The sequence below is a fragment of the Lithobates pipiens genome, unplaced genomic scaffold (assembly GCF_037356315.1).
Source record: "Lithobates pipiens isolate NorthernLeopardFrog02 unplaced genomic scaffold, aLitPip1_a1.2 Scaffold_10, whole genome shotgun sequence".
Lineage (NCBI taxonomy): Eukaryota > Metazoa > Chordata > Amphibia > Anura > Ranidae > Lithobates > Lithobates pipiens.
In genome coordinates, this window is record NW_027507686.1 from 173,693,065 (window position 1) to 173,981,422 (window position 288,358).

A 288,358-nucleotide genomic window follows, 5' to 3' on the forward strand; every position below is an offset into this window, starting at 1 on the left:
GGGATAAACGCATTGGGAAGTCTAGAGTTTGGACCTTCTTATTCCAAGTCGATAGGACACTGTTTTGCAGTAGTCTTGAATGAAATTGAGCATAAGGAATGGCTTTGAATGAAGCCACCATCTTTCTCAACAATCTCATGCAAAGTCAAATACAAGGATTCTTCTTTGCTTTGACCACCTGAATCGGTTTCCTTGTGGAACTGGTCTTTGCCTGGGGCAAGGACACCCTATTCTGAGCTGTATCTATGATCCGACCCAAGTATTCCAATCTCTTTGATGGTTTTAAGAAAGATATCTCTAGGTTGAGAATCCAACCTAGGCATTCCAGGTAGCTGACTGTGGTGACCAAGTGGGCTACCGACTGGTCTATCAAGAGTAGATCGTCTAAGTAAGCTAGAATCAGTATACCTTGAGCCCTTAATCTGGCTAAAGGGGGAGCCAAGACCTTTGTAAACTCTCGAGGTACAGTAGCTAGACCAAAAGGCAGAGTTACAAACTGAAAATGAAGATTTTCTATTTTGAATCTTAAATAGAATGGGGAAAAATAGGTACATGGGAGGTAAGCATCCTTGATGTCGATTGATGCTAGCAGTTCTGAACCTTGTAGAATGGAGACCACTGATCAGATTGGCTCCATGCAAAAAGAGCGGATATTCAAAAACCAGTTTAGATCTTTGAGATCTAGAATGGGTCTGACATCTTCGTTTTGGTACTGTGAAAAGGTTTGAATAAAACCCTACCCCCTGCTCTTCCATGGGGACCACTAATATCACTTTTTGAGACAAAAGATGGTCCAAAGCTTGAAAGAGAGACCACCTATTACATTTGTGAAGGCCCTGGAGTACCAGGACAATGGAATTTCCCATAAAATGACCCCATTTTGGAAAGCAAACGCCCCAACGTATAATCTGTGAGGCATAATGAGTCTTTTGAACGGTTCATTTTTTTCGAGAAGTTTTTTGGAATATGTGGAAAAAAATGAAAACGCTTATTTTTTATTTTTTTTACACAAAATTGTCAATTTATAAGATATTTCTAACACATAGCATGTATATAGCAAAAATTACACCCCAAAACACATTCTGCTACTCCTCCCGAGCACAATAAATGACACATCTCATTTAATTCCTACCTATTACACTTTTGAAGGTCCTGGGGCACCAAGACAGGGAAATTACCCACAAAATGACCCCATTTTGGAAAGCAAACACCCCAACGTATATTCTCTGAGGCATGGGCTGCAAATAGGTACTCGGGTACTCTGATGGGCTGCAGATAGGTACTCTGATGGCCTGGTGACAGGTACTCGGGTACTCTGATGGCCTGGTGACAGGTACTCGGGTACTCTGATGGCCTGGTGACAGGTACTCGGGTACTCTGATGGCCTGGTCACAGGTACTCGAGTACTCTGATGGCCTGGTGACAGGTTCTCTGATGGCTTGGTGACTGGTATTTGGGTACTCTGAAGGGTGGTGACAGGTACTCTGATGGACTGTGACAGGTACTCGGGTACTCAGATGAACTGTGACAGGTACTCGGGTACTCAGATGGACTGGGACAGGTACTCGGATGAACCGTGACAGGTTTTCGGGTACTTTGATGGGCTGTGACAGGTACTCGGGTACTCTGATGGGCCGTGACAGGTACTCGGGTACTCTGATGGGCCGTGACAGGTACTCGGGTACTCTGATGGGCCGTGACAGGTACTCGGGTACTCTGATGGGCCGTGACAGGTACTCTGGTACTCTGATGGGCCGTGACAGGTACTCGGGTACTCTGATGGGCCGTGACAGGTACTCAAATACTCTGATGGGCCGTGACAGGTACTCAAATACTCTGATGGACTGTGACAGGTACTATGAGGGGTGGTGACAGGTCCTCTTTATTGGGGGGGGGGCAATCAGTGTGATTGGTGTACACTGTAGGCGGCAACGAGATGTTACCGCAATCTCCTCCTCACACACGATCGGTGTGTGAGGAGGAGAACCCGGTAACATCTCGTTATCGCGGTTTGTTTTCATTTTAGTGATCGGCTGTGAAAGGATCACAGCCGACCACGTGGGTAAACAGCCGGTCAATGGCTGTTTACCAGCATCGGTGACGAGCAGTGTTCCCCGGGAACACGCCGACACCGACGTGCTTGCGCTGTGCACCGTGGGGGTATGGCCATCTGTGATCGGCTGTGACTTCATCATGGCCAATCACGTGGTAAACAGCCATAACCAATGGCTGTTCATCCCCTTCGGTGGCGAGCGGTGTCTCCACGCGCATTCCATGTTTAAACGGGAGGCCGTCATATGACAGCCTCCCACCACAATAGGTGCGCCGCCTGGCCGTCATTTGACTGCCGGCGGTCAGAAAGTAGTTAAAAGAAAAATGCTTAATCCTTTTCTTAACTGGCAAAAGGGAACTTTTCCCATTAGAAATCCTTTGGATATATTTATCCAAATTGTCCCCAAACAGCCGTTCACTGCGAAATAGAAAACTAGCCTGGAGCTTTTTGCATGACCAATTTTTCAACCATAGAACTTTACGCACATGCATCAGCCCGAGCATAACTTGTGAAGCCTGGAGAATAGAATCTCTCATAGCGTCTATTGCAAAACATAACGCTCCTGGTATCCCGGCCAAATCTTGGGTCTGCTGATCAGGAATAATCTTGAATAATCTTGAGCACCTGATTAACCACTTAAGCCCCGGACTAATTGGCAGCCAAAGGTCCAAGCCCCTTTTTGCGATTCGGCACTGCATCGCTTTAACTGACAATTGCGCGATCGTGCGACATGGCTCCCAAACAAAATTGGTGTCCTTTTTTTCCCACAAATAGAGCTTTCTTTTGGTGGTATTTGATCACCTCCTGCGTTTTTTTTTTTTTTTGTTTTTTTTTTTGCGCTATAAACAAAAATAGAGCGACAATTTTGAAAAAAATTCAATATTTTTTACTTTTTATTGTAATAAATATCCCCAAAAAATATATAAAAAAAACATTTTTTTCCTCAGTTTAGGCTGATACGTATTCTTCTACATATTTTTGGTAAAAAAAAATCGCAATTAGCGATTGATTGGTTTGCGCAAAAGTTATAACGCTTACAAAATAGGGGATAGTTTTATAGCATTTTTATTAATATATTTTTTATACTAGTAATGGCGATCAGCGATTTTTATTGTGACTGCAAGATTATGGCAGACACATCAGACATTTTTGACACATTTTTGGAACCATTGTCATTTATATAGCAATCAGTGCTGTTTAAATGCACTGATTCCTGTGTAAATTACACTGGCAGTGAATGAGTTAACCACTAGGGGGCAGTGTAGGTGTTATGTATGACGTTATCTGTTTTTTTTTATTGTACGGGGCATGGCCTGGCATGTGATGTCACTGATCGTCCTTCCCTATAAAAGGTAACAGACGATCGGTGACAGCCACACAGGGAAGCACTGGGATAGGTTTGTTTACACAGACCTCTCCTTGTTCTTCAGCTCTGTGACCCGATCGCGGGACACCAGCGGCGATCGGGTTCACTGGTCCTGCGGCCATGGTCACGGAGCTCAGGACCGGGTCAGGAGCTCGCTCCGGACCCATGGCTGGGCACTTAAAAAGCAATGTACAGGTACGTGCTTGTGCCCAGCCGTGCCATTCTGCCGACGTATATCGGTGTGAGGCGGTCCTTAAGTGATTAAACTGGTCTCTTAAGAACTGACATACACCGATTGCTGCCAGCGCAGACTGAGCCACTGAACCTACCAGAGAAAAATTGTTTTTAAACAGGATCTCCAACTTCTTATCCGTTGGATCCTTCAGCATTTCAGCATTGTCTACTGGACAAGTCAAAATTTTATTCAGAGGATATGGCAGCGTCAATTGTTTTTTTATTAAATTCTTCCTCCATAGGATAAAGTGTTGAGAACCTTTTTGGAGGAAAAAACTGTTTATCTGGGTGCTCCCACTCAGAATACATAAGCTTTTTTAGCAATAAATGGATAGGAAAAGCATGAATAGCTTGGGGAGGCTTTAGACAAGAAGTGGGCTCATCAACTGGTTCAGCTGATGGCCGCATGACTGAATTCAGTAAGAGATTGTACCATCAATCTTTGAGATCATGTACCTGATCTGTTCGTATTTGACTCTTCAGAAGAGGAGTCATTAGCCTCTTCCTGGTCCCCTTAGAGAAATTCATCATCTCTCACACCCTGTTCCTCAATTTGAGGGTCCTGGGAAATGGAAGGGGACCTATTGTGCTTAGTCTCACTCTGGGATGCGATTAAAGCCTCAATTTTTTGCTCTAACCCCAAAATGGTTGATAAAAAAACCTCTTCAGTAATATAGACAGGGGTTGCAGTGTTGAAAGCAGTTGCAACACCTAACGACCCTGATGGCTCACTCTGACCAGCCATCTCTGAACTTTTAGGGGAGGATGCCATCTTTTTTGAGATGGTTCTAGACTTTTTTGTGGCTGAGGGAGTCCTTCTTGAGCCCTTTTTTGAGGTGTTTTTACCCCCTTCCGACCAAAGCAGACTTACCACCAGAAGGAGTACATCCACTGCTTGAGCAATAGTCCAGCCACTGCTATTAATGCTCAGCCTGATGCATATAGTAAATGTGTCAAAAAGGAATGCCTGTGTCAACAAACCTTTCATGCCCCTCTTTGCTCTTGTCTTGTGACAACTTGCAGCCAGCACAATGGAGTTTTTAAAGCACACTCCCGCGCCGGACGTTGGAGGACGATTTTCTCTGGTAAAACCAACAGACCCAATCTTCACCCCTCCCACGGTGGGTTTCATTAACAAACCTTCAGGAAGCGGGGACCCTCGGGGAACCGACACTCCTGGACCCGTAATAGCACCCCACCAGTAAAACGTTATGGCTTTAAAATACCAAAGTACTGGACCCCGGGTCCAGCTCTCTAAAAAGAGAAGTATTAGAGGAAAAACCTTGTTTCTTTGGATACGAGACCCAGGTACCATTCAATCCGGCCTAAAAGACATTTTGAATGCATCCGGCTACATGGCTAGCCCCAGCAAGGATTGCTCCAGTGGAGCTCAGCACAGCACATCTTTACTAGTGAAAAAACTGAGGTACTCCCTGTAGTGGGAGGGGTTATATAGGGAGTGGACTTTCCTGTCTTGGGGTGTGCCAGTGTCCATCACCTGAAGGTGGCCTATAACCCACATAGTAACTACTATGGCTCTGTGTCCCATTATGTATGATGAGAAATGTAAAATGCACTAAAAATGCATAGGTGTGAATCAGGCCTCAGCCTAGGTTTACATATATGCGATGCAGGAAATACGACAAATTCTGTGCGTTTCCCGCACGCATTTAAATTGCATCATGTTCCTGCAATCTGCTGCGGTGTCAATTTTAAATTACCAACATCCCAAAACAGTTCACAAAATGCAGTGCGATTAATTGCCAGAATCAAATTGCATGGGTGTGAACACACGTGATCCAAATCGGGTGCGGCAAAAAATGCCTGCAACATTTTTTTTTTTGGTGTGGTGCGATTTGATCTGATACAATATGAATGCACTCAAATTGCACTGCAAAGAATGATGTGATTTGCAATTCTTGTCCGAATCACGTGCGGTTTCCCTCACCGCTCCTGTGTGAACCCAGACTCAAGCAATATTATCAGGTGTGATATCTTCTGAGAGAAACTTTAGCACAACTTCATGAATTAGGGCCACTGTGCTGCTTTTATAGATATAGGTTGCAACTAGTGGATCATACAGTATATAGAAAAGAACATGCTACAAACAATTCAGTTTTTTATGTAACAACTTTCTGTTCAACATCCAGATAATGCAAGCTTGTGTCTAAAACTAAACACAGAAGATGACACTTATGCAAAAAGACAACAGTTTATTATATTAACTGTTAAGAAGCATTTCAGGTTAAGCATAAAGGTTTATTTTACAAGGTGTTTTGTCATCTGGTAAATAAAATTGGTTTGAATTTATAAGACAGAATACATATTGATGAAAGTGAAAACATTTTCTGGTGGAAATGCAATTAATGGTAACTTTCGTTAGCACATGGTACTGTGTTACATTCGCATTGTTCAATTATTTTGATCTGTATAGTAGATTTTGATGAGTCGGGACAGTGAAGGTCTATCGATTTTACTGAGGTGCGCACTGGACTGCAACAGCGGCACCTACCTTCAACTGCTTCAAATCCATCATGATACCTGAAATAAAAATGCAGAGAATGTCAGAAATTGCAGATATGTCAATGCTACGGTAGTGGACAGGGAGTAAAATGTAGAGCTCTTTTATATATTCTATTAAGTCAGCCTTTCTTAACCTTCTCAGTACAGAGGAACCCTTCAAATAGCTTTCCAGTCTCAGGGAACCCGTGCTAAAAGTGATACATTAGTGTGATAGTCAGTGGGAAGAATGCTCCTTACACTTGTAGTCATTGGGTTGAGTAACCAATACAGGGCCGGTGCTACCACTAGGCGGAGTAGGCAGCCGCCTAGGGCGCACTACCCCCCAGGGCACAGCCATGGCCTCTGTCCTAAGAACTGCGTGCCTCCAATCCCCCAATGTGTCCCGCTGAGTGCCCCGCTGTTCCCTCACTCTCTTCATAGAGTAAAAGCTTACAGCGCCACTTCGGGACTCCTTTAATCCAGCCTGTCCCTCTGGAGCGGATCCGTGTGTCTGTGTGTTTGCAGCAGAGGGGTGTATTTGTAGCTGCTGGCTTTTGATATTTTTTTATTTTTTTATTTTTTTTTTTATTTTTTTTAGGTGGACCTCCTCTTTAACAAAAAAAAATAATTAAATCCACAAAGGCTATTTTTAACACCACTATTCCTTTATATTAGCTTTTAATATGTACAAATGCAGCAATTTAGAAATTGGATGAAAGGTTTAGCACTGGGAAACACCTTTTGAAAGATAAAAAGTGCATTTTAGGTATATGGATCAGACCAAAATGAGGGACAAATGAGGGGGAAAGAGGGACAGAGGGATAAGGGGAATCGGGGACAGTCCCTCCAAATCAGGGACAGTTGGGAACTATAGAGTTTCCCCCTTACAAATACCTAAAAAAAAAATCAATGGTGTAAGTGGGGACTTATCTGAGAGGCATAAATTGCTCAAAGAACCCCTAGCTACCCTGGAAGGAACCCTAGGTTTTCACTGAACCCTGGTTGGGAAACCCTGTGATAGGCTATATTTATGCAAGTGACTCCCTGTTAAGCCTGGAAACACTGTTTGTGTTCCGGGCACCTCCTCTTCTTCACATGCCAATATGAAGACTTCAAACCTTCTGCCAGTGTTTAGCCTGGCATTCTTTTGTATAAGCACAATGTTTTGGTGCTGTACACCTAATATAACTAAGTACACTTTATGGCCTACTATATCTTAACCACACATGGAAAGATACAGCTACATTATGTGGACATTTGACCATCACACCTATTTGAACATGGTCATTTTTATGTGTTTGACCTGCGTTTTGTTAAAACAATTTTCTGGATTTTGGAGTGTTTCTGTGGAATTTTGTGCCCATAAAAAAACTAGCATTTTTAAAGGTCAGGTACTGATGTTGGCTGAAAAGACCTGGCTAGCCATCTGCATTCCAAATCAGCCCAAAGATATTTAGTAGAGTTGAGAACTAGTGAAGGGCTTAGGCCGGTTCAGACATGACATGAAGTTCTTATTCTGGGAAGCTGTCAAAGCCTACAGGCAATCATTTTTGGTGGAGGCCCCAAAGCCACAAATATGCATGTCCCCTTCTATACATGTGGCTGTGGGGTGGGGAATGACTCTTCCACTCATATTTGCCTGTCGGCTTTGACAGCTTCCTAGCAGGAGACCTCAGTCGGGTTCAGGCTCATGTCTGAGCATGCCTGAGCTCAACCCTACTGAGGACTGAGCTCTATGCAAGTGGTGGAGGGAGACTGGTCAGGCAGCCTTCTGAGAAGTGTGATTTGTTCCTAGGCAAGGACTGAGAATGTGGGAGCGTGTACTGACAAAAAACAGTATCCCCACCCCACAAAAACTTGCAACGTAGTTACAGGCTAATGGGAGAGAGAGAATTGGCGGTACATCACTTTTTGAGTGAAGGTCAACGTTAACCACTAGAGATCCGCGCTATAGCCAAATGACGGCTACAACGCGGACCTCCTTTGCCGGGATTACTATTGACGTAATCCCCTGCACGAGCGGCCTGCGCGCCCCCTGAGGGGCGCGCACGGCGCGCTCTGTGATCGGCGAGTCTATGAGACTTGCCTGATCACGGATCTGAGCAAGGGGTCGATCCCGACCCCTTACCACGTGATCAGCTGTCAGCCAATGACAGCTGATCATGTGATACAATGGAGCCGGTAATCAGCTATTTTCCTCCTTGCGCTGACAGCGGATCACCGGCGTCCGTGATCGGGACATCAGTCCCGATCACGGCCAGCTTACCAGTGCCCACCTGCCCCTTGCCAGTGCCACTTCAGCAATAAATAAGTGCCCCCGTCAGTGCCCACAGTGCCACCCATCAGTGCCCACAGTGCCACCCATCAGTGCCCACAATCTGCCTCAACAACGATGCTGCACCCCAGTGCCACATATCCGTGCCCATCAGTGCCGCCCATCAGAGCCACCTATCAGTGCCCATCAGTGCCATCTATCAGTGGTACCTATCAGTGCCCCTTAGTGCCACCCATCCGTGCCGCCTTATCTGTGCCCATTAGTGCCGCCTTAACTGTGCCTATCAGTGCCCACCAGTGCAGCCTATCAGAGCCCACCAGTGCAGCCTATCAGGGCCGCCTCATCAGCGCACTAAATGAAGGAGAAAAATGACCTGTTTGCAAAATTTTATAACAAACTATTAAACATGATTTTTTTTTTTTTTTTTTTTTTTTGTTTGTTTAGCAAAAAATAAAACTCCCAGCTGTAATTAAATACCACCAAAAGAAAGCTCTATTTGTGGGAAAAAAATTCTAAAAATTTAATTTGGGTACAGTGTTGTATGCCCGCACAATTGTCATTCAAAGTGCATCAGCGCTGAAAGATGAAAATTGGTCTGGGCAGGAGGGGGGTTTAAGTGCCCAGTAAGCAAGTGGTTAAACCATATCTTTATGGAGCTGACTTTGTTCACAGGGGGAACAATCATGCTGGAACAAAAAGCTGTTGCTAAAAAACTGAAAGTGCACAATTGTCTAAATATCTTTCTATGCTGTAGTAATAACTATCTTTAAGGCCCTATTCACACTAGTGTGATTCCTCATGCATCTGCCATCACGCTGCAATGCTCGAGAAAGGAAATCACATTATTCTCTAGTGTCTGGTGTCTGGTCACATCAATGCAACATGGTGCAGTGTGATATTTGTAAAGATGGCACTTCTTTTGGTGCAGCTTAATGTATTTTGGCCCCATAGCCTTTGATGGAAATGCATGAAAAATGCAGGTACATGCATTTTTGACAGGGTTTGGGTTTCGCAACCAGCCTCCTCCTGTTACAAAAAAAATAAAAAATGCACGAAGCATGAAAAAGCATAAAAAACGCAAATAATGTGCTACGATAATGCAATAGCACTAGTGTGAACCTGAGGTGAAGGATGGTGATACTTTTGAAGGCCAATTAAAGTAATTTATTTGTATCTTCTGTTTTGTTGGTTTTGTTAAGTTTCTGATACCATCCATCAAACAGCTCTTGGTGCCAATAAGACCCTACTGCATGTACATGGGCTGACAAGCAGAGATGAGCTCAGGAATGTTCATATACCAGTCCGAACCCGTCTGAACTATCCTGCCAGAAAGTTGTCACTGTGACTGCAGATCACCAAACATCAGAGGCCACAGCACTCTGTTGCCATGTAAATACACAGCCCCTGTATACACATGGCTGCAGGACAGGGAACACCTCCTTTGTTTCTGATTGATGGACTGCACTGACAGCTTACTGGCAATATAGCTCAGGGTTTGGACTAGTTTCCGAATATACCTGAGCAGCTGATGACATAGCAGTATGTTGCTGCCCATTCATTGTCCAATCAGAAGATTGAAAAAAACACCATAACTGGTGGCATCCTCCTGACTGTGTAGTCAGGCAGAGGTTTGTGAATCAGGGCAGACAAGATGGCTATTTATTTGTATGCCTGAATTTCAGCCTTAATTGCCCAATTTATTCAGTTGTTCAGCTGAATACATTTTACTATTCTGCCAATCTGTTTAGAAATATAAATGAGAGTCAAAATAAAATCTAAAAGCCATGAGAAGCTCCACTAGTAATAAAATGATTGATGAAAACAGAATAATGTATTTTTCCTTACCATGATTCAGACTCGCAGTATCCCTGACACTTGGTCAGTGGCACTTCAGCCGTACAATTATCCTTAGTGATGGTGTGTTTGTATTGATGAGGGCTGCAGCTGGTTTCTAAAAGAAAGGACATAAATTAATATGTTACCTTTACAGGAGAAGGATCCCTCACATCATATTCCTTTCTTAAAATACAGTATACAATAGGGCTTCTCTTCTATGCTTGTCTGCTTTTGGTATACACTAGCATAGAAACACTATGGCTGTAGTAGTTTTACCTCTGACAAGTGTACTTTATAACTTGTGACTTCTCAGCCACAATTAATATCAGCAGGGTTCCCCAGTTGGGCTCGGTTCACACTGCTGCCACATGGATTCCGACTTGTGAGACCCCGAGTCGCATGACATGTTCAGTTTAATGTTTCCCTATGAGAGCCGTCTTAACTGCTATACACAAGTCGCTCAAACTTTATGCCTCACACACGATCGAACTTACCGCCAACAAATTTGTGGAATTTTGTCCGAAGGGCGTTGGCTCAAACTTGTCTTACATACACACAGTCACACAAAGTTTGGGCAACAATTACGAACGTAGTGATGTACTATGTGGTTTTTAACCTCTTTAGCGCCACCCTTTGGGCTTTTTCTGCATATTAAGTGTTAGTCGAAGTTTGGTGAGTTTTATTTGCACTTTTCAGTTTGCGTTTTTCATTATGTGCTTTTCAGTTTGTTTCTGAATGGCCAGATATGTTGCGGAATCGGAGGAGATAACGTGTTATTTATTATTGGCCTTGGAGTTATTGCTTTGATATTTTTTTTTTGGTTGAATGATGATTTGATTTTGTATATTTTCTATATTTTTTGATGCATAGAATGGACTTTTTGGTTAAGTTGTATTGGCGGATAGCATATCTAATTATTTTTTTTTTTTTAATGCACAATAAAAAAATTGTGGAGAATAATACTTGGCTATGTGTTTTACTTCAAATGACAGTTTGGGAGTAGGCAGTAACATTTAAAAGAATACAATGTAAAATTAACAAGGGACACCAACATAGTTGTATCTTTGATATTAAAAACTACGGGATAATGGTGTTGTGGTAACTTGCACCAAAAAAAAAAAGAAGAAAAAGAAAGCATAATATTATTGATATCGCTAGAAAAAAAGCCTTTGAAAATTAATTTGCAATAACTCCATCAGTATCACCAGCAAAGCAGCTTCATTATTATGCCATTAAAGAAGAGAGAATGTGCGCTGCATTTCGAGATTTCATAATTTGCCACATCACAAATGTTAATTCTCCATTACAAACGCTAGTTTACAAGATGGACCGCTTCTGATTCCGAGCATGCGTGTTTGTACTTTGGACTTTTGTCTGACGGACTTGTGTACAAACGATTGGAAAATCTGACAACACACATTTGTTGGTGGAAAATTTGAAGGCATGCTATCCAACAATTGTTGGCGGAAAGTCCAACAACAATTGTCCAATGGAACATACACATGGTCGGATTTTCTGCCAACAGCTTGACATCCAACATTTCCCATTGGAAAATCCGATCGTGTGTATGGGGTTTTGGAACAGGTTCCTGAACTACTTTGGTCCGACTTGGGTGCAATTTGAGCCCTTGTACATGCTCCTAAATAGCATCCAGATCAGATCAAGTCGGGAGGAAGTCACAGGGCAAAGTCGCATGCAAAGTTGTACAACTTTGCCGTCGCAGCAGTGAGAACCAAGCCTTAATTGATGGATTGTATTTCTCTGACAATCATGTCATTTCACAATACAGTTCACTGCTCTAATTACAAACATATGTTAAAGTAGAACTATAGGCAAATCTTTTTTTTTTTTCTTAATTTTGGATAGAGTAACAAAGATTTTTTTTCACCATCTATGTCCCATTGAGGAGATTTCCCTTCACGTCCCATAGCCAAATAGGACGTGAGAGGAAATCCCTGCAAGTTATGGGAATTCCTTGGGGACCCTCGGGTCACCAGAACTAGTGTCCTCATTGGAAGATTTCCCCTCTTACTTTTTATGGGGACAACCCAAAATGTGGGACTTTCTTTTTTTTTTTTTTTTCCACTTTCAATAATAATGGTAAACAGGACAAATGGGATGCACAGACAGTGATAGAAACTACACTTTGCCCAAAACGAAAAAAAAAATGTTTTGCCTTTAGTTATAATTCAATCTCTTCTAATACATTGCCAAATTGAGGCTCGATTCAAATCTATGCATGTAGCTCTTGAGCGTTTCTGCACTGCTTTTTTACTGCGATTTGCGTTTTCTTTTTTTTTGTTTTTTGTTTTTTTGGGGCGGATTTAACCACTTCAGCCGCAGAAGGTTTTAGCCCCTTCCTGACCAGAGCATTTTTTACAATTCGGCACTGCGTCATTTTAACTGGTAATTGCACAGTCATGCAATGCTGTACCCAAACAAAATTTGCGTCCTTTTTTCCCCACAAATAGAGATTTCTTTTGGTGCTATTTGATCACCACTGCGGTTTTTATTTTTTGCCACATACACAAAAAAAGCACCAATTTTGGAAAATTAAAATATTTTTTTCTTTTTTTTCTATAACAAATATCCCCAAAAATGTTTTTAAAAAACAAATTTCAGCCACACTCGGCCGTTCACCAGATTCTCCGTCCTGAACACCTGACCACCATAGGGAGAGCCTGGGATGTTCTCCATGTCACCCCCCACAGTGATACGTCGTTTGGAGGCGTGCTGAGAACATCTGAGTGGATCTGAAGATCACGGGACATCCGAATGAGTGGAACGATCTCTGGCATCTGGTTATCGAGACGTCTATGGGATTCGTGATCGAATCTGCGCAGTTTGACCTCCCCTAACAGGGGGCCACTGAGGATCTGGTAAGCCTCCATCTATTAGTGGTGTTTTGAGGTGAAGGGTCCACGTGGTCAAGTACTATTTTATTGAATGAACAAGTTTCAGCTACTTCTGCTTCATATTTACAAGGGACATTACTTATATATTTTTTTTTGCATCAATTTACATATGGTCATTTGAATTCACAGTTTGTTTTATTATCTCATTGGACACTTGAGTGTTATAAGATTTTTTCATTAAGATTTTTTTCAAAATATTTGAGTTTTTTTTATTTATATTTAATTATTTTTTTGCACAATTTGTCAGGTCACATTCACATTTAGTGGCCAAGCGCTGCACTTTATTTCTTTTGTTTTATTTGTGCCCAGTATCCTGGTTATGGTGTTCAGCTGCTGATTTTTTATTGGTTTTTACTAAGCGCAGATTTTTCTATTTTTTCTGTGTGTAGAGCATTACTCTCTCTCCCAGGGGGTTACGTTGATGTTTTCATACCACCAGTGAGTATACCTCCTTCTATGTCCACATCCTATCTCCTTTATAACGTGGAGTGTTTTTATCAATATATTTTACTTTATCCTTTTGTTTTCTACTCGTTTTGAGGACAATAGCATGCTCTTGTGTTTGGATTGAGCCGAGCTTGTCTGCTTTTTGGATATCTTGGATTGGAAGATTATATCCATTTATATTGTGACAACCTATATATGGTTATCTCCTTGTTACTCGTATGTACCACCCCCTGTTTGAGGCTATAATACAAGGATACTTTAATTTATGAACCAGTAGGTATATATTTCTCTGTTTATTTGTTCTTACATATGTTTTTGATCTTGTCTATGTTTCAAATTACATTGATTAGCTATGTATCTGATAATCTGAGTAATCATGGCTTTATTATATTAATTCCAGCTGGTTTCTATGAATCCTTGAGAATTGCTCTTTCTGTGAGCCAACTCTTGTCCTACATTGGACAATTCTTCTATAACTATATGTTGAATAAGACTGACACTCTTGCAAGGTACATTTTGTTTGTCTTCATGCCTATACATGTCTTGAATCTCTGACCAGATAGAACGATGCTTCAAAAATGTGTGTTGTTCCAATTATTGTCAGGGCTGGCTGCTCAGCTGTCGACTAATTGCCAGCTGTCATCTCTCTCCACAGTTACCAGCTGTTCCTGATCATGCTCATCTGACCTGCCTACTTAAAGCTGTCCAGCTCACTTCACCTCTGCCTTCACCTTGGTCACATCACTAGAAACCATCTCCTGCTGTTCTGTTTAAAGACTGGCTTGCTGACATCCCTTCTGGCTCCTTCTGGCTCCTTATGCTGCTTGCTGTTGCTCTACTTGGATCCCTGACTTCTGGCCTGGCTGACTACCCGATCTGGTTACTGGACTCTGGCCTGGCTGACTACTCTATCCGGTAAATGGTCTCTGGCTATGCTTTGACTACGCTTTTTCTATTTACCTTTTTATTTAATAAACAAGTGTGATTTAATTGTACTTCTGTCTCGGTCAGATTCATGGTTTCTGACAATTATAAACATATTTGTTTTATAACTTTTAGATAGTGAGACCCCTTTTCCTTGCAACCAACGAATCCCGAATGTGTCCTGATGAATCTTAACGGCAAAACGCACTAGGGCTCACATCACATACTGTATATTTCTATGTATATGGTTTTTTAATCCTCTTTCATCTCCTTTTTATACTATATATTGTGTATGTTCCTATGGTTCAATAAATATTACTTTTTATATACTTATTCTTTACTGTGCCATTAAAGTCCGATCTTGGGTCACCTTTTGGGACCCTTCTTTTTTGTATTCCCATAATTATTCACGGATGAGGCAATGTGAGTGCTCTATTTCCTTGTTATCAACGTTAACCACTACAATACAGGGCACTTTCGCCCCCTTCCTAACCAAGCCCAATTTTCAGCTTTCATCGCTCTAGCGCTTTCAGTGACAATTGCGCGGTCATGCTACACTGTACCCAAATGAAATTTTTATCATTTTGTTCGCACAAATAGAGCTTTATTTTGGTGGTATTTATTCACGACTCCGTTTTTTTATTTTTTGCGATATAAGCGCAAAAAAGCGGAAATTTGGAAAAAAAACAATATTTTCTTTTTTCTATTTTAAAAGAAATCCAATAAAATCAAATTTTGTCATAAATTTAAGCCAAAATTTATTCTGCTACATGTTTTTGGTAAAAAAAATTCCGTTAAGTGTATAATAATTGGTTTGTGTGATCACGGACATATGTACGCAAATGATCATGTACATATGTGTGCAGGTGATCACGTACATATGTGTGCACATAATCATTGGGACAAGTGATTTTAGTGGGACATATGTGGGGGACATGTTTTTATTATTAGGGACATGTGTTTTTATTTTTTGGGGACATGTGTGTTTTGGGGACATATGTGGGGACTGTGTTTACACTGTGTGGTGTGTTGTGTGTTTACACTAGACTGAAGATCAGTGAGTAAAAAGCTGTAAAAAACATCTCATACTCACTGATCATCAGCCGGCTGCAGCAATCTGCTCTCCTCTCCTCAGCGATGACTTCTGTGTGAGGAGAGGAGGAGCCGATTGCCTAGCAACAGGCTGTTTGTTTACATCACATGACGGCCGTGATTGGACACGGCCGTCATGTGATCAGGAGGGCCAATCACAGAGCCCTCCTGCCGATCTGAGATGCGCCGTGTCCGGGTGACACGGGCGCATCGGGATCGCGCCGCTGCGTGGGCACGCGCGCTCGCGATCCCGCTCCTCCTGATGGACGTTCCTGAACGTCCTATCAGGAGTAGACGGCTCCCACCCGGCCGTATATGTGCATTGGCCGGGTGGGAAGTGGTTAAACATGACAAATAGAGAGGGTGAATCATCCTAACTAGTCCAATCTTTTTCTACTACCCAAAACAAAAAATTTTGTCTATAGTTATACTTTAAGTTTTCTAAAGCCAAAGTTTTGTTCTGGTGATTACTGTATCTGGGACAGACAATGGTAAAAAAAAAAAATGTAAATGGTACATCTTCCCCTTGAACAGACGGTAAGAGGAAATCTTTTTATAGGGACACCTCTTCTGGGGACAAATATCTAAGAAGGGATTTTCACCCATTTCCTGTTGTATCTCCAGGGCAGGAACTGGAGAAAAGCCTCCCAAAAGGTACTTACAGTGAAAAAAAAACTGACAAAAAAAAAAAGTTTCACTCATTCACTACATTACCCAGGATAGAAAATAAAGGTTTTGACTTTAGATATTCTTTAAGCCTATTACTGTACAAATAGTTTGGAACTATGTCTCACTGCCAGGAGCCCATTCACACATTGCGATGCTTTCACCAAATTACTACCCTTATATATGCCATTGACTAAATATCGGCATTTGTCCATTTAAAGGCGCTCCTTGTTGTCTCACTGGGGTTGATTTACTAAAACTGGAGAGTGCAAAAATCTGGTGCAGCTGTGTATGGTAACCAATCAGTTTAGAACTCCAGCTTGTTCAATTAGGCTTTGACAAAAAAACATGAAAGCTGATTACCAGATTTTGCACTCTCCAGTTTTAGTAAATCAACCGCTCTGTCTCTTTGTTTACATGTACTGCGGGGAAATGAGGAATGAGCCAAGACAGCAGCTGCTTGGAGTAAAAAAGTGCAATTTTAATGTTCAGATAGAGGTGAGTTCAATGGACACCCAAGTTAATATATGGGCTTGCATCTGTTACTTTGCCCTAAATTTAAAGTGAACCTAACAGGTCAAAACATAGGAGCTGCCACTGCTGTGTTTTTTTTTTTTAAGGTACAGCTTCTTAGCTCCTATTCCAATCCTGGCTTTACCACCTTGAGAGTCAGTGACCTAGAAGTACAATAGCAAGCAGCATCAGACTTTAGTCTTTGTATACTGCATGTTTTGCCAAATCAGTAACTTACAAATAGAAAAGCTATAATCAGTATGAAATGTTCCATTTTGAGTGAAACTGTGGTCTCTCTTCAGCTGGTCTACCACCTTGCTAGCATTCACATGTCCAAAGAAATAGACACCCCAAACCAGACACTCCAGTTGCTTAGGACTTTATTGTTCCATTGAGAACTCCATATGTCTGGATGGAGTACAGAGTCCGAGGTAGATGGAGTGTATTTTAGAACAATAACGTTTTAGGTGAAGTGTCTCATGTCAGGACCCAGTTCTTAGGACATGTATGACAACCCCAGAACACGCACCTTCAAAAACAAGGCAGGGATGAAAGTTCCCTATTATTGTTATACATTTACTTTAGGGGCATTAAAAGGCAGGACCCTTCAGGCACTCATGGTCTCAGCTTCAGCCTGCTACCAGTATTTGCATTTTATTAATAGTAAATAAAAGGCTGGAGACTACGTACGTGGTTTAGTTGTCTGGGTTACATCAGAAACTGTTGAAGAAAAATGACAATATTTTAGATAAAATAAATTACACATAGATTCAAAGAATGTAAAAGGATCCAAGTGTCACATTGGCTTTATCCCTTTCTTTATGTCATCTAGATTTCCATCAGCCTGCTTTGCTTCTGGTCACCCTACTACCTAGCAATTTCTGTGACTCAAAGTGCATGTACAGCTTCATTGCAACACGCTTGTCTGACATACAATCCACATACAGCCTCAGGGCGGGTCAAAGATACAACAAAATCTGTATTTGAATATATGATTTGTAGGTTTTCTTTAACCACTTCAGCCCCGGACCATTTTGCTGGCTTAAGACCAGACCACTTTTTGTGATTCGGCACTGCGTCGCTTTAACTGACAATTGCGCGGTCGTGCAACGTGGCTCCCAAACAAAATTGACGTCCTTCCCCCCCCCCCCCCCCCCCCCACAAATAGAGCTTTCTTTTGGTGGTATTTGATCACCCCTGCAGTTTTTATTTTTTGTGCTATAAACAAAAATAGAGCGACAATTTTGAAAAAAAAAAAAAACGCATTCTTTTTTACTTATAAAAAATATCACCCAAAAATATATACAAAAAACATTTTTTTTCCCTCAGTTTAGGCCAAAACATATTCTACATATTTTTGGTAAAAAAAATCGCAATAAGCGATTATTGATTGGTTTGCGCAAAAGTTATAGCGTTTACAAAATAGGGGATAGTTTTATGGCATTTTTATGAATTTTTTTTTTTTTTACTAGTAATGGTGGTGATCAGCAATTTTTATTGTAACTGCGACATTATGATAAATCGGACATTTTTGACACATTTTTGGGACCATTGTCATTTATACAGCAATCAGTGCTATACAAATGCATTGATTTCTGTGTAAATGACACTGGCAGTGAAGGGGTTAACCAGGGGATGGCAGTGTAGGGGTTAAGTGTTCCTAGGGGCGTGTTACTAACTGTGCGGGGCTGGGCTTTGTGTTAGTGAACACTGATCTCTGCTACAATCACATGGAGCAGAGATCAGCATCACTTGTTAGGCAGAACGGGGAGATGCTGTTTACAATGGCATCGCCCTGTTCAGTCTCCCTGTGAGACAATCGCGGGTATGCCCGCGGCTGGACTCACGGGGTCCTGACCGACACGCGAGCGTGCCGCCATATAAAAATGGATGTACCTGTACGCCAATATGCCTGCCCGTGCCATTCTGCTGACGTACAGCGGCGTGTGCCAGTCGGGAAGCGGTTAAAGTGACACAAAAAAATTTAAGTTTTCAGTGTAAACCCTCTGGTCCTATATTCTATCTTACTTTACCACAGGCACATATTGCTCTATGACCTATTCTAAAAAAAGTTTGTTCTCCTCCAAAAGTTCTCTTAAGAGTTTGTTACCTTCAGGAGACCCAAATCACAAAGTTCAAGATGAAGATGAGATGAAGTGAATCACAATGGAGGGCCCGCATAGGTAACATTGAAACAAGGGCAGTAGGCATTAGAGGCTGAGGACCCTTTCACACCTATGCATTGCGAAAACATTGCACAAACAAGTGCTTTACAGTGTGCTACTGCAATGCATGGCATTTTGAATGACACCTGGATGCACGAATGCAAAGCCACCTGCGATTGCTCCTCAGAGAGCCAGAACGGTGGGTGATCTGTCAATGTAAACAGACAGATCCCTCTTCTGCCAGGGGAGTAGAGAGATATCTGCTGTTCCTAGTGATCAGGAACAGCGATCTCTCTCTCTCCTCTAGTCAGTACACTCCCTCTACAGTTATAAAAACCTCCCTAGGGAACACTTAACCCCTTGATCGCCCCCTAGTGTTAACCCCTTCCCTGCCAGTGACATTTATACAGTAATCAGTGGCTATTTTTAGCACTGTAGAAATGTCAATGGTCCCAAAAAAGTGTCCGATCTGTCTGTGCAATATCGCAGTCCCTCTAAAAATCTGAGATTGCCACCATTACTAGTAAAAAATAAATAATAATAAATGACATTTCTAGCCCCTAGTTTGTAGATGATATAACTTTTGCGCAAACCAATCAATATGCACTTATTGCGATTTATTTTACCAAACATATGTTGAAGAATAGATATTGGACTAAACTAATGAAGACTTTTTTTCTTTTTGGAGATATGTTGTTTAAAGATTTTAAGCAATACATTTCAAAAAGACATCCCCTATACTGAGTTATTGGAACCGGGGTGCATAGAGTGGTATTTGTGATGCTGGGCAGCCTCTATACTATCCACTTAAGGACCGCCGCATGTAAATCTACGTTGGCACAATGGCACCGACTGGCACAAGCACGTACATGTACGTGCTTGCCTTCCAGCGGGTGGGGGGTCCGATCGGACCCCCTCCCGCTGGCTGCGGCTGTCTGTTTCGCTTCAGGAGCGATCCGGGATGAGGGGATGGCCGTTGGTTTCTAGCCATCCCCTCTCGATTGCTCCTGGCTAATGAGAAGCTTCCCCTGCCTGTGTAGTGTAAACACAGGCAGGGAGGAAGTGATGTCACTTTCCTCGGGGTGGTCCTTTTGACCGGACTGCGAGGAGAACACATAGTAAGTGCACCAATCACTACAGTGACATGTAGGTACACATAGGCACACAAATCGCCCCCCCCCCCTCCAAGTCACAGTGTCACTGATTGCAGTGATCATTTATTTACTGATAACTGCATTTAGTGTCAGTTGTGACAGTAAAAAGTGTCAGGGCAGTTAGTGTTAGGTCCAGGGTAGCCCCCTACCCCCCCAATAAAGGTTTAACACCCTGATTGCCCCTAGAGTTAACCCTTTCACCCCCTTTTGCCAGTGTCACTAAGCGATCGTTTTTCTGATCGCTGCATTAGTGTGCCGCTAGGTAGCTAGTTTTTTTTTTTTTTAGGCTCACCGCCAGGTTTTTATAGCGTTAGGTACCCCCATATACTACCCAATAAAGGTTTTAACCCCCTGATTGCCCCTAGAGTTAACCCTTTCACCAGCGATCACTGTATAAGTGTCACTGGTGATGCTGGTCAGCCAGTTAGTTATTTAGGTTCCCCATCAGGTTTTTATATAGCGTCTGGGACCCCCATATACTACCTAATAAAGGTTTCAACCCCCTGATTGCCCCTAGTTAACCCTTTCACCCCCTTTTGCCAGTGTCACTAAGCAATCGTTTTTCTGATCGCTGCATTAGTGTCACTGGTGCTGCTAGGTAGCTAGTTATTTTTTATGTTCACCACCAGGTTTTTATAGCGTTGGGTACCCTCATATACTACCTAATAAAGATTTTAACCCCCTGATTGCCCCTAGAGTCAACCCTTTCACCAGCGATCACCGTATAAGTGTCACTGGTGACGCTGGTTAGCCAGTTAGTTATTTAGGTTCCCCATCAGGTTTTTATATAGCGTCAGGAACCCCCATATACTACCTAATAAAGATTTTAACCCCCTGATTGCCCCTAGTTAACCCTTTCACCAGTGATCACCGTATAAGTGTTACAGGTGACTCTGGTTAGTTTGCTTTTTATAGCATCAGGGCACCAATAAAGGTTTAACCCCCTGATCACCCGGCAGGTGATATCAATTAAGTTTTAGGGTCAGGGTCTGCGTCGCCCCAGGCAGCGCTAGGTTAGTGCCAGTATCGCTAACACCTATGCGCAAAGCATACACCTCCCGTAGTGGTATAGTATCTGAACAGATCAATATCTGATCAGATCTATACTAGCATCCCCAGCAGTTTAGGGTTCCAAAAAAACGCATTGTTAGCGGGATCGGCCCAGATACCTGCAAGCACCTGCGTTTTGCCCCTCCGCCCAGCCCACCCAAGTGCAGTATCGATCGATCGATCACTGTCACTTACAAAACACTAAACACATAACTGCAGCGTTCGCAGAGTCAGGCCTGATCCCTGCGATCGCTAACAGTTTTTTTTGGTAGTGTTTTATATTTAAATCCTGAAGGCGGTGCTTGGTTTTCGGGGTCCCGTACGCAGCTAGGCTCCCAAAAAGTCCCCCACATGTGGTATCCCCGTACTCAGAAGAAGCAGCAGCAATTTATTTTGGGGTGTAATTTCACTTATGCCCATAGCATGTGTGAGCAATATATCATTTAGTGACAACTTTTTGTAAACTTTGTTTTTTTTTTGTGTCATTATTCAATCACTTGGGACAAAAAAAAATATTCAATGGGCTCAACATGCCCCTCAGAAAATTCCTTGGGGTGTCTACTTTCCAAAATGGGGTCAATGGGGGCATTTTATGGCCTTCGAAACTGTGATAGGTAGTGAGGAGTGAAATCAAAAATTTGCACCCTTAGAAATCCTGAAGGCAGTGATTGGTTTTCGGGGGGTGCCGTACGCGGCTAGACTCCCAAAAAGTCCCATATATGTGGTATCCCCGTACTCGGGAGAAGCAGCAGAATATATTTTGGGGTGCAGTTCCACATATAACTATGGCATGTGTGAGCAATATATCAGTGACAACTTTTTGTAAACTTTTTTTTTGTGTCATTATTCAATCACTTGGGACAAAAAAAATATTCAATGGGCTCAACATGCCACTCAGCAATTTTCTTGGGGTGTCTACTTTCCAAAATGGGGTCATTTGGGGGGGGGGGTTGTACTGACCTGCCATTTTAGCACCTCAAGAAATGAGATGGGCAGTCATAAATTAAAAGCTGTGTAAATTCCAGAAAATGTACTCTAGTTTGTAGACGCTATAACTTTTGCGCAAACCAATAAATATACGCTTATTGACTTTTTTTTACTAAAGATATGTGGCTGAATACATTTTGGCCTAAATGTATGACTAAAATTTAGTTTATTCGATTTTTCTTATAACAAAAAGTAGAAAATATCTTTTTTTTTTTTTTTTTTTTTTTTTTTTTTACATTTTCAGTCTTTTTCCTTTTATATCGTAAAAAAATAAAATTTGCAGAGGCAATCAAATACCATCAAAAGAAAGCTCTATTTGTGGGAAGAAAAGGTCGCAATTTCGTTTGGGTACAACATTGCATGACCGCGCAATTACCAGATAAAGCAGTGCAGTGCGAAATTGTAAAAAGACCTCTGGTCCTTAGGCTGACAATTGGTCCGGGGCTTAAGTGGCTATTTAGGAAGAACCAACTATTACCAGTGGCCCCTACAGGGTTAGAGCTACAGATACAAGGGTGTCTCAATAGGTTGCTGCAAGAGAACGACCAGCCTAAACTGGAAAATAGGCAAGGATCAAAAGATAAAGCTCAGTAAGTGTTTACATCAGCTGCTGAAAGTTCTTAATAACTTAGGGTTCAATATCACTTAAAGGTAAGTCAGTGACTATGTAGTGAACCAAGGATGAGCCCCAAAGCCTTATTTCTAAAAATAATTAAGCACTGTTTGCTTGCATATGTCTCTTCTGACCTATGGGGCGTGATTTACTAAAACTAGAGATTGGTTTTCTATGCAGAGCTGCAGCAGATTTTGCAATCATCTTCCATGGTTTTTTATTGTCAAAGTTTGAGCAACTGAGCAAGCTAAAGGTAGAAGCTGTTTGGCTGCAATACACCAGATTTTCCACTCTCAGGTTTTTGAAAATGAATCCCAAAGTGTCGTAGAATAAACGTGCTTTATCACACAGCATTCTTGTCTAATGTGTGATCCAGGTTTCTTTCTAAAAGTATTGTCACAACATGCAGTAATACCAGAGAAGTAGGTATAACTTTTGTCAAATATGAATTCCCTTTGATATGCTAGTGCAGGCTTGTATACAGTACTCGAATCTAAAGAAGCTTTAAAGTAGAATGAAAGAATAAACCTTTTTTTTTTTTTACATTTTGGATACAGTAAGGGAGAGTTATGACACCTGCCATTTTTTTTGCCATTTGTGTACCATTTGGGGGAGATTTCCCTTCACTTCCTGTCCTATAGCTAAAGAAGAAGTTAGAAGAGATCCCTCCAAAGTGAGATGATCACTTGTTGTTTCCAGTTTGCCAGAACTAGTGACCCCTTTGCGATTTTTCACCTTTTTGACTGTTCTAAACACATTCACCTTCAGTGATAATGTTAAACATGACAAATAGAGGGGGTGAATCATCCTAACTAGGGCACATATAGCAATAAAAACCTGGCAAGAGAGTCCAATCCTTTTCCACTATCCAAAACAAAAAAAGTTTTGTCACTAGTTATACTTTAAGAATTTCTAAAGCCAAAGTTTTGTTCTGGTGACTACTGTCTCCAAGACAGACAATTGTAAAAAAAAATGTAATTGTACATCTGCCCCCTGAACAGGCGGTAAGCCCCCTTTCACACTGGGGCGGTGCTTTTTAGCTGCGCTTTACCGTCGTTTTAGCGGCGGTATACGGCCGCTAGCGTGGTTTTACCCCCGCTAGCAACCGAAAAAGGGTTAAAACCGCGCTGCCCCATTGATTTCAATGGGTAGGAGCGGTTTAGGAGCGGTAAATGCACTGCTCCTTCACCGCTCCAAAGATGCGGCTGGCAGGACTTTTTTCACCATCCTGCCAGCGCACCACTCCAGTGTGAAAGCCCTTCGGCTTTCACACTGGAGTGAAAGGGGCCGTTTTTTTTACAGGCGCTATTTTTAGCGCTGTAGCGCCTGAAAACCGCCCCAGTGTGAAAGGGGCCTAAGGGGAAATCTTTCGATAGGGACACCTCTTCTGGGGACAATTATCAATTAACAATTAAAAAGGGATTTTCACCCATTTCCTGTTGTATCTCCAGGGCAGGAACTGGAGAAAAGCCTCCCGAAAGGTACACACGATGTACGGTGTCCTTTGCACAGTGTGCACCTAAAGTTACCCCAATTGCTGGTGTTCTTCTGATCCTATACTACAGGCAGCTGCAGTAATTACAGTTGGTGTGTTGTGTCATCTGCACAGTGTGCACCTAAAGCTACCCCAATTGCTGGTGTTCTTCTGATCCTATACTACAGGCAGCTTCAGTAATTACAGTTGGTGTATTGTATCATCTGCACTTAAAGCTACCCCAATTGCTGGTGTTCTGCTGATCCTATCCGCAGGCAGCTATAGTAATTACAGTTGGTGTATTGTGTCATCTGCACAGTGTACACCTAAAGCTACTCCAATTGCTGGTGTTCTTCTGATCCTATACCGCAGGGAGCTGCAGTAATTACAGTTGGTGTATTGTGTCATCTGCACAGTATGCACCTAAATCTACCCCAATTGCTGGTGTTCTTCTGATCCTATACTACAGGCAGCTGCAGTAATTACAGTTGGTGTACCGTGTCATCTGCACAGTGTGCACCTAAAGCTACCCCAAATGCTGGTGTTCTGCTGATCCTATCCGCAGGCAGCTGTGGAAATTATAGTTGGTGTATTGTATCATCTGCACAGTGCACCCCAGTTGCTGGTGTTCTCATACTAATAATACTACAGGCAGGCAGTTGATTCTGCTAGCTGCAGTATAATCAGTATATACACCCCAGCTTTGTGTAACTACATCTCCCTGCAGGCTATTAGTATGTCTGGAAGGCCAACAAAGAGAGGCAGACAGTCATGAGCCAATAAAATAGGGCAAGCAGGCTCTGTGTCTAGAGGCAACAGTGCTGGTCGTGGACACGGTGCATCCTCATCAGCACGTGGCCGTGCGACATGCTTGTCCTTTTTTTTTTCGGCAGCTGGCCATTTTGAGCCACAACATGCCGAAGACTTGGTAGAGTGGATGACCAAGCCGTCCTCATCCTCTCTCACCCAGGCTCAGGGTACTGGCAAAGCAGCTACCAACATGGCCTCATCCCTCGGCTCAATGGCATCAGTTACTCCTTCCCTAGCCCCACTATGTCCCCCAGAACTGTTTGAGCACAGTTTTGGGTACATGCTCCAGGAGGATGCCCATCATTTTGAAGCCTCTGATGATGATACCCAGCTAGAGGAAGGCCAAGAAGGACAGCAATCTGGCAGTCATACTGCCAGGTTTGCTCCAGTGATGAGGAGGGAGGGGGTGATGAGGTCACTGACTCCACATAGGTGCCTGATAGGAGAGAGGAGGAGGCACATCTCCAATGCGACAGGATGCCCGCCAGGGGCCAGCTTAAGGGCAGCACACCGACTGCATCAAGCCGCAGAGCTCCACATGTGCAGGGCGCTGCCTCTGCACGTTATTCCAAAAGTTCTTTGGTGTGGGCCTTTTTTGAGACGAGTGCATCAGATCGCGCCGCTGCTTTTTGCAACATATGTCTCAAGCATATCTCGCGTGGCCAAAACATCGGCCTCTTGGGCACCACATGCTTGACCAGACATATGTCGACCTGCCATGCAGTTCATTGGCAAGCGTACCTAAAAGACCAACACCAAAGAACAAAGCAGACCTCTCCTTGCTCCTCATCAGCTGGGATCTCCAACCCCACTATACCCCACTATACCTTCAGTCCTCTCTGAAACCTACACTGAGAGGAATGAAGGTGTAGAATTATGTGTGTCACAGCCAAGTGCTTGCGGGCAATCTTCTAGCGGTACACTGAAGTTCGATTGTACCAGGCAAATTTCCCTGCCCCAGCTGCTGGACCATAGAAAGAAGTTCACTCCCAGCCATCCACATGCCCAGCGGTTGAATGCTAGCTTGGCTAAATTGCTAGCACTTCAACTGCTGCCTTTTCAGTTGGTAAACTCGGCCCCCTTCCGTAAGTTTGTGCAATGTGCGGTTCCACAGTGGCAGGTCCCCAAGCGTCACTTTTTCTCACGTACGGCGATTCCGGTTCTCTACCTGCATGTGGAAGGCAATGTCCTTGCCTCGCTTTACAGGGCGGTCAGCGGTAAGGTGCATATTACCACTGACTCATGGTCCAGCAGGCATGGACAGGGACATTTCCTATCTTTCCATTGGGTCACTCTTCTGGCAGCTGGGAAGGATGCAGGACAAGGTGCAGTAGTGTTGGAGGTTGTTCTGCCACCATGCCTCCAAAATGCTACTACTGATTGTGACACACTTCTCTCCTCCACACCCTCCTCCTCTTCTTCTTCCTCCATGGCCTCTTCATGTGCTTTATCCTCAGAACCAGTGGTGCTCTGTTGGCCTCGCTGGGCAGGGCGGTCAGTGGTAAGGTGCCTATTACCGCTGACTCATGGTCCAGCAGGTATGGGCAGGGACGTTGCCTATCTTTCACTGTGCATTGGGTGACTCTGCTGGCAGCTGGGACAGTGTCTAGACAGTGTTCCTGCGTCTCTGCAGAGCACACTGGAAGAGGACGTGGAGGAGGATTGTGTCAGCATGGAGGTGGAACCTGGCACTCAGCAGCAGCAGTCTTTTAGGGATAATTTACAGTCCTAAAAAACCCATGGACTTGTATGTGGCTTGTTGGAGGTGGCTGCGGATCATGTTCTCCTTTGTGACCCAGAGGACTCTGGACCGAATGCCTCAGCTAACCTACGTTGCATGGCCTCCCTGATCTTGCAAAGCCTGTGGAAGGATCCTCGTGTTCAGTGGATCAAGGAGATTGATCATTGCTGGCTGGCAACCCTCCTTGATCCATGTTACAAGGGTAAGGTTGTGGACTTTATCTTGCCATTGCAGAGGTAGCAGAGGATGAAACCTCTTCGGCAGGCCTTGCAGAAAAGTCTGTGCAACGCTAACCCAGAGACTGGGAGATTACAAATTCCTGGTCCTGGACAACGTGTTGCTGAGACTTCGGTCAGTCACAGAAGGTGCGGTGGAGAAGGTGGCTGTCTAACCGATGCGTTCAGACAATTTTTCTCCCTTCGTCTTTCAGGACAGCACCTGGAGAGAGCGCAGCTCCACCCACTTTCCCAGGAAACACCGCAGATCACTTTAAAAGACCGGACACTTCCACCATGGCCTCAGTTGTAGTGTTTCCTCCGGCCATGGTGGAAGCGCTGCAGGGAACCAAGGGGTGCTGCGCTCTCTCCAGGTGGGGAGGGTTTGAGGCATGCCACTGTTGCGCAGTTGGTACAGACCTGGCCAAGCTTCCTCCCTTCACGCGCGGGGGTCGCTTCGGTGCCCGCTCTCCTTCATACCCAGGGGGGTCAGGCTGTGGAGGTTCCTCCTTCCTTAGACCGGCGGCTGGGTTTGGTACGCGGCCGAGATTCATATCTCGCGCCGTTCATCAGGCTCATGCCTTCCGGGTCCGGATGGCGAGTGCGTCATTTCCGGCCGGGGGCGGAACTTTCGACGGCGCGACGCCGCTTCCGGTTCCTGCCGCTGGAACGCAGGGAGAGGGGGCCGGTCTCCTCGGCTGACATCACTTCCGGGAGGCGCGGAATTCAAACAGATAAAGCGCCCAGACGCCATTCGATCCTCACTGACGATGGAGGAGGATCAATCGGCGGTGGCAGGAGCAGGAGCCACAATTGTCAGCCAGGCTCAGGTAAGCAGAGGCAGCGGTCTCTGTCATTACTGTTAGAGCTTGTTTGTTTTTTCTCCCTTCCTGACTTGGGGAAGCCTGCAGCATTGTTTTCCTAGAAATGTTATGTAGGAATAATGCTTTCAATGTTTGTTTAGTGAGTCTGTGGGGGGATTCACTGGCTGAAGAGCAAATAGAATGTGAAATCAGTTAAAATCTGTTCTATTTGGCAGCATATCTTCCTGTGTCTACTTTGTGTTTTGTAACTCAGGTTTGGCATCTTTTTTCTTGGTATATTTCAGAAAGCAAAAGAAAAGACCAAGCATGTGTCCCCTCCTAGCAAGAGGAGGTGCCCATCATGTAGAAATGTTCTAAAAGATTCTTGGACTAAGGTGCTATGCAGGTCCTGCATAAGCGACTTAGTCAACGAAGAAGCAGCCTCCAGTACCCCTGCGTCTCAGCAGGGAGAGCTACTAAGTTCTTTCAGGAAAGAATTTTTAGACACTTTTGAATCTTTCCGGTCTTATTTAGACAGACGCCCAGCTGCGGGTGGTAGCTCAGCGCCCCGTTCTCACTCATCAGCACCTGCACCCAGGGGGGGCAGTGACTCTGAGGAGGAGGAGGAGGAACACGCTATGTCCTCTGTTTCAGAGGAGGAGGCAGAGGAAGCAAAGGAGGCTTCCGCTTCTTCATCCCGGTATAAGTTATCCTTGGAGGAGGTGGATGACTTACTGAAAAATATCCACACGACTCTAAATATCACAGAGGATAAGGCCCAACTGTCACTACATGACAAGATGTTTCAGGGTTTGGGCGAGGTGAAACGCAGAGTTTTCCCTGTGCATAAGTTTCTATCCGAAACTGTCAAGAAGGAATGGAGAGACCCTGAGAGGCCTCCTTTCTTTTCTAGGTCTCTCAAACGCAGGTTCCCCTTTGAGGAGGATAGCTCACAGGTGTGGAACAAGAAACCTAAGCTCGACGCAGCCTTTTCCCAGGTCTCAAGGAATACGGATCTTGCGTTCGAGGACATGGGTATCCTCAAGGATCCCATGGACAAAAGAGCTGATTCCCTGCTAAGGAAGGCCTGGGACTCAACATTAGCAAACCTCAAGCCAGCAATGGCTTCAACTGTAGTAGCCAGAAATTTAGAGCACTGGCTAGAACAGCTAAAAGATCATATTGAGGCAGGAACACCTAGAAAGGACCTGCTCGATACTTTGCCTGTTCTCTTAAAGGCAGTAGGGTATATGGCGGATGCCTCGGCAGAGTCAATTAAAATGTCAGCCAGGTCCTCAGCCCTTATAATCTCAGCCCGTAGGGCCTTATGGGTTAAGACATGGGCAGGAGATACTGCTTCAAAAGCCAAGTTATGTGGTCTTCCGTTCGAGGGAGACTTGGTATTCGGCCCTGACCTCAAAGCCATTCTGGATAGAACGGCTGACAAAAAGAAGGGTTTTCCTCCTAAAAAGAAGGTGATTCCCCAGAGCACAAAGAATTTTTGTGCTTTTCGAAAAACCTCTGAGACCAAGGAGACAGGATATAGGAGGCCCTGGAAGCCTCAGAGGGGAAGGGGCAAGTCGGGAGTGTTATTCCGTCCCCCTACCCCGAACCCAAAAAACCAGTGACAGTCTTCCAGCTGTGGGAGGGAGGTTACAGGCCTTCCTTCCACAGTGGAAGTCAGTGACGGACAGTCTGTTTATCCTCAGTATAATAGAAAGGGGTTACAGACTGGAATTCGATCACTCCCCTCCCGCACGGTTTTACGTAACCCAGGCTCCTCAGGACCCAGAGAAGTCCGTAGCCATGATCTCTATTCTGGGGGAACTGATGCAGCAAAAAGTGATCATGGATGTTCCCCCCGAGGAGAGGGGATTGGGCTGTTACTCACACATTTTTCTTGTAAAAAAAACCATCGGGCAAATTCAGACTGATCCTGAATCTGAAGGTTTTAAACAAATCAATCAAATACAAAAGATTCAGGATGGACACAATCTTCTCGGTAAAGAGTCTTTTGATGCCAAACTGTTTTATGGCGTCCATAGACTTAAGAGATGCATATCTCCATGTGCCCATGGCCATAGCTTCACAGAAGAATCTGAGGTTTGCACTCAGGACGGGAGGCTCGGTGATACAGCTCCAGTTCAGAGCTCTCCCGTTCGGTCTGTCCTCATCCCCAAGGATATTTACCAAGATCGTAGCAGAGGCTCTAGCCCCCCTCAGGGTAGAAGGTATATCAATCGTTCCATACTTGGACGACCTTCTAATCTTTGCCAATACAAAACAGCTATTGGAGAGGGACCTGGGGAGAACAGTAAGACACTTAGAGGGCCTCGGATGGCTAATAAACAGGGAAAAATCAAGCATGATTGCATCCCAGTCGATAAAATTCCTGGGGTACACCATCGACTCCAGGCAGGAAAGGATTTTTCTACCAGTAGAGAAGATAGAAAAGGTCAAGAGTGCTGTGAAGAGGACCCAGACAAACCTGCCTATCTCTGTCAGGGCAGCCATGTCTGTATTGGGCGTCCTCACATCATCCATTCCCGCGGTACAGTGGGCACGCTTGCATGCAAGGGAGCTCCAACAGGCAATTCTGACAAATTGGTCCTACGGGGACTCCCTGGAGAAACAATTCAAGATGCCCCCTCAGGTCCAGAGAAAGCTCTGGTGGTGGAGGGATCACTCAAATCTGGACAAAGGTCTACTTTGGTGTTTTCCGGTAGACCTGAGGCTGACTACAGATGCAAGCTCCTGGGGGTGGGGTGCCCACCTAGAAGGGCAGATGGCCCAGGGGAACTGGACAGTCAGGGAGTCCAGGAGGTCCTCCAACTGGAGGGAACTCAGGGCCATTCTGCTCGGGCTATGGGCCTTCAAGAGAGTGGTTCAGGGACTCCATGTCCAGATCCTTTCCGACAACGCCACAGCTGTATCATATATAACAAGGCAGGGGGGCACAAGGAGCAAGGTGCTGCTATCCTTGGCCAGCCAGATTCTGTCATGGGCAGATGGCAACCTGAGGTCCATATCAGCAGTGCACCTCAAAGGGGACCTGAATGTGGTAGCAGATTTTCTGAGCAGGGAAAAAGTTTGGGAATCAGAATGGAGTCTGAACCACAAAGTTTTTCAAGAGCTGACTGTGAGATGGGGCATACCTCAGATAGACCTATTTGCGTCACGAAGCAACAACAAGGTGAGGGCCTTCTTCTCTTTAAACAGACAAGATCAGGCAAGCGGACTCGATGCCCTAGCACACCCGTGGGATTTCCACCTGTGCTACGCCTTTCCCCCCTTTCAATTGATCCCTCTGGTTCTAAAGAAATTGCAGGGGGAATCCACGAGTCTAATCCTAGTGGCCCCCTTCTGGCCCAAAAGGTCATGGTTTGCTACCATACAGAGGATGGCGGTGGGACCCCACTGGGTTCTTCCGCTTCGAAAGGATCTCCTAACCCAGGGACCTCTTCAGCATCCGAACATCGGGCAACTCAATTTGACCGGGTGGTTACTGAGGAGCAAATTTTAAAGAGAAAAGGGTTATCTGATAAGTTAGTCACAACCCTCCTAGGAAGTAGAAAAGATACTACTAGGGCAATTTATTTTAAAACATGGAAACGGTTTAACTCCTGGTGCCTATCAAAGGAATTTCCTCCCCAGGAGATTTTTTCAGTTCTTGAATTTCTCCATGAGGGCATGGAACTAGGGTTGGCAGCCAGTACCCTAAAGACACAGGTGGCTGCTTTATCGGTTTTCCTTGAGAGACGATTATCTCAGGAACAGCTTATTATTAGATTTTTTAAAGCTCTGGCCAGAGCTAGGCCCGTGCCATTTAAGTTCTTCCCTAAGTGGGACCTGTCCTTGGTTCTACGGGCATTGACAAAGGAACCTTTTGAACCCCCAGCAGCAGCGACTCTCAGGTTGTGGTCGCTTAAGTTGGTCCTTTTAGTGGCCATTACATCTGCTAGAAGAGTAAGCGAACTACAGGCCTTATCAATAGTGGAGCCTTTCTGTTGCATATTCCCGGACCGGGTTGTTCTTAAAACTGACCTGGGCTTCCTTCCAAAGGTATCAACAGCCTTCCATAGGACGCAAGAAATAGTTCTACCCACCTTTTGTCCTTCACCTGCAAACGCTACAGAGAAATCTTTCCATACCCTAGATGTTAGAAGGTGTCTATTACACTATCTAGAGATCACAGGTGAGTTTAGGAAGTCAAACTCCCTTTTCATAGCGTTCTCAGGACCACGGAAGGGCTATAGTGCGTCCAAAAATACTATAGCTAGGTGGCTACGAATGGCTATTAGGGAGACCTATAGTGCATCCGGGGTTGAACCCCCCGCAGGGGTTGTCGCTCATTCTACTCGGGCAGTAGCAACTTCCTGGGCGGAAAGAGCAGGAGCCTCTCCGAATCGAATCTGTAAAGCGGCTACGTGGACAAGCTTCTCCACCTTCACACGCCACTACAGGTTGGACCTGCTCTCAGCTTCAGACCAGGCGTTTGGCAGAAAGGTTCTGCAGGCGGTGGTCCCTCCCTAGAGTAAGTACTCTCTTATCTCCAGGTGCTGTCCTGAAAGACGAAGGGAGAAAAACCCTAGTTAGACTTACCGGTAACGGTATTTCTACGAGTCTTTCAGGACATCGCCGATGACCCACCCTATATTGTGTTTGATAAATGTGGTGTTATTGCTATGTTTTCTGCTTATTTAATTTCAGCATGGCGGAGGTACTCTATGAACAACTGAGGCCATGGTGGAAGTGTCCGGTCTTTTAAAGTGATCTGCAGTGTTTCCTGGGAAAGTGGGTGGAGCTGTGCTCTCTCCAGGTGCTGTCCTGAAAGACTCGTAGAAATACCGTTACCGGTAAGTCTAACTAGGGTTTTTTAGTCCGCAGCCCCAAGGTATGATTGGTTCCAGTAACCATCACCAGCGTCTGATTTACATGGTGCAGGAATACTTAGGAGCAAGATCAGACTTGGACACTTTTCCCAACGAAAATCCTCTGGGTTACTGGGTCTTGAGGATGGGTCACTGGCCAGAGCTTGCACAGTATGCAATTGATGCCTGTCCTGCATTCAGCGTTCTTTTGGAACGCACTTTCAGTGCTGCTGGAGGCTTTGTAACCGATCACAGGGTGCGTCTCTCCACCGACTCGGTTGATCGACTGACCTTCATAAAAATGAATCAGTCTTGGATCACCCCCAGCTACCAAGCACCTGATGCTGATGTAACCAAATTATTTTTTTTTAAATGTCAGATCCCATCAAGACTGCCTATGCTGATGCTGAGTGACTATCCGCTTCCTTCTCAATGATCATGCTGATAGCTTGTAAGAACATTTTTAGTTCTGGGCACCGCCACTAGTGGCTAAGACCCAATTTTTCAGCCCCTGTTTAACAAGGGCGTGCAATTACAATTTTTGATGCAATCTTTTGCAGGAGGGTTTGTTGCTGCGCTCAACTACAATATCTGTGAGCGGTTGCAGTGTTGTGGCACCAGTGCCTAATGCCCAATTTTTCAGCCCCTGTTTAACAGGGGCTTGTAATTACAATTTTTGATGTAATACTTTGCAGCAGGGCTCATTCCTGCCCTACAACTAGAGTATCTGTGAGGGGTTGCAGTATTGTGGCACCAGTGCCTAAGGCCCAATTTTTATGCCCCTGTTCAACAGGGACATGTAATTACAATTCTTGATCTAATATTTCACAGCAGGGCCCATTCCTGCGCTCACCAAGAGTAACTAACTGAGAGCTTACAGTGTTGTGGCAATACCACCACCACCAAAGGCCCAATTTTTCTGCCCCTTTTCAACAGGTACATGTAATTACAATTCTTGATATAATATTTCACAGCAGGGCACGTTCCAGCGCCCACCAAGAGTAACTGTGAGGACTTAGTGTTGTGGCACCAGCACCACCACCACCAAAGGCCCAATTTTTCTACCACTGTTCAACAATGGCATGTAATTACAATTCTTGATATAATAGTTCACAGCAGGGCATTCCAGCCCCCACCAAGAGTAACTTTTTGAGGGCTTACAGTGTTATGGCAACACCAACACCTTAGGCCCAAATTTCTGCAGAGCATATAGGGCAGGCCCCTACTTTCAAACATCCAAATTAGAAACGGAAGGAGACAACAGGAAGTGAGATGAAATCTACTCCTAGGAAAGGAAATTCTCTCCTGTAAGAGTTGATATGGGGAAAACGTGTCTCCTTTCCACTGATGCTTTATCGCCAATCCTTGTTTCACTAAAAAAAAAACAAATTTTCAAAAAAAGATTTGTCATTGGGACAGAAAGTGAGGTGAAATCTTCTGAAGAGGTGCACAGACAGCAAAAAAAAAAAAATGTTACAGGGGGTGATAACCCTTTCCCATGTTTTCCAAAAAACGTAAAAATAGATTTTTTTGACTGGAGCTACACTTTAAAAATGTACCAGTTCAAAATTACAAACAGATTCTACTTAACAACAAATCTATAGTCCCGGTCTTGTTTGCGCCACCTGTATACTGCTGTTCAGAGTATATAGGGCCTGGGGGGGCCCCACGCCTTTCCTTTTTTTTTTATTTGGGTGTGGGGTTACCCTTAATATCCATACAAGACCCAAAGGGCCTGGGTATGGACCCATGCCGTTTGTCTCACTGATTTTCATCCATATTGCCAGGACCAGACATTACATTAAAGCCACAAGCAGTTTTAAATGACTTGTATTCCTTTAAAAATGTTATTTTGTGCAGGGACTGTTCTAAGCACGGGAAACACATGCCACAGGCATACTATAGACACCTACCAGGTACGATATTTAAAGGAATATTTCACATTTTTTTCACTTTAAGCATCATTAAAATCACTGCTCCCGAAAAACATCAGTTTTTAAAACTTATTTTTGCATTGATGTATGTCCCCTGGGGCAGGACCCGCACCCCAAACCCTTTTTTAGCACAATAACTTGCATATTAGCCTTTAAAACTAGTACTTTTGATTTCGAACGTTTGAGTCCCATATACTTTAATGGGGTTCTAAAGTTTGCACAAATTTTCGTTCCGTTCGCAGGTTCGGGGGGGGGGGGGGTGTTTGGCTCATCCCTAGTCTCATTTCTTAGGACATGCAGGACAACCCCAGAACACGCACCTTCAAAAACAAGGCAACGATGAAGGTTCCCTATTATTTTCATACATTTACTTTAGGGGCTCATGGTTCCAGCTCCAGCCTGCTACCAGTATTTGCATTTTATTAATAATAAATAAAAGGCTGGAGACTACGTACGTGGTTTAGATGAATTGGTTACATCATTAGCTGTTGAAGAAAAATTACAATATTTTAGATAAAATAAATTACACGTAGATTCAAAGAATGTAAAAGGATCCAAGTGTCATATTTGCTTTATCCCTTTCTATATGTTATCTAGATTTCCATCATCCTGCTTTGCTTCTAACAGAAATGGTCACCCTACTACCTAGCAATTTCTGTGACTTAAAGTGCATGTACAGCTTCAAACATACTTGTTTGACATATATTCACATACAGCCTCAGGGGGGCTCAAAGAAGATACAACAAAATCTGTATTTGAATATTTGTTTTGTAGGTTTTCTTTAATGTGACACAACAAATTAAAGTTTTCAGTGTAAACCCCCTGGTCCTATATTCTATTTTACTTTACCACAGGCAGATATTGCTCTATGACCTATTCTAAAAAAGTTTATTATGTTCTCCTCCAAAAGTTCTCTTAAAAGAGTTTGTTACCTTCTGGAGATCCAAATCACAAAGTTCAAGAGAAGACTAGGAGCAGAATATTTTGAACGCCATGAAGTGATTCACAATGGAGGGCCTGCATAGGTAACATTGAAAGGGCAGTAGGCATTAGGGGCTAAGGACTCTTTCACACCTATGCATTGCAGAAACATTGCACAAACAAGTGCTTTACAGTCAGGCCCGGACTGGGACAAAAATTAGGCCCGGGCATTTTAGATTGAACAGCCAACCTTTCCAGGGACCGGGGGGGGGGGGGGGGGTTCGGTAGACATTAGCGGGGGTGGCTGGTGTTGGTCCTCCACACTGTAATGTGCAGGGACACGGTGATATAAAGGGAACTGCACTAAAAAGAGGCACTGCAATGATTACAGTGCCCTTTTACGGGGCAGTCCCCTTTATATTATAGTGTCCCAGTCCTATTGTGGCCATGCCAGTACTGTCTGTCTCCTATTGTGTCCATGGCCCAGTGACACTGACCTGCTCTCTGGCGGTGTGGTAGAGCGTGTCTCTCTCTCTGGTTGTGCAGGTACAGCGTGGCTCTTTCTCTGGTGGTGCGGTGCAGTGTCGCTCTCTCTGGGGGTGCGGTGCAGCATCGCTCTCTCTGGGGGTGCGGTGCAGCCTCGCTCTCTCTGGGGGTGCGGTGCAGCCTCGCTCTCTCTGGGGGTGCGGTGCAGCGTCGCTCTCTCTGGGGGTGCGGTGCAGCGTCGCTCTCTCTGGGGGTGCGGTGCAGCGTCGCTCTCTCTGGGGGTGCGGTGCAGCGTCGCTCTCTCTGGAGGTGCGGTGCAGCGTCGCTCTCTCTGGAGGTGCGGTGCAGCGACAATCTCTCTGGTGGTGCGGTGCAGCGACAATCTCTCTGGTGGTGCGGTGCAGCGTGGCTCTCTCTCTCTGGTTGTGCTGGGACTATTAGTTCCCCCAGCACAGTCCTCTGTTTCATTTGCCATGTCTCCTGTAGTAGCTGCTACAAGCACTCCTCAGCTTGTTTCTGGGTTTTCTCTTTCACCCCAGCAGAGTGCATGCTGGGGACTGTAGTCTGCTCCCTGCTGAGACCAATGGTGCCATGTATCTCTGGGACTACATTTCCCATGATGCCCCTCTAGTTTCTTCTGATTGGCCCTCTGTTTTGGCCAATGGGGAGGGAAAGCGACCATATAGGAACGCCTTCTCTTCCCCTGCTGCCGACGTGAGAAGGGGAGGGGGAGTGAGGGGGGTATAGTGACAGCAGCAGCTTTCCCCACCGTGCGGACACCCATGGCTGGAGGAGGAGAGCGGAACTGTCAGCGCGGCGCTGAGGTTGAGCTGTGTGTGAGAAAGGCGCACAGCACAGCCCATGCAGCCGCCAGTTCCGCATGACACAGGCACAGCCGTATGGCGGTAGGCGAGTGGCGGCCGTGGCCTGTGTTACCCACGATCAGGCCGTGGCCGCCGCTTACCTCCCGCTGTGCGGCCTAATCATTAACAGGCCACGGGCGGCCCCGGCCCACCGGGCAAATGCCCGGTCTGCCCTATGGCCAGTCCGGGCCTGTTTACAGTGTGCCACTGCAATGCATGGCATTTTGAATGACACCTGAATGCACTAATGCAAAGCACCTACACTACAGCGCGCCACGAAATATGGCATGTGCATTGTGGTACACTGTAAAAAAAAAATGGTACATGCCTGTTTTTTGAATATTGTGGTGCTTTGGTAGGTTATCCAAAATAATAGGCTGTATTAATGTATCTCAACTTTATGGGTTGAGAAAAAGGAACACATTATAGCAAGAAGTATTTAAGTATTTAAGAGGAAGTAAACCCTGATGAGTTTACTTCCTCTTTTTTTCCCTGCAAAGGTAAAGCATAATGGACTAAATGCGGCAGCTCCATTTTTGGAACTGCCGCGTTCAGTGCGCCTACGCGCCGCTGTCTACGGCGCATGCGCCGTAGACAGCGGTGCCCGTTTTCGGGCAAATATCTCCTAAACCGTATAGGTTTAGGAGATATTGCTTGGACCTACAGGTAAGCCTTAATCTAGGCTTACCTGTAGGTCAAAGTGGTTTGTAAGGGTTTACAACCACTTTAGGCAAATGCTATGCCCCTGCCATGCATCCAGTAACACGAACCCCGAGGATGCAAAAAATGATTGAATAACTACGGTACTTGTCGAACAGCCGCCGCAGTTGTACTGCGGTAGGTAGGTGAAAAACTATAGGGCAGTGATGGCGAACCTTGGCACCCCAGATGTTTTGGAACTACAATTCCCATGATGCTCATGCACTCTGCAGTGAAGTTGAGCATCATGGGAAATGTAGTTCCAAAACATCTGGGGTGCCAAGGTTCACCATCACTGCTAGAGGGGGTGCGGCATGATGCGGAGCTAATGCATGTGGCCAGTGGCCACGATGTCCGCTGGCCACCTGCGATCGCTCCTCAGAGAGCCAGAATGGTGATCTGTCAATGTAAACAGACAGATCCCCATTCTGACAGGGGAGTAGAGAGAGATCTGCTGTTCCTAGTGATCAGGCTGCATGTAGTGTTGTTGGCGTGGATGGAGACGAGATAGCTTGAGTTTGATTAAGCAGGCAGGTTATTTAGTTAGTGTATCTGATATGTTGAAGGCTGGCCGCAGGCCAGCCTGTATTTGTAGGAGGAGCCTGAGAGGGCTATTTAAACCTCCTCCTCTGTCAGGGCCAGTGTCGGTAGGTTTTCTGGGTTCCCACCCACCCGTTCCCCAGTTTCATACATTCTCATAGTATTTTGTTCTTATTCTTACATTCAGGGTATGCCCTCTTCTCAGGCATACTGACCAGCTAGGCCAAGGCACACCTCAGGCCTTGGTTCTTAGGAGCATCGCATTCCCGCTTGAAGACTCTGACTACAAATATATATATATATATATTACACACACAGTCAGTTTAGTGTGTATATATGTATACTTTGCATTCGGTGTAGCCTAAATATACACAGTGCATTCGGTGGTGTACAGTATATAATACACTTCAGGTGGTGTATTAATATATCTGTGTGTGTATATATACACATACATATATACTCTGCATTCAATGTAGCGTGTATATATACAGTGTATTCGTGGTGTATAGTATATAGTACAGGTGATGTATGTGTGTGTGTATATATATATATATATTTATCTATATCCAAACACACACACACACACACACACACACTGCATTCAGTGTAGCGTATATACAGTATGTATACAGTGCATTTGGTGGTGTACAGTTTCTAATACACTTCAGGTGGTCTATATAATACAGTGCAGTGCAGTGCAGTGTTACAAAAGAAAAACCATCATGTCCGGGAGGGCACCAAGGAGAGGCAGATGCTCACAGACCACTAAAGGAGGGCAAGCAGCCTCTGTGTCTACAGTCAACAGTGGTGGTCGTGGACGTGGTGCATCCTCTGCAGGTGGCCGTGGGGCACACTTGTCCTTTTTTCTGCTGCTGGCTGTGTTATTAAGCCACAACATGCAGAAGAGTTGGTGAAGTGGATAACAAAGCTGTCCTGGTCCTCCTCCTCATCTGTCACACAGGCACAGAGTAGTTTGCCTTCCAACGCAGCTGCCAAAGTAGCCTATTCCATGGCTCCTTGTCCACAGTTACTCCTTCTGTAGCCCCAACTTCATGCACGGAGGAGTCCTCAGAATTATTCCACCACAGTGTCATTTACATGCAGCTGGAGGATGCACAGCAATTTGAAGGCTTCAATGTTGGTTCCTAGGTTGAGGAAGGGAGTAACGTGAGCCTAGAGAGAGGGGGTGCCACAGAAGGACAATAAACTGGCAGTCATGTTCCCCCAGCTGCAGCATACTGCCAAGTTTGCTCCAGTGACAAGGAGGGAGGGTATGATGAGATCACTGACTGTACTTGGGTGCCGGATAAAAAAGAGGAAGAAAGTGAGGAGGAGGAGGCACAACTCCAATGAGGCAGGATGTCCTCCAGGGGGCAGCTTAAGGGCAACCACCGTATTGCATCACACCTGATAAAAAAGAGGAAGAAAGTGAGGAGGAGGAGGCAAAACTCCAATGAGGCAGGATGTCCTCCAGGGGGCAGCTTAAGGGCAACCACTGTATTGCATCACACCACAGAGCTCCGCAGGTGCAGGGCGCTGCTGACTCCCCGCTGACTTTTAAAAGTTCCTTGGTGTGGGCCTTTTTGGACATGTGTGCAACAGATCACACCATTGCTGTTTGCAACCTGAAGTTGCAAGTGTCTGAAGCGTATCAAGTGTGGTCAGAACAGCAGCCGCTTGGGCACCACATGACATATGACGACCTGCCATGCAGTCCATTGGCAACAGCACCTGAAAGACCCATATCATAGAAAAAGGCGGGGTTCTCCTTGCTTCTCATCTGGGATCTTAAACCCTACTATACCTTCAGTCCTCTCAAAAACCTGCACTGAGAGGAATGAAGGTATAGCAATAGGTGTCACAAGTACTTGCAGCCAATCTGATAGCAATGCAGCACCAATTGATTTCAGCAGTCAAATTTCCCTACCCCAGTTGCTGAACCGTAAAAAGAAATTCAGTCCCAGCCATCCACATGCTAGCTTGGCCAAATTGCTAACACTACAACTGCTGCCTTTTCAGCTGGTAGACTCTGCCCCTTCTGTGAATTTGTGAAATGTGCTGTACCACAGTGGTAGGTTTCAAAACTGCATTTCTTTTCACATAAGTCCATTACGGCTCTCTATCGTCATGTGGAAGGCAATGTTTTGGCCTCATTGGACAGGGCAGTCAACAATAAGGTTCATATTACCCCTGACTCATGGTCCAGCAGGCATGGGTAGGGATATTATCTTTCCTTCATGGTGCAGTGGGTAACTCTGCTGGCAGCTGGGAAGGATGCAGGACAGGGTTCAGTGTTGTTGGAGCTTGTTCCTTCACCACACCTCCAAAAAGTTAGTGGTGATTCTGCCAGAGCTCTCTGCTCCACCCCTCCTCTTCTTCTTCCTCTATGGCCTCTTCTTCAGAATTGTCCTCTGAACCAGCAGTGCTCCGTAAGCGTTCCAGGGGCTATGCAAGCAGTCAGGCTAAAATATGCCATGCAGTGCTTGAGTTGGTTTGCCTAAGGGACAAGAGCCACACTGGGGCAGAGATTCTGTCAGCTCTGCAAGGGCAGGCTCAGAGGTGGTTGATGCCATGCCAGCTTCAGCCAGGAATGGTTGTATGCTACAATGGCACCAACCTTCTCTCTGCCCTCCGACAGGGACACTTGATCTATGTTCCATGTTTGGCACACGTCCTGAATTTGGTGGTGCTGCATTTTTTGACCGGGTACCCAGGCTTACAAGATCTCCTGAGGCAGGGCAGAAAAGTCTGGTAACTTCCGCTCACCATACAATGCCAGTGCTCGGCTGGCTGATATTCAAAGGGAATGCAACCTGCCTACCAACCGCCTCATTTGGGACATGCCCACCAGGTGGAACTCAACGTTGACAATGTTGCAGCGGCTACACACACAGCAGAGAGCCATCAATGAGTACCTGTGTGAGTATAGCACCAGGACAGGGTCAGGGGAACTTGACTTCTTTTTGCCATGCCAGTCACTATTGATCAAGGATGCATGCACTCTCCTATCACCATTTGAGGAGGCCACAAGGATGGTGAGCAGTGACAATGCATGCAATAGTGACACTGTTCCTCTAGTCTTCCTGCTGGAGCAAACGCTTTGTGCAATCATGAACAGGGCACTTGAGGTAGAACATTGGGAGGAAAAGGAGGACTTCCTTTCCTCTCAAGGTTCCCTTTATCCAGATAGCATTCCTGCGGAGCTGACAAACACACAGGAAGAGGAGTAGGATTGTGTCAGCATGGATGTAGAGAATAACACCCAGCAGTCTTCAAGGGATGGTTTTCAGTCCCCAGAGACTCAAGGAGATGTACGTGGCTGGGAGGAGGTCGTTACGGATAGTGTAGTGACCTGGAGGACTCAGAATCTAATGCCTCTGCAAGCTTACGCTGCATGGCCTCCCTGATTCTGTAAAGCCTGCAAAAGGACCCAAGGATTCGTGATATCAAGAGGAGGGATCATTACTGGCTGGCAACCCTTCTTGATCCACATTACAAGGGTAAAGTTTCAGAACTCATCCTGCCTTTGCAGAGGGAGCAGAGGATGAAACATCTTCAGGAGGCCTTGAAGAAAAGTTTGTGTAACGCATTTCCAGACCCCGGGAGGTTACCATTTCCTGGTGCTGGACAATGTGTTTCTGAGGCTTGTTCGGTCAGAGGAAGAGTGGTGGAGAAGGTGGCCAGCTTACCATTGCCTTTACACAATTTTTCAGTCCTCAGCGCCAAGGTCCGATGGGTTCAAGCAACCATCGCCAGCGTCTGGAGACCTTTCCAACAGAGCATCCACTGGGTCTTGAGAATGGACCACTGGCCAGACCTTGCTCAATATGAAATCGAGCTACTGGACTGTCCTGCATCCAGCGTACTTTCTGAATGCACATTCAGTGCTGCTGAAGGGTCTGTAGCAGATCAAAGAGTGCACCTTCCACAGACTCTGTTAATAGGCTCACATTTATAAAAATGAATCAGTCCTGGATCAGCAGCTATCAAGTTCCTGATGCTAATGTAACTGATTGAATTTGCTATGGATCTGAGATCCCTTGAAGGCTGCCTATGCTGCCTATCCTATTTCTCCTGAATCTTGATGATGCTAGCTTCCAACAATATTTTTGGTTTAGGGCACCACCAACACCCAAGGCCCAATTTTTCTGCCCCCATTTGACAGGGACATGCAATTACAATTTTTGAAATCATATTTAACAGCGGGGCCCGTTCCTGCACCCAACAAAAGTAACTGTGAGGGGTTACAGTGTTGTGGCACCACCAACACCTAAGGCCCAATTTTTCTGCAGAGTATGTAGCGCAGTCTGTATAGTATATACAGTATCTCACAAAAGTGAATTCCCCGCTCACATTTTTGTAAATATTTTATTATATCATTTCATGTGACAACACTGAAGAAATTACACTTTGCCACAATGAAAAGTAGTGTGTTGTACAGCTTGTAGAACAGTGTAAATTTGCTGTCCCCTCTAAATAACTCAACACACAGCCATTAATGTCGAAACCGCTGGCAACAAAAGTGAGTACACCCCTATGTGAAAATGTCCAAATTTGGCCCAATTAGCCATGTTCCCTCCCCGGGGTCATGTGACTTGTTAGTGTAACAAGGTCTCAGGTGTGAATGGTGAGCAGGTGTGTTAAATTTGGTGTTATCGCTCTCTCATCCTGATCACTGGAAGTTCAACATGGCACCTCATGGCAAAGAACTTTCTGAGGATCTGAAAAAAAGAATTGTTGCTCTATATAATGATGGCCTAGGTTATAAGAAGATTGCCAAGACCCTGAAACTGAGCTACATAACGGTGGACCATACATCGTTTTAACAGGACAGGTTCACTTTTGTGAGATATTGTATACTGCATTTCAGAGTATATAGTGCAGTCCGTATATTATTATTATTATACAGGATTTATATCGTGCCGACAGTTTACGCAGCGCTTTACAACATTAGGGTAGACATTACAATACAATACATTTCAAGACGGGGGAATCAGAGGGCCCTGCACGTTAGAGCTTACAATCTAGGAGTATAGTATATATACTGCAGTTCAGAGTATATAGTGCAGTTAGTGTAGTATATATAATACAGTGCAGGGTATATAGTGCAGTGTACAATATATAATATTGTGTATTGAAGTGGTTAAGGGGAACCCTATGACAGAATTAAGAAAAAAATGGCATGGGTCCCCCCCCAGATTTTAAGGGGAACTCCACGCCAAAATAAAAAACAGTGTGGGGTCCCCCCCAAAATCCATACCAGGCCCTTTGGGTCTGGCATAGATTTTAAGGGTGACTCCACACAAAAAAACAAAAAAAAATTGGTGTGGGGTCCTCCCCAAAATTCATACCAGACCTTTATCTGAGCATGCAGCCTGGCAGGCCTCAGGAAAGGGGGGGGGGGGCGAGATAAATAAAGGCATTGTCAAAAACTGTCTCCTGTCGTTTTTAATTTTTTGGCACTTTTTTTGGTGAATTAGAAGGGGTACATCCGATGCCCATTTACATAGGGGCATGGCTGGAATGTGGGGGCAAACACGCCTGAGCTCATCCCTAATCCTGGGTTTAGAATCTTCTCAATGAACTCTTCAAGACACTTCTGAGGTTGAAGAGGTGGGAGGAGAATGACCTTTTTAATTTTTCTCTTGTTTCTCTCTTGGTAATGGCTATTAAAAATAAAAAGATCCCCTGCAAAGCAGCGCAAATATTTTAAGCACCTTAAAAAAGAGTGCTGTAACTTTCCAATGCTGACAAAGCTGAAAGATATTATTCTAGAAGAATGGAGTAAGACTGAGCACAAAACATCTCTCCAAAGCAAGATAGCAAATCTGTATCAAATCTGATACACAGTTTATATCCCCCTAAAAATATGTCTTTCAAGGACAGTCTTGATCAGAGAATTGACACTGATCTTAAGGGAATCACAGATAAATAAATCAATCATGTGCTGCGCTATCCCCTTAATGATCTGCTGCTCACACGCTCTGAGGTCAGCGGCCATTACCTTGGGGTGGAGAGCACCTGAGTGTAATCAGTGCTGAAGATCGCTATATTCACAGTCACCTATCAAGTCACGTTTATTATCTTTAGATTGAGGACACTGAAAACTGACCCTGGATGGTCAGAGTATCACGGACCTATATGCACCTGAGCACTTTATGGATCACTTTTGTATCAATATTTATATTTTATAAAATGTTTGTATATTCACGCTATATGATGTTGTAAGCTGTATGACGACAACAGTCTCTTATATATATTTTTTATTCTTGGGATTGAATTTATAAGCTGTGTGAACAAACTTATGTTTACAATGTAAACTTATGTTTACAAACTTATGTTTACAATGTTTACAAACATGTTGGCACCCAACATGTTTGTAAAACCTGAAACATCACTTTACTTAATAATTTTGAACAGGACCTTTATCCCGATGATAAGGGACAGAAGGGGGGAAATGTGATTCGCCACCCGAGAAATCGCAGAAAACTTCCACGCCTACTACAGCGCTCTTTATAATATAAGCCCGAGAGGTCAAGATAGGGCAAAAAGGAAAGAAGCAATAGGAGAGTATCTACGGAACCTGTACTTCCCAAGGGGGGAAAGGAAGAGATGGAGCCACTGGAGGTCCCCATATCGATAGAGGAAGTTAAGAGAGCAATAAAAATGACAGCCCTAGGGGGAAGTCCGGGCCCCGATGGATATTCCATTCTGTACTATAAAAAGTTCCAGAGGTATTTAGCCCCCAAGCTGTGTGAATATTTTAATGCAGTGGGAGGTGGGGAGAGCTTCCGCGAGGAGGCACTTCTCGCTCATATCACTTTAATATTGAAAGAGGGTAAGGACCCAACAGCCCAGGAGAGCTACCGACCAATCTCGTTACTAAATACGGACATAAAGATTTTCGCAAAAGTAATAGCAGATAGATTGAAAGTATCTCTCCTGAAATGGTTACACACAAATCAGGTTGGGTTTGTCCAAGGGGGAAGGGGAGGGGAGAGACAATTCCCTGAAGTCCATATTTTTGATCCGGGAAGCTACCAGGAGAGGTACCCCCACAGTACTTATGTCGGTAGATGCCGAAAAAGGCTTTCAACAGAGTTGATTGGGAGTTTATGTATGAGACGTTGAAATATTTGGGTCTAGGTGAGAGGATGATGGGATGGATTAGGTCTCTATATACCCACCCGATGGCCAGAATTAGAGTTAATGGCTCCCTGTCTCGCCCCCTTGAATTGTTCAAGGGGGCGAGGCAGGGATGCCCACTCTCACCACTCTTGTTTATAATTATCCTTGAGCCCCTCCTGGTGGCAACTCGGAAGAATCAAGATATTCAGGGTATCTGGGTTGGAGAGAGAGAATATAAAGCGTCCGCGTTCGCAGATGACTTATTACTATATATATCCAGTCCTAGAACAACCATCCCAACATTTCTCAAAGAACTAGAGCAGTATGGGCGATTATCTAATTTCGAAATAAATATGTCTAAGTCCGAGATTCTGAACCTGAATCTACCAGAAACAGAGCAGAGAGCCATCTCAGCCCACCTCCCGTTTAAGTGGTGTAAAGGAGAATTGAGCTATATGGGCATAAAATTGACATCCCAAACGACCAATTGATATGAAGCTAACTATATACCCCTCCTTAACAAAAAAGACCATCTGAATAATATACAGTATAAAGCACTCACATGGATAGGTAAGATAAATGCAATCAAAATGTTCATATTGCCAATGCCAATTTATACATTCCAAATGGTACCAGTCCCCCTCCCCAGACAGGGCTGGACTGGGACAGAAATTTGGCCCTGGACTTAATCCAGACCGGCCCACTTACATCAGAGTGTCCCATCAGCACCCCCCTTACATCAGAGTGTCCCATCAGCACCCCCCTTACATCAGAGTGTCCCATCAGCACCCCCCTTACATCAGAGTGTCCCATCAGCACCCCTTTACATCAGAGTGTCCCATCAGCACCCCTTTACATCAGAGTGTCCCATCAGCACCCCTTTACATCAGAGTGTCCCATCAGCAACCCTTTACATCAGAGTGTCCCATCAGCAACCCTTTACATCAGAGTGTCCCATCAGCACCTCCCTTACATCAGAGTGTCCCATCAGCACCCCCTTACATCAGAGTGCCCCATCAGCACCCCTTTACATCAGAGTGTCCCATCAGCAACCCTTTACATCAGAGTGTCCCATCAGCACCTCCCTTACATCAGAGTGTCCCATCAGCACCCCCTTACATCAGAGTGCCCCATCAGCACCCCTTTACATCAGAGTGTCCCATCAGCACCCCCTTTACATCGGAGTGTCCCATCAGCCACCCCTTTACATCAGAGTGTCCCATCAGCACCCCTTTACATCAGAGTGTCCCATCAGCACCCCTTTACATCAGAGTGTCCCATCAGCACCCCTTTACATCAGAATGTCCCATCAGCACCCCCTTATATCAGAGTGTCCCATCAGCACCCCCTTACATCAGAATGTCCCATCAGCACCCCCTTACATCAGAGTGTCCCATCAGCACCCCCTTACATCAGATTGTCCCATCAGCACCCCTTTACATCAGAATGTCCCATCAGCACCCCCTTACATCAGAGTGTCCCATCAGCACCCCCTTACATCAGATTGTCCCATCAGCACCACCTTACATCAGAGTGTCCTATCAGCACCCCTTTACATCAGAGTGTCCCATCACCAGCCCCCTTACATCAGAGTGTCCCATCACCAGCCCCCTTACATCAGAGTGGCCCACTGAGCCATCGGCCCACCGGGAAACTCCCGTTAGTCCCGTTGGCCAGTACATGCCTGCCCCCAGAGTTATTTCAGTAAACTAAAATCTATGGTAGTGAAGGTTATTTGGGCGTGCAAAAGCCCTCGTATTGCTTACAGTATTTTGGTGAAAGATAAAGATAGAGGAGGAGTAGCACTGCCAGAATTTAAAAAATATTATGAGGCAATAGTGATCTCTAGACTAATTGACTGGCTCCATAATAAGAAAGAGAAGAGTTGGGCGGAGTTAGAAATTACATTGAGTAGGACGGATATAGGCAAGATGATATGGATACCACCTCAGTTTCGAGACTTAGGAGTAAGCATGAGCACTTTAACTATGAACACATTAAAAATCTGGGATAAAATAAATAAGAGACACAAATGGAATTATAATTCCTCACTAATGTCACTTTTAGATACAAATTACCCCCCCTCCCCCCCCGGGAAGGAGGAGCGTTTGTATTTTAGTAGGTGGGCGAAGAGGGAGGAAATAACACTGCAGGAAGTGATGAAAGGGAATAGTATATGCACTTACAGGGAGATTACACAAGAATGGGGGCACAAACCATTAGACCATTAGATAGATGGAGACATACTCAAATTCTACATTTTGCACAAAGTTTACCACAGCCGCTACGAGGCACGACACACCTTAGACCACTAGAGAAACTGCTGAAGTCATCGCAAAGTCTAGAGAGAAGGATATCAAAAATATACAAAATACTAAGGCAGGAGGCAGACTGAGTATCCTGATTACCTTGAAAAATGGGAAAGGGAGATAGGCCCATTAAGAAATGACGACCATAGGAATAAAATAATTAGAATGACACACTCACTTCCAAAAGACGTACAAACGATCGAAATGTCCTATAAGCTATTAGCAAGGTGGTATATGACCCCCCAAAGGGTACAGAGGATTAGAGGAGATGCCTCGCCTACCTGCTGGAGGGGTTGCACGGTACTGGGGACTTTTAAACATCTGTGGTGGGAATGCCCTAAAATAACCCTATTGGGACAAAATAATAGAAATAATATTTTTGATAACATGGGAAAGGATTTAAAAACACCCATGGGTATGTCTGTTCCACGACTCAGAGAAGGGGGCCGCACAATACAAATGGACATTAATCCCATACCTATTAAATGCAGCTAAAGCTCTAATCCCATACCATTGGAAAACCCAGCAGGTTCCGACAATAAAAGAGTGGGTTACGAGGGTTAAGCGGATAAGAGTAATGGAAGAGTCGATACACACAATGGAAGAAACAAGGGAAAAATATCAGAGGGTATGGCAGCAATGGCTTGCATTTTTGAAAATGGAGAGATATTTTTTTAATGCTAGAGGGTAACGAGGACAGAGAGGGAGGGGAGTGAGAGAAGGGTCAGGGTAGATGTGTTTTTTTTTTCCCCTGAGTTTAGGGAGGGAGGAAGAGGGGGATGTTAAGTTATGTCAAATGTAATGTTAAACATAATTGTTTAAGAAGTATGTTTTAAAAGAAAGATATCTGTATAATTGTACTAAATATTAAAATAAAGAATATATAAAAAAATATATATATATTTTTTTGATTTTTGCTGCAGGTTCAGCAGATCATTAAGGGGATAGCGCAGCACATGATTTATATTATATATACATATATGAATATACAGTATCTGACAAAAGTGAGTACACCCCTCATATTTTTGTAAATATTTTTGTAAATATTGTATTATGTCTTTTTATGTGACAACACTGAAGAACACTGTGCTACAATGTAATGTAGTGAGTGTACAGCTTGTATAACAGTGTCAATTTGCTGTCCCCTCAAAATAACTGAACACACAGCCATTAATGTCTAAACCGCTAGCAACAAACATGAGTACAACCCTAAGTGAAAATGTCCAAATTGGGCCCAAAGTGACAAATATTTTGTGTAGCCACCATTATTTTCCAGCACTGCCTTAAGGCTCTTGGGCATGGGGTTCACCAGAGCTTCACAGGTCGCCACTGTAGTCCTCTTCCACTCCTCCATGATGACATCACAGAGCTGGTGGATGTTAGCGACTTTGCACTCCTCCACCTTCCATTTGAGGATGCCCCACAGATGCTCAATAGGATTTAGGTCTGGAGACATGCTTGGCCAGTCCATCACCTTTACCTTCAGCTTCTTTAGCAAGGCAGTGGACGTCTTGGAGGTATGTTTGGGGTCATTATCATGTTGGAATACTGCCCTGCAGCCCAGTTTCTGATGGGAGGGGACCATGCTCTGCTTCAATATGTCACAGTACATGTTGGCATCCATGGTTCCCTCAATGAACTGTAGCTCCCCAGTGCCGGCAGCTCTCATGCAGACCCAGATCATGACACTCCCACCACTATGCTTGACTGTAGCCGAGACACACACTCACTTACGTACTCCTCATCTGGTTGCCGCCACAAGCTTGATACCACCTGAACCAAATAAGTTTATCGTGGTCTCATCAGACCACAGGACATGGTTCCAGTAATCCATGTCCTCAGTCTGCTTGTCTTCAGCAAACTGTTTGCATGCTTTCTTGTGCATCATCTTTAGAAGAGGCTTCCTTCTGGGAATGACATGCAGACCAATTTTATGCAGTGTACAGTGTGGTCTGAGAACTGGCAGGTTGACCCCCCACCCCTTCAACCTCTGCAGCAATACTGGCAGCACTCATACATCTATTTCCCAAAGACAACCTCTGGATATGATGCTGAACATGTTCTTTGGTCGACCATGGCGAGGCCTGTTGTGGGTGGAACCTGAACTGTTAAACTGCTGTATGGTCTTGGCCACCCTGCTGCAGCTCAGTTGCAGGGTCTTGGCAATCTTTATATAGCCTAGGCCTTCTTTATGCAGAGCAGAGAAATTTTTTTTTTTCAGATTCTCAGAGACTTCTTTGCCATGAGGTGCCATGTTGAACTTCCAGTGACCAGTATGAGAGAATGAGAGCTATAACACCAAATTTCTTTAATCGTACATCACGGAACACAGAGCCATAGTAATCACTATGTGGGTTATAGGTCACCTTCAGGTGCTGGGCACTGGCACACAGTAAACAGGAAGTTGCCTCCCTATATGACCCCTCCCATACCAAAAGTACCTCAGTTTCTTTGCCAGTGTCTTAGGTTTTGGCCTTGGTGTTCCCGTGGAATCGGTTTTACTGTTTTATGCATTCCCTCCTTTTCTGCCTGCATCCATGACTTTTTCGCAGGATCAAGCAGGAAGGGAAGTCGGTGATTTTGTGGCCCAGAAAAGCTTGGTATGCAAAGATCATAAGGTTGGCGGTAGGGGTCCCATGGATCCTACCACCACATCCAGACCTTCTCTCGCAAGGACCAGTATTACATCTTACCTTTAAAACGCAAAATTTAATGGTTTGGGTATGGAGACCCATATTCTGAGGAAACGTGGGCTTTCAGGTTCAGTGGTATCTACCTTGGTTAATGCAAGGAAGCCTGCCTCCATAATCATATATTATGGAGTCTGGAAAGCATATGTCTCCTGGTATGAAACCAGGGGTTGGCACCCCAGAAAATAGGTCATAGGTAGAATCCTTGACCTTCTGCAGATGGGGTTAGAAATAAAGCTGGCCTTGAGTACTTTGAAAGGAAAGGTCTCATTATTTTTTCAACAACCACTTGCTTTGCATTCTCTGGTTCGTAGCTTTATTCAGGGAGTAATGCAGCCCAATCCTCTGGTTAGGTCACCTCTGAACCCTTGGGACTTGAATATAGTTCTATCGGCATTACAAAAACAGCTCTTTTGGTCCTTTTTTTGACACGGAAACTAGTTTTTCTGGTAACCATATCTTCTGCAAGAAGGGTATCAGAGTTGGCTGCTCTTTCTTGTAAAGAGCCATATTATTATTATTCACAAGGATAATGTAGTATTGCATCCTCATCCTAACTTTTTACCAAAGGTAGTATCAGGTTTTTATCTAAACCAGGATATTGTTCTACCTTCATTTTTTTTCCAGAACCCTGTTCTATGGAAGGAAAATCACTACATTCTCTTTATGTGGTGAGAGCAGTCAAAGTCTACTTAAAGGCGACTGATCAGATTCGGAAAATGGATGTTTTGTTCGTATTGCCGGAGGGTCCTAAAAGAGGACAGGCAGTATCGAAATCTACTATTTCTAAATCGATTCAACAAGTAATTGTTCAAGCTTATGGTTTAAAGAGGTAGATTCCACCCTCTCAAATCAAAACGCACTCCTCTAGGGCTATTAGTGCTTCTTGGGCAGTGCATCACTAAGCCTCCATGGCTCAAATCTGCAAGGCCGCAACTTGATCTTCACTCCATACATTTACCAGATTCTATCAGGTGGATGTAAAAAGGCACAAGGATATCGCCTTTGGGTGTAGTGTGCTGCAGGCAGCAGTATAGCTCCTCTAGTCTCATGTTACCCTAATTCTGTTGTGTCTCCCTCCACTCGGTTGGCATTGCTATGGGACATCCCACATAGTGATTACTATGGCTCTGTGTCCCGTGATGTACAATTAAAGAAAATAGGATTTTTATAATAGCCTACCTGTAAAATCCTTTTCTTTTGAAGTACATCACGGGACACAGAGGTCCCACCCCTCTTTCTAGTATACACGTGTATTGCTTTGCTACAAAACTGAGGTACTCCTGGAATGGGAGGGGTTATATAGGGAGGAGAATTCCTGTTTAGGGTGTGCCAGTGTCCAGCACCTGAAGGTGGCCTATAACCCACGTAGTGATTACTATGGCTCTTTGTCCAGTGATGTACTTCAAAGGATTTTACAGATAAGCTGTTATAAAAATCCTATTTTAACACACCTGCTCCCCATTCACACCTGAGTCCTTGTAACACTAACACGTCACACGACACCAGGGAGAGAAAATGGCTAATTGGGCCCAATTTGTACATTTTCACTTAGGGGTGTACTCACTTTTGTTGCCAGCGGTTTAGACATTAATGGCTGTGTGCTGAGTTATTTTGAGGGGACAGCAAATTTATACTGTTATGCAAGCTGTACACTCACTACTTTACATCGTAGCAAAGCGTCATTTCTTTAGTGTTGTCAAATGAAAAGATATAATAAACTATTTACAAGAATTTAAGGGGTGTACTCACTTTTACGAGATACTGTGTGTATATATATATTGTGAGGGGGTTAGCTCGGCAGCGGGTGTGTGTGACCCCCTGGATGGGTTCACAACACAAAATTAGGCACAGCAGACAGCGTTGTAGGTGCAAAAAAACAAAAGATGCGGTTTATTTGTGCTACATGCAGTGAAACATATAACAGCCAAACAAAAATAAAACATGAAAATAAATCCTGGTCAGCTTGACCTCTAATTACACACTTAGATTCCCTGTCTACCAACTGAGTGCAGCCTTGTGCTGCACCAGTCCCTGTCTCTGTTGTAGAGGTTTGCCACACAGGCGTTAACTCACCGCACAGAACAGGTGTCACACTCCCCAGTTATACAAACACAAAACTGGTTCCAGGATGGAGCATCTCCCTAAGCATGCTGGGGTTTTTTGTAGAGGTCTTAATGAGCCCACTTACTTCAGCTGGGCTCATTAACTCTTCCCCTCTAATTATACAAGTCTGCATAAAGCCTGAATCTAGGGCACACATATTTCCCATCCTGGATACAACCAGGTGACTTTTTTTGACCTAAATTTATGAAGAAAGATGATTTATTTGCATAATTTTTTAACATCATTTTTTTTTTTTTTTAATTGTCAATCTGTTTTTGTTTTTATTTATGAAAAAAAAACCAATGGTGTTTAAATACCACCATAAGAAAGTTATTTTTGTGTGAAAATAAATTATAAAAAATTCTTATGGGTACAGTGTTTCATAACCACGCAATTGTCATTCAAAGTGTGACAGCTCTGGAAGCTTAAAATTGGCCTGGGCAGGAAGGGGGTAAAAGTGCCTGGTATTGAAGTGGTTAATGCAATTCCTGCATTAAGGAAAAAATGTTTAGGTAGCAGTATCACCCCCTCACCCCACCTTATACTCACTCAACCCAGCCTGTTTGGCGCCATTGGTTCCCACTGCTGTCAGTCAAATCCTATGAGGCTATCTGTGTCTATGGATGCAGGCAACGCAGCTCAGGATCGAGCCTGTACAGGTGCCCCCATAGCAAGCAATGTGTTATGGGGCATTTGTAGAGGAGTAGGAGCCAGGAACATTGGTGGGGGACCCCAAAAGTAGGTTTGGGGCTGCTCTGTGCAATTCCATTGCACTGAGCAAGTAAGTATAACATGTTTGTTATTTTAAAAAAATAAGAATTTACAATCACTTTAATGTAGACTTTCATAAATGAGCATCATATTTGTAGTCACTTTTACTTTCAAAAGACAACTGCAATATACTGTACATAAAAGCATGCAAACGTGCATAAAATATTCTTACCTGGAGTCCGTTTGGTAGTTGATACTGTAGAATATGTAGTGGGTTTTGTGATTGTTGTTGTGTGATTAGTGGAGGGTTGTGTTGCTTTAGTGGTCATAGTTGAGTGACTTCTAGTGCCTGCAACAGAAAGAGCCATGGTTAGTGTCAAAGTTAATGTCAGTAATGATGATATAGATCTTGAAGTTGGGAAATAAGGCATTGAAGCAGAAATCAATGGAGTTTTCCTGTAGTAATTTGGTGGATTTGGATTTGTTCTTGGGGCTAGTGTAGATAAATTGGTGGTAATTGATCTGACAAGAGTTATTATAAGTCAAGTGAGAACTTTGTGGAGTATTAGATTTATTGGGATAAGACTATTTAATGGGAACAGCTGGGGCAATAATTGTGGTCGATTGGGTTTTGGAGAAAAAAAAAGTTGGTTGTTATTGGTGTTATTGTACTTGTAGTGCTGTAAATACCTGCAGCAAATAAGGGTGTCGAGGTACTAGCTTCAGTAGGGGAAACAAGGGAATTCGTTTTTGGAATCTGTGAAGGTGTTGTGTTAGTTACCTTACTACCAGCAGTTGTGGAAATAGAAGTAGTAAAAGTAGCAAAAACAGCACTTGGATTTGCATCTACTGTGGACTTCATGTTGGAAGAAACAGATATAGTTGATCTTGGCTTAAGGACAGACAAAGTGACTGATAGAAAATGTCTTCCTGGACCTAATACAAGTACTCTACTCTGATCAGGGTTAGCTGACCAAAAAGTTGGAATGAATTTAGTAGAGTAAGCCCTTGTACACACGGTCGGAGATTCAGACGGAATGTGTCCTATCGGACCGTTTTGTCGGATATTCCGACTGTATGTGGTCTCCATCAGACTGTTTCCGTCGGAATATCCGACGGACCAACTTTTCCAACTTGCCGGTAAAATTTATGGAGGGATCGGATCCCTCCATAAAGAGTACCTGTCACCACCTATTACTGTCACAAGGGATGTTTACATTCCTTGTGACAGCAATAAAAGTGATCAATTTTTTATTTTTTTTAAAACAATTTAGTCATTTTAAAATAAATAAAATAAATAATAAAAAATTGTTTTTTTAAAGTGCCCGCCATCCCCGCGAGCTCGCGAAGCAAAGAAAACGCATACGGAAGTCGAGTCCGCATATGTAAACGGTATTCAAATCACACATGTGAGGTATCGCCGCGATCATCAGAGCGAGAGCAATAATTCTAGCACTAGACCTCCTCTGTAACGCTAACCTGGTAACCGTCAAAAAAAAATAAAGCGTTGCCTATTGAGATTTTTAGGTACCGTACTTTGTCGTCATTCCACGAGTGTGTGCAATTATAAAGTGTGACATGTTTGGTATCTATTTACTTGGTGTAACATTATCTTTCACATTATGCAAAAAAATTGGGCTCATTTTACTGCTTAGTTTTTTTTTTAATTCATGAAAGTGTCCCTTTTCCCAAAAAGTTGCGTTTAAAACACCGCTGCGCAAATACCGTGTGACATAAAATATTGCAACAATCGCCGTTTTATTCTCATAGTCTCTGCTAAAAAAATATATATAATGTTTGGGGGTTCCAAGTAATTTTCTAGCAAAAAATATGGATTTTAACTTGTAAACACCAAATGCCAAAAATAGGTTTAGTCATGAAAGGGTTAAGATGAAAAACCTTCTGTGTGCAACAGCCCCTTTAGCTCCCCTCATACTTACCTGAGCCCCATCTCGATCCAGCGATGTGCACGACTGTAAAAAAGAAAAAACCAAAGCACCAAAGAAATCTAAATATTGATATGAGTAAGTGATGATATTAAAATTGACAGCTGCTGTGAATAAAACTTTGCAAGTGCAAAACGATACTAGTAAAGAAAATAAATATACCGTGCTAAGTGCCAAAAATGTTAAATAAATATCACATTTGAAACTGGTGCGACTTTGGAAAAAAAACAATTTTAGCGATTTTTTTTCTTCCAAAGTCACATCGGTTTCAAATGTACTATTTATTTAACATTTTTGACACTTAGCACGGTATATTTATTTTCTTTACTTGATGTGCACGACTGCCTCGACCATCCGGGACTGTCCCCCCTGATTGGCTTAGACACAGCAGTGGTGCCATTGGCTCCTGCTGCTGTCAATCAAAGTCATTTTCCAATCAGGAGAAAGAAGTGGTGGGGCCAAACCATGGCTTCGTGTCTGAATGGACAAACAGAGCTTCAGCTTGGCTCAGGTGCCCTCTTAGCAAGCTGCAATTCATAAAACCTATTTTGCACAGACAATCCACCATCTGGCTACCAGAGAACTAGCAATTTTACAGGAGAAGACTGAGATTACAGCCTTGTTCTGAACAGTGATGAGCTAAACTGCCCAGGTTATTTGCAAAATGGCAAATCCTAAATTAAATTTGGAAAACCTGAACTTAGTGCTAGTAAACACTATGGGGTCGGCGAATCTTGTTAATGATTTCTGGCCAATTTTAGGGCTAAGAGTGACGATAATGTTGGAAAAAAAAAATTGGAGCAGGACACTGTCATAGATGAATTATACCAATGCCGGCATTAAAAAAAAATAGCTTACAATGGAGAGAGAGGGATTTTCATGCAGCTTCCAAAACACAAATCCTTTCAATTACAGGTTTTGGGGAATATTCTAAAGCTGTGGTATAATGAAATTGTTACATATCCATGAACAGCCTTAAGGACAAGTTTAACTCATTTCAGTTTAAAATAAAGGCAGACACATCCTTTGCTATCAAGTAGGCCTGTTTACCTGGTGCATATAAATTGGCCAGCAGTTCTAAGAAGCTGTCCATCTTCTTGCTGATGCCAAACTGTTAGACCACTGGACAATTTTTTTTTATGACACTCTCATTAAGATTTAAGAGACAGCAGAAGACAAAGCAGCGTAACAATTGATGAAAAGCCAGGGCAATCTAAGTAAGCAAATCTGGGACATAATGTACTAGAGACACATTGCACAAGCAGGTGTTTCGTGAGGAAATAATGTCATCACGTTATGTACGATCGGATTTTCCGACAGAATTAGAGGCACAGGTAAAGGTTTTTCTACAAGGATTAGGGGACTGCAGATCATAAAGGGGTTTTATTAGAGACATCTTTATACAGAAAATGTTATCAGGGACAATAGGCCTAACTGTTACATGACTAACTTTTATTTGTACTGTAGAGAAGGGGGGTGAATGTAAGATGGTTTAAATGCACAGAGTTTTTGCACATCAAGCAATGCAGCAGTGTGCTACTCACAAAATACGGTTTCAGGAAGGGATTTTGACAGCAGCTGAATGCCTCTATCAATGCAGGAAAACAGCAAAACATGGTGCTAAAGTACCTATTGTATACAAATATACTAATCAAAGAGTGTGTATAAGTCTGCCAAAGTTGTGTTTTGAATACCTCTACTACAATGCACAGACAGGAAGACCACTCTAGTGTTTCCAGGCTTAGCTTTACTGTTTTACATTTGAAAAATAAGAGAAAACAGAAGGCGTGTAGGCCTAGTGCTTTATCCTTGATACATGTTTTTATTAGGTAAAAAGAAGGTGAATGTACTCACAAAGCAGTACTTGTGTCTTGCTTAAAACATAAAAATCATCCACTCATGTCCGTGTGGGAAGATCCACTATATTTGTAGACACATCAACTGACGTGTTTAGAGGTTACCCTCTTCCTCATAGCCTTACTTGTGTACACTATGGGCAAAGAAGAGCTCCCACTTTAATTATTCCCGTAATCTCGCCTCTATTTATCACCAGAACCTCTGTTCATTTTATCGCCAGAACCTCTGTTCATAACTGCCACAGAAATCACTGGTTCTATTTGTGCAGTGTGTTATCTGTTCCCAGTTTCTTCTGTGATATGACAGGGCTGCCTGTGTGAAACCATAAAGACTCCAATCCAGTCATGATATCACACAGGTAGCCCCCCGTCATATCACAGAAGAAACTGAAAACAAATTACAGACTGCATGAATAGAGCCAGTGATTTCTGTGGCACTCATGAACTGAGGTTTTGGCGATAAATAGAGGAGAGACTATGGGAATAATTAAAGTGGACATTTTTCTTTCAAAAGAAATAAAAAATTAATTTTGCTCATGGAATGCCCAAGTATGGCTCGGAGGAAGAGGGTAACCTCGAAACGTGTTAGATGATGTGTCTACAAGTATAGTGGATCTTCCGAAACTGACATGATTTTTATGTTTTAACCATGACACAAATACTGCTTTGTAAGCACATTCATCTTCTTTTTACTTAATAAAAACATGTATCAAGGATAATGCACTAGACCTACATGCCTTCTGTTTTCTCTTATGTTTCCAGTGACTTTGGACTTCCCCAGTCATTTACATGCTAAATGGGAGCAAATTAATAACATGTTGGAACCTACTACACAGCACAGGAGAGTGAGCATTGTTACATTTGAAAAAATCAGAGGAGTTAGCCCTTGTACACACGGTCGGATATTCCGATGGACAATGTCCGATAGGACTGTGTTGTCAGATAATCCGACAGTATGTGGGCTCCATCGGACTGTTTCCGTCGGAATATCCGACGGACCAAGTTTTCCAGCTGGGCTATGAAATTTTCCGACAACATGATTCGATCAGACTTTGTACGATTGTATGTAGAGAAATCCGATCGGACAAAGTGCCACGCATGCTCAGATCAAATTCCTAGACCAAAGCTATTTGCTACTAGCCTGAACGTAGTCCCGTCGTGAGGAAATATGTCATCACGTTATGTACGATCGGATTTTCCGACAACTTTGTCCGACCGTGTGTATGCAACAGTTTCGGACAAAATCCATTGGACAAAATCCGTCGGACAAAATCCAATGGATTTGGTTGTCAGAATGTCCGACCGTGTGTACAAGGGCTTAGAGTGAAATAAAATAACTGAATGGCACCACCGGTGTATTAAAAACTAGTGCTATAAAGTTCCTTTGACAAGTGAAAAACAAAAAATAAAACATTTCAACTCTGCATAAGATGATGCCTGGACTGATGATATAACACAATAGTTGAAAAAAAAAAGACATTCAAGGAAAGAAATGTTTTTGTTATACCAGTAAAAACAGCGTGCATTAAACGGTAGTGTGGTAAAAATTATTTTCCCATGTGCAAAAACTTACTGGAAGTAATTGAAGATGTTCCACTTTCTTGAGCCGCAGAAGATGGATGTGTTGACGAATGAGTTCTAATAATAACTGTAATTGGAGTAGAACTGAAAGAAGTTGTAGGGCTAGATATGGAGGGTGTATGAGAAGTAATTGGTGTGGTTGGCTCTGTTTTCTTAGTAGATGTAGTTGTGTGAGTTGTTGAGTTTGAAGCAGGGGTTGAAGTTGAGTGTGTTGTTGATATGGTAGATTCAGATGTGGCTGGTGTATGTGTTGTAACAGTTGTATATGGTGTAGTTGTAGTAGATGTGGTTTCAGTGGTTGAAGCAGTAGAAGTAGTGGAAGATGTTAATGTTGTGGTTTCAGTGGTCGTTGATGTTGTGGTCATACAACAAGTGGGTGGCTGTGTAGTTGTAATTGTAGTTGGTGTTGTCGTATAAGTTGTATGAATTGTTGAAGTCGTAGTTGGGGTTAATGTAGTGGTTTTAGTTATGGTTGGAGTATGAGTGGTCACTGTTGTAGTTGGTGTTGTCTTACTAGTAGTAGTTGTGTGAATGGTTGAATTTGTAGTAGGTGTTGATGTTGATGTTGATGTTGAGTGTGTTGTTGATGTGGTAGATTCAGATGTGGCTGGTGTATGTGTTGTAACAGTTGTATATGGTGTAGTTGTAGTAGATGTGGTTTCAGTGGTTGAAGTAGTGGAAGATGTTAATGTTGTGGTTTCAGTGGTTGTTGATGTTGTGGTCATACAACAAGTGGGTGATTGTGTAGTTGTAATTGTAGTTGGTGTTGTTGTATAAGTTGTATGAATTGTTGAAGTTGTAGTTGGGGTTAATGTAGTGGTTTTAGTTATGGTTGGCGTATGAGTGGTCACTGTTGTAGTTGGTGTTGTCTTACTAGTAGTAGTAGTTGTATGAGTGGTTGAGGTCGTAGTAGGTGTTGATGTTGAGTGTGTTGTTGATGTTGTAGTTTCTGAAGTGGCTGGTGTGTGTGTGCTCACTGTTGTAAATGGCGTTGTGGTAGAAGTTCTGTGAGTGGTGGAAGTAGAAGTAGGTGTTGATGTTGTGGTTTTAGTGGTGGTGGAAGTATGTGTGGTCTTTGGTGTAGTCTTAGTAGTGGAAGTAGTTGAACTAGATGTATGAGTGGTTGAGGTCGTAGTAGGTGTTGATGTTGAGTGTGTTGTAGATGTTGTAGTTTCTGAAGTGGTTGGTGTGTGATTGCTTACTGTTGTAGTTGGCGTTGTGGTAGAAGTTGTGTGAGTGGTTGAAGGAGTAGGTGTCGGTTTTGTGGTTTCCGTGGTAGTGGAAGTATGTGTAGTCTCTGGTGTAGTTGATGTTGTCTTAGTAGTGGAAGTAACTGTGTGAGTAGTTGTAGAAGGTGTTGATGTTGAGTGTGTTATTAATGTTGTTGTCTCTGAAGTAGTTGGTGTGTGAGTGCTCACTGTGGTAAATGGCGTTGTGGTAGAAGTTGTGAGAGTGGTTGAAGTAGGAGTAGGTGTTGGTTTTGTGGTTTCGGTGGTAGTGGAAGTATGTGTAGTTTCTGGTGTAGTTGGTGTTGTCTTAGTAGTGGAAGAAGTTGGATGAGTGGTTGAGGTTGTAGTAGGTGTTAATGTTGAGTGTGCTGTAGTTTCTGAAGTGGTTGGTGTGTGAGTGCTCACTGTTGTAAATGGCGTTGTGGTGGAAGTAGGTGTTGATGTTGTGGTTTTAGTGGTAGTGGAAGTATGTGTGGTCGTTGGTGTAGTCTTAGTAGTGGAAGTAGTTGAACTAGTTGTATGAGTGGTTGAAGTCGTAGTAGGTGTTGATGTTGAGTTTGTTGTAGATGTTTTAGTTTCTGAAGTGGTTGGTGTGTGATTGCTTACTGTTGTAGTTGGTGTTGTGGTAGAAGTTGTGTGAGTGGTGGAAGTAGGAGTAGGCATTGATGTTGTGGTTTTAGTGGTAGTGGAAGTTTGTGTGGTCCTTGGTGTAGTTGGTGTTGTCTTAGTAGTGGAAGTAGCGGTGTGAGTGGTTGTAGAAGGTGTTGATGTTGAGTGTGTTGTTGATGTAGTTGTCTCTGAAGTACTTGGTGTGTGGGTGCTCACTGATGTAAATGGCATTGTCGTAGAAGTTGTGTGAGTGGTTGAAGGAGTAGGTGTTGGTTTTGTGGTTTCAGTGGTAGTGGAAGTATGTGTAGTCTCTGGTGTAGTTGGTGTTGTCTTAGTAGTGGAAGAAGTTGGATGAGTGGTTGAGGTTGTAGTAGGTGTTAATGTTGAGTGTGTTGTAGTTTCTGAAGTGGTTGGTGTGTGATTGCTTACTGTTGTAGTTGGCGTTGTGGTAGAGGTTGTGTGAGTGGGGGAAGTAGGAGTAGGCATTGATGTTGTGGTTTCAGTGGTGGTGGAAGTTTGTGTGGTCCTTGGTGTAGTTCGTGTTGTCTTAGTAGTGGAAGTAGCGGTGTGAGTGGTTGTAGAAGGTGTTGATGTTGAGTGTGTTGTTGATGTAGTTGTCTCTGAAGTACTTGGTGTGTGGGTGCTCACTGATGTAAATGGCGTTATGGTAGAAGTTGTGTGAGTGGTTGAAGTAGGAGTAGGTATTGGTTTTGTGGTTTCAGTGGTAGTGGAAGTATGTGTAGTCTCTGGTGTAGTTGATGTTGTCTTAGTAGTGGAAGAAGTTGGATGAGTGGTTGAGGTTGTAGTAGGTGTTAATGTTGAGTGTGTTGTAGTTTCTGAAGTGGTTGGTGAGTGAGTGCTTACCGTTGTAAATGGCGTTGTGGTAGAAGTTGTGTGAGTGGTTGAAGGAGTAGGTGTCGGTTTTGTGGTTTCAGTGGTAGTTGAAGTATGTGTAGTTTCTGGTGTAGTTGATGTGGTCTTAGTAGTGGAAGTAACTGTGTGAGTAGTTGTAGAAGGTGTTGATGTTGAGTGTATTATTAATGTTGTTGTCTCTGAATTAGTTAGTGTGTGAGTGCTCACTGTTGTAAATGGCGTTCTGGTAGAAGTTGTGAGAGTGTTTGAAGTAGGAGTAGGTGTTAGTTTTGTGGTTTCGGTGGTAGTGGAAGTATGTGTAGTTTCTGGTGTAGTTGATGTTGTCTTAGTAGTGGAAGAAGTTGGATGAGTGGTTGAGGTTGTAGTAGGTGTTAATGTTGAGTGTGTTGTAGTTTCTGAAGTGGTTGGTGAGTGAGTGCTCACCGTTGTAAATGGCGTTGTGGTAGAAGTTGTGTGAGTGGTTGAAGGAGTAGGTGTCGGTTTTGTGGTTTCCGTGGTAGTGGAAGTATGTGTAGTCTCTGGTGTAGTTGATGTGGTCTTAGTAGTGGAAGTAACAATGTGAGTAGTTGTAGAAGGTGTTGATGTTGAGTGTGTTATTAATGTTGTTGTCTCTGAAGTAGTTGGTGTGTGAGTGCTCACTGTGGTAAATGGCGTTGTGGTAGAAGTTGTGAGAGTGGTTGAAGTAGGAGTAGGTGTTGGTTTTGTGGTTTCGGTGGTAGTGGAAGTATGTGTAGTTTCTGGTGTAGTTGGTGTTGTCTTAGTAGTGGAAGAAGTTGGATGAGTGGTTGAGGTTGTAGTAGGTGTTAATGTTGAGTGTGCTGTAGTTTCTGAAGTGGTTGGTGTGTGAGTGCTCACTGTTGTAAATGGCGTTGTGGTGGAAGTAGGTGTTAATGTTGTGGTTTTAGTGGTAGTGGAAGTATGTGTGGTCGTTGGTGTAGTCTTAGTAGTGGAAGTAGTTGAACTAGTTGTATGAGTGGTTGAGGTCGTAGTAGGTGTTGATGTTGAGTGTGTTGTAGATGTTGTAGTTTCTGAAGTGGTTGGTGTGTGATTGCTTACTGTTGTAGTTGGCGTTGTGATAGAAGTTGTGTGAGTGGTGGAAGTAGGAGTAGGCATTGATGTTGTGGTTTTAGTGGTAGTGGAAGTTTGTGTGGTCCTTGGTGTAGTTGGTGTTGTCTTAGTAGTGGAAGTAGCGGTGTGAGTGGTTGTAGGTGTTGATATTGAGTGTGTTGTTGATGTAGTTGTCTCTGAAGTAGTTGGTGTGTGGGTGCTCACTGATGTAAATGGCGTTGTTGTAGAAGTTGTGTGAGTGGTTGAAGGAGTAGGTGTTGGTTTTGTGGTTTCAGTGGTAGTGGAAGTATGTGTAGTCTCTGGTGTAGTTGGTGTTGTCTTAGTAGTGGAAGAAGTTGGATGAGTGGTTGAGGTTGTAGTAGGTGTTAATGTTGAGTGTGTTGTAGTTTCTGAAGTGGTTGGTGTGTGAGTGCTCACTGTTGTAAATGGCGTTGTGGTGGAAGTAGGTGTTGATGTTGTGGTTTTAGTGGTAGTGGAAGTTTGTGTGGTCCTTGGTGTAGTTGGTGTTGTCTTAGTAGTGGAAGTAGCGGTGTGAGTGGTTGTAGAAGGTGTTGATGTTGAGTGTGTTGTTGATGTAGTTGTCTCTGAAGTACTTGATGTGTGGGTGCTCACTGATGTAAATGGCGTTGTCGTAGAAGTTGTGTGAGTGGTTGAAGGAGTAGGTGTTGGTTTTGTGGTTTCAGTGGTAGTGGAAGTATGTGTAGTCTCTGGTGTAGTTGATGTTGTCTTAGTAGTGGGAGAAGTTGGATGAGTGGTTGAGGTTGTAGTAGGTGTTAATGTTGAGTGTGTTGTAGTTTCTGAAGTGGTTGGTGTGTGAGTACTCACTGTTGTAAATGGCGTTGTGGTGGAAGTAGGTGTTGATGTTGTGGTTTTAGTGGTAGTGGAAGTATGTGTGGCCGTTGGTGTAGTCTTAGTAGTGGAAGTAGTTGAACTAGATGTATGAGTGGTAGAGGTCGTAGTAGGTGTTGATGTTGAGTGTGTTGTAGATGTTGTAGTTTCTGAAGTGGTTGGTGTGTGATTGCTTACTGTTGTAGTTGGCGTTGTGGTAGACGTTGTGTGAGTGGTGGAAGTAGGAGTAGGCATTGATGTTGTGGTTTTAGTGGTAGTGGAAGTTTGTGTGGTCTTTGGTGTAGTTGGTGTTGTCTTAGTAGTGGAAGTAGCGGTGTGAGTGGTTGTAGGTGTTGATGTTGAGTGTGTTGTTGATGTAGTTGTCTCTGAAGTACTTGGTGTGTGGGTGCTCACTGATGTAAATGGCGTTGTCGTAGAAGTTGTGTGAGTGGTTGAAGGAGTAGGTGTTGGTTTTGTGGTTTCAGTGGTAGTGGAAGTATGTGTAGTCTCTGGTGTAGTTGGTGTTGCCTTAGTAGTGGAAGAAGTTGGATGAGTGGTTGAGGTTGTAGTAGGTGTTAATGTTGAGTGTGTTGTAGTTTCTGAAGTGGTTGGTGTGTGAGTACTCACTGTTGTAAATGGTGTTGTGGTGGAAGTAGGTGTTGATGTTGTGGTTTTAGTGGTAGTGGAAGTATGTGTGGTCGTTGGTGTAGTCTTAGTAGTGGAAGTAGTTGAACTAGATGTATGAGTGGTTGAGGTCGTAGTAGGTGTTGATGTTGAGTGTGTTCTAGATGTAGTTTCTGAAGAGGTTGGTGTGTGATTGCTCACTGATGTAAATGGCGTTGTCGTAGAAGTTGTGTGAGTGGTTGAAGGAGTAGGTGTTGGTTTTGTGGTTTCAGTGGTAGTGGAAGTATGTGTAGTCTCTGGTGTAGTTGGTGTTGTCTTAGTAGTGGAAGAAGTTGGATGAGTGGTTGAGGTTGTAGTAGGTGTTAATGTTGAGTGTGTTGTAGTTCCTGAAGTGGTTGGTGTGTGAGTACTCACTGTTGTAAATGGCGTTGTGGTGGAAGTAGGTGTTGATGTTGTGGTTTTAGTGGTAGTGGAAGTATGTGTGGTTGTTGGTGTAGTCTTAGTAGTGGAAGTAGTTGAACTAGATGTATGAGTGGTTGAGGTCGTAGTAGGTGTTGATGTTGAGTGTTTTGTAGATGTAGTTTCTGAAGTGGTTGGTGTGTGATTGCTTACTGTTGTAGTTGGCGTTGTGGTAGAAGTTGTGTGAGTGGTTGAAGGAGTAAGTGTCGGTTTTGTGGTTTCCGTGGTAGTGGAAGTATGTGTAGTCTCTGGTGTAGTTGATGTTGTCTTAGTAGTGGAAGTAACTGTGTGAGTAGTTGTAGAAGGTGTTGATGTTGAGTGTGTTATTAATGTTGTTGTCTCTGAAGTAGTTGGTGTGTGAGTGCTCACTGTTGTAAATGGTGTTGTGGTAGAAGTTGTGAGAGTGGTTGAAGTAGGAGTAGGTGTTGGTTTTGTGGTTTCGGTGGTAGTGGAAGTATGTGTAGTTTCTGGTGTAGTTGGTGTTGTCTTAGTAGTGGAAGAAGTTGGATGAGTGGTTGAGGTTGTAGTAGGTGTTAATGTTGAGTGTGCTGTAGTTTCTGAAGTGGTTGGTGTGTGAGTGCTCACTGTTGTAAATGGTGTTGTGGTGGAAGTAGGTGTTGATGTTGTGGTTTTAGTGGTAGTGGAAGTATGTGTGGTCGTTGGTGTAGTCTTAGTAGTGGAAGTAGTTGAACTAGTTGTATGAGTGGTTGAGGTCGTAGTAGGTGTTGATGTTGAGTGTGTTGTAGATGTTGTCGTTTCTGAAGTGGTTGGTGTGTGATTGCTTACTGTTGTAGTTGGCGTTGTGGTAGAAGTTGTGTGAGTGGTGGAAGTAGGAGTAGGCATTGATGTTGTGGTTTTAGTGGTAGTGGAAGTTTGTGTGGTCCTTGGTGTAGTTGGTGTTGTCTTAGTAGTGGAAGTAGCGGTGTGAGTGGTTGTAGGTGTTGATGTTGAGTGTGTTGTTGATGTAGTTGTCTCTGAGGTACTTGGTGTGTGGGTGCTCACTGATGTAAATGGCGTTGTCGTAGAAGTTGTGTGAGTGGTTGAAGGAGTAGGTGTTGGTTTTGTGGTTTCAGTGGTAGTGGAAGTATGTGTAGTCTCTGGTGTAGTTGGTGTTGTCTTAGTAGTGGAAGAAGTTGGATGAGTGGTTGAGGTTGTAGTAGGTGTTAATGTTGAGTGTGTTGTAGTTTCTGAAGTGGTTGGTGTGTGAGTACTCACTGTTGTAAATGGCGTTGTGGTGGAAGTAGGTGTTGATGTTGTGGTTTTAGTGGTAGTGGAAGTATGTGTGGTCGTTGGTGTAGTCTTAGTAGTGGAAGTAGTTGAACTAGTTGTATGAGTGGTTGAGGTCGTAGTAGGTGTTGATGTTGAGTGTGTTGTAGATGTTGTAGTTTCTGAAGTGGTTGGTGTGTGATTGCTTACTGTTGTAGTTGGCGTTGTGGTAGAAGTTGTATGAGTGGTGGAAGTAGGAGTAGGCATTGATGTTGTGGTTCTAGTGGTAGTGGAAGTTTGTGTGGTCCTTGGTGTAGTTGGTGTTGTCTTAGTAGTGGAAGTAGCGGTGTGAGTGGTTGTAGAAGGTGTTGATGTTGAGTGTGTTGTTGATGTAGTTGTCTCTGAAGTAGTTGGTGTGTGGGTGCTCACTGATGTAAATGGCGTTGTGTTAGAAGTTGTGTGAGTGGTTGAAGTAGGAGTAGGTGTTGGTTTTGTGGTTTCAGTGGTAGTGGAAGTGTGTGTAGTCTCTGGTGTAGTTGATGTTGTCTTAGTAGTGGAAGAAGTTGGATGAGTGGTTGAGGTTGCAGTAGGTGTTAATGTTGAGTGTGTTGTAGTTTCTGAAGTGGTTGGTGAGTGAGTGCTCACCGTTGTAAATGGCGTTGTGGTAGAAGTTGTGTGAGTGGTTGAAGGAGTAGGTGTCGGTTTTGTGGTTTCAGTGGTAGTGGAAGTATGTGTAGTCTCTGGTGTAGTTGATGTTGTCTTTGTAGTGAAAGTAACTGTGTGAGTGGTTGTAGAAGATGTTGATGTTGAGTGTGTTGTTAATGTAGTTGTCTCTGAAGTAGTTGGTGTGTGAGTGCTCACTGTTGTAAATGGTGTTGTGGTAGAAGTTGTGAGAGTGGTTGAAGTAGGAGTAGGTATTGGTTTTGTGGTTTCGGTGGTAGTGGAAGTATGTGTAGTCTCTGGTGTAGTTGGTGTTGTCTTAGAAGTGGAAGAACTTGGATGAGTGGTTGAGGTTGTAGTAGGTGTTAATGTTGAGTGTGTTGTAGTTTCTGAAGTGGTTGGTGTGTGAGTGCTCACTGTTGTAAATGGCGTTGTGGTGGAAGTAGGTGTTGATGTTGTGGTTTTAGTGGAAGTGGAAGTATGTGTGGTCGTTGGTGTAGTCTTAGTAGTGGAAGTAGTTGAACTAGTTGTATGAGTGGTTGAGGTCGTAGTAGGTGTTGATGTTGAGTGTGTTGTAGATGTTGTAGTTTCTGAAGTGGTTGGTGTGTGATTGCTTATTGTTGTAGTTGGCGTTGTGGTAGAAGTTGTGTGAATGGTGGAAGTAGGAGTAGGCATTGATGTTGTGGTTTTAGTGGTAGTGGAAGTTTGTGTGGTCCTTGGTGTAGTTGGTGTTGTCTTAGTAGTGGAAGTAGCGGTGTGAGTGGTTGTAGAAGGTGTTGATGTTGAGTGTGTTGTTGATGTAGTTGTCTCTGAAGTAGTTGGTGTGTGGGTGCTCATTGATGTAAATGGTGTTGTGTTAGACGTTGTGTGAGTGGTTGAAGTAGGAGTAGGTGTTGGTTTTGTGGTTTCAGTGGTAGTGGAAGTATGTGTAGTCTCTGGTGTAGTTGATGTTGTCTTAGTAGTGGAAGAAGTTGGATGAGTGGTTGAGGTTGTAGCAGGTGTTAATGTTGAGTGTGTTGTAGTTTCTGAAGTGGTTGGTGAGTGAGTGCTCACCGTTGTAAATGGCGTTGTGGTAGAAGTTGTGTGAGTAGTTGGTTTTGTGGTTTCAGTGGTAGTGGAAGTATGTGTAGTCTCTGGTGTAGTTGATGTTGTCTTAGTAGTGGAAGTAACTGTGTGAGTGGTTGTAGAAGGTGTTGATGTTGAGTGTGTTGTTAATGTAGTTGTCTCTGAAGTAGTTGGTGTGTCAGTGCTCACTGTTGTAAATGGTGTTGTGGTAGAAGTTGTGAGAGTGGTTGAAGTAGGAGTAGGTGTTGGTTTTGTGGTTTCGGTGGTAGTGGAAGTATGTGTAGTCTCTGGTGTAGTTGGTGTTGTCTTAGTAGTGGAAGAAGTTGGATGAGTGGTTGAGGTTGTAGTAGGTGTTAATGTTGAATGTGTTGTAGTTTCTGAAGTGGTTGGTGCGTGAGTGCTCACTGTTGTAAATGGCGCTGTGGTGGAAGTAGGTGTTGATGTTGTGGTTTTAGTGGTAGTGGAAGTATGTGTGGTCGTTGGTGTAGTCTTAGTAGTGGAAGTAGTTGAACTAGTTGTATGAGTGGTTGAGGTCGTAGTAGGTGTTGATGTTGAGTGTGTTGTAGATGTTGTAGTTTCTGAAGTGGTTGGTGTGTGATTGCTTACTGTTGTAGTTGGCGTTGTGGTAGAAGTTGTGTGAGTGGTGGAAGTAGGAGTAGGCATTGATGTTGTGGTTTTAGTGATAGTGGACGTTTGTGTGGTCCTTGGTGTAGTTGGTGTTGTCTTAGTAGTGGAAGTAGCGGTGTGAGTGGTTGTAGAAGGTGTTGATGTTGAGTGTGTTGTTGATGTAGTTGTCTCTGAAGTAGTTGGTGTGTGGGTGCTCACTGATGTAAATGGCGTAGTGGTAGAAGTTGTGTGAGTGGTTGAAGTAGGAGTAGGTGTTGGTTTTGTGGTTTCAGTGGTAGTGGAAGTATGTGTAGTCTCTGGTGTAGTTGATGTTGTCTTAGTAGTGGGAGAAGTTGGATGAGTGGTTGAGGTTGTAGTAGGTGTTAATGTTGAGTGTATTGTAGTTTCTGAAGTGGTTGGTGAGTGAGTGCTCACCGTTGTAAATGGCGTTGTGGTAGAAGTTGTGTGAGTGGTTGAAGGAGTAGGTGTCGGTTTTGTGGTTTCAGTGGTAGTGGAAGTATGTGTAGTCTCCGGTGTAGTTGGTGTTGTCTTAGTAGTGGAAGTAGCGGTGTGAGTGGTTGTAGGTGTTGATGTTGAGTGTGTTGTTAATGTAGTTGTCTCTGAAGTAGTTGGTATGTGAGTGCTCACTGTGGTAAATGGTGACGTGGTAGAAGTTGTGAGAGTGGTTGAAGTAGGAGTAGGTGTTGGTTTTGTGGTTTCGGTGGTAGTGGAAATATGTGTAGTCTCTGGTGTAGTTGGTGTTGTTTTAGTAGTTGAAGTAGTTGGATGAGTGGTTGAAGTTGTAGTAGGTGTTGATGTTGAATGTGTGGTTGATGTTGTAGTTTCTGAAGTGGTTGGTCTTTGAGTGCTAACTGTTGTAGTTGGCGTTGTGGTAGAAGTTGTGTGAGTGGTCGAAGTAGGAGTAGGTGTTGATGTTGTGGTTTTAGTGTTAGTGGAAGTATGTGTGGTCCTTGGTGGAGTTTTAGTAGTTGAAGTAGTTGGATGAGTGGTTGAGGTTGTCGTATGCGTTGATGTTGAATGTGTTGTTGATGTTGTAGTTTCTGAAGTGGTTGGTGTGTGAGTGCTCACTCTTGTAGTTGGCGTTGTGGTAGAAGTTGTGTGAGTGGTCGAAGTAGGAGTAGGTGTTGATTTTGTGGTTTCAGTGGTAGTGGAAGTATGTGTAGTCTCTGGTGTAGTTGGTGTTGTTCTAGTAGTTGAAGTAGTTGTATGAGTGGGTGAAGTTGTAGTAGGTGTTGATGTTGAGTGTGTTGTTGATGTAGTTGTCTCTGAAGTGGTTGGTGTGTGAGTGCTCACTCTTGTAGTTGGCGTTGTGGTAGAAGTTGTGTGAGTGGTCGAAGTAGTAGTAGGCATTGATTTTGTGGTTTCTGTGGTAGTGGAAGTATGTGTAGTCTGTGGTGTAGTTGGTGTTGCCCTAGTAGTGGAAGTAGTTGGGTGAGTGGTTGAAGTTGTAGTAGGTTTTGATGTTGAGTGTGCTGTAGTTTCTGAAGTGGATGGTGTGTGAGTGCTCACTGTTGTAAATGGCGTTGTGGTGGAAGTAGGTGTTGATGTTGTGGTTTTAGTGGTAGTGGAAGTATGTGTGGTCGTTGGTGTAGTCTTAGTAGTGGAAGTAGTTGAACTAGTTGTATGAGTGGTTGAGGTCGTAGTAGGTGTTGATGTTGAGTGTGTTGTAGTTTCTGAAGTGGTTGGTGTGTGATTGCTTACTGTTGTAGTTGGCGTTGTGGTAGAAGTTGTGTGAGTGGTGGAAGTAGGAGTAGGCATTGATGTTGTGGTTTTAGTGGTAGTGGAAGTTTGTGTGGTCCTTGGTGTAGTTGGTGTTGTCTTAGTAGTGGAAGTAGCGGTGTGAGTGGTTGTAGAAGGTGTTGATGTTGAGTGTGTTGTTGATGTAGTTGTCTCTGAAGTACTTGGTGTGTGGGTGCTCACTGATGTAAATGGCGTTGTGTTAGAAGTTGTGTGAGTGGTTGAAGTAGAAGTAGGTGTTGGTTTTGTGGTTTCAGTGGTAGTGGAAGTATGTGTAGTCTCTGGTGAAGTTGATGTTGTCTTAGTAGTGGAAGAAGTTGGATGAGTGGTTGAGGTTGTAGTAGGTGTTAATGTTGAGTGTGTTGTAGTTTCTGAAGTGGTTGGTGAGTGAGTGCTCACTGTTGTAAATGGCGTTGTGGTAGAAGTTGTGTGAGTGGTTGAAAGAGTAGGTGTCGGTTTTGTGGTTTCAGTGGTAGTGGAAGTATGTGTAGTCTCTGGTGTAGTTGATGTTGTCTTAGTAGTGGAAGTAACTGTGTGAGTGGTTGTAGAAGGTGTTGATGTTGAGTGTGTTGTTAATGTAGTTGTCTCTGAAGTAGTTGGTGTGTGAGTGCTTACTGTTGTAAATGGTGTTGTGGTAGAAGTTGTGAGAGTGGTTGAAGTAGGAGTAGGTGTTGGTCTTGTGGTTTCGGTGGTAGTGAAAGTATGTGTAGTCTCTGCTGTAGTTGGTGTTGTTTTAGTAGTTGAAGTAGTTGGATGAGTGGTTGAAGTTGTAGTAGATGTTGATGTTGAATGTGTGGTTGATGTTGTAGTTTCTGAAGTGGTTGGTGTGTGAGTGCTAACTGTTGTAGTTGGCGTTGTGGTAGGAGTTGTGTGAGTGGTCGAAGTAGGAGTAGGTGTTGATGTTGTGGTTTTAGTGTTAGTGGAAGTATGTGTGGTCCTTGGTGTAGTTTTAGTAGTTGAAGTAGTTGGATGAGTGGTTGAGGTTGTCGTATGCGTTGATGTTGAATGTGTTGTTGATGTAGTTTCTGAAGTGGTTGGTGTGTGAGTGCTTACTCTTGTAGTTGGCGTTGTGGTAGAAGTTGTGTGAGTGGTTGAAGTAGAAGTAGGTGTTGGTTTTGTGGTTTCAGTGGTAGTGGAAGTATGTGTAGTCTCTGGTGAAGTTGATGTTGTCTTAGTAGTGGAAGAAGTTGGATGAGTGGTTGAGGTTGTAGTAGGTGTTAATGTTGAGTGTGTTGTTGATATAGTTGTCTCTGAAGTGGTTGGTGTGTGAGTGCTCACTGTTGTAGTTGGCGTTGTGGTAGAAGTTGTGTGAGTGGTCGAAGTAGTAGTAGGCATTGATTTTGTGGTTTCTGTGGTAGTGGAAGTATGTGTAGTCTGTGGTGTAGTTGGTGTTGCCCTAGTAGTGGAAGCAGTTGGGTGAGTGATTGAAGTTGTAGTAGGTTTTGATGTTGAGTGTGTTGTTGATGATGTCGTTTCTGAAGTGGTTGGTGTGTGAGTGCTCACTGTCATAGTTGGCGTTGCAGTAGAAGTTGTGTGACTGGTGGAAGTAGGCGTAGGATTTGATGTTGTGGTTTCAGTGGTAGTGGAAGTATGTGTGGTCTCTGGTGTAGTTAGTGTTTTCTTAGTGGTTAAAGTAGTTGGGTGAGTGGTTGAGGTTGTAGTAGGTGTTGATGTTGAGTGTGTTGTTGATATTGTAGTTTCTGAAGTGGTTGGTGTGTGAGTGCTCACTGTTGTAGTTGGCATCGTGGTAGAAGTTGTGTGACTGGTGGAAGTAGGAGTAGGAATTGATGTTGTGGTTTTAGTGTTAGTGGAAGTATGTGTGGTCCTTGGTGTAGTTGAAGTAGTTGGATGCGTGGTTGAGGTTGTAGTAGGTGTTGATGCTGAGTGTGTTGTTGATGTAGTTGTCTCCGAAGTGGTTGGTGTGTGGTGAGTGCTCACTGTTGTAGTTGGCGTTGTGGTAGAAGTTGTGTGACTGGTGGAAGTAGAAGTAGGCATTGATGTTGTGCTTTCTGTGGTAGTGGAAGTATGTGTACTCTCTGGTGTAGTTTGTGTTGTCCTAGTAGTTGAAGTAGTTGGGTGACTGGTTAAGGTTGTAGTAGGTGTTGATGTTGAATGTGTTGTTGATGTTGTAGTTTCTGAAGTAGTTGGTGTGTGAGAGCTCACTGTTGTAGATGGCGTGGTATAAGTTGTGTAAGTGGTTGAAGAAGGAGTAGGTGTAGATTTTGTGGTTTTAGTGATAGTGGAAGTATGTGTTGTCTCTGGTGTAGTTAGTGTTGTCTTAGTAGTAGAAGTAGTTGGGTGAGTGGTTGAAGTTGTAGTAAGTGTTGATGTTGAGCGTGTTGTTGATGTAGTTGTCTTTGTAGTACTTGGTGTATGAGTGCTTATTGTAGTTGGCGTTGTGGTGGAAGATGTAGGACTTGTTAAAGTAGGAGTAGGTGTTGATGTTGTTGGTTTAGTAGTAGTCGGTGTAAGTATTGTCTTTGTTGTAGCTGGTGTTTTAGTAGTAGATATAGTTGTGTGAGTGGTTGAAGTTGTAGTTGGTGTTGATGTTGAATGCTTTGTTGATTTAGTTGTCTCTGAAATGGTTGGTGTGTGAGTGCTGATTCTTGTAGTTGGCGTTGTGGTAGAAGTTGAGTGAGTGGTTGAGGTAGGAGTCGGCGTTAATGTTGTCAGTTTAGTAGTAGTAGGAGTTTGTGTGGTCTCTGTTGTACTTGGTGTTGTCTTGACAGTGGAAGTAGTTGTTCGAGTGGTTGATGTTGTTTCTGTAGTTTCTGAGATGGTGGGTGTATGAGTGGTTACTGTGCTAGTTGTTATTGTTTTGTGAGTGGATGAAGACGTGGTAGGTGTTGATGTTTGAATTGCTGATGAAGTGGGTTTAGATGAGCTGTGTTTTGCTGTTGTAGTAGTGGACCTTGATGTTGAATGTGTTGTTAATGAAGTCGTTTCAGAGGTGGTGGGCGTATGTGATGTCACTGTTGTCTTTGGTGTTGTCATCGTAGGTGTTGATGTTGAGTATGTTGTCGACGTTGAGGTTTCAGTGGTGGGCGTAGGTGTAGTCACTGTTGGAATAGGAGACACATTTACTGTAGTGTTTAATGACTCTTTTGTGGCTAGAAGACACTAACACATTTCTTAAAGTGGATGTAAACCCCCAATTTTTTTTTTTTTGATGTCATAATGTAGAGAATATTATATCCTATCATTTGAGCCCAGTCTTGCCACACAGATTTAATTCAGCCCTGAGCAATTGTCTTTTATTGTTCAGTTAGAGAAATTCTGACAAAGTCTCTAAAACTTTGTCAAAACCTCCCCCTTGCTGTGAGTGACAGGTGATTTACATCCTGTGTAAAAAGTTCACAATTCACACCCCCTGTCCTAACTGTCAGTTCGCAGTGCGGTATGCAAGCTGAAATGAGGGCGTCGTTAACCCAGCAGTTCGCATATGGCAGTGTGAACTGCCGTGTGAGTCGGATGCAATGTGGGGAACCCGCAGTGGATTCGCAGGGTTCCCGCATCATACCAGTGTGAACCGAGCCTCAAAGCATACAGCCTACAAATGTCACCTGACTGCTCCTACCAAGACTGCGAATCCACTGTGGGTTCCCACATCACATCCGACTCGCACAGCAGTTCACACTGCCATATGCAAACTGCTGGGGAGTGTCATACAATGTTAATGACACCCCCATTTCAGCTTGCATATCGCACTGCGAACTGACAGTTAGGACATGAATCAGATCGCATAGGTGTGAACACCCATGCGATTCTGGTGCGGACCAAAAAAAGGGTCCTGTGCGAGTTTGGTCCGAATGTGATGCGATTTTAGCCATACAGTTTGTATGGCTGAAATCACATCGCACAGACATCGCATGTGAGCTGAACAGCAATGCGGTGCAAATCACAGGGATGCGGAGTGTACAGTGGTGGGCAGTACATGCAGGATGGTGGACAGTGTCAGATTATTTTTCCTTTTCACTGTTTTTTTTTTTCAAAAGGTTTTTTGGGACCAGTGGATTTTTTTATTTTTATAAATTTTTACAATTACATTTTTTTAATATTTTTTTTTTACAATTTATTTTTGTACAGGCATACCCCATTTTTAAGTATACAATGAGGTTTATTTACTAAAGCTGAAAAGTGAAAAATCAGTCTCACTGCTCCATAGAAACCAATGAGCTTCCATGTTTTATTACAAAAGCTTAATTGAACAAGCTGGGGTTAGAAGCTCATTGGATTCTATGCAGAAGTAAGCCTGATTTTGCAGTTTTCTGCTTTAGTAAATAAACCCCATTGTGTACTTAAAGGTGGGGTATGCCTGTACTATTCTAACAATGATGGGAGGGTGGGGTTTTATTTTTTAAATATATTTTTTTCACAGTGCTTTTGGGAAAGGGGGTGGTCGGTGTCAGTGGGGCAGTGGATGGTGTCAGTGTCAGTGGGGTAGTGGACAGTGTCAATGAGGCAGTGGATGGAGTCAGTGTGGCAGTGGACAGAGTCAGTGTCAGTGGGGCAGTGGACAGTGTCAATGTCAGTGGGGCAGTGGACGGTGTCAGTGTCAGTGTCAGTGAGGCAGTGGATGGAGTCAGTGTGGCAGTGGACAGAGTCAGTGTCAGTGGGGCAGTGGACAGTGTCAATGTCAGTGGGGCAGTGGACGGTGTCAGTGGGGCAGTGTACGGAGTCAGTGTCAGTGGGGTAGGGGTTGGTGTCAGTGGTCGGTGTCAGTGGGGCAGTGGTCAGTGTCAGTGGACAGTGTCAGTGGGGTAGTGGTTGGTGTCAGTGGTCGGTGTCAGTGGATGGTGTCAGTGGATGGTGACAGTGGGGTAGTGGTCGGTGTCAGTGGGGTAGTGGTTGGTGTCAGTGGTCGGTGTCAGTGGGCAGTGTCAGTGGGGTAGTGGTTGGTGTCAGTGGATGGTGTCAGTGGAGGGTGCCAGTGGGGTAGTGGTCAGTGTCAGTGGGGTAGTGTTCGGTGTCAGTGGATGGTGTCAGTGGTGTCAGTGCTGTCAGTGGACGGTATCAGTGGGGTAGTGGTCGATGTCAATAGACGGTGTCAGTGGTTGGTGTCAGTGGGGTAGTGGTCGGTGTCAGTGGACGTGTCAGTGGTCGTTGTCAATGGTCGGTGTCAGTGGGGTAGTGGACGGTGTCAGTGTCAGTGTCAGTGAGGCAGTGGATGGAGTCAGTGTGGCAGTGGACAGAGTCAGTGTCAGTGGGGCAGTGGACAGTGTCAATGTCAGTGGGGCAGTGGACGGTGTCAGTGGGGCAGTGTACGGAGTCAGTGTCAGTGGGGTAGGGGTTGGTGTCAGTGGTCGGTGTCAGTGGGGCAGTGGTCAGTGTCAGTGGACAGTGTCAGTGGGGTAGTGGTTGGTGTCAGTGGATGGTGACAGTGGGGTAGTGGTCGGTGTCAGTGGGGTAGTGGTTGGTGTCAGTGGTCGGTGTCAGTGGGCAGTGTCAGTGGGGTAGTGGTTGGTGTCAGTGGATGGTGTCAGTGGAGGGTGCCAGTGGGGTAGTGGTCAGTGTCAGTGGGGTAGTGTTCGGTGTCAGTGGATGGTGTCAGTGGTGTCAGTGCTGTCAGTGGACGGTATCAGTGGGGTAGTGGTCGATGTCAATAGACGGTGTCAGTGGTTGGTGTCAGTGGGGTAGTGGTCGGTGTCAGTGGACGTGTCAGTGGTCGTTGTCAATGGTCGGTGTCAGTGGGGTAGTGGTCAGTGTCAGTGGTCTTGGGGCTCTGGACCGTGTTGGCATGGGGGGGGGGGGGTTGTGGTGTCAGTCGTTTTTTATTTTCAATTACATTTTTGTATCTTTTTTTTTTTTTTACAATTTTATTTTTAGATATTTTTTATTTCAGCCCTGTTGGGGCTTTGGTGACATGTCAGGGGTCTCTCATTTGACACAGAGAAAGGGACAGAGGATACAGATTCCCCAGTCCTCTCCATTCATAAACTGAGCAGAGTAGCACACAGGTTACTCTGCTCAGTTATCACAGGACAAAGAGCGATCGGTAACGAACGCTCTGTGTCCCATTCAGAAAAGAAAGAGGCCAGTGATTGACATACCAGCCCCTTTCTCCGCTCTCCATTTTGACAGATTCCACCCCCCCCCCCTCGCAGCCCGCGGTAGAGGAGAGGATTGGAGAGGAGAGGGAAGCCGGTGTTCTGGCAGATAGTGTCCTGCCATCATATAGTGTCCGCCCCGTACTGCACATGCGCAGTACGGAGCAGACGAAGCTTCGGAAAATCGAAGCTGAACGGCGCCTGCGCCGTGAGTGGAGGTGGTAGCCCCACCATCCAAGCGGACATAGGGTTGTGAATATTAGAGGGCCCCTCGCGTGCGAGCTTTGTTCGCCACGCTTCGGACTCGGCCTCGCTGCGCTCGGCTCTTTTATATTCCTACTCTATGTCCACTTGGATGGTGGGGATAGAACCTGGACTCACGGCGCAGGCGCCGTTCATCCTCGGCAATTTTCGGAATCTGTGTTGCTGTGTACTGCGCATGCGCAGTACACAGCGGACACTATCGGATGGGGGACCTTATATGATAGGACACCGGTGTTCTGGCATATAGAGTCCGGGCATTGGATATTGTCCACCCCGTACTGCGCAGGCGCAGCGCTTGCGCTGTACGGAGCAGAAGGAGCTTTGGAAAATCTCCGAAGATGAACGGCGCCGTGCGTCGGGGTGGTAGCCCCACCATCCAAGTGGACATAGGGCTGTCGATATTAGAGGGCCGCTCGCCATCTTTGGCTATTTTCGGAATCTGTCTAATCTAACCAATGGGGGACACAATATGATAGAACACCGGCTGCGGGGAACGAGGGGGGAGGAGAAGGAGGAAGACAGCAGGGGATGTGGGGTAAGATTTATTCTGCACATGTGCAGGAGTAACCTGAGCGTGCTCTGCTTCTTCACAGAACGCGCTCTGTCACTCCTGCACATGCATGCTAGTCTCAGTAGGCGCGAGGCTCGTCCTCGCAACGCTGGCTGGCCGTGGGAGGGCAGTGGCTGGCGGAGGAGTCCTCTGACGTCATGGCTCCACCCACCGAGCTCCGAAAAAAAAACGCCCACTGATTAGACGATAATGCGGGGCTCCTGGCAGGTGAGGGGGGGGGGACTTTTGGAAGAGAAGGATACATGCAGGAGGCATTTATAGCCTTATTGATTAGAACTGTGTTATTAGTTTAAATTTGATGACAGTGGGTTTACATCCTGTTTATAGAATTTGGGGGGGGGGTCCCAGTTTACAATAAAACCTACGTTTGACATTTTTTTTTTTTTCGCTGTTAAATTTAGAATTTTTCGCTGATATGGAGTTTTGTTTGGTTAAATTGCTATGCCCTATTTTAACAGTACACTATTGAGATACTAGTATTTTCTGTTTGTTTGGTTTATCATGATTGCTTTGCGGTATGTGTTTGTCAGAATGAGCTTATTGTTTTTTACTTCTTATGCCGCATACACACGACCGGTTTTCCAGTCGGAATAAACTCTGAAGGTTTTTCAGACGGAGTTCCGATGGAATGCTGCTGAAACTGTCTTGCGTACACACGATCACCCCAAAGTCCATTCGTCAAGAACGCAGTGACGTACAACACGTATGACGGGACTAGAAAAAGGAAGTTCAATAGCCAGTAGCCAATAGCTTCCGTCTCGTACTTGCTTCAGCACAAGCGTCGTTTTTGGTCCGTAGGAACAGCATACAGACGAGCGGTTTTCCCGATAGGAATTAGTTCCGTCGGAAATATTTAGAACATGTTCTATTTCTAGGTCTGTCAGAATTTTCGAAAAAAAAAAGTCAGATGAGGCATACACACGATCGGAATATACGGTGAAAAGCTTCCGTCTGACTTTTTTGTGTACGAGGCATTATAGTGCCTTACATGCTTTCATAAATTATTTATTTCTTTTCTCATCAATCTTTATTATAGGAAGAATCAATCTATGGTTGACAGCCCATTCGATCAATGTGACACACACAATGAAGTGTGCTTTAACTGATAGATACGATCGTAAGTTATCAATCCTTCATCTTTGTTTTTACCATGCAATATCATTATCTGATTGAACGAATTAATGAACTAAGCAGCTCAGTGTAACTGATTTAATGCAACACAATCGATAATTTTCCAACCTGGTCAATAGACTCAATTTTCTCGAATTCTATCTAAGCAGAGTCTTTCGGAAGGGAAATTATGCATATTCATTCGGTTGTCAATTTGATCAAATGGCACATCAATGGGATGATAAAAACGAAGCAGGCATGACTACCACTAGTAGTAATTATTTGCACTAAATAAAGCTGCTCTGTATTGTTGAAGATGTTTATCTACTCATCCAATTAGTTAATGCAGTGCTAATTATTTTCAAGAAAAAAAATAGTCTTTAAAGGAAGATGTGCAGCCCCCCTCAGGCCCCCCCCCAAACCTTACCAGAGCCGCATCTCTGTCCGGCGATGTCCATGAGTGTCTCGGCCATCCGAGACTCTCCCTCCTGATTGGCTGAGACAGAGCAGCGGCACCATTCAGCCAATCAGGAAATAGAGGGGGCGGGCTGGGATGCAGCTTTTGTGCCTGAATGGACACAAGGAGCTGTGACTTGACTTGGGTGAGGCCATAGCAAGCTGCTTTCTGGGGGGCATTCAACAGGAGGGAGGGGCCAGGATCACAGAAGAGGGACCCAAGAAGAGGAGGATCCAGGCTACTGTGTGCAAATCCACTTCAACAGTGCAGGTAAGTATGACAGTTTGTTATTTTTAATTAAAAAAAAAAACAAGACTTTACAACCACTTTAAAACCAGGGTATAAATATGGCGACTGGATGTAATTTCACAAAATGTCACTATCTTGTCCTTAGATAATTAACATCTGCCTTGACACATTCCATGGCAATTCAATTAAAATTACCTTTGGTTTTAAATGCTAGAATATTTTTTGACAGTTATTACAACTAGGAAGCTACTTGGATTAGTAATGAAATGTCTTTAACCATTTGCAGACCACCGCACACACATATACGTTGGCAGAATGGCTCGTACAGGTAAATGGGCATACCTGTACATCCCTTTGAATTTGCAGGCACACGTGCGCGTACCGTCGCCACACGCCGCGGGAGCGTGCCCGTGGATCCTGCAAACTCGATGTTCGCCGGTGGCCCGCCATTGTGAGACGGAGAGGCAGAACGGGTAGATGCCTATGTTAAACGCTTACATTGCTAAATATGGCAAACTAAAAAAGGTCCACGGCCTATCTGAAAAAAAGAAAATTCCCATACTACAAAATTCTCCACAAAGCAGTATTTCCTATATTTCCATTCACCACCTTTGTTAAAGCCAAAGTAAACTTTCATTTCAAACGAGCTAAATACATTTCAGGTGCATCAAAACAAAAAGTGTCCAAAAACCTACAGTTGGTGTTCGTTGGAAAGCAGAAGCACAAATGCCTGTCAACACGATCTCTTAAGAAGCAGCCACAGAATTAAAGCTAGTCCTGTGTGAGCAGGCAGCAGAGAAGAACAGTGGTCTCAATGCAGAAGTCTGGCACATCCCCTGCTAAGTCAGTCCCCTTTAGTTCTGCAATCAGCAAAAGAATGTCAGATGTCTGCACAGAGAACAACATGTAGGCATTTGTGGGATGCAGTATATCAACCAACCCGAAGTTGGTACTGTGCCATTTCTTCAGGTTGGCAGGGAACCATTGAGGACTAACTGTCCCCTGCTATGGGCTGTAGGCGGCCAAATTGGGGAAGATGACATATCTTGTTGGATGCTGAAATCCTTTGACAAAATTATATAATAAGAGATTTTGCTTCAATTTAGTGTGAGAGTAAAATATGGGCAGAGACCCTGTTTAGGGAGAGATTAGGAGAAGCATTAAAGTGATTATAAAGTCTCCTTTTCTTTTTGTTAAAAATAACAAACATGTTATACTTACTGTACCTGCACTGCGCAGTGGATTTGCTCAGAGCAGCTGGGCTCCTCCTCTTCTCGGGACCCTCTTCGGCTCTCCTGGCCTCTCCCTCCTGTTGAGTGCCTCCACAGCCAGCAGCTTGCTATGGGGGCACCTGAGCCAAGTCACAGCTCCCTGTGTCCATTAAGACATGGAGCTGCGGCCCAGCCCCACCCCCTTTTTCTCCTCATTGGCTGACTGACTTTGACTGACAGCAGTGGGAGCCAATGGCACCACGCTGCTGTCTCAGCCAATGAAGGGAGTCTTGAGCAGCCAAGACAATCCTACAACATCGCTGGATAGAGAGGAGGCTCAGGCAAGTATTAGGAGGGATCAGGAGGGCTGCTGCACACAGAAGGCTTCTTATCTTAATGCACAGAATGCATTAAGATAAAAAAAAGTCTGCCTTTACAATCACTTTAAAGTGGAAGTAAACCCATTGATTTAAACAGTTAAAAAAAAGGCATGGTGTGCTAATTGCAAATTGGCTGTGCTCTCAGCCAAACTATCAAACCATCCAATGGCTGGTGTCATAACGAATCACATGTGCAGCACCATAGCAGTTGAAGATTCAACAGAGGCAAAGATGGCAGCTTCCTTGGCTGAAAACGATAGGGGAGTTTACTTCCACTTTAAGAAACTGTATCTATCAATGATGGAAAAGACTAGGTTATCCTTACAGAGACTCCTACAGGTGGATGGATATCTGCAAGGACATTTGGGGATTGCAGTGTGAACAAGCTATATCATAGCTCCCTGCTAGAAAAGTGCTCCTCTGGCATTCTGTGGTAGGTAAGTGTCTGATATATTACTTTTGGAAAGTACCTTGTGGATAAACAGTGCCCTCTCCTTCCTGAAGAAATGTATGACCTGAACATACAGTATGTAATGTAATTTCTACAATATAGATAAGGTTTGTGTATCCATTTGTGTTTACTCAGTTCTCAGGTACACCAGTTAGGCCACCTACAAATGCTTCCAGACAGAGAGCAACGGTCCCTCCTTGCAGCATGCTGGCAAGGGACAGACTTTTCTATTATGGCTGCTTTCTAAGGGCTCATAATGAAAGGAATTATTTCTCTGCATTTGGCATGTGTTCAGAATGAAATAGGAGGGCTTCAGGCTTTGAGCCCGACAGTATGGGAATGCGGTAGCCCCTCCCTTTACTAATAAGAGAATAGAAGCAATAGTGTAAATATTTAGGGCTATATACAGGTTAATGTATTTGGGTTAATGTCCCTTTAAGAGAATGGCAAATTGGGCCCGGGGGCGGGGTTAAGGGTTGCAAGGCTATTGGTGATATCCCAAATGGTCATGTGACCCATGAGGAATGTTCTGGAAAGGGGCTTATTATATATAGGACTCTCTCACAGGTGCACTCACACCTGTTCCCAGACAGGCAGTGAAGGTGCAACAAGCTTCCCACCCCCCCTTCCCTTGTCGCTAAGCACGTTTATGTGGTCTGCCACCCTACGTGATGTAGGGGGGACTTTGGTTAAAAGATTTATGTATGCTCGAGTCCTTTAAGACTGAGCTGTTTTGAAGTTGATCGTTTGAAATATAAGTATTTTATGATGCAATAAAATTATCAGAATATGGTTATTATTTATTTATTGACTTGAATATACCAATAAATGTGCAGCGGCCAATTCTTTGCCAATAAGTGTGTTGAGTTATTATTTAAATAGGCTATATAAGTTTTGGTATTTGGGGAGGGTAGGTGCGGCCTGCATTCCCATGCATGTAAAAGGCAGGTCATCAAAATCCCATTGCAGCTAACACATACCTCCCAGATGGGAATGAGGGACACCTCTCATATTGTAAACTAATACAACTGTTACAACTTTCCGTGTCCTACCTACGTTCTAGAATGTAATTGGAAGTGCTGTGATGTACATGGGATCCCTCTTCATCATCAACATAAAAAAAATAGTCCACAGGGCTTTCAATATTTATTATAATAGTAAATTGTAATTTTTCATATTATATACAGTAACATTTTATGCATTGCACTATTCTTGTTTTTATTGCCCCTTTCTTCTCCCTGTTCATTCTTTTGTTTCTGATCATGACTCATGAGCAGTCCTTTGACTATTTTCTTATGAATACTATACTAATTGCACGAAAATCATTCATTCTGTTATCAACAGAGAAACACTTCACTCATGTTCCTTTGGAAACTTTTGTCTAAGGGCTCTTTCACACATGACCGATCAGTGATGATCCGCCCCGTGGACATCCGCTTGCTCAGCGGGGATCGCTCCGTCAATCCCTGCTGAGCAGGAAGATGACAGGTCTGTCTCTGTACACTGTGCAGGGGCGGACCTGTCAGAGTGCCGCTCTCCCCTATGGGGGATCGGATGAGGATGGACCAAAGAGTCTGTCATCATCCGATCCGCAGACGGAGGAAAGGTAGGTTTTTCCTCCGTCGCACTTTTTTGGATCAGAGCGGGTCGGATGTCAGCGGACATGTCAGCGCTGACATCCAACGCTCCATAGAGGTCTATGGAGCATTTCTTCAGGTCCGCCTAAAAAACCGACAGGCGGACCTGAATGGATCGGTCATGTGAAAGAGGACTAATTGGACGTTGGAAGCTGTACACTAACAATTAGATTATCAAAAGGCTGCTGTGTAAGTGGTTATTGTCGTCCCATTTTCTCATCGTGTGTACTAGGCTTAAAGCTGATAACTTATGTTTTCATTAGAGATTAATAAACTGAATACGCTTGGCTCTAAGTATAAAGGTAGACATCACATATTTATAAGCCATTGGTCATTTAATACCTAGATGAATTTGCTACATAACACACTACTCCACACTGGATTATGTATAAAAAATAAGTATGGCCAAAGAGTGTTGGCCATACTTCTCTTGTGGATCACAGGAGTACAATTAAAGTGGTTGTAAAGGCTGCAGTTTTTTTTACCTTCATGCATTTTATGCATGACGGTAAAAAAATCTTATTTGTGCTGCTCCACCCACAGCCCCCCTCCCCCCCAATACTCACCTGAGCCTTATCTCGTTCCAGCGATGTGTATGAGATTATTGACTATCCAGGGACTCCATCTCCATTGGCTCCCACTGCTGTCAATCACAGGCAGTGAGCCAATAAGGAGAGAGTGGAGGGGCGGGGTTGGGCTGCAGCTCTATGTGACTTATGGAGGCATAGAGCAGGGCTTGGGAGCAAACACACACACCACTGCCCCCATAGCAAGCAGCTTAATATTGGGGGTACTGGTCAAGGGGGAAGAGCCAGGAGCGTCTGTAGGGGACCCAAGAAGAAGAGGATTGGGGCTGCTCTGTGCAAAACCATTGCACAAAGCAGGTAAGTATGACATATTTGATTTTTTCTCTTTTTTTAAGTTCAACCTTGTTCTCCTGTGACCCAAAGTCAGCTGATAAAGTGCTATTGCCCGCTATCAATTGACAGGGCCGATCTGTGTTATGCCAACATTGTTGGGATCCACCCCACTGCCTGGTAGAGAACAGGCCTTTGCTTTCAGAGCCTGACTGAGAGCCAGAGACAGCCATGCCCACCCCTCCCCTGTTCCTGCGCTCCAGTGGCAGAGCAGAGAGAAGTCATTAACAGCCACTGCTTCCTGCTCTGAGCAGCCTGAGAACTGAGCAATCAGCAGTCATGTGATTACTCAATTCTAGGTCTTATAGTTAATGTGGGACACCTCATGGAGGTGAGTATGTACCGTATGTTTGTATTTTTTAAGCCCATGCTTCTCCTTTAATTTGATTATATTAATTTGTATTACTTCTTCTCGTATACAATTGAGTAATGTGCGTTGGTAAAAGTTTCTGTAGTATAGTTATAAAATCACCTTCTGACATTTATTTTCATAATATATCGAATGAACTCCCTTAACTCATACATCCACTGTATGTCAATAAAACAAGAGACCATATAAATAATACTTAAAGTGTATGTATAGCCAAACCTTTTTTTTTTGATAGAGTAGACAAAGGTTTAACTCTTTCAGTTTATTTTTTGGTGTCTGTCCCCCTTTTGGGAGATTTCTACTCTCCACAGGGCTATCCCCATCTTAGTAGTCACAGGAACAGTCGTCTACAATACCTCTTATTCTAGTGGCAACTGCAAAGTTTTGGATTTCCCATTGCTTTCTGTGACAGAAAGAGGTAGATCCGATGCAGCAGAGGCATTGACCTTTGTAAAACATTTGGCTGAGGGTCTAACCCCTCAACACTATTGGATGTTAACAAGTGGTGACTATACAGTACATACATAATGCCCCTTTTACATGTAGTGGAATTCGATTTGCTCAGCAGGGTGTTCTGTCCCTTGATCCCCTGCTCAGCTGAGCAGAGCGGGCAGATAACAGGTCCCGCTCTTCTCTATGGGAGTCTAGGAGTAAACGGACCATCTGTCCTTTTACACCGGTCTGCCCTCCAATCTGATCCCTCTAGACGGAGAGGGACAGATCCCCTTCTATTTTTATTTTAGTGGACTGGAGGTAAGTGGGTGTAAATGGACACAAGTAATTTTACATCCACCTGTCAGTGATCAGTTGACTGTGGGTGAGTGGAATAATAATTTATTGTTAGATTTAGGGCCAAAAAAAGGGGAAGATGAGAAATGTGTGCGAGTTTATTCTCTAATTAAACAGATGTACATGTAAGTGCTATTTGCCTACTGTAGAGAAGGATAATATTTCTGAACTAGGTAACAGTAGTACTGAAAAGGGGTGAATATGTAGAGTACATACCTGTGGTTGAGCTTGATGTTGGAGTTGTAGAATGAGTTGATGTAGTAGATACAGGAATAGTAGTTGGTGCTGGTGTTGTGCTTGTTGGCTCTTCTGAACATGAAATAGGTGAAAATTATAATAATAATTTTGAAATAGGAATATATCTGTTAGTATTTTCACTTCCCCTAAATAAAATAATGGATGAATACCACCCTAAACCATTAAAAAGCAATCCCTTTTGATTATATTTTATTTTTCTCAGATCTGCGAATTGACAGGCAAATCCTCCTGGCTTTCACTAAGTGTCAGAAATTGATGTACACTCAACTGACTCAACCGACTCAACTGACTCCAAACCAAGTGACAACATTTCATGCATTGAGGAGGAGATATATCCATCCCACACATCAATAGTTATGGGTAAATAATAAAAATTGTGGTTTTACCCAGGTCTTGTTCCTGGCTTTTGATTGGTTGTTGCCAAGCAGGACAATTTCCACAAGATGTGTCTTCCAAAAATTACTATTGCCAGAGGCGTATGCATCTTGTTCCCATGTGTCATGAGCAGAAGCCCTTACACTAGTGCAGAACTAGTCAGTAACCAGCAGCCTACTTCCTGTAAAGTACACTGAACTACCTACAGTCCCAGGAGAAGGGGTTGATCAATGAAGGCCAAACATTATTATCTACACAGAAGGGGTACACACAGTGGCAGCTTCTTGCCAGAAACATTTACATGTTTGCAAGTATAAAGGCTGGGGATATGACCGCAACTAAAGGATATATATTGGTTGCAATGTGGTTTTTACAGCTAGATAAGCCTCTCTCAACCTTTTTATAATGGAGGAACCTCTGAAACAATGTTTCAGTTTCAGGGAACCTCTGCTAAAAATGATTCCATTTACAACTTACTGTACATTAGTGTGATGATCAAGGGGAATAATGCTACTTACATTTTTGGTCAGTGGGAATAATCTCCCTCTTACATATAGCCAACAATATAATTGGTTTCAGTGGAAACTTATTTGAGTGGCAGAAATTGCTCCATGCCAAAGGAACATTAAGCAACCTCTGGAGGAACCCTAGTTGAGAAAGCCTGAGCTGGTAGCAGACTGCTGGGGTGGGGGCTGCACACTACTGGATGGTGGCATATTCTATTGGGTGGGGGCTGTATACTGCTTGGTGGAAATGTGTACTACTGGGTGGGGCTGTATGCTGGGAATCATAGTCTGTTGGTAGGTGGGAAGTTTACACTGCTGGGTGGATCATATATCACCGGGTTACAGATATACTGCTGAGTAGGGGTTGTGTACTGCAATGTATTATGTAATATTGTTGATTTACCGCTATTAAAAAAAATATATATATATACAGTATTGGAACTGCATAGAGGACACAGACAGAAGACTGCACTGGATCTTCTTTGGACCTTCACAATGCTGCTACATTTTTGTATAGCAAATTATAACTAAGGCCGCGTACACACGGGCGGACTGTCTGACGGACTTGGTCCACTGAAACGTGTTTCAGCGGACAGTCCGTTCGTGTGTGGGCTTCAGCGGACTTTTTCAGCAGACAGTCTGGTGGACTAAGTCTTTCGGAATTTCCGTAATATTGTCCGTCCAACTTTGGTTTCAATGCACAGTCCGCTCGTGAGTAGGCAAGTTGGACGGACTAAGTATGGCGCATGCTCAGAAAGGATTTACACGGCCGAAGGTTGCATTGCAGTGTATTGGACGTCGTATTTCTAGTCCCGTCGTACGTGCTGTACACGTCATCGCGCAAGCTTTCAACGGACTGTCTGTTCATCGTGTGTGGTCAAGTCCGTTCATTCAAAAGTAGGACGGACTGTCTGTTGGATTGTCTGACGGACTTAGTTGGCCAGACAGTCCGCCCGTGTGTACGCGGCCTAACATTTCAGCCCAGAACCGTGGAGTTCCTTTGGCAATCTTTTTCTTATAGCTTACACTGCCTCTAGCTCACAGAATTTGATGTTGACACCATTGACATCCAAATGTCTATACTGCCAAATAAGTTGGTATCATTAGTTTATATCAAAACCTATGTTGAAATTTTGTTAAAATTTGGAAGCTGCTATTGCTGACCTTTTTTTGAAATGCTAACCTGGTAGAAATGCTAGTCTTCTGACTTTATTAATAGATTCTGAGCCACTGATTTGGAACAATCATTTAGCAAATGAAATCAGATCTGCCAACTTTTTCCAGGTCAAGGACTCAAAAACAATTAAAGCCATTAAATCAAATTAAATTACATTGGCAGCCAGCATCATTTTAGACAGACGGCAATAATGGCAGTCTCTAGGTTATTTTCAATACAAGTTTTCAAAAATGTGACCACTAGAGGGAAAATCATTTAATAAGGATCAACAAGAGCATAAAATGTTTGAAGTCAAGTTAAAACTACTGTTAAAAGAAACAGTAATAAATAACAATTCCAAATGTGAGCACATACTTAAAATGTGCTTAAAGTATATCCAAACCCAAAAAGAAAAAATATGTAATTATTCCACCTTATCAGTCCTTAGTTGTGGTGTCTGCATTTTTTCAGTTTCTCTTTGTTTATTTCCCCTGATCACCCTGCCAGTAACGCACTTCCTTTCCTAGAGTGACAACGCTCACTCACTGCACTGTATTTATGGAGGAGCAGCATTGTTACCCTAGGTTACCTACATTATTAGCACTACAAATATCCCCCGCTTCATCTCCATTACATAAGTAGATGGTGTTTTGTAGTTCTGTAGCTTACAAGGCTGATAACATTGTTTGGAATATTAGTTCAGTGCACAGGACGTAACAAGGACATTGCACTTCTGGCAGGATCAAAAGCAGTTTTTCTGTACTTGCAGAAAATGTACTTAGGTTGGTAAAGGAAACCAATGCAGTCACCACATCTAAGAACTGTTAAGTTACAATACATTATATTATATGTCTGTTTTTGGGTTTAGATATCCTTTAACACAATACGTCCCATCATGGCTCCTTGTATTCTTCTAGTCTAGTACAAATATTTTGATATTTCTAATACATTGAAAATAGACTACTCACCACAAGGCACGCATGTCTTTTTATCTGGATTCCAATACTTTTCAGGACCACACTGATAACAACCTGTATTGAGAAACAGAGACAAACAGCATTTTTACTTTGTATTCCTCTCACTGTTTAAGTAAAGCAATGCACATACACCAAATAATATAGATTAGAGAATAAAACACAGAAAACAGCAGTAGGAAAGATTATCACTTTGACTTTAGGTAGAGCAGCAATGTGATTTACAGAGGATGTGTGAGCAATGAGGCTAGTATACCATCAGGATAAATAAACTCTATTTTATCCACTTTCATACTGGGCCTATTTTGGCACTACTCTCCTACATGAAAAAAATCATAATCTTTTTTGCTAGAAAATTACTTAAAACCCCCAAACATTATATATTTTTTTTAGCAGACACCCTAGGGACTAAAATGGCAACCTTAGTACGTCACACAATATTTGCGCAACAATTTTTCAAACGTGTTTAAAAAAAACAGTTTAATGAATTAAAAAAATAACAAAACAGTAAAGTTAGCCCATTTTTTTTGTATAATATGAAAGATGATCATAGTTAGTAAGGTTGAATAAAGACACCAGTCCAACCTGAGTGTGTGTCTACAATTGTCCCTATCCCTGTACCTTGCACACTCACATCGGTCCCTACCCTCAAGGAGCCCACAATCCAAGGTCCCCATTTATATACTAGAGCCAATTTTGGACAGAAGACAATTAACCTACCTGCATGTCTTTGGGGTGTGGGAGGAAACTGGAGGAAACCCACGCAGGCACAGGGAGAACATGCAAACTCCAGGCAGGTAGTGTCATGGTTGGGATTCAAACCATTGACCCTTTTTACTTCTAGGTTATGCTATGCTGAGTAAAAATATACCCAACATGTCACGCCTTAAAATTGTGCACACTTGTGTGAAATGACACCAAATTTTGGTACTTAAAAAATCTCCCTAGGCGACGCTTTCATTTTTTTATTTTTTACAGGTTACCAGTTTAGAGTTGCAGAGGAGGTCTAGTGCTAGAATTGGTGCTCTTGCTTTAACGCATGCGTTGATAACTCACATGTGTGGTTTTTATATATGTGTGCTTACGTGTGCCTTCGCTTCTGTGCGCGACCACACTGGGACAGGGGCGCTTTAAATTTTTTCGTTTTTTTATTGTTTATTTTACTTAAATATTTTTATTTTTAAACTTTCTCTTTAAAAAAAAAAAAAGTTGGTCACTTTTATTCCTATTACAAGGAATGTAAACATCCCTTGTAATAGGAATGGTGCGTGACAGGTCCCCTTAATGGAGAGATGTGGGGGTCTATAAGACCCCACATATCTCCTCCAGGCTGGAAAGCATCAGATCAAAAAAAAAAAAAATGAACAATCCAAAGCTTTCCAGACGAGATCTCAGCTTTGTTTACATCCGCGGCCTGGACATAACGTCTTAATGTGGCACCCGGGCCTCCGACGGTCATAGAGATGACTGGTGACCACCTGGTCACCCGAAATCGCTGTGCTCTTCATCAACTGGCGGCAGATTATTTCTCCAGGTCCCTGATCACACGGGAGAGCTCGGAGAAGCACCGGAGGGCAGCGGGAGGGGGGATGTCCCCTCACACTGCCTGTAGGAACGATCAAGCGGCTGAACTGATCATTCTAGCGGTGCACAAAATCGCGGTCTGAAAAAAGAAGATATCAGCAGGCATCATTCAGATATCCCCACTGAAAGTCAATCAGATCATATGACATTTTTGGGCTGGAATAGGTTAATGATGTTGAATTTTGTCCAGAGACACCCTGATATGTAAAATGTATGCAACCTTTTTTTACACAATAGTGTATTGTGCACTTACAGTTAAAGAAAAAAACTTAGTGCAAAACTTTTTCATCTTGGATAGAGTAAGGAAAGGTTATAACCCCTGTCACTTTTTGTTTTTTTTTGCATCTGTGTCCCATTGTTGAGATTTTCCTAGGGTTCCTGTCCCATAGCCAAAACAGAAAGTTAGCAGAATTCCTTCCAAAGTTAGAGAATCCCTGGTTGTCACCAGAACTAGTGTCCTAATTGGAAAATTGTCCCTTTATTCCTGTTCTGGTGACAACCCAAAATCCGGCATTTCCTTTCACTCTCAGTGATAACGGTAAACGGACAGATAAAGAGGATGAATCTTCTTAATGTTTCACAGACAATAAAACCTGACAGTTGTAATCACTCCACAGTCTATCCAATATTGAAAAAAGTTTTGCCATTAGTTATACTTTTAAACACACACTTGGCACTAGAACCTTGACAGAGTAAGTGCACAGTTTGCTCAACTATTCTAGCTGTTGGTTTTAACTGTACTGATGCAGAATGGGCTAACTCTATTGGCATCTTTGCCCCCAGCTTGGTGTGTCTTGTGGGGCTATGACATCTGACCTTGCTAGGCTTGATTCACCTCTATGTATGTTGCTTTTGAGCGTTTCTGCAGTGATTTTTGCTGTGCTTTCTGCGTTTTTTGCCACAATTTTACTGCGATTTTGCAATTTTTATGCTTTTTTTTCTGGAAAATTTGTTGTCGAGCAGATTTAAAAATGCAAAAGACAAATTGTGGTAAAAACATGGTAAAAACGCACTACATGCTTCTCCATTGAAGTCTATTGAATCAAAAAAATGCACCGTTTTGCATTTAAAAAAGTTCATGACCCTTTCCAAAAATGCAGAAACACAAAAATGCATTGAATTGAGCATGTTCCATAGGAACCCATATTAAAAAAATGTCCTGCATTTCTGCAAAAGGAAAAAAGCATGAAAAAGGCTAGCCAGATCACTACAGTTGGAGAAACACTGGCCTAGGGGGGCAGGAATAAACAAAAGTCCTTTCCTAATTATAATGTGACGATTTGCTAGGCTATGTGAGAAGTCTGCAGCTGCCTTGATTCTGATCCTCATAGATTTAATGGGTTACAGGGCCTTCAGAAGGGTTGGAGAAATGTCCTAGTGAACTCTGTTGTCAAGAAGCATTTAATGTGTCTGGTGTAGGCACTAGGTCCTGGTTTGACTAGGATTGCAGTCAAGACAGGAATTGATTGAAAATCTCTCCAAGAGGGACATAGAAAACAAAAAAACAAAAAAAAAAACAAAGACCGGAAGCAATTCATGTTCTTTATAAGAAAATAAACAGTGAGATTTGTAGCTGCTCCTAATTTCTGCTACAAAGCTAGGTGCCTTTGTGGTAAGAATAAATAAAGCACGAATAGGATACATCAGAGAATGGCATAGAAAAGAGAAAGAACTCGACACCATAATAGTACTGTACCTTCACTATTTTGATGTGGATAGCCATGAGGAACAAATGGGCACTGGCAAGGCTGGTAATGCCATTTGCAAGTCACATTAGGATTAATTTCAAAACCACTGCCTTTGTTAATGTGTGTGTTTTCAAAGTCGCAGTAAACAGCTAAACAAAAAGAAAAGAAAAATAATTATTTTAAACACCAAAGTTTAAAGTAGAACTATAGCCTCTTAAAAATATGTGCTGCAGAAGCTAATTATAAATACAATCCTTTTTTATTGTCCCCATGCAAAGTCACGCATACAGTATACCTATTAAGCTTGCCACTATAGTACATTTAATGCAGCTTCCTGTGATGGTGTGGCAATGATGCTCCTCTGCTCCTGAATTCAGGAGCAGAGTTGCTACTCTTATGTTGGCTGTGCCTGCATACACTACAGTGAGATGAGAGGATATCATTGGGCCACAGTTATCACTGCTGATTCAAACGCCAGTAGCTTTGCTGCCCTCTTCAGATTGGGAAGTCCTTGGTACTAAGAAGAAGAAGCACAAGAAGGGTGCACCAATCTCGTGCATTACCCTAAAGCCCCGTACACACTATCAGATTGTCTGCTGAGTTTTTCCTTCAGATTTACCAAAACCATGTAGTAGAAGGGACTGCCTGATTGCATACACATTGAAACTCCTAAGGTTTGACCTCATATTATATGGTTTTGGTAAATCTGAAGGAAAAACTCAGCAGACAATCTGAGAGTGTGTATGGGGCTTTAAACATAATTTATTAAAATAAAAGTGAAAAAAATATACTCAAAAGGTAATGCACAAGGTGGGGGCGCCCTTCTTGTTATGTGTTTCATCTAGTTTACTTTATGAGGCTTGTGCATCACACGGCAATAGTATTTATAACAGAGTTTTCAGATGTACCTTAATAAATTAAAATTTATTTTTCCACGTGTAATTTATCATTATGTTAATATTTTAAAACCTTTCTGTGCACAGTTTACACATATGAATATGTATGGAAACAAGCATATTGAATGTATTCATTCCTTAGGCAGGCTGGGCTCCCTGCTTGGTAGCACTGCACATTGATTGGGCTTTACTGTGTCCTTTGGTGTTCCCTAAGCCTTACCCATATTGCCCAAGTCCTGATTTTTACACACCAACAGCCAACAAGCCTGAACAACTGTAAGCAGGTTGGAATAAATGGATCTATGCATTCAAGTTGCATTTGTGCAGTCCTGAATGTAATGCTGCCCCAGGGGCAAAAAAGAGTGATCTGCATTGCTCCAAACCCTAGTTCCCGAAATTAACTTTAAATGGTTCTGGAACTTCTCTGTCATAGCTACTATTCCCAAACTTGACTGTAGGACAGGTATCATTAATCCAATTATACACAGCACAAGAAGCATCCTGTTTGGATATGCGGCACAATTAATGATGGACTGTATAACCAGGCACTACATTTGGATATAAGGACAGACAGATGACTTACGACAAAAATCTGGTCTTCTCCAGTCAATACAAACTCCAGCTGAAAGGCAAGCTGCAGCATAGGCAGCGATAGCTTCACACAGGCATTCGCAGTCCCCTCCTGTGTCACATGCACAGGCATCATTTAAACAAGCATCATAGTATTTTTCATAATTCACCTGCAAACCAAAAACAGCCATTCAGGAGGTTCACTGGTAGAACAGTTTCTGAAAACCCCAAACTGCCAAAAAGACAGAAATAGAGGAAGGAGAATTTTGTTCTCTGAGCCTACTATACTTTATCAGCTAAAATATGACTTGTGTAGTCTGACACTTTATGGCTAGCCATACACTTTACAATCTGATAGTACAACCTCAGTGCAATTTCAGCAGCTTACCAAACTATGCAGTGCGAGGGCCTACCCAAACAAGCTATTAAATTTGTATAGTCTAAAAGCAGCTATGGCTGAGCTGTCAAAGAGCAATTTGAGGTAATAATTAGACATGTGCAATTTGTTTCATTCCGAAATATTAGAATTTTTCTGAAATCAAAAATTCTAAAATTCTGAAATGTGGAATTCAAAAATCCGAAATATGAAAATTGGAAATTCGGAAATCTGAACATTCAAAAGAACAAAAATCCAACAATTTGAAAATCCAAAAATGTGAAAACCGGAAATAATAACTAACTAATAATAACTATTACTGACTATTAAATTATAGGTATTGGAATTTCCTTTCACATTTGGCTGTTAGTGAATGTAACGAATATGAATTTATCCGACATTACGAATTATCCAAATAATGAATGCCGCATCTAAACGAATGGAACATAACAAATTAATGATAATAAATAATAAAAATAAAAACTTTATATTATTATTATTTATTATTATTAATCATTATGTTCTATTCGGTTAGATGCGGCATTCGGTATTTCGGAGAATTCGTAGCTTTGGATAAATTTGTATTTGTTATGTTCACTAAATTTCAACGGCTAAACAGCAACAGCTACAGCTACATTTCAAAGTAAATGCCAATTCCTATAATTTAATAGCTAGTTATTACTAAATTTAGAATTTCCGAATTTTTGAATTTCTGAAATTCAAACTTTTCAAAATAATGAATTTTGATCATAACAAATGGCCCGAAAAATGAAAATAAAACCCAAAAAAGAATGAAACGAAAACTAACACATTTTTCAGCAGTGCATGTCTACTACTAATGCTATTCGGAGTTTAGTAGGAATGTAGGCAATGTCCTCTCTCTGCTCATTGCTTCTTCAATCACTTTCAAATATGACCGGTGGCTCGCAAAAAAGTAAATTTATTTTTAACATGAGCATTTCTATGTCAGCAAGGAGGGTGTTCCAGAATCACTAACAGATGTGTTTCAGGATCACTAGATCACAAATGTTTGCTGAATAAATCCTAAGGTTTCATTTTAAAATTTGATTAGTGCTCAACTGTAAAATTGCTACAGACTTTAGGGGCACTTCTGTATAAAATTAATTTCTTTTTGGCAAAAGAGGAAATCTTTCTCCGTCTTTTTGTCAGAGGAAATTTTCTACAAATAAAGGAAACTTTTTTCACTTAACATGAAGAGGTGGAAAGCTTCCAAATTTGCTTATATGTGAGAAGAAAACATACAGTAGTGTTCCTTACCAACTTATGGCACTGGGTAAAAGGATCTTTTTGAAGAATCTGGCAGCTCATTTCAGCCCAGGTCTTACGCTTTGGGTTTGCTGCACAGGTATCCACAGCAAATTCTACATCCATACACGTTGGCCTGTCTTTCCACGAGTTAATGAACTCAAGTTGAGTGGCAGCCACATACTTGCTCCTAGTTTCAAAGTCATCCTTCGTATTTCCGTTGTAGTTGCCACAAAGCCCACACACTGATTCCTGGAGGATGAACATCGTGTTCAGATAAAATTACATAAACATTAAAAGCATTAAAAGCTGCAATTAGAGGCTTGTCACAAAAAAAAATAAAAAAAGGTCCATTATGGAATAAAAAAATAACACATTATGTAAATTAGCCCCACTATAAGGTTTGTTTTAGATAATTTAAACATAATAAGTCCATTTAAACAATTATTTTTGCATAATGTATTGCAATAAAATGTATTTATATATGTTTTCCTTTTCCTTTATATTTCTTTTAGGAATTCATCTGCTCAGAATTTATATGTTTTCCTGAAGTTTGCATGTGTTTTCACCCATGCTGTCGGGTCTAATTCTTTGAAGACGGCCCAAGAGTCACATAAGCTAGAACACTTCTTTTAAGTAAACAACCTCATGGTTTCCAGCTCTTTCTTCCAGCCTTGTGTCTTACTATTTGCTAGTGAGACCAGCACAGTGATGGACCAACAGAAGAGTGCAGGAGACAAGGGGCACTAGTAGAGCTGGCAACCATAGTCTACCAAGGTGACCTGGTTATTGGAGAATCCTCAGTACTAAACAGAGGATAAACCCAACATGCAGACACCTAGAGGTGCTAATCTGCAATGCAAATGGCGGTTCTGTTGTAACTACCGGTACACTTTAAGTTCCACTGGAATAGGAACTGATATGAATCTTGATCATGAGAATGGACATATATTTCACAAAGTAGGGTGTATTATGACTGCCCTGTATACAAAGTACACCAAATTGCTTGCAGGCATCTGGGAGAATTATATGAAAGTGTAGAAGCTAGAAAACCACAGTCACCATTTTCAACAAAAACAGTATTCTGTGTTGACAAGTTACCCAAAACAGACAGAACTTATTCAGTCTCATTTGAAGGTAGTGTTATAGATCTATTCCCCCTTCCACTCCCTCATTATAGTATAATCATAGTCACAGAAAACAGAACATTTTCTTACTCTCTGTACAATATGCTACACTTATCTGCCTCTGCAATACAGGCCATTTTCTGTACACCACCATGATAGGTTTGTGTTAAATACAAATCATTTATGACTAGGTCATGAAATGACATTTCAGAGGATGATGTTAACAAACATGGTTAGTCCATTTGTGTCCATTATGGGTATAATTATTCAAATGTATGTTAATTTGAATAAATCATAAAATGTCTCGTTTAGAAAAAAGTATTCAAAATAGATAGAATATACTTTCAAAAGAAATAATTGGGTACATAATGGGAATAAAAATGCTGTGCTCTGTAAACGAAGGGAAATTTCAGAATGGGTAATGTACACATACATCTAATGTTCGATAATGCACATACCTTGCCAAGTTTCAGAATTTTTATGAATAAATTCATGTTCTTGTTCCAGTGGATTGAGATGTAGAATTTATTGGGGATGGTGATATCAAACATTGTGAAAAGGGTGTTGTTGTGCACTTGTATATCCACATTTGGTGTGTCTTGTGAGATGGAGTATTTTTCATCAAACAGCTTCAGTTCTGTGTTCTGTATGAAAGAAGGTTTGTTCAACATTTCATAAAGCTGAACAGCTTTTTTTCTGTTTCTGGTAGCATACTTTTAAATGCCTTGGTATATACAAAGTTAGATTAGGGTCCTGGGTGCAGTTATTGGTGCCCCAGGCACTGTAAGCAGTAGTACCTTAAAATTAACTTTTCAGCCAAAATTAAAATGATGATGCCTGTCCAAGACCGGAAACCACAGAGTGCCTGATATGACCTATATAAGCCAGAAAATGCTCCCCTGTGTGCTTATCTGAAGCTAAGTTTATTTTGTTACTAGAGACCTGAAGTCATGGTTTGACAATATAATGTGACCTGAGGAATTGTCTTGAGACAGGGCGATTACCATTGGTCATAACCTGTATGATGAGCCTTCCTCTCTGACCTTTGAACTGTACAATAGTTGCAGACTGCATTATGTGGCCACTCAAAGTATGCAAGCTTTATTAAGTTTTTTTTCACAGCTTTTTTTTGCTCGTGGCAGCATTCCTTAAAGAAAAATTCCAGGTATGGTTTATTTTTACAGAGTTACATTGGTTCAATAACTACATAGTTACATGTAACTATGTATATACCATACCTAACTGATGTCCCTGGAAGCTGAAAATATTGAAGTAGACACATCAATACTCCAGTGATCTCCACTTTCTGTGCTGAGCAGCTGGCCTGATCCATTGTGAATAGAGGAAGTCAACATTGGTGCCATTCAGAGAATGCTTTGTATTTTACAAATGAATATAAAGCATTATCTGATTGGACAAGGTGGAGAGGCAAGGAAAGTAATGTCAAATCTAACATGGAAACTGTACTTGAAGCTAAGATGGGGGTTATGCAATTGAGACATTTAACCACGGAAAGGGCCCAGGACTGAAAGGTACAATGCTGTCGTGGGCCACTGGTAGTCCAGGTAGTGGACTCTGAGCTGCTAAAAACTGCTTGCTGTTGGACCATGTGCTGCAGGTGAAAGTTGCTGAGCCAAGTTCTGCTGCCAGGAAAACCAGGCTACATTGGATGGTTTCTGAATCCATGCTGCCACTGCACTACTAGTAAGATGTGTGTGTGTGTGTGTGTGTGTGTGTGTGTGTGTGTGTGTGTGTGTGTGTGTGTGTGTGTGTGTGTGCTGAAAATTCTCTTAAGCCACCTAGGCTATTTTTGTCTTTTTTCTGCAAAGTGCTGTCCCAGGGAATGTGGAAAGCTGCCTTCAAAAGAAAGCCCTGGGGAAGTGGGAAAGACTCTTTTGCTTGCCCTTGTGGGACCACTGGAGTTTTTTTGGACCAACTGCTGCCCTTGTGTGAGATCTTTAGCCACTTGTTTCAGTCTGAGCACTTCAATGCTACAAAACATGCACCTCAATGCCAGCAGGGCCTTATTACCTAGTTCACTGGCTAGTGTTATAGGAATGGCCTTTGTCTTTAGTCAGGTTGGAGGGACGGTGTATTTGTCTTTTCTGTATTTCAAAACATATCTGTGCCATTTTGCACCTGTTTAATCATATTTTCACTGGGGTTTGAAGTCTATTAAAGCCCATTTAAACACAAGTGTACCATGATATAATTCAAGTCCAAGTAAAGGGGGGGGGGGGGGGCATCACTAGTGCAGGAAAGAAGGGGCTCAAAACATCAGTTGTTCCTTCAGGAGTAAGTTCTACAGATATGTAAGTGTACTTGTTTTTTTTTAAAGGGGGGACCTCGTTAATGAAATGTAACTTGTCACCCTACTAGTCTTTATCTAATATATAAATACATAAACTGCCATAGCTGAAATCTTACTGAACTTTTCAGACTGTTATGTTGATCTCTGGCATCATTTGTTCCTGAGAAATTTACCCTGAACAACATCCATTGTATTTACTAAAAGTTTCCTTACCAGGAACATGGCTGTTAAAGAGCAATTTCAGGTAATCTATGGTTGTATATTTGAAATTTTACTTGATAGTTTTGTGAAGCTAAAAGTGGGATGAATGGGAAACACTTTTGTGCGTGTTTTCCCTAAGTATCACTATGATTGAAGATACATATTTATGCCATTTTGCTTTTAAGGACTCATTTATGCAGGACACAGAGCCCTGTTCAGAGCGTTTCTCCTTTCCCTTTTGTAAAGACTGCCTGCATGCAGCTGCCCGCTAGTCCCAAAAGATAAATGAGTGGCTCCCCGTGCTGTACAGGGCTTTGTGCCCATGTGAATGAGCCCTAAGAGAAATTAAAATATTCTAAATAAAAAAAGTTAGTAGGTCTTAAAGCATAATTCTGTGTGATTTTTTTCAGCATGTAAAATTACCAACATGCAAATATAAAATTGAATCTGTAAATTTAAAGTTCTCACCCCAATTGTGATAGTAATGGCTCGTGAACAGGTGGCTCCAGTGGTACTGCAGATCACATTCTCTGTTACTATCTTAAACGAAGCTTCAGATGTATTCATTCCACATCCATCCTAAACAAAATAGAAATGTAATATATTGATGTATGATATATCAATGTGATGTCTATAAATGTATAAATAATTTAGAGAGTGGTCTTGATTTTCTACCTACTGCTGCCTAAGGACACACATATACTCTCCATTTGAATCGTCTATTTCCATTTCTCTTAGCTAGTAGTGGTTAGTCACATTTAACTGGATTTGTTCTGTAATTGTTAAAAACATTTTGCAGCTTATCTGAGTAGCATCCTCATTTCCTTCCCCTTGGCTCTTCTCCTACATTCAGTCACTGGAAACAAGACTTGCTCTACTCATTGTTTCGTTAAATAAAATACTATAATTGTGCCTGCCTATCCCAGCTACAGCAACTGAATCTCAGGACTTCAGTACAGAAACTATTTAGTGTCAAGCTTCATTTTTATTCAATTATCCTGATTGCAACAAGAAAACAAAATAGGTGACCATAAGTGATCTTTCACTCGATGAGGAAACTAGTGTGCTTAGCTTATAAAGCCCAACTCCTGTAAAAGGAAAATCACCCTTACAGTCGTCCACAACCCACCCCCACTGTCCCTTATGTTTAGAGCAGTGATGGTGAACCTTGGCACCCCAGATGTTTTGGAACTATATTTCCCATGATGCTCTTGCACTCTGCAGTGTAGTTGAGCATCATGGGAAATGTAGTTCCAAAACATCTAGGGTGCCAAGGTTTGCCTTCACTGGTCTAGGGGATTGTAGAACAGCCTTTTTGACTTGTCTGAATCCATGCTTCAGCACTCCCTTCCTCTGCCTGAAGTTCCAGGCTTTGGGAGGAGCCTCTGTGTCATCATGTCCAGTGCTGGAGTGGGTACAGAGGCCAGGTAAATGTTTAGGGACAGGGGGGCTAGAAAAGAGAATGGGGTGCTTTTAACCTTAATACAGAGAAAGTAAAAAAATGTTTAGACCTTAGCCCTATATGGTACGCTGAGGAGGCTGGGGTGTGACTTACAGAGGAGCTGCAGAGATCCATTTGTAGCATTAGAGGGACCCTGCTGGAGTGATGAGTAAAGTAATTATTTACACCTCAATCCTCTGCCCCTAGACTAAATGAGAATTTAACCATGTGGGGCCCTACTGAAAAGATGCTTTTTTAAATTTCCTGAAAATTGGCTTTAGGCTGATTTCACACTGTTGCCTTGTGGTTTTCATGCATTTTACTCACGGTTTTAGCTGAGGTTCTATAGACTTTCTGTTACGTCATGCATTTTTGGCACGTTTTTGGAAAGCTCACCAAAGATGTAGGAATTTTGGTCCACTTTCACAAAATATGACCAAAACATGTGATCTAATAGAAAGTATATTGGACTGTGATTAAAGCCATGGGCAAAATGAGCGAATACCACAAATAGACCTGTACTATGGCCAAATTGCAGAACAGCAGTGTGAAACTAGCCTAAACCATTGCAATACTCACACCAGATAGATCAACAGACATGTTTATAGCCTCAATATGATCCAGAAGGAACCCAATCAGCCCAGATTTCGTACAATAAAAAAATGGTATATTGCTTAGACTATTCTCCTACAGTAATATGCAAAAAAATCATTACAATACAACCATATGAAGAATATAGTTAGCACAATAATGCAAGGTACTTGCTGTGACTTCCTTGTTGAGACATATTCCAGGTAATGAGGTAAAAAAAAAAAGAAGCAGAATCCATACTGTAGTTGGCTAGTAAGATTACAAGCTTATTGCAAACCCAGTTGTTCCAAGGAGAGAAGGGCAAATCAAGTGCTGTAGGTGCTAATGCAGACAGCGAAAACAAGGAATATAATTGGTTAAATTTGGAGTAAGGCTGAGTTTACATGGGTTTCGTATAAAGAATGGCATCCAGCACACATGATTTGGCTTGTGTTGCTATTGTTGACCTGGTGGAGAGAGAGGTCCACCAGGGAAAGCCACTTTGTCATGAACAGAGGTCTGTATCCACTGAGAGAAAGACTATCTAGATGCTACATGGGATACAGGGGTACATATGATTCATTTGGAGTCACGAAATGACACAGGGAACTCTTGAAGTCACAGGAATGAACAGGTATGCATTGAAGTCAGTAGATGACCTAGGATACTTTGGGGGCCACCCGGAGTCCCGAACCACACTGCAATCACTGAACAACACAAAATGCACTGGAGTCATGGGGCACACAGGGGACACTAGGGTCACTGGCTGATACAGAATGTTCAGGGGTACACTGGAGTCATGGGGTTTACTGGAGTCACTGGATGACACAGGATGCTCAGAGATGCACTGAAGTCAAAGGCTAAACAGGGCACACTGGAGTCACTAGGTATTAGAAAGTGGAAAGCTGACAACAAGTACAGAGGAGACATGAGGATTCAGGTAACTACTGAAGAATTTAAGGCGGCACCAATTAGGAGAGCTGTGCTGGAGGCTCTGAGAACTTCCTGGTCGACATGGGCACACATACTTGATGAAGGAGCACACAATCTCCAAACGTGTGCCACACCTACCACTCCAACCTCCAGTAAGTAATGCCACATCTGCTTACCCTGTGTGCCTACGCCAACCAGGAAATTCTGGGAATCTCTAGGACAGTCAGGGCAGCTGAACACAGCACATTGGAATAGCACGACGGGATGGTGACAGCAGTGATTTCTATGCTTGATGAGCATTCTTTTTAAAGTTTTATGTGAGTTGCCAATTTATATATGTGAATAAACAATGTGTGTTCAGTAATACATTTGGATGGTGTTGCTTCCCTCTCCCCATGTATTGTGTGTCACAGATTAGACCTTTACTTTCTTGGTGTGCCAATTCTCTCTCCCTTGTCTTCTGTTTGGCTGTGGTGCTGATCAGGAGAACTACTTCCCCACTGGTTTCAGTGCCAACATTTCAGGGGAAACCTGGAAGGGCCATAGGCTGTATGACATAGAGAAGACCCAGCACTAGATCCCAGGAGAGGTGAGTGTGACACACTGAGGTCAAAATGTTACTTGCTTGCTGCCTTTTTGTAGTCATCTGTGTGAATATGGCCTAAGGCTTAATTTTTTTTTGGACATAAGTTTACTTTAAGAAATAACTCCTCCTGTGTATTATAATATTTTGGATGCCAAAACAAATGCCAAAGACAGAAATAAGACTTTTTTCAGCAAAAATTTGACACTTTAGTTTAACTGCTCACCGTCACCAGAGTATATTCGCAGTCCCCATCAAACAAATACTGTTGTCCATCAAACGTTTTTATGTGGCTCTCTCCATACATCATACATGTTGAGGCACAGCGTGGGTTCTCTTTACACTGCCAATGGCCTCCACTGCAGGTGCTGTGGGAGAGATAACAGAATTTACAATGGATACAAATATATAACTCATTGTCAAACTTTCAATTTAACAGACATACAGTACAGCATCAGTTGCAAAACGGAAATCCTACATCATGATTGCCAAAATATCGGGTTCTGCAGTATATATACTAAAAAATTTGGTTACGTTCTTTTCCAGTAACAGCTTACATATAGCTGTCTAGCTGTCATTGAATGCTTTTGAATTTTGATGCACAAACCATACATAAAAGGTATCACAGCATTCACAAAGACCAAGCAGGAGAATGATTTGATTTACATTTGTTATTTTAAAGAACCTAAATTAGTAATGTTTTTCTTACCAGCTCTGGCACTCCCCATGCATGGACTCTCCACTCTTGTATATGACACCTCCGTATTCACAGGAACATTCACTTTCAAGCACACAACTACCATCGTGGTCCTCATAAGTACCAGCGGGGCAAACACAACCAGCCTCACACTTGGTTGGTACCTGTAAATGCATGCAAAAATGGCAAAGCAGTTTCACTACATTAATTAACCATCTGATCTTGGATCTACTTAAATGGACAATGTTTTTTAATATGACCAACACTCAAAATTAAAGCTGATATGTAAACTGCCTACTTTGCATTCCTTGCCCCCCACCCCCTTCAACATGATGCTGGACATCATCCAGCCAGGAAATGAAGTGGGGTCTATCTGACTTAGGGCCCTTTCACACAGGCAGACCGATTAGACCCTTCAGTCTCCTCTATGGAGCAGCAGGTGTCAAAGGACATATGTCTGTTGACACCTGCCAACATCCTATCCCATCCTATCGGCTAAAAACTGATGGGTTGGGATCTGTTCCCATCCATCTGACCGCTCAGATCGGATGGTAGTCAGATGTAAAGGCAGGAGGTCCGTTTACATTTAACCACCCATAGAGGAAAACAGGCTGTGTCTGCGCTGCATAAGTGGAGCAGACAACATAGGGCAAACAATGTAGGGGCATGTATAGGCAGATACTAGAGCTACGCGAATAGTGAAACATGAATACTTGTGTAGCACCCTTGTCCTAAACAGGGCTGATAGTCAATTTAGTGGTGCTAGGTGGTAGCTAAGCCTGGATAATTTATATTCTTTGATCAAATGGGTTTCTCCTAATCGTGGGTTTAACTGTGATTTCTCTCTTTTGTCAATAGGAGGCACTGTTTCCTTTGGCATTAGTATGATAGATTACAGTAAATTCAGGTTATGAGTGAATATGTAAATCTCAGCCGAATCAGCAGGAGTTTCTTTGAGGCTGCTGGGATAGTCTATTAATTTAAAGAAAGTCAAGTCAGGTGTTCAGGGTTATTTTCGGAATCAGGGTGATATCAGGTGGATGTGTGTGGAGCAGCAGCAGAGGTGTAGGCCTAAAGCCTGGTGCCTAACCACGTGTAAAGGGGCCTGATCGCTGCCTGGTGGCAAAGGAGAAGAAGCTGCCAGAGGGTCAACCACTCTTGTTGCCGGAGGCAGGTGCAAAGGGATGGAGTTCTGAATGAGTACCAGAGGAGACTTTTTATCAGCTAGGGACTGGGAAGTAGCTGGGAAAGCTTCAGGAGAGAACTCGTCCACGAAGTACAGCTGGTAGCTGTGAGTAAAGCTTGGAGGAGTATAGCGGGTAGCTGTATGTAAATTTTGAAGAGAAGTACAGCAGGCAGCTGTGAGTAAAGCTTGAAGGAGTATGGCGGGTAGCTGTAAGTAAAGCTTGAAGAGAAGTACAGCGGATATCTTTGAGATAAGCTTGAAGGATCCAGTGGGTAGCTGTGGGTGAAGCTTGAAAAGTCCAGCAGATGGCTGTGAGCTAAGCTTCTGGATCTACAGTGGGATACTGGAAGCGGGGTTGTTGCTATGGGAGACAGCAGTTGCTAAGAAATACAGATTGCTGCATTCAGCTTAAAAACCTTTTTTCTTTATTGCTGTCTGCCCAGTTCTATTTTTGTCCAAGGAGTCTGCAAAGTTGCTATTGCATTTGCCTAAGGGTGTCATGTGTCGTACACCTCTCTCCCCCTGTTTCTATTAAGAGAAATAAAACTTTTTTTTTATTTTTAAAAAGTGACTGGTGCCCATCATTTCACTCTGCACTACATGTACCATGCTTAGTAACTTGCGCCCTGAGAAGGGATGTCAGCCCTCCCTGACTCTGGGGGTCACCACCAGGCCTTTGGAGGTCAGGGAGAGTGCTATATTTTGGCATCCAACATAGGGCATGATGTCATCTTTTCTGTGGTCGCCCCTGGCAATGGACTGCAACTACACAGAAGTTTGGTCTGGCTTTGTGGGAAAGTGGCAAATAATATTTGTGTGCCTCAGAGACTGTTATTATTCTTGTGAACCATGTGGGGAAGAACCAAAGTGTCTTTTTGCTCTTGGAAGAGTGTCAGCCAGGTCTTTTGTCACTTTAGGTCAGTGATAAAGGGGTTAGGGCAGACTCACAACAGTTTTGGCATGCTGCTGGAGAAAAGAGGCAGGTGCTGAAGTTCCTGAAGAGCAGCTGGACCAATCCCTTGGCAGGGGGAAGAGTCGCCACTCTGCAGAGGAGGAGCCTGAGATGCAGTTGTGTGTACCCCATCAAGGATCCACGTGCTGCGAGATTGTTTCAGAAAGAAAGAAGTGCTGAGTGCAAAAAAAATCCATCCTGCTTCAGCTGAGTTTGACCCAAGGGTCATCGCCTTCGTCTTTTCACTTCAGGAGAGACAATTACTGATACGGCCTTCGGCTGATGCCTCGTGGGGAGATAGCCCTGTACATCTCCCAAATTTCTGATGCCATGGGAATCGTTTGAAGGTGATGTTCTGGCTTTGTTGTTTTTCTGCGCTCGTGGAGTCGGTGCTACCACTGCAGGGAATTATTGCTGGTGACCGCTCGCCCGCCACTACCATACCAGGTGCTGAATGTAGACTGGGGACGTGGTTAGGCAACCGTTGAGGAAACCCAATCCACCACTCCTGCCGCTGATTCCAGTGTGTCCGTTCTGGCTGGTATTGATCCTGCCCTGTCAGAGGCTACTGCACCTGCCAGCCTCATTGTTCCTGCAGTAGAAGTGTCAGTTCCCACTGCCATCGCTCCTCGTGAGTCTTCTTCGCCCACTACTAGCTCTGACCAGATAGTGTCTGCAGCATCCGTAATCTCTGAAGAACTCAGAGTGCCTGAATCCATCACTACTACAGGTATGGCTGCAACTAAAGGCCATCAGCCCTCCATTACTGTCAGTCAGGCTAGGTATGCCCGTTCATTCTGTGGTGGCGTGAAGAGTCGATCCTGTTTTTGCCACGTCAATGCCTGAAGCTGGTAAGCCAAACTGAAATGGAGAATGTGCAGAATGAGTGATAACCACTTATATGTCTTTTGAAGCGCGCTTGCTGTGAAGATATCTACATTTGCTGCAGTTACGGCCTCTGTCGTTTAAGTTATGGCTGTGACACTTGTTGCCAATGGGAATCGCTGGTCCTGTCTTGAAAAAAAAATTCCCTTTGTAATTATTGTAACTGGAAAAGAAGGAAAGTTATGCATAGCATGCTAACCCTGTGCTCAGGACCCATGGCAGGGGCTAAGAATCCTATTGTCACTAACCTGGGATTATGGTTGTCAAATTTACCCAGACTGTGTCATTATTCGGAGGCCGAATCAAGCTGATGTGCAGCATTAGATTACCACTATTGGATCATCTGGAAAGCCTGTTCAACCACCTGATTCTCGTTACTACTGGTAATACCATCCAGCTATTGAAGTCTTGTTCTCAAGTCAGTGTGGAACATAGTGATGTGCTCAGTTCGGCTGTGTCAGTTCCATGAGAACCTGTTCTTCGTGTGAAAAGTGTTGTTGTGGGGACTCTCCGTCTCCTACCTGTGCTATTTTCTGCTGGACTGTGCTCCTGATACCAGCAGTTGCAGGAGTTGCTGGATTGCCAGTATGCCTTGCTCTGGAAAGTGATATGCTGATCTGTTCCTCCTGGAGGTCTTGTTATTCACAGGAGGAAAGTATTTTCAGTCGCCTGCAGTGATAAAGCCAGGCTGAGAGATGTTTCTATGTGCAAGGGGACTTTGTTGCTCCGGAAGTTGGATCAGAAGAGTTCATCATGATTACAGTCCCTTGCATGCTTGTGTGGCTAAAGTGCTTGTCTGCAAGTTGCCATGCACACAGTTCAAGTGTCAGTTCCTGGGAACCAGCGAACCTATTGAAAGTTTGCTGTTACCATTCAAAGAAAACTGCATATTTGACTTTGGGGCTCCAAGGACAATTGGATGTTTAGTTAGCTAGTCAGGTAGGCTGTGATGTGGCAAAGGGGCAAGTCATTACCTATAATCTGTATCTCATGGACTAAAATGTTTACATGCAGACTGTTATCTCTTTATTGACCACCAGATGGCGTGACCATGTCACCTCAACTATAGTTTGCTAAGTGGATATTACTTTCAGATATGCTAAAGTGCTTTTGAAAGAATGTGTTATGCCGTGTACACACGACCGGACTTTGACAGCAAAGTTCAGACGGAATGAATAATTTGATTGTGTGTGGGCTTCATCGGACCTTTTCTGTCAAAAAATCTGATGGACTTTAGAAATAGAACATTTTTTAATTCTTTCCGCTGGAATTCCGCCGGAACCAGTTCCTATCCAGAAAACAACTAGTCTGTATGCAGGTCCAACGGACCAACCAAGATGCAAGGGCAGCCATTGGCTACTGGCTATTGAACTTTCTTTTTCTAGTCCCGTCATATGTCATAGCGTTAATTGATCGGACTTTGGTGTGATCATGTGTAGGAACATGTCGGAACTCCGTCAAAGTCAGACGAAAAGTCCGTCAGAGTTCATTCTGATGGAAAGTCCGGTCATATGTGCGGCATTACTCTCACAGGAGTGGGGTTTTCTTTGTCATACTAATGTTCTCATGTATAGTAATTTGCTAGGAATTGTAAATAAATGACGATATATTGCTCTGTTTGCTCTGCACCCTTTTTTTGTCCCCTTTGGCTGAGGGTAGACAAAGCTCTAGGTATGTTTAAACATATACATATATATATGTTTATACTGCATAGATATTGCTATACTAGTAGATTATATTATAGTGTGTTGATAAATGCCATATTATTAATCTTGCATAGTCCAATGCTTTTATGTGTACCTATACACCCTGCATCTTCCTCGGATGAGCAGAGACAGTATCTCAATCTTGTACAGTGATGTTTATCTTTAATTACATTATCATGTAAATATTAGTTAGTCTGTAAGGTTATTGCTTATTGCATTTTCTACTTCCTATCATGTGGAATGCCACACGTAATTGTACATAAAGTCTCATTTTTATCTGCCATTGTGTGGAATTCCACACATAATTGTACATAAGTTATTTTAACCTACTTCATGTGGAATGCCACACGTATTTGTTAATGCAGCACCCTGGGGTTTGGTCAGGAGTAGCTACTGTAGCTAATTACTAAGGATCCATTGACTTCTCCCTGAGTTTGGCCTGGTTGTACTTCCCTCTTCTACCACCAGGTGGCTGGGCACTTGGAGGTATTAGATTGAGAAGGACAACTCAAGGTCAGGTTATGGGTATATGGGGTATCCCAACTAATGGGCAAGGATTTTGTTGAATCCCTTGGCCTGCTGGGAGAGCCTATATATTCGGGGGAGGTCAGGTGACCCAGGTTCTTGTGCGCCACCCAGACCGCCGGTGCCATCTGGGTGGATATGAGTCGTATGCTGCTAAGGCTGAGATTGGGCCTATCCTGGGGTCATCAGCCTGCCAGGCTGTGTGAGGGCCTATCCAGAAGTCAGAGGGCAGCACAGGGTTGGGACTGTGGCTTGCAGTCCAATCAAAAGTTATGGCTCTGCCGACCGGAGAATATGTCAGTGGTCAGGGACCACAGTGAGTAACTGAAGCAAGTACTGGAGCAGTATTCTCACCGGACAGGCATGGTGGAGAATCAGGAAACTTCAGGTGGTGATCAAGTCAGGGACCCAACCAGCAGAGGTGACGCTTGAAGAGCTGCCTTGTTTGTCAAGCCAGGGACCGAGCCGGTCAGCAGGGGTGAAGCTTGAAGGTATCCAAAGTGCCAAGCTAGGGACCCAGCAGGAAGTGTGGGTGACGCCTGAGGGACATACCATCGCAGAAGCCTTGGGGAGCTCACGGGATTCAGAGTTAGTGAATCAGAGGGTCCAGTGAGAGACCAGGAGCTCAAGGGGATGAAGAACTACAAGGAGAAGTTGTAGTACAGCTGAGAAAACTGTTACTTTGAGTTAAGAAGTGTTTAAGTACTGTTGCCATAGGGGACAGCACTCCTGCATGTGCAGAAATGGCACCCTGCTAGGGTTTTTTCCTGTACGGCTGTTCTCCTATTGAAGTCTCAGAGTCTGCCATTTGAAATTGCAACTACTTAAGGGTGTTCTGGCCCTAACCCTCTTTCCCCTGCAAAATATGAAAAGGACTTTTAAAGAAATAAAACCTCTTTCATGTCCAAGAAGTGTCAAGGCACCCACTATGAATCACAACCCACCATTTATTAAAGGATATCAGTTATTTTTGGCCTTGATGGTTCCCATTATACTGGAAGAGATCAGAGATTCTGCTGCATTATTAAAAGTTCATTTTTCCCTGTTACCCTTCCTTATCCACTTTTTGTCAGGACATCCGTTCTCAGGATTGAGAGCTTATGTTTTTGTTTTGCAGACTCCAGGGACAGAGCCAGTGATTTCAAAGTTTGTAAGTCACAGCATACTTCCTGAGCAGCAGACACAATTGCACTGTAGCAATATGTTTCTAACACCTATTACTTCTCACCAATCACAGATCAGTACCCATAGTTTTTAATCAATGCCCTAACCTGCCTTTAATTTAGCCACTGCTATACTGTATGTGCTCCAACTTGGAGACTCCAGAATATAGAGTTAGGACCGCAGTATACAGAGTAGCCTTGGCGAGGCACTGCGGCTTTCACATAATTTTGCAAATGTGTTCAACTAGACCCTCTGTTTTTAATGTGATTTGTTAGACAGGGCCATTTTTTTGCTCTGCATGCTAGCTAGTAAATGTGCTGGGAAATTTTTTGTTTGTTTGTGATAGTCATTTTAATAACTTTATGGGTATAGACACAATATTTCCTTGCAATAAAAGTTATACTCATAAGCACTTTGAGGAAGCTTACACAACGGATGCCAGTGGCCAGAAGCTGACACGTCGGGGCACAAGCTGCTCCATATTTATCAGTCAAGGATCCACATGTTTTCATGACTTTTGGGGCCTCGCAGGTTTCTTAAGAAGATAGAAATAATTAAATGAAACACATTAAATTTATTACAACAGTACTGACAGTGTTATCATAAAATGGCATGAAATCTATACCAGCAAATTCGAGTGCGTTTCCAATGCAGTTAAGTCTCCCTCTGATGCAGTAACTGAAAAAAAAAACATTTTACAGTTTACCATTGTCAGTAAAAAAACTGCTGATTTTGCAATAGCATCAAAAAAATCAATCTACAATATAGATTTCTAGATGAATCCTACTTTACTTTTTGGTTATTGGGTAGATCCCACTGCCCAGTCTCTACTGTGTTGAACCCTGTTGGGGAGTAGGTATCACCCAAACTGACAGCATCTGTCTGGAGAGGCTTGATGCTGCCTGGCCATTCTGAGCCCAAATGGGAAGATGTCTAAGGAGATTGTGAAGCCTTAAGCTTTCCCTACTCATCTGGAACCTTTCCTTACTACTACTTAATACTGTCCCTGGCAGATGGGTGACATGCCCCTACACTACCCACATGCAAATGCTCAACACACCCAGGGGCCAGGACACTGCCACACCTAAGATGGCCACCAGAGTGACATGGGTGGCCAGCATCCAATTGGATCACTGCCCCAGTGACTCAGGAAACCATAGTGGAACCATGTTCTTCTTGACTTCCTCTGCCTCTGTACTGCTGCTGCGGTTGAGATACACCTGCAGTGGAGACAACAGACTACACCTGTCTACAGGTAGATCCGCCTGACAGTAATAAGGATCCAATGAATGATAAAACTTGCAACACTCTGCTCAAGGGTAAAAAAAGTATTCTGGAGGATTTCACCCTAAAGTCAGCACTAAACATTGCCAATGCTAATGTTACTGATGACATGGAGATGATGTATGAGTAAGTTAGCTTTTGGATTCTTGCACTGCTGTAAGCTGTGGTCAGATCCATTGAACAATGGTAAAGTGGATGAGACCCCCGAAAAAACAAGGAGTGGTCAGCAAAGGAGGCCATTAAATAAAAAGATATTTCCAAGTGGATTCTTCAGGAAGATTGGCATTTATTAATCATAAGGACACGTTAAAGCATACCATCAACACATTTCTGGGCTGAAGGAATGCACAGAGATCCCACCCATTACAATGTACTTTACACCTTTTCCTAACAAAGTGGCCACTAAAGAGCCACGAACAACAATGATGTGTGTTTTAACTTGTTCTTCTGATCAATAAATACTGATTATCCTGAAGAATCCACTTGGAAGCACCTTTTTATTTATTGGGCATTTTTAGGCTAACGGATGCACACCCCCCCTCCCCCCAATATGATGGGCTCCACTGATATTACAAAAACTTTAAAAGTAGCCATGTCTATTTTACTTTCATTATTAGACACTTACTTTAGTACTTTATTCATGCTATGTACCCAGTCAAAGCTGACCACCCTCATTATATATTTGCAGTGGTGATGTTTTGATATCACTTACCAAGTAAGTCCATTGAGGACTGTTTGCTGGTTAGGCTTGATGACATTATTCTCATTCACATAACAGGGACATTGTGATTTTGGAACACATCTGTGCTTGTCATCTAAATATGATCCCAAAGGACAGTTACAACCTCCAATTGGGATGTCATTTGGGTAACACTCCAGCTGTACATTAGAGAGAGACAGGCAGGTCCGTCCACAGGCAGTAGTATCATCACTGTATGTCTGGTTACCGCTGCAAGCAATGTCTACAGAGAAGGATGTAAAGAATGAAGTGAATGTTTAGTGTTTTTCTTATATTTTGTTAATTTGCTCAGGATGAGAAAAAAAAATGTTTTATTATGGGAAGTATAACATACTGGATAAGGCACATACAGTACAAATATACTGTATGTCTTTCTTTTATCCAGTAGAAAATTAACTCTAGGCTCATTTTCATATGCATACTAGGCTAATCTTGACTGTTGAAAAATAAACTGTTTACGGAGCTCAATCTCTCAAACTCAAATTAAAAAATACACACACAGCTAGATAATCTAAATAGTGAATTCCCCTTCTATCTATTCTTCACCTTCTATCTATTCTCTTAGGGCCCCTTTCACACTGGGGCGGTTTTCAGGCGCTACAGCGCTAAAAGTAGCACCTGAAAAAACCGGCACCTTTCACTCCAGTGTGAAAGCCGGAGGGCTTTCACACTGGAGCAGTGCGCTAGCAGGACGGTGAAAAAAGTCCTGCTACCCGCATCTTTGGAGCGGTGAAATCAATGGGGCAGTATGGCTATACCGCCGGCAAAGCGCCGCTGCAGCGGCGCTTTGCGGACGGTTTTAACCCTTTTTCGCCTGCTAGCGGAGCTGCAGCAGGGCCGCAGGACCCACCCTGCTAGAGGCCACAGACCGGCGCTAAAACGACAGTAATGAGCCACTAAAAATAGTGGCGCTTTACAGCTGACGCCCGCACCGCACCAGTGTGAAAGGGGCCTTATTTGCTTTGTAAATATTTATAGAAGCAAAGGGGTTGATTTACCAACGGCTGTTAACTTTGCATGAGAATTTGCTCCAGAGCTTAGTGAAGAACGAAATGCTCTGCTGACCTTCATCATGCATCGTCCAAGCATGAATGCTGTTTTTCTCTTCCTTGCATGTGATTGGGTATTCTTTGCAAAGTGAAATTTCACTACATTCTCTAAGCAAATTTATTTTCAAAGTACAACTTCACTTGCAAAACGAACAGTCTATTTGCCAAAGTCTAAAATGATAAAGCTAGTGCTGTGCTCAATTATCACAAAAACCCATAATTCTTTGCTAAACCATGGTGTCATGGGTACTCACCATAATAAATAGTAGTTTTATAAAAACTACTATTTTGTTTATAACATTAAGTGTGTAAGTACATGTATATACACTATATATATATATATATATATATATATATATATATCTATATATATTTTTTTGCATTAAACTCATGCTGAATGCACACACTAATACTGTATGGATCACATTTCTGTTTAGGCAGAATAACGTGCACATTTCAACAACTAGTATTACTGTCACACTAGATGGCACAGTTGCATTGTTTATAACAAGTCTCTTCAGTTTATTAAGGAATATATCACCAAGTATGGTTTTTAGGCACTTTATAAGTGAATATTTTTTAGACACTGTGTCAGATTTAAAGCATAAAAAAATAAACAATTGCACCAGCAACAGAAATGCCACATATGCAATAAACATGCTTCCTTCCTAAGGAGCAGAATGGAAATTTTTTTCTTGAAAAAATGTATTTCTAACAGTGGGTTTAGTTCAGGAAATTACATTCATTACTATATAGAATTTTAAAAGCAAATACAGTTTTGAAGTACTTTCAGATGAGATTCGTTGAGTCATATATTGTATTGAGAATTATTGCATGAATGTTCATCCAAATATTTGTACAAATGCTCATTCGAAAATTTACTAGTGTATTACCAGCTTTAGTCAGGCTGACAGAATGTAGGGAACCCAGGGAAGAACTTGTAGAATAGTGATGCTCATTCATAGGCTCATGGGAATATACAAAACAGGTAAGGAAACCATTACAGAGTTTCATTTCATGACAGTGATGTCACCCCATGAAGGTACTGTAGATAACATTTCAGGAAAGAGTGACTGAACAGAAAATACAAATATTTGATATCAAACTTTTAACTTTTCACAATTTTTTGCACTGAAAAACTACTCTAAACAACAAGATGGTAATCTAAGATCAAGAAAGACTCTGCTTGGCCTAAGCACAATAAGACCTGCAGAGATTTTCTTCTGTCATTTTTGGTATTTAAAGGGGTTGTAAAGGTTCGTTTTTTTTTATTTTCTACATAGGTTCCTCTAAGCTAGTGCATTGTTGGTTCACTTACCTTTTCCTTCGATTTCCCTTCTAAATGTTTTTTTTCTTTGTCTGAATATCTCACTTCCTGTTTCTCCTCAGTAAACTTCTCACCATCATCTGAGCTGGTGGTTAGTCAGCCAGAACAGCTTACTGAACAGCTTACCGAGGAGGAACAGGAAGTGAGAAATTCAGACAAAGAAAACAAAGAAAAAAAACATTTATAAGGGAAATCGAAGGAAAAGTAAAGTGAACCAACAATGCACTAGCTTATAGGAACCTATTTAGAAAATAAAAAAAATGAACCTTTACAACCCCTTTAAGTGCAGTTTGACAATTATATTTAACGGTATAAAATTCACACATTTTATGGCAATTATTACTCACTGCAGTTGGTGGCAGTTCGCCAGTTCTTCACCTGGACACCCTTTGCTGCACAGGTCCGGGCATAGGAGCCCAATGCAGAACAGATGAAGTTAATTGTCTCCTGATAGTTACATGCTTCATAGACACATCTCTGAAATACATAACACAAATATTAATATGTGATTTACTTACACAGTGCCATGACTGCATGCTGTGGAGAGCATATGGCTTACAATAAGACTTAGCTAGTAAAAGAGAGGAAGTGGAGATCAGTGTGAACCTGCTGTTTATTCTTAATTTTTCCACCACATTGTAACAACAGAGGTCCTGTTTTTTGATTGAAAGAAATCTTCCTCAAATTAAGAGAATGGGTGCTAGCTTATGGGTTTAGAGGGTCATTCTGTGGAGGCAGTCAAAGGAGTAACACCTTTCTTTATGTGCTGGAGACAACCAAGTCTCTCTTGTGATCACCAAATGGACTTTCCCATCTTTAGAAGAATACAGGACTTAGGACCGAGTTGCCCCAGGAATTCCCTATCCCCTGGCTTACTGAAAGATTTTTTCCTAGTCTGCTGATCATGCTGTGATATGCTGTTTGGAAATCTTCTGTGAGGGCCCATTAATACTGTTGTGCTTTGTTGAGTTAGTGCTTGCAGATTGTTGTGCAGTTCATCAAGGGTGCCTGTTAATTTTAAATAGGCTGCCAATGCATCAAAATGCATATATAAATGGACATGAAGCATGTTTTACACAAAACACCACAACGCACAGATGGTTTACATCTGCCATTGTGGTGGGCTAGAACACATTTTGAATGCCTCTAACGCACTGCTATGTGTTTCATGTGTTTCAATGTGCCTCTGTAGCATAAAGTAAATCATGGGTTTTACTGAATAGATCTGAATGAGAGTAAATGTTCCTTAGCACAAACTTAGGTATGTATTTTTATCTCTAGTAGTGCTAATGAAGAATCTGTGCTGTGAAAGTGAAACGAATGTTGGTTGGAGGATGTATAATAGGCTAGAAGCAAGGCGTGCCGAAGCTATATAAATGTGGCTACCAGGGGAGAGGTCAGAATGTGTCTCAGTTCTGGCTTCCTGTGTGAATAGTGTGTAGTATACTCCAGGAGTATAGAGGCCTCCTAGGATGAGCAGTTAGACCAGGGGGTGAAAGTTGGGTTCTGGCTCAAGAGGATTGCATAAAGTTGAGTCTCTGGCACCCTCACTCATAGAGCCCACTAAGTGCTGCAGAATGTGACCTGGGGGAACTTAGTAACTATGCAGTTCAGAAGCTTATGCTGGTGTGAGAAATTATACTCAGAAGATGTAGTGAATTTATGTTTGCCTGTTTCACTTCATGCATGAACCTCTCTGTTCAACACTGAAGTGCCTCACTCTCCAGGAAAGGGGCCATACACATACCTAAGAAGAGTTTTAGAGGCTTGACCTACCCAACTAGAACTGATTAGAAAACATGGTTCAATACTGTTCTTCTGCATAATGGAGCTATTACATGTCCTGCACAAACTGGATACTCACCTTTGCCTAATGAGTTTTCCATTAAAATCAAAATGAGTCATGATGCAAGTAAACACAATGCCCATTGATGCATGCTATGACACATTTCGACATTTAATTCAAAGTGAATTACAAAGTAAATTGAAAAATGATTGTAATACATGTTAACGATTGTTGACATGTGTAGATATGTGTTTTGATGTTTCCATTGATTACAATGAAAAATACAGATGGAGAAAAACTCATAGGTCTAAATCCAAATATTTCACTTTCTTACCTTGTAGTAGGGTTCAGGATTCACTAGTGAATGGCATGCATCAAACGGAGTTCCCTTGTTCACCAGAGCAGCACAGTGTGCCTGTGCAAACAGTTCTAACAATCAGAATAAAATAAATAAAGTTAGCCTGAAATGTAATACAGTATGTGTTATCCCAGCCAGAAGCACGTTACATTTCTCTAATAACATGAAATATTGCATCCTTTTTAAACAGGAATGCCTAATTTTCTACTCCATTGCTACATCTGTATTTAAATTCATTAAAAAAAAAAAATAATTCTAAGAGAAAACAAATTATTTTCAGTGAGATTTTCCGCCTCAATTGAGTTTTTCTGAGAAACCTGGCCAGTTATCTATAATATAGGGTGCACTTTCATTCTGTAAGTAACGTTTTTTTTTCTGGCTGCAACAATGTCAACATACAATTATTATATTATCTATCCATGATAAACAGTACTACTTGTGACTGCATGTAGTGCATATATCTTGCCTACTTTATTAAGATTCTTTATCTCAAATTTTTAACGTCTTAGCATATATACTTAACAGTATGTCATTATTAGGTCAATCGCACTGAATTGTGTTTGAACTTACCATTGGATATACTCATGGAACATGGGTTGACGTCCATATTTTGGGCTGCTTTACAGTTTGCAGCTGCTCTCCAAGAGTCTACAAATACTGTCACCGTTCCTTCTATGATTCCAGAGCTGGACATGAAGTCATCCTTGGTTTCACTGTTAAAGTTGCCGCATAAACCTGATACGGATGTGATAAGTTAATAACTGTGTCTCACTGCAAAGAGACATAGCTAAACATAAATATATTTAAATATGATATGTTTTGGGGATCCAAAGCTTGGTATTGGTAGTTTTCAGCATAAATAAATGAAAGCCATCAAAGATCCCATAAGTGCCACTAAGTCCCAAACTATCCATTAGAACACCCTATTCCCTTACATGTAAATTAAAATGAGCCCTTTATTTTTAACCTCCTGCTCATCACTTATCCTATTAATCTAGATCTTAACTTTTAACCTTTGTCACTTACTATGTAACCCCCCCCCCCCTCAACACTAAACAACTAAACCCAATAGCAACATTTTCACCTTAACCTAAACACCCTTAGTTGAGGTAGTTGCTTTACTTTCCACCTAGTATGTTGGTCTTGCCTCCTCCTACTCTGTGAGCTTTGTAGTACTTATGGTATGAGATGAAATCCAAGACAATCTAATTTCTCCCTTGTTTGTATTACCTTTGGTGTTTCCAAAGAAATCTCTGTTCACTTTAATATAAGCACTGAAAACAGGAATTCTCTGCACCACGATCTCCAGACCAAATGTTGTATGCAGGATGATGGTTGTGGAAGACTGTCTTATGACAAATACATTATCTATAAAAATAGAAAGTACATTTTCTGTAATTATAAAATGTAATGCTAGCATTTATTGTTAGTGTAACCAGGTGGTAGACTACAGAAACACGAAGGAGACATTTTTCTCTATTCAATTACTTTACTTTCACTTTCTACTGATGTTATGCGGCACCATTTTCACCACCATGCTGATCTGAATGCCAAGTATTATCATGTGCCTAGTCCTTACTACTAATCACTCTGCATGCTAAATTGTGTTATTACCTTTGTTAATCCATTTTCATGCTTGTTTCTTTTATTTTCTTGGAGTTGGTATTATTACTGTTAACCAGGTATTACCAGGGATCGGTAAGGTGTCTGTACAGGGACACTGATGTCCGTGAGTGGTCCTTACAGGGTGCAGGACAGATGAATATGCTGTCCGACAGTCACAGCATCAACTGATCTACCTCCCCTACTGCTGTCCACTGGTTGGTAGGACTGCCGACATCCTATCAACCAATAATTTGCTCACCTGCCCCCAGGCCCTGATCTTCAGAGGAGGAGAACGGAACTTTCTTCTCTAAACCTGCCCGTGCCTCGTCTCAGTGCCCCAGCCTCCAGCTTCCTCATGAGTCATGTATGTGTCCTATTCCTATAGCTCCACTAGAAGAATCAGATCATAACCTTACTCTAAAGGGGGATTTATGGGGACCCTGATCTGCTCTAAAAGGGAATCTATGGGGACCCTACTCTAAATGGGATATATGGAGACCCTGTCCTGCTCTAAAGGGGGATCTATGGGGACCTTGGCCCATTCTAAAGGTGGTATTATGGGGACCTTGCTCTAAGGGGGATCTCTGGGGATCCTGGCCTCCTCATGAGTCGTGTATGTGTCCTATTCCTATAGCTCCACTACAAGAATCAGATCATAACCTTGCTCTAAAGGGGGATATATGGGGACCCTGGTCTGCTCTAAAAGGGAATCTATGGGGACCCTACTCTAAATGGTGATCTATGGAGACCCTATCCTGCTCTATAGGGGGATCTATGGGGACCCTGGCCCATTCTAAAGGTGGTATTATGGGGACCCTGCTCTAAGGGGGATCTCTGGGGACCCTGGCCTCCTCATGAGTCGTGTATGTGTCCTATTCCTGTAGCTCCACTAGAAGAATCGGATCATAACCTTTCTCTAAAGGGGGATCTATGGGGACCCTGGTCTGCTCTAAAAGGGAATCTATGGGGACCCTACTCTTAAGGGTGATCTATGGACACCCTGCTCTAAAGGGGATCTATGGGGACCCTTCTCTATAGGAGGATCTATGTACAGAGAGTAGACAGTGTTTTTTGAGGGTTTTAATTTGAAATGTACCTTGGTGTACTTCGCTAAGGTTTATACTTTGGAAAATGTCAACCACAGCCTTGGTCTGTGCCTATCCTCACACGTTTAGTAATTTTCTGTGATATTTCATGCTCTGTACACGCAACCTAGTGTGTCAGAGGGGTTGACGTTCTAGTGCAGGTCCAGGCAAAGAAAAGAGGTCCATGTTAACCCGCAGCTCCAACCAGGGTAGCACTGCATTAGGTAATAATTAAGTACTAAGTACTATCCTAATGACATATCTAAGTGAAAACTATGTACAGTACATAAGCAAAGTTGATCTCTAATTAAATAGCGCTAAGTCCAAAACAAAATGCTTTGATTTTGTGCAAACGGGACAGGGTGTAATCATAAGTCTTTACTGCTGACTCCTACATCCAGAACAGCAATAGGTCATCACTGCTGTTGCCCACCTAACTGAATTCTCTTTACATTCTTATGCAGAATCCACTAGAGTGGGTAGAACAGAAATATCTGTAATACATGCTCTATTTTGAGAAGAGCCTATGAAGAATTCTCTTATGCCGCGTACACACGGGCGGACTGTATGGCCTACTTAGTCCGTCGAAACACATTTCAGCGGACAGTCCGCTCGTGTGTGGGCTTCAGCGGACTTTTTCAGCGTGCAGTCTGGCGTACTAAGTATTTCGGATTTTTCGAAATTCTGTCCGTCATACTTTGGTTTCAGTGGACAATCCCCTCGTCAGTAGGCTAGTTCGACGGACTAAGAATGGCGCATGCTCAGAAAGGATTTACACGGTGGAAGAGTGCATTGCTGTGTATTGGACTTCCTATTTCTAGTCCCGTCGTACGTGCTGTACACGTCATCGCGCAAGCTTTCGACGGACTGTTTGTGCATCCGTGTGTGGTCAAGTCCGTCATTCGAAAGTATGATGGACTGTCCGTCGGATTGTATGACGGACTAAGTAGGCCATACAGTCCGCCCGTGTGTACGCGGCTTTAGGACAGTGGCAATGTTAGCTAGGCTGATGTGCAGAGTTCAGTCTGTTGGGGCTGTTCTGTACTGCATATAAGAAAAGAGCCTTTTAATATGCTCCTTCCAGAGACAGAGGTTGGCTAAATATTCACAATAGTAGCACTCACCTGAAATAAAAGGTAGCTGGGTTATTTGACCATCCACTGAGATTTCATCACTCTTAGACAATGTTATTGCACCCTGTAGTGAAGGAAGTGAAGAGGGATTTAATTATTATTATTTATTTCCCATTCACTGCAGTGGCATGCAATATAACAACCACCAAGTATCTACTCTCTATGTAAAAGTACCAAGTAATATATAAAGGCATTCCAAAAAAACTTTGCTCAATGAAAACTTGCATAGAACATACTGTCAAGTGATTTCAAGTGTAATATATTTCTTTGTGGGATACAGCATCATAAACATCAAATAAAAATCTTGTCTTCAATGCTCATCAGCCCCCCTCTGCCAGGATCTCCTCCATTTAATCACAGAATGTGATGCATTATAGGAGAGTAGTAATAAGAGTTTTGTGAATAGCAGATAGGGAAGTAGGGGCAGGCGAGTGGTGAAACTTTTCTCTGTAGCAGCGTCTAGAAGACAGCAACTCAGCACAGCAATAATGAAAGGAAACTCTGGATGGTTGCACACCGAACTGAGATCCAAATGCCTTTATTCACATAAAACCATGAAGAACCATGAAGAACATGAAGAGAACTACATGTAAACTCAAGGGGTATGACACTCAGCACAGTGTTCATTTCAAAAGTCCGGCGGACTAGCACACAGATGGGCGGACAATTTTGAGTCAAAACTCCCTTCTTCTTTTTTTCCCCAAAAGTCAGACGGAGCCCACACATAAGTCCATTGAATAAGACCTCTGAGTGATATGAACATTTGTACCAGACGCTCTTTAATACCCACCATTTCAACATCAAGGAATGCAGACCTAGCAGACATTTTTATTTCTATACCACCAACATATTTGATTGTAGAGTTTAATGATATATACAACTGTAGATTTTAATGGCTGAAGAAACTCACATTTGATGTTAAGTAGATAATACTTGTGAAACAGGTTTCTGATGAGCTCACACCGCACTTTTCAAATGTTCCCATTATGGTGCCACCTTCAGGGAAATTGGGGCTCTGTGCATGAAAATAAATATGAATAAATGTTATTTAAGATATATGTTAAAATGCATATTGGAGTCTTTCTTAAAGCGGTAGTAAAGTCGCTGACTTTTTTTTCCCGACACCTGTAAGGGAAAAGGCATAATGAGCTAATATGCAGTGCATACTACTTAATTATGAAATACCTTAGAACGAGGTGCCAGTATCTCACCTGATCTACGCCGGGGAAGCTGACATTTTCCCCAGAGAGCATGCACTGCTGAAGTCAGCGGCTCATTGCGAGGGGAATATCTCCTAAACTGTACAGGTTCATGAGATATTCTTTTTACCTACAGGTAAGCCTTATTTTAGGCTTACCTGTAGGTAAAAGTAAAAAAAAAAAAAGACTATACTACCGCTTTAAACATATTACCTATAAGAAAACAGGGCTATCACAAAAATCATGGCTACAGTATAGATTCGTTATACAAGATAAATACAATAAATATAGCAAAAATAATGTAAACTTGAAGCTAAACCATGTCTTTTATAAAGCAATGTCACAAAGAGAATGTTTTTTTATTTCTACTTTTTCACTTTCATTGAAGTGCTATGTTGTTTGTGTTATTTTTTTCTGCAGTTATAACTCCTTCAAGTTGATGTAATTCCTCTCCTATACCCAGTGACGTGAGCAGCCTCAGATGATACACAGGAAGAAAGCAAATCTCCCTACATAAGTTTTACATGTATATCTGCTGTCTTCAAGTTTATATATTCTTTAGAAAGTGCGCATTATGTTAGAGATTTTCTCTTCCCGTTCAGCTCTGGGAGTGGATTCTTGGCATTCAGCCAAGACAGCTAATTGGAGAAAAGGCACATAGGCAGAGGAAGAAAAGAATATGCAGAGCTGTGCTGTGACAAGACAAGCTCTCTGCTAATCTATTTATAGCAAAACCTCCCACAACACAAATTTCAGGCTGGTTTTATCTCGGTTGTCGGAGAACTTGTTAGAAGTTATGCTGATAACAGAGCAAAGAAACAGCAGAAAGACATGGGACTTAGTGCTTTGGAGAGAGATAAGAAAGCACAATAGGTATACAATAGGCAAATTTCATGAATCGAGTTTACATCCACTTTAATGTGGCCTAGGTAATAAAACTGAAAAAAAATTGGATCTCGCTAAAGTTAATGACGTACCTAAAAACAGCAGGACAGGGCTTTTTGATGAACTGATTGCCAACAATCCTAGACATGCCCAGACATTAATATAATATATGTTTTTAGTAGCAAAAATTACAATCCAGTTGTCCATATAGCCACCATCAAAAACAAACTCTCTTGAATTTTGCTCCATGAGAAGCTAGCCAGCATTCTTCAGGGCAAGAAAACCAGATTTAAAAAGATCCGGAAGCCTAGGCTATGATATTTGCAATGGCGGCAGAGCATTGGGATCCCACATGGGAGAAGAAATCTATTGATTTATTCTTGTATCTTATTTTTCTCACACTACGTCTTTTTTTATTTTTTTTTATTTCTCTCTCTCTTAACTATTGATTGTTGTATCTTTACATGGGGCTTGAATCATAGACCATTGTTTGCTTTCTTTTTTAAATGTTTGATTATGCACATCACTGAACATCATTAGTGAGTTTTTCCACTCCGACATTGGGAAATTATTATTATTATTTAAGGTACTTATATAGCACTGTCAATTTACGCAACACTTTACATATATATTGTACATTCACATCTGTCCTTACCCTCAAGGAGCTTACAATCTAAGGTCCCTAACTCATATTCATATACTAGGGCCAATTTAGACAGAAGCCAATTAACCTACCAGCATGTCTTTAGAGTGTGGGAGGAAACCCTCGCAGGTACAGGGAGAACATGCAAACTCCAGGTAGGTAGTGTTGTGGTTGTAATTCAAACCAAGGACCCTTTTTACTGCTAGGCGAGGGTGCTAACCACTACACCACTGTGCTACCCAGGAAATGCTGGGATCATGCTTTATCCCAATTCATTGATTGTGGAATTGGGCTATTGGTGCTTTATGTTAGATAGATATTTTGTTTCCTATGCTTTCGGGCAACATATTCTGTAAATGTAAGCTCATTATGCCTTGATTCAATTTTTGATTCAAAGGTCTGTAATCCTTTAGGCCCCTTTCAGACTGGCAGACTCCACCAAGTGGATATGCCTGCACAGCTGGGAATCTGTCTGCTGTTTCCTATGGGGTAGTTGGATGGAAACAGACTGCCTGTCTGTTTCCATCGGACTGTAAGCAGATCCAATCACCCAGTGGGATGGGGAACATATCCCCATCTGCCTGTTTTTAGTGGACCGGATTCGATGCTGTCGGGTGTCAGCGAACATGTGTCCGGCTGTCAGAGGACATCCACCACCTCATAGAGAACAATGGGTGGTCCAATCAGGCCTTCCTGAAAAAGGGGCAGGCATACCTGATCGGTCCACTGGTGTGAAAAGGGCCTTATGTGGTAAAACAATAAATATATACAAAAGAAAATATTGATCTCTCATAAACTCTATGACAATCTTCAGGATATAGGCCACTTTGCTTTGAACAAAGCCTAAATTATGATGCCTGTTAAATTGAGTCTTACCACAAGGAAAATCAATGTATAAAACATGGATATAAAAGATACGTTTTTTTTTTACTGATAGTCTTACCGAGACCAGGACATAAGTACAAATTCCATGAAACCGGTATGAGTTAGTGTCAAAAGTTGTGATCACTGAGCCACCTTCTATAGCACATCTTCCGGGACAAGGAGTGTTTGTGCAGCTCCACTGCCCTGCATTACATTGGCTAGAGAATACAAAAAGCAATGAATTAGTGTGCAATTATATTTTATGTATGTTAGTTCAACAAATCATGATCAAATTAAACTTTTAGTTTATTATTTTTTTTATTAGCTAAATACATTGCAGGTGTACATAACAAAATGCATAGTTGTACAGCTTATTTACTCCAAAAAACAGTCACATTCTAAATAAGTAGAAAAAAGTAATTTTGGCCAGGCAGGGTGGGTAGTGTAGGAACAGGTCATCCGTCTTACAGGGAGACTGGCCACATTCCGCCCCTCAATATAAACGCTGTTGGCACATCTGAGATCTGCTCCACTAGTGTTCCCAGTTGGACGCCATCCCACCGGGTTGTTGTGAATTATTGGAGGGTTTACCATGCTGTTTGCTCCTCCCCACTCACTGATTACGTGTGAGAACCCTAGTGTGGGTTCCTGGCCATAAGCTGTGGGAGGCAAATCATTAAAATCAATGGGAGGCTGCTGGCTTCTACAGCTAATTATGGCAGCTTGCAAGTAATCGCTCATGCAACAATCACCTGTGAATGACTGCATACATGGCCGATCATTCACAGGTGGTTACTGCATGAGTAATTACATGCGACCAGCCCTGATTAGCTGTGGGAGCCAGCAGCCTTTCATTGCTTTCAATGGGGCTGCCTCAGCCACAGCTAATCACCAGGAACCCCTGCAGTTCTCCTATGCAATCGGTGTCAGGCTCGGAAGTGTGAATGTGGCCTAACCAGGAGCAATTACAGGGAATTTATGACTTCCCTCTAACTTTACTTGCTGCATTCTTGATCCAGGCCCATTACAAATTACTGATGGCGAGACAGCCAGGCAACCAGTATTTGCAGAAAGAGATCGGCACTGGCAGCCCCTATATTTATTTTTCCTGATCTGTTGCTTGAAAGGCATACCTGCCACATGAACCCAACCAATTATTTCCTTTCTTTGAAAATATATGAAGACATGTTTCTATGCTGATCTGATGTAAAAGGAATTGCTCTTACATTTCTCAATAGACAATCATGGGTAATTGACTATGATGGGAACATTTCACAGACAGACGTATTAAGTTTTGAAACCTAATAATAAACATTTATTGGAATTCACATGGTAGTTGCCCATAACTCACACTTGCCATGTAAATGGGGAGATTAGGATACGTTTTACAAGTTGTCACAGTAGACTCTGATGTGACACAGATAAGTAGGTTTTTGTGTAATGACTGATTGTGAAATGTACGGATAAGCTGCCACGGTGACTGCTACTAGACAAAGCAGCAAATTACGCAGCAATTAGAATTATTTGGCCAGCTCTATTTGCCATCTCTTGGTGTGGTCCTTTTATTGTCATTTGCTTATTTGCAGGACAGCTCTTATTTCCCAGCCCAGTGACTCACCTTCATAAAAACTAGTACTGTGTATTATGCTTAAAGGACCAATGCAGCCATATATAGAGCTGTATATTTTTTATATTTCCATACTTTGAAAGATTAGAACCCCTGACAGGTTTTAACTGCTGATTTACTTTTCCTATTTGCCCTGGTGACTGCTTTCACTGAGACTAATTCTGAGGGAGAATCAACTTATTGAAATGAGCATAAAGTAACAACATCAACTCTGAAAAACACATGCACCTATGTTGTACATATTTGAGAATCCAAAATAATAAGTTGTCACCAAAACAGAAATAGAAGGTAACCTTTTTAATGGAGTGATGAAAACTAAGTTAAGAAAAAAACAAAAATGTAAAGTTACAACTAAGCACATAAAATCCCCCCCCCCCCACACTCCAGAGTGAGAGCCATAATTCTAGCAGCAGAGCTCCTGTGTAGCGCTAAACTGATGACCTGTAGAGGCCTTTAAAGCATTATCCATGCAGAATATAGAGTACTAATGGTTGTCGCCATTTCAAAGACGCACGCAATTTTAGGTTTTGGCGCTGGATATCTATTTGCTTGGCACAACCTCATCATTTATATTTTATCAAAAAATGGGGTAATCTATTGCATTTGTGTGTTCTAAAATTAACTTTAGTGTACTGTTTACTGAAATTTTGTGTGTTTCTAGACTTTTGCACTAATATCGTGTAACATAATATATTGGAACTATCACCATTTTATTGTCTACGGTGTCTTCTTTTAGAAAATATATAAAATGTTTTGAGGGTTTTATGCAAACTTCAGGGCTAAAATTATTTTTTAACCTCCTGAGATCCGCGCTATAGCTGAATGACGGCTACAGCGCGGTCTATTGACTTCGTCCCCTTTCCTGGCTCCCCGAGCGTGCATCGGGGAAAATCTGTGTTGGCCATGTCCCCTGGACACAGCCAATCACAGATCGCTGTAAATGGCCAATCACAGTGGCCGTTTACAGCGCAATCGCTGCCTCCAATGAGAGATAATCTCAAATGTAAACATATGAGATCATCTCTCATTGCCGGCACAGACAGTGTGTGAGGAGAGAGAGAATCTGTGAGTTAAAGCTGCTGCAAAAAAAACACAAGTGTTCCCAAACAGTGCCCAATCAGTGCCCACAGTGACCCATCTAGTGCCATCTGTGCCCACCTGTGTGCATCAGTGCCCACTTGTGCCATCAGTGCACTATCTGTGCCTGTCTGTGCCCATCAGTGCCTATCTGCAATCAGTGCCTGTCTGCAATCAGTGCCCATCTGTACCAATCAGTGCTCATCTGTACCAATCAGTGCCCATCTTTTTTCCCGCCTCATCAGTGCACATCTGTGCAATCAATCAGTGCACATCTGTGCTGCCTCATCAGCGCCCATCTGTGCCACCTCAACAGTGCCCATCTGTGCCACCTCAACAGTGCACATCTGTACAATCAGTACTCATCTGTGCAATCAATCAGTGCATGTTTGTGCCGCCTCAACAGTGCCCATTTGTGCCTCCTCAACAGTGCACATCTGTACAATCAGTACTCATCTGTGCAATAAATCAGTGCACATCTGTGCCGACTCATCAGTGCCCATCTTTGCCACGTCATCAGTGCATATCAGTGCCCATCTCTGCCACCTCAGTGCATATCTGTGCCCACCTGTGCCACCTCATTAGTGCACATCTGTGCAGTCAGTTCACATCTGTGTTGCTTCATCAGTGCACATCTGTGCGATCAGTTCCCATCTGTGTGATCAGTGCCCATATTTGCTACCTCATCAGTGCACATCTGTGGCATCAATCAGTGCACATCAGTGCCACCTCATCAGTGCAGGCTTAGCACACACCTGTGCAGTCTCATCACCACCAGCAACCAACCATGTCTAAAAGATGCTTTTCCACCGATGAGGCGCACCAAATTCTTTCCACGGCTGACGAGAGCAACGGGGAGCTCTCTTTTTCAGATTCCCTTTCAAATTCGCATTCTGAATCTGACATAAATTATGAGCCAGTCCTCAGTAGTGAAACACTGAGTGACTCAGAGGAGGAAGATATCTGGCCCACCAAACTAAGGCGTTCTAGTGTGGAGGCAGTGGCATCCACCAGCACCGCAGTGCCATCCACCAGTACCGCAGTGCCACCCACCAGCACGCAGTGCCTCGGCAAGAAAGGCCAAGTACCAGTGGGGTGTCACCTCAGCCCTAAAGGGATAGGACCTATTTCAGCCTTCCATATGCCCTTCAGGACCAGGTGTCCAGGTGGACATGGAGAATTTTACCCCAATACATTTTTATCATTTAATTTTTTTACGGAGGACATGTTGGCGTCAATTGTGGCCCAGTGCAACCTGTATGCACAACAATTTATTTAGCAAAATCCAACATCCTATTATGCCCATCCCTACGAATGGAGAGACCTAACAGTGGAGGAGGTCAAGGTTTTTTTAGGCCTCACCTAATATGAAACTCAAAAAAAAAAATCAATTGCGTTCCTATTGGTTAACCCACCCCCTCTACCACATGCCGCTCTTCTCTGTGGTAATGCCCAGAACCAGGTATCTGATGATCGTGAGGATCCTACATTCCGGACCAACACATAAGTCCCTTATTAAATTTAGGGCTGGCTTAAAATTAAGCAATTTATCCCCAGCAAAAGGGCCCACTATGGGGTGAAGGTGTACAAATTATGTGACCGAGCCCCAGGGTACACATATTCCTTCATAGTGTATGAAGGGAAGGACACCCAGCTGCAGCCCCCTAATTGCCCGGACTACTTGGGATCCAGCGGGAAAGTTGTTTGGGACCTCATATACCCCCTACTGGATAAAGGCTGCCACCTGTATGTAGACAACTTCTACACATCTCTGCCCCTGTTCCACAACCTTCACCGGAAGAAGACGCCAGCATGTGGCACTGTAAAAAAGAATCAGAAGGGCTTTCCTCAAAGTCTTGTCAATAAGAAGTTGAGAAAAGGAGAAACGGCAAGTCTGCAAAACCAGGAGATTCTGGCAGTGAAGTGGAGGGACAGAAGGGATGTATACATGTTATCTTCTATCCACAATGATACGTTCGTGGAAATCCCCAGAAGGAATGGCCCCATAAAAAAAAAAATGCATTTATGAATATAATTTGTTCATGGGGGGAGTTGACTTCAATGACCAAATGATGGAACCATATCTTGCCACAAGACGGACATACCGTTGGTATAAAAAAGTCACAATTTTATTTTTTTCAATTGGCCATATACAATTCATATGTAATTTACCGCAACTCCACCCAAAACCCAAAATGCTTCTTTGGCTACCAGGAGGAAGTTTTCACTGCCCTTGTATTCCCGAACGGCCCGCCAGAAAATATCCGATCAGATGTTATTAGTTGACTCTTTCCCGATAAAATCCCTCTTAAACCAACAGGCCAAAGACATCAAAAAACATGTAAGGTGTGTACCAGAGCAGGAGTCAGAAGAGACACATCTTATTATTGTGCACAATGTCCTTCCCAACCAGGCCTCTGCATAGGTGACTGTTTTCGCCGTTACCATACTTCAATAAATTATTAGTGAAGTATGGTAAACGTACTCCTCAGTTCCTGCCTTCACACAACTTCACACCCCTCATGCCACTGCCTGCTTTGTAACTGACCCTGGCTTGTTATTCGACCACGCTTATGCCTGCTGATTCTGTACATCTCGCTGCCTGATCTGGAACTGACCCTGGACTGTTATTTGACCATGCTTCTGCCTAACGATTCTGTACATAACTCTGCCTGATCTGGAACTGACCTTGGACTGTTTGACCACGATATTTGCCTGCCTCTTGGACTGATCTTGTATCCTGCAACTGGACTAGTGGGATTCAACAGAGGGGTCTCACATATGTGAGGGGCTCCAGAATAGTTTTTTGTTTTCTCATTCGTAGATTAGGGTCTGGAGACTCGGAGGCTTCAAAGAGATTTGGGTGGGAGAAGCCTCTACCTCTGTCCCCATTCTGTCCTGAATGAGGCCCTACTTCTGCCTGCTCCCTGTAGGACTTACTGCCATCATGCCACACTGACCACACCACATAGACCTGTCTACTACCAGGACCAATATTTTTTCCACTGCTGACAATATCTCTGCACTGACCCTGGACTGTATGTGGAAAGTATCCCTGCCTGCTGCCTGAAAAATTGTATTCGCTGTTGCTGACCAAGTCCCTGCCTGCTGCCTGGACCAGTGCTATCCTCCTGTGGACAACTGCGCTACTAAAACCACAGGTAATCTTTTGTTTACCCTTTGCTCAGCATAATGTATTTGGGGGCATGTTGGGCCTCTGTATGTGGCCAGGCTGTGTAAAGGTCTCACACATGTGGTATTGCCATACTCAGGAGGAGTAGTAGAATGTATTTTGGGGTGTTATTTTTGCTGTGTAAATGCTATGTGTTGGAAATATCTTATAAATGGACAACTTTGTGTAAAATAAAAATGCGTTTTCATTTTTTTCCATTTTCCAAAAACTTCTGCAAAAAAATGAACCATTAAAAAGACTCATCATAGTTCCGTGCGGACGCTCTGGACCTCGTGGAGGAAGATGGCGCCGTGCCGGGCCCGACCGCGGAGAACCCTCCCTCAGGTGATACGGCGTGCATCCTCGAGGCTGTCACCCTCTGCCGAACCTCTTTCACTTCTAGGATTGAGGAGGTTAAAGTGGACATTTCCCTCATCCGACAGGACCTGCACAAGTTGAGGGAGAGGGTCGGTGAAATGGAGCGCAGGCTGGGACAGGTGGAAGATGACACCCCCCCCTCCAGATTTCCACTGAAAGATTGCAGCATCAGTTAACCGCTGTCCTGTGCAAAAAGGACGAACTCGAGAACAGAATGCGCCGCTGCACTCTTCGCGGGATTGCCTGAGAAGGCGGAAGGCTCCGACCCCCCCGTATTCCTCGAACGTCTGCTGATTGCAAACTTCGGTCGCGAGGCCTTCTCACTCACTTTCGCGGTCGAGCGCGCCCATCGACTGGCATCAAGACCCCCGCCTCCAGGTGCCCCGCCGCGCACTTTCATCGCAAAGATGCTCAACTACCGCGATCGGGATGCGGTCCTGCGCCTCACCAGGGAGAAGGGCAACATCCCCTATGAGGACAAGCGCATCGCAGTGTTCCCGGATTTCTCCGCTGAGATTCAGAAAAAGAGGGCTCAGTTTACTGAGGTCAAGCGCCAGCTCCGCATCCGTCACCTGGTGTACGCAATGATGTTCCCTGCACGGCTCCGTGTTGTGCGCACCGGCAAGGCTTACTTCTTTGAAGATCCTGCTGCTGCTCTCTCCTGGCTTGAACAACGCCCGGATGATGCCCCTGCCTGACTCTGATGGCCTCTACGCGATATCTCTGCGGACCTGCCTCTATTCCTCACACATGAAGGCCAGCTATGTCCCTAGCCGTGAGTAATTCTGAACCCCTGTTGCCCTCCCCTGTGTTGCTGGCCCCCCTTTTCTTTTTTGATGGCTAGGTGCCTTACCCATGCTCATGTGTGCCCCTGATTGCACTGTGCGAGTCCCTGTTTATGCCACATGTCCTATTTGATCTGTTTTATATGGGTCCCCCCGTTCCACAGACACTTTTGCAGCCGGGGAACTGGACACTGCTCTCGACCGAGACCCTTCTATGCCGAGTCCTCCTACCCGGCCGTACAGCACAGTTGACTTCTGTTCGCCCCTGTTCCCGGCTGGGAACGCGCCTGATCACGCTTGCTCTATGCTCCTGGATGTTTCCCCTACTGTCCACAGTGGCCGGGCGCAATCCCCACTGCCACTCCAAGAAGTGTTTCCCTGGCCGGCCTCAGTTCCCCTGCGTTCCGTGGGCTACTGTGTACTTTGCCTGCCTTGCCGGTCCAGCGTAGGCACTGTTAAGTTGTACTTTACCAGTTTCAGTTCCTGTTTGATGTTAACATTCCATGCTCTTTTTATGCCTGTACTTATTAATTCATGTCTGACAAATGCTCTGCTGCTCGATTTTGTATATCAAGTATTGTCTGCACTGCCCCTAGTTTTTATTTTTGCTATGGGGGTGGTTCCTGTGATGGGTGGTGGTGGTATTGTCACCCTGTGTACTACTCCTTGCGGGGGCCCCCTCATGCGAGTCAGTGGGTCAGCTTGGTCACCATCTGTTCTACTTATCCTGTACTGCGTTTTCCATTTGCTATGGCGACCCTTAAGGTAGTCACGTGGAACGTGCTTGGCCTGCGGGAGAGATCTAAGAGGGTGGCGGTGCTCTCTCACCTTAAGCAGCTACGAGCGGATATAATGGTACTGACTGAGACACATATCACGGGTCAGCTACAACTGTCCCTTAAAAAACCGTGGGTTGGGTGGATGTATCATGCCCCCTATACTAACAACTCTAGTGGTGTTGCTGTCCTTGTAGCCAAGACCGTCCAATTCCGCCTCCATGACTTGCACTCCGATAGACGGGGACGCTATCTATTTCCACATGCCACTGCTGGGGGTCTCGAATTATTATTATTAGCCTTTTACATACCCCCGCCCTTCCAGTTTGAGGCCCTCCAGGAGGGGATTGATTTTATGCTACAGCACCCCACACTGCCAGCTCTGTGGCTAGGCGATTTTAACTCCGTAGTGTCCCCCGCCCTTGATAGACTCACCTGGTCCCCTGAGTCCTCCCCTCCTCCGCTGCAGACTAGATTTGGCAGTTTCCTCGCCGAATTTGCTCTGACGGACGTCTGGAGATATAGGCACCCTACCCGGAGGGAGTACTCCTGCTTCACGCCAGCGCATAATGCCATGTCCCGGATAGACCTGATCCTGTTCTCCCCTACCCTGCTTCCATACCTTCTGGATGCGGGGCTCGGGATCAGGGTCTTGTCTGATCACTCGCCTGCTGGGCCAGGCTCCGCCTGCCCTCCACTCCGGTATCCCGTCTGTGGAGGTTGAACCCTTTCTGGCTGACGGCTCTCCCCGATTTGGAGGCCGTCCAGCGTGAGTGGGTTCACTATTTTCGGACCAATACGGACTCTACATCATTTGGTCTGGTTTGGGAAGCTTTTAAACTGCACACCCGCATGCTAATGTCCATTCGTATTAGTCAATTTAAGAACTCCTCGGGGCTCGCAATACAGCAGGCTGAAAAGGTGCTGGGGGAAATGGAGAGCGCATTCCTTGCGCATCCTACGTCCTCCAACTCTTCTAAATTGAGACTACAGTCTAGACTCACTGACCAACTGCACCTAGATAGAGCGGGGAGGAAGGTTTTTTACAGTAAACAAAAAGTTTATGAATATGGGGAGAGGGCTGGGAGACTGCTGGCCTACATGGCTCACCTGGACCACAGCCCCCCGGTTGTGGTCCAGCTCATGTCTGCGGCTGGAGCCACGCTGTCGGATCCGCTGGAGGTGGCCCAGGAATTTCGGCGCTTTTATGCCGACTTATACACCTCTGAGGCCGCCGGCTCCTTGGACGACTTGCGTGCCCTGCTGCAGACGGTGGATTTCCCGGTCCTTACAGACTCCCAGGTGGAGCTCTTGGAAGCTCCCATCACCGAGGACTGTATAGCGGAGGCTATAGCATGCTTGCCACCTTCTAAAGCTCCAGGTTCAGATGGCCTTCCCCGGGAGTTTTACGCCCAGTTTCAAGAGGTCCTGCTCCCCAAGCTTCACCTGCTATACACTCACATATTTGACACCGGTGTGCTCCCCCGCTCCATGAACGAAGCACTGATAGTCCTTATTCCTAAACCAGGCAAAGACCCCCTTTACTCCGAATCATACCGCCCCATTTCGCTCCTGCAGCTAGACGTAAACATTTTGGCCAAGATCCTCGCCCTCAGACTCAACAAGGTAATACTTCACCTTATACACACAGATCAGACCGGTTTTATGCCCAGAAAGAACACGGCCTTTAACCTTAGGAGACTGTTTATGAACCTACAAGCCTCTCATGACAATATTGGTTCTAGGGTGGTGGTTAGCCTGGATGCCGCAAAGGCATTTGACTCGGTGGAGTGGGGTTACCTGTGGGAATGCCTGCACAGTTTTGGTTTTGGCCCTAAATTTGTGCGCTGGATACAGCTTCTCTACCAGGCCCCCACTGCCCGAGTCCTTGTTAATGGCCAGATTTCCAGCCCCTTTTCCTTATCAAGAGGCACACGTCAGGGGTGCCCCATTTCGCCCATGCTGTATGCATTGGCGGTGGAGCCCCTGGCTATCGCCATTAGAGCGCACCCGGGCATCCGTGGTCTCCGCGCAGGTCAGCTGTTGGAGGTTATCAGCCTCTATGCGGATGACATGCTGCTATATCTGGAGGATGCCGGCCCTTCCCTAGCGGCGGTTTTGGAAGTGATTCGCCGTTTTGGTGTTTTTTCAGGCCTCCACATTAGTTGGTCCAAGTCCCAAATTCTCCCCTTAGATATCACCGCCCCCACGAGGACGCAGGCCCTATTACCTCTTGAGCATACGGATCGAATCAAATACCTCAGCATACACTGCTCTCGCTCCCTCGCGGAATACGTTAGCCTTAACCTTGAACCCCTTTACCCCCTTCTGAAACGGAAGACCCAGGTTTGGTCCAGGCTCCCCCTCGGGGTCATGGGCCGCCTGGGGCTTGTCAAAATGATTCTTCTCCCCAAGCTCCTTTACATTTTTTGGCATGCCCCACTCCATATACCACCGCGATTGTTCCGTGATATGGAATCGATCCTTAACTCGTTAGTTTGGGGCTCTTCCAGGCATAAGTTGGCCTGGCAGACCCTCAAATGCCCGGTCTGTCTCGGCGGCGCTGCACTCCCTGACTTAGAGGCGTACTACTTGGCCTCCCAGCTCTCCCATTTCTATTATTTGAACACCTATGACAAATTGAGGTACTCCCTCCTGGTGTGCACCTCGATAACAGATGTTATTGCACATCCCTTCCAAATTCTCTTTTGCAAACATAGAGATATTTCCAGCTCGAGCTATAAACATACCATGATTGCGCACCATGGCCGGGTATGGCGTGTGGCGCAGTCTAGGTCTGGGGCCTCCTCCTTGCACGCACATACACCTCTTTGGGATAACCTTGATCTACCGGAGCTGCTGGGGATACGGGATTACAAGATATGGATATGCAGGGGGGTCATATATCTGTCTCATTTCTACACAACTCAGGGTGTCAAGACATTCCAGGCACTCAAAGATGAATTCGGCCTTCCGAATGATGTGTTTTTTCGTTACCTGCAAGTCCGCCATGCATTGCAGACCCAGTTTGGGACTGCGCCCCCGACCCTGGCGTGCACTCCCTTGGCAAGTCTGGTTCTTGGTAATGATTCCCATAAGCTCACTTCAACCATCTACGCGCACCTCCTCGCCCCTCGGGCTACGGCCCATGCTTACAGTCTTAAACTTAGATGGGAGGCTGATGTTGGACCGATAGAGGACGAGCACTGGGGAGAGGTACTGTCGGTGTCGACTGAGGTCTCTCCCAAATTGTCGGATAGGCTGACCCACCTTTACATACTTCATCGCTCCTATGTCACCCCTGGGTGGCTATCTAAGTACAAACCCGACCTAGACCCTATGTGCCCCCGGTGCGGCGATCCAGTCAGCACATTTTATCACCTTATTTGGACCTGTCCCCCCATTCAAAGGTATTGGGCTCAGATAATCCAATTTCTACATGACCATATGGGGTCTCCCCTCACACTCTGCCCACGCCAATGTATTCTCGGTCTCCTCCCCCTTCGGGAGGAAAGTAAATATCTTAGGATCCTTTTACAGGAGACTCTCTTCGCTGCTAGGATGCAGATAGCTCGATTGTGGCTTAGACCTGACCCCCCGACGGTCCAGCAGTGGAAGAGAGCTGTTAACCAAACCTTACCCTACAAAAGAATTATTTATTCCAACCGAGGATGCCCGACGAAATTTCATAAAATATGGGATAGGTGGTTGGAAACACCCCACAGCTGCACAAGGTAGACATTGTGCGCAGGGGGTGAGCAATAGTCCCCTTTACGAGCCCGTCTGGGCACTGTATTGAAAGTATACATATATTATCTGTAGTCATGATGTTGTGTGCACTGTATGTATCAGTATGTTATGTCAGACATGGAATGTACCCTTCTTCATAGTATTTGGTGCCTGTTGCGCCTATTTTTGTTTGTGTATTGTTATATAATCTTTTTTTTATATGCTCAATAAACCTTACTCTGGTTAAAAAAAAAAAAAGACTCATCATGCCTCATAGATTATAGGTTGGGGTGTTAGCTTTCCAAAATGGGGTCATTTTGTGGGCATTTCCATTGTCCTGGTGCTCCAGGGCCTTCAAAAGTGTAATAGGTAGTCAACAAGTTAGATGTGTAATTTATGCTCCTAGAACACGCAATGGTGCTCCCTGCATGTTGGGCCTCTGTATGTGGCTAGGTAGTGAAAAAGTCCCACACATGTGGTCAGGAGGAGTAGGAGAATGAATTTTGGGGTGTCATTTGTGGTATGCACATTCCATGGGAGAGAAATAAGCTATTACAATGACAATTTTGTGAAAAAAAGTCTTAATATTGCAAAGAATTGTGGGAAAAAATTACAATTTCAAATTACTCACCATGCCTCTTACTAAATATCTTGCAATATCTACTTTCCAAAAAGGGGTAATTTGGGGGGCATTTGTACTTTCCTGGCTTGTCAGGGCCTTAGTACATCAGATGTGATCATTTTTTTATGATTTGCACCATAGCTTGTAGACTTGTAGCTTGTAGACACAGATCACATAATATCCACTAATTTGGGTTATGTTTTTACCAAAGATATGTAGCAGTATAAACTGTGGGCAAAATTTATGAAGAAAAAATGCTAATTTGCTAATTTGCCAATTGCTAATTTGCCAAATTTTATCACATCTTTTTTCATTTATAGCGCAAAAAATAAAAAACCAAGAGGTGATCAAATATCACCAAAAGAAAGCTCTATTTGTATGAAAAAAATTACAAAAAAATAATTTGGGTACAGTGTTGCATGACTGAGTAATTGTCATTTTTTTTTTTTTTTTTTTTTTTTTCTTTTTTTTTTTTTGCCGTAATTTTGAGTAATTGTCATTTAAAGTGTGAGAGCACTGAAAGCTGAAAATTGGTCTGGGCAGGAGGGGGGTTTAAGTGCCCAGTAAGCAAGTGGTTAAACATGCGTGCAAACAACACAAAAACAGTTAAATACAGATTGCACTCATGGTACTGATGTAATATAGAATTAAAGAGACATTGCCTCTACATTTTTCCCAATCTGATAAACATATGCTTGCAATCTGTACGGTACCTGCTGACCTTAGCAATCTCTGCTGCAGCAATTTGAGCTGTCTAAGCAGAGTTACAATTACTGCCAATCTGTCAGAAATGTTAACAGTTCTTGGAGTGTTGGAGCCTAAGGCATCTGGTTTGCTAGCAACGGCTAACTCCCTGTCGCAGACATCATCAATCTCTTAATCATACTGGTAGAAAAATCTCAAGAAATTGGAAGTGAAACATGCAGGGTAGTAAAAGCGTTAATAAACTCTTGGAAAAAAGTTTCCTCCTGCAAGGCAATATCATAATGCGCTGTATACTAGAACATTATGAAAGACTTACTTTGAAACAAAGCCCTTCAGTGGTGCACTGTCACTGCTGCAGAGCCTTCCATCTTTACCCAGTCTTCCTTCCAGGTTCGTGGACACATGTGTATTTGAGTTTTCGGCACAGCACACAGCTCTGCAGGAAAGACACAGTAAGTCGTTCCTTCAGAGTGCATGTGCCGGTGACGTCGCTGGCTGTTGCTCGCTGGAATATATCCTAAACAGTGTATGTTTAGAAGATATTAATTCTACCTACAGATAAGCTTTATTATAAGCATTCCTGTAGGTAAAACTCAATATGCGGAGTTTACTATCACTTGAATTTTTAGTTGTTTGATAAATTTCAATTTTGGCTTTTGCTACTGAGCTCAGTAACCAGGCTTTTGTTCAACAGAGCAGCTTAGAATAGACAGGTACAAGTGCAAAAGAACCTAGAGTCACAGCTGCTGGATGCAAATGATAATGCAGCATATTAATTTTAAATAGTTAATCTTTGCCTGACAAGGTGTATAGTGTATTTGCTACCCTTGTGTCTGAATTATTGGACCATCAACTGTGGCAGATTTGATTTGCAGTGTCTGTGACAGATTTATTCCAAAAATAAGATTTTTGCTTTAAACAGACGCATAAATAAGAAGTGGTCAGGGTCAGATCTCATTTGCAGGACTTGCATTTTGAATTTTGCAGAGCAAAGTAGAGACTGGCCAGAAAAGGATTATTTTGATGCAGTTGGCCAGCTTAAGCATGTATTTCAATGCGTGTGAACAAAAAAATATCCCTGCTTTTGTGCAAAGTTTGCTAGAAAGGTTATATAGTAGTGTACAGAGGGTTTATCAGGACCTTTTTGTGTTAAGATGTAGTTACACCTCTTTCGCACCTGGTGGGTATATCTTCTCTGTTGCAGTGCAGGTCACTGACCAGATCTGAACCTGTAGCTCTCCTACAACTTCTGTCTATTTACCTAATATTGGCACTGTATCCACTGGAGCATTTACATTTGCAGAGCAGAGTAGGAACTTGCCAGAGAAGGATTACTTTGATGCAGTTGGCCAGCTGAAACATGTATTGCAAATTATGTGAGCAAAAAATCATTGGTGTCCTACAAAGTTTTCTAGTTTTCAGATTTCATTCAGCCATGGCGCAAGTTTGGAGCAGGCAAATGAGCAATTTAGCACTTCGACTGTAAAGCTGGCCATACATGGATCAAAATTTGGCTGGTTCAACAGGAACCAAACAAATTTCTGTTTAGGAGAAGCCGGTTGTTAGACTGGCTTCTGTTGAAAGGTCCTGCTGGAAAACCAGCATTCAATCAACCCATGCAGCCAATGGGCTGCAGCATTGATTAGTGTATTCTGATGGCGGGGCAATCCCACAGCGAGGAGGATTTGCTCCTGTTTAGAACTGCCTTGCTGTGCAAAAGAATTCATAAATGTCCTCTGAATGTTCACATACCTACATGAGCCTGACTAAAAGTGTGGCTATAACAACCTGATCTTTTTTCCAAGTGAAACAATGTGTGACACAGATCATAAAGCATGTCACAGGGCCAACATCTGCTCCAATTGTATAACTGTCTCAATGAAAGATTTCGACTCAGAATAAAACATTATTACACAATGGATGGGGAGATGTTCTCCTTTGTATAGCTTGCTTGCTCACCAAACACTGCAGTCAGTACGAATATTTTCTCCAGGGCTGTAGATTTGTCCATTGAAAAAACAAGGGCAGTCGCTGACTGGGACACAGGTGTTCTCTCTAGACAGGTCATCAAGAACAGTTCCTAAAAAAGGTATAAGATGTTCACATAATTTCTTATCAGATACCATGTATCTAAACTAGTATCTATGGTTTCAAAAGAAAACAAATCACAGTTTGTATTTTTTTTTAGTTATTCTTCCAATTTCCATCAGTTGGAGAAATGACTCCTGAAAATGTAGTGGTAGCATATCTATATTCTCAGTATGTGTAATATGCTTACAGCTAGTAAACAAGAAGTGTTGTATAACAATGTGTAAAGCCTAGTACACATTATCAGAAAATCAAACAAACAATCCCTTGAGTTCACTCGAATGTTCGTACCATGCTGAAATTGAGAATGCCATTAATAGAATGAAAATTCACGAATGTCAGGGGAAGACTTATTGCGTATGTAGCTATATTACAGGGTAGATCATTGTTTCCAATCATGTGCGTTCTTTCTCGTTTGATTTTTTAAGGATGAATACTATACTAATTAAACAAAAATCGGTTGTTCTGCTAACTAACTAAGAAAAAGATTTCCAGCATGCCCATTCAGAAATTTTGAAAGCAATATACTAACAAACAAAATTGAACGATCGTTTCATTTATGAATATTTTCATCCAATTTTGTAATAATGTGTACTAGGTTTAATATCAGCAGACAACCAGTATTGCACTTTTTTTTTAAATTGACATGCTCTGTCACTTTTGAAGCATTCAAGGCATTGGTGTTTTTAACAAAGTTATAGGAAACCTTCACACATTAGTGAAATATGGCGCAGTTTACTTTGAAAGACACCCCAGCAAAATAATTGATCAATTTATCAACATTTTCACCCAGGATTTATACAATGTTTATCCAAGATTCACCCATTTTTTACATAAGATTAAATTAGAAAAATGTATACATTTTGGGTAAAGATTGTATGAATCTTAGGTGATGCCATTGATAAATAGAACCTTAAAACAGCACAGCTGAGTTCCAGCTCTTTTTAATGTATGGTATGTAACATAATGTGTTGTGGTGCATTGAGTTGCAAAACAAACATTTAAAATAAAGGAGCTGCCTTAATACAATGGATGTTAACCCACGTTGAGTTTCCACATTGTAAAGGTGTAAACTTGGTTGAGTCAAAACAAGTATGCAAATCACAACTTTTGCTCTACATAGTTTTTCCATGTCAGTGACTCAAAAAGTATTAAGCTAGTGGACCAGCATAACAACTGTGACAGACCTAGCCGGAACAGAGGCTGTTGGAGGGGACTGAATGCAAGCCTCTTGCCTTGCGATTATTGGCCCTGGCATTTGGGGAAACTGTGCTCTTTGTGAGCTGTAAGCCTGGGGACCCCTGAGGTGTTACTTGGATTCAGGTCCATGCCACCCCCCAAGACACACAGACTCTGAATATGTATATGCCATATTAGCAATAGACTGAATTACACTGTTGGGACACAAACTGTTAGATGCTAATGTCATCAACTCCAGCCACCTGTCTGTTGTGTAAATGAGTCTAGTCTGGCTTGTAAGAATATTCCACACAATGTTGTTGTGCTAATTACCCCTGTGTTGTTGTTTATGGTAATATGGTAATGTGTACTGAATAGTCAGTCAGTGAGCTAGGAGATGTACCCTGAAAAGTCTTATCTCTCAGTCAACTAGTCTTGGTCAATGATTAGGTAATTAGCTCATGCTAATTAGGTAAGGTTTTAGTCATCTTGCTGTATATATATGTAGGGGATCTCAAATAAAAGGCTATTCCTGATGTACTCCAAGACTGGTGTTGTCTAGCTCTTGGGGGTTCCTATCCATTGGCGTCATGTTCCAGGACTTAGGAAGCAGTATACTGACAGAAACACTCAAGCGGAGTGTGGGGGATAGGTTCCGTCACAACAACATTTTCAAAATAAGAGGTCAACAGAGACAACAGCCCATGTATTTTTCCCATGACATGCCTTTGCCCTTTAATGTGGCCCTAACTTAACCTAGTCAAGTTTAAGTCCCAATAGTGATATTTTACAGCAGGACTGTCTCAAGGAATAGATGTACAAAAAAAAGGCCAGGGCAACATAATATCGTCAGTTGTGATAAGGCCAGACATGTATATTGTGGTTGTGCAATAATTGGTTCTGCTGCCACCCATGGCTATTTTGTTTTGATTTGATTTATTCTTTAAATGAAAAAGAAGGGATCTCAAACTGTGCAAAGAATTGCTGATAACAGGGCAGAACCTACGGGTCATAGACAGTTGTAGATATGACTCATATTTTTCTGTCCCATTACCCCCATATTGTATTTTTGCTCAGAAAGATATTTTGATTTTGGTGTATTAGATGGTTAGCATGACCTAATTTTCTAGTCCGTTTGTCCTGGCCAATGTGTGTAAGTTGGTTGTTATATCCAACATCTCAAATAACACCATAATATATTTGAATTATTATGGTTCAATTAAGCCTGCATTTGGTTTTATTGGCTTGGGCTAGGAGTTATTCCATAGTCCAGTTAAAAGTACCATAGAAAAAAATTCAACACTCAACACTGAAGACTACTGTATGGTGCAACATGTATTAGGACATGCTGAAATTCGATGATTCCCTGGTTTTGGATTGTTTTCTGTAGTACCTTAAATGTTCTACAGTCAAGCAAGGCTAGTCCCCTGAAACAACACTGGAAAAAAGTAAGTTGTGCCCTCCATGCAGTATGAGAATGAGTTGTTTGCATATAGTCAAGTCCATTTGGATAGTGCAGGACTCTTTATTCTCTGTTATGTCATACTGTCCAAGTTACCTGGTGGGCAGAAGCAACCGTAAACACAGTGTGAATTACATGTGTATTGAGGGTTCGAACAAGTGGGACTGCAGGGATTTGCACATTCTTCATAAATCTGATTGGATGGACATGTGCCCAAGGCTAGAAAAGAAGATAATAGAGATAATACACATTAGCATTGTTTAATTATATAGTATTATAGCATACATCAGTTTTTCCAAGATAATATTTAGATACCATTTAACATGTTGTTAAAACAACAGAGATGTTACCCTAGGATAGAACGTGTTTTAGGACTACAGAACACCCGCTCTCTTCATCTTTATAACATTTCATTGTAGGAGAATGCTCTCTAGCACTCTGTATACAGTGTGCTTCTTCTAGAAAGTTACAGTATAGTACATGGACAGTTTGTGATTATGCTACTACTTGAGCAAGCATAAATGATGTTCTCATTTGCAAAAAATAAATATTACATTCTAGATGTAGTAGGAGGGAGGAGCCTAATGCAAACAGCACCGCAAAATTGCTTCACAGAAAGGACCATGGGACCTTCATCTTCACCCCATTCCTTGCAGGGACAAGGATTATTTAAATTACCACCAATTTTGACTGATCACTGATGCAGAAATAGAGGGGAGGTTGTTCAATTAGGACACTTGTTCTGGTGACAATTGTTCAAGGGAAGATTCCCCTTGCTTTGGAGCCTAGTGGAGCACATAATAATTTTAAAGTGTCTTTTTAGTGTAATGTAGGCCTTACGCTCTAAGTTCTTTCCCTTCAGGCAGTAGGCTGAACAAAAAAAGAAAAAAAAAAAAAAAAACTCGCTGATCGAGATTTTTTTTTAAAAATGCCTTTTGCCAGAAGTCGCTCACTCCTGCTCCCGGCAACCTTCTCCCTCCTCCTGCTGCTGTCTCTGAGACAATGAGGAGGCAGAGAGCTAGGAAAACCACTGCTCTTGTGCGCATTGTTGGATTGAGATCTGGCTCTGAAGAGAATGCATGAAGGTAAAAGATCTTCAGCCTATGGAACCACTTTACGCTTTACTTTGTAAATAACCCTTATATAGTTATCAATTTGAAATCTGGGTACTGCCACTTTCCCTTGAATAAATTTTTGAAGAGGTAGGTGTTTTCTGTTGAAACTTGTACCTCCCTTGTGCTAGGACCCAAATTCTTACAGGCACATGTACATTCCCCCTGAGGAATCCCCCTGAGAAAGCCACATGATCCTGTGGCATAATGTGTAGGGAAGGGGCATCTGACAGCATGCCATTCTGAGTCTGACCACGAGGGTAATTCAAACTGTATGGCTGATCTCCTCCATCGCCATTGCCGGTTTATGTATACTTCATTGCTGGATTCGTTTGGTGCGCTGAAAGCACCTGTTTAATGTGAGTTCAAATATTGGGGGATTGGGCAATAAAGTATAGTATTTTAAAAAGGTATAAGCACTATTGTTTGACAATTCTTTCTTCCTATGTATATGTCTGATCTACAATATGATATGAGTATACCAGGAAGGTGAAGGATGGGGAAAGAAGAATAAACATACCCACTGAATATATCCCATTGAGTAAAAAAATATGTGTTTTGACCATACTTAACTGTAGGGTCACATTTATTACGGTGTGAGTAGGGAGTGCAGCTACACATTTTTGCGTATTGTTGTTCTGATGTGTATCACATCTTAGTAGCTGCAGCTTTAGACATTTAGGTGATTTTATATTTTTTAGATTAAGAGCGCAGTATTTTTTCCACTTTTCTGAGAGTAGGGAGTACATGGATAGTTGGAATATGAGAACTGGTGATATTAGGAGAAGATACACATGTGAAGAGGATTGGAATTAATTTTGACTGTATATGAGATATAACATAAGTGGTTTCCCATAAGCGTGATTAATATACACAAGACTAGAAGCACATTTTATGGTGTTGGGACATTCAATTGGATGACATTAAAGTGATAATTTCAGTTTTATGCAAATTCATATGAAATTTTATATATATTTTTTTGCTCACTGGATGGTATATGTATAGTATATTCTTTTTAGATTTATATGTTTTTTCTTATGCTTTACTGGACAATATTTATTAAAGGTATAGCGCAGTGGTTTTATATTTGTTGAATGTGTCAGATGCAAGCACCTTTTAGTTTTAGAGTTTTTTCACATAGCAGCTCACAAGGTTTTACACATATTGGTTACACCTCAGTCGTACCCCTTTGCTAGTACATGTTGTATTACCTCCTTTACATTTTACATAAAGCATTTTCTTGTTTTCCTGGTTCTAACATGGCTTAAAACATTGTGATCATGGGTATAAAATATAAAATGATTGTTTCAACCTAAAAATGGAAGGAAAAATGTGTTGCCAATAATTATACGGGAAAAATCTGCCTCTAACTCTACTTCTTATAGGCACAAGCCTACTGTGCCTAATTGTGAGTCCTGACCTAAAATCAGTAAATCAGCTTTACATATTCAGAAGGAAAGTTCAGATAGATAATTTCTCAGCACAGGATTAATTTGATCTGTTGTCTGATGAGCCTCCAATCCTTTTCCTTATATCAGAGAATGACTATTAATGACTAATGCTCTTTCTGTCCCTTAAATTGCAACAGCAGTATGTGTGTTTGCCCTTTTTAAACTAAGTTTTTAATCACAGCGCCGGAACCGCGAGATCCGGAAGTCGCTCCGGGATCCATGGCAGCGGCGAAGAGGAAGACGGAGGACTGCTTCGGGTGCTTCGTTCTCAGGTAAGTTATTCATAATGAGCTAGTATGCTATGCATACTATCTCATTATGCCGTTGCCTTACAGGGTGTGCTTACTTCCTCTTTAAGCAAGTATGAGACAGCGGCTATTGGCTACTGGCTATTGAACTTCCCTTTTCTAGTCCCGTTATACGCGCTATACATCACCGCGTTCTTAACGATCGGACTTTGGTGTGATCATGTGTACGCACGTCAGTTTCAGTGGAACTCTGTTGGAAAAAACTTTATTTTTTTTTACGATGGGAAAACCTGTCATGTGTATGCGACATTAGTCATTGTAAGTAGATGCAGTGTAGGCCAACAAGTATCCAACTCCTGTGTAAGAAAAATAATATGCTCTTTATGTTGCCTAGAGCTATGAACTTTTGGACCAAAGTTGCAGTTTACGTTCTGAATGGCTTAAACCTTAAAGTGTCACTGACTATGAGGGAATCAGTAATACTTACTGAGCAATTTAGCCCAACCAAATATTTGTGCACTTATCACTGCAGTGTGTTTGGAGAGAACAAATTCCAAATTCTCCCTTTTAATGTATGTAATGCCTTTTGTATGTACAGACAATGGACAGAGTTTTATGGCCAATCACAGTGATCTTCTGCATGATTGTGCTTCACTTTCAGATTTCACCAGCAGATGGTGCTACAGTTCTGCTGTTCCCAATAAACAAGCATACAACACCAAAATCATTATTTTGTGTAATGGAGTGTATCTCATGCCTTGCAGGCTGCTGCTTCTTGTAAAAATCCCCCAATCATGCCACCTTAATAGCTGTTGGATATTACCCTGAGAGGATATTTACTGGTACTGTGCGGATTCACAGTACATGTGTGATGAGTTGCACATCTTGCCTGCAGCCTTCTGCTCTCTCTGCCATTCAGAGACTTTTAACTATTACTCTCCCACAATGCAATGTGTTCTGTGAACGGAGGAGGAGTGGATGAATGACAGGGCCTACACCGCCCATTTACAGAACTTGTTTTATTGTGGGAATAAAATTAGTAAGAGGTCACTGAATGGTGGAGAGGGCAGAAGAGATAAGTGAGTGAGTACTGCTTTAGTACTGCTGCTAGTCAGAAGAGTTGTGCCTCTTGCCTGTCAACTGGGTAACATACAGTATAAGGGCACATTTATTTATTTATTTCTCTAGTTTGGCCACTGAGGCTGTAGAGAGCAGTGAAAAAGGACCACATGTGGCCCATACAACACCAGCCTGAAGCAAGTAGCTGTGACTTCCTGTTATCAGAGCCATCTTAATAAATTGGCACACCTAGGCACAGCCCAGAAGCCCCAGGTGCATTGGGGCTCCATGATGAGGACAAGGGGGGGGGTGGCAAGTGATGTGTTGGGGAGGGGGGATGCACTGGCGATTTGGCTGTTTGTGCTGCTCTTCTTTGATAGGAGCAACTGCAATGTCGCTCCTGTTAGAAGGAGCAGCAGCTAATTTCTGCAGGCGAGAGGATTCAGCTTTCTCCTCCCTCCTGCAGGGGACAGAAGTGAGCCAGCACTGAGAACCTACCTGCATCTCATCATGGGAAGAAGGAGCTGCCTTCAATGCAGGTGGGAACAGCATTTGTGATCTGTGAGTAGAAGGGGGGCACAGGGGGCACAACTCTGATATATGGGGGCACCGTGATGGGGTCACCTGATGTATGGGGGCACTGTGATGGGTACACCTGATGTAAGGGGGCACTGTGATGGTGACACATGATGTATGGGAACATTGTGATGAGGACAACTGATGTAAGGGGTCACTGTGATGGGGACACCTGATGTAAGAGGACACTCTGATGCAGACACCTGATGTATGGGGACATTGTGGTAGAGACACCTGATGTATGGGGACACTGTGATTGGGAAGCCTGATGGATAGGGACACTTGATGTAAGGGGACAATGTGATGGGGGACACCTGATGTATATGGGCACTGTGATGGGTACACCTGATGTATGGGGACACTGTGATGGGGTCACCTGATGTATGGGGGCACTGTGATGGGGACGCCTGATGTAAGGGGGCACTGTGATGGTGACACCTGATGTATGGGAACATTGTGATGGAGGCAACTGATGTAAGGGGACACTGTGATGGGGACACTGTGATGGGGACACCTGATGTAAGAGGACATTCTGATGCAGACTCCTGATGTATGGGGACACTGTGATAGAGACACCTGATGGATGGGGAGAATGTGATGGAGACACCTGATGTATGGGGACACTGTGATGGGGAAGCCTGATGGATGGGGACACTTGATGTAAGGGGACAATGTGATGGGGACACCTGATGTATATGGGCACTGTGATGGGGACACCTGATGTATGGGGACACTGCGATGGGAGAACCTGTTGTATGGGGACACTGTGATGAGGGAACCGGTTGTATGGGGACACTGTGATGGGGGGGGCTGTTGTATGGGGACACTGTGATGGGGGAATCTGTTGTATGGGGATACTGTGATGGGGAAACCTGATGTATATGGGCACTGTGATAGGGAAACCTGATGTATGAGGACACCTGATGCAGGCTGGTAGAGGCCCCAGTGCAGGGGTCAAGTCCTGGGGAAAAAAAGTGTGGGAACTCCCACCCAAGATCCCCTCCTGCACAAAAAAAAAGAAAAAAAGGACATCAGGGCACATTAGGGCACAGGGCATATCAGGGCATGGGACACATCAGGCCACATGGCACATCAGGGCACGGGGCACATTATGGCACATCAGGGCACATTATGGGGCACATCAGGGCACATTATGGGGCATGGGGCACATCAGGGCATGGGGCACATAGCACATCAGGGCACGGGGTACATTATGGGGCACATCAGTGCACATTATGTGGCACATTGGGACACATAGCACATCAGGGCACATTATGGGGCACATAGCACATCAGGGCACATAGCACATAAGGGCATGGGGCACATCAGGCCACATGGCACATCAGGGTATGGGGGAAACATTGGCACATTATGGCACATCATGGCACATTATGGGGCACATAGCACATCAGGACACATAGCACATAAGGGTGCGGGGCACATCAGGCCACATGGCACAGGGCACATCAGGGCATGGGGCACATCAGGGAACATTATGGCACATTATGGGGCACATAGCACATCAGGGCATATTATGGGGCACATAGCACATCAGGGCATGGGGCACATCAGGCCACATGACACATCAGGGCATGGGGAAACGTTGACACATGGGGGCACATTATGGCGCATCAGGGCACATTATGGGTCACATAGCACATCAGGGCACATTATGGCACATCAGGGCACATTATGACACATCAGGGCACATTATGGGGCACATAGCACATCAGGGCACATTATGGCACATTATGGGGCACATAGCACATCAGGGCACATAGCACATAAGGGCACGGGGCACATCAGGCCACATGACACATCAGGGCACATCAGGGCATGGGGCACATCAGGGCACATTATGGGGCACAGTGGGGCACATAGGACATCAGGGCAGGGGGAACATTATGGCATGGGGCACATTAGGGCACATAATGGGGCACATAGGACATCAGGGCAGGGGGCACATTACGGCATGGGGCACATAATGGGGCACATAGGACATCAGGGCAGGGGGCACATTACGGCATGGGGCACAGTGGGGCACATAGGACATCAGGGCAGGGGGCACATTACGGCATGGGGCACATCAGGGCACAGTGGGGCACATAGGACATTAGGGCAGGGGGCACATTACGGCATGGGGCACATCAGGGCACAGTGGGGCACATAGGACATCAGGGCAGGGGGCACATTACGGCATGGGGCACATCAGGGCACATAATGGAGCACAGGGAGGCACATAGGACATGAGGGGGCACATTTGGGCATGGGGCACATTGTCATCTTACTAGCCAGTATGCAGAGTAGCGAAGCAAGCGTCTGTCTGTAGTAAGTTCTCCCTCACTTCACACAGAACTGTTCGCTCCCCGGCGGCCCCTCCTCTCGTCTAGTCCCATTGGCTTGTGACATCATCTGGAATAGACCATAGACAAGAAGAGAGGAGGGGCCGCCGGGGAGCGAACAGTGCTGTGTGAAGTGAGGGAGAACTTACTACAGACAGACGCTTCCTTCCTACTCTGCATACATCTCATTCGGGCGGCTCGAGTCCTGCTCAAGTTCCCGCTGTGAAAATAGTGCAGGGACGCCCTTCCCACGCGTTCCTGCAGGACTCGAGCCCTGCCGCAGTGCATTATTTAGCCCAGGGGCGCATGATGCTATTAAGATGGCACTGCCTGTTGTAACACAGAGAAGTAATTAGCACACAGAGAACTTCAGTCTAAACTTCAAACCTCTTCATTATGTACAACAGAGAAAAATTTAATATACTAAAGTTGGCCATATGCTAGTAGAATTCATTTTTCACAAAATGTAATTTTAAGAACATTTATTCGACTCTCTAATCTTTGTGGGGTCAAATCAACGTTTGTTTATGACTTCCGTGACAAGAATTTTTAAAAAATACTTTCAAAAGACTTTATTTAAGTCAGAATATTTTCAGTAATGCTCATATGAATGTCTGTTTGAAGACCTACAAGTGTATGGCCAGCTTAAATCTTAAACTTAACTTTACTTAAAGTACTCACAGCAGAGGTTCTTGGTCCTCCAGTTGCTGAGTGGCTGAGAGCACAAGGCACACCTTGTAGAGTACTCTGAAAGTGTTGCACATGCACAGCTGCTGTCCCCTGGAATGTAACATTCCTGCAGGTCCTGCTGGCACCGTTTAATAAAAGGAATTTTGGATACCATACAAGTAGCAGAGACCAGATCCAGAAGATTATAACACTGCGTAAGCTAGAAGAAAGACAAATACATTTCAGTGAATTGTTTTATAACACGGCAGATGAGAAGGTTAATTAAAAAGTCAACTTACATATTGATGATTGTTTAACATGTTTATCTGTGGAGCCGGAGGAGGGCAAATTTCATTTGGGTCATCAATCTGCTGCAAACTGGCGTACTGATAAGGAGTCAACATTTTTCCTGTAAAACACATTGCAGAGGGCTATTTACTATGAATAGGATAGTGTACACTCTCCTGTGCTGAAAGAAAGTTTACATAGCTGATAATTTACTACATAGCAATATATGGAACATGTATATGCAAATGTTTATGCATGGGCCTTTATAAGCATGTTCCACATTTTATATTTATATGGGGTGATTTTATTACCTTTCTTAAGTGTTTTTTTTTAAGCATTGTGGAGAAGTTAACATTAAATAGTATTTCTTTTAAAGTAGAACTATAGATACATTTTTTTTTTTCATTTTGGATAGAGTAAGGGATGGTTATAACCCCCATTTGTTTGTTTTTTGTTTTTGTTTTTGCCCTCTATGTCCCATTGGGGAATTTTGTTCACTTCCTGCCCCATAGCCAAAACTGAAAGTGAGAGTATGGGGACACTAGTTCTGGTGACACCCATGGATCCTCCTCCAAAGTGTGGGGATCCATGGGTGTCATCAGAACTAGTGTTCCCATTGGAAGATTTCCACTCTATTTTTGTTCTAGCGACAATTTTATTTTACATTTACTCTTGGTGATGAAAGTAAACAGGAATACTAGAGAGGGCGAATCTCCCTAATGTAGACACAGGCAGAATTAAAAACCTGTCAAAAATTCTAATCCATCTCCACTATATCCAAAACGTTTTGTTTTTTACATTAACATTGCTTTAGACTTCAGTTTTTGTCTGATTTTAACCCAGATATAGGGGCTTATTTACTAAAGGAAAATCCACTTTCCACTGCAAGTGCACATGAAAGTGCACTGAAAGTGCACTTGGAAGTAAAGTCACTGTAGATCTGAGGGGGGACATGCAAGAAAAATAAAAAGCAGCATTTTAGCTTCCACATGATTGGATGATAAAATCAGCAGAGCTTCCCCTCATTTCAGATCTACCCCTCGGATCTACAGTAACTTTACTTCCAAGTGCACTTTCAAGTGCACTTGCAGTGCAAAGTGGATTTTCCTTTAGTAAATAACCCCATAATGATGTTCACCTTTTACAGAAAAAATGAAAAGCTGAACTAACGCTACACACCTTCTCCACCGCCCAGGTCTGTGCTCTACTTACCACCATGGATGCAAAGCTGTCAGTATCCACGCAACCCATGAAGCCATCCGGGGATCTGAAATCCCTGCACTTCTCCCTCTTCTCTGTACAGCACTTCCGGGATGGTCAATCCAGCACAGAGCTTCACTCTAAACTGTCCCAAAGGTGTTGCATAGCGAAGAGTGTGGGTTTCAAATCCCTGACCTGCATCATGGGCTACATGGCCACTGACAGCCCCCCTCACACACACAAACAATTCTTGGTTGACTTCAAGAGCTTTTCAACCTTAAAGCTAAAGTTTAATATGCTTATATTTTGCCTTCCCTGATCCATCTCTTCATCAGCATGCCAATGAAATGTTAAAATAAAACCTTTCAGTTTTCATTACATACAGTATCTTATTTTACGTCCAGGAAGCTAAATCTGCAAAATGTGAATCTGCTCCTATCATGAAAGGGTCACTTGGTTGTATTTATTATCCAGGCAAAAGGTTCCCAGTCCCATCCTATAGCAAGCACTGGTATCTACTATCGCTATCACTCCCATTTTGAAACATTACCTAGGGGTGCATGTTGTTTGATAAATGCCCTTCAGAGGGAGATTTACTAAAACTGGAGAGTGCAAAATATGTTGCAGCTCTGCTTAGAAATCAATCAGCTTCCAGGTTTTATTGTCAAAGCTTACTTGAACAAACTGAAATTGGATGCTGATTGGCTATCATGCAGTTTCACCTGATTTTGCTCTCTCCAGTTTAAGTAATTCAACCCCAAAGGTTGTGTTCCATAAATGATCTAGGAAGCTTACCATTAACCACAAAGTCATCCTTGTGGACACCATTGAAGTTCCCACAAAGTCCACATGTTCTGTTCATGTAATTTTTGTCCACTTCCACCTATTTATAAAGAAACAAATATAGAGTAGTGTGTAGGGGTTATTTATGATCAATGCTGTATCACTGATATATTTATGCATTATTCTATGTATTACTTATGTATTATGTTTGATGTGTTAATAAATTAAGTATATTCTGTATTCCTCTGTCAGCACTTCAGAAAAGACAAAAACATGTTTTTTTGTCTTAAGAATATGTGTTGCCAGCAAGTTAAGATAACTTTATGTATCGTAAGCTGTTGTAGATGGTAATCACCTTGTAAGCCATTGTATGAATATATTAAATCATTGTGTGTGATCCCTTGATAAAAAAGGCCAGTCATGGTCATGTGTAATGACAGAGAAATGGTGGACACTGATAAACCAGATAAGCTAGGTGTGTCAACCATAGAAGGTCTATAAAAGAAGAGATGTCTGTCACGCTCATTGGGACATTTTCTAATATACACACGTTCTGTATAATGCCTTTGTTCCCCATATATATATGCTAATAAACATATTAATTTGGAGCCAGTCTTGTTTCCAGGTATTTTCCCTTTACAGTATGACTTTTACATTATTATTAGTAGCAGTGCTCACTATATACACTGGATCAATAAAATGCCCATATGAACTTCTTCACTATGTACCCTGTGTTTTGCATTATGGGTAGCTTACATTAGAATGAACATATTTGGTCTGATTTACTTAAAAAGTTAGAGGAGTCAAGTATTCCCTTACATGTAGATAAAATAAGTAAAAATTAAGTTTCTGAAATAGTCACAAAATTTATTGTATGAAGATTCTAAATTCCTTTAGTAAATCAGCCTAATTCTCTAACAAGGCAGGTTTGTACACACATTCTGAGCCCTGCAGTGTCCCAACCACATAAGGATGTGATCCACCAGTGGTTCGCACCCTCACTAGGGTTTCCTCTTCAATGTGTACATAGGGCATATATATATATATATATATATATATATATGCAAACTCACATGTTGTGTTTCCTTTTTGATAGCACAGTAGCTATTGTTTCTGACATGATAATAAAAATATTGACATATAAAAAGTGCAACACATAAAAATTATGTTTTGGTAAATGTATGGCAGCTTCCTAATGGATGTTTAAATTAGGGATGGTCTTTGGAGAAAGCTATAGGGGCTGATTAACAAAAGGCAAATACACTGTTTACTTTGCAAGTGAAGTTGCACTCTGCAAGGGACTTTTTCCCAGAATTTAGTGAATGTGGTGATGTTTATAAAAAATACTGAATCACATGCAAGGAAAAAAAAAAAGCAAATAAATTTGGCTTGCACATAATTGGGTGATGGAAATCAGTAGAGCTTCATCTTATTCACTAAACTCTGGGGAAAATTTTCTTGGAAAGGGAACAGCCTATTTGCCTATGGTAAGTAACCCAAAATGTCATCCAAGATCTCTGGCAGAAAACACAGGCCCTCTGACAGGTAAGTCACCTGCTTTCTTTTAAAACCTAAATGGGTTGCGCTAAGATAAATTAGAAGAGCTTTTGGTATCGGCAACTTGCTGTCACAGACATATCCTGTAATGTTCGTTCATAGAATGGTTAGGATTTTTTGGCAGTTATTGAATAATATCCTAGGGTACCCCAACTTACCATGAGATTGCTGTCACTGCTCCATGTCACAATCAGCTCAAATTCTTTTTGTTTAGCAAGCAGCTTAGTTATAGCCCCAGTTTTGACAATTTCAATTCCACTTGTCATATAAGGTAGACTTATTTTCCTAGCAAAAAAACAAAACAAAAAAACAGAAGAATTATAAAAATAACCAACTATGAAAAATAAATTGACTATATTAATATCTTTTGATGAAGATACTTAAAAATGAACATCCATCTTTGAATTTTACCTATAGGTAAGCCTATAATAAGGATTACCTATAGGTAGTGTAAATATCTCCTAAACATGCACTGTTTAGAAGTTATTAACTGTACACATAGCCAGTGACATCAGTGGAGCATATGCTCTGTAGGAGCAGCCACCCGTGCCATTCCTTTAGACCTTTGTGCCATGACCGGCGGTCCCCATTGTAAACCGCTGGATGTTTATCAAAATTCAACAGTTTTCCTTCCTTTTTTGGTCGAGTGGTGAAGGACTGCTGTCTGTGTCTCTGCTAGGGAGACTCGCCAATTCTGTTTGACTTGGTGATCACTCTCACCATGACTGAAAGTAAGGGGAAATATAAGGCCCGTGCACACAGGACCTTTGCTTTTCTCCACTGAATGCCCTGTACTCCTGGCAAAAGAAAAGCTGTTTAAAAAAATTGCCTAAAGCCACTCATTTCACACATGTTTAGGTAGATTTAGGCACCTTGATTGTTTGAGAGTTAATGGATTCCATTGGTCAGAAAATTTATTTATTCTGGCACTGGAAAGCATAAATGCTAAAATGCACCTAAATGTGTCTAGTGTTTAGACACTTTTAGACATGCTTATGCCCTGTACACACGGTCAGACTTTCCGACGGAAAATGTGCAATCGGATCTTGTGTGGGCTCCATCTGACTTTTTCAGTCGGACTTTCCGACACACAAAGTTTGAGAGCAGGAGCTAAAATTTTCCGACAACAAAATCCGATTGTTTAAATTCCGATCGTGTGTAGACAATTCCGTCGCACAAAGTACCACGCATACTCAGAATAAATTACGAGATTAAATCTATTTGCTATTACCCTCTTTATAGTCCCGTCGTACGTGTTCTACGTCACCACGTTCTGAACGATCAGATTTTCCGACAACTTTGCGTGTGTATGCAAGACAAGTTTGGGCAAAAATCCATCGGAAAAAATCTGACAGATTTTGTCGTCGGAATGTCTGACTGTGTGTACAGGGCATTACAGGTATTTATGCCCAAAAACACCTTTTCTGAATGTGCTGGTGATGGTTTTTCTTTTCAACCTGTAAACGCTTCTGTTCTAATATGCATGTCATCTCCTATATGTGCATGGACACACAGGTTTACATAGGAGTGCTTTTACAGGCTGAACAATTTTTTAAGCACAGTCTGCATAAGACCTTAGATCTTGAGTTGCCACCAGATTAAAAGGATTGTAAAGTGATTTTTTTTTTTTTTTAAATAACAAACATGTTATACTTACCTCCACTGTGCAGCTCGAACCTGCTCTTCTGGGGTCCCTCGGCGGCTGTCTTGGCTTCCTCCCGCAGGTGCTTCTCACGTTAATGTGAGCTCCCTCGCATGGTGAGAAGCATCTGCGGGCACGCTCCCGTGATACAGCCGGCGGCTATAGCCGCTCGCTGCATCACACGGCCCCACCCCTGGCGCTCCGCGTCAGTGGATGTGATTGACTGCAGCGCGAGCCAATGGCTGCGCTGCTTTCCATCCATCCACTCCAGCCAATCAGCGGCCAGGCTGAACGGTGGAAAGGACGTCGGGGGACGAGCGCAGGACTTTCGAGGGGTGAGGTAAGTAAAACGGGGGGGCTGGGGGCGCAGGCACTGTCAGATGTTTTTCACCTTAATGCATAGAATGCATTAATGCATCTCCTTTCCTGATCTGAGCACTACAGCAAGACGGGCTGAGATTCTCTGTCAAAGTCAGCCGGGAGGACAAGAGGAGAGCGGGGGGAATTCACGGCATGACCCAGTGGCGCTGTAAATAAGGTATTTGGTGAAATATTAAAAAAAAAAACACAGATCCTGCACATAATATCTTCCTGTAAGAGAGGGGATTACAGGATTTCTAAGTAGTAATTTTACAGCTATAGAGAGGGGAAGGGTGGGGAGAAGATAGATTACACACAGACTCCGGAGCTGACAGGCAGGGAGGGAGGGGGAGAGAGAGGAGAGACTGCGGGATGATGGAGTCACATAAACTGACTATGGTATTATGAACCAGCAGCTGTGATTACTGTGGTCAGTTTACATAGGTGGACACAGGAACAGGCAGGATCAACCAGGTTTTTTATAACATAGAGAAGGACAAATGACACAGTACAAGCAATATACTGTGTATGCTGCTTTAACCACTTGCCAACCGTTGCACACCGATATACGTCGGCACAGCAGCTGTGGTGGGCAAATGGGTGTACCTGTATGTCCTCTTTAATTGGCGGGGCTAGCGGGCACACACCGACCATGTACAGTGTGACCGTGCCTGCGGGACCCGTGGACTCGATGTCCGCTGGTGTCCCGTTGATCGTGTCACAGAACGGCAGAACGGGGAGATGCCTATGCAACGAAGGCATTTCCCCATTCTGCCTAGTGACATGACAGAGATCACTGCTTCTTGTCATCGGGAGCAGTGATCGCTGTCATGTCAGTGGTAGCCCATCCCTCCTACAGTTAGAATCAGTCATTAGGACACACTTAATCCCATGATCGCCCCCTAGTGTTTAACTCCTTCCCTGCCAATGTCATTTACACAGTAATCAGTGCATTTTTATAGCTCTGATTACTGTATAAATTACTATGGTCCCAAAATAGTGTAAAAAGTGTCCGATGTATTCACCATGATGTTGCAGTCATGATAAAAATCGCAGATCGCTGCCATTACTAATAAAAAAGGAATTAATAATAAAAATGCCATAAAACTATTCCCTATTTTGTAGACGCTATAACTTTTGCGTAAACCAATCAATATACACTTATTGTGATTCTTTTTACCAAAAATATGTAGAAGAATACATATCGACCTAAACTGAGGAAAAAAAAATTTTTATATATATTTTTGGGGGGTATTTATTATAGCAAAAAGTAAAAAAATTTCCTTTTTTTTCAAAAATTGTCGCTCTTTTTTTGTTTATAGTGCTATAAATAAAAACCACAGAGGTGATCAAATACCACCAAAAGAAAGCTATATTTGTGGGAAAAAAGGACGTCAATTTTGTTTTGGTGTAACGTTGCATGATTGCGCAATTGTCAGTTAAAGCGAACCCAGTGCTGAATCGCAAAAAGTGCTCTGGTTAGGAAGGGGGTAAAATCTTCAAGGGCTAAAGCGGTTAAAGAATCAGGATAATTTTTTTTTTTTTTTTTTAGGGTTACGACCACTTTAAAAATGTTATTCTTTTTGGGGGACATTTTTGTAAAAATGTGTTTAGACTTAGCAAATACATGCAGGCTAAGAAAAATGTGACAGCGTCTCTTTACTGGACTTTTAAAAGTTTTATCTTCACAAAGAAAACTATCACACTCTTCACAATCACGCCTTATACATGTCATCAGTTTTTGGTAGCATCTATATTTGTGAGCAACTATTTTCAAGGATGAAACACACAAAGGGCAAAATTAGAACCAACATATCTAATCAGCACCTTGAGAATTCAGTGAGAATTGCTACTACATCCATCAAACCAGATATTGATATGTTAGTTTAGCAAAAACAACATCAAATATCACACTAGTTTTATGTTACCCTCTTTTGCATTTATAATAAAAAATATTACAAAAAAATGAAGTTTTATTGCTCAGAAAGGTACATTATCTATATCAATGATGATTAAGGTGTGATCTGCCTGACTTTTTCTGATCATCAGCTATCAATGTGGCCCAGGAAGGTCAAAAGGTTGGATATCACTGCTTTACATAACTTTTAAGAATATTTGGACTTACTTTCCCATGATTGTGATTGTGTTTTCATTTACAACAATGTTGATGGCTCCAACCTGTATCATAATCCTAGTAATAGAAGTTCCACTGGATCTCTGCACTTGGACATTAAACTCAGGGGAGTTAGTGTTGCAGACAGTGGCAAATACAAAGTTGCAAGTCCCAGTGAACTCATAGAGATCATTGTCAAATGTAAAGAAGTGGTTGTTACCCCAGGTGGAGCAAGTTCCTTTGTTGGAGCCTAGAAAAAGGTAAAGATAAACACCAAATAGGTTACTATATACAGTGAGTATAGGCCTGCCTCTTTTGAAATCAAATGAAGAAATGTGTCAAGTGATTGGCTTATTTTTTAATTTGTTGATAAATATGAATGTGCTATTTTTTTCCATAATTGTCATTGTGGTCTACTTTTTCAAGCTAATCTTGCTTTCGGGAGTTACAGGTGAATCCATTTTAGGACAAGTGCAATGGAGCCAAAATTTAGATCATCCACTTCCACGTAAATTAAACTATATTTTATATCCTTTCAGCTAAGGCTGTCCCCTCCCTCCTCCAACTGCTAGATAATAGATGGACTGCCATCCATCCCAGTACTGCTTAATGCTCATCCTTAGCCCTTGTACACACAGTCGGACATTCCGACCACAAAATCCGTCAGATTTTTTCTGATGGATTTTGTCCGAAACTGGTGTTGCATACACACGATCGGACAAAGTTGTCGGAAAATCCGATCGTTCGGAACGTGATGACGTTCGTTCATTACGACGGGACTACGTTCAGACTAGTAGTCAATAGCTTTGGTCTCATAATTTGATCTGAGCATCCGTGGCACTTTGTCCGATCGGAATTCTCTACAAACGATCGGACAAAGTCCAGCTTTGTTCGTCGGACATTTCCGACGGAAAAAGTCAGATGGAGCCCACACACGGTCGGATTATCTGAAAACACGGTCCGATCGGACATTTTCCGTCGGAATGTCCGACCGTGTGTACAGGGGCTTAGTGCTGCTAATCCAGCATTACATTTAAAATGCTTTTAAAATGAACATTCTTATTTTAAAATTGTTCTACTAGCCAAATGTTGTGACCATCCTCATTCTTTTTTTTTTTCTTCAATACTCTTTATTACAAATTTTTCTTACATATTAATTTACATAGTTTTACATTTTATTTTGTTACTATATAATTCCCCATATGTTTCCAATTACCTTTCCATTCTCTCCTAACATTCATTCCATTCCCTCTCATCCACCTTATAGTCACTTTATACCATGTTTTCAGGTATTCCTGTATCCATTGTTAAATAAGATCTTTTTCACTTTGTCCATATATTTTCATATCTCTGCAGATTTCCCCTTTGTTCATACATTATTCTTTCATGTGGTAAAACCTGGTTTACTGCTCTCAGCCATTGACTTAATGTTGGTGGTTTTGGCTGGATCCATTTCTCTACTATTTGTTTTCTTGCCAGAAATAATGCTTCTTGCAGAAACATCCTAATATATCTGCACCCTCTCTCCTCCTTTACTACTCTCAGCAAACACATTTCAACCATGGCCGTAATAGGTCTATTTGTAACTTTTTCTAATTTCCACATTACATGGAGGAAGTCCGCATCCCCCTGCCCACATCTTGTGCAGTTTGGTGCAGATATCCTCCCTATTCTATACAACCTATTCAGAGCTAGGTATGTCTGATGTATTAAATTTAGCTGGATTATCCTGTTGTTCATTGCCGGGGATACTTTCAAGTGGGAGGAGCAGATTTCATCCCATTCCTGGTCACGCATATCTGGAATAGCTGCCTGCCATTTATCCCTTACTCCCACCGGTTCACCACTTATTTTACTCTGTAGCAGATGTCAGTATAGTTTGGATACTAATCTCTTTTGTCCCTGTGATCTCAAAATACCTATGAGAGGGTATATAGATATTTTTAATTCCTTTCTTCTAAACTGTACCTGTAGTACTCGTCTAAGCTGTAGATACCTATAGAACTGTTTACTCGATAGATTATATTGTTTGCACAGGTTTTCATAGGATAATATTATGTTTTTATCATACATCTGACCAATGGTTGTTACCTTATTTTGTTTCCAAAATGTACTATCCTCAAATGTTTCCAAATGCTCAAATGTTGGGTTATTCCACAGGGCAATTTCTGATGGGATATCAGTAAATCCCATCAGTTTTTTTTGCCTCCTTCCAAACTGCCCTAGCCAGCTTTATAAGGGGAATTTTTACTCCCATCCTCCTCAAATCAGTTGTTTCTAGTCCTACCAGAAGATCATCTACATGCATCCTGCTTAATAAGTATTCCTCTACCCTTGTTTTTTGTTCCTGCTTTAGGCTCCTTTCACAACGGCGGATCGGCATATCAGCATATAAACCTCTGTGCTCAATTTTTTCCCCACTTTAATCCCTTTATACTTTTTAGCTAGTCTAAACCTATTCACCAGTGCTTCAATTGCAATGACAAATAATTGAGGGGACATTGGGCATCCCTGTCTTGTTCCCCTATGTAGTTTTATTGTGGGGGATAATATTCAATTTATTAATAAATTTGCTTATATAATATTCTTACCCATTTTCGGAATTTTTCCCCAAATCTACTTTTTTTCAACACTATGGAACTTCCATTCTATGGAGTCAAATGCCTTGGCCGTATCCAGCAATGCCAAGACACTTGCCCCCGGAATAAACTCCCTCAGCTCTACCATAAATTGGGTTCTTCTAATATTGGTTGAGATAGATTTCCCTGGCATAAATCCTGTTTGATCATCCGACACAATGGATAAAATTACTCCATTGTGCCTTTTAGCCAGTCTTTTTGCCAATATGTTGTAATCTATATTTAATAATGAAATTGGTCTATACGACGCACAGTATATCCTTATCTGGTTTTGGTATCAGTATTACATTTGCCTCATACATAGAGGGAGGCATTTCTCCCTGGAGAAATGTCTCTCTATACATCTTAGGGCTGGTGCCATAATCTCCATCGCTGGTACATTTCCAGCGGTATACTGTCCGGTCCTGTGGATTTACCCTTTCCCATAGAAAAAATGGCCTCTCGTATTTCCTTCTCCTCTATATCTTTCTCCATCTCCTCTTTTTGTTCCTCTGTTAATTGGAGGAATTCTAAATCCTTCAGATATTTCTCTTCTCCTGTGCATGTTAATGTTGATGTATACATATTAACATAATATCTTTGAAAGCTCATAAGTATCTCTTCTGCTGTATTGACAGCCTCCCCTTTCTCATTTCTCACCTCTGAGATCGCTAATGATGATGATTGTTGTTTTATGAAATAATTTAATATTTTATTAGCTTGGTGTCCTTGCTCAAATTTTTTTTTTTTCTGTAACCTCTTGCATTTAGCATTGACTATCAATTGTTTTTTATACTGGAGCGCTAATCCTGCCCAACTTATCTGATTTATATTCGAGGGATCTGTTATAAATTCAGCTTCTGCCTGTGTGCATAACTCTACCAATTCCTCTTCTTCCTGTCTGTGGGCGTACGTTTTATGACCATCCTCATTTTTCACCCACATTCTCGCATCAAAAATAAAATACAAAAAAAACCTAAAGGGTAATTTTCATTCTGCTGGACCAACATATCACATTTCTCAAATAGTGTTGTTACATTTGTAAAAATGATATCCCATTGGAGTGTGGGGTAGGTGCAGCTTTGTGCTTTAGGCAGTGAACTCAAAGGTTTAGCAGGAGTAATATATTGTAGAAAAGTTTAGCAAGTACAAACAAGCTCAGTGAGGAAGCACACTCAACCAAGGTCACTTACAATCTTGACAGATCTTGGCGTTGGAGGAACTGAATGGAAAATGAAAAATTCTAACAGCATCTACCACGAGGGTCAGAATGCAGCCTGGGCGGTCCCAGAAGAGTAGGCTTCCTGGAGAATTAGACAATAGTCCCTACACTGTCCCTACTCCTCCAGAACATTTCCCTGCATCTAAGCACTGTCCCTGACAGACCAAGATCCTATCCCTACACTAGCCACTTGCTAAAAGTGTGTCAAACCCGGGAGCTGGAGTCTTAAATAGACTCTGCCTGATCCAAGATGGCCACCACAGTCACCCACATCCAATCAGATAGCAGTTCCCCTGTGACTGAGGAAGTCATAGAGGAGCCAAGTTCTCCTAAAAGTCCTCCCCCAACTACATTGCCACTGCTTCCGGTGCCACCTGCAGTGGAGAATCCAGACTGCACCTGCCTACAGGGGTTTCATGGATGTTTACATTTTTGAGAGAAGTGATTATTTACTTTTCATATACAGCTTTGTGTTTTTGTACTTTGTATTGTAGTAATCCCATTCAGTATGGTTGAGGTACTGTTCTAATTTTTAAACTAATCTGTTGTTTTATTTTCAGGGCTTATTGCTAACGGTACAATAAGCCCATATAGCATGCAAGAGCGCTTTGTTTATGTTTGGGCTGTGTGCAGGCAGCCTAAGTTAGTCAATAGAGATGCAGATTCTGTACAGACTCACCTGAACAGCATGCAGGTATGGGTGCAAAGCCCCGAACACAGACAGTATGCTGTCTCCATTGACTAACATAAGCTGCCTACCCGAAGTTCTAGGCTGCTCTGGAAACATAAACAAACAGCTTTTGCTTGCTGTACGGGTCAATGAGCCCTTATTCTTTTTTTTATATTAGTTTAGAAATATCATCATATAAGATACGTTTTTCCTCCTCAAAATATGAAGTCACTTTCAAGGACTTCAGGTCTAATGTCTTGTTTTTGAAAATAACAAACATGTCATACTTACTTGCTCTGTAATGGTTTTGCACAGAGATGCCCAGATCATCCTCTTCTCGGTTCCTTTCCCTCCTGTCGAGCAACAGACACAGAGCTGCGGCCCGGCCCTGTCCCCTCTCTCTCCTCATTGGCGCACTGACTTTGATTGACAGCAGTGGGTGCCAATGGCACCAACTGTGGATCTAAGCCAATCAGAAGGGAGAGTTTCAGACAACCGTGTCTCTTGTCCAACATTGCTTGATTGAGATGGGGGTCAGGTAAGTATTAGGGGGCTGAGGGGGGCTGATGCACACAAAAGGTTTTTTTTTTTTGTATCTTAATGCATAGAATTCATTAGGATACAAAAATCTGCTGCCTTTAGAACCACTTTAATAGCGATGGGTGCAACATACCTAGTCACACCTACTATAGACTACAAAGCCCTACAGTTAATTTACAGTTACACACATACAGCAAAAAAACAAACAAAGGTTCTAATCTTTCCCTACTCTATCCAAAACAAAAAAAAGTTTGGGATGGAGTGGGATTTTAACAGGGTAAATACAGGAATACAAACGTTAACCAAATAACATTTGTTGGTATAAAGGTAAAAAAAACACACTCACAAGTTGAATAATTAGCAGGACCTACTCCAAGACCACCAATGAAATAGTCATCTGTAAGAGGAAAGGATAAAGTAAACCGTTCTGTATACCTTCATATAAGCAAAGGCTTAGCAGTCCTAAAACTGAAAAATATATATACTGAATGGAAGTTGTCCCTCTGGTGGATATGAATAGAGTAATTATTTCATACAAACAAATACTACATTGGTGTTTTTCAATAGTGAGGGGCCTTGATTACTGAATTTGACCCATAGAAAGATGCAACAGCAGTGCTGGTGAGACAGTGAGGCTAACTTACCAAAGGAGTAAAAAGTCAATTCCTACCACTTTATTAAAAAGTAATGCACTTACATCAAGGTAGTATTAAAATCGCCTTCACATTAAAAATCAATAGCATGCCGGATGCCTCAGTGATGCAATCTCACCATCCGCTCACCTGCACTTCCTGGGTCACTGTCCCGGTGTCAGATCCAGTTGCTGTGTAGCCACGCCCCAGTTACACGCCAACTGGATCTGACGTGAATGGCAACAACATCTGGTGAGCTTTATTCTTAAGGGAGTGGAATCGGCACAGGTCACTTTGGTGGTGGATATATGGTTTACTATTTTGATTTTTAAGCTACACCTACTTCATCACACTTTGCTGGACTTCAGTTTGCACTTTTTTCTGTATATTCTATATGGACATTCTTTCAGTTTTTTTTCTTCACAAGATTAGGTTTGGTTCATTCATATTATTGCGCTACTGTGAAATTTATGTTGTTTAAAGACATTGATTTACTAACAGCAAATACACTTTTCACTAAAAAGTATACTTTTCCTGACACCAAGAGGTAAAAAAGGTGATGGGGGAGGGAGCTCCAGCACACAGCCTGTGATTGACAGCCTCAACTCTAAAGGTTTTTTCCACTATTGGAGGCTCTGTCTCAACTTTTGTCCCCACGGAGACTGGTTTTGCATCTAGATGGAGTTACATAGTAGGTGAGGTTGAAAAAAGACACAAGTCTATTAAGTCCAACCTATGTCTCTGATTATATGTCAGTATTACATTGTATATCCCTGTATGTTGAGGTCATTCATGTGCTCATCTAGTAGTTTCTTGAAACTATCAATGCTCCTTGCTGAGACCACCAGCTGTGGAAGGGAATTCCACATCTTTGCCAATCTTACAGTAAAGAACCCTCTATGTAGTTTAAAACTCTTTTATTCTATTTTTAATGAGTGGCCATGTGTCTTGTTAAACTCCCTTCTGCAAAAAAGTTTTATCCCTAATGTGGGGTCACCAGTATGGTATTTGTATATTGACATCATATCCCCTCTCAAGCATCTTTTCTACAGAGAAAATAAGTTCAGTGCTCACAACCTTTCCTCATAACTAATATCCTCCAGAGTTTGGCGATCTATAATGGCTCTTGAATATAAAAAGTCGTTATTTGCAAGATACGAGAGTGAATGGCAACAATATCTGGTGAGCTTTATTCTTAAGGAAGTGGAATTGACACAGATCACTTTGGTGGTGGAAATATGGTGTACTGTTTTGATTTTTAAGCGACACCTACTTTATCACACTCTGTTGGACTTCAGTTTGCATTTTTTTCTGTATAGTCTATATGGACAATTCTCAGTTTTTTTCAAAAGATTTGGATTTGATTTATTCACATTATTGCGCTTCTGTGAAATATATGTTGTTTGAAGACATTGGGGTTCATTTACTAAAGGCAAATCCACTTTGCACTAAAAAGTATAGTGCAAATGCACTTGGAAGTTCAGTCACTGTAGATCTGAGAGGAAGATATGAAATGAGGGGAAGCTCTGCTGATTTCTATGATCTAATCATGTACAAACAAAAATGCTGTGTTTTATTTTCCTTGCATGTCCCCCTCAGATCTACAGCGACTTTAGTAAATAAATCCCATTGCAGTTCACCTATTTTGTTTGTTTATTTTTATTTAAAGAAGCAGCATAGAGTTCATAGAGTTATTATTTGTTCACACATCTAGGGGAGCAGCGCTTATATATTTAATGAACTTTAAAGTAGTTGTAAACATTAAATATGAACAAAGCCTTTCCCTCTGTGTATTTGTCCCAACTCAAAGGACTAAGTGTCATTTCTGTCTGCTACCTCTTTCCTATGCTATCTATATAAGTCACTTCTGATAAGTTAAAAAGGTGATGGGGGAGGGAGCTTCAGCACACATCCTGTGATTGGCAGACTCAACTTTGTTCCTTTGTTCTGTGTGAAGGTGTCCCTTCCCTCCAATCAGCTCACACTGAGCTTTGCAGAGTGTAACATCAGCTCCCCTCCCCCTGATTTCTGAGAGCTCAGACACGCTGTATAAATTCTGAACTTCTGTACAGGTGTAGATAAACAAGTACACCTTATGTAGGAGGATTTGTTTAATATCTGTGTATCACATGAGGCTGGCCACCTAATGTGGTATATGTAAGGGTGTACACAAGCATTAACTTTGTTTCCCTGAATTTTCTGGACTCCCACAAGCTCTTGGGCTCTTGACAAGCCCAGGGGCTATGTTTTGCTCTCCTGCCCCCTGGTGCTCAAAGAGACCATGCCTGATGAGAGAGAAGTGACTAAGCATGTGAGCACAATAGCATAAAACTTCCTTCCAAGCCCAGTCAGTACATAGAGAACTCTGCCAGCTGTGTCCAGAGTGCTAAGCCTGAAGTGGGGTGACCCTGTGCATGCAGCCATTGGCTGTGTACCTGGAGTAGAGATTCTTCCAGTGACTTCTACATGGAACAGGTCCTGGGATCCCTGAAGCTGCTCATCTAAACTACCAGAAACGTCCAACCTCATTATAAGTGTTGCCCCGTGGGAAAAATTTTGTAACAGTAATATTATTGGTTGTTCACTGTTATCTACTGTATACATCCCTTTGTTCTTTTATCCTGTCTGTACAGTTAATACTTTTTGCATTTATTAAATAAACTCGAAATTCAAGGCCCTTCTGTATGATCATTTAAGGGATCACAAATGCTGTTATGCAACACTAGATTAAGCCATTAAAAAAGATGTTCCAGCAAAGAAAATCATTTTTCTGTTTGAAGAGCTAAGCTTGCTGAAAAATCTTCAGAATTCAAAACTTCTGGTAGGGTCAGATGCCAAGTCCTCCACTGGGCTCTGATTCCTTCCTCAAACCTCAACGTCACCACAGTGCACAGTAGTAATATAGAAGCTAGCAGAATGATCCACAGCGTGCAACAGATGTTAGCTCTTTATGAAAATGAAGATTGGTGGCCCAGACAGTGAAACAGATATTATTATTTTTTTTTCTTTTGCAAAGAATTTACTTTTAAACATTTTAACTTAACAAGGTTAATGTGTTGCTTTATAATTAGGATAGTTATGAATCATAATGGTTTAGCTGTTAAGACTTCTGCCTTGCAACACGCAGGACACAATCTGCATGGGGTCTGCATGTTCTCCCTGTGCCTGCATGGGTTTCCTTTAGTTTCTTCACCCAGATCAAAAAATTGCTGGTAAGATAATTGTCTCCTCTCCAAATTGGCCCTAGTATGTGTGTGTGCATTTGAGATAGGGACCTTAAATTGTTGTTAACTCCTTGAGAGCTTGGATTGAAGTGAATGTACAGTGCTATATAAATCTTGGCTCTAAATAAATACCTGTAAAACATAATAATATATCATGTATTTCAAAATTACAGTTACTTACTGCCAGTGGAATCATAATCTGCTTCTGCTGGATCACTGGTATCTGTAGAAAACATAAACATAATAGTGAGCAAGGAGGCCTCGTTCAAAGTTATGCTTTCAAGAATTTATTTTGTATTTTGCACAGGTAGAGTTCCTTTTTTTAAATGGTCTTGTTTGAAGCACATTCTCACAGGTCCAGCTTTTACAGCCATGCACCCAACTGTGACCTTACTACGCATACAGCTTGATGATTATATCATTGTTGTTGTTCAATTTCCTTTAGATTTACCTTCAGCTATGTACTGCAAGTGCATGTCCGATTGCATACAAATTGAAAGTGTTTAGGTTTGACCTCATATTATATGGTTTTGGTAAATGTAAAGGAAAGTTGTACAGGAAAATTGTATGAAATTGTATAGTGTGTAAGATGTATTCTATCTCAGCCAGTTCAAACCTGATCTAACCTTATGTCCTAACCATACAAATTGTTTTTCTCAAGTTATGCATTAAAAGAGAACTTTTCTTGCAATCATTCAATGTGCATGTTCTTCTGCGTATATACATTAAAGGGCATGTTTATTTAAATTTTTTTATTGCAACAGATAGCCTTTACTTTAACAATAGAAACAAAAGTAAAATGGTAAATGTTACTAACTGGAGCTTTACATGTGAAATGGGAACCCACTCTATCCAAAAAAAGGTTTTGGCTAGAGATATTATGCATATTGTATGTCATGATCAGACAGCCATTTCATTATGGGCACACACTTACAGAGAAAAAAGTGAGCAAATAAATTATTGCATTCAAATCAACATTGCCAGAAACCCGGGAGGTCACATTTTTCCCATCTAGCCAATGCTATTGGTTACTAGCAGAAAGGTATATGGAGAAAATTAGCCAGACTACACCATTCACCAATTATAAATCCATAGATTATAAATAAAAGCTGTTGCTGGCAAAAAAAAATGTAAAAATATCTGTAGAAAAGGACTACTGGTCAAAGCTCTCACCATTGGACTGTGGAATCAGAAATCGTTGAAACACTGTAAAAAACAATAGTATTTTATTAGAAGATGTGTTCCAATGCAAGTAAAACAATGAGATGTAAATTTTGGTGAATAATGGCATGAGACATAAAGCTAAAGGCCAAATGTATCACATAATGTCTTCACAGTAATAAAAGATATACCATTGCATCTTAAAATGCAAGAGACTGATTTAATAATCAGCAATGCATTACCACGTATGCCCTGTACACATGATCGGACATTCCGACGACAAAATCCGTTGGATTTTTTCTGACGGATTTTGGCCCAAACTTGTCTTGCATACACACGGTAGCACAAAGTTGTTGGAAAATCCGATCATTCAAAACAAGGTGAAGTACAACACGTATGATAGAACTATAAAGAGGCAAGTAGCCAATAGCTTTCATCTCGTAATTTATTCTGAGCATGCGTGGCACTTTGTGCATCAGAATTTTCTACCCACGATCGTAATTTAAACGATCGGATTTTGTTGTCGGAAAATTTTATATCAAGATCTCAAACTTTGTGGGTCGGAAATTCCGACGGAAAAAGTCAGATGGAGACCACACATGATCAGAATTTCCGACAACACAGTCCGGTCCAATTTCCGTTGGAAAGTCTGACAGCGTGTACAGGGCATTTTTCTGCACTTCTACAGTTTGCCTCTATCCATGTGACCAGTCCAAGACTCCGTTCTTTCTAAGTTACAGCCATGGTTGTGCGCTCACCCCTTCCACATGCAATAAAGGGTTAATAACCCTGCATGGAATGTGATGGTACCAAGGGACCACCCATAGGCCAGAGCTCTGGGGAGGAGAGAACACCACTGGGACCTGCCAGAATAGGCAATTGGGTAAGTAATAAAGGCTTTTCTCCACCCCCAAAAATACTAAGTGTTTAACCCTTGCAATGTGTGAGGACCCCACTGTGGGGCTAAAAAAACTGTATGAGAGATCAGGAACATAAGCTGTCAAAATCACATTGCCAGCATTCCTCCAATTACGGGACTCTCTCGGCAGCTTTAACCAGAGAGAAAACTCCATGAACAACTGCAGGCTTCACGTTGAGGCTCACATTTATAAATAGATGTGGTGTGCATAGCCTTGATTGTATAATGAATAGCAGATATTGATATTTGCTCTTTATTAAAAATCTGCCCCATTGTGTTGCCAATCAAAAGAGCTTCCTTCTATTATTTGCCAAGATGCCATGAAAACAATAAATGTCTATTAGCTGCAGTGAACAATCCCAAAAAAATGTTAACAATAAAATCGTAAGAAATACATTTATTTGACTTACATAGCCTATGGTTTGGACTTGAACCTGGGGAAAAAATAATTATGTTTTATAAGTCTGATACTATGCCAAACAGCAAATAATGTTGAGTGTTCAGGACGGTTATTAAAAGACGATTATCAGTTTTTTTTCTAATTATGCATTTAGCAGCCTCTTCTGTTGTCCAATACATTTAGTTTTTTTGGCTCCACTGTAGTGACAATCTACAATGGAGCGGTGGCTGTTATCATAGGTCTGCCCAGGGTTGCTGAGCTGAGGTTTTGATTACTTCCTCTGGTCTCTGGAAGACCTTTCCAGAACAGAGGGCTGGGAGATCATGCCCCAGCCAATCCCTGGAAGGAGATATCCAGAAGGTGGCTGATGAGGTGGTAAATATGCAGGAGACCTAAACAGATTGTTATGTTCCCTCAAGGGAGGGTTCCAGTCTCCTGGGGGGCTGGTGCCAGAGGGACAAGACATTGCAGTTTGAGCCTCAGCAGCTTCAGGGCTGAGGGCCAAGAAAAATTTGCCTGAAGATTACATTTGCTGGAGGACACTGCACTGACGTCTCAGATCTGGGATCTGTTTATCTCCCTAATTGAGGATCTACCTATGTATGCTGGGTGGCAGACAGCTCATGGGAAAATGTAAGTAAAGACCTTGCTGGGAACTGTTAGTTGTGCAAGTTCCAGAAGGGAACTAAGTGCCAAAAGATGATATATAGACGGGGGCTGTTCTTCGAAAGATTTAGATCTACTGTCCATTATTTGTTACCTCCAGGAAAAGCTGCTATTATAAGATTAGTAAGAAAATTGTTCACCAATTTTTGATATGCTGTGACCCTAAATCTCTCTCCTGTTAAAGTTCTTCAGGAATACATATTAAAAAGACATCCCCTGACTGAGCCTGAATTGCGTGTCTAAAGTGTGACTGGCAGTCTCTGTACTACTATGGGAGACCTGGGTACACTCTCAGCAGCCCCTTGGGGGTAAGAGCTACATATGCAACTACTAAGAGTATTCATAAACAGGGTCATTCTTGGAGTCGGTGGTGGTCCCTGATTGGAAAAAATTGTGCTAATTTTGTGTATGTGAAATGTCTCATGTAGGAAGATCATAAACAAGTTAACCAACAGTGGCCTTCAGAGGCTAATGATATCCCTGTAACAAGTTCCTGGAACAGCTTTTCTCAACCAGGTTTCCTCCAGAGGTTACTAGGGGTTCTTTGAGCAGTGAGCAAATTTCTGATTTTCAGATAAATAACCACTGATACCAATGATCTTTTTAGCTATCTGTAAGAGAAACAGAGTCTTTGTACACATCAATTATCTAGGAGGAACCTATCCACCTAACACCTGTCCATTGTGTACTGATAGAGACTTTGCCTGCACTGGAATTGATTCATGTAAAGATTCCCCTAAAAACAGTGTGGATGGCCAAATCTCTTGCTGCTGGCTATTGTATTCTGATCGGCATCATCTGCCACTGTCAGAATACCTGAACGGTGACTGCAGCGGATTTACTGCAATTACTATATTATTGCAGTAAATTGCAGTAAATTGCATTATATATATGTTTTCCATAGTTTTAGGTTCACCCAAAACTCAAATTTTGACCAATTCACAGGAATTGGAGTTGTATATGCCCATCTTTAGGTGTAATATTCTCATTCTCAGCTCGTAATAGGTTTGCTGCAGATCAGCCTGGCTTTCAATCTTTCACCTACTTATTCAAATGACGGTATTGTTTAATGACTGCATGAACACACACTGCTTACACAAACATTTATCCTTCAAGTAACTTTTCTAAGCTGTGTTACAATTAAAGTAAGCAACGTAAATATCACTTGGGTAGACTGACCATGTACGGTTTAACTAGAGAGATATAACATAACTTTTAAAAACTATTAACAGAACTATTAAAGAACAGAACTTGCCAAAAGTGATCTGTGAAACATCCAAATATTTTCTAATGCATTAGACACTCCAATCTGATCTGGCCAGATGGAGGGGAACGAATCCCCTTCTGTTTGTTTTTCCAGGTCAGAACGTATTGGAGGTAGGCAGATGTAAAAGAACACAAGTCCGTTCAGCCGGACCATAGAGGAGAATTAGGGGCCTGATCGGGTCTGTGATCGGGTCTGTGTAAAAAATGGACAGGCAGACCCAATCAGAACACTCGTTTGAAAGGGGAATTAATAAGTCAGTAACAAGGAATTAAAATTGCCCAGGAAATGTAGCCCTTAGAAGCATTCTCAATGATAATATTTTTTTTATAGTAGAATTAAACTTACCTGCTTTTAGATAATTGCTTGAAGCACCTGCAGCTATCTCATGAATTGCAGCTGGTGGAAGAAGGGAAAAAGTATGTTTTAACTATAATTCATGAAACTTTTAGTATCAACTCATAAATACTAAAAATGAGCTAGAACTAAAACCCTGTGTGCAGAATTCTATCATAATCAGTATATCAAAGCTGAACTCTGGGAAAGAGAAAAAAAACACCCTTGCAGAGGGGAACTTCAGCCTAGTGGCGCAGAGTTAAGATGAATTACTTAAGCTGTCCTTACAATAATCCATTTTTTTGTTCAACGAGTGGTTTAAACAACAATAAGGAAAAAAAAGAAAGCCTGGTCCCCCTATCTTCACATTTGATGTTAATGGGGGAATTACTTCCGCTGTGCCATTGTGTTCTGATGGGGGGGAAGACTTCCCTTCCATGAGAATGCAGTGATCAGTGCTGCCAGCTATAGCCGGTGGCACTGATAGTTTTGGAAAAGACCTGACAGGCTGGCTCTACAGAAATTGATCGGTAGAATGTCTTTTGTAAACCAGTCTGCCCATACATTGGTAGAAATTCGTCCGATCTCTACTGAACCATCTGAATTTCAATCCGTGTATGGTTAACTTTATCATATTCTTGGCTCCCTCAGGCTTCCTAAAACAATGTGACCAGTCCCCCGCAGCATCATCTCTAAGCAGTTTCGGGCAGTGGTTGTATGCTCACCTACTCAAGTAAAATGCAGTGTTAAAGCGGTAGTAAACCCGCAAATTATTATTATTTTTTTTTTTAAACCTGCAAAGCAAAAGTCATAATGAGCTAGTATGCACCGCGTTTCTTCCGGGTATCGCGGCTCCGGCGCTGTGAGTGGCCGGAGCCGCGATATCGTCACTCCCGCGCATGCGCGCGGGAGATTTCAGTCCGGCCGGACGAGCGCTGCCGGATTTTCACGGCGAGAACCCCCTTGTGCGCATGCGCCGCTGCAGTCAGTGGCGCATACCGAGGGGAATATCTCCTAAACCGTACAGGTTTAGGAGATATTTTTTTTACCTACAGGTAAGCCTTATTATAGGCTTTCCTGTAGGTAAAAGTTAAAAAATTGACCATACAACCACTTTAAAGTGGAAGTAAACCCATTGATTTAAACAGTTAAAAAAAAAGGCATGCCGGGAATGCTAACTGCACATTGGCTGTGTCTCAGCCAAACTATCAAACCCTCCAATGGCTGGTGTCATAGCCAATCACATGTGCAGCACCATAGCAGTTGAAGATTAAACAGAGGCAAAGATGGCAGCTTCCATGGCTGAAAACGATAGGGGAGTTAATTCCACTTTAATAACCCTGCACTGTATATGATGAAGCCGAGGGGACATCCACAGCCTGAAGTTTGAGGAGTGTGGGGCCTGCCAAACTGAGCTATAAGGTAAGTAGTACACTTTATCCATGCGCCGCTAGACTAAACAATAATTTAAATTAACTTTAAATTCTTGGAAGACTTATATTGTACTGTAATTCGTTTATTAAAAGTTTTTGTCTGGGCAAACAAAAACAAACATATTCATATCTGGAATAAATGCACATTTTCTCAAGTGTGTTTGCTTTAAAAGTACAGAAATCCATAGAGTTTTTAAATGTCTGACAATGTTGCCTCTGTTGAACTGAATTCCCAACTAGTGTTGTCAACTCTTGCTGAAATACAAAACACATCCCCCTCTTCTTACCTTCACAACATTTAGGCAAATGGTTCTGCCATCCAGCAGAGGGCAACACAAGCAGGGGTGACAACACTGCTTTGGATTTCAGTGCAGCACTGACAAAGTGTTGTCAGTTGACTACAGGACAAGCTAACTGGCTTTCTGATAACATCAATCCCTTTTCTACACTTTTTTTGCAGCATTTTTAACAATGGGAATTGTGCATGTATTGCAGAGGTGTGCCAAATATGTTTTTTTTTTATTTTGCATCGGCTTACACTTTAATAGCAAAATACATCTAATGTAAGATTTGCTTTCAGTTGCTTGAGGCAGACTGAAATAACATTGATTGGAAGGTCATTACATACTATGGGGTTGATTTGATAAAAGCAATTAGCCTGTCCACTTTGCAAGAGAGTTTTCCCTTAATTAAGTGAATGAGGCCAAGCTCGGCTGACTTGCATCATTCAATCATGTGCAAGAAAAAATATTGTTCTATTTTTTATTTTTCTTGCAGGTGATTGGGCATTCTTTGAATTTTCACTGCATTCACTAAGCTTAGGGAAAATTCCCTTGCAAACTGAACAGCCAAATTTCTTTTAGTAAATCAACCCCTATTTCTCTTTTTGGTATTTGTGTTGGGCTGTTGAATGTACACTCTGTTGGCTACGATTACCTTGGAATACATATAGAAAATATACATTGTAATATCTAGGTTATTGAAATAAAAATATTGAAACCACAATCCCGTTATCCAAAACGTTTCAAGGGTGACAAAAAACAAATTTCCAGTATTTCACAGATTATTTGACAATAAAAAATGTATATGAATAGAAATGTAGAGATGTTAGTATTGCAAATCCTTCCATTATTATAATAAATCAGTATGGTGTGAATCCAGGTCTGCATGAAGGAACGGGATGGCAGTGTGGTGTAGGATGTAGGTTATAGAGTGTAGGTTCTGCTCATCCAATAAATGGCGAAGCTTTGCCTTGTGTGTAGTAATGTCCTATTGTGTTTGTTGGGTTGTGTGACTTGTCTTCATGTTCCATTGGGTCTACTACATACCTGTACTGCCCAGCAAGATGCTGAAGCATAGGAGTAAGACGTTCATTGCAGGATCCGTGTAGCTTCCCCTATATCTTTGGATCTTTCTTCCAGTTCCCGATTATACCCTTTAATTGGCAGTCCTGCTGCTGCCCAGGTTTTGGTAAAACAGGTCATGCCAACCTCAAATGTTATATATAGTTTTGTGGCACCTCCCTCCCCAGAATTTGTTACGTTAACCTAACAGGATGTGTTCCTTATCAGTCTCCATCCTTAAGAAAAAAATGCCAAATGTAATGGTAAATGCATTAACTGATTATCTCAATTCCTTTACCAGCACCAGGATGCAGTAATTGCTCTAATGTGTATGCTCTAGGCCCCATATTTACTCTCAATTTAAAAGCATTTTTTCAACAAGTACCATGAAAGGTTTAAGACTATTGTTGGATCATTCTGAATTTCAGGTTGCAATCCCAGAGTAATTATTTATAAAAACTGATACAGAATAAGGCTTTTGTCTATAGCAGCCAAACAGGGGTTATGTTTCCTCATCAGCTTCAGTGTACAGTTTTTATCAAATGTGATGTTATGGTGCACAGAATTATGTACGATTGTGGTCTTTGATTATGTTAACAAAAATTGTATTGGATCATGATTAATGACAAACTTTAGTGTGCTCTCAATAATACCCAAACTAAAGTTGGCAAAACATTGAACCCTTGAGTACATTATCCAGTGATAGACTAGTGAGACCTCAGAGACACCTTTTTTTACTCCATAGTTTACTTTCTCCTCTTTACTTCTTTATCCTTTCAATTTTATATGTAGGGAACTGGTTTATTGTTCTCAGTTTGCTGTATTACTTATTACAAGTTTTCTGTAAATACTCTAAGGCATGTATAACATCTATATTGCTGATCATGTGCGTGATTTTTGAACACTTGCCTTTAACAACCTATCAATCTCAAGAATGTTATGGATGCTTATTTCTGTACATGGATAAGCAAAAATTCTTATTTCCATTGCAATACCCTGATCCCTGTCCATTTCAAATTGTCATTTGCCCCCCTATGTGAAGGAAATTATTTGCTCCTTTTTTTTTACTCTGTTCATGCACATTGGAGCTGATTGCCACCAGTTCGTTATGCTGTGTTGGACAGTGCTGCCCAATAGAATGCATACATTTGTGTAGCGCTGACATCATGGTTTATTGATGTGATTATACATGCTTTAATGTGAGGTATATGGACATTACTGTGGTTTCGCACTAGAACCATCTAGTGGCCAAATATGGGTAACGCACCTGTTTATCATTTATCTCAGAACAACCTAAAGACTTGTACAGGAAGTGACTGTTTGTTTTGGATTCTGAAGGTTGTCCTCGTTACCCAGGAGTCCGTGTGTGACCTACCCATGAACACTCTCTTATGCAGTGCATGCTGGGTAGGGGATATAAGGGACAGCAGCGGCCATTTTAGGTCTCTTGGGACCACGCTGCCTGCCTGTGCAGACCTGTGAGGAGATTTCCTGGGAGACAGCTGCAGACAGTCACCACGGATTGCAAACCTGCTTGTTTGCAAGGTGATTTGACAGAGCCTAAGAGCTGGTGATCAGATTGACGAGGCCCAGAGAAACTTATGGGAGTATCGGAGGACCAGATCCAGTCAGCGGAGTGACACAGAGCATCTGCCCAGCTGATACAGAAGCAAGCTACAGTTGCCGGATCAAAGTTATCACCCAGAACTCCGATCCAGTTGGTGAGCGGGTTACGGCCCACCGTTTGTAAATTTGCTGCACACAGTTAGACTCACTTACAGGCCTCGCTGAAACCTGTTGTTCCACAGAGGCGTAGCAGAGCAACTAACATTGAGCAGGCTTGAGGCCTACTTCACTTTAGTGCCCAAGCGTTGAGTATACGTTCTTGGAGTTATACCTGGAGTACCTTAAGCTAACTCTTACCTACCTTTTGGATTACAAATATCAGAGGAGTCATCTCTAGCTAGAAGATACGGGAGAGAGTACTTTAAGTGAGGCCTCACGTTTAACTTTAAAGTAGTGGGCGCTCCCAGGTTTAGATACATACTAATATATATATTTCATATTGTATTTGTCTGTTGATTTATATTGTACTGACATCCTACGTTGGGATAGCAGTGCAATCTCTGTAACAACCTGCTTTAATATACTTGCAGTAAAAATATTTCTGGTTAAGTGCCCAGTTGTGTGACGTGCTGTTTTTCCCCACCAGGTGGAGCCAGATGATCCTGAGGGTATTATACAGGTACTTTATATTGTTTTATATTGTACTATATTACATTGCACCACAGCTGTGCCAAGGGGATTGAGTCAAGTTAGTGGGGTTTCTTGGTAGAGTGCAGGCCCAATTCAAACCAGCAGCTCCTTCAGGGGTCAGTGCTACACGTGGGGGCTCGCGGTCCGGGATTTACAGTTACCTCGCAGGGCCTTGGAACAGAGGGTGAAGTATTTTTGAACTGCGCCATAAAGATCAGCGCCATTTTTGATTGACTTTCACTGAGGCGTGTAAGCGTGGGAGGAGCCTATACTAAAAGCCCGCAAAATTACACCGGAGCCAGAACCCAGTGGGAGGAGATATGCTGATCTTTTTCCGCAGGAGGCACTGCGTGACAGTGTGTTGTGGAAGGAGAAGAGGTGTGGTTGACTTCTTGGAGTGGAGAAAGAGCAAGTGTGCAGATGCCCAGTACAGTGATTACGGACAGGGGCATTCATTTGCTACTGCAGGGGTGGTTCATTCTGTGTACCATCGGGATGTAGAGGCCCTCGGAGTGTTGTGCGGGTGATGCGATGTGTTGGTCGCAAACTCTCAGCCATTCACCAGGTGTCGGAGGTGCAGCGAGTAAATGTTTAAAGTTGAACAGCCCACCGTGCAACCCCGGGCCTTCCAGTATGACTGGGCCATGGGTATCTCCACCGAGGAGTCCATTGTGTATGCCCCGACATCATCCTTCGGGGCTCGGATTGCCAGAAGAGATCCAGAGACTGTTACAGAGGTCACGGATGTGACCCCGCAGGAGAATGCTGCCGCTGCAGTGCCAGTTGCTCAAGTGAAGGAGCGGCTCAGCGACCCTCGCCGCCGCAGAGGCAGGCCTGCCTCCTCCACCCATAGACTGGATATCTGGGGGAAAGTGTTCAAGTGCCGACCACGGAGAGTTGCAAATACTGCTGCGGGAAGTTATTGCCCTGCTGGTGATTCATCGCCTGGTTCACCAACCGAGTCCGGTTCTGATGAGGGAGATTGTTGGTATTTTTAACCCAAACTGCCGTGAGTAAAGGTTTTAATTTTTTAAAAGCTTTTTAGCTTAGTTCCATCTGTTGCCTGTGCATAGACACTGCCTGATCATAACAGGATTGCTTAGGCCTCTTAGATTTTCACAAGCGGGTGGCAACAGATTATGGACTTGAATTCCCTTACGTGCCTAGGGAAGTCGTGGACCATGTGGAAGAGAATCGGAAGAAGTGGTATGCGGAGGATGTCTGGGACTACTTTAAGGTCCCAAAGCCACTGCGGAAGAAATCTTTCTCCCGGGAAATGTTTGACCGATTCCAGGGATGTCTGTTGCATTGGAGCTATGGTCGGCATATCTATTGTGATAAACTGGTGATCTGCAGACCGGACAGTGCTGTTTACTACATCACCACATATGATGTTCAAGAGGGTAGGGATGTCGTTTTGCCCGATCCATGGTTTTATTGGTGAACTGTTCCTGGAGTCAAGCCTTTGAATTTTTTCGCAAAAAGAACTTCCCTGTGTCTTCAGTTTTTGCGATATTTTTCTGCAAGTTACAGGACCTGTGGGTTAGAAAGGCAGGTGGTTGCTACGGGAAACTACATGTTAAGTTCTACAGGCTCTCAGCCCACAGCGTTCTGGTTTCTAAAAGACTTGCAGTTAAAGCGGCTCTGACCACTAGGTGGTGTGAGTCGGCAGGAAAGGAACAGCAGCAGCAAGAACTTTTCTTTTATAGCTGTTAGAAAATGTTAGGGAAAATAATTTTACGTGTCTTTGAAGAAGGAAATTCCATGAAGCAGCAGTGGAATTTCACTCTTTTAAACAAAATGTATAGTGTACAGTGTTGCCTTGAATGTTGTGTTTTTTCTTTTTCAGGATGCACCGAGATCAACTGTCAAGCTCATCGGAGATTGGGTGGGTTAGTCAGTTAGCTGGGTGGTACATGTACAACATTTGAAAGTGTTGTTGTGAAAACGTTAAATGCTTTAAATGTGTTTCCTTTCTTTCCCTTTCCCAACACCCATTTAAAAAACTCAGGCACCGCATAGGGTTTTTTTTTTATTTTTGTAAATAGGTTAGGATTTTTGCCCTGGTTGTTGCCTAGATGATGAGGAGATCGTCTAAATGACTGGGGAGGATGTGTAGCAGCGACACTTTTGACAAGGTGTCCGCTATGTACAAATTTCGTTTTTCCTCAGAACAGTAAAGGGGTTCTGAGGGTTGATTGTGCAGGTTTAACTTTGGCTTCAGTTTGGCTGGGCTGTCTTAGGGTTCTGCCTGGTCATGTGCACAGTTAGGTGCACATGACAGGACCAGAACCAGGCCTGGTTGGATGCTTTGAGTATCAGCATTCCCCGGAGCCAATCAGTGGGTGCATTTGGCCCCGTTGAGGAGTCTGGGGAAGGGTACTAAAGAGGTGGAAGTCACATGTTTTTCGTTCGTTAGGCCTCTGGGTGTGCTCTCTGCTTGGAGGGGTACCGCAGCTCATGTAAGGGATTGGGGGAGGACTCTTCGGTGGAGGGCCAACAAGCTGGCATTCCAAGAAGTGCCTGGTTGCTGGGTTGTCAAGGACACTTTTCCAGTACCGCCAAGGAGACAGAGAATGTTCTAGGTACTGAGGAAAGATTCCTGTTCACTTTCGGTTGCAAATTTATTAAAATGTATTCAAGCTCAGAGACTTTGCAAGTTCCGGATTAAGGTGCTGACTGCCATAATCTCTGGCTAGAGATTTGTTAAGCTTTGAAGTGCCCAGCTACGAGTGGCTACTCTCTGGGTTGCATTAGAGACTTTCTAATGATTAGCAGTTCAAGGTGCCTGAGTTTCTTCACCCTTGCCCTCTGTTCTCATACAAGACTGTGTTTGTTGGATGTTGCCCCTGCAAATAAAAACCTTTCTAAAGGACTTTTATGGTGTCCGCGTCCAAAGTCATTGGGTACTAACCCTGGGAACCCCTAGACATGGAAGAACAAGCCAAGCGGAGGTAACCAGTAAGCCCAAAAGTCAAGGCCACCCCATTGAGGGTTATGGCCACTACATTGGGATAAATATTCAGAAACAAAGAACACGAAGGAGAGATGGGTTTGCTTTAAGAGCACATCAAATAAGGGCATTAGCCAATGCATCCCATTGGGTAATACATTTAAAATAGCAAACAAAAGTCCTGGATGGCTTAACTCCAGTGTAAAAATGCATATAAAAGCAAAGGAGAAAGCCTTCAAAAAATACAAGGTTGAGGGATCATCATCAGTATTCAGACTTTATAAAGAATACAACAAGAAATGTAAGGGTGCAATAAGGATAGCTAAGATAGAACATGAAAGACACATAGCGGAGGAGAGCAAAAAAAATCCCCCAAAATTCTTTAAGTATATAAACAGTAAAAAAGGGAGGACAAACCATATTGGCCCCATAAAGAATGAGGAAGGACATCCGGTTACAAGGGATGTGGAGATGGCAAAGGTATTGAATTTATTCTTCTCCGTCTTCACAAGGGAATCGGGGGGCTTCAGTAACCAAAACTTTAGTGTTTATCCTCATGACACATCACAGGAAGCACCTCCATGGTTAACAGAGGACAGAATTACAATTAGACTTGGGAAACTTAACATTAATAAATCACCGGGACCAGATGGCTTGCACCCGAGGGTACTTAGGGAACTCAGTCAAGTAATTGCCAGACCCTTGTTCCTAATTTTTACTGACAGTCTATTGACTGGAATGGTACCAGCTGATTGGATAAAAGCCAATGTAGCATCAATATTTAGAAAGGGCCCAAAATACATCCCTGGGAATTACAGACCAGTTAGCCTAACATCAATAGTATGTAAACTCTTGGAGGGGATGATAAGGGAATATATCCACTCCCCAACCGGCGCACAATGATGTGCGTCGGCAGAATGGCACGGGCAGGCAAATTGGTGTACAGCTACGTCCATTTGTATTTGCCGCCCTGCTATTGCGTGCGTGCCAGTCGGGACCTCCGTGAGTCCGGACGCGGGTCCCGCGGACTTGGTCGCGCTGGGGATACCCACCATCATCTCACTGGGAGGCTGAACGGGAAGATGTCGATGTAAACAGTATCTCCCTGTTCTGCCTAGCAACAAGTGACACTGATCTCTGCTCCATGTGATTGGAGCAGAGATCAGTGTCACGAACACACAGCCCAGCCCCCCACAGTTAGTAACACACCCCTAGGACACACTTAACCCCTACACTGCCACCCCCTGGTTAACCCCTTCACTGCCAGTGTCATTTACATAGGAATTGGTGCATTTGTATAGCACTGATTGCTGTAGAAATGATAATGGTCCCAAAAATGTGTCAAAAATGTCCGATGTGTCCGCCATAATGTCGCAGTCACAATAAAAATCGCTGATCACCACCATTACTAGTAAAAAAAAAAATTATTAATAAAAATGCCATAAAACTATCCCCTATTTAGTAAACGCTATACATTTTGCGCAAACCAATCAATAATCGCTTATTGCGATTTTTTTTACCAAAAATATGTAGAAGAATATGTATCGGCCTAAACTGAGGAAAAACATTTTTTTTATATATTTTTGGGGGATATTTATTATAGCAAAAAGTAAAAAAGAATGCATTTTTTTCAAAATTGTTTTTGTTTATAGAGCAAAAAATAAAAACCGCAGGGGTGATCAAATACCACCAAAAGAAAGCTCTATTTGTGGCAAAAAAGGGACATCAATTTGGTTTGGGAGCCAAATCACACGACCGCGCAACAGTCAGTTAAAGCGACGCTGTGCCGAATTGCAAAAAGTGGTCTGGTCTTAAGCCAGCAAAATGGTCCTGTCTGAAAGTGGATATACAAGATTTTAGTAATGAGAACGTTATCATTAGCAGTAATCAGCATGGATTCGTGAAGAATCGTTCTTGCCAAACCAATCTATTAACCTTCTATGAGGAGGTGAGTTGCCATCAAGATAAAGGAAGGCCCGTAGATATAGTGTATCTGGACTTTGCAAAAGCATTTGACACAGTTCCCCATAAATGTTTACTGTACAAAATAAGGTCTGTTGGCATGTACCATAGGGTGAGTACATGGATTGAAAACTGGCTACAAGGGCGAGTTCAGAGGGTGGTGATATGGGGAGTACTTGGAATGGTCAGGGGCGAGTAGAGGGTCCCCCAGGGTTCTGTGCTGGGACCAATCCTATTTAATTTGTCATAAACGACCTGGAGCATGGGGTAAACAGCTTAAGCTCTGTATTTGCAGACAATACTAAGCTAAGCAGGGCAACAACTTGGAAAAACATCTGAACAAATTAATGGGGTGGGCAACTACATGGCAAATGAGGTTCAATGTAAATGTAAAATAATGCATTTGGGTGGCAAAACTATGAATGCAATCTATACACCGGGGGGGGGGGGGGGGGGGGGGGAGGGACCTCTGGGGGAATCTAGGATGGAAAAGGACCTGGGGGTCCTAGTAGATAGGCTCAGCAATGGCATGCAATGCCGAACTGCTGCTAACAAAGTAAACAGAATATTGGCATGCATTAAAAAGGGGATAAACTCCAGAGATAAAATGATAATTCTCCTACAAGACTCTAGTCCGGCTGCACCTAGAGTATGCTTTGCAGTTCTGGGCACCAGTCCTCAGGAAAGATGTACTGGAAATGGAGCGAGTGCAAAAAAGGGCAACAAAGCTAATAAAGGGTCTGGAGGATATTAGTCATGAGGAAAGGTTGCGAGCACTGAACTTATTCTCTCTGGAGAAGAGACGCTTGAGAGGGGATATGATTTCAATATACAAATACCATACTGGTGACTCCACAATAGGGATACAACTTTTTTGCCGAAGGGAGTTTAACCACTTAAGGACTGCCGCATGCCAATGTATGTCATCACAATGGCATGTACAGGCACAAGCACGTACATGTACGTGCTTTCCTTTCAGCGGGTGGGGGGTCCGATCGTACCCCCTCCCGCTGGATGCGGCGGTCCGTTTCGCTGCAGGAGCGATCCGGGATGAGGGGATGGCCGTTGGTTTCTGGCCATCCCCTCTCGATCGCTCCTGGCGAATGAGAAGCTTCCTCCCACTGTGTATAGTAAACACAGGCAGGGAGGAAGTGATGTCATTCTCCTCGGGGCGGTCTGTTTGACCGGACTACGAGGAGAAGTGAAAGTAAGTGTGCACCAACACTACACTAACATGTAGGCACACATAGGCACACAAACCCCACCGATCGCCCCCCGATCCCCCCGCCCCCCTCCCCCCCAGTCACAGTGTCACTGATTGCAGTGATCATTTATTTACTGATCACTGCATTCAGTGTCAGTTGTGACAGTAAAAACTGTCAGGGCAGTTAGTGTTAGGTCCAGGGTAGCCCCCTACCACCCCCCAATAAAGGTTTAACCCCCTGATTGCCCCTAGAGTTAACCCTTTCATCCCCTTTTGCCAGTGTCACTAAGCGATCGTTTTTCTGATCGCTGCATTAGTGTCGCTAGTGTCGCTAGGTAGCTAGTTTTTTTTTAGGTTCACCGCCAGGTTTTTATAGCGCTAGGTACCCCGATATACTACCCAATAATGGTTTTAACCCCCTGATTGCCCCTAGTTAACCCTTTCACCCCCTTTTGCCATTGTCACTAAGCGATCATTTTTCTGATCGCTGCATTAGTGTCACTAGTGTCGCTAGGTAGCTAGTTATTTTTTTAGGTTCACTGCCAGGTTTTTATAGCGCTAGGTACCCCCATATACTACCCAATAATGGTTTTAACCCCCTGATTGCCCCTAGTTAACCCTTTCACCAGCGATCACAGTATAAGTGTCACTGGTGACGCTGGTTAGTTTGCTTTTTATAGCATCAGGGCACCCACCATTTATTACCCAATAAAGGTTTAACCCCCTGATCACCCGGCGGGTGATATCAATTAGGTTTTAGGGTCAGGGTCTGCGTCGCCCCAGGCAGCGCTAGGTTAGTGCCAGTACCGCTAACACCCACCCGCAAAGCATACACCTCCCGTAGTGGTATAGAATCTGAACAGATCAATATCTGATCTGATCAGATCTATACTAGCGTCCCCAGCAGTTTAGGGTTCTAAAAAAACGCATTGTTAGCAGGATCAGCCCAGATACCTGCTAGCACCTGCGTTTTGCCCCTCCGCCCAGCCGACCCAAGTGCAGTATCGATCAATCACTGTCACTTACAAAACACTAAACACATAACTGCAGCGATCGCAGAGTGAGGCCTGATCCCTGCGATCGGTAACATTTTTTTTGGTAGCGTTTTATATTTAAATCCGGAAGGCATTGCTTGGTTTTCGGGGTCCCGTACGTGGCTAGGCTCCCAAAAAGTCCCCCACATATCCCCGTACTCGGGAAAAGCAGCAGAATTTATTTTGGGGTGTAATTTGACTTATGCCCATAGCATGTGTGAGCAATATATAATTTAGTGACAACTTTATGCAAAAAAAAAGAAATTGTAATATTCCTGCAACTTGTGGCAAAATATAAAATATTTCATGGACTCAACATGCCTCTCAGTAAATAGCTTGGGGTGTCTACTTTCCAAAATGGGGTCATTTGGGGGGGGGTTTTGTGCTATTTTGGCATTTTATGGCCTTCGAAACTGTGATAGGTAGTGAGGAGTGAAATCAAAAATTTGCACCCTTAGAAACCCTGAAGGCAGTGATTGGTTTTTGGGGTGCCGTACGCTGCTAGACTCCCAAAAAGTCCCACATATGTGGTATCCCCATACTCAGGAGAAGCAGCAGAATATATTTTGGGGTGCAATTCCACATATAACTATGGCATGTGTGAGCAATATATCATTTAGTGACAACTTTTTGTAAACTTTTTTTTTTTTTGTGTCATTATTCAATCACTTGGGACAAAAAAAAAATATTCAATGGGCTCAACATGCCCCTCAGCAATTTCCTTGGAGTGTCTACTTTCCAAAATGGGGTCATTTGGGGGAGCTTTGTGTTATTTTGGCATTTTATGGCCTTCGAAACTGTGAGGCCGCGTACACACGCGCGGACTGTTCGCCCAACTTTGTCCGTCCAACAGTTTCGGCAAACAGTCCGCTCAAACTTAGCATGGACGGACATGGCCACACACGACGGACGAACAGTTTGCTGAAACCGTGCGCGATGACGTTTCGGCACGCACGACGGATCGAAAATTTCGACGTCCAATACACTGCAATGCAACCTTCCGACGTGGAAATCCTTTCTGAGCATGCGCGAGACTTAGTTGGCCGAACAAGCCTACACACGAGCGAACAGTCCGCTGAAACCTTGTTTCAGCGGACAGTTTTTCGGAATTTCCGTAAGACCTTGTTCGTCCAACTGTCCGCTGAAACTGTCCGCTGAAGCCCCACACACGAGCGGACTGTCCGCCCAAACACTGTTCAGCGGACAAGGTTGGGCGAACAGTCCGCCCGTGTGTACGCGGCCTGATAAGTACTTGGGAGTGAAATCAAAAATTTGCACCCTAAGTTTTCGGGGTGCCGTACGCGGCTAGACTCCCAAAAAGTCCCACATATGTGGTATCCCTGTACTCAGGAGAAGCAGCAGAATATATTTTGGGGTGCAATTCCACATATAACTATGGCATGTGTGAGCAATATATCATTTAGTGACAACTTTTTGTAAACTTTTTTTTTTTTGGGTCATTATTCAATCACTTGGGACAAAAAAAAATATTCAATGGGATCAACATGCCCCTCAGCAATTTCCTTGGGGTGTCTACTTCCCAAAATGGGGTCATTTTGGGGGGGGGGGTTGTACTGCCCTGCCATTTTAGCACCTCAAGAAATGAGATAGGCAGTCGTAAATTAAAAGCTGTGTAAATTCCAGAAAATGTACTCTAGTTTGTAGACGCTATAACTTTTGCGCAAACCAATAAATATACGCTTATTGACATTTTTTTTTACTAAAGACATGTGGCTGAATAAATTTTGCCCTAAATGTATGACTAAAATTGAGTTTATTCGATTTTTCTTATAACAAAAATAGAAAATATCTTTTTTTCTCAAAATTTTCGGTCTTTTTCCATTTATATCGCAAAAAATGAAAATCGCAGAGGCAATCAAATACCATCAAAAGAAATCTCTATTTGTGGGAAGAAAAGGACGCAAATTTCGTTTGGGTACAACATTGCATGACTGCGCAATTACCAGTTAAAGCAGTGCAGTGCGAAATTGTAAAAAGACCTCTGGTCCTTAGGCTGAAAATTGGTCCGGGGCTGAAGTGGTTAACAAAACTTGTGGCCACTCATTAAAATTAGAAGAAAAGAGGTTTAACCTTAAACTACGTACAGGGTTCTTTACTGTAATCGCAGCAAGGATGTGGAGTTCCCTTCCACAGGTGGTGGTCTCAGCGGGGGAGCATCAATAGTTTCAAGAAACTTTTAGCTAAGCACCTGAACATCCACAACGTACAGGGATATACAATGAATACTGACATATAATCACACACATAGGTTGGACTTGATGGACTTGTGTCTTTTTTCAACTTCACCTACTATGTAATTATGAAACTATGTAATACAGAATACAGAATGCAAAGACAGGGCAAAAAGTCTTGTTTTGTATAGGGGCTCAGACCAAAATGGTGCTTTGGTACATTGCGCTGAATTGAAGCACACATCAGTTCTTGGCCTTTGCAATGCCTTTTAATGTATACAATTTACAGAGTTAAATAAAAGAAGACAAAAACCGATCATTGCAATGCATTATAATAATATATGGCAGCACACCTTCAAACTGTATGGCATCACACTGGGTTATGTGCTATGTGCTGCCATGGGGTGTAGTGTGGACAACCCTAAGTTGCCAGTGGTGTTTGTAAAATATTTAAACTGGGAAAAATCCCTCAAACATTTAAGCCTAGGTTCACACATATATGATCTCAGACATTGCATGTGATTCTCACCCGCACCGCGATTGCAGATCAAATGCGATGTCTGAGTGATGCGAGTTCAGCCATACAGTTGTATGGCTGAACTTGCATTAGATACGCAGAAAAAAGTGCAGGGACTTTTTTCCCCTCGCACTGAAATTGGATCGCATAGGTGTACTCACCCATGCGATTCCGATTCCTGTGCGAGTTCACAGTTTGCACTGCGATCTGTGAACTGATCTGGAGGGTGTCATTAACAATGCATTGACACCCACAGCGGTTCGCCGCAGAGGGCAGTGTGAACTGCCTGTGTGGATAAAAAGTGTCAGTCCTAAACGTGCGCCAATTTTACCTTGATCTTTTGATCTTTGATTTTAACCTGATGCAATTATTATTATTCTATAGAAAAATTGTGCGATTCCTTTCACTTTTGGTCACCGAGGTAGGTTAGTTTTAAAGTAATACTCCAGTTTTTCTCTAGTATTTCATCTACGTTATCAATGTCAAATTTTGTAACCTAAAATAATTAGTGTATGCATCTAATGCAATTACCTACGAACAACCTGTCAGCCTAACCCTGTACTTTATTAATAGATACTCTGCCTGTGCTGGAATGGTTTAGGTGTAATATATTATCAGCGCTTAACAGGTTTGCTGCAGATTGGCCTGGCTTTCCCTCTTTCACCTGGTAATTCAAATGACGGTATTGTTTAATGACTGGAATACACACTGCTTACACAATTATGCTTCAAGTAATTGTTTATTTAAGCTGTTTATACAAAACCCATTAAAATCAAGCGATTTCACAATGACATTTTCATGGGGAACATATGATGTATGCTGCAGGATATTTTTCTCATAAATGAAAAGGGATCCTGTTTGGTTTTAAGGGCTTATTTCAATTTATGTGTGGACACAGAAGTGTACTTTTTGTTAGGCAAGTTTATTGTTTTGTATCAATGTACATTTCCTTTGTACATTATTATTCATTGTGAATAGTTAATGCATTTTTGAATTTAGAGTTTGAAGTGTATATTATTAACAGCCATTGACCAAGGCTTGTTAATACCTGTAGCCAACGCATTATATGCATTTTGATGCACTTCCATTGATTTCTAAGGCTTCATGTACACTTCACAAACTCTCCTCTATGTTATCTTATCAGTACATGTACACAGGGTCGTTTATAGTAGTTTCTAGGCAGTTGAGTTTAGACGCAAAAAAATGCATTCAGGACGGGTGTTCAGAGGCATATCAAATGCCAAAAGGCTGTAACAGCTTGTGAACGCGTGTAAACGTGGTAACTCACATTTAGCCGCGTTTCGTTTACAGCCATTTTTAATGAAGATACATTTTTGACTGGCTAAACGGAGCTAAACGTGGCATGTAAATGTGTCTACGGTGGACATTTTTGAATGTCGGTTCTATCTGTTAAGTTGAATAGTTCAGGAGAGGTTTCAAAACGTCCCATGTACATTAAGCCTAAGGGTCTCCCAATGCAGTAAAATGCAGAAAAAAAACATTTTAATAACAAACTGCACTGCAACCCTGGGATGGGAACAGGCACTAACTTTATTATGAGGAGGTTTGACACATGTTTTTTTTTTTTTTATCAAAATCTTTTTTATTGAACAACAACAAAAAAAACAAGAGATAACATAGGCAAAAGGATATCATGACACGCATTGAATACATAGTACATTATCTCTTAACAGCATCATATAGCAACATTCCTTAGTAATGTGTATATATACATGAGACAACATAATCGGTACCATAATCAGTTGGATACCACCAGATGGTAATAATACATTGTGCCACCGGGGGCTCCCTCCCTCACCCAAAACGTATTTGACACATGTTTTTAAGGTGTTTCAACATATACGTTAAAACACAACAGCGTAAAAGGGTCCTAAAGTATACTAGCTTTCCAGGGTAGAAGCCTGTGATGTACAATTTCACAATAAGGTTGTTAAGGGTGAACAAATGATATATGCTTCAGGTTAGTGTTCTTGTAAATTAAGTATCTCATTTCTTTTTTCAAGCTTCAAGTAGAACTAAAGGCAAACCTTATTTTTATTTTATTTTGGATAGAGTAAGGGAGGGTTTCATTTATTTTATTTTTTTTTTTTTTTTGCCATTTGTGTCTCGTTGGGCATATTTACCTTCATTTCCCCAGGTAACCAGAACTAGTGTCCCCATTGGAAGATTCCCCCTCTATTACCTTTCTTTAAATTTTGGGACAACCCAAAATTTGTGATTTTCTTTTACTTTCACTGATAATGGTAAACAGAACAAACAGAGAGAATGAATTTCTCTAACAGGGACACAGATAACAATAAAATCTGGCAGGTGTTCTATTCCTTCTACACTCTATCACAAGCATACTAGCTATCAAACAGATATTCTTCAGACTTAGCATGTGCCATTGTTACTGAAACCCGCACAAAAGGGTCCAATGGAATGCTAGATACATACCCTGTTTTCCCTAAAATAAGACCTAGCGTAATTGTCGGTGTTGGCTGCAATATAAGCCCTACCACCCAAAAAAGCCCTACTCTGTTTCCTCAAAAATAAGCCCTACCCTGAAAAGAAGACCTACAAGGACTTTAACTAGGGCTTATTTGGGGGGTAGGGCTTTTATTGCAGCTATCACCGACAATCACACTAGGTCTTATTTTAGGGGAAACAGGGTAGCTTTACACCAGCAATTTCCCAGCATCTAAAAAGGGATCAATTCAAAATGATTTGTTTGCAACATACACCATAGGACTAACATTAATATTATTATATTTTTACTAGGCATTTAAATTTTTTTCTTAAAAAATAGAGTACCACAGCAATTAAAACATAAGCATTGACACATGTTTTCATAGATACAATGCAATGCAAAATCTAAATAATTGAATTATCAAATGATTGGGTTAAAATGACGACACTTTTAGGACTGATACTTTTCACACATGTACGCCTTACATATAGATTGTGAGGAAAAAAAATCCTTTTAGGACACCATTCACTTCTTAACGCTTTCAAGTCAGCCTAGGTCCCTGCATTATGAATGGTTTAGATGTTATGGTATGGTATAACTCACTGACATAGAGATCTAAAAAAGCTGTAATATAGAGCTGCAATTTGAATTTGTTTAATTAATCAGTAAAATGCATCCGGTCAACTCTACATGCTCTGGTTTTGGGATGAGGGGAACCAATTGATAAGTGATGTAATCATAATATTGGAAAAAGTTGCTTCATCAAACAATCAGATTAATATGTGTATTCCTAGGACTTTCCATGTTTTATGAACAATTTATTGCCCACTTCTACACTCTAACATTAAAACCAACCACAACATTTGATAACTCTATATATGAATGTGTAATTTCTATAGTAATAGTGAAAATACAATACCTATTTACGGTGTCTTGCAACTCCTTCAAGACCATAGAATATTTATTATGTTTCATTGGCAAATATCAAAAATAAGTTAAAAATTATGTTGGAATAATCTCCAGGATTTTGTTACTTCTTATATACAAAAAATTCCTCCATGGAAACTGTAACAAAATTTTATATTGAAAAAAAAAATAAGTCTTCTGTGGAATTAAGTAAAGGAAAGCAGTTAACATTAGCTAATGCCCATTCTTTTCTTCAAGCAGTGTACATGTTAGCTGCTACAAATGTTATTCTTTAATGCAGAGCTATGCTCATTTGTAGTTGCCAATGCTTTATAAATGTGTTGATTGTTTTTCAGTGATATAGCTGGCCTAGATTAAGATCATTGATCTTTTAAATGGTTAGTGCAAACTAATGAAGCCTTAAAGAACTGTGTGATGTGTTTGAGTTTATACTTTGATCAAAAGAACAGTGGGTTTTTGACACTTGCTTTGCTTTTCATCCTTCTGACACTTATGTGCATTATTTAGCTTTATAGATGAGCTAGAAAAAAGCATCTGTTTTATTTTCTACAACTATATATATATATATATATATATATATATATATATATATATATATATATATATATATATATATATATATATATATATAGTGGGTATAGAAAGGGGCATGGCTTGCAGTTGATGGAGTAAGCAGCGTAGTGTGACAGCTCCACCGAAAAGCCGTGCATTTATCCTGCTTCAGCCATCCTGTCACATCTAAACTGCCGCTGCTGTGGACGTCAATGACGAAACGTGTACGACAGAGCCACTCACACTACATCACTTCCGGAATCTCGATCGAGTGGAACGCAGCTGGAGCGCACACTGCTCGTTCACAGATCTAGCTCCTCTTTTGAAATAACCAACACTGTTGGGTGTTGATTTTTATAATATAGTTTCTATTTTATTTGTATCTTTGGATACATTGCCTACCAGCTAGTGGAGTGACTTTGTCGTTATAACTAACTGGATGGATGCTGGTGTAATCTAATTGATGGACTTATCTTTTTATTGTATTATTTTTTATTTTCATTTTTTAACTGATTTTTAATAAATGGAATTTGAGCTTTACAATTACTACACTATGGGAGCCACCCTTTGTCTTTTTTGAGGACCAGACTCGAACACATCCGCATATATAAATAAATTTAAAGGGGGCGTGGCCTGGCTGGACTAGAAGATGGACGCTTAGTTCCTAAGCTCCTGCTACCTCACGACCTATTATCTGCCTAACGGAGGTCTTTTACCTGCCACACCTCGCTACTTCATGGGGACTGCTTCGCGGACATCTTCGGCTTCCAGATCCCGCTCCCCGCGTAGGAACGCGAGCGGATCTAACACCACTATCCCGGCTCTATTCCGGACGAATAGAGGGAACATGGCTACCGTTAACGACGACCATCCGAGGCCTGAAACGCCCTCGCTGAACACCACCCCGTCCGCTTTATCTCCTCAGACGTCTGTCAGTGTAGAGAGCTTGGACCGAACCACGCCACACTCTCAACCTCAGCTCAGCATCCACGATCTTAAAACCATCGCTGCTGACATAAAAGATACTCTGTCGGCCGCCATTTCAGAGCTCAGATTAGACATTCATTCGTTATCTGACAGGATGGTTGAGGTGGAGGATACTGTCCACAAACAAGAGGCACAACTGCGGAAAACGACCCATCATGTGGACACGCATACCCTCCAACTCAGGGCAGTCCATATACACCTGGAAGACCTCGACAACAGGGGCAGAAGACATAACTTAAGAGTCAGGGGCCTTCCTGAAGCGATCGAAGGTGACAGTTTACCTCAGGCTGTGACGGCCATCTTTAATAACCTACTTAACAGGCCACCTCAGACGCCCATTGAAATGGCTAGGATCCATCGCGCTCTTAAACCCAAAGGAAGGGAAACGGATCCCCCACGAGATATCGTGTGCTGCTTAAATGATTTTAAACTTAAGGAACAAATCCTTAAACAAGCGAGAGGCGTACCGCAAATCACTCATGCTGGTTCGGCTATTCAGATTTATCAAGATCTATCCAGTATTACGCTGCAACACCGCAAAGATCTCCGACCGTTACTGGATACTCTTCGTTCTCATGGCATAACCTACAAGTGGAAATTCCTATTCTGCTTGGCGGCCTCGGCACAGGGCCGCACCGCACTTCTCAGAGTCCCCGAAGATTTGCCTCAATTCTGTCGTTCACTAAACATCCCTTTAGTGGATGTGCCTAATTGGCTTGCAGAGTTTCGTCGCTCAGCGGTGCACAAGGATCTGCCACCTGCTGAACCTATGGAGGCTCAAGACCATACTCTGAGAAGGCCCAGATCTCCATCCACCGCAGACAGCCGCGGTACACCTAGGAGCCACGGCCGCATTCGCAGCCCGTTCCATCCACCCAGCTCAAGGAGGGCTAGGAGAGATCGCTGACTCTAACTTTAATATTAACCGCTTGAGTTATTCTCTCATTTCACGCTTGATGAATAAGACTTGGTTCTTCCCTTTCTTTCTTAGCGTTGCAATTCAGACACGCTAAAAGAATTAATGCTTTGGTATGTGGAGTCACTATTCGTTTTGTTACTTTGGTCACCTCAGCTTCCGAGAGCCAACTGTTGGTTTGTTTCTGTTTTTATTTAAACTCCACTTGATTTTCTCGAACATTGCTTCCACTGCAATCTCTAACATGTCAAGTTCCATCCCTATCTATACCGCTGCTCTCAGATTTCACGTCTAGTTCAATTCACGGTCCTCATTATAAACTACAACTACCACAATGCATTGCGGTGATCTCTGCTGCCCTATTACATCCAACTTCCTGAATGTGCACCAGAACGGCAGGGATCCCAGTTTGACGCAACCTTTCCCGAGGACCCGAAGACGCAACATGTTTTACACATTCTTGCCATTTTCATTTACTTCCCTGCCGGACCTCATCTCTACCGGACTTCCCACTTCTTATACGGTTTACGGGGGAATCTTGCCTATGCGTTCATACTACTCCTCCACCCTCGTACTGCCACTTTTTCTACCTTACTCCCACAACGGACTTTATTTCTGAACTACAAATCCAGCAGTAAAGGGAGAAGAAGGAAGGATACCAGAAAGGGACACAGACTTAAAACAGGAAAGTACTAAACGCACCAACGGTTATTCTAACCTGTTTTTCTTTTAACTGCTGCAGCAAATATTTCATAGTTGTACTGCCATATCTCTTCTTTCTGGATAGTTCATTGAGGGGGAGTTACCCTTATATCTACAATTTTATTTGCTTCGGTTTCCTTCTCTCCCATAAGCTCCGGTAATAAGGATGGTATATTATAGTTGGTTTTTATGTTCAATGATTTTGTACTTTCCATATTTAGCTGCATACTTTTGTCTTTATGTTAATATCATATTGCCTTTTGCTTTGATGTTGCTCTTTTAACTTCCCCATTACTTGTAATGTTCCCCTATACTATACCTATCTTATATGGTGGGTAGACTTCCTCCATCATTAATTATCTTAAAGGTCGGGAGATAGCTGTTTCTCCCTATTATTCACACCCTATCCCTGGTTTGGCTTCAGCCAACCCCCATACAGTTGTGACACTTGATAACTTCATTCATTATTGAGTGGGCTTGTCTTTGTCACGCTGTACATCTACCGATTTTTTCACATTGGAGATAGTGGGGATTGTTTTCCCCACTGCCTCATCGGTTTGAAGTTTTATTTTTTCCCTCATATCCCAGTATTCAATCTAAGTAACTGCCTATCAATTCCAAACACATAAGAGTCCCAGCCTTTTCATTTGCATCACATATACGAAAGACAATTGGCAATATGTCCGCGTCCATATCCTGTGCAGATCCTTCGCTCACCCATCTCAAAATATGCTCCATTAATATGCACGGTCTCAATATACCTGAGAAAAGAACAAAATTGCTTTCTTCGCTTAAACATTCTAGGGCACATATCGCTCTTATACAGGAAACACACTTTAGAACTGATGCGGTCCCCAAACTATTTAATAAACACTTTCCCACGGTCTACCATGCTCCCAATATCGAGGCAAAATCGAAAGGAGTCTCCATTTTGATCTCCCGCAATTGCCCATTAAAAATCACAGAGTCTCAAATAGACACCCACGGTAGGTTTCTATTTCTGAAAGGCACGTTTGCTAACAGGCATATTACTATTGCTAATATTTATGCACCTAACTCCCATCAAGTTACTTTCTTTCACAACACTCTTCAACAACTAACTGTGTTTCAAAGTGGTTTTCTTGTGTTAGGTGGCGACTTCAATGTAGCTTTAAATCCTTCTTTAGACACTTCTAATGGTTTCTCTACTTTAACGCACAGGGCCCTCCGCGCAATTAAATCCCAATTTCATGCTCTCCTACTACATGATTCATGGCGTACATTGTACCCTAATACAAAAGATTTTACTTTCTACTCCCCTCCTCATACCAAATATTCGCGACTTGACTATCTATTCATTTCTCAATCCGAACTACCTTACCTGTCCTAAGCCACTATTGACCCAATGATACTTTCTGATCATAACCCAATCTCTATGACACTATCGCTACCCGCATCCACACCGCGCTCACCTAACTGGCGCCTTGACAATTCGCTTCTCACCGACCTGGATATTGTTCAAAAACTATCCGACTGTCTGACCAACTATTTCTCTGAAAACTCCACTACCGACTTACAACCAGATCTGCTGTGGGCTGCTCACAAATGTGTACTCAGGGGGGAAATTATCTCCCTAGCAGCTCGACGTCATAAAATTAGAAAGGCACACATTGATGACTTGACCAGACGTATTCAGGACTTGGAAAAAAAACATAAGGCCTCGCTAGCCGCAGACACACTGACGGAATTAACGTTGGCCAGAGAGGCTCTACTAGAAGAAATCCATAAAAAAATGAAACGTAAATTCGCATTGTCCAAAAAAGTTTTTTACGAATATGGAAATAAATCTGGCAGAATGTTAGCCAGAGCCATACAAACTCAGAAAGCTCGTTTTAACATCCGCTCTATAAAGGATGCATCCGGCAAGGTGTTCTCTAGGACGGATGAAATAGCGAACCAATTCGTAAATTACTTTTCTAATCTTTATAACCTCCCTACCGCGCAATCGATTGCTACACCGACTGTTCGCGCGAATGCTATTAAAGAATTTCTACAAGTTGTCTGGGATGGAGATGGGCACTACGGAGGCACCGGCAGCCACGGGGTCGGCCCCCCCGCCGCAGGACAGCACGGCCACCATCCTTGCTGCAATCGAGCAGAGCAGAACGTCACTGCTTGTGCGTATTGACCACCTGGCAGAGGAGTGCAACTTTATCAGGAATGATCTTGATAAAATCAGAGGGAGAATGACTGAAACTGAGACCAGAGTCTCCGCCACGGAGGATCTTACTGCCGCACATACCTCCTCCATTGCTGAGCTGCAGCGCACAGTACAGTCCCTTGTCGCGAAGTCAGATGACGCCGAAAACCGGCTCAGACGGAACAATGTTAGAGTCCTGGGGCTGCCCGAGAAAGAGGAAGGGGATCACCCGGCTGTCTTCGCGGAAGGGTTCTTTAAAGATCTCCTGGATCTCACCGAGGTCCCTCCTACCTATGTGGTGGAAAGAGCCCATCGGGTGCCCTCCGGACGTGTCATCCCTGGGAACCACCCCAGGCCTTTCCTGGTCCGCTTCCTCAATTATCGAGACAGAGACAGAATTCTATCGGAGGCCCGCAAGCATCCTACTCTCACATATGGAAACGCATCCATTCATCTTTTCCCTGACTTCTCGGCTGACTTGCAGCGGAAGAGGAAAACATTCAATGATGTTCGTAGACGGCTCCGGGACAAGAACATAAAGTATAGTATGCTTTACCCTAGCCGCCTGCGGGTCCAACATGATGGAACACTCAGATTCTTTGACGACCCAGCGGACGCGGACGCCTGGCTGACCACCTTGCATTGATGGCCTATCCTTGAGACGTTCACTGTGTGACCCTGGACTTGGCTTGTTTTTCTTGGCGCAAGCTCCTCTTAATACCGGAGCCACTTCACAGGTATTTGAATAGGTGACCCCCCACGGAACCCCCCACGATTGGGTTCATCTACACGAAGTTGGGAACTAACTGCTCTCCACTCCCTTGGAGGCATTCTCACTGAACCCTTTTGCCGTGGAAGGATATTACTCCCCCCCCCCACCCCACGTTAGGGGGCCTCTGTATACCAGGGGGGGCGGTTCAGGCCCTTCGGCGGACTTCCATGGTTCAAGGGGACATCAGAGTGTTGGTACCGAATACACGCCTCAAAGGTTGAATCCGCGGTTCTGCGGAAGACTGTAGTGTGGCCTAGAGTTTGGGCTCACACTCCACAATGTTACGGTTAGTTTTGGGTATAGACCGGTTCCTGGTCCACCCCCAGTGTTTTTGGGGGGCACCGGGTACCGGTAGGAAAAGCACCCAGTGCTTGGGAAGTTGTAAAGTTTTTTGTAGTTTGTATATGTTATGTGCGGTTGGCTCGTGCTCTTTCACTGCTTGTCGGGTGGGTCTCAGGTGGGACTCAATCATCCGATTGCTAAACTCTCCCCCCTGGAATTATGGCGTCACATGATCTGGGTACTTGGTCGGTGGTGTCCTGGAATGTTAGGGGCCTAAACTCTAAGTTTAAAAGGGCACTGATGTTCCAGTATATCAAGACGCACAACCCACACATATTGGTCCTACAGGAGACCCACCTGATGGGGAGTAAGTTGTTGACTCTGAAAAAACATTGGGTTCAGAGGACTTTTCATGCCACGTATTCCTCATATGCCAGGGGGGTCTCCATTCTGATAAACAAATCCTTTATGTGTACAGTGGAAGCTGTTCATACGGACCCTCATGGCAAATATGTAATTGTGGTACTCACGGCCTGGCAACAAAGGTATATTTTGGTGGGGGTATATATTCCGCCACCTTTTAGACCGGAAGTGTTGTACACTATCTTGGAGAGGATTACCCCGTATTGTCCAGCCAAATTACTACTCCTGGGAGACTTTAATAACACCCTCTCCCCTGATCTTGATAGGCCCACTCCGTCGCAATCCTCTAGGGGAGACCTGATGGGGTGGACAGACGCGGCGGGGGTTACGGAGGTGTGGAGATGGCTGCACCCACGTACTAAGGCTTACTCGTGCTTCTCTACGTCCTACAAAACCTCCTCTAGAATAGATTATGCGTTCGCAAATCAACATATGCTATCGGACGTGGTAGAGGCGACATACCTGCCTAGTGGGCTATCTGACCATTCCCCCCTCAAAATTACTATGCGGGCGACGGAGCGTCGCAATAGATCCCTATGGCGCCTTGGGGTGCAGTGGATCTCCCATGAAGAGATAGCGGAGCGAATCCCACATGCACTGCGAGAATACTGGGAACTTAATGCGGGGTCATCCTCTCCTCCCACAGTTTGGGATGCCTTTAAGGCATACATTAGAGGGCAATATATGTCAGAAATTAAGGCGGTCCAGGTAACTCAGCAGGTCACAAAAACCCAGTTGGAGGGAGAGATTGAGGAGGCAGCTGCTGCCTATGGGTCTGACCCCTCGGTCTCCAATTTCGATTGGCTTCATTCCACAAAACGGTGTCTCCACCTCCACCTCTCTGAGATTACCCGGTTGGAGGTTTTTCATTCTAAACAAAAGTTTTTTGAGCAGGGTGATAGGAATGGTAGGCTACTGGCAATGATGTCTCACCATGATACCCCTATGACCCTGGTTCCCGAATTGGTTTCTCCTACCGGGGACTCTCTTACATCCCGGGAGGACATCCTAAGGGAGTTTCGGGCCTTCTATCAGACATTATACACTTCCACGCTCCCTCCTGTTGTGGATCCGGGTGGGATGGCGCCTCTCCTAGACCCCCTGGCCTTGGGGTGGCTCTCAGATGAGGAGAGGTCCCATCTGGTCCGACCTATTACTGCGGAGGAAGTGCATGCTGTTATTAACTCGCTCGCAGCCGGGAGGTCCCCGGGCCCGGACGGTCTGCCCGTCGAGTTCTACCGATCCCACGCGGATCTCCTGGCCCCTCTACTGGCTGACCTGTATACCCAGTGTCTGGAGGGGGGAGCGCTCCCACCCTCCATGGCGGATGCCCATGTCACTTTAATTCTCAAACCCAATAAAGATCCCAAACAATGCGCCTCCTATAGACCCATTGCTCTTCTTAACACTGACTTTAAAATTTTATCTAAATTAATTACGGTTAGACTTAACCCCCTTCTGCCCTCCGTTATAGACCCTGACCAGACAGGGTTCATGGCCCAGAAATCGACGGACATCAACCTCCGCAGACTTTTCACCAATCTCCATGCCAAACATGATAATGTGGGCACTAGAACGGTTGCCTCCTTTGATATTGAGAAGGCATTCGATTCGATTGAGTGGCCTTATCTCTGGGAGGTTCTGCGGAGGATGGGGTTTCCGTTGGTTTTTATTGGGTGGCTGCAGACTATGTACAGATCCCCAAAGGCAGCCATTAGGCTGGCGGGGGATGTTTCTGCTCCCTTCCCGTTGTCCAGGGGTACCAGGCAGGGCTGCCCTCTCTCTCCAGCACTTTTCGCCATCGCTATGGAACCGGTGGCGGAAGCATTGCGGGTCTCGCCCCATATAAAGGGACTGAAAATGGCCTGGCTGGAGGAGAGGGTGGCACTGTATGCTGACGACCTCCTGCTTTTTCTGAATGACGCAGGCCCTTCTCTTAGGGGAGCGCTGCGAGTACTGACTGACTTTTCTAGGATAACTGGACTGCGGGTGAACTGGACGAAGTCCCAGTTACTGGCTATTGACCCTGAGGCAAAACGACTAGCCCCGCCAAATATCCAACTGCAATGGGTAGATGACATGGTGTATCTGGGAGTGAGGGTTTCGAGAGACGTATCCAGCTTTATCCCCCTCAATCTAGATCCGGTGGTTCAAAATGTCAAGGCTAGGTTGAAAGCCTGGGAAAACCTTCCCCTATCCCTCTTAGGCCGCGTTAACCTCATCAAAATGAAGATAATCCCTAAATTTACCTATCTATTCCGTAACTCCCCACAATGGATTCCTTCCTCATTTTTTACGAAATTGAATCGTTTGTTCTCTTCCTTCCTCTGGGGCTCCGGCCCCCATAGGTTTAAACTATCCACGCTGATGCGTCCGGTGCTGCGGGGGGGGTTGGCGTTTCCTGACTGCCAGAAATATTTTCTGGCAGCACAGTTGGTCACGGTAGTCTGGTGGATGACACCAGACCTGTCCAACACTGCGGTGGTTCTGGAGGCTGCGGTGGTCCGATCCGTGGAGGCCCTGACACACTTACCCCTGCGGGGTCCCAGGGCCCCCTATGACCTGACACCCTCTATGCACACAACTCTAAGGGCCTGGCGGGCGGGACTGGGACTGGAGGGGTTTCCGGGGAATGCAATCTCCCCGCACACCCCTTTATGGAATAATCCTGCCTTACCCCACCTCTATTCACTACCAGACCCCAAAATTTGGGCCAGATGTGGCATAAAACTCTTATCTGACCTCACGACCGGTACGACTATACACCCCTTTAATCACCTGGTATCTCGCAATAATGTACCCCCCTCGCATCTATTCCGCTATATGCAGCTATCCCATGCTTTCAAGGCTCAAGTGGTACCCAATACCACGCAAATTGTGCAATCCGCCCTGGAAAAGATTACAAGATCTGAATGTACTAGGAAACCGACTTCGGTCCTGTATGCGCACCTTATTAGGGTCTCTTTTCCAGATCTGTCAAAGCTCCGGCAGAGATGGACTCAAGACATATCGGATCTGGATTCCGAGGACTGGGAGGACATGTGGGACTTTCCCTTCACCATCCTGGTATCCCTTCGTGACCGCCTCATACAATACAAAATTCTACACCGGGCATATATTACCCCGTATAGATTACATAAAATGAGAACCTCCCTGTCCTCGGAATGCTGGAGATGCACTGGGGATCCGGGTGACTTTATACACATCTTCTGGTCCTGCCCGGTAATTCAGCGTTACTGGTCACAGGTACTATCCATAATTCATGAAGTGGTGGGAATAGATGTAGCCCAGACCCCACGGATATGCCTTCTGGGATTGGTGGAAGGGGTGGCCCCCAGGATAGCAGACAGAACCCTGATAGGACTTCTACTCTTTTATGCCAGGAAAATGATCACCTTATGCTGGAAAAAGCAGGCCCCGCCGTCATTACAACTGTGGAAATCCCATGTTAATAAAGTCTTACCACATTACAAAGAAACGTATCATAACAGGGGTTGCCCCAAAAAATACATGAAAGTGTGGTCTAAGTGGCTGGATGATGCCTCCACAGTGACTACAGATTAACAGGTCCGGGATGTCATCCAGAGGGAAGATGGGAGTGTGGATGGGGAGGGCCCCCTGGCATTGCTCCACTTCAATGTCTTGGTTTTTTAGTGTTACCAATCCTATATGCCTAGTTCAATTATTCTGGGGCCACGTGCGGCCCGACTACAGAAATTGGTCCTAAGTTGTTATATGGAGCGGGAGCCAACCTAGCACTAAGTTAGTGATTGTTGTTGTGGATGTGCTACAGGTGTCGATTATTCTGTTAGAATCACTTGACGACCCCTGCGTGGGTCTAACCATAACAATGTGGCATGTCACTGTTTTTGTTTTTTTTTTGTTGAATGTTCGTTTGTCTGTCTAAAACTCAATAAAAAACATTTTCAAAAAAAAAAAAAAAAAAAAAAAAAAAAAAAAAAAGAATTTCTACAAAAATATTCACCGGACCCTATTAACCCTGCTGATTACCCTAGTTTAAATTCCCCATTGACTGTGGAAGAAACAATAAATGCTCTGAAATCAATGAAACCGGGGAAAAGTCCAGGTCCAGACGGTTTTTCGGTTAGCTACTATAAATCGTTCACAGACATTTTAGTTCCACGCATGGTTAATGCCTTTAACACAATTACGCCTTCTCACACGACTCATAAAGAACTTTTGGAAGCCCACATCACCCTAATACCCAAACCTGACAAAGATCACATGCTAGTTACTAATTATCGTCCAATCTCGCTCCTCAATGTTGACGTAAAGCTGTATGCCAAAGCTCTTGCAAATCGGATCGCTCCCTTACTACCTTCTTTGATTAATCTTGATCAGGTAGGATTTGTCCCTGGTAGAGAGGCCAGGGACAATACTATCAAGGCACTCCACATCCATCACTGGCTCTCTAATAATACCTCTACACCCGGGTTTTTCTTATCCCTTGATGCAGAGAAGGCGTTCGATAGAGTGGCCTGGGACTATATGGAGGCGGCTCTACGTGCGGTGGGTTTGCCTTCACATCTGTTGCAGATGATCATGCTTCTGTATTCCACTCCCACAGCTAAAATCAGAGTTAATGGCCACCTATCGAACGCCTTCTCCATTTCCAATGGAACGCGTCAGGGATGCCCACTCTCACCTTTGATCTTTCTTCTTACTATGGAACCACTTCTCCGTAAACTAAGAGATAATTCAGATATTAAGGGCATTACTATAAAAAACAAGAGTTACAAAGTTGCAGCGTATGCTGATGATATCTTACTCTTTCTATCTGAGCCAATTATCACTATTCCTAACCTCTTAGCGGATTTTTCCTTGTTTAATAACTTAGCCAACTTGAAAATACATTTTTCCAAGTCCTCTGCTCTAAACATATCCTTATCTAATTCACTGGGGTCACAATGTAAACAGAACTTCCCATTTGAATGGAAACGTTCGGCCATTAAATATCTTGGCATCCTTATACCCCCCGATCTTAAAGACCTATATACTATAAATTTCCAACCCCTACTTAATACAATTCAGGATGATCTACTTAATTGGACTAAAGGCCCTTTCTCATGGTTCGGCAGGATTGCCATCTTAAAAATGAACGTTCTCCCCAGGCTCCTCTATTTACTGCAAGCTATCCCCATCAACCTACCCCCGGCATTTTTCTCAACGTATAAACGCATATGTAGAACTTTCATTTGGTCTTCCAAATCACCTAGAATCAAATGGGAACGTCTGACTTTGCCTAAGCATATGGGAGGCTTGGGAGTGCCAGACATCCAAAAGTATCATTTAGCTTGTCACTTAACTAGACTTGTAGATTGGCACGTACACGAATCTAATAAGGATTGGGTCAAACTCGAACGGAACCTTGCACAATCTCCATTAACGCATTTACCCTGGATAAGTTCTTCCCATCACAAGGGTTCCGTTAAATTAAATCCATTCTTGTCAGCTACATTACAAAGTTTCAAAGCGGCATGCTCTTTATTGAGGATGAATCCACTCAATGGCCCCATGACACCACTGAATAATAATCCTGATTTCCCAACGGGCCTTCCATTACACGATAATTGTATTAGTCTGAATATTTTCATACCCCGAGCCCACCATTTCTTCCACAAGGGGAAAATGCTATCTCATCAAGACATGGTTACGTCCTTCCCTGATTACCACATCCCGTTCTTTAAATTCTTGCAATTACGACACTTCTTTCAAAGTTCCACCTCAAAATCCAACTGGTATAGGGAGTTTACTCCCCTGGAATCTATTTGCAACGCCTCTGAACCTCAACAACATGTCATATCTCTCACCTATACACTCCTTTTCTCTACCTACGACATCAGCCACGATAAACTGACCCAGCGTTGGGAATCTGACCTGGAAGTCACTTTATCTACGGAAGATTGGTGCCGTATATTTCACATTCTTCACAAGGGATCTTTGAATGTTTCTACTCAGGAGAACAGATATAAGATATTCTCAGGCTGGTACAGAACTCCTGATAAAATTCATAAATTTTCAAAAGCAATCTCCCCTTCCTGTTGGCGTTGCAACAACGCAGTAGGGACACTACTTCACATTTGGTGGGAATGCCCCCTGCTACATCAGTTCTGGCAAGATATCCACCGACATATCTCCACCATTACAACGTACACCCCAGACTTTACTGCTGCCCAGTTCCTACTACACTACTCCCCCAGCCCAGAACATAAATATGCTAAATCCTTAACTATGCATTTAATTAACGCTGCGAATCAGTGTATTCCAGTACATTGGAGGACCCCCTCCTCGCCCTCAATATCTGAATGGATCTCTAGAGTAGACCGTATTGCTGAAATGGAATGCTTAATAGCGCAGACTAAGGATGACCCCTCCAAACATGGACGAATTTGGGCGTGCTGGAATCTCTTTAAATCTTCCCTACACCCTCCTGATTCCCATGCTTCCTTATCACATTAATACAAGTTCCGAACATGCCTATAGACGTTAGAGGTTTAATATGATCCCATCCATACATAGAACTCTCATTCCCCTAATATCCTTTGACATGATACACTCTCCCTTTTTGACCCTTGATTGTCATTGAATCCTTTATCTGGTAAAGCGAAGGAGCCATTTAAGTGTATCTATAACAAATATGACTCGTTCAGTATTTGGGAACGCAAGTCACCTTTCTTGATACGGAATCAGTAAAGAATTCTTTTGACCCCTTACTCTTTCCCTGTTACCTCCCTGTTCAGATATTAAGTTCTCCCTCCGGTCACAGTTTGCTCCCCAATGGGGTGACCGGAGAGTTGTGTGGGTAGCTATACCCTCTTTTAGACATTTGTAACGTTAAAAGTTATAGCTTCTTAAGTTCATAATGTTTCATAAGCGAGACTATCTAACATTACATGTTTAAGGTACCTTGTTCATTGATATGAACTTAATGGTAATTCTGCTCACTCTTTTATCTGCTGTTCTATACCAACGGATATCACCATTGTCGTAATTTTTTTGTTTCCTTTTTAGTTGGTGTTTGTTAATAACTCCTCTGTTACTATGTACCATAAGAATTGTACCTACTGCTTATGCTGTATGACGCCGAAAAAACTTTTAATAAAATATTATTGAAAAAATAAATAAATAAATAAATAAATTTAAAAAAAGGGGGGACGCCCTGTGAATTAGAGGACCCCTGGAGGTGCGCAGAGTGGAGATAGAAGCTAAGGGAGTTGAGCCGGTCCAGCTAGAAGGAGTGTAATTATACGCATATTACACCTGTAGGGGTGTGAGGATCCGGTGAGTAGGGACCCTTGAGGGGGAGCACTCAAGCCACTTGGAGACATTTCAAACACAAAAGTCACTTTTTCACAGTTTTTGGACTCTTTGCACATTAAGTGGATAAAAGAATATACGGCCAATTTTTCCACGTATACAGTTTATATATTCCTATAACTCTGTTTTTTCACGTTATATTAAGGAGTCACAGATATCACTATCAACATTATTATTATTAATTTGGTTGTTCTTATTTTTATTTACTATTTTTTTTTTTTTATTCATATTTATCTTTATTTTTATTTTTTACTTCTGTGTTTGTACATTGAACATGGCTAGTCTGGTTGCACTGTATAATATTTTGTCACGTATAGCACGCCTTTGATAGAAGAATGTGTTTTTGTCACTGTTTTTTTGGTGACGATTGACTGATCCGCTGGTCAGCCGATCAGTCCACTTCAATTTTATTGGAATTTATTATTTATTATTACTTTTGATTATTAGGATATCTGGTTATCACATGCATGAATATAGATTACAGTACTTACACATGTTTGTGTGCACAGGGTTACTATAACACGTTTGATATAGTTTAGGTTCCCTTATTGTAGGTCATATTACTATTGGGTATTAGTATACTGTATCTCTGCACATATAACTATTATATATACTCCTTGATAGGGGATACTGAGGGATGTTCCCTTTTTTTAGGGAACCTACTATATAGCAGTTACTCTTCCCCCTTTTTTCACTCGCTTTAAAATAATCACATTTTGTTGCTTTGCAGCCTGAAATGAAGACATGCACAGTTTTTGTTTTATTCAGCTGTATTTGCCCGGTGCAACGTATAGCATCCAAGTGAATGCTATAACACAACATGTCAGAAAAAATATATAATAAATTCAAAAACAGAATCGCTGAGTTGGAAAAAGGATCACTCCCTTGTATCAGTATTTTGTTAAAACACCCTTTGCTTTGATTACATTTGATTTTGTCTGTTGGGATATGTCTTCGCTAACTTTGCACACGTAGACTTTGCAATATTTGCCCATTCTTGTTTGCAGAACTGTTAAATTTGATGGTGGCCATTTGTGGATTGCAGTCTTCATGCCATTCCACAGATTTTCAATGGAGTTTAAGCCTAAGTTCACACTGAGCTTCAGAACTCGCACAATTTCACTCCTGCATATTAGTCCTGTTTCTGGCGGTGATTTCACAGACATCTGTGCGGGTTTCTGCACAGCAGTCAATGGAAAGCGCACCCCCGAAATCCCAAAAAATAGTACAGAAACTACTTTGTGAAATCGGTGCGGCGCCGCTGCAAATGCAGCATTCACATTCACTGCATTAAAGTGTTACTAAACCCACAACAGTAAAATCAGTCTGTATATACAGTAAAGCATGCTTGTTGTACTCGTTGTGGAACCTGATGGGGTAATCCTCTGCAATGTGTAAAAAATCAGTTTGATCCATAAATAAAACAGTCAAATAATTCAATTTTAGTCTCATCTAAAACCACCTTAAATGCACTTTGAAGATTTTGAGGCCACATGGAAAAATGTGTTATAGTCAGATGAGACTAAAATTGAACAATTTGGCCTCAAAATCAAACGATATGTCTGCTGGAAATCCAATAAAGCTCACCATTCAAATAACACCATTGCTACAGTAAAGTATGCAGGTGGTAATATCCTGTTATGGGCGTGTTTCTCTGCAGCAGGGACTGGGGCATTTGTCAGGATAGAAGAAAGATGGATGGGGCAAAATTACCTTAAAATTATTGAGGAAAATCTGCTGCCCTCTACCAGAATGTGGTCAATGGGAAGAAGGTTTACCTTCCAACATGACATTGACCAAAAGCACACAGCAAATATGACCATGCAGTGGTTGAAGGAAGAAAAGGTTAATGTCCTTACATGGCCTAGTCAAAGCTCAGACTTAAAGCAGAGTCCCACTCAAAAGTGGAAGTTCTGCTTTACGGACTCCTCCTCACCCCCTTACATAATACATTTGGCATGTAATTTTTTTGGGGGGGAATGGGTACCTAGTTTTAAGAGGCACCCAGCTCCCACTTCCACTTAGGCTGCCTAGATGATTCGACCAGATTTAATTGACATGTCAAATAGCATGTCAGAATGCACCAATGTGAACAAGGGCTAAAGCGGAGTTCCACTAGTTTTTGTGTTCAGTAAAAGTCAGCAGCTAAAAAAAACTAGCTGCTGACTTTTAATTAACACACACTCTCACAAGTGTGGGCACCCGGCTGTGACAGTTTCCTCAATGGCTGGACAATCTTCTGGGACCTGTGAGATGTCCCAGAAGATTGCAGGGAGGGAGGTAGAGAGGAGAGCTTCTGCTTGAGTCATCTAGGCAGCCCGAGTGGAAGTGGGAGCTGGGTACCTGTCAAAACTAGGTACCCTCCCCCCAAAAAAAATTACACGCCAAATGTATCATGTAAGGGGATGAGGAGTCCTTAAAGCAGAACTTCCACTTTTGAGTGGGACTCTGCTTTAAGTCTGGGCTCTGACTAGGCCTTGCAAGCACATTAACCTTTTCTTCCTTCAGCCCCAGTGTGGTCATTTTTTCTGTGTGCTTGTCAAGCAATGTCATGTTGGAAGGTAAACCTTCTTGCCATTGACAATGTTCTGGCAGAGGGCAGCAGATTTTCCTCAATGATTTTACGGTATTTTGCCCCATCCACCTTTCTTCTATCCTGACAAATGCTTCAGTCCCTGCTACAGAGAAATATGCCCATAACAGGATATTACCACCTCCATGCTTTACTGTAGGAATGGTGTTATTTGGATGGTGAGCTGTATTGGATTTCCGCCAGACATATCGTTTGGTGTTGAGGCCAAATCAATCAATTTTAGTCTTATCCGACCATAACACATTTTTCCATGTGGCCTCAAAATCTACAGTGCATTTAAGGTGGTTTTAGATGAGACTAAAATTGAATTATTTGGCTGTTTTGTTTGCGGATCAAACAGCTTTTTTACACAATGCGGAGGATTACCCCATCAGGTTCCACAATGAGTACAACAAGCATGCTTTATTGCATATACAGACTGATTTTACTGTTGCGGGTTTAGTAACACTTCACCGCAGTAAATGCATTATGGGGAAAAACCGTTTAACTTTACAACCACTTTAAACCCTGAACTGTGTCCTGAAGGAGATCCTAGACACCCCGAAGCAGGAACCAGACCTGCTGGTCTATTTACAGAACAAAAATGTTACCTCTCTCTTCACACTGTCATGCAACTTGGTAAGATAAGACTGTGAGGCAAATGAAACTGAAAGGACATAAGCTGGAAATGCCGTGGAAGAAACCAGAAACGAAACATAAAAAAAAAGCAGAATCAACATCTTAAGGATTATCAGACTGTTATTGCCCTCAAAAAAATCAGACTACATATCATATGATATTGCAAGAGAATCAAACAGACCTACTCAACTTTTTTCCACTGTGGGCAAAAAAAAATGTACATCCCAAGTTGCCTTAAAGCAAGTATTACTTGTCTCATCAATCAGAGATGGATATTAAAACCTCTTTTTTTTTTATTTAGTTCAAGTGCTGATTGTAAGACTTGGTATTGCTCCTCAACCTATATGAAACTCTATCCTCCATCCAGTTCACTAATGTCCTCCATCTTTGCCCTACTTTCTGGATTCAGAATGGCTCATTCCTCTGGCAGTGTCCTATACAACCACCCTTGAGTGCACGCTCCTGGCTGCCTTGTTGCCAATAGACTATGTGCTTGAAACAAACAACATAACAGGCAAGCCTCGTGTAAGTGGTTGCAGAAGCAGAAAGCTCTTGGGGTGTGCGCTCCACTACTTTGAAGTTTGGGAAAGTGACAGTGATGCCACCTTGAGCCATCGGTGGTAAACAGGAAAGTTTGTGTTTGGGCAGACATTTAAAGGGGTTGTAAAGACAATTTAATTTTTTTTAAATAACAAACATATTATACTTACCTCCACTGTGTTGCACAGAGTGGCCCTGAACCTGGTCTTCTGGGGTCCCTCTGCGGCTTTCTCAGCTCCTCCCCACAAGCTCTCTCGCATAGTGGTTAGTTCTTGTGGGCGTGCTTCCATGATATGGCCGCTCACTGTATCACTCGGCCCCATCCCCGGCCCAATGGCTGCGCTGCTTTCAATCCATCCACTCTAGCCAATCAACGGCCAGGCTGAGCGGCAAAGAGGATATTGGGGATGAGCGCAGCAGGTGAACTGGCTAAGGTAAGTAAAACGGGTGGGCTGGGGGGGCCAGTATTGTCAGATGTTTTTACACCTTAATGCATTAGATGCATTGAGGTGAAAAAACGCAAACCTTTACAACCCCTTTAAAGGAAAAATGCACTGTGTTAACTTTCGCTGCAAGCTTAAAATGTATTTATTTATATAAAAAATGAAAAACAGACAGTTTGCTACAAGTTTAAGTTCGAAAAATGAGCAGGGACCAAATCGTGCAGACTCAATATTAACAACCCTTTGAAAAAGTATGATAATATTGATGTTGAAAAAACTGCACCAATTGTTAAAGGGCTCTAGCCAATTACATGGAACCTTAACCCAAGTTCAACCGGCCTGCTACTAGCATGCGTTTTCTCCATAAGTCTAGAGGCTCTTGCTACTGTCAATCACAGCCAGTGAGCCAATGAGGAGAAAGTGAGGGCGGGTCCCACCATGTTGACCCTCTGTCTGAAGTGCTTCTGCCTCCTTATGCAAAGAGGAACAAGGAAGTAACATAGCTAAGTGTCCTTCTTTGCTGATCCTTGTCAACCCTCCTCTCACCATCCCAGGCCCATATATGTGGCATCATATGGGATGGATAAGAGAGAAGGGTGAGTGGGGGAAACAGCGGAAAAGAAACTGAAAGGATTTAGCCAGGCCAGAATCTAACCCAGCCAGCCAAGCAAAAGCTCAGATAGGCCAGAACACAATCTAGCTAGCCAGGTCAGAACTTAAATCAGGCAGGCCAGAATTCAAATCATTCAGCCATACCAGAATTCAAGCCAACCAACCAAGCCATAACATATCCCAATCAACCAGGCCAAAACTCAAGCCAGACAACCAAGCCAGACCTCAAACCATTCAGCCAGGCCAGAATTTTTAAAAAGGGATCAAAGTCTTTACCAAGTAACTTTAGACCTGTTAGTTTAACTTCTATAGTAGGGAAGATACTAGAGCATTTAATAAAAGACTACATAGACGAGTTCTTGCTGGAAAAAAAAACATTTTAAGCAACAGACAGCATGGATTCATGAAAGACAGAAGTTCTCAAACAAACCTGATTTCTTTTTATGAAGAGGTAAGTAAAACTTTGGACAGAGGGGTGGCATTGGATGTGGTACACTTGGATTTTGCAAAAGCATTCGACACAGTTCCCTACACGCGGCTCATGTGTAAGGTAAAGTCTACAGGCCTGGAAATATCAGTTTGTAAATGGATAGAAAACTGTCTAAAAGACAGAATTCAGAGTGCAGTGGTTAATGATTCTTACTCTGAATGGTCTAAGGTTATCAGTGGTGTACCCCAAGGTTCAGTGCTGGGACCCTTACTTTTTTATACCTTTATAAATGATATTGGGTCTGGGTCAAAAGTAAAATTTCTGTCTTTGCAGATGACACCAAGCTATGCAGTGGAATAACGTCCTTACAGGATGTCTCCAATTTACAAGCTAACCTCAATGCACTGTCTAATTGGGCGACTATGTGGCAGATGAGGTTTAATGTTGAGAAATGTAAAGTTATGCACTTGGGGGCTAAGGATATGCATGCATCATACATTCTAGGGGGAGTACAACTGGGGGAATCCGTGGTGGAGAAGGATCTGGGGGTTTTGGTAGAGCATAAGCTCAATAATAACATGCAATGCCAAGCTGCAGTTTTCAAAGCAAGCAAAGTCCTTTTTTGTATTAGGAGAGGCATGGACTCCAGAGAGAGAGATATAATTTTGCCCCTGTTGAAATCATTAGTAAGACTTCACCTGCAATAGACAGTTCAGTTTTGGGCACTGGTTCTCAAAAAGGATATCGGGGAACTGGAGAAAGTGCAGAGAAGGGCAACCAAACTGATAAGAGGCATGGAGGAGTTCAGCTATGAGGAAAGATTAGAGGAACTGAATTTATTCTCTCTTGAGAAGAGGAGAATAAGGGGGGATATGATCAACATGTTCAAATATATAAGGGGTCCATATAGTGAACTTGGTGTTTTATTTATTTTTTGTCAATCATCATCATCCTTTTTAAAAGAACCTTGCTGGTTAATGACTTAAAAAAAAAAAAAGGGGGGGTTCCACACCCTGGTGATCTTTTTTATCTTCAATGTTGTCCAAGCAGGTCTTCACTTTTCAAAAAAAAAAAACATAACGGTATTTTTTTTACGTGTCAGTGTCCCATTGAGAAGCTTTTCCTTCACTTCCTTTTTTACAGACACAGCAAGAAGTGAAATATATTCTTTCTAAAGTGAGAGATATCCCCTCTGATACGGTTATTTCAAAACAGGTGTCCTTATTGGAAGAGTTTAGCTCACTTCTGTTGCAATGGCAACCATAAAAATTGGGATTTAACATACACAGGACAAATAGACAGCGTTCCAGAGTGAACACATACACCAATAAAAATAGATCAGAGATTCTTATACTCTACAGTTTATGCACACAAAAAAATGTTTGAGCTGGAGAGAAATCCTAACATTGTTTTATGTGCTCCTGTTTGGTCTGTTAATTATAAAATTACAAGTGTTTCATTATGCCCATCTGAAAAGTTAAAAAAATTCTTGTTGGTCTCAAAATTGTGAGCTGATAACGTCATGCGCTGTCTGCCTGTGCTGAAGATTATTACAGCTATCTCTGAAGACTACTGTACATAATTATGCCCCTCTATGTTATGAAGAAAATTAGAAAGGTGGGGTTTTGCAGTCCTATCTTGTTTCCGTTGTCCTTAAGCAGAATAGTGAGTGAATGTTGTCACCCTCACACCAAAGGATCCAAAGGATCACCAAAATAGAATAAAGGAAAAATGCAAGAACAATAACTTTTGCATCCACCACATCTAAGCCCACGTACACACGGTCGGAGATTTTGGCAACCAAATCCGTCTGATTTTGCCCGTCGGATTTAGTCCGACGGATTGTGTCCGAAACTGTTGCATACACACCGTCGGGCCAAGTTGTCTGATTTCGCAGTTGCCAAGAACGCGGTGACGTAAGCCGTGTACGGCGGGACTAGAAAAAGGAAGTTCAGCACCCTTTGGGCTCCTTCTGCTGATCTCGTGTTTTAGTAGAAGTTTGGTGAAAGACGATTCGCGCTTTTCAGATTAGTGATTCAGATCGCTACTGCTCTTCAGTTTGTGCTTGTCTTTGCGTATCTGATAATCAGTGCATGCAGTCATTAAGTATTTGCTTCTCATTGTGGACTCTATCTTGGTATAGTACGCTTTGAAAGGCATTTTTTATTGTCTGCTTGCTTCTGCTATTCAGGTCGTCCTTTCAGGCCTTGCTGTTAAGCGTTGCTTTCTGGTGTCCGTTCTGACCAGTGAACCGTTTTCGAAACATGTTTCATCTACGTACTCATCGTACAGTTTGTGCTGTGCAGGGGTTCTTACTTTGACTTTGACACAAGCCAAAGGTCTGACCAGCGTTTTCTCAGTTGGTCCTTGGATCGGCGTACCCCAAAATTCTTCAGAAGACTCTTCACAACTTTATTCATGATCTTGGCCTTTCTGATATTTGGGTTTGGGTAAGGTCCATACTTCCCATCATAGTCAGTCCTGTTCAATATGTCGACCATCTCCAACATCTCTCCAAAAGACATATTTGAGGCCTTAAATCTTGTCTTCCTGGATCAGGACGTTTCAGGCTCCGGGCTTTCCTCACCCTCCTCCTCGTTAGTGGAAATATTATTGCGCACCTGCGTTCTCTCCGCCATGTCCTCTCCCCACTGCACGGGAAGCGAAGGGGCGGGGAATAGTCTGGAAAGAACGTCAGGGGCGGGCGGAGTTTCACGCATGCACACTGTATATAAAACGCCACATATGTGTATCGTCCATATGATCTGGGAGGAGAGTGTGAGTCACGGACGCGGCGAACGTGGAAACGAAGGTAACATTTTTAACTTTGTGCTTCACTAGACTAGACTGCCTGTGGCAGTTCCACAACAAGTTTTATTATGACAGATCAAAGAGGAACGCAGCACTGGAGAAACTGCTTGCTTTGGTGCAGATCAGGGTCCCCACAGCCGACATGACATATCTGAATCGCAAAATTGTGGCCATGAAGCTTACATATTTCAGGGAGAGAAAGAAGCACCTGAGAGCAGGAGATCCAGATGCTGTTTATTACCCCAGGATGGTGCACTTTGACAGGCTGCATTTTCTGGTAGACCAGGGGGTATCCAGGCCACCACTCAGGCCACCACTCTCCAGGCTTCCTCCAAGGCATCCTTCACCCCCAGCTGAGGCTTCTGATTTACAACCTGGGCCTTCCAGGCAGCACCATGTGGTGGGGCCCAGCTTGAGACAGGTATTGCATTGTTGAACATATTTCTTGTGTTACATTTAATGATGTTAACTAGATGTTCTTATTGATCAGTAAGTTGAAATTTTTCCAAGTGGTTTACATCTCAATAGACAGTAGTGACCAAAAATGATTGGGACGGGAAAGAAAAATGCTGGTGTCAGAATGATAGTCTGTTCTATTTGGTAACAGTCAAATAGCAAAAGCCAGGAGCACAAAATGTTGTGATTGATGATCAAAAAACTAAAACTATGTCCCCTTTTCATACACAGGAAGACCTCAGTCGGGGGGAGGCTGTGGCAAGTGGCAGCCAGGAGGTCCACCAACGCCCTCCTTCTCCTCCTGCCCCAGCTACAGGAGCCGAGCCACAGCCTGGAAGGATGCCTGGTGGGAAGTCACAAAGGAAGACCAGAGAGTGATGGCCTGAGTTGAGTCTGGTGTGCCAGAAGATGCAGCCTCTTGAAGATCACCATCCTGGGGACAAAAATGGCATCTGAATTTCCTGCTCTCTAGGACTTCAGGAGCAGACTTCTCTCCCTGAGATATCTACTCCTCAGGCCACCAATTTTTTTTATATCTCATTTAGTCATGTCTGCCCTGGGGGCCAAAGGCTGCACCAAAGTTAAGAAGTTTCTCCAGTGCTGCGTTCCTAGTTTTATTTTGGAGCAAACAAAATACATTTTATTTTTGTTTGATGAAATACTTGTGTAATGTGTTTTCCTTCAAAAAGTAGAGTTTATTTGTGAGCAGGCAGGTACATTTCCAAAATATAAAGTGAACTAAAGAACAAGGGGTACCAACACTAAACAACCTCCTGTAGATTAAAAAAGAAAAAGAAAATCGAAAAAATACAATAATGTTGTTGTTGTAAGTTTACACCCAAAAATAAAAAGTAAAAAAAAAGGAGAAATGAGCAGTGTCATTAAAGGAGATTTTTAGGGAATCCTCCCCCCCCCCCAAAAAAACATCCCAAAAATAAAAAAACGAATCAAACATTGTGTAGATGTGACGCAAACTAAAATTGTATTGCTGAAATGGTTAAAAAAGAGTAATGAAATCCGTTCGGGAGAAGTGTGTGTGACTATGAGCATCAAAAGAAGTTGGTTCTTGCAGCATTGTAAAGAACAAGAGAATGCGCTTGATGAATGATTTTTTAACATTGCAGCATGACGAATGTGCTATATCGCTTACGAGCAGTAGTTTTACCTGAACGAGTGCTTCCGTGTCGGAATTTGAATGTGAGCATGCGTGGCACTTGGTCCGATGAAGATGCTCTACACATGATCGGATTAGGTCCGTCTGGCCCAGTTGGTCGGGAAATATTTCCAACATGTTGGAAAATTGGGTCGGACGGAGATTCGGACGGAATCAGTCCGATGCATACCACACACAGTCGGATTATCTGACGACACGGTCCGATAAGACGCATTCTGACAGATTCTCCGACCGTGTGTACAAGGCTTAAGAACTGGTAAGCTGCAACAGAACACGTTTGTTTTTGGGTTTAGATTCATTTTAAGACCCCTTTTGGTAATGCAGTTAACACAGGGCCACCTAGTTCACTTTCCATCTATAATGATAACCACTGAAGTTATGTGAGATGTCAGAGCAGTGTGCCTGTTTTGCTAGTTCACTCACTCCCTATTGTCAAACCTGAACAGTAAAAGCCGGGGAAGTCATTGCTGTGTTTAGTTAGATAATATTTACACAAGAAGATCAAGTTATCAGTATAAGGAACAAGGAAAATAAGCTTATCTAAGACAATGTTTAAAAGGCAACTATATCAGCCATGAGAAACAAACTTTACTTAGCGCAGTCCTGGGCTGTGTTTTGTGGAAAAGTAAATCCTGGAACTTTTTATAAGTGTCCTGTGTATGGTACTATGCAGTGACGAACATTGACAAGGTACAGCTGTTCTACGTCACTCTCATCATGCACGCTAATAACACTTTCTTACCTAATCTAAGTGTTCTTGTTTGCTTTTTGCTTAATCGCTTTAGTACAAGCCAGTGGTATGCCTTAATTACCAGGACATTTTTCAGTTTTCAGTACAATGATAGTTTACTCAGTCATGCAACACTGTACCCAAATTTGTTTGTTTTTTATAATTTTATTCTTCTGACACAGATACAGCTCTCTTTTGGTGGTACGTAATAATCACAGTTTTATTTTTTATATTTAACTATATTAAGGTAAAAAGACCAAAACAATTGTTCCCTTAATTTCTGTTATAAAAGAAAACAAATGCGGTCTCGCTGTGCCCATCAATTTCATCCTCACTGTGCCCAACATATGCAGCCTCACTGTGCCCATCACAGTAGGCCAATCACATCCACATTTCAAGTAAAAAAAAAAAACATCCTCCTATAAATCAGGTGTCCTCATCAGAGTCCTCCTTTACACCAGGTGTCCTTATCAGATTCCTCCTTTACATCAAGTGTTCCCGTCAGAGTCCCCCTTTATGACAGATGTCCCCATCAGAGTCCTCCTTTACATCAGATTTCAACATCAGAGTCCTCCTTCACATCAGATGTCCCCATCAGAGTCCCCCTTTACATTAGATGTCCCCATCAGAGTCCCCCTTTACATTAGATGTCACCATCAGAGTCCCCCTTTACATCAGATGTCCCCATCAGAGTCCCCTTTTACATCAGATTTCAACATTAGCATCCCAATTTCCATTCAATGTCCCCATCAGAGCTCCCCTTTACATTAGATGTCCCCATCAGAGTACTCCTTTACATTGGATGTCACCATCAGAGTCCCTCTTTATAATAGATGTCCCCATCAGAGTCTCCTTTTACATCAGATGTCCCCATCAGAGTCCCCTTTTACATCAGGTGTCCGCTTCAGAGTCCTCCTTTACATTAGATATCACCATCAGAGTCCTCCTTTACATTAGATGTCACATTTACAGTCCTCCTTTACATTAGTTGTCACCAACAGAGCCCCCCTTTACATTAGATGCCCCCATCAGAGTCCTCCTTTAGATTAGATGTCACCATCAGAGTCCACCTTTACATTAGATGTCACCATCAGAGTCCCCCTTTACATTAGATGTCACCATCAGATCAGAGCCTCCCTTTACATCAGATGTCCCCCCTCTCCCTCCCTTGTCCTCAAAGTTTTGAGAATGACACAAATAATAATTTTCACAGTCTGCTGCTTCAGTGTTTTTAGATCCTTTTATCAGATGTATTATGATATACTGAAGTATAATTACAAGCATTTCATAAGTCACAATGTTTTTTTGACAATTACATTAAGTTTATACAAAGAGTCAATATTTGAAGTTTGATATTAACCACTTGCTTACTGGGCACTTAAATACCATTCTGCCCAGACCAATTTTCAGCTTTCAGGGCTCTCACAATTTGAATGACAATTACTCAGTCATGCAACACTGTACCCAAATGAATTTTGTGTCCCTTTTTCCCACAAATAGAGCTTTCTTTTGGTGGTATTTGATCACCTCTGGGGTTTTTATTTTTTGCGCTATAAATGAAAAAAGACCGAAAATTTTGAAAAAAAACGCATATTTCTTTGTTTCTGTGACAGAATTATGCAAACTATTAATTTTTCTTCATAAATTTTGGCCACAATTTATACTGCTACATATCTTTGGTAAAAATAACCCAAATTAGTGGATATTATTTGGTCTTTGTGAAAGTTAGAGAGTCTACAAGGTGTGGTGCGAATCGCACAAAATTGATCACATCTGATGTACTGGTGGCCTATCTCGCTTCTTGTGACCCGAACAAGTCAGGAAAGTACAAATACCCCCCAAATGACCCCTTTTTGGAAAGTAGACATTCCAAGGTATTTAGTAAGAGGCATAGTGAGCTTTTTGATGTTGTCATTTTTTTCCCACAATTCTTTGCAAAATTAAGATTTTTCATTTTTTTTCTCCACAAAATTGTCATTGTAATAGGTTATTTCTCTCACGTGGCATGTGTATACCACAAATGACATCCCCCAAAAAATTCTGCTACTCCTCCTGAGTATTACAATACCACATGTGTGTGACTTTTTCACAGCCTGGCCACATAGAGAGGCCCAACATGCAGGTAGCGCCATCATGTGTTCTAGGAACATAAATTACACATCTAACTTGTTGACTATTTATTACACTTTTGAAGCACCAGGACAATGACACGTGACACTGATGACAGATGGCACTGATACGTGGCAATGATGACACTTATACGTGGCACTGATGACAGGTGGCACTGATGACAGATGGCACTAATATGTGGCACTGATGACAGATGGCACTAATATGTGGCACTGATGACACGTGGCACTTATACGTGGCACTGATGACACATGGCACTTATACGTGGCACTGAAGACATGTGGCACTAATACGTGGCACTGATGACAGATGGCACTAATACGTGGCACTAATACGTGCCACCGATGACAGATGCCACTAATACATGGCACCGATGACGCGTGACACTGATGACAGATGGCACTGATAAGTGGCATTGATGACACGTGACACTGACAACAGATGGCACGTGACACTGACAGGTGGCACTGATGACAAATGGCACTGATACGTGGCACTGATGACAGATGGCACTATGTGGCACTGATGACACATGGCACTGATGACACGTGGCACTGACGACAGGTGGCACTGACGACAGGTGGCACTGGGGGCAGGTAGCACTGGGGGCAGGTAGCACTGGGGTGGATGGCACTGGGGGCAGGTAGCACTGGGATGGATGGCACTGGGGGCAGGTAGCACTGGGGTGGATGGCACTGGGGGCAGGTAGCACTGGGGTGGTTGGCACTGGGGTGGATGGCACTGGGGCAGATGGCACTGGGGCAGATGGCACTGGGGCGGATGGCACTGGGGCAGATGGCACTGCTGGGGCGGATGGCACTGCTGGGGGAGGATGGCACTTTTTATTTTATTTTTTTACTTTTTTTTTTTTTTTTTTTTTTTACTACAGGCAGAACGGCTGCCGCTGCAGCCGTTCATCTCTCCCCTCTCACACTGTCTGTGCGAGGAGGGAGAGCGGCGCTGAGAGATGATCTCATATGTTTACATATGAGATCATCTCCCATTGGACACGCCGATCACGCTGTAAACGGCCGCTGTGATTGGCCGTTTACAGCGATCTGTGTTTGCCTGTCCCCGGGGGACACGGCGAACACAAAACATACGCGATGCGCGCCCGCGGCGGCGCGCATTGCGGAAGTAAACATCAGGACGTCCAGGGACGACCACCCGGACGAACGCGCCTGCTCTACGACCATCATTCGGCCATAGGGCGGGCGCGAGGTGGTTAAAGAAGAAATAAAATAAAATAAAATAAAATAAAAGAATGGAACCTGATGAATGTTAAATAAATGAGGGTGCCACCATAAATGAATGGCAGGGTGTGTACACTATGCAAAACTTCCACAAAAAATAAAAAAATAAATAATTGTATGCACACCCAGGGGTTGTCTCCTCATATCTAATTTATTGAAGTATGAAAAAGCATCACATTATTTACAGTATCTCACAAAAGTTAGTACACCCCTCCCATTTTTGCAAATATTTTATTATATCTTTTCATATGACAACACTGAAGAAATTACACTTGGTTACAGGCCTGTACTGTCCATCGGGACTACCGGGAGTTTCCCGGTGGGCCGATTGGCTCAGTGGGCCGGTTGTCAGACAATGTGTTATGTGTTTGACTCACTACACTTCTCTCCCTGGATTCTCCGTGTCAGTTGTGTGTTACAATAACGCCGGCAGTTCTGCTCCTGCATCTGGCACACAAGCACCACCCCCTCATGACGCTGCCACTCACTTCCCTAACATTACAGGCTGCCTCCTTGTCCCAGCGCCGTGACGTCACTCACGGCTGGAGGGCGGAGGCGGCCCCTGGGACATGGGAGGAGCCGGAGTGCAGCGAGTTGCTGCCCAAGCTTAGGTGCTTGTGACTGCAACCAAGAGGAGCCAGCGCCGCCAAGTCCACTTCAGACAGCAGCACACACAGGGTAGGGGGACAAAGAAAAGTCTTATCAGTGTAATTCAAGTAAGCACTAAATAATAAGCTAATCGGATGCTATATGGAATGCAGGCTGCATAGCAGCATGATTAATAATAAACTGAGAGTCTGGCTGTTACTGTCAGTGTCCGTGATTTCTGTAATATGCAGCATGGCGGGGGGAGGGGAAGGGGTAAATGTATTGCCACTGGTCATGGTAACTGATAAACAATTTAATGTCACTGGTCATGGTAACTGATTATTATTCATCAGTTACCGTGACCAGTGACATTAAATTATTCATCAGTTACCGTGACCAGTGACATTAAATTATTCATCAGTTACTGTGGCCAGTGCCATTAATTAATAATTGACCAGTGGCATTAAATTATTAATCAGTTACCGTGACCAGCGTCATTAATATTAATTGAATGCCACTGGTCAATTATTAATTTAATGTCACTGGCCACGGTAACTGATCATCAATTACCGTGACCAGTGGCATTAAATTATTGATCAGTTACTGTGGCCAGTGGCATTAAATTAATATTAATACCACTGGTCACAGTAACTGATGAATAATTTAATGCCACTGGTCATGGTAATTGATGAATAATTTAATGCCACTGGTCATGGTAATTGATGAATAATTTAATGCCACTGGTTACGGTAACTGATGAATAATTTTATCGTATTTTTTTGCGCAATTATGTATAGTTTATATACTGTTTTTGTGTGTGTTTGCAAAATTAAAGTGGGCCGGTCTTGATGAAGTCCAGGGCCAAATTTTTGTCCCAGTCCAGCCCTGCTTGGTTACAACGTAAAGTAGTGAGTATACAGCTTGTATAACAGTGTACATTTACTGTCCCCTCAAAATAACTCAACACACAGTCATTAATGTCTAAACCACTGGCAACAAAAGTGAGTACACCCCTAAGTGAAAATGTCCAAATTGGGCCCAAAGTGTCAATATTGTGTGTGGCCAGCATTATTTTCCAGCACTGCCTTAACCCTCTTGGGCATGGAGTTCACCAGAGCTTCACAGGTTGCCACTGGAGTCCTCTTCCACTCCTCCATGATGACATTGTGGAGCTGGTGTATGTTAGAGACCTTGTGCTCCTCTGCCTTCAGTTTGAGAATGGCCCCACAGATGCTCAATACGGTTTAGGTCTGGAGACATGCTTGGCCATCTTTACCCTTAGCTTCTTTAGCAAGGCAGTGGTCCTCTTAGAGGTGTGTTTGGGGTCGGTATTGTGGTGGAATACTGCTCTTCACCCAGTATGTCATGGGGATCATGCTCTGCTTCAGTATGTCACAGTACATGTTGGCATTCATGGTTCCTTCAATGATCTGTAGCTCCCCAGTGCCGGCAGCACTCATGCAGCCCCAGACCATGACACTCCCACCATGATTTTAGGCAAGACACACTTGTCTTTGTACTCCTCACCTGGTTGCCGCGACGCGCGCTTGACACCATCTGAAACAAAAAAGTTTATCTTGGTATCATCAGACCACAGGACAGGGTTCCAGTAATCCATGTCCTTAGTTTGCTTGTCTTCCGCAAACTGTTTGCAGGCTTTCTGGTGCATCATCTTTAGAAGAGGCTTCCTTCTGGGACGACAGACATGCAGACCAATTTGATGCAGTGTGCGCGGTATGGTCTGAGCACTGACAGGCTGATCCCCCACCCTTACAACCTCTGCAGCAATGCTGGCAGCACTCATACCTCTTTTTCCCAAAGACAACCTCTGGATCTGATACTGAGCACGTGCACTCAACTTCTTTGGTCGACCATGGCGAGGCCTGTTCTGAGTGGAACCTGTCCTGTTAAACCGCTGTATGGTCTTGGGCACTGTGCTGCAGCTCAATTTCAGGGTCTTGGCAATCTTCTTATAGCCTAGGCCATCTTTATGTAGAGCAACAATTGTTTTTTTCAGATCCTCAGAGTTTTTTTGCCATGAGGTGCCATGTTGAACTTCCAGTGACCAGTATGAGAGAGTGAGATGGATAACACCAAATTTAACACACCCGCTCCCCATTCCCACCTGAGACTTTGTAACACTAACGAGTCGCATGACACCAGGGAAGGAAAATGGCTAATTTGGCCGAATTTGGACACTTTCACTTAGGACTGTATTCACTTTTGTTGCCAGCAGTTTAGACATTAATGGCTTTGTGTTGAGTTATTTTGAAGGGACAGCAAATTTACACTAATATACAAGCTGTACACTCAATACTTTACATTGTAGCAAAGTGTAATTTCTTCAGTGTTATCAGATGAAAAGGTATAATAAAATATTTACAAAAATGTGATGAGGGGTGTACTCACTCTTGTGAGATACTGTATATATATCTCCCACCTACCAATCATATGCAGCCCCCAATGAGGCAGAAACCGGGAACGATTCTTGCGTCCCAAGGTGTCCAATGCATCTTATCCTATGGAATGATAGGTAAACCAATATTATTTCTGGGATTGACCTGACAGTACCCCCAAAAATTATGCCATGTGGCCCCAACAGGAGGAAAGAAACAGAGAGAGAAACCTCCCTGTCTTAGAGAGTAGTTACAGAAAAGTTGCAGGGGCGACATGTTCATAGAAAACTATGCAATAAAAAATCATTGTTCAATCCTTTAGGCAACATAGATTTCAACAGGACTATCTAGTTTGCCTCCTTTTGAAGCAATATTTTGTTTCTGTCTCCTCTCCTTTGCAGTGTTGTCCCTTCTTTTTCAAGACCTCGGCAATTCCCCTGGCATGCTGGCAGTCACCTTCTGGGACACATCCTGTCTGATGGCAATCCATTCTTGCATGCTTGGAGTTTGTCAGAATTTGTGTTTTTTTTTTTTGTTCACCTGCCTCTTGAGGATTGACCACAAGTTCTCAATGGGATTAAGGTCTGGGGCATTTCCTGGCCATGAAGCCAAAATGTTGATGTTTTGTTCCCCAAGCCACTCAGTTATTTCTTTTACAGTATGGCAAGATGCTCCATCATGCTGGAAAAGGCATTGTTCATCATTGTTCTTGGACAGTTGGGAGAAGTTTCTCTCAAAGGATGTTTTTGTACCATGAGATTGCAGGCCACACCCATCACACCACTTTCCCCAGATGCAACAATTAAATAAATAGGCAGAAAACAGAACTTGGCAAAAATATGGCAGCGGTACTTTATTGGTTTTTAAACACCTTAATAGTCTTTAATACTCTTTTATTATCAACTAAATTACATCATCAATTCAAATATACATCAGTTCATATTGCTCAGTTTTTAGAACTCGAGCAGCAGTACCAACTATTTTACATAGAAAATAACCAGTCCCCCCTAGAATACCAGGGTGACTGAACCACATAATAGTGCTTCCGACTGAGGCAGGAGGGAGGGAGCTTTCTTCTTCTTGTCTTGACCGCCGGGAAGGGGGCAAGCCCCAATCCCACTTTCCCTAAATAGCCTCTCCTGATCTTCCAGAACATTCCTGGGATTCTCATTGGTTCCTCCAGGAAAACCTATACCCATATCCTTAAATGGGTCAGCGCCCTTAAATACTCAGATAATTAACTGCAAACAATAAAATGTAATTATTAAATTGGGAAGGGGTGGCAACAATCTCAAGAAAGTGGGCTCATATTTCCCCCCCTTTTTACATTCTTTATTCATACCCGTGTTCTTAGGCAAAATTGTGAGTGAGTCCACTCTCTTGGCTGAGAAGCAACCCCACACATGAACGGTCTCAGGATGCTTTACTGTTGGTATAACACAGGACTGATGGTAGCGTTCACCTTTTCTTCTGCAGGTTTATTTCCAGATACCCCAACAATCGGAAAGGGGATTCATCAGAGAAAAGTACTTTACCCCAGCCCTCAGCAGTCCTATCCCTGTACCTTTTGGAGAATATTAGTCTGTCCCTGATGTTTTTTCTGGAGAGAAGTGGCTTCTTTTCTGCCCTTCTTGACACCAGGACATCCTCCAAAAGTCTTCGCCTCACTGTGCGTGCAGATGCACTCACATCAGCCTGCTCCCATTTCTGAGCAAGCTCCGCACTGGTGGTGCCCCAATCCTGCAGATGAATCAACTGTAGGAGATGGTACTGCCGCTTTCTGGACTTTCTTGTTCATCCTGAAGCCTTCTCTACAAATGCAGTGGAAATATTTTTTATGAGATTAAGTTCATTTTAATGGCAAAGAGGAACTTTGCAATTAATTGCAATTCATCTGATAACGCTTCATAACATTCTGCAATATATGCAAGTTGCCATACAATAAAACCGAGGCAGCAGACTCTGTGAAAATTAATATTTGTGTCATTCTCAAAACTTTGGGCCACGGATGTAGTTCAGAAGGCAGGTTCTGTGAATGTGTGACACAGTGCTGCCCACTCACAGGGCATGGTGACTACAGGGGTTATTTACGAAAGGCAAATCCACTTTGCACTATAAGTACAAACAACAAGTGCAAAGTGCGCTTAGAAGTGCCGTCACTGTAAATCTGAGGAGTACATCTGAAATGAGGGGAAGCGCTGCTGATTTTATCATCCAATCACGTGCGAGCTAAAATGCTGTTTATTTTCCTTGCATGTCCCTCTCGGACCTACAGCGACTGCACTTTCAGTTGCACTTGTAGTGCAAAGTGGATTTGACTTCCGTAAATAACCCCCTTTGTGTCACAGAATTCAAGAAAGCAAATGCGTGGATCTTCACAAAGTAAGTTTACACATTTCAAGATTGTTCAGATTAATAGGAAGAGGCTAGAAATAATTGAATTATAATGTGGAAATTAATATATAATTTTACATGTTTGACCATAGATATGATTTAACGAAAGCTGCAAATTTAAAACAATTAAAAAAGGCATTTCAAAACTATGTTAAAGAGTATATGAGATTTTAGTGATTGGGTTTACTTTAAGAATGTATTTTAGTTGTTTGTTTAAGTGTTTATACAAGTGAAATTGTTCTTTATGGGATGAATGGTGTTTTATTATGTATAGGCAAGCCTAAAATAAACAGACTGAATGACAGCAGTTTGCACATATCGTGAAGGTGTCTAACTTGTATCCCAGCTGTTGGCTAACATTATTGCAGGTGAAGAGTACAAAGTATGTACTGTATATAAATAGCATTGATGTTTGGAAAAGGATGATTCACCTGTAGGAAACTTTTTTAGGCAATATAACTTTTAAGGAACAAATTTACATATTTCATTTAAAGTTAAAGCAAAAATACAAAATACAAAAAAAGTCTTGCAATTTCTTTGACAAGCCATTAATTTAAGATTATTTTATTTTAGATTCATCCTTCTGCCTCTCCACCTCCATCAATGGAAGCCTCATATTCATTGATGAAGTACAAAGTTTCCTGTGAATGGCTGCAGCGATCAACCTGACTAAATTTTGTTGTGGGAGCACAATAAGATACACAGTATACTGTATGGAAATGCTTTTGCACTGGGGCGTCGGCAGTAAAGCGACACTTTTAGCAGCATTTTACCGTCATATTTGCAGGGGTATTCGGCCACTAGCGGGGTACTTTTAACCCCCGCTAGCAGCCAAAAGGGTTAAAACCACCTGCAAAGCACTGCTACAGCAGCGCTTTGCCGGCGGTATAGCCGCGCTGACCCATTGATTTCAATGGACAGGAGCGAGGGAGCAGCAATATACACACCGCTCCTTCACCGCTCCAAAGATGCGGTTAGCAGGGCTTTTTTTTACCGTCCTGCCAGTGCACTACTCCAGTGTGAAAGCCCTTGGGGGGCAAAGAGACAGGAGCTGCTCTTTCAGGGCACTTTACAGTTGATATTTTTAGCGCTGTAGCGCCTGCAAAGCGCCCCAGTGTGAAAGGGGTCTTAGTAAAGCAAATTGTTTATTTGGACTAATTTGGTCCAAATAAACTTTTTAAAGTCACAAGAAACTTGGAGTTAGGCAAAAAAAAAAAAAACCTGCAAGACAAAGGCATTAAGGGCTAGGATGCATAGCATCCTAGCTCATTATGAATTACTTACCCCAGATCGAAGCCCCAGCAGTGGTCCTCGTTCACTGCTCCAGCAGCCAACATCTCTCCCAGGGGGTTACTTCTGGGTATCACAACTCCAGCGATGTGATTGGCCAGAGGTGCGATGACGTCACTCCCACACATTGCGCTTGGGAGCCGCCGGTAACAGCACAGTATAACTGAAGCAACGGCACATGCATGCCGTTGCTTCAGTTTGCTTAAGTGCGCATGTGCCGCTGACATCGGCACATGCAAATACAGGAATATCTCCTAATCAATGTAAGTTTAGGAGATATCCAGTGTAGCTACAGGTGAGCCTTATTATAGGCTTGCCTGTAATATAACGTGGTTGTAAAGGGTTTACAACCACTTTAAGGCAATTCAATAGTAGCAGTAGAAAAGATAGTATATAAAATAAAAATAGTTAGACAATGGAAACTGAAAGAGGTTAATCAGAATTGTGCATTTGTGCACATATTTGCTATGAAAAATTATTGTGTCTCTAAATTTAACTTATTTTAAAACTCTTGGCTAACCCCCTTTGTGTCACAGAATTTAAGAAAGCAAATGCGTGGATCTTCACAAAGTAAGTTTACACAATTCTTGATAGTTCAGATTAATCCATCGATACGTACTATATTGCTTGATTACATCAATTGTATATTGGTACTATATTTTAAAAATAATGTGCACAGTACAACCAGTACATCTACAGTAGACTCCTGAACCACTTCAGGTCTGCCCCATAGCAGCTTTACTGCTACAGGGCGGGCCCCTGTGTGCCGGATCGTGTATATATAATTGATCTGGCTCTTCCGGGTAGGGGGCAGCAATCATGCCGCCGGCGTGGACTCAATGTCTGCCCGCACCCGCCGATTCTAGGAGAGAGATTTAATGGCGGTCTGCTTATCCAAACAAGGCAGATCGCCGTTCAGACAGTAGGAAAGACATGGATCCTGGTCAACAAAAAGTGGTCCCATAGTTTGTAGACACTATAACTTTTGCACAAACCAATCAATATCCGCTCATTAGGATTTTTTTCAATTAAAAATATGTAGCAAAATACATATAGGCCTAAATTTCTAAATAAATTTGTTTTTTTCAATTTTTATATTGTATATGTTTTATAACAGAAAGTAAAAAATATATATTTTTTTGTTTTTTTTAAATTGTCTGGCTTTTTTGTTTATAGCACAAAAAATAAAAAACGCAGATGTGATCAAATACCACCAAAAGTTCTATATGTGGGGAAAAAGGACATAAATGTAATTTGGATACAGCGTGGCATGACCGTGCAATTGTCAGTTAACGCAGTTCCATATCGCAAAAAATGGCCTGGTCATGAAGGGGGGTAAATCTTTTCCAGGGGTAAAAGCCCTTATACTCACCTGAGCCTCCCCTCAATCCAGCAATGTGCACGGGAGCCTTGGTTGTCCCAGACTTCTCTTTCCTTATTTACTAAAACACATCAGCGAGAGCCATTGGCTTCTACTGCTGTCAATCACAGCCAGTGGACCAATGAGGAGAGAGCGGCGGGCAGGGCCCAGCCGTGGCTCTGTGTGTCTTATGGATGCATAGAATGGGCCTCCGGAGTGAGCAGCTTGCTATTGGGGGCACTGGCCAATGGGGAGCCGCTAGGAGCACTGGCTGGGGACCTGAGAAGAGGAGGATTAAGGCTGTTCTGTACAAAACCATTGCACAGAGCAGGTAAGCATGAAATGTTTGTTTTGTAAAAAAGAGACAAACTCTTCCTCTTTTCAGACACACACAGAGACACACAGAACTGCTTGCTCTGTAGCCTTCCCTGAAGAGACAGCAACAGGGAAGTGTGGAATATGAAGTTTAAACACAGGGCAGCCTGATAGACTGTGTAAAGGGACAAAGCTGCATTGCTCCGAGTCAGGAGGATTGTGGGAGAGACTATAAGAGATACTGAGGGACTAGGCCAAAAAGCCTTGTTCCTGGATCCCATGAGGAGAGCAACCCCTCTGTTGCGATGTGTGAGGGGGGATTGCAGCCTACCAAGGGGCACACATTCTGCAGCCCAGCCCAGAGGAACAGAACCTGCATGCTCCAGCAGGACGCTCTGCAGCCATGCGGAACATCCACGGAAGAGGCCGTTTCAACAGCGAGGAGACAGGATGCCATCGTGACACACCTGCAGCCAGGAGAGACTGCTGATCGCTCTTAGGAGGACATCTGATTGCGTATAAGAATGGTGAGAGGGCTTTGTCCAAGAACCTTATTGCCTTCCATAAGATACCACACCTGAATACTGTGTACAGATAATTTTCTGGATCACATAGAGGAGTGCTATATCACAGCACCAGCTACGTACATTCCTCCTCATCACTCGTTATATTGAGGGATCTTTATCCACAGCGCTCCTACATGTCGGTGAAGAGAATAAAGGCAAAGCTTTGCTCATAGAACATTACTGCGGTGACTCTTAAAGGGGACATGCCCCGGGTGTTTAAATTACCGCTTTGTGTGTATTGGAAGTATTATAGGCCAGCTTGGGATTCCCCTTTAGCCATAGCATTCTACATACATCAATAGTGGGTTTGAGGAAGCCTATTTAATCTGTGTACATTGTTATTTACCCTTTATTTGTTGCATAGTGTTACTGACTGTTTTTTTTTTTTAACTGTTTCAACCAAGTCCTGGTTACTTACACAGGCCTTGGCTGACTAATGTTAATCTAAACTTTATTCTTCTCCAAGTAAACTTGAAGAAAAGAATTATGTTGTGTATTATTTCAGGTTTTTCCATTAACCATCTTGCTAGGTGTGCCAGAGGTACTGGGAAAGTTCTTTGGGGTTGAGAGGCAGAGTAACGGACTGAACCAATAAAAGCAGCTCCTTTGGGGGTGTTGATACATGTGGGGGCTCGTATCTGTGATTTTCCATTCTCTGCAATCAACTTCCCTACAAGTGCCAGGAATGGAGCTTGCCACTGCTATCCATTGATGCGAGGAAGAAGGCGCCCACTCAGAATTAAGCATGGAGGACTTTCCACAATAAAAAACAAAGAGAGGGGTGCCTCTGGGTGTAGATGTAAAGCACAGTTTTTATTAGCACATTTCTTATATAGGCAACTCACATTTTGTAGTAGATTAAAAGCATAACGTTGATATACATCAAAAAGATTCTCAGATCTGTCATGCACTCATTCCGATCACAGGGAACGCTTGGCCATGCAATGAAACCACACCGCTAGATGTAGAGGGGCCAGCCGCCGTGGAAGCAGTGTTTCTTTCAGAACGAGGCTTGGAGCGGTGGATGGGCATGAGGAGATGACATCACTGGTAAGCAACGCGTTTCCTCAGCGTACGGGCCACGATGACGTAGCGGCCGCACACCTTCATCAAGGCATGAGCTTACCGTCGCTTACCAGTGACGGCATCTCCTCGTGCCCATCCACAGCAGCGCTCCAAGCCTCTCTCTGAAAGAAACACTGCTTCCACAGCGGCTGGCCCCTCTACATCTAGCGGTGTGGTTTCATTGCATGGCCAAGCGTTCCCTGTGATCGGAATGAGTGCATGACAGATCTGAAAATCTTTTTGATGGATATCAACGTTATGCTTTTAATCTACTACAAAATGTGAGTTGCCTATATAAGAAATGTGCTAATAAAAACTGTGCTTTACATCTACACCCAGAGGCGCCCCTCTCTTCGTTTTTGTCAGAAACCATGAATCAGACTGAGACAGAAGTACAATTAAATCATACTTGTTTATTAATAAAAATAAAAAAGGTAAATAGAGAAAGCGTTGTCAAAGCATAGCCAGAGTCCAGTAACCGGATCGAGTAGTCAGCCAGTCCAGAGTTCAATAACCAGATCGGATAATCAGCCAGGCCAGAAGTCAGGGATCCAAGTGGAGCAACAGCAAGCAGGATAAGGAGCCATAAGGGATGTCAGCAATCCAGTCTTTAAACAGAACCGCAGGAGATGGTTTCTTGTGATGTGACCAAGGCGAAGGCAGATATGAAGTGAGCTGGACAGCTTTAAGCAGGCAGGTCAGACGAGCATGCTCAGGAATAGCTGGTAACTGTGGAGAGAGATGAGAGCTGGAAATTAGCCGACAGCTGAGCAGGCAGCCCAGAGAAGGAAGGGCTAAGCCAGCCCTGACATTTGGAACTCGGTTTCAGTTCCTTCTTGGGGGCAGCCCTGCTTGTGGAATCATCCATCTAAACTCATCTCTATATTGGACTTTAGCAATATAGTTGTTTCATGCCCTATTATTAATGGACTTTATTCCAAAAAATGTTTAAAACACTCAATATAGCGTGATCATTATTATGTTACTTTTGTTTGGTAAACAAAGGTTTTTTTTTTCATTTGTTTTATTGCTCTGATAGTTGCGCCTTTACTTGTATACCGAGAGGACTTTCCACCTGGTGGGGGACCGATTCTACTGACCCTGCATGTGGGCTAAAGTCGAGGGCTATTGCCACTCCTGCATCAGATGTATCCAAAAGAAAACTTTGCCTCACCGAGCCACTCCAATGGGCCATCTTCAGAGTCAGGGACATTGACTTTCTGTGCTTGGAGCCTTATCTGAGTGGACAGGCAAATATCCTGGTAGTGACTGACCATTTCACTAGGTATGCCCAGGCATTTCCCACAAAGTATCAACAAGCATCCACTGTGGCCAAGATCACTATGGCCTGCCCCAACGTATTCACTCTGATCAAGGGAGAGATTTCGAAAGCAGCCTCATCAAGAGACTTTTAGATTTGTTAGGCATTAAGAAGTCCAGAACTACCCTATAACATCCTCAGCCAGAGAGGTTCAACCAAATCCTCCTGGATATGCTTGGGACCTTAAATTCAGAGAAAAAGCAGCACTGGAGCAAGCAGGTAGCCGCTATTGTGCATGCTTATAATAGCACCGCAAACGATGCTACAGGATACTCCCCTTATCGTCTAATGAGGCCTGGTTGCCAGTAGACTTGGCCTTTGGCACGTCCTTAGATCATACTTCAGCAATCTCCCACAGAGGTTATGTAGACCTCCTGCAGAAAAGTCTGAGGACCGCCTATGACAAGGCCCAAGCTATCTCAGATGCCCAAGGACAAAGGAATAAAAGGAACTTTGACCTCAGAGTACGAGTGCTGGATTTGCAACCAGGTGACAGGGTGCTGCTAATGAATCTGGGTGTCCCTGGAAAGCATAAGTTGGCTGACCGCTGGAAGTCGCAGCCCTATGTCATTTGCAAGCAGCTGTCAGGACTCCCAGTATATTAAATCAAACCAAAAGGGAGCACAGGCCAGCTGAACTGAAGACTTGGCACCGCAACCATCTACTGCCTCTATCAGAAGCAGTTAGTTTGCCACCGCAGCTAGATTGACAGTCCACCCGATCTCTCAGAGATCCCGACCGGTAACTAGATCTCAGTCTGTAACCCTCGCTGTCGACGATGAGGACAGTGAAGATGAAGAGATGGGGATAGATTGCTTGTGGCCACCTCAAATGCCAGGGTTTACCAGCCCCCTTCATCTCCTCCTAAGGTGATGGACGCTGGGACTCTCAGACCAGAGGCTCCTGAGTTTGTGCCTCAAAGTCCACCCTTTGAAGAATTGAAAGACAATCTTCTCTGCTGACAGCAGACCCTGAAGATTTCCAATCATTCAACGAAGAGGGAGCTGAGGCTGATATACAGGAAGAAGAAGCTGTGGATGAAGTCAAATCCAGTGTGCCTGCAACGCCAGAGTCCAAAAAACACAGAGCAAAGAGCTATTCACCCACCTAAGAGACCGACTTATGATATGCTGGGTGAAAGCTCTGAAGAAGCTGTTTTCACCTCAAAAAGGACTCTTGAAGCGCCTGGTCCTTCCACCACACATTTAGTGGAGGACAACCCGAACTCACCCCCTGGCACATCTAGCCGGGCCATCCCAAACTGAACACTGTATGCTCCTCTCCCTCTTCTTCCTCTATGGTCTCTTTCACAGAATTGTCCTCTGAACCAGCAGTGCTCCCTAAACGCTCAAGGGGCTACGCAAGCAGTCAGGCTAAAAGATGTTATGCAGTGCTTGAGTTGGTCTGCCTAGGGGACAGGAGCCACACTGGGGCAAAGATTCTGTCAGCTCTGCAGGGGCAGGCTCAGAGGTGGTTGACTACCAACCTTCTCTCTGCCCTCTGACAGTGACACTTGACCCAAGTTCCATGTTTGGCACATGTCCTGAATTTGGTGGTGCAGCATTTCTTTACTAGGTATCCAGACAGCGACAATGTATGTATCAGTGACACTATTGCTCTAGTCTTCCTGCTGGAGCACACACTTTGTGGAATCATGGACAGGGCACTTGAGGCACAACAGTGGGAAGAAGAGGAGAACTTCCTTTCCTCTCAAGGCCCCCTTTATTCAGGTAGCATTCCTGGGGGTCCGCCAAGCACACAGGAAGAAGAGGAGGAGGATTGTGTCAGCATGGATGTCAAGGATAACACGCAGCAGTGTTCAAGGGATGGGTCTTCAGAAACCCGAAGAGTCCCCAGAAACCCAAGGAGTTGTTCGTGGCTCTCCTTAGTGACCCAGAGGACTCAGAATCAAATGCCTCTCCAAACTTATGCTGCATGGTTTCCCTGATTCTGCAAAGCCCTCAAATGGACCCTAGGATTTGGTATCAAGAAAAGGGATCATTACTGACTGGCAACCCTTCTTGATCCACGTGACAAGGGTAAGGTTGCAAAACTCATCCTGCCTTTGCAGAGGGAGCAGAGGATGAAATATCTTCAGGAGGCCTTGAAGAAAGGTTTGTGCAATGCATTTCCAGACCCTGGGAGGTTACAATTTCCTGGTGCTGGACAATGTGTTGCTGAGGCTTTGTTCAGTCAGAGGTAGAGTGGTGGAGAAGGTAGCCGGCTGACCGATGCCTTTAACCACTGTAAACTTTGGGGATAATAGCTCCGTGGGATCAAGTGCATAAACCGTTCAAATGTGAAACCAAAAGACTTTTACTTATAATTAAATAAAAAATAAGGCTTTCTTTAGCACACAGATCAAAACGTAAATTAAAGTCTGCTTATCTTCAGCACAAAAAACAAGAATTTAGGAAAACACCTACAGTTCTGTAGCCGGGTCTTCGCCCCAAAGTTTTCAGAGTCCTTATAGAAATCTTTTGCAGCCTCCAAAACAGCAACACAGCTCATCAGACAGGTGTTAATCGACTACTCCTCCTCACCACCACCTCTTCACAAATTCCTGTCTTATGAGCTGTCTTCTTGGAGACCTTTAACCCCCTGTGTGCAGAATCCCTGTGGTCAGGGAGGGAGGCTCTTTCCCACTCAAATGTCACTTCAGAGCCCCCCAAATTCCGGATCCTAGCTATCTCTCTGTTAATATAGAGGGGACCGCGAGTCAGTCCTCTCCTGATGACTATACCCGGAATTTCTCACCCATTTTGGGTGACCCCCTGAAGTCTACCGGGGCTCCCTTAAAGGGACCACATCCCGAATACTGGTGCTACATAGCACCCGTCCAGGACCCATGTCCTGTACATATCCCCCCCTCTACCTCAACGCGGAGGTGTTGGAGGCACCACTTGACATCATACAATGGACCCGGGAGAGGGCATCGGCGTTGTGTTGTCTCCCGGATCTGTGCTCTACCACGAAATTGAACTCCTGGAGAGAAAGGAACCACCTCGTTACCCTGGCATTAGTGTGCTTATTTTGCCTCATCCAGGTCAGTGGAGCTTGGTCAGATACCAGGTGAAACCTTCTGCCTAGGAGGAAATACCATCAAGAGTCCAAAGCCTACTTAATGGCAGACACTCCCGCTCCACCACCGCATAGTTTTTCTCCGCTGCTGTCAGCTTCCTAATTAGAAAAACTACAGGGTGCTCTTCCCCATTGATAAATTTGAGACAGGACTGCTGCTAACCCTTCATTTGAAGCATCTGTCTGTACTACAAAATCCTTAGTAAAATCCGGAGCTAAGAGCACCAGATCCTGGCACACTGCCGTCTTAAGCTTCTGAAAAGCTTTTTCGGCATTATCATTCCATTTTACCATCACACACTTTCTGCCTTTGGTCAGGTCAGTCAATGGTGCAACAATGGTGGCAAAGTTGGGGATAAACCTCCGGTAGTAGCCAACTATGCCCAAAAACGCTCTGACCTGCTTCTTGGTTAGGGGAAGGGGCCAGTCCTGTATGGCTTTTACTTTACTCATTTGGGGTTTCACCAGCCCACTACCCACAATGTACCCTAGGTACTTGGCTTCCTCCACCCCAATTGCACATTTTTCCGGATTGATGGTGAATCCTGCTCTTCTCAAGGAGGCTACGACTGCCTGAATTCGGGGAAGATGGGACTCCCAATCAGTGCTGAAGATGACTATGTCATCCAAATAAACAGAAGCGTACCGTTGATGTGGACGCAAAGTTTTGTCCATGGCCCTTTGGAACGTAGCGGGGGCAGAATGTAAACCAAATGGCATTCTTTTGTATTGGAAGTGGCCTTGCGGGGTAGAGAAGGCTGTTTTCTCCCTAGCTTCCTTGGTCAGGAGAATCTGCTAGTACCCTTTTGTGAGGTCCAGCGTGGTAATATACCTGTCAGGACTCAACCTCTCAATTAACTCATCTACCCGTGGCATGGGATAAGCTTCAAACTTTGAGATTTCATTAAGTTTTCTAAAGTCGTTGCAGAAGCGGAGAGTGCCGTTGGGTTTGGGTACCAACAAGATTGGACTCGACCACTCGCTCTGCGACTCCTCAATGACATGAAGCTCGAGTATTCTTTTGACCTCTTCAGACACTGCCACTCTATGAGCTTCTGGAATACGGTAAGGCTTTAAACAAATTTTTACATTGGGTTCAGTTACAATGTCATGCTCGATGACATTGGTGAGACTTGGCAACCCTGAAAACATGTCCCTATTTCTTTGAAGGAACTCTTTTGCTTGCTGGGTTTGGGGCCTAGTTAAGGTAGCAGCCACCTGCATCAGGTTGATCCCTGCATGATCTCCTGACTATACCACTACCACCGCGGATACCTGTTCTCTGTCTCTCCAGGGTTTCAACAAATTTACGTGATAGATCTGGTATGGTTTTCTTTTCCCTGGCTGGTGTACCTTGTAGTTTACCTCCCCCACTTTTTCTACTACCTCAAACGGACCTTGCCACTTGGCCAAGAACTTGCTCTCCACTGTGGGACAGCCACCCGGTCTCCTACTTGAAACTGTCTGATTTTCGCCGATCAGTTATACACCCTTCTTTGGGCATCCTGAGCCTTCTGCATGTGCTCCCTCACCAGCGGCATCATCTTAGCCACCCTCTCTTGCATTTGAGAGATATGCTCTACCATGGTTTTGTGCGGTGAGGATTCACTTTCCCACTATTCCTTTACCAGATAAAGCAACCCCCAGGGCCTTCGCCCATACACTAGGTCATATGGTGAGAAGCCCATGGACGCTTGTGGAACCTCCCGGATGGCAAACAAGAGGGCAGGGAGTAAAATATCCCAATCCTTCCCATCTTTCTGGACCACTCTTTTTAGCATGGAGTTTAGAGTTTTATTAAACCTCTCAACTAGGCCATCGGTCTGCGGGTGATAGACAGACGTCCACAACTGTTTAATCTGAAATAGTTTGCACAAGTCCACCATCAGCTTTGACATAAAAGGGGTGTCCTGGTCTGTTAGTATCTCTTTGGGAAATCCAGTTCGTGAAAACATTTGAAATAATTCCCGGGCAATGGCCTTGGAGCAGGGGTAGGGAACCTATGGCTCTCGAGCCAGATGTGGCTCTTTTGATGGCTGCATCTGGCTCTCACCTCTCAATCCGTGGATTGCGTGGTGTGCCGATCTGTGGATTGAGCCCATAGGAAAGGCCGCAGTTTTGGCCTAGCTCTGGAGCAGTGGCCATCTTGGTACACCCGGCAGCGGCCTAGGTGAACAGTGCGCTGACGTCATCATCACCGGCCTCAACTGCTCCTGGATCTGCCTGCCTGTGTAGTGGTAAGCAAGCAGACAATCGTAGGGGAGATGTGGATATTACAGTGGGGGAGATGACGTGGATATTACAGTTATAATTGAAATTAGTCGATTAATCCATAAAAATAAAAAAAATTTAAACATATTGTATGGCTCTTGTGGAATTACATTTTAAAATATGTGGCGTTCATGGCTCTCTCAGCCAAAAAGGTTCCCTACCCCTGCATTAGAGGAAGTTTTCCTCAAAGGAACTGCTTCTGGATATCTGGTTTAGGGATACACCGAAATTTCGGCGGCCGAAACATATCGGCCGAAAATGGTGTTTTCGGCAAAATGCCGAAAGGAAAATCTTGCCGATAATGGGGCCGAAAATGGGGGCGGGGCCTGTGTGGGGCTCCGCCCCTGGTGCCGCCCATTGCACGGGTGTTTTCCTGGCTCGTCCCCAGTCCTCTGTCCTCCCTCCTCCCTCCTCCTTTCCTCCCGCCCGACAGTGCGGTGATCTCCGTGTGTCACGGAGCTGTGCATTGAATTGCCCGGGCGGCTGCAGTAACAATGTCCCGCCTCCTGTGACAGACGGTACACTGATCCAATGGCGGGACATTGAATCAGCGTGACGTGATTACAGGAGGCGGGACATTGTTACTGCAGCCGCCCGGGAAATTCAATGCACAGCTCCGTGACACACGGAGATCACCGCACAGATCCGGGCATGGGTGAGGCTGCATTTAGACACTGCATAAGGGGGAAAGAGTGTGCCCAGGGCAAGCATTGCAGAGTTTTGTCCGCAGTTAAATCAAGTTTTTTGTGCCCACAGTGCTGCTGCATCCAAAAGTCATTTGTTTGCCTCTGAGACTATCTACCTCTGGCCACTTGTGTGAATGGAGCCATGCTATATAACACCAGGTCACAGGACAAAGGCTGCACTCCCTTTATTGACCATATAAAAAATAATAATAATCTTGATTTTGACCCAGCTAGGTTTTTATCGCCATGTGATAGAATGGGGAAGGGTTAAGTTATTGCTAGTAGAGGTAACAATATGAGCATTCCCAATAGAAGTCTGTTGGAACGGAACCAGGTAGCTTGCTTGGGGCCAGTTCACACCAGATGCAGTTCCGTGTGCTTTTTTTTTTTTTTTTTTTGCACAAAATGCATGCACAGTGTTTTCCATGTATTCCAATGGCTCTAGTTCGCACCATGCAGTCAGTTTCCACACCGGAAACTGACTGCATGGTGTGAACTAAAGCCATTGGAATACATGGAAAACACTGTGCATGTATTTTTATCAGGCAGGCTGCATCTGAGGGGGAACTGGTGAGGCTGCTTTGATCTCCTGTACCATGCCTGCAGTCTCTGACCAGCTCCTGTACCATATCCCCAGTCTCTGACCAGCTCCTGTACCATGCCTGCAGTCTCTGACCAGCTCCTGTACCATATCCCCAGTCTCTGACCAGCTCCTGTATCATGTCCGCAGTCTCTGACCATCTCCTGTACCATGCCTGCAGTCTCTGACCATCTCCTGTATCATGTCTGCAGTCTCTGACCAGCTCCTGTACCATGCCTGCAGTCTCTGACCAGCTCCTGTACCATGTCTGCAGTCTCTGATCATCTCCTGTTCCATGGCTGCAGTCTCTGATCATCTCCTGTACCATGCCTGCAGTCTCTGACCATCTCCTGTACCATGCCTGCAGTCTCTGACCATCTCCTGTACCATGCCTGCAGTCTCTGACCATCTCCTGTACCATGCCTGCAGTCTCTGACCATCTCCTGTAATATGTCCCCAGTCTCTGACCATCTGCTGTATGAAAATATTTTTTAAAAACAGTCATTTTCGGTATCGGTGCTGTTTCGGTATCGGTTTTGATTTTCGGCCTAGTGTATTTTTCCTTTTCGGTATCGGTTTCGGCACCAAAAAACCCATTCGGTGCACCCCTAATCTGGTTGTGTAGTCTAGGGTGACTAATATATATTGGTGCCCCCTTGCCTACTTTACCAGGGGTCCCACGAGATCCATAGCGATCTGCTTGAATGGAACCTCAATAATTGGCAAGGGTACGAGAGGGCTTCTATAGTGGGGCACTGGGGCAGTTAACTGGCAAATAGGACAAGATGCACAATATGTTTTAACCTCAGCCTTCACCCCTGGCCAGTAAAACCGGTCGGTTATCCTGGCCTCTGTTTTCTCTGCCCCCAAGTGTCCTCCCAGTGTGTCGTTGTGGGCTAGATCAAGTAGCATCCGCCTATAATATGGGGGACCAGAAACTGCTCTGTAGTTTCCCCACGGCTTTCAGCCACTCGATAAAGCAAGTCCCCCTTCAATGCAAAATGAGGAATCCTCTGATTTGACCTCATCCACAACAGAAACCTGCTCTTGAGCATTGACCAAGGTAGGATCCTGCAACTGGGCGGTGCCAAACGTACCCCTGGGTACATCCAGGTCTGGGTGCACTGGCCTTGAGGATGTTTCCCCTTCACCCTCCTCAACCGGGAACTGCAACGGGGAGAGCTCCTCGTCATCCTCCCCCAGCATAACCTGTAACGGGAAGACCCCCCCCCCCAAGAGGTTAACTGGTTTTGAAACCTGAAACAGAAACATCATCCTTCAACTTAACATTCTCTGCAATATCATTATCAGTAACTGGTATCTCCGTATCAGTGGGGTGTGTTGTGGGGGTTTCAGGCCCAGGTCCCTCAGACTCTGTCTCTTCCAGGCCCAGTGTCCCCAGTTCTCCTGGCAGCCCCATCTGTACCTGTTTCCACAGTTCGAAAAATAGTGGACAGTCCCACCCCACTATAATGTCATGTATTAAGCTTCTCACTACCCCAACCTCTTGCGTCACTGAGGTATGGCCATAGGACACAGTCACCGAAACCAAGGGGTACTCCTTGGTGTCCCCATGGATGCACACTACGCGTAGAGTTTTTCTTACAGGGCCAAGTCTCCCAATCACCCTGGCATGTACAAGTGTTACCATGCTACCGGAAGTAGCGCCCTGGCAGGAAGGTGGTTCACCCACACGTCACACTCGAACCGTCCTGCAATCGGATCCAGATGAGTGGCACAGACTCATTGCACATAGAAGGAGCTTCTCTGACCACTCCCGCAATCCATAGGCTCCTCCTGAAGTTGGCATTGCACCCGGGTATGTCCCCGGGACCGGCATCGCCAACACTGTAGGTCTCCCATTTTTGGGACAGGAACCACCCTTCGAGGTTCTGCAGCAGACGATGCAGTTTTGCGGGTTCCAACTTCTGGCAGGGCTTCTTTCCTAGGTGCTGTTGCTGGTCTGGTTGCCCTTGGTGTGGGTTCCTGACGCTTGGCAGGCCCAAGCAGGTCCTCCACCATGGTGTACCTTTCAACCAACTCAACCAGCTGGTCAGCGGTTGCAGGGTCTCCATGGCTTACCCAGCGCTGTAGGTCATCTGGCAGGGACGGCAGGTACCAGTCCATCACTACTCGTTCCACCTCGTTCCACCATCTGTGGGCCTGACAGTTTTTCTGGCTGCAGACATTTTTTAACCAGCTGTACTAGTTCATGCATTTGAGACCTGGGTGGTCTGTGGGGTTTGTACCTCCAGCGATGCACCCTCTGAGCCCGGACGGCTGTGGTCACTCCTAGACGGGCCAGGATCTCTGCCTTCAGACCCTCATAGTTGCTGTGTTCCATTGGGAGGTCAAAATAGGCCTTTTGCGGGTCACCGGTGAGGAAAGGGTAGATAATGCCGGCCCATTGGCACGGGGCCACCCCTCTCTCTCCGCTATCCTCTCAAAGGTGGTGAGAAAGGCCTCTACATCATGGCTACATCACGGCTAGCAACTGTGTGCTTTACTGCTGTGCAGTTATGGCCTGTGCCAGGGCCTGCTGCTGCTGAGCCATCGCTTCCTCGTGGCGACGGTTTGCGTCTGCTGAAGCTTGCTGCTGGGTCACGGTGGCTTATGCCAAATCCCTGATGACCTCCTCAGTGTCTTTACCTGCTGCTTGCAGCGTCTGAGCTGACTTCACCCAAGACATGCCATCTGTACACAGTCTCTTTTAAATGTCAGTTTTTGGTTTTTAAATGTTTTTTGCGGCTGCAAATGCACTTTTGCCAGCATCCAAGACACCAGTTGTAAACTTTGGAGATAATAGATCCGCGGGACCAAGTGCATAAACCGTTCAAAGGTGAAACCATAAGACTTTTATTTATAATTAAATCAAAAATAAAGCTTTCTTCAGCACACAGATCAAAATGTAAATTAAAGTCTGCTTATCTTCAGCACAAAAAACAAGAATTAAAGAAAACACCTACAGTTCTGTAGCCGGGTTTTCGCCCCAAAGTTTTCAGAGTCCTTATAGAAATCTTTTGCAGCCTCCAAAACAGCAACACAGCTCATCAGACAGGTGTTAATCGACTACTCCTCCTCACCACCACCTCTTCACAAATTCCTGTCTTATGAGCTGTCTTCTTGGAGACCTTTAACCCCCTGTGTGCAGAATCCCTGTGGTCAGGGAGGGAGGCTCTTTCCCACTCAAATGTCACTTCAGAGCCCCCCAAATTCTGGGTCCCAACTATCTCTCTCTTAATATAGAGGGGACCGCATGTCAGTCCTCTCCTGATGACTATACCTGGAATTTCTCACCCATTTTGGGTGACCCCTTGAAGTCTACCAGGACTCCCTTAAAGGGACCACATCCCGAATACTGGTGCTACATAGCACCTGTCCAGGACCCAACCTTGGCATCCTGTACACCAACTCAATACAAGGCACTTACACTCCCTTCCTGCCCAGACCAATTTTCAGCGCTCTCACACTTTGAATGACAATTCCTTTTTTTCACACAAATAGAGCTTTCTTTTGGTGCTATTTAATCACTAGTATGTTTTTTATTTTTTGTGCAATAAATAAAAAAAAACATACATTTTGTGAAAATAAATCCTTTTTCTCTGTTTCTGTCATAAAATTATGCAAATTCGTATTTTTTCTTCATAAATTTTGGCCAAAATTTATACTGCTACATAGCTTTGGTAAAAATAACCCAAATTAGTGTATATTATTTGGTCTTTGTGAAAGTTATAGAGTCTACAAACCATGGTGCCAATCACTGAATATTGATCACATCTGATCAGGCCTTCAGTGCATCAGGTGTATCTAATTTCTTGATACACTAACAAGTCAGGAAAGTACAATTACCCCTTTTTAGAAAGTAGACATTCCAAGGTATTAAGTAAGTAGCATGGTGTTTTTTTTTAAGTTGTATTTTTTTCCCACAATTCTTTGCAAAATTAAGATTTTTTTTTTTACAAAATTTTCACATTATCAAGTTATTTCCCACACACAGCATATGCATAAAAAAAATGACACCCCAAAATACATTCTGCTATTCTTCCCGAGTATGGCAATACCACATGTGTGAGACGTTTACACAGCCTGGCCACATACAAAGCCCCAACACTGAAGTAGTACCTTCAGGCATTCTACAAGCTTAAATGGCACATCTCATTTCTCTACCACCTATTACACTTTTGAATGCCCTGGAGCACCAGGACAATAGAATTACGCTCAAAATGACTCCAGTTTGGAAAGCAAACACTCCAACGTATAATCTATGAGGCATAATGAGTCTTTTGAATGGTTAATTTTTTTCCAGAAGTTTTGGGAAAATGTGTAAAAAAAAATGAAAATGCATTTTTTTTTACACAAAGATGTCAATTTATAACATATTTCTAAAACATAGCATGTATATAACAAAAATGACACCCAAAAATACATTCTGCTACTCTTCGCGAGTATGACGATACCACATGTGAAACTTTTGCACAGCTTGGCCACATACAGAGACCCAACATTGAAGTAGTACCTTCAGGCGTTCTAGGAGCATAAATCACACATCTCATTTCATTCCTTCCTATCACACTTTTGAAGGTCCTTGAGCACCAGGACAGTGGAATTACCCACAAAATTACCCCATTTTGGAAAGCAAACACCCCAACATATATTCTCTGAGGCATGGGCTACAGATAGGTACTCAGGTATTCTGATGGGCTGCGGATAGATACTCGTTTAACTTGATGAGCTGCAGACAGGTACTCGGGTACTCTGATGGGCTGGTGACAGGTCCTTGGGTACTCTGATGGCCTGGTGACAGGTACTCGGGTACTCTAATGGCCTGGTGACAGGTACTCAGGTACTCTGATGGCCTGGGGACAGATATTCGGGTACTCTGATGGGCTACAGATAGGTACTCAGGGACCCTGATGGGCTAGTGACTGATATTCGGGTACTCTGAAGGGTTGAGACAGGTACTCGGTACTCATATGAACTGTGACAGGTACTCAGGTACTCAGATGAACTGTGACAGGTACTCGGGTACTCAGATGAACTGTGACAGTTACTCAGGTACTCAGATGGACTGTGACAGGTATTCGGGTACTCAGATGAACTGTGACAAGTACTCATATGGACTGTGACAGGTATCCGGGTACTCAGATGAACTGTGACAGGTACTCGGGTACTCAGATGAACTGTAACAGGTACTCGGGTACTCAGATGGACTGGGACAGGTACTAGGGTACTCAGATGGACTGTGACAGGTACTTGGGTACTCAGATGAACTGTGACAGGTACTCGGGTACTGAGATGGACTGTGATAGGTACTCAGGTACTCAGATGGACTATGACAGGTACTTGGATGAACTGTGACAGGTACTCAGATGAACTGTGACAGGTACTCTTTATTGGGGGATCAGTGTGTGTTGGTGTACACTGTAAGCGGTAACAAGATGTGATCAGTGTGTGAGGAGGAGAACCCGGTAACATCTCGTTACCGCTCTATATTTACATTTAGTGATCGGCTGTGGAAGGATCACAGCTGATCACATGGTAAATAGCCGCTAGCCAATGGCTGTTTAGCAGCGTCGGTGATGAGCAGTGTTCCCAGGAACACGCCGCCACCGACGTGCACGCATAGTGCATGCACACAATCGCATGCGCGCAATCGCATGGGACGTGAAAAGTGGGGCGGCACCATCTGTGATCGCCCGTGACATTGTCACCGCCGATCATGTGGTAAACAGCCACGCCCAATGGCTGTTTACCTCCCTCGGTGGCGAGCGGTGTCTCCGAAGGTACAGGGCTGCGCGCACCCGATCGCGCGCATGCCCTGTTTAAATTGACGAATGTCATATGACGCCCACCCAGAACAAGAGCCGCGCCACCTGGCCGTCATATGATGGCCGGTGGTTGGCGAGCGGTTAAACTATTTTTCAGTCCTCAGCGCCAAGGTCTGATTCATTTAAGCAACCATCGCCAGCGTCTGTATTACATGGCGCAGAAATATCTAGGGGCAAGCGCAGACTTGGAGCCCTTTCCAACAGAGTATCCACTGGGTTACTGGGTCTTGAGGATGGACCACCGGCCAGAACTTGCTCAATATGCAATTGAGCTACTAGCCTGTGCTGCATCCAATGTGCTTTCTGAACGCACATTCAGTGCTGCTGGAGGGTTTGTAACGGATCAAAGAATGTCTTTGGATATGCTATCGAGCACCTGATGCTGATGTAACTGAGTGAATTTGCTATGGATGTGGGATCCCTTGAAGACTGCCTATACTGTCTATCCTATTCCTCCTCAATCTTGATGATGCTAGCTTCCAACAATATTTTTGGTTTAGGGCACCACCACCACCCGAGGCCCAATTTTTCTGCCCCCGTTGAACAGAGGCATGTAATTACAATTTTTGGTCTAATATTTCACAGCAGGGCCCAGTCCTGTGCCCACCAAGAATAACGGTGAGGGCTTACAGTGTACTGGTACCACCACCACCAAAGGCCCAATTTTTCTGCACCTGATTAACAAGGGCATGTAATTACAATTCTTGATATAATATTTCACAGCAGGGCCCAGTCCTGCGCCCATCAAGACTATCTGTGAGGGGTCACAGTGTTGTGGCACCACCACCACCACTTGAGGCCCAATTTTTCTGCCATTGTTTAACAGGGGCATGCAATTACAATTCTTGATAATATTTCACAAAAGGGCTCATTCCTGCCCCACCAAGAGTATCTGTGAGGGCTTACAGTGTTCTGGTACCACCAACACCTAAGGCTTAATTTTCTGCAGAGTATATAGGGCAGGCCATATAGTATATATACTGCTGTTCACAGTATATAGGGCCTGGGGGACCCCACAACATTTTTTTAAATTTTGATGTGGGATTTCCCTTAATATATATACCAGACCTGAAAGGCCTGGTATGGATTTTGAAAGTGACATCCACGCCATTTTTTTGGTATTTTTGATATTTTTATCTATATTGCATGGATCTGACAATACGTTACAGCAGCAGCAAACAGTTTTAAATAAAATGTTTTCCTTTTAGAAATGTAATTTTGCTGTGGCACTGTTATAAACATGTGCAAGATGCGCTACTTTACAGGCATGCTAAGGACACCCCCCCAGGCAAGATATGCCAGCCCCGAGCCAAATTTTCAGCTTTCAGCGCTGTTGCATTTTGAATGAAAATTACACGGTCATGCTACACTGTACCCAAACAAAATTTTTATTATTTTGTTCCCACAAATAGAGCTTTCTTTTGGTGGTATTTGATCACCTCTGGGATTTTTATTTTCTGCTAAACAAATAAAAAAAAGACCAAAAATTTTGTAAAAAATATGTTTTTTTTGTTTCTGTTACAAAACTTTGTAAATAAGTAATTTTTTCACTGATGGGCACTGATGGGGCTGTACTGGCAGGCACTGATAAGGTGGCACTGAAGAGGTTGCACTGATGACTGGCACTAATATGTGGCACTGATATGCACCACTGATCAGCACTGAAAGGCGGCATGGATGGGCACTGATAGGCAGCACAGATGGGCACTGATAGGTGGCATGGATGGGCATGGATGGGCACTGATAGGTGGCACTGTACATTAATAAATATTACTGATGGATGCCAATCAGTGCCAAACAATAATGCCTTCCAATCAGTGATTCCCATTGTGGGCACGGATTGGCATCCATTGTGGGCACTGATTGGCATCCCTGGTGGACTAGTGTTGGCATCCCTGGTGATCCTAGTGGCATCCCTGGTGGTCCAGTGTGGGCATCCTCGGGGGGGCTGCGCTGATAATCAATCAGCACAGACCCCCCCTGTGAGAGGAGCAGCCGATCGGCTCTTCTCTACTCGTGTCTGACAGATGCGAGTGAGGAAAAGCCGATCACCTACTCTTCCTGTTTGGATACGGCTGTTCACGTGGTAAAGAGTCTCCGTCAAAGACTCTTTACCTAGATCAGTGTTGTGGGGTGTCAGACTGACACCTCGCAACAACGGTTGCCACGATGCAGGTTATTGAAACCACTTTGCCATCATCATTTTGCTATATAGCGGGCGAAAAGAGATGAAAGGAATAGTTAATTTTTATTGTTTCACTTTAAGCATTATTAAAATCACTGCTCCCAAAAAACGTCAATTTTTGAAACTTTTTTTTGCATTGATACATGTCCCCTGGGGCAGGACCCAGGTTCCCAAACACTTTTTATGGCAATAACTTGCATACAAGCCTTTAAAATTAGCACTTTTGTTTTTTCACATTCGTCTTCCATAGATTTTAATGGTGTTCTCGTGTTCCAACACATTTTTTGCCTGTTTGCACGTTCTTCTGCGATCTGAACCGGGGAGTGTTTGGCTCATCCCTAGGTATAACCAGTGGTGGCCTGTCTATATGGGGCGCAGGGTCGTCGCTCCCCTAATCCATGCACCTGGCCCCTAATTTATATGCAGCCCACCAGCCTGAGGAAGCCCGCGACCTAGATGGGGTAAGTGCGGGGACCAATCTACTGACCGGAGGGTGGGCGTGGGGTGTTGGCACCATATGGATTGCCACCCCCCCCCCCCCCCCCAAAATATGCCATCAGCCCCCACTGTATACAATCTTCCCTTATGCTTTCCAAAATAAAATAAAAAAGATTTCCCTTTAGTTCTCCTTTCATTCAGGCTGATTAGGGTTAGTCAAGGGACCCTTAGCAGGGCCTTTGAGTTTAAAGTGGACAATTGTTTTTTTAAGTAATTACAGAAATATACTAGTTTACTACTTACAGAAGTAGTAGCTTCACTCCAATGCACTCTCTTTTTTCTTTTTTGTGGCTATGCATTATTATAGATTTGGCAGATAATTATGGCTAGTGTATTTATTTAAAGTATATAACAAGGTTTTATCCTTTTAAAGACCCTGCAAGTACAGAAAAATATCTGTTGGTTTGCCAGAAAAAAAAAACTGCTCTAAAGGCCAGTTCATACCATGTTCAAAACTCACTGGCTGTGCCTTGTGCTGTGGGTGTCAATGTAATCTCAATGACACCCCAAATGCAGATCGCAAACACAGTGCATTTGCCTTGGTACTGCAGGACCATGCAATACGGTTATAGTACATTTTTAAAAGTAAGTACAAGAAAAACAGAAATGGAAGGCACCTAGTGCATTACCAAAGATAATTTAATGATACTTTTTTTTTTATATAAAAGTGCGTACTCACAAAATTCGACTGACAAAAGGCCATAAACACAGGGTATGGACATTCACAGAACACAGGGTACAGCTAACCAGTTTCAGTGGCACACCCCCTTCCTCAGAGCCTAGTTCTGAGGAAGGAGGTGCGGCCCCGAAACGCGTTAGCTGTACCCCGTGTTCTGTGCATTTCCATGCACTGTGTTTATGGCCTTTTGTCAGTTGCATTTTGTGAGTATCCACTTTTATATAAAAATGTCTTATTATTAAATTATCTTTGGTAATGCACTAGGTGCGTGCACCTTCCATTTCTGTTTTTCTTGTACTTACTTATCCTTTCAGATTACTACATCTGAGGAAGGCAGCATCAACCCAGTTTTGGATACTATATATACCTTTAACACTACCATTTTATATGATATCTGTTACTCCACACCTTGGAAGACCTATTAGCACTGGAAGTGACTGTGTTTTTTTGTATCTCTAGTTTTTTAAAAGTAGTGCATACACTACTTTTGGTGCGATGCAGTGAAGTTTCAGCCCAATCAAATGAAAGGGTTGAATATCGCATCACACTAGTTTGCACAGGAATTCCAGTGTGAACTGACATGTAAAGCTGAACTCTACTGTAGGTACTGTATATGAAAAAAGCTACCCTTGCAGTGTGTAAGGGTAAGGTGTAGTTGGGTTGCAGTAGGCGTGTTATACCTCCTCTATATGTTCCCCTCCTCGTTGGGTGCCAGTTTGGGTCAAATAGGAGGCCTACCCTGGGGTGGGTTCATCTGTGCCATTTTCATCAATGCCCTGGGACTAGGCTGAGGCCGCTGTGAGGAATACTTGACCTTAAGGCAAGCCTCCACTTTTAGAAATGAATGTACACCGTGTACACTTGCACTCTAACTGCTCTCCAGTTACCTCTCGGGTCCCCGTGACAATGTGCACCTTCTCCGTAACTTGCATTTCGGAGGGACACAGTGAGCTTTGTCAACATCCACCTCTCCAGCGTATCACCGCCACCTCACTTCCAGTAACAGTACTGAGTCCCACCGTACTCCTAGCATGGACTCCATGCGTGCACTTAACTTCACTTAACTGTTCCGAACCTGTTTACAGACTGTGGGCCTCTATGGCACGAGTCTGCTCCTGTTGCTATGGGAGATGGACCACTCACGGAAGGAGTGCTGACAACAACTCCTTCCTGCAAAAGGCTATCCCACCTGTCCCAGGCACATGCCTAACAACAGATTGCTTGGTAAACTTCAATTACTTTAGGTAACCATTTGCTTGCACTTCACACTATATTAACTCTTGTACTGATGTCCTCATACCCCAAAGTACCTCAGTGACCTGAATTGTACAAAAGGTGCCGGTTACTTGCATTACACCCCTTTAGTAACTTCATACAAGGTTTTGAAATCTATACTTGAAAAGGTGCTTTATATTACAAAGGCCACATGCAAGAACAATATTTATTTCTACAACCCTATCTCAGGCTATGTGCTGCCCCAGCATACATGCAAAGGTAGAGTCCGTGAATAAATAGGGGTCCATTTGTGGTATTCCCCAGTAACTGTTATCTTTAATGACTTTTACATGATGGCAGCAGCATTCTCACTCCTCATAAGTGCGGCTCTATGACCTCTCTTTGGGCTCTGGGCTCGGCTTGGCTCGGCCCTCAGCTCTGGACTACTGTCCCTGTCTTTTATCACAGGATCAGTGGGTCAGACCCAAAGAAAACCCTCCAAGAACCAAAGAACCAGGAATGACATTAACCCCTAATTTCCCATCTGGGCCAGCACCTAACTAGGTTCATTTCAACCTGCTTACAAGTAGACTGTTATCGCCTGCTTCTCAAAGCTGGTTTGAGAAGCAAGAGATAACAGTTCACTTGTAAGCATGTTGAAATTAACCTGTATATGAACTAGAAGGGTTAAACAGGCTCTTTATAGTATGATTACACAAGACGTTTGCAGAAAGCACAGAACAGCTCTGAAATTCTGGTATGGTAAAAAATTATTTTTCTGCACTTATCGAACAGATTAGCAAAATGCTTCAAATGATATTTAATACACTTTATTATCAGATCATTTTGCATCAATATGTGCTGTGTATGCAAACTAAGAAGCTGCCTCTAGTGCTTTAAAGAGGAAGTAAAGACTTAATAAAAATGAAAATAAAAATAGACCCTGCAAGGCAAAAGCATAATGAGCTAGTATGCATAGCATACTAGCTCATTATGAATAACTTACCTGAGATGGAAGCCCCCTAAGCCCCTGTACACACGGTCGGAGATTTCCACAACCAAATTCGTCGGATTTTGTCCGTCAGATTTAGTCTGACGGATTGTGTCCGAAACTGTTGCATACACACGGTCGGACTAAGTTGTCGAAAAATCCGATCTTTCAGAACGTGATGACGTAATTTTGTTACGATGGGACTAGATTCAGGCTAGTAGCCAATAGCTTTGATGTAGGAATTTGATTTGAGCATGCGTGGCACTTGGTCCGATCAAAATTCTCTACACATGATCGGATTACGTCCGACCGGCCCAGTTGGTCAGAAAATATTTCCAACATGTTGGAAAATTGGGTCCGACGGAGATTCGGACGGAATCAGTCTGATGCATACCACACACAGTCGGATTATCTGACGACGCGGTCCGATAAGGAGCATTCAGATGGATTCTCCATCAATGCTGACCACTAAACTCACCTGCCTGACACACTGACACTTATCTACCTGACCTACATACACTGACCTACCTGACCTACCTACACTGACCTATATACCCTGACCTACCAGACATACATACATACACTGATCTACCTGACATACATACATACACTGATCTACCTGACCTACATACACTGACCTACCTACACTGACCTACCTGACATACATACATGCACTGATCTACCTGACCTACATACACTGACCTACCTGACATTAATACATACACTGATCTACCTGACATACATACATAAACTGATCTACCTGACCTACATACCCTGACCTACCTACACTGACCTACCTGACATACATGCATACACTGATCTACCTGACCTACCTGACATACATACACTGACCTACCTGACATACATGCATACACTGATCTACCTGACCTACCTGACATATATACACTGACCTACCTGACAGGTGCCAGAGTTCCAGCCCGGAGGTGCCAGAGTTCCAGCCCGGAGAGGCAGAGTTCCAGCCCAGAGAGACAGAGCCAGCATTCCAGCCTGGAGAGCCAGAGCCTGGAGAACCAGAGCCAGCGTTCCAGCCCGGAGAGACGGAGCCCAAAGAGCCAGCATTCCAGCCCAGAGAGCCAGAGCCAGCATTCCAGCTTGGAGAACCAGAGCCAGTGTTCCAGCCCGGAGAGCCAGAGCCAGTGTTCCAGCCCGGCGAGCCAGAGCCAGTGTTCCACTCTTAAGAGCCAGCATTCCAGCCTGAAGAACCAGAGCCAGTTTCCTGGTCTGAAGGTGCGTTGCCCATTTCCCAGCCTGAAGTGCCCATGCCTGCTGCCCAGTTTGTGCCTGCTGCCTAGCTTGATGTGCCTGCTGCCCAGCTTGAAGTGCCCGTGCCTGCTGCCCAGCTTGATGTGCCTGCTGCCCAGTTTGATGTGCCTGCTGCTCCACTTGAAGTGCCTGTGTCTGCTGCCCAGCCTGATGTGTCCGTGCCTGCTGCCCAGCTTGATGTGCCTGCTGCTCCATTTGAAGTGCCCGTGACTGCTGCCCAGCTTGATGTGTCCGTGCCTGCTGCCCAGCCTGATGTGTCCGTGCCTGCTGCCCATCTTGATGTGCCTGCTGCCCAGCCTGATGTGCCCATGCCTGCTGCCCAGCTTGAAGTGCCCGTGCCTGCTGCCCAGCTTGATGTGCCTGCTGCCCAACTTGATGTGCCTGCTGCTCTGCTTGATGTGCCCGTGCCTGCTGCCCTGCTTGATGTGCCTGCTGCCCAGCTTGAAGTGCCCATGCCTGCTGCCCAGCTTGATGTGCCTGCTGCCTGCTTGATGTGCCGCTGCCCCACTTGATGTGCCAGCTGGATATTACATTGGATATTACGATCATGTGTGGGCTTCAGCTGACTTTTTTTTTTCAAAAAGTCTAACGGACCTAGAAATAGAACACGTTTTAAATCTTTCCGACAGAATTAATTCCTATCGGGAAAACGTTCGTCTGTATGCTAGTCTGATGGACCAAATACGACGCAAGTGCAGCTATTGACTACTGGCTATTGAACTTCCTTTTCTAGTCCCGTCGTACGTCATCGTGTTAGAAACGAACGGACTTTGATGTGATCATGTGTGAAGTATGTTCGGTCGGAACTCTGTCAGAAACTCTGTCGGAAAGACCGTCAATGTTTATTCTGACGAAAAGTCTGTTTGTGTGTACGCGGCATGAGAGGTCCTGCAAAGAAAAATGGGAGAAACTGCCCAAAAAGACTTGAGGCTGTAATTGGTGCCTGAAATGGATATTTTGATGATAGGCAACTCATATCCTCATAAATAATAGCTGAGCAGCTTTTTTCATTACAAAATGACTTTTCACTGTGAAAAACAAATGATTGATAAGACATATTTACAGAGTACTGGCTGTACACTCCTGTGGCCAGAATGGCCTTCTAGCTTAATTGTTGGTATGCTGACTTATCAGCACATGTAAACACAGACAATTCTACATAAAATGGAAGAGGTACAAAAGACAAATATGACTTCAACATGGCTAAACTACTTTTCAAATATATGTATCCCTTACAATTAAAGTAATTGAATCAAAAATTACCCTAGACTGTTATCGCAAGAGGGAAACAAATCAAACACAGAGATTTCTTTAATTTAGACATTTTTGCAGTGTCTGGTGTGGATCCAGGTGACTTTTCTTTCAAGTTTTGCAAAACTGTACATGAAATAGATGCTGTATTGAGTCTCCAAACATTTCCTTATATATAAATGTCTCTTAACAATCCACATGTCACCTGGCTTTAGTTTTAGATCCTTCCAAACTTTTAGGATCTGGAATTGGGGAGAAAACACATAAATGAGTTTGTCAAAAACCTTAAAAAATCAGCAACATTCTCTGTGAGATCCGAATGGAGGACTTCAGCTGTTGAGACAAAATATAAGCAAGTGAGCAACACACTCCCAAACCAATTCCCATAGGGAGAGAGTCCAACATCACCCTATGGGCTTGATAAAATATAATAAAACATTCAGGCAAAAGTTTTCTAGTTTCTTACTCTACTTTGTCCGCTACATTGTAGACAGCGGGGGGTGTAAAAATAAAACCTCAAAACTTCTAATAAGGACTCTCCTATAAAAATGATTTCCTCTGTTACTCTCTGTAGATTCTGCACTCTGTACTTACAAACTACTTCTGATAACACTTTTTTACTGTGGCCTTTGCAGTAGCATTTGCCACTGGACATCCAGAAAACATGTCCATACAAACCAAATACATACTCGTAAGATCCTGACTTGGGCATCTGGATATATCTTTTTGTTATCTCTGGAAGGGATATTCAGCTTTTGGTAACACCTTTGGTAACAGGTAAAACAAGAAGTGGTATGTTATAAAAACAACTGTGGAAAACCCTGGCCCTATCCCACGCTCATTTACTAAGGCAGCCATAACTACTTGTGACTGATGACACGGTCCACGTGTCAAGCTGAAGGGAAAAGAGTGTCTGGCAAACATAAATGATCACCTTTTCCAAAGTCCTGTTTCATAAGAAGTTGCCCTCTTTGGACCACTTGTGCTTCTCGTTCTGGGGTCCTTAAAGTTGAATTATTAATCCCAGCTATACTGGGCCAGAACTAGGGTGGAATCTGTGAGTTGCACAGACCCAGCAAGTGTCCGGGGCTGTAAATGCAGCATCCTAAGAGTCGCCTGGTCTGCTTCCTTATGTGAGTTTTACTGTTGGCATGGCTACCTCAGCAAGAACCTGGAAGGCTGAAAACAGCCAATCTAATTAACTTGGCATGCTTGATTGGTTTACCTGCCGAAGTAAAAACAAACTTCTGGCCCTTCAAATGGAACCAAAAGCTCTCTATATCTTGACTATCTATATAAATATACACTCTTTTTATAGCTCACAGGCTTTTCTAAAACATGGAGCTCTGCTTCTTGAGATGGGGAAAAAGGATCCAATGACTCTGAATACAGGGAATCCTTCTGGGTGATAAACTTCATCCTCAGTATAAAACCGGGAATAACACTACAAAAAAGTAAATACTCGGGTCTCCAGGGAGTGTGTCCTGCACTGTGCTCACAGCAGCTGATTCCTACGTCATCAATTTAACACATGTGTTTTTTCTTTGTCCCCAGCCTCCTCCAATAGAGGCAATAAGGTGGCTGGATTCAAATGTACACATTTTTCATTGTTAGATTTGTACATAAACACACAAAACAAAATCATATTTTGAACCTTTCATTAGACAAACACTTAGCTATATATTTGCTGTGCAGAATGTCGGACTATTAAAAATTAAATATTCAACCAGAATAATATCTGTAACTTTGTCTAATAGCAACTTTCCATAAAGCTACAGCTCTGATATATCGGGGTGAACCCTTCATTACTGGGTCCAGCTTGCATAAATATAACAATGGCTTGTTTTCTATCATGCTGTTTGTGTAAGAACTCCAGTTTCATATTTCAAAAAGACAACTTTTTCCTGGCAATGTTATAATAAATGATAAGAATACCCTGCAGTCATGCAAAGATGTCCATAAATCCAAAATATTCTTCTACTTATACCCACTGCACTTAGAAGGAAAAGAGGCACACCATTTCACAATCCACACATTCTGCTTTGGATTTCAAAAATAAAAATACATAAAAACAAAAGGACCAACAATATGTATGACAGACCAGAAAGCACTTGGCCATCAAAAACTATAAACCAACTAGCTGCAGGCAGCAGCTATCCTAACAGGGTGTATGGACTTGATGTGATGGGTCTGTTATATTTAAATGTTATTATTACTCTCACATCATGGACTGCACATTAAGTTATTATCAGACTTTAAGATTTCATTTCTGTAGAAAAACTTCCTTATGTATCCCATCCATCTTGGCTTTGTTAAACATTATGGCAGCTGTATTCAAATTAACAACCTCATCTTAATCTTTTTTTTCTTTCCACTCAATAAATGTAAAATTACAAAATTGTTATCTTAATCTAAACTAATTCCTTTTTTACCAATTTCCCCATTAACCTGGATTTCATTTCCAACCAAAGGTTGTCTAAACCAGTTTCAATATATCTATATTTATTAATAAAATTGTTAAACTCATATTAGAAATTAATACTCATATGATAATTTCAATATCACACACTAATATATATGCACAGATAAATGTCCTTAAAGGGGGACATATTACTTAATTTTACTCAATTTCTCTCTCTCTTTTTTTTTTTTTAATGCACTGTTTCCACTATCACAGGATATTCAATTAGTGTAAGACATGGTTAATTTGTAACCTTCAATTTACCATGTTTGGAAAACAGATTCAAAAATAATTGTGATCACATTGTTTATCATTAGATTCGTTAACCCGGCACATTTTGTTATAAATGTTTTGTCTAAAAAACTGAAATTGGCATGGTGTCCTTGCAGCTTATCACCAATCTCTCATGTCAGCCACATTCTTTCAGGAGAGCACAAAGGAGGGGGGCACATCTGCGTACAGGACACAAGCGATAGAACTAAAGGTTCCAGCATTCACAAACATACTCAAATATATCTCTAAAATCGCTTACATTATTCCCATTTGTACACAACACATGCCTATCATTCTCTCACTTTCTTTTAACGCTTTTTAATACTTTCTTGCTTAAATTTCTGCTTTCTTTATTTTGTTCTGATATCCTTTGCATCCAATGTATTGTAATACCATACTTCACATACTGTATCTTCTATGATCAGACGGGCAGCTATAGTGCTCATCCCATCTTCCCTCTCTGACAACATATAAAGTATTCTGTTTTAATTCTCATTACTGTTTCTTGACTTTACTAGTTGTAGTGCCTGACCCCAAATTCATCCCACAACTTAACATCAAAAAGTCCCTTTCTGTCTAGTGTTAATGTCACTCTTGATCCATCCTGCTCACATAAATAGCTGTTTCTCTAGCTGTATACTCTGCATGATTCTTTGTCCCTGTGGACTTTGGTGGTAACCCAGTTACCCTTTGTGGATCCCTGTCCACTTTAACCATTAAATTAGGGGCTCAGTATAGGCGGAACCACATCTTCGGTTCATATATAGCGCTCCTCTTGCGCTGGGCATTTTTGAGGGTCTCTTACCGTTCATTCCCTTACTTAATTTAATGCTCATAATGACTGGCCAGTCTTCTCTACATGTGCCTATACCCTCTTGCCTCTAAACTACTTTATCTAGCAGATGTACTACATATACCTGTGAACAGCACTATTCTTCCCTTTCTCTATAAAACTCTGATGGACAGTAGACAGTGACAACATAACATATAACCACTAATCAATACAGTTCGATTAAGGGGAGTAAAATAGGTACCCTTTGTCCCGAAAATGCCTTACCGATCAAGGAAGTCTGATAACTCAAATGTAAGCAAAAGCTTACCTCAGCCGGCTGATTATCAGAAATTCCCGGATCGTCTTAAGCTCCTCGTTTCGGATACTCAGGGTCACCTGATAACCCCTGCTGAGCTGGCTCGCCACCTGAAATTGATATTTTGATGATAGGCAACTCCTATCCTCATATTGATTAGTGGTTCCAAATTAATAACTACTGCAGTAGGGAACAGACACAAAAGATACGCTCAGCATCTTTCCAAATAACCGTTCTCCTTTATTATGAAGCATTTGAAGGCTTTTATACACATGATTACGTAGGTATCACATTAATATTACAATTGTACGTTTATGGTAACAAGGGGTGTTACATAGGCAGGCTAATTCTAATCAGGACTTGAAAGAATGCAAAACATGTACTGAAAACATTGTTAGTGCCGTGTGCACAGTGAGGGCATTGTGCAATACATATAATACAATTATATACAGAACCTACAAATTTCCATTACAGTGCCAAAGGTGCTTCAACAAAGTATTGAGCAAAGGCTGTGAATACTTATGTATTCGATTTTTTTTGTATTTTATCTTTAATAAATTTGTAATTTTTTCAAGCAAACTTATTTCACATTGTCATTATGGGGTATTGTTTGTAGACTTTTGAGGAAAACATGAATTTAATCCATTTTGGAATAAGGCTGTAAAAATAACAAAATATGGAAAAAGTAAAGTGCTGTGAATACTTTCCGGATACACTGTATTTGACCTAGTACAGCCACCTACAGGTTGCTTCCTACTATGGTTTAACATGTGTTCAGACTGAACCCAAGCTCAAACCTAATCAACAGCACTGAGATGCAAAAATAGGAGGAAAAAGATTAAAGTGATAACAAACATATCATACTTACCTCCACTGTACAGTTCGTTTTGCATTGAATAACGCCCTAGGAGAAGGACTCTCCTGGGGGGTTACTTGTGGGCACGCTGCTGAGTCCAGCATTTGTGTCCATAGACGCAGAATGCCAGACTTGGTCCCTCCCCCCGGCGCTGCGTCATTGCATTTGATTGACAGCAGCGGAAGCCAATAGCTGTGTTGCTATTAATCTATCCAATCAAGAGCCGAGAACCCCAGGCAGAGAAAGAGCATGTCTCTTCTGTGGGAAATTCCAGGGCTCAGGTTTGTTTATGGATCATGGTGCTTTAGTAAACTAAGCCGTTTATTTATAAAAGATTTGTTTTGCGAAGGTCCCAACATTCATTCAAACATAACAAGTAACAGAAAATGTGATAGTTTTCTTGTTGCCTTTCACTGGGCAAATGTAACTATCCCTAACATTCAGTCCTAATAGGAAACAATAACTATTAGAACATTTGACCACAAGAGTTAACATCCACCAACATCCACCAATAGAGAAAATAGCCTAACACTGTATTTGGTCATTGACATCACAGTAATCCCAGTGGCGGCATTGACCAAATATAGTCATGCTCATGAATGGTCAATGACATCACCTAGCGACCCACCCTTTTACTTATATTGCAGCAGCAGGGACTGGGAGATGACATTTGGCAGGAGTCAAGTGACGTGTTGGCGGGCGGCATGTTTTTTAGTTTGCATGGTCAGTGGCTGTTGGGCATTATGATTGAAATAAATATGCATCACTGGACTAAGTGATTAATTTTCAAAGGGGGCTTCCATATTTTGGTAAGCTCCAAACCTGAAGACCCCCACAACCACCAAGCCAGGGTTGTGGGGAAGAGGCCCTTGTCCTCATTAATTTGGGAACAAGGTGCTTTGCCAGTAAACAAACATCAAACTGAAGTTTGTCATTTTGCCATAGTATCACTTACCATTCTAAATGACAAATTCCTGTGGGCTTCTGTTTGTAAGTAAATTGGTGGGGGATCCTGGGTAATGTCATTGACCAAGTATGCCTAGGAAAGGGTCTCTGTGTGGTCCTGAAACATTGCTTTTCTATGTGATCATACAAGAATAAAGAGCTTTTCAATTTGAAACAAACTTGCTGGTGACTAATTGCATCTCTATTGCAGACTGTGGCCATTTAGGAGTTGTTTCAGTACCTTTTTAATCACATGGTTAATTTCAATATGGTGTGTGAGAGAAATTTACCACAAGTATGACACAGCGACACCGTCTCATATCACAAATCCATCACTCATACAAATAACAGAATACTCAGTGTTGTGATCCACCATCTGGAGCTGTGTATGTGTATGAGCAGTTGCAGATAGACATACACAGCACTGCAGTCTGTGTGATATTTTGTGAAAGGCAACGCTGTTCTCCAAAGCAATCCCTGCTGCCAGAGAACAGAGCTATCACTAAGACTTTGTTGAGACTTGTGGTTGGCAATAATGTGTAGTTGAAGTTTATTTGGCACTCGCCAATGCCCCCCCTTTAAGCTGCAATATGCAACAGACAGGAATGATTAGATGCTGTGGCCGCGATGCTTCTCCTAGCGCCCATGGCAAAGTTGACCCGTCATGTAGCGATTGATAGGTGGCAAGCCCTCCAAATGCTATACATTCAAGTCAATAGGGAAGCACTGCAAATGCCCTACAGCCATGTGCATTGCACTTGATTGTGGAGCGTTTGTTGGCACAAATAGGGGTTAAAACAGGCGATGAGGAGGCACCTCATCGCTTCCTCACCGCCTGTCAGTAGTCTCTGGAGCATGATCAGCATGCAGATCAGCTTCGAAAAGCAAGTAAGATTTAGGCACATGTCTAAATCTACTGTTACAAATCTGTATCGTTCTTAGTAGCATTCCCAGACAACGTTCTTAGCATTGTTGAAAACTGTCCAACCAATCTGCATATCTCCCAACTGTCCCTGATTTCGAACAACGTCCCTCTGTCCCTCATTCCTTCTGATTTGTCCCTCATTTTGGTCTGATCTATATAGATGTGTATAAAATGCACTTTTTATCTATAAAAAAGTGTTTTCCAGCGCTGAAACTTTATGATTTCTAAATTGCTGCATTTGTAAATTCCAAAAGCCAATATAAAGGAATAGAAGTGGTAAAAAAAAAGCACTTGTGGGTTTAACCAATCTTATTTTTTTGTACGATTCTCTCTTAAGGAGGCGTGGCAAGGGGTGTGTCCTATGCTAAAAGGTGTCCCCCATTCCCATCTCAAAAAGTTGGGAGGTATGAATCTGCATAGCAAAAGCAGGACAGATTCCAACGGGACCAAGTGCTACATACATTTAATGCCCCAAAGGGTTACGCAAAAGTGTCTGGCACAAGCTTCAAATTTCATAAAAAATTGTCTTTTCTATGTTGTTTTGAAGTATTGTTTGGCAGCAAAAAATAATTCAAGACACTTGTGCCTATGCAGTCAATTGTTTATTAATACATACATAAAATGGGCATAATTAAACAAGAAAGCTTTAAGACCCCTTTCACACTGGGGCATTTTTCAGGTGCTTTAGCGTTAAAAAAAAAGCGCCTGTAAAGCGCTTGAAAGAAGCCACAACTGCAATCCCAATGTGAAAGCCCGAGTGCTTTCGCACTGAGATCCCTTTCACACTGGGGCGTTTTTTAGGCGCTTTAGAAAAAGCGTCTGTAAAGCGCCTGAAAGAAGCCGCAACTGCAATCCCAATGTTAAAGCCCGAGTGCTTTCACACTGAGGCGCTGCGCTGGCAGGGCGTCAAAAAAGTCCTGCAAGCAGCTTCTTTGCAGCACTTTTGGAGCGGTGAATACACCGCTCATAAATCGCCCCTTCCCATTGAAATCAAGCACCTGCAAAACGCCTGAAAAGCGCTTTTGGTGGCGGCGCTTTGTGGGCTCTTTTAACCCCTTATTTGGCCACTAGCAGGAGTTAAAAGAGCCCCAATAGCGATTGAAAAACGCTGGTAAAGCGCCGCTAATTTAAGCAGTGCTTTACGAGCATTTTTCGGGCACTGGCAGTGTGAAAGGGCACTTAAAGCACTTGGTCTTTCACATTGGGATTGCAGATGAGGCTTCTTTTTAACGCTAAAGCGCCTGAAAAATGCCCCAGCATGAAAGGGGTCTAAGTGTGGGTAAAATGACAAGGTTTTATGACTACATTTCAGCTTTTTTTTTTTTTTTTAAATACCTTATAGTGACTAACAGCTGAAAATATCAGGACATTAATAAGTAACTACAGTACCCGTATGATGAAAGGCGTGCACTACTGATTATAACATATACCACTAGACTGATTATAGAATATACGTACATTTTCACACGCCAAAGTTTTATTAAAGAAAAGGGCTTTGATATCTTGCAGTTCCGTTTCTACAGCTGTGTCACGTCCTCTTAACTTTAGCCACACCTAAACCATGCACTGCATTAAACCCAAGCACCCGGATGCAGAGGTAAATGAGTGAAAAGCAATGCAATCAACCACCGTCTCGCTAAGCAGCTGTCAGAATGTGTACCAGGAACTGAATTTGTTCCTTTAGGTATCTAGGTGGTAGCTGTATTAAAGGAACATTTAAAGAACCCTACTATTATCTGACAGAAGGTGGATTTTTGTGTGTGTACTTGCTACAAATAAAGAAAGTAACTATTGAACAAGAAATATTTGTGAGTGTAGTTACTCACTGGAGTGGTATAGTAGTGGCAGACTGGATTCTGCCTGTTCCACAGTACCCAATACACAGGACGTGCAGTCCACCTTTTTTCATAGATCTATAGTTAACTGTATCTATTGTCAAGGGTTAGCTCAATAGGAATCACCTTTCCTGGGAAAAGCGTAGTCCAAACAACAGGTTTCTTAAAATCTGACTTGTAGCCAGTTAAATCCTTGTCATCCAGGCACTAACTGAACATTTGCAAATACATGCGTGAGCTACAGAACCCCGCCAAGGCACCCTGGTATCTGTAGTAAGGATGAGCCGAACACCCCCTTCCCCCCCCCTGGTTCGGTTCGCATCAAAACTTGCAAACAGGCAAAAAATTTGGACGCACACTGTAAAAGTCTATGGGAAATTAGCATGAAAAAGTGCTAATTTTAAAGGCTTATATGCAAGTTATTGTCATAAAAAGTTTTTGGAGACCTGGGTCCTGCCCCAGGAGACATGTATCAATGCAAAAAAAAAAAACTTTTTAACCACTTAATGACCGAGCCCCTTTCTGAGGTTTGTTGTTTACAAGTTAAAAACATTTTTTTTGTCATTGCAATACTTTCTGTCACCCTGTATTTGCGCAGCAGTCTTAAAAAGCGCACATTTTTTTTGTTGAAAAAATACAGTTTTTTGCATTAAAAAATAAGACAACAGAAAAGTTAACCTGATTTTTTTTTTATATTGTGAAAGATAATGTTGCGCCGAGTAAATTGATACCCAACATGTCAGACTTCAAAATTGCGCCCACTCATGGAATGGCGACAAACTTTTACCCTTAAAAATCTCCATAGGCGACATTTAAAAATATTAACATGTTGCATGTTTTGAGTTACAAAGGAGGCTTTGGAGTAAAATTATTGCTCTAGCGATCACTGCGATACCTCACATGTGTGGTTTGAACACTGTTTACATATGCAGGCGCTACTCACGTATGTTTTCGCTTCTACGCACAAGCTAGGCAGGACAGGTGCGTTTAAAAACATTTTTTCTCTTTTCTTATTTATGGCCCTTTAAGAGCTATGGGCGGAAGTGACATTTTTACGTCGCTTCCACCCTGCAATGATATGGAGAGGAGTGGGGGCCATCTTCACCTCACTTGTCTCCATACCAAGCCAGGAGAAGGATCCGATCACCTCCGACTGCTACCGACGGCTCCAGTAAGCGGAGGAGGGCACCGAAGCAGGGCAAGAAGCCCCTTACGCTGCCGATAAAAGTGATATTGTGGTGAATCCGCCACAGAGACCACTTTTATCTGAAAGCGGACTGCCCACCGAAGAAATGGATACCGGGGTTATGGCAGCTATCTGCAAAGTACTGATGTAAAAAATGTGGCGGGCGGTCTGTAAGTGGCTAAAAACTGATGTTTTTTCCGGGAGCAGTGATTTTTAATTATGCTTAAAGTGAAACAATAAAAATGAAATATTCCTTTAAATATCGTGCCTGGGTAGTGTCTATAGTATGCCTGTAAAGTGGCGCAGTTTTCCCGTGTTTAGAACAGTACCATTTCTAAAGGAAAAAAGTAATTTAAAACTGATAGCGGCTGTAATGAATTGTCTGGTCTTGGCAATATAGATAAAACTCATTGAAATAACCATCATGGGTCCCCCCCCCCCCAGTTCATTACCAGGCCCTTGGGTCTGGTATGAATATTAAGGGGAACCTCGAACTAAAAAAAAAAAAAATACGGTGTGGGGCCCCTCAAGAATCCATACCAGGCCCTTCAGGTCTGGTATGGATTTTAAGGGTAATTCTGTGCGAAAATTAGAAAAAAAAATGGCATGGGGGTCCCCTCAAAATCCATACCAGACCCTTATCCGAGCATGCAACCTGGCAAGCTGCAAGAAAAGAGGAGGGGACGAGAGAGCACCTCCCCTGAACCGTACCAGGCCACATGCCCTCAACATGGGCAGATTAGACCCCCTCATCCCCACAACCCTTGCCTGGTGGTTGGGGGGGTCTGCGGCCGGGGGGCTTATCAGAATCTGGAAGCCCCTTTAACAAGGGGATCCCCAGATCCCGGCCTCCCCCCTATGCGAATTGGTAACAGGTACATTGTACCCTTATCATTTCATAAAAAAAGTGTCAAAAATAGTAAAAAAGACAGGGGACACTTTGGGACAAGTCCTTTGTTAAAAAATTTAAAAATAAAAATGTCCCGCGATGTAGCTCCCTCTCACACCACCCAACAGGCCAAAAAAAGAAAAAAACAAAAAGCTGTAACGGCCCCGCCTCCATGGGAGGCTCCCGTCAAGTAACGCTTCTTCTCGATGACAGCTGTTATATTGCTGAGGGCGGAGCCACCCGGTGACGTAAACAGGTGACGCTGCCTCCCCCCTGACGCCACATGCGATGCATAGTTGCCGATTATGCTTTAAGAGGAAGTGAAACCCATCCAAATGATTTGGACCACCGCACAAATCGAAATCCATAAAAACATGGATGAGCGAGTTTGGGGTGGAGGAACTTGACTGGCATTCACAGAGTCCTGGCCTTAACCCAAAAGAACACCTTTGGGATGAATTAGAGCAGAGACTGCGAGGCAGGCCTTCTCGTCCACATTAATGCCTGACCTCACAAATGCGCTTCTGGAAGAATGGTGAAACATTCCCATAGACACACTCCTAAATCCTGTGGACAGCCTTCCCAGAAGAGTTGAAGCTGTTAGCCCTTGTACCCACGGTCGGAGATTCCGTCGGAATGTTTCCTATCAGAGCGTTTTGTCGGATATTCCGACTGTGTGTGGTCTGCATCCGACTGTTTCCGTCGGACCAACTTTTCCAACTTGCCGGTAAAATTTTCCGTCAAAAAGCTCCAATCGGACATACTGCAATCATGTGTAGCCTACTCCGACAGACAAGGTGCTCACAATCCAATTCGGACACGGAAGCGCTCACTCAGGTAAAACTACTGCTCGTAATCGATATATAGCACATTCGTCACGCTGCATTGTTAAAAATTCTTTCATGAAGCACATGGGACTAGAGGACAAATTTAATTTCTTAATGACTTTAAATAAAATAAAGCTAATAACTCACATCTGTGGTATGAATGGCCGCGGCCCTTTATTTTATTGGCATGACGATATACATATTAGCCAACTTAACATTGAAAATATGCACACATTGACGATATAACCTTTATAATCATCTTTGGATTATAAAATACCAAAAAAGGTTCAGCTTTGAAAGCTCGAACCCATAAAGTAATAACAAAACACTATACCAACAATGAAAAATAAAAGATGGCTATCAAGTAAAAACGGGGGAGGGAAGGGGAGGACCGCGACATTGGGAGGGGAGGGCGGGCGCCTTTTTCTTCTGCTGCAACCGTCGTTCTGAAGAAATTCGTTGGTCGTTTTCCTTTTATAACCTTCTGTTTATTTTCATAGGTTCGTTGGGTCACCTGATGTAACTGTAGAATATTCTGGAGGATTGATCAGGTGACCAGGTAAGTAACCAATTAATTACTGTTAAAAAATCTAACTGAAATTCCCTTGTCCCTATTCCCATATGTAGGGGGCGCTAGTATGCTCCCCCTACTCTCATGGGACTAGAGGACAAATTTAATTTCTTAATGACTTTAAATAAAATAAAGCTAATAACTCACATCTGTGGTATGAATGGCCGCGGCCCTTTATTTTATTGGCATGACGATATACATATTAGCCAACTTAACATTGAAAATATGCACACATTGACGATATAACCTTTATAATCATCTTTGGATTATAAAATACCAAAAAAGGTTCAGCTTTGAAAGCTCGAACCCATAAAGTAATAACAAAACACTATACCACACGCCAGGCTCCTTAAACTCAGGGAGCCTGGCACCCCACCCGGGCCACGGCCAATTCAATACAAGTAATAAAATCCAAATTTAAAATATCATTGCCAATATCAGATAAATGCACCTGATCTGAGCGATATAAACCAGGCAAACCACCCTCCAAATCGACATGACGGAAGGATAGTCCATTTATCAAAGGCATAAATTTCTCAAGAAATACATTTACACGTCTACGAATTTTTTCTAAAAAGAAATGCATTGGATCAACCAACCATTTTAACCGAGGGATAATTTCAGAAAAAACTAAAACAGTCGATGGCAGAATATCGTGAAGAAGAGTAAGATCTGTTTTCATTTGCGCAACCAGATCTAAAGTTTTAACAAAACCTAAATCATTACCAGCTACATGTAAAATAATAATAGAAGGGTGAGGGTGAGAAGAAAGCCGAGCACGAATTGATGACTGAAGTTCAAACCACGACATTCCTCTGCATCCAAACCAAAGTACTTTATAGGAGGAATCATCAAGACCTAGGTTGAGGCCGTAGTAGCGCAATGACGCCCTGGTTTCAGCCCAGAAAACGAACGAGTGTCCGATTATCCACACCACACAAGGAGCCCCTACAAAGCAGAAAAACATAAATTAGGTCTCACATAAGATTTGAAACAGTTAGACTGCCAACCACCCAAACTTTTAATTGCAGTGGAAGAAAAACCCAGCGCAGCTGCTTCAGTTGCCGCTCCGATGCGAAAGGAATGGGTGGTGATTTTCAAATGCTGCAATCCCAAAAATATCAGGCATTTTTTCAAAATAACCCTGAACTGGTATTGTGTAAGTGGGATGCCAGAAGCATGTACCAAAAGAAGGCTACCGTGTAGTGGACGTAACAATAAAAATTTCGACAACAAAGAAAAGACGCAAAGAGGGGAATCGCTCATTTTATGAATTACAATCCAGCGACCCTTCCCCAACTGGTCAGTTTTGCTGAAGCGTAATAAAATTTTCACGTGATCCTCCTTCATAAAAACATCGGACAACAACAAACCTCCTGAAGCAGAAGAAGATTTAGGCAACAATTCGGAAATGCGAAATGCACCGAAAAAACAAAGGCAAAAGGAAACTTGCAGAAGAATGGATTCATAATCCGAAAAACAAATGACAGAGGACGCCACCAAGAGACGTTTCAAAATGATCGAAGTAATAGGAACTCTATCATCAACTCGGAAGTGCAACTTGCGATATCCTTTAAGAGCCTGAACGACTGAAAAATAATGAGTGCAAGGAGGCCACCCTCTCATCTTATTAAAAAAGGAAACGCCTGCCAATATTTTAACGATATGAGAATATGAATAAGAATGAAGCATCATAAATTCAACAAAGGCTAAAACCAAGGCTTCAGAAAATTGATTCACATCGATGACTTTAGAATTTAAAAAGGAACACCAAAGTGACCACGCGGCGTTGTATTGCGCCCGCGTGGAAGGTGCCAAAGAATTGGAAATGGACGAAACTACGGAGGGCAAACCACTGACCACAACGCTTCCGGGCAAGGACAACCAATTGGATCCGCTTCGGGTACCAAACTGTGAAATCGATCGAGCTGAAAACGTGACAAAGAATCAGCAATTAAATTAATATTACCTGGAATATACTTGACCTTAACCCATAAATTATATTTCAAACAACAAAAAACTAACTTCCTCAAAACTGCCAACACTGGTAAAGATTTAGATGTCAAACAATTTACTGCATATTCAACGCCCTTGTTATCAGAGTGAAAGAGAATGCGACAATTCCTAAGTCGATCGCCCCAAAGATCAAGGGCCACCAAAATAGGAAAAATTTCAAGCAAAACTATATTTTTGGTAAGACCCTGCTCGACCCAAGAAGTAGGCCAAAAAGCCATAGACCAGTGACCCTGCCAAAATGCGCCGTAACCAATCGACCCAGCCGCATCAGTATATAGCGAAATAGCTGAAGAGTCACAAAACGGGGCTTGCCAAATTGAACAACCATTATAGGTAGATAAAAATTGATCCCAGACCAATAGATCCGAGATCAGCTCAGAGGAGAGACGAACAAAATGAAATGGCGACTTATAATCCGCTAAGACTTTGTAGAGCCTTTTAGAAAAAACACGACCCATAGGAATTATGCGAGTGGCGAAGGCAAGCATTCCCAACAGAGATTGCAACGTTTTTACTGTGACCTTTTGTTTAGATACAACCAAGGAAACTAACTGACGCAACTTAACAAGTTTTTCAGAAGGGAGGCGACATTCCATCAAAGAAGTATCAATAGTAATCCCCAAAAATTCCAGACAGGTAGTGGGCCACACAGTCTTTTCCATCGCCAGGGGAATACCAAAACGTGCACATAAAACACGGAATTCACTAAACAAATAAAAACAATGCAAAGAATCAGCGGGACCAAAAAACAAAAAATCGTCCAAGTAATGAATAATATTAGTGGAATTAGCTTGAAACGAAACCACCCATTCAAGGAAAGAAGCAAAAGCTTCAAAATATTTACAAGACAATGAACAACCCATTGGAAGACTTTTATCGAAATAAAACGCACCCTCAAAGCAAAAACCCAAGGAGCTGTATGCAGAGCGATGAATAGGCAGTAAACGAAAAGCTGACTTGATGTCCGCCTTTGCTAGCAAAGCGGATTGACCAAACAGACGAATCCTAGAAACCGCATCGTCAAATGAAGAATACGTAACAGAACTATCAAGAGGATCGATACTATCATTCAACGAAGCGCCCAGAGGGTACGAAAGATGATGTATCAAACGAAAACTACCCTTATCTTTTTTATGTATTAAACCAAGAGGGGACACTCTAAAATTCGTAAAAGGTGGGGAAGAAAACGGCCCTGCCACACGGCCTTCGCGGACTTCTTTACTTATTTTTTCCGCAACTACCCCATGAAAACGCTTGACAGAAGGAAGATTCTCATGACAGATGCAACCTGAGCCGTCAAAAATTGGCAATCGAAAACCGTGAGAAAAACCATTAATTATGAGATCCGCTGTCAGACGATCTGGCCAAATTTGCAGAAATGGCAACATTTCGACTAGCTTCACTGGAGTTGCCGCCAGTACGAAAATTATCCCGTACATTAGATGGGACATTACTAGCCGATTTTTTAAAACAACGAAAAGACGGGTGATTACCAGAACATATGGCACATTCGTGTTTGTAACGGCAAGAATTAGGCCATTTACATTGTCCTTCATTAAATCCGAAACAGAGACCTTTCCTGAAAGGAGCCGGTTGCAAAGATGGAGAAGGAAGCAATTGTTTCTTAGGAATCAAGAGATTGAGCCACAAACCAACATCCTTGGAACCCCATTTCAAATTTTTATGGATTGCCAACTTTTGACGGAACGATTCATCATAATAGAACCATGCAAGACCAGAAAAAATTTTAAAAGCTTCAAGAATAATCTCAACATGTTGAAACATTCCACAACACAATTCAGGGTGTTTTTCACCCATAACGCTCGCAAAAATGCAAAAGGCTTGAAGCCAGTTATTAAAAGAACGAGGAGCCGATTTGCGTCTGTCATCTTCAGATTCTTTCTTTTCTAAACGGTTCTCTTTAAAAGAAGGGAGAAGGGAAAGAATATCAACATAATCACCTTTCCAGATTTTCTCTTTAACAGTTGCTGACAAATGAAAACCAAGAGGTGACAACTCGCAAACCAATGCTTCTTTAAAGCAACTCTCGGGGATTGAAGGAAACGATAACTGAGTAACAGCCGGCGCAGAAAACGCCGAAGGCAAAACTTCTGAACGCATAACATTTGAAATAGGTGGAGCAACATCCTTCCAAGCTTGCAACAATGGAGAGTCAGAATTAACCGATAAATTGTTAATGCAACGCTTGAAATAATCCGTAAAGGAATTAAACGAAGACAACAACGAACGTAATTGTTCAGACTCACCTCTATCCCCAGGCTGTACACCAGTCTGAGAAGATGCAGTCGTCAAAGACGAAACTTGTGCAGAACTTCCTGGCTGTACATCAGCAAGCGATGCAGAATTTGCTAATAAGTTATGCGATTCTGTAACAGAAGGAGTGGAATGAGAAACAGCAGATAAAGTATCAGGTAAGGGTAAAGAAACAGAATGCAATACATTGCAAAATGAAGGAGATGGAACATCATGCACAGAAATATTCGGCAAAGGTGTAGTACCAATCAAATTAGCAGACGGCAATAAATCACCTTTATCAGCGAATGAATTATTAGTAAGCTGAACAGCTGACGAAATAACATTTTCCATCCCTTCAGCAACCTGCTCATTTACTCTCAAAGAATGCATAGAAAAGTCATTATTAAAAGATGAATTACAATGAAATTGAGAGCTATTACTATTACCCTTAAGCTTTGCTTTTTTCTTCACAGGCTGGCACCTGGATTCGATCCAGCGAACCGGCCTCTGTCTATTCCTCTGTGGACGTCCAGTGGCAACTGCGCATGCTCCAGCATCGCCTTCCGAAGTCTGCCTAGCAACAGATGACGCTGCCGTGGAGGAGGCACTCATTTGCAGAGGAACCAAGCCAACATCTGAGTTTCCGGAGGGGAGAATTATCTGATGCACAGGAGGAGGAGCCATAGGAGGAAGGGGCTGTGAAGGAAGAGAGGACAGCTGAGCCACTGTATCTTCCGCAATTGAAACAGATGGCGGCGGAACGACGGAGGGGAGAGCGGAGGAAGCAGGAGAAAGGCCCTGAATTATGGCACGAAAGGGAGGAGGCAAAGCTGGAGAAGAAGCTGGAGACTGGCCTGAGGATAAGCAGAATCGCATCCAAGCATCGCCGTCCGGAGCAGAGGCCCTCTCAATCAGCTGACGCAGCAGAGAATCCATTGCAGGTAAGAGAGCAGCGCAGGGGTGCCTTTTTCTTCTGCTGCAACCGTCGTTCTGAAGAAATTCGTTGGTCGTTTTCCTTTTATAACCTTCTGTTTATTTTCATAGGTTCGTTGGGTCACCTGATGTAACTGTAGAATATTCTGGAGGATTGATCAGGTGACCAGGTAAGTAACCAATTAATTACTGTTAAAAAATCTAACTGAAATTCCCTTGTCCCTATTCCCATATGTAGGGGGCGCTAGTATGCTCCCCCTACTCTCATTCTCTTGTTCTTTACAATGCTGCAAGAGGGAACTTCTTTTGATGCTCATAGTCACACACACTTCTCCCGAACGTATTTCCTGACTCTTTTTTACTCATTTCATCAATACAATTTTTGAATTCGTCACATCTACACAATTTTATTTTTTGTTTATTGTTTTTTGGGTGAATTTTGTGTTTGTTTTTTTCATAAACATCTCCTTTTTTGACAGTTTGCTCATCTTTCCATTTTTTGGGGTGTGTTTTGTGTGTAAACTTACCACAACAACATTATTATATTTTTTATATTTCGTTTTTCTTTTTTAATCTACAGGAGGTTGTTTAGTGTTGGTACCCCTTGTTATTCATTTCACTTTGTTTTTTTGAAATGTACCTGCCTGCTCACAAATAAACTGGCCTTTTTGAAGTAAAACACATACGCAAGTATTTCTTCAAACAAAAAAAAACTTTATTTAGGTGTCAGTAACAAATAAAGAGGGAGGCAGCGATGGAGAAACTGGGGAAATTAGCGAAGCCTTTGGCCCCCAGGGCACACATTAACTATTTAAACACAAAACTTGGTGGCCTGAGGAGTACATATCTGAGGGAGAGAAGTCTGGTCTTGAAGTCCAAGAAACCAGGAACAGCAGCAGATGACATCTATGTTCCCAGGCTGTAGTACTACAACAGGCTGCATCTTCTGTCAGACCAGACTGAACCCAGGTCATCACACTCTGGTCTTCCTTCCACGCTTCCTTCCAGGCTGTGGCTGTGGTGCTGGAGGTGTAACAGAAGGAGGAGGAGCGGCATGGGCCAAATCACACAAGTTTGTTGTTTGTGTCATTTGGCCCAACAGACCCTTGTTGAGGGTGTGTATAATTACCTCCTTACACAAAAGCTGTTGCCCCTCCTCCGTTTTCTCCAGCTTGTACGCAGCCAAGGTGGCAAAGGCCTCTTGATAGGTGGGTTTGGCTTGGAGGGCCGCTGATGCCTCCCCACTGCCTGGTTGCCGCTGACCCCCGACTCCTCCTGGCTGCCACTTTCCACAGCCACCTCCTGGCTGCTGCATTCCACACTCTCCTCCTGGCTGATGTCTTCCTGTGTATGAAAAAGGGACATAGTTTTAGTTTTTGGTTCATCAAACACACATAATTTTCACATCAAGACTGTTGCAAATTGTTAACCAATAGAAAAGACTATCATTCTGAGCCCAGCATTTTTGGTTCTTGTCCCCAAGGTTTTTGGCCACTACTGTCTATTGATATGTGAAACACTTTCTAAAATCAGCAATTAGTGAGCAAAAATCAAGTTAACATGTTTCATTTATACTCCCAAAATATGTAGAACAATACTATACCTGGCTCAAGCTGGGCTCCCCCAGTTCTTCCTGAGTGGAAGGCCCAGGTTCGGCGTCGGAAGACTCAGCGAGTGTGGAATGTAGCAGAAAGGAAGAGTAGAGAGTGATTCTCTGGCCTCAACCTGGTCTGACAGAAACTGCATCCTGTTATAATACCACAGCCTGGGCACATAAACGTCATCTGCTGAAGCACCAGATTGCATGGACTGCAGCACCTTCTTCCTCTCCTTTAGATATGTACTCCTCAAGCCATCGATTTTCATTTTGAAATAGTTGACGTCTGCCTTGGGGACCACCGGCTTTACAAACTCAACCAGTTTCTCCATTGCTGTCTGCCTCTTTAGTTTGTTACTATACTGAGGGTGTGCCGCTTGCCACAGGCAGGGCATCTCCCTGTATTTATCGATGAACAGAGGGAGGAAGCTATGATCATTGAACTCGTCCATAATGTCTGTAAGACACAACACAAGACAAACCCTAATGTCAGGCTAAACTCCACTAATGTAGGCCTCAATCTAGAAGCAGTATAGCCTAGTGATGTACCAAGTTCAAAATTTTACCTTCATTTGCACGTTCTTCGCGTCAGCTTCTCCCTCTGTTCACAGATCGTACGGACGACACACGCGTGTTGCGTTTTATATACAGTGCGCATGCGTGAAACTCCGCCCGCCCCTGATGTTCTTTCTAGACTATTCCCCGCCCCTTCGCTTTCGGCGCAGTGGGGAGAGCACATGGCGGAGAGAACGCAGGTGCGCAATCAGAGTTCCACTAACGAGGAGGAGGGAGAGGAAAGCCCGGAGCCTGAAACGTCCCGATCCAGGAAGAGAAGATTTAAGGCCTCAAATATGTCTTTTGGAGAGATGTTGGAACAGGACCGACTATGAAGGGAAGTATGGACCTTACCCAAACCCAAATATCAGAAAGGCCAAGATCCTGAATAAAGTTGTGAAGAGTCTTCAGAAGAATTTTGGGGTACGCCGATCCATGGATCAACTGAGAAAACGCTGGTCAGACCTGAAACTGAGGGAGCACGAGCAGTACATAAGGATCAAGCGCGTTCTTCAAAAAGTAAGTAGTTGTCGTGTGTTCATATGATTATTCTTGCTTGCATACATGCTCCATGTGCTTTGATTTCATGTTGTGCATTTTAAAATGGCCCCTTTCAAGTTCATGGTTTCATTTATTCGTAAGAAACATCGTTCTGCAGGTAAGTATTCCAGCTTAACAAAGTGTCCACAATAATGTTCTCACCTTGGAACTCGGCCAAAATACACAATTGTACAACACTTCCAAGCAATGTTTCATATTCATATTTCTGCCCTCTGTGTGCTAATTATTCTTTTTTTACATTCTCATAGGGGAGAGAAGACTCGGCAAGTATGAGGACACCAGGGACCCTACCCCTCCCAAAGAAGGCAAAATTCCAAAACCAGAAGCAGAGGAGCAGGAGGAGGAGGAGGAAGGAGAGATCGTTGAAGTTGGACAAATTGTCACCACAACAGGTGAGTGTTGGTAAGCTCATCAATGTATGTCACCATATTTATAATACATGGTGTGTTTTTTTGCTTTGTTTTGTAGGTGATGTGGAAGAAGAATCCCATTTTACCAGTGAAAGTGCCCAGATCCTGATTGGGGAGCTAATGGGGTGCAATCGGGATTTAGAAAATATACAGCAAAACCTCAATGATGTTAAAAATAAAATGAAGAACATCATTGATGTTTTGGGGAGAGTGTGAAACAGCCCAAACTAGCTAGGGTTTTATTTTTTGGCTTTTAAACCACAACTTTTGTATTTTTTGAAAATACAAATTTGGAAGATGCACAGAGTGTGTCAACATGCGCTATCTCCCACCATGGGGGATCAATGTACGTGTTTTGTGGAAAGTGGCTGAGATGAAGGGGTTGCAGCCCCAAAACATGATGGGAGATAGCACATGTTGACACACTGTGTGCATCTTCCAAATTTGGCTTTTCCAGGGGTGACACCCCATGTGATGAAGGCAATATCAGCCCAGTTTGTACATACTCATGTCTGATATTGTCTTCACTTTTCAAATTTGAACTTTGTAAGTGTTGTGTATGTGTGTTCTGTATGTTACGCTTTGATACATGCCTGTTTACACAAAAACAAAAAGTTAAAAAAAAATTACCTGAAAGACTGTTTTTGATACACCTGTTTGTTGGTTTGTTGTAAAACCCTTTTCTAAATGCACATGTGAATGTGCTTTGATTAAAAAGTTAAATTATCAACAATGTGTGGCTTCCTTTTTCATTGCGCAAAAGATGTATTTGGAGTAAAACTGTTGGTGTGTTATTTACTAAAGGTAACTCCACTTTGCACTCCAAGTGCAGTTTCAGGTGTACTTTTACAGTGCACTTGTAGTACATAGTGGATGTGCCTTTAGTAAATAACACCCACAGTGATGTGTTAATTTTCACAATCATGCCATTTTCCTGCCATGGTAATGAAAATGAGCAAGATTTTGGTCAGTAATGCACTACATACATTAGTTACCAAAAACAAGGTGTGTGTGTAGCAGACCCACAACATAATAAGATTATCTGAAGAAGAGACTGTCCCCTCATCTCACTCAGAACTTGGGTTTGCACTGTTGGTGAAAAAGGCACAACAAGAAAAAACATAAATTTACCTAGGAGACACCTAAAACCAAACCAAGCAGTAAATGAAAACAAATCTTGGAGTTTCAAAGAAAAATGTATTCCTAAAATGCCTCTCAGACATTGTCTGGCATATCAGTGGCCCCCATACCCACAAAGTAGTCCATGTATTGGGTTCTGACCTCACGGGAGCTTTGGGGGGGCGAGCCAGGATGAGCAGCTTCAAGGCCCGTGAGGTTCTCATTTTCCAGCAAGTCTGCTTCTTGGACAACTGAGACCGCATAGTTTGCAGAATGTCTTTTTAGGAAATTGTGAAGAACACAGCAGGCCAGCACAATGTGATTGATTTTGTATTCCGCCATGTGGATAGGCATTAAAAAAAGGCGGAACTGGCTGGCCAGTATTCCAAAGGTGTTCTCCACCACTCTTCGAACTCTGGACAGGCGGAAATTAAAAATCCTCTGGTCCGGGGTGAGGGTCCTCATCGGGAAAGGCCACATCAGATGGTTCGCCAGGGCAAACGCCTCATCCGCGACAAAGATGAACGGGAGTCCTTCCTGATTCTCCTCTAGGGGTGGCAAGCCCAGACTGCCACTCTGGAGACGCCAGTAGAACTCCATCCGTGAGAACACTCCACCATCCGACATCCGTCCATTTTGCCCCACGTCCACGTACAGGAAGTCATAGGTCGCAGACACCACCGCCAACATCACGATACTATTAAACCCCTTGTAATTAAAATAGTACGACCCCGAGTTGGGTGGTGGGACGATGCGGACGTGCTTCCCATCAATTGCACCTCCACAATTGGGAAAGTCCCAACAACTGGCAAAGTGGGAGGCCACAGTCTGCCATTCCTGTGGCGTTGAAGGACACTGTGGAGTGAAACAAGACCAAAAATTAGTAATTTTGCAAATCAACATTGCAATCAGATTAGACACCAACATTTTTGGCCAAGATCAGTATAACATTTTGGGAATGGAGTATTTAAAGCCTAAAGTATAAAGTCCCCTTATCAGAGTCATCACCCCCCCCATCCCCCCATCTGATGGGCCCTTGCTAAAAAATGAGGGGGGGATGTTTTGGACAGGTAACCCTCTCCACTTGATTGAGAGCTGAATGCCTAAATAATGTGTGATACTTTGGGAAGCCCCTCCTTACTTACACTATTGGCAGCCCACCGGACAGGTAAGAAGTGTCATAATACCAAAAAGAAAACAAAATGGAAGCACATTTTGACATTCTGCTATTACATATCAAGATAATAATAGGGGGAAAAAAAATAAAAAAAGGATAGCATTTGAAAGTATTGAGGCAGGCCCTTGCACTACATGCTTTGGTGAACTCGTTCATAAATGTGAGCATCAAAACTTACCTTCATATAGTCCTTCTGCAGGACAGGTCTCTGGAATAATGATCCCCAGAGCCTGGGGGGAGATGCCTGTAGAGAACTTGAGGTCCTGAAGGCTTCTCCCTGTCGCCAAGTAGCGCAACGCGGCGATGAGCCTCTGCTCCGGAGTGATGGCTTGCCGCATGCAGGTATCCTGCCTGCTGATATAAGGGGTCAGCAAAGCCAGCAGACGGTGAAAAACGGGGTCCGTCATCATGAGATAATTCCTGAAATCATCAGGATCATTCTTGCGGATCTCATGGTGCAAAGGCATGTGCGAGAACTGGTCACGCTGGCGCAACCAATTCTTGGTCCACAAACGCCTTCCCTCCCTGTTCATGGACCGGGCTTGTGTCAAAGTAAGAACCCCAACACGAAGCCCCTGCACAGCACAAACTCTACGATGAGTACATAGACGAGACATGGTTTGAAAACCGACGGCTGGTCAGAACGGACAACAGAAAGAACCGATAAACAGCAATGCCTGAAAGAACAACTTGAAAAGCAGAAGCAAGCAGACAATAAGCAATGCAAATCAAAGTGTACTATACCAAGATATAGTCCACAATGAGAAACAAATACTTACTGACTACACGCACTGATTATCAGATACGCAAAGACAAGCAGAAACTGAAGAGTAGTACCAAACTGAATCACTAATCTGAAAAGCGCGAATCGTCTCTCCCCAAACTTCTACTAACAGGCGATACACACGAGATCAGCAGAAGGAGCCCAAAGGGTGCCGGGCGTGGTGCTGAACTTCCCTTTTCTAGTCCCGCCGTACGCGGCTTATGTCACTGCGTTCTTGGCAACCGGAAATTCCGACAACTTGGTCCGACCGTGTGTATGCAACATCACTTCCGCACCTCGTCCGGAATTAATCCGTCGGAATAACTCCGACGGATTTGGTTGTCGGAATCTTCGACCGTGTGTACAAGGGCTTAGAGCTGCAAAGGGTGGGCCAACTCAATATTGAACCCTACAGACTAAGGCTAGGATGCCATTAAAGTTCTTGTGCGTGCAAAGGCAGCTGTACCAATACTTTTGATAATACGCATATATGTATATATATATATATATATATATATATATATATATATATAATTTATATATGTATTGCATTGTAGATGGCAATGAATAGCACTTTTTCATTTAATTAGAAGTCTAAAGCTGTTTTTATTGTTTATTAATTGTATTACCTCTGCTTTTGTTATATGCAAAAAAGTCCTCAAAGATCCAGACATTATGGGTAAATCCAGAGTTAAAAAGCAGACCAACCAAACATTACTCATGCCAATAGAGGACTAGGCTGGGGCATCTGTCCTCTTGGGCAGTAGACATGGGCGCAGTACAAAAAATTGTTGTGTTTCATTCCGTTTCGTTCCGTGCGAATAAAAAATCGTATTTCGTAATTCGTGTACAAAATTCAATTCGGATTCGTACGAAATACGAATTGTCAGATTCGTAAACTTTTCATTAAATAACTAAAGTTTGTTACGATGAATTCATCATTATGAGGGGCTCTCACCATTCCTATGCTGTGCTGACTTCCTGGGTTTTTAAACTTTAGTTACGTTGAATTTTCGTTAAAATAACGAAAGTTCGTTATGATGAATTTATCATTATGAGGGGCTCCCACCATCCCTGTGCTGTGCTGACTTCCTCTGATTGGTGAACAAAACACCAGTCATGTTTCTGTTAATTTGGATCCGAAATTCATTAACGAAATTTCGTATTTTGTATGAAATTCCTAAAGATAGAAATTCCCATAGGGTTCCCACCATCCCTGTGCTGAGTTCCCAGGTCTGTACACCCGCTGGGTGTCCATTATGAGGGGTTACCACCATCCCTGTGCTGAGTTCCCATTTCTGAGTGTACACCCGCTGTGCCCATTATGAGGGGTTCCCACCATCCCTGTGCTGTGCTGACTTCCTCTGATTGGTGAACAAAACACCAGTAATGTTTCTATTAATTTGGATCCGAAATTTTGAAATCCCGAAATTTCATATTTTGTATGAAATTCGTAAGCATAGAAATTCCCATAGGGTTCCCACTATCCCTATGCTGACTTCCCAAGGTTTTAACTTTTAGGTTCATTAACTTTTCGTAACAATTACGAATTTTCGTTATGATGAATTTATGATGAAAGCGGCCAGATTGACTTCCTTCTCTAGTTCCGTCGTACCTGGAGTCACATTCAAAATGAACAGACTTTAGTCCGTGTGTGGGCAAGTCCGTTCATTTTGAAAGTCCATTGGACCTCCGCCAAAAGTCCGACGGGAATTCCGCCTGAAAGTTCGTTCGTGTATGTGCAAGTCCGCTCGTTGGGAAAGTTCCGCGGACCTCCGCTGCAAAGTCCGGCGGATTGTCCGCTGGACCAAGTCTGCCGGAAAGTCAGATCGTGTGTACGCAGCATTAGTGTTTCATTTCTGGTCATTTATTATTTGTTCTATTGTTACTGAAACAATTACTTTTTTTTTTTTTTATTCTTTATTTTATTTTCAAAAAAGATATACAAATGTGAGTACCATAATCAGCACAGTACATTGGATAACGTTTATAAAGTCAACCAAAAACAATTGTTTCTTACAGAGCAGGAGAGTGTTTGACATGTGCAGACCGTTCAGATCCGCCTGTCAGTTTTTTCAGCGGACCTGAACGCGGTCGCTCCATACATCTCTATGGAGCGACGGATGTTAGCCTTGACATATCCGCTGACATCCGATCTGCCCCGATCCGATCCACTCCACAAAATCCAGACGGATGGAAACCCTATTTTCCATCCGTCTGGTGGATCGGATGAAAACGGACAGGTGGTCTGTAATCATCCGATCCCCCCATAGAGGAAAGCGGAGATCTGACAGATCCGTCCCTGCACAGTGTGCAGAGACGGACTTGTCATCCGCCGCCAACAGAACGATCCCTGCTGAGCAGGCTGATGTCTGAATACGAGTCCGCACATGTCAAAGGGGCCTAAAGCTATCTTTCACTCTCAATCATCTTTATTAACTTTTTCGACACAAAATTAACATGAGTATTCACATCATCACCAACTTAAAAGTTATAACAAGTTTACATTTTTACCCCCCCCCCCCCCCCCCCGAAAATCCCCACCCAACCCACCCCCTTGATGAGCACACACTGTTAGCACCGACCACTCCAGTTCCGGTGGTATTTAACTGGCTGGAAGAGAGTAGACAACACAGGGAGCGAAAGGGGGGCGGCGCGCCCGGAGGCCAGGCCAACGGGGGGGGGGGAGAACCGAGAAAACCCGCAGTCCCCCCCACCGGCAATATACCAGCCAAGCGGGAGCTAAGCCCGCCCCCGGGCGCCCCGCCCAAGGGGTAACCCATCTCACTCAGCCAAGGGTTCCATAATGCTCCAAATTTCTTTAGGTTATTCTGCTTTATATATAACACCCTTTCACACCACACCGTGGAATTGATGGCTTTGACCCATGTTTCAAATACAGGGGGGTTTCTGGCTTGCCAGTTCATTGCTATTAACCGCCTGGCCTGGTACAGGCACCTTAGTGCTGACGTCCTTGCTGCGGAGGATAGTCTACCCTCCTCCAGGATCCCTAAAAGACATGTCCTAGCTTCTGGCTTCAGCGTAGTCTTAAAGGTCCTGTTTATTCTATGTACTATTTCTATCCAGTACCTGTACAGCTTTGGGCATATCCACATCATATGGATAAGATCCCCCGGTGCTTTACATCTAGGGCATTCATCCCTAGATTTCCTACCCATTGTCCACATCTTTTGGGGGGTATAATATGCTCTATAGGTAAAGAGAGGCCTAAAGCTATCTACTCTGGTTGTCAATATGCTTAATACACTACAGTCTTTATTGTTTTAGGTAATATTATATTTACAACTTACTGATCATGTGCTGTGGCCTAGAGATGTAATAATTTAGCAGGGACTCCCTTGAGATATGAAAATATTCCAGGGGTTCCTCTGTAATAAAAATATTGAGAAATGCAGGTTTATAGGAAACATTGCTCTGGCTGGCTGTATTGCTTTACAAAAACTTCAGATTAGTTCTCTGTCTTGTCAAAGCCAGCTGATAAGAGTAACTAATAGAACCCACTTGAACTAGAAAGCATAAGTTTTGTTGTTTTCAACAACTTGAAAACTGCCTCAAATCAATAGAGGACTGGATGACCACTAACTCCCTCCAGCTGAATGAATCAAAGACAGAGCTTCTTATCTTACACCCAAATCATAAGCCCGCAACCAAAACCTCCTGGTCTCCACCAACCGTCTTTGGGCAGACTATCTCCCCAAAGACCAAAGCGAAGAGTGTCGGGGTTATTTTAGACGCACAAATGTCAATGGATGCGCAAATAGGATCTGTAGTCAGTCGATCTCACCATCTGCTACGCATGCTTCGCAGACTCATCCCTTTTATCCCAAAGAATGACAAAGCAGTGGTAGTTGGAACAATCATTAATTCACGACTGGACTACGCAAACTCGCTTTACATAGGATTACCACAATATCAACTTGCGCGATTACAACTGATCCAAAACATGGCGGCAAGGCTGATAACAGGAAAAAAAACCTGGGAATCCATCCTGAGGAGCTTACATTGGCTAACCGTAAAAAATCGAATCACGTTCAAGACCCTGTGCCTCACCCACAAATGCGTGCATAGAGAAGCTCCGCAATACCTAATGGAGAAAATAAATCATTACACACCAAACCGCAGTCTTCGATCAGCCAACAAAAACCTCCTCCTCGTGCCCAAAGCCCGGTATAAATCCAAGGGTGATCGGAGATTCGCTGTCCAAGGGCCTCGGCTATGGAATGCTTTACCAATCAACATCCGCCAGGAAGAAAATCACCTGGCTTTTAGGAAAAAACTCAAGACCTTCCTCTTTTAGCAGATGATCAAAGCTCGCTACAGCGCCTAGAGGCGATTCAGTTCGCATTGTGCGCTATACAAGTATTTCATTCATTCATTCATAAGTATGTAATACAATGTAGACATCTAAAGCCCCATACACACGATCAGATTATCTGCTGAGTTTTTCCTTCAGATTTACCAAAACCATGTAGTAGAAGGGCCTGCCTGATTGCATACACATTGAAACTCCCAAGGTTTGTCCTCATATTATATGGTTTTGGTAAATCTGAAGGAAAAACTCAGCAGATAATCTGATAGTGTGTATGGGGCTTTGAAGTACTCAGTTGCTATATCAGACATCCCAACCTGCAAAAACAATTTTCAGGGAGGTGGCGCTCCGTCCCCACCAATGATTTAACACAACTAGATGATGACACAGTCACACAGACACACAGCCAGTCACACATTCACACAGCCATACACACAGCCAGACACAGACACACAGCTAGTCACACAGACACACAGCCAGACACACAGCCAATCACACATTCACACAGCCATACACACAGCCAGTCACATAGACACACAGCCAGTTACATATTCACACAACCAGACACACAGCCAGTCACACAGCCACACAGACACACAGTCAGTCACACAGCCACACAGTCAGTCACACAGACAGACATACAGACAAACAGCCAGTCATACAGCCACGCAGACACACAGTCAGTCACACAGCCAGTCACACAGCCACACAGCCAGTCACACATTCACACAGACACACAGCCATACACACAGCCAGACACAGACACACAGCCAGTCACACAGCCACACAGCCAGTCACACATTCACACAGACACACAGCCATACACACAGCCAGACACAGACACACAGCCAGTCACACAGACACACAGCCAGACACACAGCCAATCACACATTCACACAGCCATACACACAGCCAGTTACATATTCACACAACCAGACACACAGCCAGTCACACAGCCACACAGACACACAGTCAGTCACACAGCCACACAGTCAGTCACACAGACAGACATACAGACAAACAGCCAGTCATACAGCCACGCAGACACACAGTCAGTCACACAGCCAGTCACACAGCCACACAGCCAGTCACACATTCACACAGCCATACACACAGCCAGACACATAGACACACAGCCAGTCACATAGACACACAGCCAGTCACATATTCACACAGTCAGTTACATATTCACACAATTAAAACAATAAATAGTGTAGCGCTTCTAATTAAGTGAATGTGTAATCCTGTGAGGGAAGTCCAAATGCGATCACGAAAAAACAAATTGATCAGTGATCATGTGGAAAGGTCACATAGAAAAGGTCCATAAACAATCATAGAAAGAGTTCATATGTAATCATAAACAAAATCCCCTGTGATGTGACTGGTGCAGAAAAAGTATAATAGGAAATTCTTCCAAGGGGATAGGAGTTTCAATAGTCAAATACAACCCGATATATCAGCTTGTCTGCAGAGATCACAAAGGTAGATGGAATACTCTTACCGACTGTGGTGGACTCACACGGTCTTACGACAGTTGAGTCGGAAAGGCTTGGGGTCCCAACCTGGGACTAGATGGTAAGGTGGTGGACGCCCGACTGGATGTTGAGAGAACTCCAAACAACTAAAGACCGTAGGAGGTGTCTCGCAGGGGGATCTCCAAAGTCTTCTTTGTCCAATTCAGATGTAACTCGATTGGAAGTTACAACCCCAGACGGGGGGTGGGAGATTTTAGGAAATTTAGACCAAAAAAGAAAAAGAAAAAAGAAAGCTCCATATGGTGCGGGTCAAAAAATGTTAACCATCGGGTTTTATTAAAAAGTCAAGTAATTAAGTAAAAATTATGACTAGTGATCACAAGTGAACAAAATAAAAGCAATGTGGGGTGCCAAAAAGCGAGTCCGACGCGTTTCGACATAGAGTGTCTTCAACAGGGGCATGACTGGGCCACACAGCCAGTCACGCAGCCAGCCACACAGCCAGTCACACAGCCACACAGTCAGTCATGCAGCCGGTCACACAGCCAGTCACACAGCCACACAGTCAGTCACGCAGCCAGTCACAAATCCAGTCACACAGACACACAGCCAGTCACACAGCCTGCCACACAGCCACACAGCCAGGCACACATTCACACAGCCATACACACAGCCAAGCACACAGCCAGACACATAGACACACAGCCAGACACATAGACACACAGCCAGTCACATAGACACACAGCCAGTCACATATTCACACAGTCAGTTACATATTCACACAGCCAGACACACAGCCAGTCACACATCCTGTCACACAGGCACACAGCTAGTCACACATCCTGTCACACAGGCACACAGCCAGTCACACAGCCACGAAGTCAGTCACGCAGTCAGTCACACAGCCTCACAGTCATCCACGCAGCCAGTCACAAATCCAGTCACATAGACACACAGCCAGTCACACAGCCACACAGCCTGCCACACAGCCACACAGACACACAGCCTGCCACACAGCCACACAGCCAGTCACACAGACACACAGCCAGTCACACAGTCAGTCACACATTCACACAGCCAGTCACACATTCACACAGCCAGACACACAGCCAGTCACACAGACACAAAGCCAGTCACATAGCCACGCAGCCAGACACACAGCCAGTCACACATGCACAAAGCAAGTCACACACAGTCACACAGCCACACAGAGACACAGCCAGTCACAGAGATCCACAGCCAGTCACAGACACACAGTTACATATTCACACAGCCAGTCACACAGCCAGTCACACAGACACACAGCTAGTCACACAGTCATGCAGCCAGTCACACATTCACACAGCCAGTTACACAGACAGTGAAACAACCAGCCACACAGCCAGTCACACATTCACACAGCCAGTCACACAGCCACACAGAGACACAGCCAGTCACAGAGACACAGTTACATATTCACACAGCCAGTCACACGGACACACGGCCAGACACACAGCCAGTCACACAGACACACAGACAGTCACACAGCCAGTGAAACAGCCAGCCACGCAGCCAGTCACACATTCACCCAGCCAGTCACACTGCCAGGCAGCCATACATACAGTCAGCCACACAGCCAGTCACACATGCACACAGCAAGTCACACATGCACACAGCAAGTCACACATTCACACATCCAGTCATACAGCCAGTCACACACAGACAGACAGTCACAGAGACACAGTTACATATTCACACAGCCAGTCACACGGACACACAGCCAGACACACAGCCAGTCACACAGACACACAGCCAGTCACACAGCCAGTGAAACAGCCAGCCATGCAGCCAGTCACACATTCACCCAGCCAGTCACACTGCCAGGCAGCCATACATACAGTCAGCCACACAGCCAGTCACACATGCACACAGCAAGTCACACATTCACACATCCAGTCATACAGCCAGTCACACACAGACACACAGCCAGTCACAGACACACAGTTACATATTCACACAGCCAGTCACACAGCCAGTCACACGGACACACAGCCAGACACACAGCTAGTCACACAGCCACACAGACAGTCACACAGTCACGCAGCCAGTCACACATTCACACAGCCAGTCACCCAGCCAGACACCCAGCCAGCCACCCAGCCAGCCACACAGCCAGTCACACAGCTAGTCACACAGCCGGTCACACAGCCAGCCACACAGAGACACAGCCACACAGAGACACACAGTTACATATTCACACAGCCAATCACACAGTCAGTCACACAAACACACGGCCAGACACACAGCCAGTCACACAGCCACACAGCCAGTCACACAGACAGTGACACAGCCAGCCACACAGACAGTCACATATTCACACAGCCAGTCACTCAGCCACACAGCCAGTCACACAGACACACTGCCAGTCACACAGACACACAACCAATCACATACCGACACAGCCAGTCACAAATCCAGTCACATAAAAACACAGCCAGTCACACAGACACACAGCCAGACACACATCCAGTCACACAGCCAGTCACACAGCCTGTCACACAGACACACAGCCAGACACACATCGAGTCACACAGACACACATCCAGTCACACAGAATGTCAAACAGCCAGTCACACAGCCACACAGCCAAACAGCCAGTCACATAGACACACAGCCAGTCACACATTCACACAGCCAGACACGCAGCCAGTCACACATTCACACAGCCAGTCACACGGACACACAGCCAGACACACAGCCAGTCACACAGACAGTGACACAGCCAGCCACATAGACAGTCAGACAGTCACGCAGCCAGTCACACATTCACACAGCCAGTCACACAGCCACGCAGCCGATCACACATTCACACAGCCAGTCACACAGCCACGCAGCCAATCACACATTCACACAGCCAGACACACAGTCAGCCACACAGTCAGTCACAGAGCCACACAGCCATGCACAGGGCCGGTGCTACTACTAGACAAACTAGGCGTTTGCATGCTCTGCAGGCTGACACATGTAACTAACTCAGTCCGATCGGTAGTGTAATTAGAGGCGCAACACAGCACTGGAGTCAGTGCTAGAGGAAGCAGAGCTGATACTTCCTGTATAGCGGCGCCTTCTGTCACATTGGCAGGGCAAAGGGGGTGGGGTCAGGGGTGGGGCCAATGGGGACGCAAAATTAGGTTTCTCCTAGAGTGTCAAAAATCCTCCACGCAGCCAGTCACATATTCACACAGCCAGTCACACATTCACACAGCCAGACACACAGTCAGCCACACAGCCAGTGAAACAGCCAGCCACACAGATAGTCACAGAGCCACACAGAGGGACAGCCAGTCACAGAGACACACAGTTACATATTCACACAACCAGTCACACATGCACACAGCCAGTGACACAGCCAGTCACACATGCACACAGCCAGTCACGCAGCCACACAGAGGCACACAGCCAGTCACATAGACAGTCACACAGAGGCACACCCCTGGTGACCTGGAGTGGAAATCTGAAACACTTCACATGGCACAGGCAGACTGGTGGCAGATAACAGCACCCAGCTCCATCTCCAAGCAGAAACTACAGCACTGGAGCCAGTGCTAGAGGAAGCAGAGCTGATACTTCTTGTATAGCGTGCCTTCTGTCACATTGTCAGGGCAAAGGGGGTGGGGTCAGGTGTGGGGCCATTGGGGGCGGGAAAACTAGGTTTCGCCAAGGGTGTCAAAAATCCTTGCACCAGCCCTGGCCACGCAGCCAGTCACACATTCACACAGCCAGTGACACAGCCAGCCACACAGACAGTCACGCAGCCGGTCACACATTCACATATTCACATTTCTTTTACAAACTTTTACAAACTTTTGGGGGAAAAAGGGTTAGGGCCAGGACACTCTTAAGTAGTTGCAAGTTCAAAGAGCAGACTCCGAGATTTCAATAGAAGGACAGCCGTGCAGGGAAAGGCCTCCAGCAAGACGCCACATCTGCACGTGCAGGAATGCTGTCTCTTATGGCAACAGTCTTTAACAGTTCCTAATACAACTCGTAACAGTTCTTTCACCTTCACTACAACTTCTCCTTGTAGTTTTTCAGCCCACTGAGCTCCTAGTTTCTCACTAGACCCACTGATTCACTGCCACTGAATCCCTTGAGCTCCTCCAATCCTCAGAGTGGGATCTTCCTCAAACGTCACCCCCGTCTCTCTGCTGGGTCCCTAGCTTGGCACTCACAGATACTTCTCAAGCTTCACCCCACTGGCCTGCTTGGTCCCTGGCTTGGCACACCGCCTGAAGTTTCCCCATTCTCCACTGTTGGTGAGAATACTGCTCTGGTACTTGCTTCAGTTACTCACTGTTAGGGATGAGCTTCGAGTTCGAGTCAAACTCATGTTCAACTCGAACATTGCCTGTTCACCTGTTCGGCGAACAGTGAACAATTTGGGGTGTTCGCGGCAAATTCGAAAAGCTGGGAACACCCTGTACAAGTCTATGGGAGAAATCAAAAGTGCTAATTTTAAAGGCTAATATGCAAGTTATTGTCCTAAAAAGTGTTTGGGGACCTGGGTCCTGCCCCAGGGGACATGGATCAATGCAAAAAAAAGTTTTAAAAAGGGCCGTTTTTTCGGGAGCAGTGATTTTAATAATGATAATGATTAAAGTGAAACAATAAAAGTGTGCTTAGAACTGTCCCTGCACAAAGTGTAATTTCTGCAGGAAAAAAAGTATTTTAAAATCACTCGCGGCTATAATGAATCGTGGCTATAAAAAAAAGCGTGGGGTTCCCCAAAATTCAATTACTAGGCCCTTCAGGTCTGGTATGGATATGGATATCAAGGGGAACCCCGCGTCAAATCCCCCAAAAAATTGACATGGGGTTCCCCCTAAATATCCATACCAGACCCTTCAGGTCTGGTATGGATATTAAGGGGAACCCCACGTCAAATAAAAAATTTTTTTTACGTGGGGGTCCCCCTAAAAATCCATACCAAACCCTTTATCCGAGCACGCAACCTGGCAGGCCGCAGGAAAAGAGGGGGTCTGTGACCCCTCAAAGCACCATGTCCCCATGTTGATGGGGACAAGGGCCTCATCCCCACAACCCTGGCCGGTGGTTGTGCGGGTCTGCGGACGGGGGGGCTTATTAGAATCTGGAAGCCCCCTTTAACAAGGGAACCCCCAGATCCTGCCCCCCCCTGTTTGAAATGGTAAGGGGGTACAAAAGTACCCCTACCATTTCACAAAGAAAGTGTAAAAAATAGTTAAATAAGACAAACACACTTTTGAATAATTCCTTTATTAAAAATAAAAAATATGAAAAAAAAAAGATTCCAGCGGTGGTAATCCACTCTTGCTATCCAGCGAATCCATCCATCCATCTTCTGTCTCCACGGAGGAAACACTGCGGGGATCCCGGCGGCTGACATTTCTTATATGACGCTAGTGAGGGAAGCCGGGCTTCCCCAATGACATATGGGTGACCCCGCTCCCCTCTGATGTAACGCAGGTTTCCGTTGCTGGATCACCCTTCGCTGGATCAGATCAGCCATCGCTGGACCCTGGAGAGATGATCATCCGTCGCTGGATAGCAAGAGTGGATTACCACCGCTGGAATCTTTTTTTATTTTTTTTATTTTTAATAACGGAATTTTTCAAAAGTGTGTTTGTCTTATTTAACTATTTTTTACACTTTCTTTGTGAAATGTTACCCCCTTACCATTTAAAACGGGGGCGGGATCTGGGGGTCCCCTTGTTAAAGGGGGCATCCAGATTCTGATAAGCCCCCCACCAGCAGATCCCCACAACCACTGGCCAGGGTTGTGGGAATAAGGCCCTTGTCCCTATCAACATGGGGACATGGTGCTTTGAGGGATCACAGACCCCCAAAGCATCCTCCCAATGATGTGGCCTGGTACGGTTCAGGAGGGGGGGGGCGCTCACTCGTCCCCCCTCTTTTCCTGCGGCCTGACAGGTTGCGTGCTTGGATAAAAGGTCTGGTATGGATTTCTAGGGGGACCCCCACGTCAATTTTTTAAAAAATTTGACGCAGGGTTCCCCTTAATATCCATACCAGACCTGAAGGGAACCCCACATCAATTTTTTTTTTAATTTGATGCGGGGTTCCCCTTAATATCCATACCAGACCTGAAGGGCCTGGTAATTGAATTTGGGGGAAGCCCACGCTCTTTTTTTTATCAATGACTTTCAATGAGTGTTCTCTGTGTTACGGGAGCCGACAATTCATTATAGCCACGAGTGATTTTAAAGGACTTTTTTTTCTGCAGAAATTACACTTTGTGCAGGGACAGTTCTAAGCACAGGAAACATGTGCCCCTTCACAGGCATACTATAGACACCCCCCAGGTACAAAATTTAAAGGAATATTACACTTTTATTGTTTCACTTTAACCAGTTGCCGACCGCCGCACGACGATGTACGTCGACAGAATAGCACAGGCAGGCATATTGGCGTACATGTACTCCCTGCCTTCCCGCGGGTGATCGGGCCCCCCCCCCGGTGCCATCGGCGGTCGGATTCCGTGCAGGAGCGATCCAGGATGAGGGGGCGGCCATTCATTCATGGCCACCCCCTCGCGATCGCTCCTGACGAATGAAATGGCAGCATTACATCACTTCCTCTCCTGTAATGTAAACACAGGCAGAGGAAGTGATGTAATCTCTCCTCGTGTCGGTCTTTTTCGTTCCCGCACCGAGGAGAGAGGATCGGTGAGTTGCACCTAACACTACAGTAACAGTAGAACATGCCAGGCACACTTTCACCCCCCCCTTCACCCCCCGATCACCCCCCAATCACCCCTGCACCCCCAGTCACAGTGACACCAATTGCATTTTTTTATTATTGCATTGGTGTCATTTGTGACTGCAATAACTGTTAGGGCAGTTAGGGTTAGCCCCCTTTAGCTCTAGGGTACCCCCTAACCCCCCAATAAAGGTTTAACCCCGTGATCACCCCCCGTCGCCAGTGTCACTAATAAGCAATCGTTTTTCTGATCGCTGTATTAGTGTCACAGGTGACGCTAGTTAGGCAGGTAGGTATTTAGGTTCTCCGCAGCTTTTTATAGCATCAGGGACCCCCATATACTACCGCATAAAGCCCCCTGATTGCCCCCTAGTTAACCCTTTCACCAGTGATCACCATATAACTGTTACAGGTGACGCTGGTTGGTTAGTTATTTTTTTATAGTTTCAGGGCACCCGCCATTTGTTACCTAATAAAGGTTTAACCCCCTGATCACCCGGCGGGTGATATAAGTTTGAGGGTCAGATAAGGTCTGCGTCGCCCCAGGCAGCATCAGGTTAGTGCCAGTACCGCTAACACCCATGCGCAAAGCATACACCTCCCTTAGTAATATAGTATCTGATCAGATCTATATTAGCGTCGCCAGCCGTTTAGGTTTCCCAAAACGCATTGTCAGCCCAGATACCTGCTAGCACCTGCGTTTAGCCCCTCCACCAAGCCCAGCCCAGCCCACCCAAGTGCAGTATCGATCGATCACTGTCACTTACAAAACACAACACACATAACTGCAGTGGTCGCAGAGTCAGGCCTGATCCCTGCGATCGCTAACAGTTTTTTTTGTAGCGTTTTGATACAGTCGCTGACAGCCTAGGTGCTTTTTTACCTGTGAGTCTCACTAGTGTACCCCTAAATTTAGAGCCCAAAATGGCAAAGCGAAGGTACACTAGTGAAGAGGTCTACACGTTTCTGAGCATGACAGATAGTGAAGAGGAAGTCACTCATCTGTCAGATTCAGACTCAGAATACGATCCTGTAGAGGACAGCGGCTCCATGACAGATAGCTCTCGCGACGGAGATGAGGTCCCTGTTAAGGGCAGGTGTACCCGATCCCGAATGTTTTCTGTTGTTCAGGTGCAGGAACCGCAGGTCCCTCGTATGGAGCAGAGACGTACTAGAGCCGCTCATCCTTCTGGTGAACTGGCAAGCACCAGCGGCCTAGTACACCCTGGACGTACATCCAGCACTACAGTAGCACGTGGTGACGTGGCGAGTCCCATAAGTGCAGTTCAAGCTGGCGAGGTGGCAAGCACAAGTAGTGTCCCGCTGCCACCAAGACGAAGACAAAGACAGGCCCGTCGTACCCATAGTGCCCTTCCTGCAGAATTCACCAATCCTGATTGGGTGCCCACCACTTCTGCAGAACCCGTACTTCCCTCATTCACTGGCCAACCTGGCATTAACGTGGAAACAGTTGATTTTACGACACTTGATTTTTACTCACTGTTTTTCACCGAAGATCTCTATAGATCTATTGTGGACCAAAGCAATTTGTACGCTGGTCAACACATCGCCACTGTTCCCCAGTCCGCCCTTGCCAGACAATGGAAACCAATTATGGTTTCCGAATTTAAGATCTTTCTGGGCCTCTCCCTCAACATGGGCATAACCAAAAAGAGTGAGTTGCGGTCATATTGGTCCACTGACCCAATTCACCATATGCGCGTGTTCTCTGCTTCCATGTCCAGGGCACGATACGAGCAGATTTTGCGGTTCATGCACTTCAGCGACAAGTTACTCTGTCGTCCTCGTGGAGACCCTGCATATGATTGGCTCTAAAAAATTCGGCCCCTCATAAACCACTTCAACCAACGTTTTGCAGACTTGTTTACTCCCCATCAAGTTGTCTGCGTTGATGAGTCCCTGATTAAGTTTTCTGGTCGCTTGTCATTCAAACAATACGTTCCCAACAAGCGTTCCAGATACGGGGTCAAGATGTATAAGCTCTGTGACAGGGCCACAGGCTATACACGTAGTTTTATGGTTTATGAGGGTAAAGATAGTCACGTAGAGCCGGAGAACTGCCCTGACTACATAGGAAGCGCTGGCAAGATAGTGTGGGACATGGTGTCACCCTTATTCGGAAAGGGGTACCATTTATATGTGGACAATTATTACACGAGCGTGCCACTGTTTAGTCACTTGTTTGATCAGCAGATTGGAGCATGTGGCACCGTGCGACCTAATCGGCGGGGCTTTCCCCAGTGGCATGTAGAGTCTCGTCTTAGGCTGGGGGAGAGAGCCTGCTTGCGGAGTAATAATTTGCTCGCTATGAAGTGGAGGGATAATAAGAATGTTTTCGTTCTTACTCCCTTCATGCAGACACGACGGTCCAAATTCCTACGGCGACTGGTATTGTGGAGAAACCCCTCTGTGTCCACAAATATAACCAAAATATGGTAGGGGTGGACCTCAATGACCAGTTGTTGGCGCTGTATCTAGTTGCCCGTAAGGCCAGACGGTGGTACAAAAAAGTGTCTGTTTATTTATTCCAATTGGCTATGCTGAATGCTTATGTGCTACACAAAGCTTCAGGACGGACTGGATCCTTCCTTAAATTCCAAGAGGATATCGTCAGAGCCCTTCTGTATCCAGGCGGTGCTCCACCTCATCTTCCCCAACCAGATGCAGTAAGCCGGCTGCATGAGAGGCCTTATTCTTATGTCCTCCCGAGTACCCCTACCCAATGAGCCCCCCAAAGAAAATGTCGTGTCTGCAGAAAGCGCGGATATAGGCGTGACACCCGTCATTATTGTCCCCGCTGTCCTGACAATCCTGGTCTTTGCATTGGTGAATGTTTTAAACGCTACCATACACTAGTTGAGTATTAGCGTAAGGTACAGCATTGCACAGGCTAGGCACACGTTCACAGGGTCTCCCAAGATGCCATCGCATTTTGAGAGACCCAAACCACTGGAAACGTTATAACAGAAGTGTTAAAGTTACATAAAAAAGTGTTTAAACACTTGCTTACTGGGCACTTAACCACTTTCAGACCGGACCAATTTGCTGGTCAAAGACCAGACCACTTTTTGCGATTCGGCACTGCGTCGCTTTAACTGACAATTGCGCGGTCGTGCGACGTGGCTCCCAAACAAAATTAACGTCCTTTTTTTCCCCCAAATAGAGCTTTCTTTTGGTGGTATTTGATCACCCCTGTGGTTTTTATTTTTTGCGCTATAAACAAAAATAGAGCGATCATTTTGAAAAAAACGCATTATTTTTTACTTTTTGTAATAATAAATATCCCCCAAAAATATATAAAAAAACATTTTTTTCCCTCAGTTTAGGCCGATACGTACTCTTCTACATATTTTTGGTAAAAAAAATCGCAATAAGCGATTATTGATTGGTTTGCGCAAAAGTTATAGCGTTTACAAAATAGGGATAGTTTTATAGCATTTTTATTAATAATTTTTTATTATTTTTTTTTTTACTAGTAATGGCGGCGAGCTGCGATTTTTATTGTGACTGCGACATTGTGGGGGACCCATCGGACATTTTTGACACATTTTTGGGACCATTGTCATTTATACAGTAATCACTGCTATATAAATGCAGTGATTCCTGTGTAAATTACACTGGCAGTGAAAGGGTTAACCAGTGGGTGGCAGTGTAGGGGTTAAGTGTTCCTAGGGGTGTGTTACTAACTGTGGGGGGGTTGGGCTTTCATTTAGTGTACACTGATCTCTGCTCCAATCACATGGAGCAGAGATCAGCGTCACTAGTTGCTAGGCAGAATGGAAAAATTTTGTTTATACAGCATTTCCTCCATTCGGCCGCTCCGTGAGACGATCGCGGGGATGCCCGCGGCGATCGAGTCCGCGGGTCCCGCAACCGGACTCACGGGGGTCCCGACCAGCGCGGGAGCACGCCGCCGCCCCCGATGGCACGGCGGCAACGAATATTGGACGTACATGTACGCCAATATGCCTGCCCGTGCCATTCTGTCGACGTACATCGTCGTGCGCTGGCCGGGAAGTGGTTAAACACCCTTCCTGCCCAGACCAATTTTCAGCTTTCGGTGCTCTCACATTTTGAATGACAATTACTCAGTCATGCAACACTGTACCCAAATGAATTTTTTGTCCTTTTTTTCCCACAAATAGAGCTTTCTTTTGGTGGTATTTGATCACCTCTGGGGTTTTTATTTTTTGCGCTATAAATGAAAAAAGACCGAAAATTTTGAAAAAAAGCGCATATTTCTTTGTTTCTGTGACAGAATTATGCAAATTATTAATTTTTCTTCATAAATTTTGGCCACAATTTATACTGCTACATATCTTTGGTAAAAATAACCCAAATTAGTGGATATTATTTGGTCTTTGTGAAAGTTAGAGAGTCTACAAGCTGTGGTGCGAATCGCACAAAATTGATCACATCTGATGTACTGGTGGACTATCTCGCTTCTTGTGACCCGAACAAGTCAGGAAAGTACAAATACACCCCAAATGACCCCTTTTTGGAAAGTAGACATTCCAAGGTATTTAGTAAGAGGCATAGTGAGCTTTTTGATGTTGTCATTTTTTTCCCCACAATTCTTTGCAAAATTAAGATTTTTCATTTTTTTTTCTCCACAAAATTGGCATTGTAATAGGTTATTTCTCTCACATGGCATGTGTATACCACAAATGACACCCCCCAAAAAATTCTGCTACTCCTCCTGAGTATTACAATACCACATGTGTGGGACTTTTTCACAGCCTGGCCACATAGAGAGGCCCAACATGCAGGTAGCGCCATCATGTGTTCTAGGAACATAAATTACACATCTAACTTGTTGACTATTACACTTTTGAAGCACCAGGACAATGACACGTGACACGTGACACTGATGACAGATGGCACTGATACGTGGCAATGATGACACTTATACGTGGCACTGATGACACGTGGCACTGATGACAGATGGCACTAATATGTGGCACTGATGACACGTGGCACTTATACGTGGCACTGATGAGACATGGCACTAATACGTGGCACTGAAGACACGTGGCACTAATACATGGCACTGATGACAGATGCCACTAATACGTGGCACTAATACGTGCCACCGATGACAGATGGCACTAATACATGGCACCAATGACGCGTGACACTGATGACAGATGGCACTGATAAGTGGCATTGATGACACGTGACACTGACAACAGATGGCACGTGACACTGACAGGTGGCACTGATGACAAATGGCACTGATACGTGGCACTGATGACAGATGGCACTAATACGTGGCACTGATGACAGATGGCACTATGTGGCACTGATGACACGTGGCACTGATGACAGATGGCACTTATACGTGGCACTGATGACAGATGGCACTGGTGACAAATGGCACTGACAACAGGTGGCACTGGCAACAGGTGGCACTGGGGGCAGGTGGCACTGGGGGCAGGTAGCACTGGGGTGGATGGCACTGGGGGCAGGTAGCACTGGGGTGGATGGCACTGGGGCGGATGGCACTGGGGCAAGATGGCACTGGGGCAGGATGGCACTGCTGGGGGAGGATGGATGGCACTGCTGGGGGAGGATGGATGGCACTGCTGGGGGAGGATGGCACTTTTTTTTTACTTTTTTTTTATCAAAGCGAAGCAGAACGGCTGCCGCTGCCGCCGTTCATCTCTCCCCTCTCACACTCTGTGTGAGGAGGGAGAGCGGCGCTGAGAGATGATCTCATATGTTTACATATGAGATCATCTCCCATTGGACACGCCAATCACGCTGTAAACGGCCGCTGTGATTGGCCATTTACAGCGATCTGTGTTTGCCTGTCCCCGGGGGACACGGCGAACACAGAACTTCCGCGATGTGCGCCCGCGGCGGCGCGCATTGCGGAAGTAAACATTAGGACGTCCAGGGACGGCCTCCCGGACGAACTCGCCTGCTCTACGGCCATCATTCGGCTATAGGGCGGGCGGTGGTTAAAAATAAAAAAAAACGTAAAAAAACAAAAAAATATAAAATAAAAAACCCAAAAATA

General features: G+C 43.3%; 1 protein-coding gene across 1 annotated transcript; it reads right to left on the bottom strand.

The window, feature by feature from the left end:
- Window positions 1–5,893: 5,893 nt before the first annotated feature.
- Window positions 5,894–174,043, bottom strand: LOC143925889 (uncharacterized). The gene is made up of 38 exons (XM_077450215.1): window positions 173,974–174,043; window positions 168,466–168,516; window positions 166,198–166,221; window positions 163,889–163,930; window positions 160,198–160,248; window positions 157,857–158,090; window positions 154,814–155,051; window positions 150,845–150,971; window positions 149,142–149,229; window positions 147,158–147,267; window positions 146,871–147,078; window positions 139,498–139,620; window positions 136,632–136,752; window positions 121,881–122,019; window positions 119,121–119,225; window positions 118,202–118,274; window positions 115,618–115,755; window positions 114,958–115,122; window positions 114,364–114,458; window positions 112,591–112,720; window positions 109,841–110,090; window positions 108,470–108,522; window positions 108,273–108,379; window positions 101,439–101,590; window positions 100,956–101,097; window positions 97,671–97,781; window positions 95,149–95,334; window positions 93,576–93,815; window positions 91,935–92,091; window positions 90,464–90,604; window positions 87,178–87,240; window positions 84,131–84,223; window positions 58,469–72,520; window positions 53,326–53,442; window positions 35,096–35,125; window positions 17,514–17,543; window positions 10,276–10,381; window positions 5,894–6,194 (listed from the first exon to the last, which is right to left on the bottom strand). The coding sequence occupies exons 1-38, from the start codon at window positions 174,041–174,043 to the stop codon at window positions 6,017–6,019; spliced, it is 18,540 nt and encodes a 6,179-aa protein (XP_077306341.1). The 3' UTR covers window positions 5,894–6,016.
- Between the last annotated feature and the right edge of the window lie 114,315 nt (window positions 174,044–288,358).

Excerpts from the sequence above, each read along its gene's own strand:
- LOC143925889 (XM_077450215.1), bottom strand. The coding sequence starts at position 174,043 with ATGGCTGAGAGTTTGCGACCAACACATCGCATCACCCGCACAACACTC. Across the intron at positions 90,605-91,934 it reads GAGAAGACCAGATTTTTGTC|CTGTTTACTGCGACTTTGAA; the intron begins GTAAGTCATCTG and ends CTTTTTGTTTAG. Across the intron at positions 35,126-53,325 it reads AACTACCAAACGGACTCCAG|CTAATGATGTAACCAATTCA; the intron begins GTAAGAATATTT and ends TTTCTTCAACAG.